Below are 260,537 nucleotides of genomic sequence, written 5' to 3'. Positions count from 1 at the left end.
TTATTACATAGTTTTATTACATTTCAGGTTTTGACAATGTTTGATGTGATTTGCCCATTGTCAATTTTCTTTGTCAATTTCAAGTGTCACAGCATTTGTCATGTAGTATTTTTAACTTAAGTTCGATCTGTAATAAAATTTTATAAAATTCAGTAGACTATAGTTACATGCCAAATGGCACCCTATTCCCTTTATAGTGCACTACTCTTCACCAGGGCCCATAGGCTCTGTTTAAACGTAGTGCACTATATAGGGAATAGGGTGCCATTTGGGATGCGACCTGTGTTACTGGTAAGTCATTATCTGTATTTGTAGGGTGTGTGTACGGGGTAAAAGATCGAAACCTGAAAGAAGCTTGTAAATCTTTTTCTATATCGCAGGTTGTCTGAAATGACCCACTTGAAGTTGTACATACTGTAACTTGCACTTTAAAATTAAATTAAAATTTTGTATTCATTTGATTTGTTTTTGCCTACGATACAAAACTATTGTGTACAGATCACATGCGTATGAGAATTGAGATTTCTGTTTTCAGATGTTTAAAAAAACACATTTCTGATGAATCAAAATTCAATATACTTGTAATATCATACTCATGTCACCCACATCATATTAGGTCTTGATATGTGTGGGATACACTTCCACATTTTTGCCATGCTTTCCCCGCTGACGACGGACGGACGGACGGGGTTACCACAATACAGGTTTGTTATTTGACTATCAAAGCCACGGCAGAACTTAGATGGGAGCAGCGAAGCAAAGGGAAGAGTCGGCATCTATTAAAGATGTGTATCTTCTGTTGATGGACCGGGAGAGCTTTAGAGGTCCTCTATGTTTGGTCAAGAGAGCATTTCTTTTATCACTTTGCTATTAATGAACTTCACTCATAGACTGTTAACAGACTGTAGACGAGTGGTGGCTGGTGGCACTTTAAATGGGGAGGACAGTCTGATAGTAATGGCTGGAACTGAATATATGGAATGGTCTTAAACAAAACAAACACCTGGTTTCCATTTGTTTGATTCCATTCATTATTATGAGCCGTCCTCCCTCACCAGTCTCCACTGCTGTAGGCTAAAGAATGAGGGACAGAACCATTCTTATATCATCAGGGGAGATTTTTGCCTGTTAACTGTAGGGGAAATGAATGGTTATATAAGTGGGAAAATCTGCACATCATTAGCAACATTCCTCACCCATTAACACATTATTTGAACAGTGTTTTATTTGATAATTAAAACGACAATTATTTCATATATCTTCTGCCAAAGACAATCTATTCATTTGAATTCCTCAATCATCCTGTATTTACACAGGTGATCCCATGGAGAATACAAATCTCTCCTTCAAGGGATACCTGTCCCGAAACAGCAGCAAACATGCACTCGTTACAGAAATGTTTTATTGTACACTGCCAGCCTTATCTTACCCTGTTCACTAGCAACGAATGCCTTGGGGACCTGAGCCTGGGTTAGAAATGCCTTGGGGACCTGAGCCTGGGTTAGAAATGGTTTGGGGACCTGAGCCTGGGTTAGAAATGGTTTGGGGACCTGAGCCTGGGTTAGAAATGGTTTGTTTGTTGTAGAAACAGGAAAGGAGTTCAGTCTTTACGTACATTACTGAACATGTGTTTGGCTTTCATGGAAAGAGCTCTCTGAAAGGGCTGTGTCAACTCAATGTAATGAATCACTTGATTATAGTACACTTTATAGTACACTACACTTGGATACAGAGTCAAATTAGCCAGAAGTCTACTTGAGGCAACACATTTCTCAAGAACTATAGAAGACAATATTACTATAGAGTTTCTTAAATGCTATTTAATTATTCTTGGAAGATATGCTGCATTCATGACATGTGGAAAAACTAGGAAACTGATATTTCCCACTTGGAAAGTATCCAAATCAACCAATATGTTAATTCATTTTAACTCAGAGGTTCCGAGTTTCCAACTTGTCATGAATGAAGCAAACTTTAATGTTTACAAATTACTGTTGTCTCTGACATTGACATCTTTAGCTCATTTGTTGATTTGTAGAGAGAGACCGCAAGAGTACATTCAGAACGGCACAACGCTGTGTAATATTCAGATAGAAATATGCTATGAAGAACAAACATGCCTCTCTGACATGTAGAAAAAGGAATCGTCAGCTATATTCATGACATTTCTTTCTGCAACATTCCAAGTTTGCCTACTAAAAGTGGCCCAAGTAGCATACTAAACCTATTCACAAGAAGTCAGTCAAAGCATTCTAGTTCATTGTCCTGTTGTTGGTTTGTCAGGAGATATTAAAAGACTAAACTTATTCACAGGAAGTCAGTCAAAGCATTGTAGCAGAGAGTCTCTGCGTCTGTAGTCGATCCGATTCCCAAACTCCAGCCCGTCTGTCAACACCTCAGTGTTTCCCACAGTCTTGGTCGTGGGCAGTCTCATGAGAAACGTGTACATGGAGCCGATTCGCCCGAAGCCCTTGGTCTCTCTCTTGATTTTCCATCTGTACTCCTCCACAGCGAACTCCGTCGTCCTCATGCGGTTGAGGGTGAACACTGAGTCTCCTCTTATTACCGATGTGAACAGGGCTCCTTTACTGTTTGCGTATTGCCCCGGCAAGGCTGTCCACTGACCCGTAGTCAGGTTGTAACAGTCCATCACGCACATCAGGAAGTCTTCGCAGGGCCCGTTGCGCATGACATACAAATTGTCCCTGTGGCCCACCATGCAGTGGCCATAGCTCTGGTCACAGACTAGCGTGGTGACCAGGACCCATTGGTCCCTCTCAGGGACGTACTCGTGGATCTCCGTAACGCCTTTGGGTTTCCAGAGGCAGATGAAGATGCGGCTCATGGCTTTGGTGGAGGCCACGTTGGCGGCTCTGCAGGGGAGATTAGCGGCGAAGCGCCAGGTGGCCGTGGAGACACTGTACTTCTCCACCAACGCCATGGACTTACGGTCGAACTCCCCACCGATGGCGTAGAGGCAGCCTTCGTGGCCCACTAACGTAAAGTTGTAGCGTGGCTGCTGGGGACTCGAAATAGTGGACCAGGAGTCACTCTCTGGGTCGTAGCAGAAGCCAGAGTCCACGACTTTCTTGCTGACGTCGTGGACGCCTCCTATAATGTACAGCTTGTTGTCTAGCACGGTCACACCTGCCATAGTGGTGCTTGTGTTTAAGGGTAGGTGACTCAGCACCTTCCATTCTCTATCTTCGTCATCCAGGTAGCAGACCGTCCTCTGACAGTCCTGGAGCTGCTCGACGGTAGGAGAGTGGCTGCAGACTGTGACGTACCGACTGGGGATGAGAGACTCAACGTACTCCACTAGGTCTTCTGGTAAGGTGCGCACAACATCCTCCTTCAGGTCCGAGTACATGTCTTTAATGAATAAAGCAGTTTGATGGGACAGATCCCATAAACCGTAGGTCGCGGCCGTGTGGTACATCAACAAGCAGTTCTCTGAGTTGATGATATTGGTCAGGTGCTTTGTCACAGACTCCACCTGTAGAAAGGTGGCACACTCTATGGCTTCCACGATTTCGTCACCACCCAGGATGGGGCGATCCCCGTCCAGGACCCGGAGCGCCAACACAAATCCCCGAGCGCTCAGCCCTTGCAGATGGACCTCATCCTGTTGGCATTCCCGCATTCCCGACTGGAAGAGGGCTCGGAAGTACTCACAGTGCTGCTCGAGTAGGGCTTTGTTCACCACAAAAACGCTCCCGTCAACTCTCACTTTCAGGCTGTCCATCCCTGAGTCCAAAGGCTTGCCGAGGGCAGGCTTGTCACTGTCCATCCCTGAGTCCAAAGGCTTGCCGAGGGCAGGCTTGTCACTGTCCATCCCTGAGTCCAAAGGCTTGCCGAGGGCAGGCTTGTCACTGTCCATCCCTGAGTCCAAAGGCTTGCCGAGGGCAGGCTTGTCACTGTCGGTCCCTGAGTCCAAAGGCTTGCCGAGGGCAGGCTTGTCACTGTCCATCCCTGAGTCCAAAGGCTTGCCGAGGGCAGGCTTGTCACTGTCGGTCCCTGAGTCCAAAGGCTTGCCGAGGGCAGGCTTGTCACTGTCGGTCCCTGAGTCCAAAGGCTTGCCGAGGGCAGGCTTGTCACTGTCGGTCCCTGAGTCCAAAGGCTTGCCGAGGGCAGGCTTGTCACTGTCCATCCCTGAGTCCAAAGGCTTGCCGAGGGCAGGCTTGTCACTGTCGGCCCCTGAGCCAGGGCAGCTGCTTGGCTCCATCGCCTCAACTGAAGTGTTCAAACAGCACATTTGCATTTGTCAAGAGTGACGAAGTGCTGAGTCAGATCAAAATATCTCATGTCCTAGCATGACATTTTATCCATGATGATATTTCCTTTAGGTACAGTAGCAGCTAGACCGAATCCCCCCTTTCCTTTCCTCTGTGCAGAGCAGATGCACTTGACAGGGTATCCACTGTTTGTATTGCTCTTCACAGCTACGAGAATAGCAGAGGCTATAGATAGCAGTTAGGCAACGTGTGGCACAGTTATAATACATTATGGTGACATGCAGCCGGAGAGGAATCTAGTGTTGACCTGCTGGAAAGGGGAGATGGGTCGGATGGGAGCGGGTGGGCGAATGGATGGGCACAGCAGTACAGTTATGCTGATGATTTATTGGTCTTTGTCTGTGAGGCTGACAGTTTGTGCCAGCGGAAAATGTCAGAACTCTTGGCCTTGGAGCGGTTGGGCAAAGGTGAGAGACAACAATAGATTGTTCCCCGAGGTCACATTTGTTATACGAGACTATTATTCCAAACAGTTAAATTCTTAGTAACCTTGTCTGTTAGGGATCTGTTGTACATGACAACAGCATGCTACCAGTCCTTGTTCCAATACAGTCGTGGCACCTGTGCAAATACTTACATGCACATAGACGGATTCACCTACTGTAGTATAAATCATTCACCCCTCATAAAAATCATGTAAATGTTTACACACAAGGCTACATAATTACTCCTCTCTCTGTCCTCCACGCAAACCCCAATACAAACAGGGGCGCTCTTCCAACAGAGGCCAGAGACCACCTTTGCCACCAATGTAGAGAATGAGGAGGAAGTGGAGTTCTCATTCATTAAAGGGTAAAGGGGGAAACCAAGTCCAGTATGTCAAAAGGTACCTTTTCTTTGTTCTTTCTGTTCAAATATGTCAGATTTGAATCTATTACACAAGCAATTACTTTAACATGTGCAAAGTATTAACTGTGAAGTTATGTGATTATCTGTGAAGGAAAATATGCTGCATGAAGACAACAGAATCATTCACTCACTGGATGCAATCCAACCATCTCAACTGACATAACCATTTTATTGATGTCCTTGTTTCTTGTCAATGAAGTTAGTTGGAGATGAGAAAGGCCTACCTTACCAAATCATATCTGACTGCATGTAGAATAACTATGAGACCTCACCTCAGTTCCCTTAAATGGAGTTTGGCAGTAAATCATATGCGTAAGCAGCAACATTCTTCAGCAAATGTTAACCGATTCGTCTACTTGACGCAAGGTCCTACCAGCTGCGCACTCACGGAGCAGCTCGGGCTTCTTTCACCATCGAGTATGAGCATCCTCATCATCGGACAGGATTTAAGAGCGCGTTCTAAAACTCGTTGGGATGTTTTTATTGCATTTGGATTCATATGATTTTAAATGAAATACAGATTTTTTTTTAACCACATCAAACCAACTAGCCGATTCACTTCTACCCCAGTCTTTAACTCTGAGAAAACCTTTTAAGGTAAGGTTATATTGAAACGTTATGGAAACGTTCAACGTGGGCGTTATTTGTGTTTCCTGCATAGTAGCCTATCATCCATATGCATTAATATTAGTGTTTATGATACCGTTATAAACATTTATATTATTTGGTTATGTTATGTTTTTTTTATTGTTAATAATATTCTGAATAATGCATGTAGGCACTGTATAAAGATCCTGTTACTTGGATCTGTTTTGATAACTTGTGTTCCTGGGTTTTAGTCTAAAGATGTCACTGATGTTTGGGAAAGCAAGGAGTTGTAACTTCTCTGCTATCCCTGAGGGGGGACAACCTGAGGTCAATGTGGTCGTCCTTGGAGTGAGGGGCTCAGGAAAATCAGGTGCCCCCCCCATCTTTTTCCCCTTTCTCCTTCATATGCTATTGGATTGATTTAGTGCTTATTGTTAAAACATTAGTGATGTTTAGGTTGGTTTCATATTGTGTTCTGCCACTTAATATACACTGAGTAAACCCAACATTAGGAACTTGCCTTGATTTGTCATCTCTAGTATTTGTAGTGGAGTAGATCCCAGTTTTGTTTACATTTTATTCCAGTTTCGATAGTCCCAGTTTTGATAGTTTGTTATTCATGAAAAGCAATCTACTCCTATCTGATATTTCATGGGAGTGTTTATATAAAAACAGGGTTCCCATGCCCCATTTGGGACACTAGATTGTACAATGTGACAGACTGACAACAAAGAGCTGAATCTAAACAGGAAGTGAATGAGTCCCTTCTCTCTTTTCAGCGTTGACTGTCAAATTTCTCACCAAGCGCTTCATCAGTGAATATGACCCCAATCTAGGTAAGTTTCCATTTGTTACCTTCTGAAATAAAATGCAATTGTCAAGAAATGTCCTTGTTAAATAAATAATTTAGGCTCTGTCCTACCATCCCCTCTAGTACCATTTAGAATCACGCTGTGCATTGGGAATGCCTTTTATGGTAGGCTAGTATGGACATTAGAACACCTCTGTAATAGTTTGTGTACACTAACTATACAAGAATCGGCAGATGCACTTTCAGAGAAATGTACAATAAACTTGTTCATATTGACACATGAATGACTGTATTGTGATGTTGGGTCCATGTTGTGACCTCCATGTTGTGTTCACTGCCATCTAGAGGATACTTACTCTTCTGAGGACATGGTGGACCAACAGCCTGTCGTTGTGAAAGTTATGGACACAGCTGACCAGGTGGGAATAGTCTTTTTTGAAAGAGACAGAGGATGATAGTGAGGAAAGATAGAGTTTGTGTCAAAGGGCAGTAGGTCGGACTCAAACCTGAAGACGTGTGGGGCATTACCATTACAAGAGCCGGGCCACAATGACAGATTCTCTGTGCAAATGAATACCATTTGAAGATCTATTCGAAATAAATTGATACTTCTTCTAAAGCCTTTGCCACAAATTGTTTTGAAGTGATGACCTTTTCCCCTTGTCTGTCTCTACCGTCAGGACGGCCCAGTGAACTGTGAGCGCTACCTCTCGTGGGCCAGTGCCTTCCTTGTGGTCTACAGCATAGACAATAGACGGAGCTTTGAGGGCTGCCAACAGTACCTGGAGGCCGTCACGGTCCACACCAAGGCCCTGCAGCCCAAGACCCCCATTATACTGCTGGGCAACAAGCTGGACATGGAGAGATACAGGTGTGTAGCGAATTGGTGGGGTGGATGGAAGTCCGAGTGGGACTCAAACCTGCAACTACTCTTCTGTTAGTGTAATGCCTGAGACATTATACCAAGAGGTCCAAATGTCTTGATGAGATTCCGGTGTTATAGCTACCAAGTATTGCTGCAGGCGCTCAGAGCTCACTACTGGCTCATATCAGCAGAGCCAGTAGCAGCAATACATACCACAGTAGTTACACATGGAGAGATACCGGTGCAGAAGTCTTGCATGCCAAGATGTCTGTTTAAGACTGTTAGAGAAACAGCTGGTGGACATTTAAGAGACAGGTGCATTTAATTAGAAATAGGCTTTCTGTACATGCACACTTCTCAATATAACCCGGTTCATCCCCACCAAGGCGGACCTGCGATTCAAATCCACACCACAACGACATAACATACTCCAAAAGCCAAGGCATGTCTTGGTCCGGGCCGACAGTGCTTCCAGGAGGAGTGATGCCATTCGCAAAGTTTTGTTTTGGCCCATAATCTCTCAAATAACACCAAAGTGTTTTGCAGCTCTAGGCCTACTTCTGGTAATCATCTGAAAGCCTGAAATGAAACATCAATGTTAATGCGTTTGGGCCTCCCAAGTGGTGCAGTGGTCTAAGGCACTGCATCGCAGTGCTAGAGGCATCACTACAGATCCGGGTTCGTTCCCGGGCTGTGTCACAACCGGCCGTGATCGGGAGTCCCATAGGGCAGTGCACAATTGGCCCAGGGTCGTCCGGGTTAGGGGAGGGTTTGGCCGGAGGGGCTTTATTTGGCTGCATGTGTGGCAACCCAAGCCCTCTTAGCTGGTGTTTATGGAAAGACTCATGTTTATTGAAGCACTTCCAGTAAAGTTGATTCATGGCAAGACTCCAACCACTTATATTTGTCTCCCAGTGTAAGATGTCTTCATGTTGCTATATTTAACCAAAACATATAACGTACATAAATGTATGAAGCAATAATGTCCAGCAGACTTATAGCCACTCCAACACACCTTCTTTTCTTCTAGGTGTAAGACGTTGTCATGTTGCTAGTAACAAGGCATGATGTGTAATTAACCTTTTTTGTGGAACAACATTTCTTTGGTTCCATCAGGTGATGTCCTGACAACAGATAGACAGAAATGTTCTTGCAACGTTGCCCATGAAACTTGTCCCCAACCGGCTAAGGGGGCGAAGGTCGAGTCATGTGTCCTCCGAAACATGACTCGCCAAACCGCGCTTCTTAACACCCGCCCGCTTAACCTGGAAGCCAGCTGCACCAATGTGTCGGAGGAAACACTGTTCAACTGATAACCATTGTCAGCTTGCAGGCACCCGGCCTGCCACAAGGAGTCGCTAGAGCACAATGAGCCAAATAAAGCCCCCCCGGCCAAACCCTCCCCTAACCCGGACGACGCCGTGCCAATTGTGCACCGCCCTATGGGACTCCCGATCACGGCCGGTTGTGACACAGCCCGGGAACGAACCCGGATCTGTAGTGATGCCTCTAGCACTGCGATGCAGTGCCTTAGACCACTGCACCACTTGGGAGGCCCAAACATCAATATATTATGTTTGGAGAATATGGCAACCATGTTCTGTGTATGTTTGATGGGACGTTGATGGAATATTCTCTTAACGCTCAGAAAACTGGACACATGAATGTTCTTGCAATGTTCCCATGAAACGTGTCTAGAACATCAATATATTATGTTCGGAGAATATGGCAACCATGTTCTGTGTATGTTTGGTGGGACATCGATGGAATTTTCTCCAAACCCACAGAAAACTGGACACATACATGTAAATGTTCTTGCAACGTTCCCTTGAAACATGTCTAGAAAATGTATATCTTAAGTTCTGAGAACATGGTCACCGAGTTTTGGGTAAGTTATATTTGAATGGAATAATCTCTTGGAACATTCCTATGAAAACGTTAGTTTATGACCTAATGAGACTTTTAAGGGAACGCTCTCTAAAGTTGTGGGAAAGTTTGTTGTTAGCTAAGGATGTAGGGTGTGTGATTGACTAATGATATGTGCAAAGTTGGCACATTATAGTACTGATTATAGTGGTCAGTGTGTTTTGGAGCTGTTTAAACTAAAGGGCTTCTGTTTTCTCTCTCCCTCTCTCTCTCCTGTTTTGTCTTTCTCTCTCTCCCCCTCTCTCTCATTCTCTCTGTTATCACCTCTCTCACTCACTCCTTATCTCTCTTTCTCTCTCTCTCTCTTTCCTCACTCCCCATCACCCTGTCTCTCCCACTCTGTCTTTCAGGCAGGTGAGTAAGTTGGAAGGCTCGGCCCTCGCCTCCCGTTTCTGCTGCCTGTTCTTCGAGGTGTCTGCTTGCCTGGACTTCCTGTCTGTCCAGCGGGTCTTCCATGAAGCCGTGAGGGAGGCCAGGCAGGCGGGCGGCAAAAGGAGCCCCCCGTTACGCCCCCTTTACATCAGTGAGGATAACAAGCCATTGTTCAGCCTCGCCACCGTGCCCCCGTTCACCACCCCCTGCTACAAGGAGCTCCCAGTGCCCGCCACCGCCAAGCTGGTGACGGTCAAGTCGTCGCGGGCACAGAGCAAACGGCGAGCACCCACGCTGACGCTGCTCAAGGGCTTCAAGATCTTCTGATGAGTCGATGGAGAATGAGACCAGATTTAAAGACTGGAAATTTGAGACTTGTCTCAAACTTGTGCTCAAAGACTTGAGACTTATGCTCAAACCTTGAGACTTAACTTGGACTTGTGCCAGAGACTTGAGACTTAACTTGGACTTGTGCTCAGACTTAACTTGGACTTGTGCTCAGAGATTTGAGACTTGACTCTGAGTGTCTCATGCTCGAAGACTTGAGACTCAACCTGGACTTTCCTAAAGTGACTTATTGACAAGTCTGCCATAGTGGCTTACAACATGGACAAGTGAGAGAACTGTGAAATAGGTTATGAGAGACAATGGACTGTGTCAAATGTGAAAAGCAGAACAAAATGGAGACAGAATAACATACAACCAAGCCATCAACATACTGTATGCAGCAGAAGCTGTCATGGTGGATATCACCATCACTAAGTTGGAGCGTGTACTAAAACGTCATGATGACTTACTGCACCTTCAAGTGAAGAGAAGGAACAGTAATTATCAGAGCTCCTTGAGAGATGGACAGTAATGGACTGGTGTTTAAACTGTCATTGTGAATGTTGAATTTATATTGCCAAAGTTTTCAAAGTTTGTCTTGAAGTCAGTTACTGGGACAAAGTTATGTTAGTTGCCAAATGTATTGTGGTGATTGGAGTGCTTATGACGGTGATGGTATGTTCACTGTAGTGTAGATTGATAACACTATGCACATGTATTTTTATATACATTTTAATGAGCTTTAAAGGAAAACTAATTTGATCGAATGAAGACATATTTTGTTAATGTAGAGACATGTTTTAAGTTATTTGATGTTGTAACACAAAGTAGCAATTCAATCTTTGAGTTAAAGGCCCAGTGCAGTCAAAATTCAGTTTTTCTGTGTTTTATATTATATTGTACAACAGTTGATGAAACTAACACTCTAAAAGTGTGAAAAAATGTGATCAGTGTTATTTCCTGATAGTTGCTGGTTTCTAATCAGCAGGTTTGCATGGCCGGGAGTTTTGGCTTTCCATGGTGACGTGCACCAATTTTAATGGAAATCTATTACAGTAAGGTACTTAATTGCTACCCAGTAATGATTTTATATTGATATCAAAACAACTGCATTGGGGCTTTAACTTCATATATACATCGTTTTCACGAGTTGTGGGCGCCCTCCTCAGGCTCATCAGTGTAACAACTGTTGCATTTTTTGTAACTTAAAACACATTTTTATACTATTGTATGCTAATGCCATCCCAACCAAAATTACAAAACACAACTATTTTGATATGAACAGTTTTATTTCCTTATTGTAAAGACTACAATTGGTGGAATGCTTTCATAACACAATGAAAATCTATCTTACATATGGAGAGGTGGTATGATGACAAAAGTTAACCCACTGAATTCTGTTTTCTGTCCGAAACATCTATATGTGAATACTCTCTCACAAGAGCTTTCCACTAAACTCACAGCAAGATAATTCGAGTTTGGATTATATTAGGATCCCCATTAGCTGATGCCATGACGTCGGCTAATCTTCCTGGTGTCCAGCATTATAACTAAAAAGACTTTACAAATAGAATTACAAAAGAGATGTATAAAGAGAAGTTTGATCTTCCAATCTTAATGTTATCTCAGACCATGTTTAGTTGCCTTTTAGTGTTTCCCAAGTAGACTACATTTGAATAGCTTATGACACATGGTTTATACGTGTTCCTACATACTGTCAAGTGACATAGGAAAACTTTTCACTGCACTATAAACAACACGTTGCACTTCTTCATGACCAAAAAACAACATTTACAAACTATTTGGTATCTCAAATAGTTGGTTGCGATGTTTCGACGGCCAGCAATGTTTACAGTAGATGTATATTCCAAAGTACTTGTGAATGATGACTGTGATACTGCACATCTTGTACACAGCATTATTTGTAGTAGTTGTATACCCTTTTCACACTACTGAGCCAAGTCGAGCTGTACTGCGCTGGCATGGTTACGCATCCACCAATAAAATATCTGAGCCAGCACAGTACGGTCTGGCTCAGCAAAGTAGTGTAAAAAGGGCATTACAGTAATTAAACAGACAGTGGTTGTTTAAGTTACAGGTTAAAATAAAACAACTTAAAATGACAGTTATGGCTAAGTAAATAGGAGTTTCTGTTCTGCCTCTGCAGAGGAGCAGTACTGAGAAACGTGGCTGTTGTATCTCTCTCATTCATCCCACCACTCCCTCCGCTGCCTCCTCTTTCTCTACCTCCTCCACCACCTCTTCTTTCTCTACCTCAACCACCTCCTCTTTCTCTACCTCCGCCAACACCTCCACTTCCCCCTCAGGCTCGGGGTACAGGCTGGACACGTTCCCGTCATTCCAGGTCACCACAATGTCCCCCGGTTTGAGACCCTCTACCTCCCTGTTGTCCTGGAGGGGCTTGGCCTGGCTCACTGGGATCTCAGATTGGCTCATACTGACCTGGACAGAGGCGCTGTTGACGGGTTTGACCTCTGAGTTAGTTCTTTGACCTCTGACTTCCGGGACGATGACCTGTAGTTCTTCCACCTCCGGCTTCATGGCCAGAGCCGCCGCCTTGTACTTGGCTATCTTATTCCTGTTTCTGTGTGGAGGATGATGGGAAATGTAGTCACTGTGGTGTAAATAAAGATGGCCAGACCAGCACGCACAAATATGGCGATTGCTTTCGTTTTCTTCCATAACAGGTCCTGTATTTAGGTTCCACAGAGCCTTTGGTTGCATCCCAAATGGAACCATATTCCCTACATAGTGCACTACTTTGACCAGGGGCCATAAGGCTAGGGTGTTATTTGGGATGAACACTTTGTTTGGATCATTTACTGTTGTTGACCAGAAGTATCTTCACCACACCATGTTTCATAATTGAAGACACATGGGATATTGCTTGTTTAGAATTACAGTGTATTACATGAGTATTTTCAAGTTGAGTGGGTAGACATTAGTCTACTTAAGTTGAGTAAGTGTCAGATAGGGGCTTACTTGTTCGCCATGGAGCCCATTCCCAGAAGCAGACAGCCCAGCAGAAGGGCAGCGAAGGACAGAGACAGCATCGCAAACTTCCAGGAAGTTGCTGTGACGACAAAAACACACAATTGTAACTGCGGAAAATCTTCCCACCGTTATAACCCCACAGGAAATTCCAGAGGTGATCAAAGACAAAACATTGGAACTTGGACCAAGTGTGCACTTAACAGCTTTTTTTTTTTACAGACTTGGAGCCTTGGCGGGAATAAAAGTTTACTACCATGTAAATCTGACTAAGAGAAAAAGTGCTTCACTATAACCAATCCCTTTATGGAGGCTTTGGGATCAGATCACATAAATGACACCACCAGCACTACAGTGCCATGAAAAGTGAAAACTGATTAACTGAGTATATATTGTAAGAACAAACTGCTCAGTAGGATAACGTAATGGAGCTGGATAACGCAATGGAGCTGGATAACGTAATGGAGCTGAATAACATAATGGAGCTGAATAACATAACGGAGCTGGATAACGCAATGGAGCTGGATAACGTAATGGAGCTGAATAACATAATGGAGCTGAATAACATAACGGAGCTGGATAACGTAATGGAGCTGGATAACATAATGGAGCTGGATAACGTAATTTTCACGCCCTGACCATAGAGAGTCTTTTTATTCTCTATTTTGGTTAGGTCGGGGTGTGACAAGGGTGGGTAATCTAGGGTGTTTATTTCTTTGTTGGCCTGGTATGGTTCCCAATCAGAGGCAGCTGTTTATCGTCTCTGATTGGGGATCATATTTAGGCAGCCATTTTCCCACTGTGTTTTGTGGGATCTTGTTTATGTGTAGTTGCCTGTGAGCACTTCGTTTACCTCACGTTTCGTTCGTTCTTTATTTTTTATTTTTTTATTGGTTCCACAATAAACATGTGGAACCCATATCACGCTGCGCTTTGGTCCGAATGTTATTACGATGATCGTGACAGTAATGCAGCTGAATAACATAAGGGAGCTGGATAATGTAATGGAGCTCAATAACATAATGGAGCTGGATAACCTAATGGAGCTGAATAACGTAATGAAGCTGGATAACGTAATGGAGCTGGATAACGTAATGGAGCTGGATAATGTAATGGAATTGGATAACATAATGGAGCTGGATAACATAATGGAGCTGTCATAACAAATAGCCTACTTAAGAACAATCCAATCATGTCTATTTTACTTGTAATTTCCCAAACAATGGCCATGGATCAGTTCGCTACCCTGAAACAACATTAACCTAATACAACACTAATAATACCCTTTTCACACTATCATGCCAACCTTATCTGTACTGTGCTGGCTTGGCTATTTTCCTTCCTCATTGTCCTTTCCAGCAAGGCACAGAACAGCTTAGCTCAGTTTGGCTCAGCTCGGTAGTGGGAAAAAGGTACAATAAGGAGCAGCACTTACGGTCCTCAGTGCGATAGAACCATCTGAGAAATTCTTTCTGTTCATCGGTCATACCAGGAGGCCCCGCTTTCTGCTCTTCCGCAGGTTTCACCTCAAACTCATCGGGATCGCTCGATGCCCTTTTGGATCCTGCAGGTGCCAATACAAATATAGAAACACATGTTGCATCACCATCCCCTGTGTTAGTTTTTATGCGGACAAAATGGTGGCCACAGTGGCACCATGTGGCCAAGGTGGACTGAGGGACTATTGTGGAAGGACATTGAGTTAATATCTTCTAGCCTAGGTTTGAGAGGCCCATACTGTATCAATTCACACAAAGCCCCAATCTAACAACTGCTAACTTGTGATGAAGTCAATCATTCAAAAGGAGATGAAAATGTTACATTATTTTCAACATCTTGAGTGCTTATTTGGCTCATTCTAGAGCTTCACTCATGTAAGTCAATTTACACAAAGATCCAATTTCATGCCATGAGGATTTGTTACACAGTCAGTGAATTTAAATGTAAATTAAGCGTTAAAAAAACAATTGAAGCAACAACAATCACTTACTGAGCCTCTCCTGGCATATATCCCCTTCATCCAGAGACCTCCACTTGGTCTGCTTGCTCCTGTGGGACAGCGTCAGTCGTTTCCCGTCTGTGGAGAGCTCCAGAGAACTGTTCTGACTGATCAGCCTGTTCAACTCACACCCCCACCGCAGCCCCCCATCACCCCTGTGTCCCCCATCCTCTACCCCCTCACAGGGTACAGTCTGGATGGGGTGAGAGTGGTGGGCCGACAGGCACCTGGAGGTCCCCACACACTCCAGGAGACTCTGGTCCCTCCAGATCCACTGCTGGAGAACTGAGTCCAGGTTGCATTTCTTCAGCTGAACCAGGCCCGTCTTGGGGAAGTCCTCCAAGCACAGGCTGTGGAGGGTGTTGTGGATCATGAAGCTACTTACCCCTGGAAGTGCAGTATAGTGGACAGGCATTGTAGTGAGCGTAGTGTTATGACAAATCAAAAACATGCTTCCACTTGTTGTTGTGGTTTTATGGCAAAATGAATCAGGGGATTTTTGATGTTTCAGAGAAAGGTGTACGTGTGAAGGGATAGCATTACCTGGCAAGAGGAGACAGAGTTTGATCCACACACAAAGCATGTCTGAAGTGGATTAAATCTGCAATGACTGTTGACATAAATCAGAATGACAATGTATTCCCTTAGTCAAGAATACAAGATCAACACTTACACATAATAATAATCATAGTTATGTAACTTTTATTATGGCTTGGTTCACATTAGAAAGTTGTATGGTAGTATTCCTGGGATGGTAGTATCCAGCACACATTTTTCCTGGGCTTCTCAACCGTCAAAAACAAAGCATTAGTCTGCGTTGAATTAGTGGACCAAAGGGAAACATACACATCCTCCTTATAAACGGAGAGTTTATCCAAAGCACTGCCTTCTTTGTGCCGCAATTCCATCTCTACACTCAAAACAACGTTGAAAGTATGTAGAGGCATTGCACCTTGCTAATTCCATTACGTACATGTATATTCCATTATGTACTGTACTAGTATGTTTTAAGCTACAATATTTGGTCCTGAAGAGAAATACTCATCATCAAGTAAACTATTTAGAAAAGTTGTCCATCATTGCACTTTTATGGCTGATAGCGAGGCGCCAATAAAATGTTAGAGGTTAAATCGAAACATACTCCTATCCCATAAACAAATTCAAATGTAAATGTAGATAATCTAATGGTTGACTCTCTGTGTGTACAGTACACATCAAAAGCTGATGGTTATCAATCTTATTACCCCAATTATCCTATTAATTATGATCCAAACATCCTATCAATAAAAGTTGCTATAAGCGTTAACAATCCAAATAAAAAAGTACACACTACAAGTCCTCCTAACCAATGGCTATATATCATTCATTTAAAAGTAAAACAATTAATGTACCAATTGCAGACAGTAGCTTTAAAGTAATGAAAACAATTTACTCACTTACCAGGGGCTGTTTCTCTCACAGCCTGACTCGGAGAAGGGAGGTAGTGCAGTAGGGAACATGATTCTACCTGTTGAACATACACAACGCAGAGGAGAGGCTTTCCAAAGTGCATGTGGGAGGAGATTGGTTCATTGAGTCTCTTGATTATGGCTATATGGGTCTGTAAATGTTCCCTTTATAGCTGGGGATATGGGGACTTTTTATGTGGTGCAACGTGTTCTTCATTTATTAAAGAATGCATAGTCTGGAAGTAGTTGGGAATGTTATTGCTAGAGAGACATTTTGAGACAGGTGAAACAGCCTCCTTATAGTGGTGGCAGTCTTTTCTTTCTCAATGATAAGAAGTTGTGAATGCTTCATTAGGCTACTGTAAACTACTGCCTAGTGCACTGCACCATAACTGGGCCTACTTCATTACAATCTTCTCCTAACTCAATGGAATGGAATCGATCCTGTGCTCAAGCTTTTAAACTCTACATTGGGGGGGCATTATCCTTGCATCGACAAGGTCAGTGGCCAGGGTTGCTTGGTTACTGTTTAGTTAGCCTTGCTGGGACCTTGCCATTGCAGTTTGTAGACATGGGAGGAAAACAGTCTGTGTTTGGTCAAACATCTGGCACATGTGGAACTGTCGTGATATCTGTCTGTTAAACAAGAGACTTAAAAGGATTTTTATTTCTTTATGACAAGTATGTTTTACAGTTAAAGGTAAATGACCTCCAGGTCATCTACCATACCTTAGCAGAGGAGAAAGAAGTAGGCTGGCCTTTTAAGTGAGTGAGTTAAACTGTTTTGTGAACACAAAGACATTATTTGCCAACACTTTAAAAATCAACAGGATGAGGATACTCAAATAACAAATCATTTTGTTGGTTGGTTGTGAAGATACCCTAAAAACACACTACTTCGATACAGCTACGACCAGAAGTGACTTTTTGTAGCAGGTTAGGAGAATTTACGCAGCAGGTAATTAGAATCAACATAGCAGGTTAGGATAATTAGATTAAGGTTAGGAAAAGGGTTAGGGCTTGGGTTAGCGAAAATGCTCTCATATCATAACCTGCAACGAAAAGTAACTTCTGGTCATAGTTGTTTCAAAGTGGTGTGTTTTTTGGGAGTCCCATTGGTTGTGGTTGGAATAAAGTCAATTATTTACATTTATAATATCCCTTCTCCGTGAGGAAAAAAATTAACAGTTCAGTTTCATGGGAGAGAACTTGATTATCTCTAAAGGTTTGGACCACATAATATACCTCTCTGCACAGGACTCACGCCTCGATCCCACTGACAGTGTCCTTCATTCCGTGACTCCAGAAGTACATTCATTCCAATGGAACGCTGCTTTGCAGAGGCAGTTGCAATGCGTTCTATGTGGTGCTAAACATAGGATTTAAAAAATGTATGCGTCAAACTGTATGCGTAGCCGACTTGACAGAAATGGTAGCAGAAGGTGAATGTTGAACTTTTGTTGCACGCATATCCAGATGATGCTGCGTTCTATTTTGCGCAGGTGTACTATCGGTGTGATCAAGGTGTCACTGTCTAGTCGGAACTAAAAGTGTCTGATCAAACGAAGGGAGAACTATTTTCGATAGAACCGGAAACATGGTGTATGTCAAGAAATAACATGGCGGCGCCCATATGTATAAATACCTTAACGTTATAGCTGACATTAATCAAGCTAAATATTGGACAATATTCATTAACGCTAAAGGTAAGCGTGTCACACGAATAAATCTTAATTCTAGAGGGGCCCCTCGTGTAATTTGTTGAGCTTGTCTTGACGAATAAACTAGCCATATTGGATTCGAGCATTGCTAGCTAATTTTGACACACTGGTGGCATTGGTAGATGCCCGCCCGACCAATGACAGAAGATGTGGAACAATGTCAAGGCAAAAGTAATGGGTCTGAAAATACTCCATGGCTTTTGCAATTATTGCACCCAGAGGCATGCATCTGTTGGCGTGTGGGTCAAAAGAACGCCGGAGAAACATAGACGTTGTGGACAAGTCCCTGGCAAGACCCGCCTATTTGCCACTAGGAACTACTTATCAACAGAACCACCTTGGAGGGTCCTTTTCTTTGGGACAGATGATTTTGCTGTAGAATCACTCAAGCTGCTCTCTGCGTCTAGGTATGACACCCACAACAATTTACATGCCAGTGAGCAAAGAGGAGAGAGTCTTTGCAGTGAGTAACTTTAACCTGGTCCAATATCTGTTTGTGCTGTGTCATGGGAGTTGGAGCAACAGTCCGAACAGATCTGGGACCAGGCTAGAGTGAATTCTCGTCGCCTAATGTCAGTTGTTTGCTGTCATTATTTGTCGCAGGGACTCCAATGACCGAGTTGTGGAATCACTTGAGGTTGTCACACTATCCAATGACGTCCCTGTGAAGAAGTTTGCTGATCAAAGCAAACTGCCCGTTCATATCTGGCCTCTCGGGGATCTTCAAGGGCGGTTCGATGTCGGGGTGGTGGTGTCGTTTGGCTGCTTGCTTCGGGAAGGACTTATCAACCAGTTTCCATGGTGAGTAACTTCTCTGAAAGTGACTCATGCAATACAAGTGTAACATTATAGCTTCCGTCCCTGTGTGCCCCGAGCTTGGTGCAAACCAGGGACCCGCACACAACTCTGACTCGCCCCCAAAAGAAGCATTGTCATTACCACTGACCCAGAATGTACTTGTAGATCTCAGGGCGGGCGACATCACTTGCTCCATGGTAGCTACTATGTTCCATATCAGCTACACAAGCAGCAGACTCCCCAAGAAGTGTCAATCTTATGAACACCTCCCAGGAGTCAAACCCTGACTGTGTCCAATCCTGACTGTGTCCAATCAATCCTGACTGAGTCCAATCAATCCTGACTGTGTCCAATCAATCCTGACTGTGTCCAATCAATCCTGACTGTGTCCAATCAATCCTGACTGTGTCCAATCAATCCTGACTGTGTCCAATCAATCCTGACTGTGTCCAATCAATCCTGACTGTGTCCAATCCTGACTGTGTCCAATCTGTTTGATTATGAGAGTTGCAGCATGTGTGTCTGTTGCCTCTATTCCAGTGGGATCCTGAATGTCCACCCCAGCCTTCTCCCCAGATGGCGCGGCCCCGCCCCAGTGTTCCACACCATCCTACACGGAGACACTATCACCGGGGTCAGCGTCATGCAGATACGACCAAAGAGGTAGTCTAACGTGACCCAGAGCTACTTTCTGTCCCCTTTCCTCTCTCACTTTCCTCATGGTGCTGAGGGAGGAAGGGTAAGTCATGAAAGAGACCAGTCATCTGCCAGTAACATGGACCTACTATTGACAAGCAAAAGTGAGGGATGACATTAGCAGATGGTTGTTTGTTCAAGTGCATATTTAGGGATGGTTTCCCAACCTAATCCTGGACTGAAAAGCCCTTTTAATGGTGATTTTCCCCATTGAGCATGTGTTATAGTCCTGTACAGGACAGCTTTATCTGGGTCCAGGAAACTGGACCATAGTCTCCAGAGGCCACCAGATTGCAATAGGCCTATATATAATAGTGTACTCTACTACTGTATGTACTCTACTATTACTACTGTAATAGCGCATACTGCTATTCCTCAAGTCAAAGATCATTAAACCTTTGCACCTCAGTGTCTCTGATCTCTGTTACAGTAAACTGCAGTGTGTGTCTGTTACAGTAAACCTCGGTGTGTCTGTGTTACAGTAAACCTCATTGTGTCTGTTACAGTAAACCTCAGTGTGTGTCTCTGGTCTCTGTTACAGGTTTGATGTGGGTCCTATTCTTCACCAGGAGATCTACCAGGTCCCAGACAACTTCACAGCTGACCAGCTAGGAGCTACTCTGGCCACCAAGGGAGCCCAGCTGGTGAGTGCACTGTGTAGTTATAGCACCCTATTCCCATCTAGTGCACTACGTGGCTCGAGTCTTATGTGACTCTGTTGGTCAAATGTAGCGCACTACATAGGGAATAGGGTGTGATTTGAGCTCACTCATTTAGGACGTACATCCACAGAGCTCAATCCATTTGAAGAGGCTTGTTAGAAACCAGTCATGGTTAATGTAAGCCCTCTTATATGGGACCTTTATTATTTTGCTTGAACAGTTGATTGACACATTAAGGACCCTTCCAGAGAGAATCACAAACCGAAGGGAGCAAGCTCAAGACGGTGCCACTTTAGGTAAGAACATTTATTTACTCAACCAGACATTTGATGCTAGTAGTAATTACAATTTGAATGATAAACAATCAGCAAAAATTGCAACTTACAGGAGGGTGAAAGCTGCAAGTACTTTCTAAGCACCCATTCATGCCTCAGCTTAGAGTTGACTCTTCTCAACAGCCCCTAAAATCAGCACATCGATGAGCTGGATCGTATGGGAGGAGCAGACCTGTGTCCAGATCGACCGCCTGTTTCGTGCCATCGCATCCCGGGTAATAAGACAGACCAGTCATGTTCAGTTGGCACGAAACTAGAAAACGTAAAACTAAAGTGAGCAGTCTTATTGGGCGATTTTAGGCCGTTCCTCACCTGTTTCAAGATGATTTTCAAATTTTGTGCATACTTAACATGACCTTGATTTACTGTGACCGGCCTCTAAACACATTGTCCAGGAGTGTTAAAATAATGCCCTCTTCTCTCTCATTAGATCCCATTGAGAACAATTTGGATGGGCAAGACCATAAAGCTGCTGGAGTTTTCTGGCAAATGCAACATTTCACTATCAGGTAATTACATCTTTTAATCAGGACTCTTCATTGTTTCCAACACTGCTTGGTGGTAGATGGTGGTTGACTCAGTCAGCTAGTTCAATCAGCATGCGGTAAGTAGCTGTGTGGATCGGCACCAGTAGTGCTTGAGTCCACATGCTGCGAAGACAATCAATGTCTGGTAACATCCGTTTAGAATAGTTTAGGTTGAGAAAGGTTGTGATTGTTTTAATGACAGGTCGAGGGAGGAGACCTGTGCCAGGATCTATGAGTTATCAGAAAGAATCCAACACCTTGGCTGTCTGTTGTAAGGTGCGTGAGCCAGGCTTTTCATCCTTGACACTTTCCATGGTTTACTATTATATCAAAACACTTCCATTTTTGTCTTATTGAAATGTCTAATATTTAAAAATAAATAATTCACTTCCTGATGTATCATGGCATAATACAAATAATTAACTTGATGGATCCCATAGAAAAATGATGACAAGCATTTTTGTGTGTTCGGTGGTCAAGGATGGCTGGGTGGGATTCAAGGCGGTGATGCTGAAGAAGAGACTGTCGGCAGCAGACTTCTACAACGGATATCTCCATCAGAGCTTCCAGAACAGATCTGGCCCTCCCAAGCAGGAGTGTCTGTTCCACAGTAACAGAGACAGAACTGAATTGCATTCAGCTGGAGAGAAGAACTCATTGACACAGCTACACGCTGTGCATTAAAACACCATGATGTGGTAATTAAACACAAAACAACCTACTTTAATGTTATTTGATTAGATACATTTCCTGTAAAACATGAAGGATCTATACTATGTCTGTTTTAAGACAACATATTTAAGAGTACAGACAAGAGTAGTGTTCAGCAGGGAACACCTTGGCAAAATGTTTTGAAACAGAAACTAAAAATGAGCATTTCTTATTGTTCAAGTCCAGGTAGTACCCTCTGTTTCAAAAACATTTTCTCTTGTTTTACGCCTACTGGAAACTAGTTCCTGATAGCCTATGGAACACATGAATGTAATAATAGTGATATCATGGAGAGGCTGTTGTGTGAGTAGTTTGTTGTCGAATGCAAAACCCTCAAACCCGTTAGACTACCAAAATAACTGTTGTATTTACATAAATAAACATTTACAAGGTTCTGTTGCCTTTGTAATTTGCTCTGACATTATATATTACCATATTATGCATTGGACTTTGTAGTAATTTACATTTAAGTCATTTAGCAGACGCTCTTATCCAGAGCGACTTACAAATTGGGAGATGGTAATGTAGATAGTAATGTAGAGATGGTGGGGTCTGTTTTAGAGATGTACTCTTTCCAGGGGACTAAATGGTGCCGTTCCAGGCCGACTACATTGCAGTCGCGCTGCACAAATTATCGAATGCCACGTCATCTACATTAGGCTCAGATATTAGATTGCAATACCACATTGATACGGCTACTGACATGTTTGAGTTTAAACCTTTATAATAGTAACAGTTTGACCTTTATCCAGGTGTTATGAGATTTGGTGTGAAACTGCTTCCCTCATCCGCTGGGATGCAGCAATTGTGTTTGTCACAGCATGCTGGTCTCGGGGACATTGTCTGTTAACTGGGAGGCTTTACAAGAGGCACGTACCACTATGGAAGAGAGAAAGAAAGTTCAGAATTGTAGCATTTCACTGACTAAGTTTTAAACAAAACATTGAAGGAAATGTATTTATTCACTTAACTTGATAAAGTGGGTGTGAATTAGACCAGTGTTGTCCAACCCCCTCGAGGAGGACTACATGTTTATTTTGGCCCTGTTGATTCAACTAGTCAAGTGCTTGGCAGGCTAGTTAGTGAGTGACAAGGATGTATCAGTGAAGTGGTAGAACAACATGTCTGGTGGTCAGGAGAGGGTTGGGGAACACTGACACGGCATGTTTCCTTTTAGTCATAAAGCTGCCGTTAGCGAGTGTGAATGTGTGTAGGGTGTCATCATACCTCCTCTGTCATCCCCGCTGTCTTCCTACCCTCTGTGTTGAAAGGAGGCTTCAGGTAACCTTTGAAGTGCTGCTTCACCAAGTCATGGAAAGTAGATAAGCAATCCTAAAAAGAGCATCAGGAACGCTGAATATTAGCTTCCAAAATGTATTCTACTTTTGGATGTAATTTTAGACGAGGCACAGCTGCAGCAACTATGGTGGATGTTACCAGGCCAGTGATTTACTACATTTACCATAAACCCAATTGTAATGTGGCAGTGATTTTATTTGAAACATTTCTTCAACAATGTGCATTATAAAGAGGCAACTATTTATATACTGTTCAGTCTACTAAACTATAGTTAAATAATGGCCTCCTTATAGCCATACCCGTTCTTCCTGTGAACAGATGTAAGTGAACCAGCGGAGCCCGGCGGCCACGTGAGTGATCTCATCCCGGTAGATAACCTCCAGCACCTCCACAGAGCTGCAGTCCCCCTGGGCAGCGAAGCGGGAGAGGGTCTGGGGGTGCACATCCAGGCCCCTTGCAGGAGGAGAGAGGGAGTTAGGTAGATGTACTTTCCCCGAGCCCAGTCGGATAGAAAAGCAAAGAATTTCACCAAGTTTTTGTTTTAGCCATCCTGTGGTTATTTGTGGCCAAGGAGGAGTGACATTTCTCACTAATATCCAAACCTTTCAGATAATGTGAACCCCGTGGGTGTATTAGAAGATGTGTCAAGGTAATAGGGACCATAATGTTTCCACTGCACTGATAACAATCATATTCTGTTGGTGCTGTAATTCAGGTGAATGCTGTACCTGGCTTCATGTACCATATGCACAATGGCTAGCCTCGCCAGAAGGTCGTGGGACGTATCCGTTGCTGACTGCCACAGTCCTGTGGAGATGAGCGGAGGAAGCTACACTTACGCTGGCTGCACTGAAAATGTCATGTATTTTTTCAGAAAACCAACTGTGATGATATTAATAGTTAGGCCAGGATTCAATCCAATCTGCATTATAGCACGCTTGATACTTAAAAGATCATTTCCGATTGAGCCGACATATGCAGTGTTACTGTGAATTCGATCTCCACGAACACGGGGAACATTGCCTTTCCAAAGACGCATTGTCTACAAAAGAGATCGGATTGAACCCCGGCCTTAGTCTGGAGAAGCCAGCGAACCACCCACCATTATGAACAGGTAACGCGCCAAAGAAGCTGTCGAGTTCTGTGATCCTCGTCTCTAGTAAGTGATAATGCTGTTGGAACAGTAGAAATTCATTGTATTCCCAGGGTAACAGTCCATCCACTACTCACAACTGATACAGTACTACCACTTTTTATCCTCCTTGAGGAACACTGTCTGGCAGTATTATACAAATATAAACATACTAAATATACTTGGACTACCAATATCTGAAGTACAGACGTTTGAACAACAGACATACATAACAATCATGTGGATTATTCCACTTTTTTGTTTCAGCTTGTTTAAAAGAAATAATCTGAAACTTCAGAAAGTGAACTATACTTAAAACAACACGTAACAGACCACATTAATTAAATATATGTTAGGACACTGACCTTGGCCTCGTCTCCGGCCACTTTGACAAAGTCGCTGAAGAACTGGCGGGGCATGGGCTCTCCAGTGTCCAGTCTGACCGATGAGAAGCGAGCGATGATGTCCCAGGACAGGTCTATAGCCCACTGCTCTATGTTAGCCAGGGAGTGGAGGAGGGCTATCCTGCTAGCCTGGTCAGACACATAGTAAACACACACGCTCATATCAATCATCATTGATGAAGCATGGAATGTTGCAGTTCTATAGCCTCGTCCGTACTGTATGTACTAATGGCATGACAACGAATGCTAATACCATGACAACGAATGCTAATGCCACACACATCACACATGCACACACACCATTTACGCTGCTGCTATGTATTCTATTATTTATACTGCTGACAGTCACTTTTACCCCTGCTTACACATCTAGCTCAACTCCTCCAGTATCCCTGCACATTGAAATGATGGTGCTGATCCTCTATAGAGCTGACAATCTAATTATTTTCCTTCTGTTTTTCCTTCTTATTATTTCTCTTACCTTTATATTGAATACTGCATTGTTGGGAAAGAGCTTGCAAATAAGCATGTCACTGTACTGCTTCACACCTGTTGTATCCTGTGCAAGTGACAAATAAACTTTGATTTGACTTCCGAAGAGATTATTTTATTGCGACAGTGGGTAGTTAGCATGCCCATTTTGGTAATCTAGGGGTTGTGGAGTTCAATACTGGCATGGCATATGTTCCCTCCTTTTTCTCAACAGTACCATTACCTGTGTCTATTGTCATTCAGTCATGTTTGGTCTTCTATTTGTTAGGCTACATGATTGATTGTGATTTATTTAAGTATTTACTGGCGCCCAGCCCACATGGGTTTACAAAACACTACTAAACACAGTACCATTTTCCTTGTACTCAAAACAAAATAAGATTGTACAAATTATATGTATATACTGTACAATAATCATGGCAAGTACAGCTACCATCTAGACCCAATACAAAAACAGTAAATTACAAACAGTACAGCTACCATCTAGCCCCACTACACAAACAGTACAGCTACCATCTAGCCCCACTACACAAACAGTACAGCTACCATATAGCCCCACTACACAAACAGTACAGCTACCATCTAGCCCCACTACACAAACAGTACAGCTACCATCTAGCCCCACTACACAAACAGTACAGCTACCATCTAGCCCCACTACACAAACAGTACAGCTACCATCTAGCCCCACTACACAAATAGTACAGCTACCATCTAGCCCCACTACACAAACAGTACAGCTACCATCTAGCCCCACTACACAAACAGTACAGCTACCATCTAGCCCCACTACAAACAGTACAGCTACCATCTAGCCCCACTACACAAACAGTACAACTACCATCTAGCCCCACTACACAAACAGTACAGCTACCATCTAGCCCCACTACAAACAGTACAGCTACCATCTAGCCCCACTACACAAACAGTACAGCTACCATCTAGCCCCACTACACAAATAGTACAGCTACCATCTAGCCCCACTACACAAACAGTACAGCTACCATCTAGCCCCACTACACAAACAGTACAGCTACCATCTAGCCCCACTACAAACAGTACAGCTACCATCTAGCCCCACTACACAAACAGTACAACTACCATCTAGCCCCACTACACAAACAGTACAGCTACCATCTAGCCACACTACACAAACAGTACAGCTACCATCTAGCCCCACTACACAAACAGTACAGCTACCATCTAGCCCCACTACACAAACAGTACAGCTACCATCTAGCCCCACTACACAAACAGTACAGCTACCATCTAGCCCCACTACAAACAGTACAGCTACCATCTAGCCCCACTACACAAACAGTACAACTACCATCTAGCCCCACTACACAAACAGTACAGCTACCATCTAGCCCCACTACACAAACAGTACAGCTACCATCTAGCCCCACTACACAAACAGTACAGCTACCATCTAGCCCCACTACACAAACAGTACAGCTACCATCTAGCCCCACTACACAAACAGTACAGCTACCATCTAGCCCCACTACACAAACAGTACAGCTACCATCTAGCCCCACTACACAAACAGTACAGCTACCATCTAGCCCCACTACACAAACAGTACAGCTACCATCTAGCCCCACTACACAAACAGTACAGCTACCATCTAGCCCCACTACACAAACAGTACAGCTACCATCTAGCCCCACTACACAAACAGTACAGCTACCATCTAGCCCCACTACACAAACAGTACAGCTACCATCTAGCCCCACTACACAAACAGTACAGCTACCATCTAGCCCCACTACACAAACAGTACAGCTACCATCTAGCCCCACTACACAAACAGTACAGCTACCATCTAGCCCCACTACACAAACAGTACAGCTACCATCTAGCCACACTACACAAACAGTACAGCTACCATCTAGCCCCACTACACAAACAGTACAACTACCATCTAGCCCCACTACACAAACAGTACAACTACCATCTAGCCCCACTACACAAACAGTACAGCTACCATCTAGCCCCACTACACAAACAGTACAGCTACCATCTAGCCCAACTACACAAACAGTACAGCTACCATCTAGCCCCACTACACAAATAGTACAGCTACCATCTAGCCCCACTACACAAACAGTACAGCTACCATCTAGCCCCACTACACAAACAGTACAGCTACCATCTAGCCCCACTACACAAACAGTACAGCTACCATCTAGCCCCACTGCACAAACAGTACAGCTACCATCTAGCCCCACTACACAAACAGTACAGCTACCATCTAGCCCCACTACACAAACAGTACAGCTACCATCTAGCCCCACTACACAAACAGTACAGCTACCATCTAGCCCCACTACAAACAGTACAGCTACCATCTAGCCACACTACACAAACAGTACAGCTACCATCTAGCCCCACTACACAAACAGTACAGCTACCATCTAGCCCCACTACACAAACAGTACAGCTACCATCTAGCCACACTACACAAACAGTACAGCTACCATCTAGCCCCACTACACAAACAGTACACTACACAAACAGTACAGCTACCATCTAGCCACACTACACAAACAGTACACTACACAAACAGTACAGCTACCATCTAGCCCCACTACACAAACAGTACAGCTACCATCTAGCCCCACTACACAAACAGTACACTACACAAACAGTACAGCTACCATCTAGCCACACTACACAAACAGTACACTACACAAACAGTACAGCTACCATCTAGCCCCACTACACAAACAGTACACTACACAAACAGTACAGCTACACAAAGAGTACATTCTCCTTCTCCAGGCAGTGTAAACAAACTGAGCAATCTCAAACACTCTGCCTGAAACAAAATTCAAGTCCCTGCTTGTCCGTAACCAGAATACTTCAGGGTTAGCACCAAACATTTTCACAGAAAATAACATGTCTCAGATCGTCATACAAAGGGCTATAAAACACTAAATGGATTTCGTTTTTGATTTCCCAACACAGTAGGCAAATGATCTCCTCTTTAGGCACTGTGTTAAATCTCCCCTTCTCTAAGCCAGAGGGAGAGGGCCGGATGGGAGTTGAGCACACACTGACCTTATGCTTTTTGTTAGTTTCAGGAGGACATATGGTTCAGGGATATAGTTCTCTTTGATGACAGTATGTTCTAAGTTTTTAGGTTTAAACCATATATCAGCTGCCCATTTTCCCTTGTGGATCAGAAAAAGCTTGTCCTTGATTTGGTTAACACCACATGGTAATTTGTTCCTGAATATATACTGCAAATCAGTTTCACAAAAAATAGGTAATTATCTAGGTCCCAGTCAAACCCTTTTTTTGTGATTCTGTGTTCTGGCATATTCATCAGTCTGATCCATAGACGTACCATGTCACCTTTTTAACTAACTTCGCAACCCATATCTCCACAGATGGCCAGGTTTCGAGTCAGCTTACGCACACCAAGAAAGCAGCGGATTGCTCTGTTTTGAACATTGTTACAATTAGTATGTACTTTGGATCCCCATACCCCAGCAGCATAGTCATCACTGGACACACACAGGATTGATACAGTTGAGAATAAGCACAGTAACCAAGGTCCTTTTCATTTCGTCTAAATCATTAACATATAGAGTAAATAAAGTGGGTGAGAGTACGTCTCCCTGCTATACACAGTAAGGGGTTGGGAACCAGGTCATTAACCTGAACACAAGCAACTGGAGCCAGATAAAGAGGTTTGATAACATCAGAGAATCTTCCATCAATTCCCATTTTAATTAGTGGTTAAATCCATATGAATTCAATCACTTTTTGACAGCTTCCCTTTTGATTTAAACAAAACTTTCCATACATGTTTGCTCATGGAAGAAGTGGTCAGAAAGTGACTTTTTGGACCTGAATGCAAAACATTCAGGAGATAAGATGTGCTCAAAGTTGACCCATTTTGCAAACCCCACCATACCATGAGACATCCATGTCATCATCACTGGAAAAGAGAAACGGTTGAGTTTGATATCATTCAAAAGCTCACAACAAATAGGGTTGTCAAACTAAATTTTAAAAATATATATTAGTTTTTATATATGTAAAAACTCGTAAACTCCGATTTTTTCCATATTCGCATGTTGTAGCTTCTACCCTACTTTACATCATCTGAGGTTTTTGTGTTGTGTCCCCGGTTGAGACACAACATGCTCCTGAATAAAGGGTGTTGTCAAAAAGTGATTGAATTGAAATGGATTTACCCCAGTCTAAAAGCAATTAGGTCTCTATTTACCTAATCGAAAGCCTTCATAAAATCAATAAAACAGGCAGAAGTTGGTTCTCTCTCTTGAATTCTAGCCCGGACCACCGTAGAGACAGTATAGATCTGGTCTATACATGCTCTGGCTCTCCTAAAGCCATTCTGTTCATCAGCAAGCTGACCAGACAGTTCTAGATAGTGAGAAGAGAGCCTGTTATTTAGGATGCAGGACTACAATTTACATACAGTGCTAATGAGAATAATCCCTCTATAGTTCAATGGGATTTTAGGCTTGGTTTTTGGGGATTTTAAAGATTCTGAACTTGTTAGTTCATACTGTCAACCTGTCTGGTCTGAGTGATTAGAGGGTGTTCTTAACACTGACCTGTGTGCCACCTTTGCCACGCTTGATTTTGCCCGGCTGCAGTACGGTCAGGTTCTCCTTCCTGCTTGGCTGGACAGGTGGTGTAGCCTGACCCACTTCTGTTATCTCCCCACTGTTCCACCTCTCCTGGACCTCCAGCGTCATGGCTACCTACAGGGATTGGATCAAAGTCAGTGAGCCAGTGAGATATGCAGGGTTGAACAAATCATCAACGTTACACTATAGTCAAATACAAGCATTTCGCTGCACCTGCGATAACATCTGCAAATCTGTGTATGCCACCAAAAACTATTTTTGTATGTTTTGCCATGGAAAGTCCAGGGAGTCTCTGCCTGTTTCAGACATGTTTTTCCTTCATTTTGTGCCTAATGAACACAACCCAACACTTCATTCCCTCCCAGTTGTTAAACTGTTGTTAAACCACTTCATGTGGTGGTTAGTGTTAATGGGGCTTGCCTTCTCTTTGGGGTCCGGTGTGCAGAGGATCTTTGTAGCCCAGAAGCACAGTGTGTCCTCAGAGGGTGATGGCTCAACATCATCTACTGACAACTTGCCTGAGACAAAAAGAGATCTCTTATTAATGTACTTAACATCATTCAAAGCTTTGCCAGAACAAAATATCTTAGCTACTAGCCTGTGTTCTTGCCTGCTCATCATCAAGCCAACAAGTTTGGCATGAAAATTCCATAAGGAGATGGCAAGAGTGCAGAAACAGACTGCCACCCAGGCTACAGTACTTTCCTTTATGTAGTTGTAAAAAAAACTTTGATTGGTGTACATTGTTCATTAGGTATACTATCGCCTTACCATTAGATGTGTCTGTCTCTGGGATGGGACTTAGACACAGCTCATTCTGTGTGTTGATATAAATCATGTCTTGGACAACTCTGACCTCATACACCTGGTTCTGTAGACAGAAAAACAAACTTTAATTTTAGTCTCATGGTATTATTGATTAATAAGCTGTTATTCAATGACCAAATTCTAATAACACATACAGTACATTGCCTAGTGAATGTCTTCACACCTCTTGCAAAGCTGTCACATGTAGATGCCTTATGTAAATATAAAAAGGGATTCAATTAGATTGTTTTATCCGCTTGTGATCTACACAGCCGACTACACATTCTCAAAGTGAAAGAAGAATTCAAGACGTCTTGATTGTCTCAGGGGTGTGAGTACTTTCTCTAAGCAACTCCAAATGCCTGTCTCTCGCCCCCAAGCACACACAAATGCCACATTGACTTCTGTATGAAGCCGATGGTGGTAATACATATCAACCTTCCCTTTACCACACTGTTTCAGGAAACCTCGATTTAGAATACTACCAATAAATAGGCTCTGTTGGAGACCATCTCTCTCTACCTGTAGTCCCATGGAAGAGGCACCTGTCTCCAGGCAGAAGTCAAAGTGATGCCAGGGACAGACCAGCACCCTCTTCCCATCTCCCAGGTCCTCAATGTCACCGAGGTCAAGAGGGCCTCCTGCGCCAAGACGGTGGTTGTAATGATGAAAGACATCATAGTATGGTGAACATGACCATTTCTTTCTTATAGCATACTCTCATCCTTCTAGTTTATCCTATAGCCACGTTGGCACATAGTTGTTTATGAATTAATCATCATAACAGCAAGCTACCATAGCATAGTGCTGAGTGATTAATTGCATGCCATCAATTAGGCTAACTTATACCTTCATGGGGACAGGATGAATCCATAGCCCAGAATCTGTCATCTTCTGTGTGAACCAGAACAATGTGTTCACCATCCTCAGAGTACAGCCTTGGGGAAACGTAGAGAAGTCATGCACTTTTCAGAATAGGCAAGGGCAGCTAATGTGTATAAATCATATACATTGGGGGGATCAACAGTTAGCTAGCTAGCTGCTGCTATTCTAGCTAATTGGACTGCTTACTTTGTGCATGGTGAGTCAAAATCACACTTCTTTCCTACACATTGCCAGTTTCCGTCTTTGACAATTTCTCTTAATGCAGCGACTAAATCTTCCTCGAAGTGATCCATTTAAAATATACGATGCAGAAAATAGTAGTAAGAGTAATGTTGTGCATAACTAGCTTGCTACTGCTGCCGTCCCTGCCGATGTGTGGCACAATTGTTTTCTTCTGAACTACAAAATCAAATTGTTTCAACCGGATGTTGGTACTCCACGAATTCTGCCCGACATAAAACCACTAAGGCAGGGGTGTCAAAGTCAAATGGACGGAGGGCCAAATAAAAAATTTAGCTACAAGCCGAGGGCCGGACTGTTCGAATGTTCATTGAAAAATTTTTAAATGACGCATATAGTCTAGTGAACCTAATTGAACCTACTGAAAACCTAACAAATATATTCCAATATGATCAGATAAATAAAGCAATATTTTCTTATGGCTCTGTCAGTAATCTTTAATTTTCAACAGACACAAAAGACAAATTTCCTTTATATAAAAATCCCCATAACATGAACATTAAATGAAAGAAACCGGTATTCAAGGCACCATCAGTAGCCTATATTTTCTATTTTAGCAAAAGTGGGCTAAATTTACTTCAAAGAAAAAAACAATAATAGCAATTTTCTATCATCCACTCAACTGAAATATTTTTAAAATATAATTGGATTGAAATACAATAAAATAAAGTGCAAAAATCTAGCCTTTTGTAGCCTTTGTTCCATGTCCATATTCTTGTTTTTGTCCGCGTGTTTCGTTTCATAATGTCGTCTCAGATTATACTCTTTCAGTACCGCCACACTTTCTCCACACAGAAGACACACAGGTTTTCCAGCTACCTCCGTGAACATATACTCCGACTCCCACCTTGTTTGAAACCCCCGGTTCTCAGTGTCCACCTTCCGTTTTGCCATTTTTGATGGGTATCTGAAAGTTAATTTTACTGTGATGCTGACGACTGCTGTGCCAATAAATATTGAAATGAAGCAGCCTACTGCTCGGTGCGTCACCGTTGCATTGTGGGAAATGTAGTATTGGTGCGTGTAAAAGATCTGCGGGCTGCCGGCTTGCTGCGGTCTGCGGGCCGGTTCTAATAATAAATCAAGATCATCCCAGGGGCCGTAAAAAACCTTCTCGCGGGCCGGATGTGGCCCGCGGGCCTTGACTCTGACATATGTGCACTAAGGTATAACAAGAACCTAAAACGTAACCGAGACAAACCTTTGACAGGCTATGCAAAAAGATAACACTTGAGACAAAGAATGAATGCATAGAAATGTATTTGTTGATTAGACGAGATTTAGAATTACAATTAACAGTCATTTTCTCATTTTGATATGGTGGATTACATTAAATATATATATTTTAACGAAATTACAATGAGAACAATTAACCTCAAGGCCAGCAGATGACGATGCAGCCAGCTATACACTTGTATCCCCCATGGTCAGGTTTGTACATAAAACATTCTCCATTCACGCTGCAAGGGTGTCAATTTCCATTTTTCCTCGAAAAAAACAGGGAAAGTATGTGTACTTTATGAAACACAATTTTAAACCACCGTGCTAGGGTGGCTAATGCGTGTTCACTCATGTTGGAAACTCTGAAATGTTCCCCTTGCTAACCTAGGCGGAAGAATCGGATCCTGAGTTTCCCACTTCGGTTTTTACCAGAATCAACCAATAGGAAGCTTTACGCAAATAACTTTAGTTCATTTTAAGTCACAGGTCCTGAGTTTCAGACATGACATGAACGCAGCATAATACCTAGGAACGTTAGTCCCAGATGTGCATATCGCCTTTAGCCATTTAGGCTGCAGCAGTCTGTTGTTTACCACTGGCTGAAAAAGGGGATGCAGTGTCAGGAAGTAGCATTAGCCACTCTAGCATGTTGGTGGAAAATGGTGTTTCATAAAGAATATTATATTATAATATATATATATATATATTGTAACAACCCTGGGGTTTTGTGGCACAGTGGATAGCGCGCCGGACCTCGGGCTTAGAAGGTCGAGGGTTCGAGACCTGCTCCTTGCTGTTTCATTACAATATTTAAAAAATCAAACTTTCTCACCATTAAATCAAATTAAGGAGGAAATTGACGCCTTTTCAGCCTGAATGGAGAATGTTTTATGTACGAACCGGCCACAGGTTTATAGCCAGCTGCAAACAATGCCTTTGGACATTAAAGAAGAAAAAAAAAATTTTTTAACATGAAACTCAATATCGCCATCTGCCGGCCATTGGGCTAGAAAACAATATGATTGTTATGATCTACTGTACGACATTGTATCTCAAAATTGCCAGGAGGAACATACAGACTGCAGGCATTCAAGTCAGTGAATGTTTGAAACTGAACTGAATTGTAAGTACTACAGTACCAGTAGAACGTTTGGACACACCTACTCATTCAAGGGGTTTTCTATGGAATCATGTAGTAACCAATAAGGTGTTAAACAAATCAAAATATATTTTAGATTTTTCAAAGTAGCCACCCTTTGCTTTATGACTGCTTTGCACAATATTGGCATTCTCTCAACCAGCTTTTTTTCTTCTTCTTTTAAAACTTTATTTAATTAGGCAAGTCAGTTAAGAAAAAAAATCTTATTTACAATGACGGCCTGCCAAAAGGAAAAAGGCCTCCTGGGATGGGATTAAAAATATTATTAAATAATATAAAAATATAGGACAAAACACACATCACGACAAGAGAGACAACACAACACTACATGAAGCGAGACCAAAGACGACAATATAGCATGGCAGCAACACATAAAAACACAGCATGGTAGCAACACAACATAACAGCTTAATTTCATTTCAATTAACAGGTGTGCCTTGTTAAAAGTTTGTGGAATTTATTTCCTTCTTAATGCGTTTGAGCCAATCAGTTGTGTTGTGGCAAGGTAGGGTTGGTATACAGAAAATAGCCCTATTTGGTAAAAGACCAAGTCCATATTATGGCAAGAACAGCTCAAATAAGCAAAGTGAAACGACAGCACATCATTACTTTAAAACATGAAGGTCAATCAATCCGGAAAATTTCAAGAACTTTTAAAGTTTCTTCAAGTGGAGTCTCAAAAACCATCAAGCGCTATGATGAAACTGGCTCTCATGAGGACCCCACAGGAAAGGAAGACCCAGAGTTACCTCTGCTGCAGAGGATAAGTTCATTAGAGTTAGCCCCAGAAATTGCAGCCCAAATAAATGCTTCACAGAGTTCAAGTAACAGACACATCTCAACATCAACTGTTCAGAGGAGACTGCGTGAATCAGGCCTTCATGGTCAAATTGCTGCAAAGAAACCACTACTAAAGGACACCAATAATAAGAAGAGACTTGCTTGGGCCAAGAAACACAAGCAATGGACATTAGACCGGTGGAAATCTGTCCTTTGGTCTGATGAGTCCAAATTTGAGACTTTTGGTTCCAACCGAGTAGGTGTAGGTGAACGGATGATCTCCGCATGTGTGGTTCCCACAGTGAAGCATGGAGGAGGTGTGATGGTGCTTTGCTGGTGACACTGTCAGTGATTTATTTAGAATTCAAGGCCCACTTAACCAGCATGGCTACCACAGCATTCTGCAGCAACCCATCTGGTTTGCGCTTAGTGGGACTATCATGTTTTTCTACAGGACAATGATCCAACACACCTCCAGGCTGTGTAAGGGCTATTTGAACAAGAAGGAGAGTGATGGAGTGCTGCATCAGATTTCTTATTTTTTTTGTATTTAACTAGGCAAGTCAGTTAAGAACAAATTCTTATTTTCAATGACGGCCTACTCCGGCCAAACCCAGATGACCTGGCTTCCAATCACCCAACCTCAACCCAATTGAGATGTTTGGGATGAGTTGGACCGCAGGGTGAAGGTAAAGCAGCAAACAAGTGCTCAGCATGTGGCAACTCCTTCAAGACTGTTGGAAAAGCATTCCAGGTGAAGCTGGATGAGAGAATGCCAAGAGTGTGCAAAGCTGTCATCAAGGCAAAGGGTGGCTACTTTGAATCATCTAAAATATATTTTGATTTGTTTAACAATTTTTTGGTTACTACATGATTCCATGTGTTATTTCATAGTTGACGTGTTCACTATTATTATACAATGTAAAAATAAAGAAAAACCCTTGAATGAGTAGGCGTGTCCAAACTTTTGACTGGTACTGTACATACATAGAAAATCAACAGTTGCGGGGAAAAAAGTGATGACGGCGCATAACTCATGAGTGTAAAATAAATGATTTAATATACAATAGAAAACATGTGCAAAATATTCATGATCAGTATGCTTTGAGTATAATAAAATAGTGAAAGCCTGGCTTAAAGGAAAGAATACTGGCTACCCCAAGCCTCTTTCACCAAAACCATCTGGAGCACGAGATTGCAGGTAATACTGTCTGCTCCATCTTACATACAAGGAACAGTCATCCGTGCCATTTTAGAGCTTAAAAAAATGTGTTTGTTACAATATGATACATTTCATAACATGACCTGTAAGGTTTTTTATTTCGACAACATATATATACACACATGTATATATATATATATATATATATATATATACACACACACACACACATATATGTATAGTATTACCTTAAATTTACATAGAAACGCAGACAAAAAAAAAGGATAGTGATCCACTTTAAAATGACAGCTGGTGGCGACTTGATGGGACACAAACACAGGATGTCATTCAACCAACTGCGTCATTGTCTGGTGTCAGGGGGTCAAAGGTGAGCAATGGTGGAGTTCAGTATGTCTGGCTTGCTCTTGGTGTTAGTGGCCTTGGAGAGGTCTCGCTGTGGACAAAGGTACAGAGATAAGCATAGATATTCTCTTCCCACCCAACATCAACAGGCTAGTGTTCAGTTGGCACGAAACATAAAAAAATATTTACAAAACAGTATAATGGGGAGGTATGATCTAAATTAGAAAATGCTAATTTTCATGCAAAATATTTTGCTACAGCATATCCTAATGAACATGACCAAGGTGCCGTGGTAACAAATTGAGTAGCGACAAATAGCATTGGACACTACCTCAGTTTTCACTTCACAGTAAATAAACACAAATCTAGAAAATATGCAATTCTGGTAATTGCACATTTCCCAAATACATTTTGATTTAAAAGGCAGAAACAACCACAGTGACAGACAGAGAAAGACTGAAGAGTATTAGGAGTGTGGTTGTAAAAAGGTTACATCAGTAAATAGCGACACACAGCCCAGCCTGAGAGCCCTCAGAGGGTTTAGAAGGACACACTAACAAGAGAGGGTACACTACTGTTACCTGGGAACATAAATCAGGGATGAAGCGTTTTAAAGAATGTATCTTAGTGGTTAATGACATGCATATATTTGGATACAGGAAGAATTATTTGATGTGTATGGTTTTAGTTTGGGCAATTCAAACAAACCTTGATTGAACCGATTCGATTACTGTGTTGATTAAGCCCGTCTAAAAACAGAATACATTTATCAATTAGCCACAATTCTCCACTCAAACCCCCCCCCCCTCATGGCTAGACCGTGTGTTGCTGCAAAGAATCAGTAAAATGTGGAAAATAAGACACAGAAAAAAACACAAATTACCGCAAACTCGGAATAAGTGCTGGCGACAGAGTTAATGCTGAAGTTACGCTGCGGACTAGCCAGGGTTTTTAACCCACCGCTCTGAAGAGGGACTCCAAGTCCGGTCACCTGGCCCATGTTCTCCTTGTTGCGCTCCTGCAGTCCCGCAAGAGGGGGCTTACTGCGACCTGGGGTCCGTACCGATGGGACCTGGATGGGGGAAAACACAGAGAAAAGATGGATGAGGAGAAAAAGAAGCCTGGAATCCGAACTGACATATTCCATTTCCCCATCACTTCAACAATGGTGAAACAGCATCAGTTTGTATTCCAAGCTTGGGAACAGAAAACGCAACAGATGGTTTGCTTTGAGTGAATGTCAGGGTTTGGCCAAAAATTAGCATGTTACCCATACCAAATGACTGGTCTAAATTGAGAAGTAATTCAATAACGTCTAAGTATACTGAAAATAAATATAAACGCAACATGTAAAGTGTTGGTCCCATGTTTCATGAGCTGAAATAAAAAGATCCCAGAAATTGTCCATATGCACAAAAAGCTTATTTCTCTCAAAAAATTGTCACACAACACAATGCCACAGATGTCTCATGTTGAGGGAGTGTGCAATTGGCACGCTGACTGCAGGAATGCCACTAGAGCTGTTGCCAGAGAATTTAATGTGAATTTCTCTACCATAAGCTGCCTCCAACGTCATTTTAGAGAATTTGGCAGTACGTCCAACCGGCCTAACAACCACAGACCATGTGTAACCACGCCAGCCCAGGACCTCCACATCCAGCTTCTTCACCAGGGTCTTGACCGGACTGCAGTTCGGCATCGAAACTGACTTCATTGGACAAATGCTCACCTTCTATGACCACTGGCATGTTGGAGAAGTGCTCTTCACGGATGAATCCCGGTTTCAACTGTACCGGGCAGATGGCAGGCAGGGTGTGTGTATGGCATCGTGTGGGCGAGCGGATTGCTGATGTCAATGTTGTGATCAGTGCCCCATGGTGGAGGTGGGGTTATAGTAATGGCAGGCATAAGCTACAGACAACGAACACAATTGCATTTTATCGATGGCAATTTGAATGCAGAGATACCGTGACGATTGTCGTGTCATTCAGCAAGATAATGTTGCAAGAATCGGTACACAATTCATGAAAGCTGAAAATGTCCCAGTTCTTCCATGGACTGCATACTTACCAGACATGTCACCCATTGAGCATGTTTGGGATGCTCTGGATCAATGTGTACAACAGCGTGTTCCAGCTCCCGCCAATATCCAGCAACTTCACACAGCCATTGAAGAGGAGTGGGACAACATTCCACAATCAACAGCCTGATCAACTCTATGCGAAAGAAATGTGTTGCATTGCATGAGGCAAAGGGTGGTCACACCTGATACTGACTGTTTTACTAGGGTGTCTGTGACCAACAGATGCATATCTGTATTGCCAGTCATGTGAAATCCATAGACTACTGCCTAATTCATTTATTTCAATTGACTGATTTCCTTATATGAACTGTAACTCTGTAAAATTGTTGCATTTATATATATTTTTTCAGTGTAGTTAGTTGTTGTGCAAACATGCTGCATTGACCTTGTTGACTGACAGAGGGGGGCGGGAGGGTGAGTGACAGACAGTTCCGCCATAGGCTGATCGCATGGTGCTGTTAGAGTTGGCACTAGAGAGGCTGGAGGTGGTGCCATTGAACTGGAGAGAACACACAAACAGAGAGTTAGTTAGTGATGCCAAAAGCTCACGTTATTAATGCGGAAATATATAAAACACAAGCCAGTGATTGTGTTAGCCTGGGTGTCCAGTCTTGTTTCTGCTTTAGCCACCTTGGTCATAAAAACGTAGGCAGTCCAGAAACAGACTGGATACCCAGGCTAAGATTGGGCCATGCAATTGTTCCATGAGTATGAAGGCTAGAAAGAGCAGCATCAAAGTTACTGGAGTGGTACCTTTCGTGCTTTGCTGGGGGTAGTTGTGCCAAGGAATCTCCTTTTGGTAGGCGTCCGGACAGCTGTCCCATACAGCATATCCACTTCAATCTGTTTGCTCTTTTTCAGTTGCTGTTACAATAAAATATAGATCAAAGTATTGTAACAAAGTAAGCTTTTATCTACACAGACCTAACCCTAACTTGAGACAAGTGTATAACAAATGATGATAGGTCCGGTTTCCCAGATCCAAATGAAACATAATCCTGGACTGAAAAACACTTCTTTGGTCATACTTCTTAGTCCAGGACTAGGTTTGATCTGGGTCCAGGAAAGAGGACCAATACTGTATCTCTCAAGTTAGGATTCTGCCCTCAAATGAGTGGCCATGTCTTTACCCTCTCCAGTTTCTCATTCTCTTTCTCGATGCGGTGCAGCTCCCACTGCTCCTCTACAAACTGCAGGAACTTCTGTCCATTCACCAGGAACTCCCTGGCCTGCTCCTGCTCCCACACATCAATCTGAGCCTTCAGCTTCTTCTCAAGCTGGACAAATAAAACAACAATATCGGGATATAGCCAAGTGTTTTACAGTATAGTATGTGTTTATATAGCATAGCATTATGTACGGCTGGTAAAAAAAACTCAAAGCCTTGTCATGTTTGTATGTACAGTAGCTACCCCCTAACAAGGGAAGACTCCTGTCTTTTTCAAAAGGATTTACCTTGGGCAGGCTTTTGTGGAGCTCGGCTTTCTGTTTCTCCTCTTTGAGCAGATTCCCTCCTCTGTTGGTGAACCTGGAGGGGTCTGTGGCTTTTTTCTGTGGGGATAAAAAGGTAATGCCAAGGGTTAAAACCCCCTAAGGTTGATGTCTGCGCCTCCTTGGAAATCTAAATTAGCATTATACAAAAATCCAGACACACAAAAAAGTATTTTTTTGTTGGTCAATTTAAGCTAGAGATGTTTTTTTTGTTGCATTGGATGTGTCTCAATCCACTGCATCCGCCTATGTAACACTTCCGCATTTGGGGTGAAAGGTGACAGAGCGGTGTTTGTCAGACCATGAGACATAAAGAAAATTGGTCTTTGCACAAAATAGTCTGTAGCGTCCAAACGGTTTTGCCTACAAACTATCATGACCCCTCTTTGGAAACATTTTGCTCCTCGACCCCCACAAGCGTCTTGGGACTCGTCTGAAGTCGGTACAGACGATCTGCCAACTTCTGTCTATACCGTCCGAACAGTTTGGGCTACACACTAATACCCCTGTATAAAGGTGAGATTCTCAAAAACAAGTACGTTGGTTGTTTTGTTCTAGGACACCCACAGGCCTCACAAGACTCGTCTGAATGTCCCTCAGTACCGGTTGACAGTTTTTTTTATGAAAGTAGAGTACCAGTCAAAAGTTTGGACACACCTACTCATTCTTTTCTTTATTTTTTACTATTTTCTACATTGTAGAATAATATTGAAGCTATCAAAACCATTAACACATATGGAATTATGTAGTAAAAAAAAAAAAGTGTTAAATGTATTTTATATTTGAGATTCTTCAAAGTAGCCACCCTTTGCCTTGATGACAGCTTTGCACACTCTTGGCATTCTCTCAACCAGCTTCATGAGGTAGTCACCTGGAATGCATTTCAATTAACAGGTGTGCCTTGTTAAAAGTTCATGAATTTGAGCCAATCAGTTGTGTTGTGACAAGGTAGGGGTGGTATACACAAGATAGCCCTATTTGGTAAAAGTCCATATTAAAATGGCAAGAATAGCTAAAATAAGCAAACTGAAACTACAGTCCATCATTACTTTAAGACATGAAGGTCAGTCAATGCGGAAAATTTCAAGAACTTTTAAAGTTTCAAGTGCTGTCGCAACAACCATCAAGCGCTATGATGAAACTGGCTCTAATGAGGACGTCCACAGGAAAGGAAGACCCAGAGTTAAGTTCATTAGAGTTAACTGCACCTCAGATTGCAGCCCAAATAAATGCTTCACAGAGTTCAAGTAACAGACACATCTCAACATCAACTATTCGCAGGAGTCTGCGTGAATCAGGCCTTCATGGTCAAATTGCTGCAAAGAAACTACTACTAAAGGACACCAATAAGAAGAAGAGAGTGCTTGGGCCAAGAAACATGAGTAATGGACATGAGACCGGTGGAAATCTGTCTTTTGGTCTGATGAGTCCAAATTTAAGATTTTTGGTTCCAACCGCCGTGTCTTTGTGAGACGCAGAGTAGGTGAACGGATGATCTCCGAATGTGTGGTTCCCACCGTGAAGCATGGAGGTGGTGGTGTGATGGTGCTTTGCTGGTGACGTTGTCAGTAATTTATTTCGAATTCAAGGAACACTTAACCATCATGGCTACCACAGCATTCTCCAGCGATACGCCATCCCATCTGGTATACGCTTAGTGGGACCAGCATTTGTTTTTCAGCAGGACAATGACCCAACACACCTCCAGATTGTGAGGGCTATTTGACCAAGGAGAGTGATGGAGTGCTGCATCAGATGACCTGGCCTCCACAATCACCCGACCTCAACCCAATTGAGATGGTTTGGGATGAGTTGGACCGCAGAGTGAAGGAAAAGCAGCCAACATGTGCTCAGCATATCTGGGAACTCCTTCAAGACTGTTGGAAAAGCATTCCTCGTGAAACTGGTTGAGAGAATGCCAAGAGTGTGCAAAGCGGTCATCAAGGCAAAGGGTGGCTACTTTGAAGAATCTCAAATACCTTTTTGTTTAACACTATTTTGGTTACTACACAATTCCATATGTTACTTCATAGTTATATACACACACACACACGCGTAAGGAAAACAATATATAATAATAATAACAACAACTGTTTCCTGACCTTTCTTATATCTCTTAGACACTTCAGAAGGGAAACTTATAATCTTCCCAGAAGTAACTTTTTCAGATACCTACAAATCAGAGACTATGTTAGAAAACACCTCCCAACATTTGGGAACGCTAAGCCTTCCATGTTTGACGGATGCATAAAAACATCCCCCACAGACAAACTGATATCTCGTTTATATGATGCTTTTCAATCGTTTAGCACACCTACAGATGCCATTAAGGCAAAATGGGAGGAAGAACTAGGGACTGACATTTCGGTGGCAGACTGGGAAGATAGCTTGGAGTATATCCACACCTGCTCCATTAACTCCAGACATCGTCTCATACAATTCAAGGTATTACACAGATTACACTATTCCAAAACCAAACTGCATAGGATATTTCCTGATACATCCCCTATGTGTGATAAATGTCAGGCTGCACAGGGTACACTACTCCACTGCTTTGCCCTATGCTCTAGCTTGTATGGTTACTGGTGTGGAATTTTTAGGATCCTCTCTGAAGTTCTGGAGACTTCAATTGACCCAGACCCGCTTCTGATAATCCTGGGAGTGTCTGATTCCCTAAACGGATTAACCAACCCTCAAAAACAACTCATCTCTTACAGTCTCATTTCGGCAAAAAAACTAATCTTGTTGTTTTGGAAAAAGAGGGAAGCGCCCACTACCAAATTATGGCTCAGCGAATTGGCAAACACTGTACACTTAGAAAGAATTAGATATATTCTGAACAATAAATTATCAACATTTGATCAAATCTGGCAGCCTTTCCTCTCTTACTTGGACCATTCGGCGCTGTGAATTTGTACTTTTTAACGCACTCTCAATAGTAATATTTTAATCCACCTTTGGGCAGCATGTGCTGGCACCGCCACCCGAGCAGTCGGGAGGGGAACAAGGGGAAGGGATAAAGGGGGGGAAGAAGCGGGGGAGGGATAAAGGGGGGGAAGAAGTGGGGGGTGACACCTACCCTCTTTCTTTCTACCTGTCCCTGTTCTGTATGTCTTGTTCTGTAATATTTGTTTTGTACCCAGAACTCTGGGTCTTGTTGTTTCTGTCTGCTCTTTTATGTTTAGATAAGAATTGTATACCTGCCTTTTATACCTATACACCATTCCTGTGTGTGTTCAATAAAAAATATTTGAACGAGACACTTCAGAACAACCTACTTTAGATTTTTGGGGGAACTTGCTGTTGTTCTATGTAGTGAATTTGTTATTTAATGCATTTGTATGGGCTAATAGCAGTAAGGCTCCCCAAAAAATTAGCAAGTCATTTGTACAAATATTGTTTTATAATTCAAAATTAAAATGTTATGTTATTTAACATCAAAATTGTTTGGATGAAAAAGCCTAGGTAATTCAAAAATAAGCAATACATGTTTTCTTAAAGTGAACTATCCCTTTAAAGCCCATTAAAAAAAAAGATGATTGCACTTGTCTTTTCCTACTAGCACCAACTTTAATGATAACGTCTTTATTGACAAAAATGTACAAACTACAACTGTGATATGTGGTTGTCTCACCTAGCTATTTTAAGATGAATGCACTAACTGCAAGTCGCTCTGGATAAGAGCGTCTGCTAAATGACTCAAATGTTTCCACGGTGCTTCTCCACTGCTAACCTCTAGTTCCAGGAAGAGTCTCCAGCTCTCCTCCCAGCGTTGAACCCCCTCAAACAGCTCCTTGTGTTCTTCATAGCGCTGCTTCAGCCTCAGGATCTCAGCTTCGTGCAGCCCCAACAGCTGCTCTGTAAAATCATCTGAAGGAGGGAAAAACAAATAATTAAATGTATTATTAAAATCAGTAAGTCACATTGAAAAAAAATGTGCCTTTTGAAAAGGGAAAACTAAATGCATGGGTATGTGATGCACCGGGTATGTGATTAATAAGTTATCAATCATAAAACACATTGTTCACTAGAAAGAATTCTCTGAGTCTTCATTCATTGATGGGTCTACCAAAGCTTGTGTTTTACCTGTAATCCAAACCCTGAAACCCAACTTACTGCTAAAATAGGGCACAAAGGCCTGTTGCTGATCACTGCTGAAGAAGCATTTCTCCCAGAGCACTGCGATCTCTGAGCGGATGGCTTCAGTAACGTTTTGCATGTTCAGTCGTTTGAGCTCCATCAGTCGCCTGCCCTCTGCCTCTAACTGAGGTGTGAAAAAGAAGAGAGAACAATTTGGTTCTTTGATTCTAACATTTTCTTGATTAATAGACAGACCTTGTTTAGAAACAGCTTTAGAATGCCAGATAGACTACTGGAGACAATGGTGACTAGCCAGGGTACAAACCAGAGGTGCATACATACTACAAAGCAGGACCAATTAGATAAAAAAAATTAAAACACCATAAACAACTATTGACTCTCTGGTTCATTAAGAAAGCTAAACTTAGATATCTGTTTTAAGTTGTTGAGTCAATTAGACCAAGCCCATTTCAAGCTTATCTTTCAAAAATAAATAAAAACAGTTATTTCAGAATATTTAGGCAAGTAAGGGGCATGGTCAACATTTGCTCATTGGGCTTTGGTCAAAATAAGTGCACTAGAAAGGGATTAGGGTGCCATTTGGTACATAAACTAAGAGTGTTCACTGACAGCATCCAGGTTCTTCTTCTTGGAGGCGACCATGTGCTCTGTGAAGAGCTCCCTCTCCTCCTGGGGCACCTGCAGTCTGTCCCACAGCTCCTGGATCTTCTCCCTGTGAGCCTCACACACCGCCTGGTTCTCTGCCTTCCTCTCCTCTAGCTAGACAGCACAACATAGACACGGGACGGTCAGTAAAGGAGCACTATGGAAATGGGCAAGTTCCAGGACGTCTGTATTGTCTTTACATGGGGCGCGACTGCAATAAAGACCTGGAACACGGCCAATGACAGATATTAGCAACAAAATGCAAATGAAGATATTTACATGATCTATAGTGAAGTGATAATGAACTGATACAGTATTGTTGAAATGTAGAAATGTAATGCGTATAGGTCGACTGGTTTTCTACTGTATTGTGGTGGTGAGCAGATCAACTTTGTTCATTCTGCACAAACATTGCAAAGTATCGCTCAAACTATCATCTGAAACATATTGGATTAGTTCCATTCTCACTTGGCCGAGGAGGAGTTTGAGTGAGGCGATGTTGTCTTTGGACAGGCAGAAGGCCTCCTGGTCCTCGCAGACGATGTCCTTCTCGAAGCTGGTCTCTGGCAGCTGGTCCAGGTCGTCCATGCACAGGACGATCTGCCTCTTGATGCCCACAAACTCAGCGTGCCGCCGCTCCTGGCCACGGACAGAGAGACATGCCGTTAGGGATCTCCTCAAATGTGTATATTAGTTTACATCAGTGTTTTCCCCCAATATTATTTTCTCTAAGTGAGGTGCAGAATCAATGGCCAAACCTTTTTGGCTTTACTACAACCAATTCAACTAATCATGACTCTAGATTAAAGACGGAGAGTAGTTGAATCAGCAAATAAGTGCCGAGCTGATGGCAGAACAAGCAGCAGCGCTCCAGGAGCAGGGTTGAAGTATGCACCATCATTCACATCTCCGTTCAAATAACATGTTTTCTTTCAAATCCTAAGAGTATTTGATTGAGCCTGCATGATGTATCACATGGGGTTTGCTCCTTTGTGACTATTCCATTAGTTCCATTGCACCAGGTAAGCACAATCAAGTGCAGCTACATTATATATATATTTTTTTAAACAAATACTACTGGTATGTGAATCCAGGGTCTGCTTTTATTACAAATCCCTATCCACCTTCTCTGTGGTCTGGCTGGCGATGTGCTGGTGGAAGCTGTTCAGCTGCTCCAGGGAGGGCACGGCGTTAGGGTCGAGGGCGTAGGGGTTCGAACACAGAGTGTCACACAGGTCCTGGTCGCGCTCCGTCAAGGCCTTGAGCTGCTGCATCCTCTGGGTCCGCTCCTTCACCAACACCTCCACCTGGGTCCGGATCTCCTTCTCCTGCTGCAGCATGGTGACGCCCCGCTCCTCCTGGTGAGAGAAAAGGTATTGGGTGAAGTTGCCCCTAGACACTGTATTTCCCCCACTAATGGTTAAGGTGAGGATTGAGGAGGGGAAACTGATCCCAGATCTGTATCCAGGGAAGGCACCAGGGTTGGGGTTAATGCCATTTAAATTGGCCCTAACCCTGGAAGACTCAGGCAGAATATTTATCCAAAGAAATCTTCGAATTCGAAAATGGACTTATCTAAGCAGTCTGGAATGGCCTCATTCCCTTCTTTTCCATAATAGCCCTTTTTTTCTCTCCATCCACTCATCTTCAAGAAATGGACAGCAATAAGTCCATAAATCATCATAGTAAGCCGTACATGCTTTATCCTAGAAATATAATTACTAGAAAGGACAAAGCCAATCAGACCATGGCAATTTGAGTGGGACATTGATTTGAATCCCTATCCACCAGTCATTATATTTCTATGCGTTATGTCATTTGCATACTAGTAAAACTTTGCAGACCTTGTTAGAAACTGTTAGGATGCTTACCTCAAATGGGGGTAGCTGCAGTTCCAAGCACAGCGTATCCAGTTGTTTGCGACAGGCTTCGATGCTGCTCAACAGTCTGGTCCTAAGAGACTCCTCCTCTGTTATCATCATGTCTAACAAACCCTGTGAGAGATGTGCAGAAATGACTAGTCAGTCCACATATAGGAAGGAATACATACTTGTGAATTAGCTACATATAGAAATCTCACATTTAGCAGACTAAATAGATAGGCTACATCACACATATGCCCTAGCAACACACCCCTCAAAAGTAGGTTAGCTAGCTACTGTACTAGCTCTTCACCAGGGCGTCAAGCTGCACTGACGCCCTGGAGCAGATCTAGCTAGTTTTTTATTTCACCTTTATTTAACCAGGTAGGCAAGTTGAGAACAAGTTCTCATTTACAATTGCGACCTGGCCAAGATAAAGCAAAGCAGTTTGACACATACAACAACACAGAGTTACACATGGAGTAAAACAAACATACAGTCAATAATACAGTAGAAAAATAAGTCTATATACAATGTGAGCAAGTGAGGTGAGATAAGGGAGGTGAAGGCAAAAAGAAAAAGAAAAAAAAAGGCCATGGTGGCGAAGTAAATACAATATAGCAAGTAAAACACTGGAATGGTTGATTTGCAGTGGAAGAATGCGCAAAGTAGAGATAGAAATAATGGGGTGCAAAGGAGCAAAATAAATAAATAAATAAATACAGTAGGGAAAGAAGTAGTTGTTTGGGCTAAATTATAGATGGGCTATGTACAGGTGCAGTAATCTGTGAGCTGCTCTGACAGCTGGTGCTTAAAGCTAGTGAGGGAGATAAGTGTTTCCAGTTTCAGAGATTTTTGTAGTTCGTTCCAGTCATTGGCAGCAGAGAACTGGAAGGAGAGGCGGCCAAAGGAAGAATTGGTTTTGGGGGTGACGAGAGAGATATACCTGCTGGAGCGGGTGCTACAGCAGGTGCACAGACAGGTGTCACGGCTTTGATAATGTTGTTTCTTGGAGAATAATTACACTCTATGCTTGAGTGTCAATTTGTTCTGACTCACCTTGATGTGATTCTTGACCACATTGGTTCTCTGTAGCCTCTGGTCTTCTGGTATTCCTATCTCTTCCCAGATGTCCTTCAGGTGGCAGAGAGCTTTATTCAGGCAAGCCACAGACTCGGCTGCGAGCACCTCACTGGAATGGGCCGGGGACATATATAAAAAGGTTTAATTTTTGGACTGGCAAGACTAGTTAAAGTTACTTGACTTTGCTGGACTGCTGCAAGTTGCAACGACAAGGGGCAGCACTGCAGCAGTAACGTTAACGTCAGTGTCAATGTCGTCCTGCTATTGTAATTTATCAGTCTTTGAATTGATAGCACACAGTAGTCCATCCTTCATTCAGCTTTGCAGACACGCCCAGTCGTTAATTGTTAACGTTACAGTATAGTACAATCAAATATGTTATATCTGTGGTATTACAGACAGTAACGTTTGCTAAAATGTTGATTTAGCTAGCAAACTCATAATCTTCAGTAATCTTGCAGTTTTATTTCTAGATAGGTAACTAGTTGTAGCTAGGTATAACGTTAGTCACAAAACACTGCTGCTGTTAAATTAGCTAGCTTGACATTTCAATTCTGCATGCCAAATGCAATACTTTTTACAAATAACGTTACAATTCACTTGCCTCTTTCTCATCGTGAAGTCCCAGTAATTAAGTCAGTTGTGTTGTAGCTTGCAGCAAAACTTCTCATAAATCCTCAGATCTGTCCTTCAGCTTTGCCTGTGTTAAGTCAGGCCGTTTCTGTCCGATTCAAAAATATGCATCAAATTGCGGTCTTGTTTCTCATTGGTTGAGGACGGCCATTATGTCATCGTTTAGACATGGTGGTACCATGTGCGCATGCGCAAGGGCGTGGACTTACGAAAACGAACAGTTATTACCAGTAAAGCGACAGACATGCTTTCAAATGTCACTGTACAGAGACGTCATTGTTTATTTACCTACAGGTATTTGATATCGTAAGTTTCATAAATATAATTTATTATAAATCCCAGACAACAAATAAAACATAATATTTATTTTGTACTGTGTACAGAAAACAACATTCTTTGTACACCTTTTGCAGTTGGTATAGCACTATGATGGAATATATTCCAACGTCAATAAAAAAAAATTGAACCAGATCTAGCCTAGACAGTGACTGCTTCCAATACAAGACTCTGAATAACAGGTGCAAACAAGTAGCTTGTTGTCATATTGTAGATCCAAATTGTCCAAAAAGTCATCTGTATGTGTCCCCATGATGTCTTGGACCACAAGCTGGATGCTTCCATTGGCAATGATAGAAAGACTCATGCATGGTTGTCCAACATAGACTCCAGAAGTCTGGCACTGTTTGTGATAGCTGTGGTCACCACAATGAATTTAAGACCTAGAAACACCATAGAGAGAACACATTATCCACTTTTATTCAACTTGTATTTATACAGAGAATCCCAATTGAGAGCCAATATCTCTTTTTCAATGGTACAAAGTAATATGTAGAACCTGCTTGACCTATATAAAACATGTATTGTAAACTATGTAGTCACCACAATAAATGTATAACCTAGGAGAAATAGAGGTAGAAATAGGGGCATGAATATATCTTTCCTTAGCTCACACCCTCTACATTTTCCCTGTCAGCATTGGGATTCGAACCGGCAACCCTCTGGTTACTGGCCTACCTCTCAAGACTTCTGCTGTTCCCTACATTGGCACACTGTTAAATTTCTAGTACCACCACCCTCCAGAATCCCAATATAAAGCCTTCCTTACCTTTCTCTCTGCCCAGGAAGCGTAGTGCTGAGATCTCTGAGAAGGTGCACCCACCCAGGAACATGACTAGGATGATACGCTGGGAATCGGTTTTCACCCTTGCGTCTGATCCGTTGCTACCTGCTGAGAGAGAGGGGGGAGGTAGAGAGCGAGAGAAAATAAAGAACTGGAATGCTCTGTGTTCCCTTTTCCTCTATGGACTTTCCATTCAAAAGTGCCTTTTACATACATTTCAGTGTCAATGTCAAGCCCACTTGTCTTACCTGTGACTGCAAATTCATGTCCGTTGAGCATGCGGGTGACTTCCTCGAGCCCTGTCCAGCCATCACGCTCCAATACCTGCAGACGTAGCACAAGCAGAATAATTTTTATTATATCACTAATTGAAACCACACTTCTGTCTTAGTATCCATGAGTTCATTCATATTGGAGTCCACCTACCTGTTCGATGAGTTTGCAGCTCAAAGGAATGTAGGCTCCACTGAAGATATAGGCCATGTCTCGAGGGACACGGAGGTCATACTCTTCATCTGACTTGGGCACCTTGATATAGATATAGCAAGGACATCTGGTTTCATTGCAATACTGTTTGGTTATGGAGTTATTTTAGGGCAGTGTTTCCCAAACTAGGGGTCGTGATTTGAAAATGGGGTCCCGAGAGAAACTTTGAAAAAAATATATATAAAGAAAATCACTCTTGGTTCTTAGAACCAGGGTTTCGTCAGTAACCTCCGGTAGCCACTAGATACAGTTGTAATAAACAGAGCGGTTTCTGTTTTCTTCCTACAAATGTGGCTCAATCTTTTAAATGGTTCAAGATACAAAATATTATGACCTCATTACTGTAAGATTAGACTCTCAGGAACACGTATGTATCTTCTGTTTCCCTCCACAATGCCCGCAAGCCACGCAGGACTCATTAGAACAGACGGGACAAGACCAGGCACTAAATCAAACTGAAGATCAACATTGTTGCCTGATGATCTTCTGAACTTATACCTTTCCTGGTGCATTTTAGTCACTTCAAACCATATTTCCTTCAGATTGAAATACTGACAAAAGTACTGGCAAACTGATTTATAATAGACTGTCATAGCCAAAATGTAAAAAGTAAACATTTGCCGTTGATTACATCAGTTTTTTGACATGGTCGGGTCAACTTTTTATTTATGTCAAAATAGGGTCGCGGCCAAAAACGTTTGGGAACCCCTGTTTTAGGTCGAGTTTCCTGGCCCTTTCCCAGCCTAGTCCTGAACTAAAAACAAAGTTTAATGGAGAATCCAGGATTAGGCTTAATCTGTGTACACGAATCCGCCCTATAATGTTTAGTGAAATTTCATGAAGTTAAAGTAACTCAATACATGGGTATGTTTTTAATATGGTAATTAGGTTGTTCATTAAATTAAAAGACTACATACCAGATTGAGCCTCCTGCCCAAGGCACGGAAATTGCTCTTCTTGGACAGGGAGGAGAAGGCATCAGTCAGCTTTCCTAAAATAGAACATGTTGAAAGGTTCAAGTGCTGATATTTTGCAGAGCATCTTGTCATTGTCAGGACTCTAAAGTACAGTATATCTATGATGTATATTTTGTGGGTAGTAGTAGTCTCCATTTTTTTTATCACTGGACCCTCAGTTCAGATCAGTCAGTCTCTCACTATTCTTAATTAGCTTCATTTCCTTATCCCTTTTCCTTATTACAATGACTTGACAGGTTAAAGTAACATAGAGAAACCTATTCAGACATTTCATCAATTAGTGGTGGTCACTTAGGAATGGTAACGAGGAGAAAAACAAAGTAGTTATATACAGTAATGGTATTGGGACCCAACCTATATTAAATACAGTAACTTTATTGGGATTCAGCCTGTATTAAATACAGTAACGGTATTGGGACCCAGCCTGTACTAAATACAGTAACGGTATTGGGACCCAGCCTGTATTAAATACGGTACCGGCATTGAGACCCAGCCTGTATTAAATACAGTAACGGTATTGGGACACAGCCTGTATTAAATACAGTAACGGTATTGGGACACAGCCTGTATTAAATACAGTAACGGTATTGGGACCCAGCCTGTATTAAATATAGTGACGGTATTGGGACCCAGCCTGTATTAAATATAGTAACGGTATTGGGGCCCAGCCTGTATTAAATAGAGTAACGGTATTGGGACCCAACCTGTATTAAATACAGTAACGGTATTGGGACCAGCCTGTATCTGACCTGCGGTTTTGTCATTGACCAGTTTGCCCACTCTGCTCTCCATGACAGTGAGGGTCTCTCCAGGCTGCTGCTCCACCAGCAGGCCTAGCTGCTTCAGGTTGGAAAATGTCAGTAGGTGGTCAATGCCATAACTCTGAGAGAGGAAATAGGACAGAGAACTATGTAACAAGGAAAAGGCTCCAACAAAACAACAATGGAAATACAAAGATACAGAATTAATCCAGTCTAAATGCACATTACACTGACGGTGTAACACAGTAACACACTAGCGGGCAAAATTTGTCCTGGGATGTCATCATTTTATGGTTGTAAAATGGTTGGTTGTATAGATGTCTTTTTTTCCTGACAACATCAAGATATCTGGGACTGGGAGAGGTCATATTTTTCTGGTCACTAAAAAGATTTGTACCAAAAAATATTTTTTTCCAACCAGTACACAACATGACCATGACATCACAAAAGATGTCAGCCTGACATCATTGCAACCAGTTTTTCCCAACCAGTACTAGATATAATTTAAAACAATACCTATGATAGCAGAACCCACCTGTAGAAACTGGGCTTTTAATGACCGATAATCTTTGGGAAGGAGGCCTGAAGGAAAATATAAACAGCTGATTTAAAAGGACTAAGAATCTTATCATGAGATCAATTCTATTTTCATGTGTTTGGTTAAAAAACATCTCTGTGAAGACTCACCGTTTTCTGTGAGAGACAGCAGACAAAGGAGTCTCATACTTTCCACCATAGAGACCTAAGGTGGATGATAACACATTAAGGTGGATGATAACACATTAAGGTGGATGATAACACATTAAGGTGGATGATAACACAATAAGGTGGATGATAACACAATAAGGTGGATGATAACACAATAAGGTGGATGATAGCTTCCTCCAGTGTGGTCCCTGGCAACAAGGTTTACAGTTTGATGTGGTTGGAGAGAACAATTATGTGCCAGGATGATTGATGAATACAACCTGCAATATAAATCTTATTGGGCCGATTTAGCACTATGATTACCTGTATGCATGTACCATTCATAGAAATATAATGAATAGAACGGATTTGGAAGCTCTAACCCTGGCAATTTGACTGGTAAACTCATGGGTACACTCAGAATGGCTGCCAGTCCACCCATTATGACATCATTGACTTGAATGGAGACGCCCTTTCTATTCATTATATTTCTATGGTACCATTATCTTCCAGACAATCTTACCTGTCTATTGATATGCTCCTCTATGTAGGAAATACATTCACGTATTTCAAACCCCTCAAGTAAGGCTGTCGGGTGGGGAAATAAGTATCAGTTATTATGCAATGCAGGAAATGGGATTCATATGGGGAAAAAACATATGCCTCAAAGTACAGTACAGCCTATGTAATTAATATTACAGTGCTCTGTCTTCAACAGCTCTTGGAAGTCCTGCTTCGTTTTCTTCTTCATCATCGACTCACTGGCACCAATATCTGAAGAGAGACATGTCTTTTTAAAGGGATACTTTGGGATTTTTGCAATGAAGCCCTTTATCTACTTCCTCACAGTCTGATGAACTCATGGATACCATTTGTATGTCTCTACATCTAGTATGAAGGAAGTTAGAGGTAGTTTCGCGAGCCAATGTTAACTAGTGTTAGCGCAATGACAAAGTCTTTGGTATCTAATAGCATACTAGCGGTTACCATAGACTTCCATTCATTCATAGGATCCTGAGAGGCACAGCAGCGGTCTAAGGCACTGCATCGCAGTGCTGGAGGTGTCACTCCAGACTCGGGTCCGATCCCAGGCTGTATCAAAACCGGCCGTGACCGGGAGTCCCATAGAGCGGCACACAATTGGCCCAGCGTCGTCCGGGTTAGGGGAGCGTTTCGCCGGTGTAGCCCGTCATTGTAAATAAGAATTTGTTCTTAACTGACTTGCCAAGTTAAATAAAAACTAAATATAAATTGCACTAACACCAGTTAACAACTTCCTTCAAAATGCACACAGACATAAAAATGGTCTCAACCAATTCATCTGCCTCTGGGGAAGTAGAGACTCAATACTCACGCAGACTGAGGAGCCGATGCTCCTGTTTTAACCCTTTCAGCTCCTCCGACACAAACGTCTTCATCTGTTTAATGTCCATTCCACTACGCTTCTGTAATGACAGAGACGGAGAGAGATGAATAATCGTCAAACTTCTACTCTTTGATGTAAAGAAAGCTATAAGAGAACATTTAAGACAAATATGATGCATCCACGCAGGGCAACACTTCACCAGGGGGGCATTGTTGTAAATTATAAATGTGCTGTCAATCAGCTTACCATACCTAGCAAATAAAGGCAAACAAATCAATTGGAAGCACAAAGGCCCATAGAGATGTAAATATGGTCAGAATGAAACACTCACATCATATGCAGTCTGGAGGTTTCGGGCCTTTTGACTTAGGAAGCCAAACACCTGGGAGAAATGCTCGTTCCTGATCTCATTAAAAACCTGAGAGAGAAACACACACAAATTCCAGTGAGACTGTCATCCTTAAGCCAGTGGAGGGGAAATGATATCAATTCAACCGTGTTATACTTCTAAAAGGCCAACCTTATCTTGAGAGTTTAGCATCACTTTTATACTCTTGTCAGAGGAGGTGACATCTGGACCAAACTCCACACATCCTATAGGACAAAGTGATGGATTATAATTCCATACAGACAATGGACATACAATGCATAAAATGGCATTAAGATCTTATTGCAACTGTAATGGTATACAGCAATAAGAGGCTTCAGTGTGTGTGTGGTCCTTGACTAGGACACAATATATAAAGACCACATTATTTGCAGTATAGCTATTTCAAAGTAGAGACTGTAATCAGAGCAAATATCATTGCTTACCACATTTAATTCTGAAAATATCATCCACAAGTCCTTCATAGACAACCTGGGAACACAGAGGAGTCACAAGGTCCACATCTGCAAAGAGAATGAGAAAAAACATTAGTATGATATCAACTATTATTATGACACGTATCACCCTATTGTTATACTTAAAAGAGAATTCCATTCGAAATCCACATTTTCATACGTTAGTCCGTGAGAATGAATAATAACACCATTATCCAATAGCATATTTAAAATGTCAAAAAATGAGAGCAACAAATAAGACAAACGTCACAACTGCCGTGATTCACAGTTCAAGAAAGATCTACCTCTGTCAATGAGAAACACATTTCCGATCTCTGCTTGACGCGCTCTCTGTTCCCCCTCCTCCACCTGCTCCCTCCACGATTCATACGCCATCTGAACCGGGCAAGAGACCAGACATACTGTTAACACTTACTCTATGAATCTCGTCTAAATCATGGTGTTTGAAAATCTAAAACATCTGTACCGGTGCTGCTTTCTGACTGTGTCTGCATTCAACAACATACAGCTCTACCTTGATGAACAAGACAAAGACTGGTTGGCTGAAGCATAAACAGACTGGCACCCATAGTAAATAATTCATTCAGTACCATCTACAATCATAATCCCAGATGTATTTTAGTTTAGTTTTAATTCAGTATACAAGGCAGGTAAACGCTGACTTGCGGTATACAAAAGTACATTAAAGAGTGTTGATGTACTGAGCTGATCTTACCTTGGAGCATCGTCCGATCCCATACACCTTAGAGAAGGGGCCGTAGACAGAGTGTAGGAGATGCAGGGCACTACCCGCTGTTCTCACCCAGCGCTGGTCTCCCTCCTGTGGACACACAGGTCATGCGTGTTAGCAAAATAATTAGCACTATGAATATAACTATGCTAGTCTCAGTGCTAGGTTGTTAGTTATATGTCAAAATGTGTTACTAATTTGTTATTACACTGTACATGCTTATGCAACTACATGTAAATACATCATTTTTGCATCATAAAGTGGGACTGATATTCCTAAATACAGCTCCCGTCAGCACTACTGTCTATCATTACCAGGAAGTTGTCTCTGAAGAATTCCGGAAGCTCCAAGCTAATGATGTCATCGTCCAGGGGCAGGAGGTAGAATGACCACTCGTCAGTAGTAACATCTTCACAAAGGAGTGAAAAAGTGTCTGTTAACATTCAAACATCTGGAATACCAAAATATGAATATGAAATATCAAAAGACACCTACCACCAAAGATTCCCTGCTCCTCCAAAAGGTTCTCGCATGCATAAAACTGTAACAGACACGGAAAGCGAGAGAAGAATGAGCAAAGAAAATAAATATAATTGTTTTATTGCAGAAAGTATACACTAAGCACATAATAATCACCTTCTGAGGGCTAAATATAATCTTGTATCTTCTGAATCTCCCAAATGCTTTGTCTGTATTGACCACATCTGGAAAAGGAAACCAATTTGTCAGTGGGCATAAGAAACAGCCACGAAGTGTCCTGTATAACTGCCCGTACGAACCACCTGCGCCACGGCACTCTACTCACTGCTGTCAGACTGTATAATAACTCTACCTGTTAAATGCTTCCCCCCCCAATTTGTTTTTTTTTTACAATCAAATTTTAATATTTCAATTTCCATTCTAAAAAATATCCTGTAATGTTTCAAGTGTTCTGTATTCTATTTATGTAATGTGTTATGTATTTAAATTAGTTATGTATTTAAATTAGTGTTTTGCAATTATTAGTCATGTAAATTCTGCATTTCTTTATTTGTGAGCAAGAATAAATCAAACTCATAACAGAGTGATTTCCCTCATTGTCTTCCCGATCAAGGACATTAAATCAGAAGCCATTGTTTGCACAGTAACACAACGTACTCCAGAATCACTGTCGTAAATACCACTGATCCAGAAAAGACAAGGCATTTCAAAGTCTGGGACGACAGTACTTCATTTCTCAGGAAGGGAATAGCATTGCTAACTTAATCTTTCACTGCATTGGCATCCCAACAATTACACTTTAATGAAATACAATATGAATCAGCTGATTTTCAATATCAGGGTGCCACCATTCTACTTACCACATATCCACTTGACAGTTTTTATTCTTGGGCGGATCAGGAAGCACAGTCTGTCAAGGAAGGCACATTATTAAGGCTGTGTTACAACATTGTTATGGCTGTGTTACAACATTGTTATGGAGGTGTTACAACATTGTTATGGAGGTGTTACAACATTGTTATGGAGGTGTTACAACATTGTTATGGAGGTGTTACAACATTGTTATGGAGGTGTTACAACATTGTTATGGCTGTGTTACAACATTGTTATGGCTGTGTTACAACATTGTTATGGCTGTGTTACAACATTGTTATGGAGGTGTTACAACATTGTTATGGAGGTGTTACAACATTGTTATGGCTGTGTTACAACATTGTTATGGCTGTGTTACAACATTGTTATGGAGGTGTTACAACATTGTTATGGCTGTGTTACAACATTGTTATGGCTGTGTTACAACATTGTTATGGCTGTGTTACAACATTGTTATGGCTGTGTTACAACATTGTTATGGCTGTGTTACAACATTGTTATGGCTGTGTTACAACATTGTTATGGCTGTGTTACAACATTGTTATGGCTGTGTTACAACATTGTTATGGCTGTGTTACAACATTGTTATGGAGGTGTTACAACATTGTTATGGAGGTGTTACAACATTGTTATGGCTGTGTTACAACATTGTTATGGCTGTGTTACAACATTGTTATGGCTGTGTTACAACATTGTTATGGCTGTGTTACAACATTGTTATGGCTGTGTTACAACATTGTTATGGAGGTGTTACAACATTGTTATGGAGGTGTTACAACATTGTTATGGCTGTGTTACAACATTGTTATGGCTGTGTTACAACATTGTTATGGAGGTGTTACAACATTGTTATGGAGGTGTTACAACATTGTTATGGAGGTGTTACAACATTGTTATGGAGGTGTTACAACATTGTTATGGAGGTGTTACAACATTGTTATGGAGGTGTTACAACATTGTTATGGCTGTGTTACAACATTGTTATGGAGGTGTTACAACATTGTTATGGAGGTGTTACAACATTGTTATGGCTGTGTTACAACATTGTTATGGCTGTGTTACAACATTGTTATGGAGGTGTTACAACATTGTTATGGCTGTGTTACAACATTGTTATGGAGGTGTTACAACATTGTTATGGAGGTGTTACAACATTGTTATGGCTGTGTTACTTGATCCTCCAAGACAATAAAAGAGAAGCAGATCTATGGAACTACAATAGGATTTGCTACTTACTGATCTGAGGTGCTGACAATGGGTTTGTATTCCACTTTGTAAAGCTTGTCCACATCATGTTGCTACAAGGAGAAGGGTGACAAAGATTGTATAGGACTGAACCTCATTGTAACCTGGTAAACTGATATATGTAAGGACAGGCATAATCAATATGGTATACAGCAATATTCAGAAACATAACAATGACGTGTACCTTTAATGTTATGACATTAGCAATGCGGTCCAGGGGGCTCATCAAATCTGCCTCAATGAACAGGTCCTTCCTCCCAGGTAGCTTTAAACCAGTGGAGTAAAAATGCAGTATGATGATAATGAGGATGATGAATATACCTAATCAATCCCCAGAAGAGGAATTTAGGATTGCTACCAGCAGTAGAGACTAATATACATTATAGAAACATAGAGGGACGGTTTCCCAGACACAGATTAAGCCTATAGAATCTCAATTGAAACAGATTTTTAGTCCAGGACCAGGACTGTCTGGGAAACTGACCCAGGCTTTACAACTTTAATAGGATCCATGACTTGTGTGAGTACTTGTGGATACTGAGAACCAAGACAATTGATAACCTGAGTGGGGGGAAGATGAGTGGAGTAGTCCTACCTGTTCCAGTAGGTAAATGAGCTGGTCCCTGGCCAGCCTCTTGAGCAGAGAGAAGTCGGGGAGCTCAGGGGCATCTCTCCTGACACTGTGAGCCATGGGGCCTGAGGTGGAACAGAGTAGCACACCTGCCCAACCATTCACCTCCCTGGAAAATACAATCCAGCTGTGATGGGCTACCCACTGGGCACACTCTGGTTGAATTAACACTGTTTCCACGTCATTTCAATTACATTAAGTTGAACCAACGTGGAACAGACATTGAATTGACTTCTTTGCCGAGTGGGTAGCTTCACAATGACAACGAGCTAGCTAACGTTAGCCACCTAGCTAGAATTCGTAACATAATATACATATTGCAAATTCGTACTATATTGTACGTTTTGCAAATTCATAAAATATAATATGAATTCTAATTTGTCAAATATCATACGAAATGGTTGATGGACATCCACAAATTAATGCATACCATACGAAATATAACATATCATACTAAATGGAATGTCTCGGATTTAAATACAAAATAATAAGAAATTATCTGAGACCAGGTGCCCCTACACACACACACACACAGACAGCAGTGGGCTCTGTCCATTGTGCTGACACAGTGCAGCAGAGATACAGATTTTGTGCCAACCTGTCACTCAATTGTTATAACTTTAAAAAATATTTTTATATAGGGACATTACAACAAAAACTGAAGGGGCACAAGTTTCAATTGAGGGGGTAATCCCCCTTTTGGCTAATCGTGGAACCGGGCCAGCTACAGTATAGTGTATATTTTTTATTTTAAAAATTATTTCTTACTGAAATTAAATATACGTTTCGAAAACCTGTTTGAACGCGATTATTATTTACTTTTCTAAACGTTAAAACAGAGCGTCGAATTTTTGTTTACATTGAGACAAATGCGGGTGTAACACCTGAACCCCTGAAAACCAACATACAGAGAATGGTTTTCGAGAGCTAACGTTAGCATACTGTAGTTATCAGCTGATTTAGTAGTCACACCATGATTAACTGTATATGGCAATAAGGACGACGACAGTCATTAAAATCAAATGTATATACCGTTACTGTATAGGTTATAGGACGATTTAGACGATTTAAAAATGTAAAATAAACAAAAATGCTCTATCAATTTTAGCTAGCTAGGTACATTACCTTGGTTTGTTTCCGGATGTGCGGATGTGATGTTGCGAATCTTTGTTTCACTACGACCAAGTAAATAGAGGGCACCGTATCTCAAGACATGACTGGAGAGAAAAACTGTTTGGAGAACTGTACCTAGTCAATGCACTTTACTGTTTAATGTATGCAACTTGCTACTAGGAGTTCAGATTCGGTTATATTGTTGGAGACGGTGACATTTTCTGCTGAAAACCACCAAGATCAACGGACTAAAGACCCTAAAGAAACCAACTATCCAATAGGTACCGTAGCCTCTCCCCATTACCTAACAATGATGTCGCTATATAAAAATCATTCGTACTAATGTGGTGGAAAACTGGATTTAAAAAAAAGCAAATACCAAGTTGGCAGCATCCAGCACTCACCATGTTTCTTTCCTTTATCCTGAAGATCCTCTTTTGACCATTTAGATGCACCAGGTCCCTAGCAGAGCAAACCTTCCTCATCTTAATTCCAACATCATCACCCGTCTCCATCATAACCATGTTCTCTTCTTTGTTGTCAATAATATGTTTACAGGTGTGGACCAAAGAATCAAAAGAAAAGAAAACAAACACAAAACACAAAGGAGAGGATGAAAGAGGTCTCCGGTGGATGGCTGTCAAGTCACCGTCATTCACCTACCTCGTCACCTGCGGCAGGTCCATGAGTGGGGCAGAGAGGAGGCCCAGTCTGCAGTCAACACATTCGGCCTCGGAGCACCAAGCAGACATGGTGGCAGCAGCTGCAAGGCTAAAAACAACCATCACTCCAGGCCTTGCCCCATGACAGGCTGTCATGAAGTGGACAAAAGACTGCCAGCCCACCTGAGAAAGCAACACAAGCTTGAAAAGAACTCTCCTCTATACAGAGAGCTTCTTACAGCGTCACAGAAGAGAAAGAAGGTCAAATGTCAATGAATTAATTTTATGATGTTTACTGTGAATAATTATTCTACCTGATGTATTGAAGTTGAATGACAAATATGTAATTGAATTGGGACATGATTGAACAAGAGAATATTTGGGAAAGGAATAAAGAAAGCACTAGAACTGCCACACAGCTCGGCTAACTTCGATGTCTGTTTTCCTTTATCTACAGCAGGCCGACTCAGACAACCTTTCTGAGGCCTGTAACAGATACAGCATAGAAAGACCAGCATCAATTCATATCCGAAGTGGTCACACTCATTTACACACAGACCTTTTTAGTAGGATGTAAACCTTATGTATGTCCAGTGGTGTAAAGTACTTAAGTAAAAAATACTTGAAAGTACTACTTAAGTCGTTTTTTGGGTTTCTGTATTATTATTTATATTTTTGAAAACGTTTACTCCACTACATTTCCCTGACATCCAAAAGTACTCGTTGCATTTTGAATGCTTAGCAGGACAGGAAAATTGTCTAATTCACACACTTATCAAGAGAACCTCCCTGGTCATCCCTACTGCCTCTGATCTGGCAGACTCACTAAACACAAATGCTTAGTTTGTAAATTATGTCTGACTGTTGAAGTGTGCCCCTGGCTTTCCGTATAAAAAAATATTTTAAAAACATTGTGCAGTCAGTTGATTAATATAAGGAATTTTTAATTATTTATACTTTTAATTTTGATTCCTAAGTATATTTAAAACCAAATACTTTTAGACTTTTATTCAAGTAGTATTTTACTGGGTGACTTTCACTTTTACTTGAGTCATTTTCTTTTAAGGTACCTTTACTTTTACTCAAGTATGACAATTGGGTACTGTGGTGGATGAATCAGACAAAATAGCTTTTTTCTATTTTGGTGTTTTTCAGAGTCATTAGAAAGGCCTCTTTAGTGTCCTAAGTTTTCATAACTGTGACCTTAATTGCCTACCGTCTGTAAGCTGTTAGTGTCTTAACGACCGTTCCACAGGTGCACGTTCATTAAGTGTTTATGGTTCATTGAACAAACATGGGAAACAGTGTTTAAACCCTTTACAATGAAGATCTGTGAAGTTATTTGGATTTTTACGAATTATCTTTGAAAGAAAGGGTCCTGAAAAAGGGACGTTTCTTTTTTTGCTGAGTTTATTTCTATTTTTACGCTGAAATGAAGGTTAGAGTGTGTGCTGAAGAGTCATCAGCAGCTGCCAAAAGCTTGGATAAGCCCAAATAAATATTTACATGCAAGATTTGGTTACTGTCCTTCTCCATCTGACATTTTCCATCTTTTTGGGTAGAGTTTACTTAGAAGATACACAAGTGATTTGACTGTAGTCTTCCTGTTTAGGTAAGAGGAGTGTGTAGTTGGTATCGTGTGTGTGCACATGTTGAGTTAGGAAAGTTCTCTGACAGGTGGTCCTGGTCCACTTGTGAACAGGTGAGAATAGGCATCTAATTAGGCATCTAATTGGTAGGGCTGGAAATTGCCAGAGACCTCACGATATGATATATCATGGTACTTAGGTGCTAATACGATTTGCAGTGTGATTCTATACGTATCACAATTCTATATGTATTCTGATTCAATACTGCAATTTTATTGCCATTAGGCGTTCCAACCACACTGCTGGACAAGAGAAAGCCGTGAGAAAATAAGTTTTGCATGTAAAAGTGCTCAAAACCTGTTAGCTAACCATTTAAAACATTTCAAAAGTAGATGGGCAACTAGCTGTAGGATGATTAATAGCTACATTTTGGCGCAGGTAAACCTTACTAACGATAGCTAGCTTTAACAAACAAGAATACTAAATATAATAATAATTCGATACTTGGAGTTACAGTATTTATATTTTATTTGACCTTTATTTAACTAGGCAAGTCAGTTAAGAAGAAATTCTTATTTTCAATGACGGCCTAGGAACAGTGGGTTAACTGTCTTGTTCAGGGGCAGAACGACAGATTTTTACCTTGTCAGCTCGGGGATTCGAGCTTGCAACCTTTCGGGTTACTATTCCAACGCTCTAACCACTAGGCTGCCTGCCGATATAAATGAAGCAACATTCATATTGTGATACTCTACCTATCTTTTTTCCTCCATCCCTATTAATTGGTAGCCTGTGTGTTCAGGTGAATATAGGAAGCACTCTGATTGATGGCTGGGGTACACGTGATTAAAGAAAGGTCCTGGTGGTCATAAGAGCAGCAGCAGGGACCGTAGCTGTATACCATCTAGTCACAACCCAGGGTGGGCTCCACTCCACACTCTTAAGCACTGGGGCATCATAAAAATGATGAGCAGTTTCACTGGGCGCCTCATCACTGATCTGTGTGCAGTGGTCTCTGGTCTGCAAAGAGATTACTACTGTCAGTCATCCATGAATCTGGTCAGAGGCTCAGCTATACTGCCGTGAGCATTACACTGACCTGGCCTTCATCAGCAACCAGAGAAATCTATAGATACTAATGAGCCAACAGATGGTCAGGAGGAGAGAACCCAGAATTTAGGTTTTGGGGGTCAGGAGAGCCAGATGATCATGATAGTAATGAAGACTGTTGCCATGGTAATGACGTGGCTTGATGCGCCGTGCTTTTGGCAATTCTCCTTCTGCTACTGGTTCAGGAGATGAAGATGTGGGAGGAGGCTCTGGAGTACTGCAGGGATCACTACACCGACCTCCCCAGCCTGCTCTCTGAGACTGAACATCTCCAGGCCCAGAGCAAGATGGAGGGTACACAGACGGACCATGTGTGGACGGGTCTGATCTTCCTGGCCAGAGAATGGCTGTGGGTGAATGGGGACCACCTGGAGTACCAGGCCTGGTCCGGCGGAGAGCTGCCCCACTGCCCCACCCATACCTCCACTGTGGGACCCTGACCAGGGATGAAGAGTACTGGGGAACCAGGAACTGTGAGGAGAGGATGAACTTCCTCTGCTACAGAGCGTGAGCCCCAGAGGAGAGAGATATTACTGTAGTAGATATGATCATCTATGTATGCTCTCTACTTATTACTAGTTAACGCTGTGATTGATTATTCACTCTATTTACTTGTTGGTGCATATAAACCTATTGGGTGTGTGTTTCCTACAATAGTCTACTATTATTGTACCTATAGATGCTGTGGTTATAATAGTGTGTGATTTGTGAGTACAAAGACCAGACTAATGGGCACAGATATCAGTTCAATGTTTAGTTTTGATTTAATTAAGTTGGGAATGAAAAATAAAAAATGTAACCATGTCATTCGATTTAGGTAGGGTAAAAAAATAAGAAATTAGGAAATTCCTTCAGGTTGACTTTTTAAAAAATCCAGTCAGTTTTCCCCTTGGATTCATCGTCAACAGAATGAAAAACAGATTTATTTTTGTTAAAAATTATGTGGAAACCACATCTATTCAACCAGTTTGTGCCCAGTGGGAAGTCACCTAGCTTACATTCTGTTTCATAATTATATAACATGATAAAACAATACAAATGCAAAGATGCTGCTGTTTGCTAGTTACTAGCATCTTGTTGGTACATGTAAACTTCATGTTAAAGCCTTCTTCAGCCTGTAGGCCTAGGTTTGTGTATTATTATTAGCTTGGACAGTAACAGTAGATATGAACGTACATATCATGTATTGTATATCATGTCATGAAACCGACTGTTTGTATGAAATAAGAAATTGACTTAGACAAAGATTAGACATTCCTTCTCATTTTTATTGGTCCACCTAGAAACGGACATAACAAGGAAAGAAATAGCAGAACATCTTGTTGAAAGAGCACAACTTCTTATTGATAACTTGTCATATACAATGAAATGTTTCTCTGAAATAGTGAAAATAGTTCAATCAAATCAAAGTTTATTTGTCACGTGCACCGAATACAACAGTGAACCTTACAGTGAAATGCTTACTTACAGGCCTTACAGTGCGATTTTTAAGTAAAAAATAGGTATTAGGTGAACAATAGATAAGTAAAGAAATAAATACAACAGTAAAAAAGAGAGTTACTAAGTATTTACATGGTTTATGGTTACAAAAGGATGTAATTCAAAATGCGCTTGAAGGAAATTGACAATAACTGCAAATCAAATCACAATTGATTTAAAGTTGGGACAGAGGGGGAGAAAGGTCAAGAAGGAGGGCGACAGTGAGAGAGGGGGGGAGTTACGTAAGGAGGGAGAGAGACAGAGGGGAGGATGGTACAGAAGGAGGGAGAGAGAGAGAGAAAGCAAAGAGGGGTGAGATAGATACAGAAGGAGGGGGAGAGAGGGGGGAGTACAGAAGGAGGGAGAGAGAGAGGGTACGGAAGGAGGGGGACGGAGAGACAGATGGTGATCTGGGAAACTTGTTGTCTGGGAAGTGTCCTTGTGTATCGCTTTGCTTTTGTTGTTGTTGTTGTGTTACTGATATTGTACACCAGAGATTATAGATGAATATTAACTTAACTCAGTGATGTACTGTGCCATACTCACTACCCTCTGTAGCGCCTTATGGTGAAATGCAGAGCAGTTGCCATACCAGTCGGTGATGCAACCGGTCCGGATGCTCTCGCTGGTGCAGCTGTAGAACTTTTTGAGGATCTGGGGACCCATGCCAAATCTTTTCAGTCTCCTGAGGGGGAAAAGGTTTTGTCGTGCCCCCTTCACGACTGTCTTGGTGTGTTTGGAACATGATAGATCGTTGGTGATGTGGACACCAAGGAACTTGAAACTCTCGACCCGCTCCACTACAGCCCTGTTGATGTTAATAGGGGCCTGTTCGGCCCGCCTTTTCCTGTAGTCTATGATCAGCTCCTTTGTCTTGATCACATTGAGGGAGAGGTTACCTTCGCTTCCTTGGGCACAGGGACTATGGTGGTCTGCTTGAAACATGTAGGTATTACAGACTCGGTCAGGGAGAGGTTGAAAATGTCAGTGAAGATACTTGCCAGTTGGTCCGTGCATGCTTTGAGTAGCGTCCTGGTAATCCATCTAGATCCGCGGCTTTGTGAATGTTGACCTGTTTAAAGGTCTTGCTCACACCAGCTACCAAGAGCGTTATCACACAGTCATCCAGAACAGCTGGTGCTCTCATGCCTGCTTCAGTGTTGCTTGCCTCGAAGTGAGCATAAAAGGCATTTAAGTCGTCTGGTAGGCTCGCGTCACTGGGAAGCTCGAGTCTAGGTTTCCGTTTGTAGTCCGTAACAGTTTTCGAGCCCTGCCACATCCGACAAGCGTCACAGCCAGTGTAGTGGGATTCAATCTTAATCCTGTATTGACACTTTGCTTGTTTGATGGTTTGTCTGAAGGCATAGCGGGATTTCTTATAGGCGTCCGGATTAGTATCCCGGTCCTTGAAAGCGGCAACTCTAGCCTTTAGCTCGATGCGGATGTTGCCTGTAATCCATGGCTTCTGGTTGGGATATGTACAGTGGCTTGCGAAGGTTTTCAACTCTTTGGCATTTTTACTATTTTGTTGCCTTACAACCTTGAATTTTGGGGGGTTTGTATAATTTGATTTACACAACATGCCTACCACTTTGAAGATGCAAAATATTTACCCCTCCAAAGTCAATACTTTGTAGAGCCACCTTATGCAGCAATTACAGCTGCAAGTCTCTTGGGGTATGTCTCTATAAACTTGGCACATCTAGCCACTGGGATTTTTCCCCATTCTTCAAGGCAAAACTTCTCCAGATCCTTCAAGTAGGATGGGTTCTGCTGGTGTACAGCAATCTTTAAGTCATACCACAGATTCTCAATTGGATTGAGGTCTGGGCGTTGACTAGGCCATTCCAAGACATTTAAATGTTTCCCCTTAAACCACTCGAGTGTTACTTTAGCAGTATGCTTAGGGTCATTGTCCTGCTGGAGGTGAACCTCTGTCCCAGTCTCAAATCTCTGGAAGACTGAAACAGGTTTCCCTCAATAATTTTCCTGTATTTAGTGCCATCCATCATTCCTTCAATTCTGACCAGTTTCCAAGTCCCTGCCAATGGAAAAACATCCCCACAGCATGATGCTGCCACCACCATGCTTCACTGTGGGGATGGTGTTCTCGGGGGGATGAGAGGTGTTGGGTTTGAGCCAGACATAGCGTTTTTCTTGATGGCCATAAAGCTCAATTTTAGTCTCATCTGACCAGAGTACCTTCTTCCATATGTTTGGGGAGTCTCCCACATGCCTTTCGGGCAAACACCAAACGTGTTTGCTTATTTTTTTCTTTAAGCAATGGCTTTTTTTCTGGCCACTCTTCCCGTAAATCCCAGCTCTGTGGAGTGTACGGCTTAAAGTGGTCCTATGTGCAGATATTACAATCTCAGCTGTGGAGCTTTGCAGCTCCTTCAGGGATATCTTTGATCTCTTTGTTGCCTCTCTGATTAATGCCCTACTTGCCTGGTACATGAGTTTTGGTGGGTGGCCCTCTCTTGGCAGGTTTGTTGTTGTGCCATATTCTTTCAATTTTTTTATAATGGATTTAACGGTGGTCCATGGAATTTCAGATATTTTTTTATAACCCAACCCTGATCTGTACTTCTCCACAACTTTGTCCCTAACCTGTTTGGAGAGCTCCTTGGTCTTCATGGTGCTGCTTGCTTGGTGGTGCCCCTTGCTTCGTGGTGTGGCAGACTCTGGGGCCTTTCAGAACAGGTGTATATATACTGAGATCGTGTGAAAGATCATGTGACACTTAGACTGCACACAGGTGGACTTTATTTAACTAATTATGTGACTTCTGAAGGTAATTTTTTGCACCAGATCTTATTTAGGGGCTTCATAGCAAAGGGGGTGAATACATATGCATGCGCCACTTTTCCGTTTTACCGTTTTTAGAATTTCTTTAAACAAGTTATTTTTTTAAATTTCACTTCACCAATTTGGACTATTTTGTTTATATCCGTTACATGAAATCAAAATAGAAATCCATTTAAATTACAGGTTGTAATGCAACAAAATAGGAAAAACGCCAAGGGGGATGAATACTTTTGCAAGGCCCTGTACGACGTTGTCAATGCACTTATTGATGAAGCCGATGACTGAAGTGGTATACTCCTCAATGCCATTGGATGAATCCCGGAACATATTCCAGTCTGTGCTAGCAAAACAGTGTTGGAGTGTTTTGCTGGTGCAGTGCTGGACTTTTGATAGAACCTGTGAGAGGATATAGGTAACAGAAGGCAGTTGTAAAGTAATTTATAATATTAGAGCAACATTACTGATTCAAATGTTTGACTAACTCCTATTACTACTAGTATTACTGCTACAAACTGCCATTGATGCCCATTCATTTTTTTATATTTTTTTTATTTTTTTTATTTCACCTTTATTTAACCAGGTAGGCTCGTTGAGAACAAGTTCTCATTTGCAACTGCGACCTGGCCGATAAAGCAAAGCAGTTCGACACATACAACAACACAGAGTTCCACATGGAATAAACAAACATACAATCAATAATACAGTAGAAAAATCTATATACAGCATGTGCAAAGGAGGTAGGATAAGAGAGGTAAGGCAATAAATAGGCCACGGTGGTGAAGTAATTACAATATAGCAATTAAACACTGGAATGGTAGAATGTGCAGAAGATGAATGTGCAAGTAGAGATACTGGGGTGCAAAGGAGCAAGATAAATAAATAAATACAGTATGGGGATGAGGTAGATTGGATGGGCTATTCACAGATGAGCTATGTACAGGTGCAGTGATCTGTGAGCTGCTCTGACAGCTGGTGCTTAAAGCTAGTGAGGGAGATAAGAGTCTCCAGCTTTAGTGATTTTTGCAGTTCGTTTCAGTCATTGGCAGCAGAGAACTGGAAGGAGAGGCGGCCGAAGGAAGAATTGGCTTTGGGGGTTGACCAGTGAGATATACCTGCTGGAGCACGTGCTATGGGTGGGTGCTGCTATGGTGACCAGTGAGCTGAGATAAGGCGGGGCTTTACCTAGCATAGACTTGTAGATGACCTGGAGCCAGTGGGTTTTGCGATGAGTATGAAGCGAGGGCCAGCCAACGAGAGAGTACAGGTCGCAGTGGTGGGTAGAATATGGGGCTTTGGTGACAAAACGGATGGCACTGTGATAGACTGCATTCAATTTGTTGATTAGAGAGTTGGAGGCTATTTTATAAATTACATCGCCGAAGTCGAGGATCGGTAGGATGGTCAGTTTTAAGAGGGTATGTTTGGCAGCATGAGTGAAGGATGCTTTGTTGTGAAATAGGAAGCCGATTCTAGATTTAATTTTGGATTGGAGATGTTTAATGTGAGTCTGGAAGGAGAGTTTACAGTCTAACCAGACACCTAGGTATTTGTAGTTGTCCACATATTCTAAGTCAGAACCGTCCAGAGTAGTGATGCTGGACGGGCGGGCAGGTGCAGCGGCAGGTGCGGGCAGCGATCCGTTGAAGAGCATGCATTTCGTTTTACTTGCATTTAAGAGCAGTTGGAGGCCACGGAAGGAGTGTTGTAGCTTGTTTGGAGGTTTGTTAACACAGTGTCCAAGGAAGGGCCAGATTTATAAAGGATGGTGTCGTCTGCGTAGAGGTGGATCAAAGAATCACCAGCAGCAAGAGCGACATCATTGATGTATACAGAGAAAAGAGTCGGCCTGAGAATTTAACCCTGTGGCACCCCCATAGAGACTGCCAGAGGTCCGGACAACAGGCCCTCCGATTTGACATACTGAACTCTATCAGAGAAGTAGTTGGTGAACCAGGCGAGGCAATCATTTGAGAAACCAAGGCTGTCGAGTCTACCAATAAGAATGTTGTGATTGACAGAGTCGAAAGCCTTAGCCAGGTCGATGAATACGGATGCACAGTAATGTCTCTTATCGATGGCGGTTATGATATCGTTTAGGACCTTGAGCGTGGCTGAGGTGCACCCATGACCAGCTCTGAAACCAGATTGCATAGCGGAGAAGGTACGGTGGGATTCGAAATGGTCGGTAATCTGTTTGTTAACTTGGCTTTCGAAGACCTTTAGAAAGGCAGGGTAGGCAAAGGAAGTATTTGGTTATCTTTTCAAATGTAGCCAGAAAGGTCAAACAAAATACTATTAAAAACTATTTAGATGTCCTCCTTACATAGGAAAACACACACAAAAAAGATGTCTAAAATACATGTTTTTGATGCCAAAAATACTGATCAAGTTGATCATTTTTTGGGGGCAAACTATTACATTTTTGCAACTTCTTTCTGACAATAATCCCCCCCCCCCCAAAAAATACAATATTTTTAGAATCATAAGTCTATTACAACCTTTTGGTATAGATTTTTCCTGATTTGGATCAATGATTGGGTCTCACATGATGACTTACCAAATCACTTTACGCAGCAGATAAAGTTCCTTCTCTCCCGTCAGTCCCTTGTTCGCCAGTGCTCTACCTCTCTGATCAGGGTCGCACAGCGGAGGTGGTGGGCGGGGCAGTGGGGCAGCTTTCCCCCAGGCCAGGCCTGGTACGTACTACTGGGGGTAGCCTACCCATTCATCCACATGTCCACAAGTCTCTGCTTCCTAGACAAATCCAGCCCCTGATCATGACATTCAAACAAACCCCTGCTCATAATGTGGACTTTATGCAAAAACGTTCTTGTCTCTAATGAACACATGGACATGAGGACTAAGTATTGATTTATGCTCTATTATGAATCAAATCAAATGTATTTATAAAGCTCTTCTTACATCAGCTGATATCTCAAAGTGCTGTACAGAAACCCAGCCTAAAACCCCAAACAGCAAGCAATGCAGGTGTAGAAGCACGGTGGCTAGGAAAAACTCCCTAGAAAGGAATACTGCTAAAAAAAAAAACACAAAATATATAAAGGTAAGGCTCAATCGTATTTATATTGTTTCGCAAGGATGCACACATTTTATCCCAATGCAATATGTTACCCTTGCTTCTGTAGAAGCGAATGGGATGTTGCGAGACTTTGTCTGACTACGGACATTTAAAGAGAAGGCACTGACGCACAAATGACCGGTGCGATCTGCGACCAAACGTTAGTAATAATGTGCCGTCTGTAGTGTGTTAGTAACTACTTTTACAGCATGAGTTCAGAATCGGTTATTCTGTTGGAGACTGTCAACTTCGCTGCTGAAAAGCACCGCAATCAACGACGTAAAGACGCGGAACAAACACCATATATCAACCACCCAATAGGTACAGTTGTTATAAAAACAATCTTAACAGATGCTAGCTAGTTAGCGTCTATGAATGGCTTAAGGACCTAACTAGCTACCATTAGCGCCTATTGATGATAGCTAGTATCTTCTGACCGGGGAAGTTTTGTTAAGAGCCCCGACGCTTGTTCTGAACGTTAAAACACAAGGAACATATTTCATATTAGCTAGACATTTAAAAAAAATTAACACAAAAGGTTAAAGTACTACACACCTTTTTAGGGTAAGTGTTCCCACACAGTCTTATCTCCATGGTACAGGGCTTGTTTACTGAAGACAGGCGTTCATGTGCTAATTAGTTGTCTGCATCTGTCACTGAAAGATGCTGTCAGCTGCATCTGTGTTAACCTGTTAAAACAGTGTACAGTAAGTGTATGTTTTGCATTTGGGAAATTATTTTTGATATAAAAGTTTGTTTCTAGAAATTTACTGTAATTGAGAATTGATTCATGTTTAGTTTGAGTATTTGGTGGTTTTGGCTGCAAGGGCCAATTTGCCTCTAAACATGCAAGGTCCTTGGACTATAAGGAGTAACGTTAGCCTCTAGTCCATTATTGAGAGAGGTCCTTAGCAATACCTCTCACTACTCGGACTTCAGTGCATGGTTATCTGCATTTACATTTGCCGTGTTTATAATTTTGCAGGAGTGGCAAGGATCCTGAGCCATGAAGGTGGGATCACAGACATTGAAGTTTTGCAAGTAAGTGTTTTACGTATCAGACAAACTCAAAATACTTTCTTGCATGCTTGTTCCTGGAGGGCAATATTTTAAATCGTAATGAAGTTATATTAAGTATAGACAAGTCAATGGGCAATTTTTAAGCTCATGAAAACATTCAACATTTGTGTTACGAGTTTGTGTTAACAGGAAGGTCATGACGGATATTTGTGTTTTCCAACTGTCTGCAGGCAGCTTTGCTCCATGACACAGTGGAGGACACTGACACCAGCATAGGAGAGCTACAGGCCATCTTTGGGCAAACGGTGGCTCGAATCGTTCAGGAAGTGACAGACAACAAGGCGCTACCCAAGCAGGAGAGGAAGCGTCAGCAGGTGGCGCATGCGCCTCACTCCAGCCACCAGGCCAAACTGGTCAAACTGGCTGACAAACTGTACAACCTGAGGGACCTGAACCGCTGCACACCCACAGGTGATTGATTGTAGGGTGTCCAATCAAAAAAGCATATTTGGACCCTCTGTGTAAAATATGTTAATTTTGTTAGTTATCCTATGAGAGAACCAATGGTCCAAACTCCATTTCACTATCATATAAACCCCATTTTACCATTCAAAGGTTATTGGAGTTTTTACCCTTGTAGAATGGCCAAAATTTGTGTGACTAAGTCAATGGAGGCCAGAGAGAAAAAGTGGTCAAAATAATGACAATTGCACAGCATTGCGTTAACTAGGCTAGAAGCTGTGTGGGAGTTAATTACCTGACAGGCTCACTTTTCTGTTGAACTAGTCATCGATCTTCCCGAATCCACAGGACGTAAAACAATATAGAGGTAAGATGGATATTGATTTTGAGACATGACATGTCAGCTTGTCTGCTATATGCATCCGCTGCTAAATCATGGCCGCTACTGCGGGATGGTAAATGTTGTCAGAAGTAAACTTAAATGACTAAGCAGTCGATGGACAAGGTATGATAGCAATCCATGCTTTGGTTTTGTTATCCAGCATTTCAAATGCTAACTTTTTAGCATTTTTGGCACATCCAATGCATGGGAATGGTATCTTTATTAGCATTTTCAAGCGTCATGTCCAAATCCTAAAGTATCTAAAAAATATATATATATATATTGTGTAACTCAATGTTACTGTGTGAAAATGCTAATATAGGTACCATTGACTTGCATTGGATTTGTGCCAGAAATGTGAGTGACTGATTCTTAAAAAATAAATAATAGCAAGAGCAGCACCATCTAGTGGTTAGAAGCTGGTAAATCAGGATGCAGGATGGGACATAAACCTAACAACTTCAATGACTAACTTCTCTGAACTGGGGAAACTGATCTTTATTTTCTGACTCTCTCTCTGGCTTGTTGCTTCTCTTTACTTACTTCCCTCTCTGGTTGTCTGACTGTCCCTCTCTTTACCCCGTCCCATATCTTATATTTAAATCTGTATTGTGGTTGCCAGGTTGGTCGGCAGAGCGTGTTCAGGAGTACTTTGTGTGGTCAGCCCAGGTAGTGAGAGGACTGAGGGGGACCAACCCAGCACTGGAGAGACACCTAGAGGAGCTCTTCAAGCAGAGGGGGGTTGAGCTTTGACACCTCTCTACTTCTGACACAGGGTGGCACAACAGAGCAACTCTCAATGCACACTTTTGTAAAGAGTTCATGTGAAAAAAAATTGTCTTCATATTAGGAGCCTTCTCCATCGAATAAACTCTTAGCTCTCATAAGGATTTATTTTCATGGGTCATTTATTATTCATTCTAGAGTAATTTGCATACATTGTCTGTAGAACTGGCAAACCATCAATGTCACCTGAGTTTTCTCATATTGAATAAAGCAATGGTATGCATCATTTTGTAAAGATGAAAGGTTATGTTGTGGAAATTCACCACCATGTCATGGAAATGACCACCAGGGACACTAAGTCAATCTTAAATTAATCATCCTTTATTATCAGCGTGCTGGAGAGGTTCCAACCAACTCAATGCACTATAGTACACATGTCAATCAGGAGCTCTACTGGGGCAGTCCCAACTGTTGTCTTATATATGGCTATACACAGACAAGTTATATTTGCATGATTTAGCATAATTAATTCATCATTACCGTTTTGTTTCATTCATGTGACCGACCAAGTACTGGTTCATAACAAGTGACTAACCAATACCTCAAGGCTTCTTCTCTAAGCTGAGACCTTGAAACTGAGATCTTTTGTTCTCAAAACAAAGGTCTGGGCGTACTGCCAAATTGCAGCTACTGATAGTGAGGATTTGTTCAGTCAGTCACTTGCATGAACATAGAAAACGGTTATTAGAAAAAGCACATGAATAGAACACAGAAATTAGTTCTTAGAAAAGCACAAACGTTAAACATTTCCAGCACAGTTACTTTTGTAAATCATAGTTTGCAGGATTCATCTGAATTCTGATATTTGTTTTATCGCCTACATTGCATCAGTTGCCTTTTGTATCAATAATACTGACAATCAAAGATGGGGTAGTGAAAATAAATGTCACATTTATCCCCCTCAATAAACATTTTTAATTACACCATTTAATTTTTTTTTTTTTTATTTTTTTTACATTTGAGTCATTTAGCAGACCCTCTTATCCAGAGTGACTTAGTTATTGCATTTGTCTTAAGATACTGTAGCTAGGTGGGAGAACTAAATATCCCAGTTACAGTAAGTACATTTTTCATAGATAAAGTAGCTATCAGCTAGGTCAGAGCTTGTAAGGGGGGAAAAGTCTAGTGTAAATTAATGAAGGTCCTTTTTTTTGGGAGGGGGGTTGCTGTAGGATTCTTTAAGATGCTATTTGAAGAGGTAGGGTTTTAGATTTTGTCTGAAGATAGGCAGGGACTCTGCTGTCCTAGCTTCAGGTGGAAGCTGGTTCCACCATTGGGGTGCTAGGACAAAGAAGAGCTTGGACTGACCTTAGTGGGAGCTGCCCTCCTGTAGGAGTGGGAGGGCCAAGAGACCAGAGGTGGCAGAACAGAGGGCTTGGGTTGGGGTGTAGGGTTTGAGCATAGCCTGAAGGAGGGAGGGGCAGTTCCTCTTGCTGCTCAGTAAGCAAGTACCATGTTCTTGTAGTATGCTCAAAACAATATTTTTGGTTATGTTGATACAAATATGCCTGCTGCCTCCTAGTCCCATGTTGTACATCTGGGTTAAAGTGTCGTTATTACAGAATACTGTTGAAAAGTGTTCCTGTTCTTATGGCTTCACCTACAAGTTAATCACAAACAAGTAACCTATATTATCATAGGGCATTCTATTTCAGTTGTATTATTGTAGCAAGATGTTTAACAAGTTAATCATACATACAAATGGTTTATGATGAAATCATATGCTATATTCCACATTACTATTCCACACCCACATTGAGATCAGTGATGTAGTGTAGGATATACGCAGGTGTACGCCATACACCCACTTATTTTTCAGTGGTCATTGCATATGCTCACTTCTTAATCCCCGCTGGTACTTATTAAAGTAGTGTAGTGGAGGTATGTGCCGTATCAATTAATAGGGCTGATTATTTCAGATATTTCTTCACATTTTAGGCACAGCAATGTGCAAACTGCGATAGGCCTACATGTGAATGTTTCAAAGTGCAAGTTGTGGGAAAACACCGTTCTAAAATGCACACCCCACATGCAAGCTTTCATGGTCAAATATGGGAATATCCACTAGAAAAAGGAGGATTTAAAGATGGAACAACTATCATGGGTTGCTAATATGATTAGGATAATGCCTTTACCTGCTAGAAAATGAAAGAACGTTGAAAGAAAACTAATAGAGCAGGAGATTGCATGTAAGTAAATCTTTATAATAATAATTGCCTCCACGTTCTATGTAGAGATTTTGACTATAGGCTACTTTGAAGCAAGGTAAGACATGCCTCATAATATGAAGTAAAACGTCCAGGTTTCAAACAATTAAGGAGCAGGAAAAATATAGCAATGCTAATGATAGGCCTAACCATCTTCTGGTAGATGGAAAGGCTTTCACAAAAACCTTCTCTATTAAATGTTACTTAGCTACAAAATAGCCCATGCCTACCTGTCAGAAAGATACACTACATGACCAAAAGTATGTGGACATCTGCTCGTTGAAAATCTCATTACAAAATCTTGGGCATTAATATGGAGTTGGTCCCCACTTTGCTGCTCTAACAACCTCCACTCCTCTGGGAAGGCTTTCCACTAGAATTCCATTCAACCACAAGAGCATTAGTGAGGTCGGGCACTGATGTTGGATGATTAGGCCTGGCTCGCAGTCGGCATTCCAATTCATCCCAAAGGTGTTCGATGGTCAGGGCTCTGTGCAGGCCAGTCAAGTTCTTCCACACCGATCTCGACAGACCATTTCTGTATGGACCTCGCTTTGTGCAAGGTGGCATTGTCATGCTGAAACAGGAAAGGACCTTTCCCCAAAATGTTGCTACAAAGTTAAAAGCACAGAATCGTATAGAATTTCATTGTATGCTGTACCATTAAGATTTCCCTTCACTTGGAACTAAGGGGCCTAGCCCAAACCATGAAAAACATCCCCATTATTCCTCCTTGACCAAACTTTACAGTTAGCACTATCCATTCGGGCAGGTAGCGTTCTCCTGGCATCTGTCAAATGCAGATTCATCCGTCGGACTGTCCGATGGTGAATGCATTTCCACTGCTCCAGAGTCCAATGGCGGCGAGCTTTACACCTCTCCAGCCGATGCTTGACATTGCGCATGGTGATCTTAGGCTTGTGTGCGGCTGCCCGGCCATGGAAACACATTTCATGAACGGAAAGGGGGATACCTAGTCAGGTGTATAACTGAATGCATTCAACTGAAATGTGTCTTCCGCATTTAACCCAAACCCCTCTGAATCAGAGAGGTGCGGAGGGCTGCCTTAAATGACATCCACATCTTCGGCGCCTAGGGAACAGTGGGTTAACTACCTTGCTTAGGGGCAGAACTACAGATTTTTACCTTGTCAGCTCAGGGATTCGATCCAACAACCTTTTGGTGAAGCTCACGACAAACAGTTCTTGTGCTGACGTTGCTTCCAGAGGCAATTTGGAACTTGGCAGTGAGTGTTGCAACCGAGGACAGACGATTTTTACACGCTACGCGCTTCAGCACTAGGTGGTCCTATTCTGTGAGCTTGTGTAGCCTACCACTTCGCGGCTGAGCCGTTGTTGCTGTTAGACATTTCCACTTCACAATAACAGCACTTACAGTTGACCGGGGCAGCTCTAGCAGGGCAAAAATTTTACTTGTTGGAAAGATGGCATCCTATGACGGTGCCACGTTGAAAGTCACTGAGCTCATCAAAAAGGCCATTCTACTGCCAATGTTTGTCTAGGGAGATTGCATGGATGTGTGCTTGATTTTATACACCTGTCAGCAACGGGTGTGGCTGAAATAGCCGAATCCATCTCATGGTCTACAGACACACCTCTAACCAATCAACAGTGCTAAGTGCCTGCACATTAGAATTAAACGGTAACTACACTCAAACCTCAAAAGTGGTCTCCTGGTGTGGTTTAAGCATTGTTATGGACTTAGATAATACAATTACGTTGTTTTCTGTAAGAAATAAAGTGTGACAGAACGAAAACCTTACAGAAATGGGGAAAAGTCTGAAACCTGTGAATTTGTGACTCAGTTGGCAGCCTCATTTATCTGTTTCAATAGTAGGCCTACTATTAGCCTACTTGCACAGTACAGCTTGGGTTGGTCTGACTGTGAAAGACCAATATGGGATTTATAATTTTAGGTCATTCATAGTGTATGTCACTGTTTCTCATATAATTTTTCCGCACAGGACGCCTTTCCTTCGCCGGATGAGCCCTTTGGCAAAATGAGAGTATACCCACTTCTCCAGGCACAACTACAGCCCTGATTGAGGTTAAGTATGTATGATCAAATATGGTCAAGAATATTGAGTTCTCTGAACTCGCTACTGATTCTCTGTTGGAGGGATTTACATGTCAACTTTGGTTAAAGTTTATTCGTGTTCTTTGGACCGTGAGATTTTCTGAAGCTCCTGGGTAGAATTTGCTTAAAAGATGCAGGCGTTATTTGACTGCGGTGTTCCTTTTTAGGCAATGTGTGTACAGGGCCCTTACTATATTGTCTTACCCTGAATCCTCACATCCACTTTCAAAGTCTCTCCCCTCTGACGCTGTCCTCCAATTCGTTTAGAGAAGGCGAGGAAAGAGGATGTGACCAATCAGGAAACCTATGAGGAAGAGCCATGGATTGGTTGGCAAGATTAAGGAGGCGCTCTGATTGGTGGGCTGTGTGGACACGTGAGAGGGGGCCAGTAGAGTAGCAGCAGGGTCATAATAGCAGTAGTAGCAGCAGGGTCAGCTCCACTCCACACTTACTGAGCACTGGGGCATCATGCAGAGGAAGAGTAGCTTCACTGGTCTCCTCATCACTGCCCTGTGTGCAGTGGCCTCTGGCAAACTCAGAGAATATCACTATTTGTCTGAAGAGAAGACCTGGTCAGAGGCTCAGCAGTACTGTCGTGAGCACTACACTGACCTGGCCTTCATCAGCAACCAGGAAGAAGTATATCAGCTCTTTCCCATTTCAAGGGGTGATTGGACCTGGATTGGTTTGCACAGAGATGCTAACGACCCAACAGGATGGACATGGTCAGGAGGAGAGAACTCAGCATTTAGGTTTTGGAAGTCAGGAGAGCCAAAAAATGCTGGTGGCATTGAGGACTGTGTCATGGTACAGTGGGATATGAGATGGATGGATTCACGTTGCTCCCGGACACTCCCCTTCTTATGCTACAAGGAGAAGCTGATCCTAGTTCAGGAGATGAAGACGTGGGAGGAGGCTCTGGAGTACTGCAGGGATCAATACACCGACCTCCCCAGCCTGCTCTCTGAGACTGAACATCTCCAGGCCCAGAGCAAGATGGAGGGCACACAGACGGACCATGTGTGGACGGGTCTGATCTTCCTGGCCAGAGAATGGCTGTGGGTGAACGGGGACCAGCTGGAGTACCAGGCCTGGACCGGCGGGAAGTTGCCCCACTGCCCCACCCAATACCTCCACTGTGGGACCCTGACCAGAGATGAAGAGCACTGGGGAACCAGGAACTGTGAGGAGAGGATGAACTTCCTCTGCTACAGAGCGTGAGCCCCAGAGGAGAGAGATATTACTGTAGTAGATATGATCATCTATGTATGCTCTCTACTTATTACTAGTTAACGCTGTGATTGATTATTCACTCTATTTACTTGTTGGTGCATATAAACCTATTGGGTTTAACCCACGGGGCGGCAGGTAGCCTAGCGATTAGAGTGTTGGGCCAGTAGCCAAAAGATTGCTGGTTCGAATATCTGAGCTGACAAGGTGAAAAATCTGTTGATGTGCATTTTAGCAAGACACTTAACCCTAATTTGCTCCAGGGGCACCTTACTACTATGGCTGACCCTGTAAAACAACACATTTCACTGCACCTACCTGGTGTATGTGACAAAAAGACATACATTTTCTTGTGTGTGTTTTCTACAACAGTCTACTATTTTTGTACCTATAGATACCGTGGTTATGATAGTGGGTGCTTTGTGTGTACAAAGACCAGAACACTGGGCACAGATGTCAGTTCAATGTCTAGTTTTGATAACATTTAATTGAGTTGGTAATTAAATTACAAATAATTTTTACCATGTCATTCGATTTAGCTAGGGTAAAAAAAATATACAAGAAATCACAGAATTCCTTCAGGTTGATGACTCTGCAAATCCAATCAGTTTTCCGCTTTGATTCATCAGAATGAAAAACAGTAACTGTAGATATGAACATACACATCATGTATTGTATATCATGTAAGAAAACCAAATGTTGGTATGAAATAAATAATTAACTTAGACAACGATAAGACCTTCCTTCTCATTTTTATTGGTACACCTAGAAATTATAATAGATAGCAGAACATCTAATTGAAAGATCACAACTTCTCATTGATAACCTGTCATGTACCATGAAATATGTGTCTGAAATAGTGAAAATATTAAGTATTTACATGGTTTATGGTTACAAAAGGATGTAATCCAAAATGCACTTGAAGGAAACATAGAATTGACAATAACTGCAAATCAAATCACAAAGTGGGGAACAGAGGGGGAGGTACGGATTTAGGGAGAGAGAAACAAGGGGAGGGAGGGAGGGAGGGAGGGAGGGAGGGAGGGAGGGAGGGAGGGAGGGAGGGAGGGAGGGAGGGAGGGAGGGAGGGAGGGACAGATGGTGATCTGGGAAGTGTCCTTGTGTATCGCTTTGTTGTAGTTTGGTTACTGATATACTCCAAATTAACTTAGCTAACTATATCTGATACAATATATCTGATTCCAGCCTCTAGGCCATGAAATAAACTTAATAATAATAGTAAATTAATCGATTTCATCTGACAGTTGTGTACAGTAATAGTCATTGTAACGACCACAAGCACCGTGGAATGTGGTCTGTGTAAAATAACGGGCTGGACCAAAGATGATATTCTTAACACGAAACCAAATGTGTACATATTCCCTTTAACCCTGGCATTCATCTACTAAATTCCATAGGTTGTAATTATACATTTACAAACAGTATATTTTTTTCCCTCCACCACAAACACCCATGTCAATCAAACAGTGCTCTTGAATTTCAGGATGAAGACTAAAACAAATGTAGTTAAAGAAGCAGGAAATAAGTGCAGTGCTGGACTTCTGAACCTGTGAGAGGATATACAGTGCGTTCGGAAAGTATTCAGACCCCTTGACTTTTTCCACATTTTGTTAAGTTACAGCCTTAATTTATAATCGATTAAATATTTTTTTCCCCCTAATCAATCTACACACAATACCCCATAATGACAATGCGAAAACAGGTTTTTCTCATTTAAAAAAAATTAAAAACAGAACTAACTGATTTACATAAGTATTCCATTTATCATCCTTGAGATATTTCTACAACTTGATTGGAGTCCACCTGTGGTATATTCAATTGATTGTACATGATTTGGAAAGGCACACACCTGTCCATATAAGGTCCCACAGTTGACAGTGCATGTCAGAGTAAGAGAAAGAGAAAGAATTGTCCGTAGAGCTCCGAGACAGGATTGGGTCAAGGCACAGATCTGTGGAAGGGTACCAAAACATTCCTGCAGCATTGAAGGTCCCCAAGAACACAGTGGCCTCCATCATTCTTAAATGGAAGAAGTTTGGAACCACCAAGACTATTCCTAGAGCTAGCTGCTCGGCCAAACTGAGCAATCGGTGAAGAAGGGCCTTGGTCAGAGAGGTGACCAAGAACCTGATGGTCACTCTGACAGAGCTCCAGAGTTCCTCTGTGGAGATGAGAGAACCTTCCAGAAGGACAACCATCTCTGCAGCACTCCACCAATCAGGTATTTATGGTAGAGTGGCTAGACGGAAGCCACTCCTCAGTAAAAGGCACATGACAGCCTGCTTGGTTTACCAAAAGACACCTTAAAGACTCAGACCATGAGAAACAAGATTCTCTGGTCTGATGAAACTAAGATTGAACTCTTTGGACTGAATGCCAAGCGTCACGTCTGTAGGAAACCTGGCACCATCCCTACGTTGAAGCATGGTGGTGGCAGCATCATGCTGTGGGGATGTTTGTCAGCGGCATGGACTGGGAGACTAGCCAGCATCGAGGGAAAGATGAACAGAGCAAAGTACAGAAAGAGACCCTTGATGAAAACCTGCGCCAGAGTGCTCAGGACCTCAGAATGGGGCGAAGGTTCACCTTCCAACAGGACAACGACCCTAAGCACACAGCCAAGACAACGCAGGAGTGGCTTTGGGACAAGTCTCTGAAGGTCCTTGAGTGGCCCAGCCAGAGCCTGGACTTGAACCTGATCGAACATCTCTGGAGAGACCTGAAAATAGCTGTGCTCCCCATCCAACCGGACAGAGCTTGAGAGGATCTGCAGAGAAGAATGGGAGAAACTCCCCAAATACAGGTGTGCCAAGCTTATAGCATCATACCCAAGAAGACTCGAGCCTGTAATCGCTGCCAAAGGGGCTTCAACAAAGTACTGAGTAAAGGGTCTGAATTCTTAGGTAAATGTGATATTTAAATTTGTAAAAAATTATAAATTTGCTAAAATGTCTAAAAACCTGTTTTTGCTTTGCCATTATGGGGTATTGTGTGTAGATTGATGAGGGGGAAAAAACTGTCTGTAACGTAACAAAATGTGGAAAAAGTCAATGGGTCTGAATACTTTCTGAATAGACTGTATTTGAGCTTAATGTAGGCCTACCAACAAAACCAATGGACCAAATCCCATCACATTTCACATGGAAATGGCATATGATTTCTATGATATTGCCTACAGTAGCCATGTGGTGTTCAATGCAGGCCTACATTGCATGAGACTTTTAAAAACGTTTTTACATTATAAAGGACTTGACATTAATTCATACTTTTTTACTTGGTCTGTAACACCATGGGCCAAGTCGGTGACTGTAAATTGCATTGTATTATGTTGTTTGATGCAAGAAACCACTTTACAAAATACAATTCATTATTAGTACCAAACAGAGAATTAGACAATATAGGCTACCCCTCTTGACTATTGGCTTATTTGCATGTTCAAGACTGTCTCAAAATACAACACTGCTGGCACTAAGACAGCATTGAATGAGCTGTATTCCGCCATAAGCAAACAAGAAAACGCTCACCCAGAGGCGGCGGTCCTAGTAGCCGGGAACTTTAATGCAGGGAAACTTAAGTCTGTTTTCCCAAATTTCAATCAGCATGTTAAATGTGCAACCAGAGGGGAAAACACTCTGGACCACCTTTACTCCACACACAGAGACACATACAAAGCTCTCCCTCTCACTCCATTTGGCAAATCTGACCATAATTCTACCCTTCTGATTCCTGCTTATAAGCAAAAATTAAAGCAGGAAGCACCAGTGACTAGATCAATAAAAAAGTGGTCAGATGAAGCAGATGCTCAACTACAGGACTGTTTTGCTATCACAGACTGGAATATGTTCCGGGATTCCTCCGATGGAATTGAGGAGTACACCACATCATTCATTGGCTTCATCAATGAGTGCATTGATGACGTCTTCCCCACAGTGACAGTACGTACATACCCCAACCAGAAGCCATGGATTACAGGCAAAATCCGCACTGAGCTAAAGACTAGAGTTGCCGCTTTCAAGGAGCGGGACTCTAACCCGGAAGCTTATAAGAAATCCCGCTATGGCCTCCGATGAACAATCAACAGGCAAAGCGTCAATACAGAACTAAGATTGAATCGTACTACACCGGCTCTGACGCTCATCAGATGTGGCAGGGCTTGCAAACCATTACAGACTACAAAGGGAAGCACAGCCAAGAGCTGCCCAGTAACACGAGCCTACCAGACGAGCTAAACTACTTCTACGCTCGCTTCGAGGCAAATAAGACTCAAACATGCATGACAGCACCAGCTGTTCCGGAAGACTGTGTGATCACGCTCTCCACAGCCGATGTGAGTAAGACCTTTAAACAGGTAAACATTCACAAGGCCGCTGGGCCAGACGGATACCAGGACGTGTACTGCGAGCATGCGCTGACCAACTGGCAAGTGTCTTCACTGACATTTTCAACCTCTCTCTGTCTGAGTCTGTAATATCAACATGTTTTAAGCAGACCACCATAGTCCCTGTGCCCAAGAACACTAAGGTAACCTGCCTAAATGACTAGTGACCTGTAGCACTCACGTCTGTAGCCATGAAATGATTTGAAAGGGTGGTCATGGCTCACATCAACACCATTATCCCAGAAACCTCGACCCACTCCAATTGCATACCGCCCCAACAGATCCACAGATGATGCAATCTCTATTGCACTCCACACTGCCCTTTCCCACCTGGACAAAAGGAACACCTATGTGAGAATGCTATTCATTGACTACGTTCAACACCATAGTGTCCTCAAAGCTCATCAATAAGCTAAGGACCCTGGGACTAAACACCTCCCTCTGCAACTCGATCCTGGACTTCCTGACGGGCCGCCCCCAGGTGGTAAGGGTAGGTAACAATACATCTGCCACGCTGATCCTCAATACTGGGGCCCCTCAGGGGTGCGTGCTCAGTTCTCTCCTGTAGTCCCTGTTCACTCATAACTGTATGGCCAGGCACGACTCCAACACCATCATTAAGTTTGCAGACAACACAACAGTGACGAGACAGCCTATAGGGAGGAGGTCAGAGACCTGGCAGTGTGGTGCCAGGACAACAACCTCTCCCTCAATGTGATCAAGACAAAGGAGATGATTGTGGACTACAGGAAAAAGAGGGCCGATGACTCCCCCATTCCCATTGATTGGGCTGCAGTGGAGCAGGTTGAGAGCTTCAAGTTCCTTGGTGTCCACATCACCAACAAACTAACATGGTCCAAGCACACCAAGACAGTAGTGAAGAGGGCACGACAAAACCTATTCCCCCTCAGGAGACTGAAAAGATTTGCCGTGGGTCCTCAGATCCTCAAAAGTTTCTACAGCTGCACCACCGAGAGCATCCGGACTGGTTGCATCACTGCCTGGTATGACAACTGCTCGGCCTCTGACCGCAAAATAATGAAGAGAAAAAATAGATAAAACGTATCGGTGCTCAACGGCCATTGGACATAAAGATTACACAAGCAGTTGGAAATCGCAAATTCAACAATGAGTTGTTTGTAAGGAATCGGTGACAGTGGCTAACCGCAAGCATTGCAACAGGGAAGTCAGACTGGGAAAATAAGTTTTGAACTGTCATCCAACTCGGATTTGTAAATATTTTTCTTTGATGACAAAATTTGCCAACGAAGGACCGCCGCGCACAACAATGTGAGTCCAAAAATGTCTTATATGCTGCTACATAAATGATGTAATATGCCAGGGAGATATGGTCAGCCATATCAGCTATGTTTTTTAAAAAGGCAGTAAATGCAACAACAAAAAACATTGATATATGAGTATTCTAGGTTAGAAATTAGTTCATTTCAATTGGAATCATCAGAATTATGTAAAATATTTTTGTATATGTTAATGTCCTATCAATTCAACAGTGGTCTAATAATATCATCACAGGTTGACTACTAATTGTAAAAGATGTTCAGTTATTGTCAATTCTATGTTTCCTTCAGGGGGATTTTGGATTACGTCTTTTTGTAACCATAAACCGTGTAAATACTTAGTAACTATTTTCATTATTTCAGGCATATCATATTTCATGGCACATGACAGGTTCTCAGCGAGAATGTGTGCTCTCTCAACGAGATGTTCTGCTATTTATTTCCTTGATATATCTGTTGCTACTGTGTCAGAAAGTATTCATACCCCTTGACTTATTCCACATTTTGTTGTGCTACAGCCGGAACTCAAAAGGGATTAAATAGATTGTCTCACCCATCTACACATAATACCCTATAGTGACAAAGTGAAAACATGTTTTTGGAAATGTTTGCCAGTTTAGTATTCACACCCCTGAGTCAATACTTTGTAGAAGCACCTTTAGCAGCGATTACAGCTGTGAGTCTTTCTGCATGGGTAAGTCTCTGATAGATTTCCACACCTGGATTGTGCAACATTTGCCCATTATTATTTTTTAAATGTTTCACACTCTGGTTGTTGGACATTACTATACAACAATTTTCATGAATTCTGTGATTTCTTTTGTCCAACGTTGTGATTCACAGTAGGGAGCTGGTAAAGGCCCTACAGTGCATTCAGAAAGTATTCATACTCCTAGACTTGTTCCAAATTTTGTTGTGTTACAGCCTAAATTCAAAATGTTTTAAATATTTTTTTTTCTCATCCATCGACACACAATACCCCATAATGACAACGTGAAATTAGGTTTTTAGAAAACATTTTAAAAAATGTATTAAAAATGAAATACAGAAATATCTAATTTACATGAGTCAGCACATGTCAGAATCCCCTTTTGAAGCGATTACAGTTGTGAGTCTTTGTGGGTAAGTATCTAAGAGCTTTCCACACCTGGATTGTGCAACGTCTGCCCATTATTCTTTTCAAAAATCTTTACGCTCTTTCAAATCGGTTGTTGATCATAGCTAGACAAACATTTTCAGAACTTGCCATAGATTTAAGTAAAAACTGTAGATCGGCCACTGAGGAATATTCACTGTGTTCTTGGTAAGCAACTCCAGTGTAGATTTGGCTTTGTGTTTTAGGGTATTGTCCTGTTGAAAGGTGAATTCATCTCCCAGTGTCTGGTGGAAATCAGACTGAACCAGGTTTTCCTCTTGAATTTTGCCTGTGGTTAGCTGCATTCTGTTTATTTATTTTATCCTGGAAAAACTCCCCAGTCCTTAACGATTACAAGCATTCCCATAACATGATGGGACCTTACAGATAATTGTATTAGTGAGGTACAGAGTTGAGATAGTCATTCAAAAACCATGTTAAACACTATTATTGTACACAGAGTGAGTCCATGCAACTTATTATGTGACTTGTTAAGCACAGAAGGCCAGCATCCCGGAGTCGCCTCTTCACTGCTGACATTGAGACTGGTGTTTTGTGGGTACTATTTAATGAAGCTGCCAGTTGAGGAGTTGTGAGGTATCTGTTTCTCAAACTAGACACTCTAATGTACTTGTCCTCTTGCTCAGTTGTGCACCGGGGCCTCCCACTCTTCTTTCTATTCTGGTTAGAGCCAGTTTGCGCTGTTCTGTGAAGGGAGTAGTAAACAGCATTGTATGAGATCTTCAGTTTCTTGGCAATTTCTCGCATGGAATAGCCTTAATTTCTCAGAACAGAATCGGCAGACAAGTTTCAGAAGAAAGGTCTTTGTTTCTGCAATTTTTGAGCCTGTAATCGAACCCACAAATGCTGATGCTTCAGATACTCAACTAGTCTAAAGAAGGCCAGTTGTATTGCTCCTTTAATCAGAACAACAGTTTTCAGCTGTGCTAACATAATTGCAAAAGGGTTTTCTAATGATCAATTAGCCTTTTTAAATTATAAACTTGGATTAGCTAACACAACGTGCCATTGGAACACAGGAGTGATGGTTGCTGATAATGGGTCTCTGTACACCCATGTAGATATTCCATTTAAAATCAGCCGTTTCGAGCTACAGTAGTCATTTTCAACATTAACAATGTCTACACTGTATTTCTGATCAATTTTATGTTATTTTAATGGACACATTTTTTTAGCTTTTCTTTCAAAAACAAGGACATTTCTAAGTGACCCCAAACTTTTGAACGATAGTGTATATACTCCTGAACTTATTTAGGCTTGCCATAACAAAGTCTTAGAGAGCAGGCTGGGGAGGTCGGGGTAGTAATCCCTGCAGTACTCCAGAGCCTCCTCCCACGTCTTCATCTCCTGAACCAGGATCAGCTTCTCCTTTAAGCAGAATATTTTTTTTCTCACTGCACGCCTTATCATACCATTTGTCTTGCCATACAATGACACAGTTCTCATTGAGGCCATCATTTGGCTGATCTGCTGCCCAAATCCTAGATGCCGAGTTCTCCTTTCCTGACCATGTCCATCCTGTTGAGTGATTAGTGTCTCTATGGAGACCAATCCAACCCCAATCCCCACTCTGAGAGAGCTGATCTACTTCTTCCTGGTTGCTGATGAAGGCCAGGTCAGTGTAGTGCTCACAGCAGTACTGCTGAGCCTCTGACCAGGTCTTCCATTCAGCACATAGTGATATTCTCTGAGTTTGCCAGAGGCCACTGCACACAGGGCAGTGACGAGGAGCCCAGTGAAAATGCTCTTCCTCTGCATGATGCCCCAGTGCTCAGTAAGTGTGGAGTGGAGCTGACCCTGCTGCTACTCTACTGGCCCCCTCCACCCAACCAACCAATCAGAGAGTGTCATTACACCACCGCTACACCCAGGCTACCAATTAGACTGCTCTTATGTTCTCTCCATTGCTCTTCCTCATTGACTTCCTGATTCCTCACATCCTCTTGTTGTAGGGGAGGGACTTTGGATCTTCTCCTCCAATGAGGAGGAGGTAAATCAAGTGGATGTGAGGATTCAGGGAAAGATAATATAGTAAGGGCCCTGAACACACATTACATAAAAAGGAACACTATTGATTCAGGGGATTGAATATCTAATATATTTTATCTAATCAAGATACAATATATTAGTGTTTTATTTTTGTTTTATTTTTCATACATTTTTGAAAATGTTAGAATATTTCTTCACTTTGACATTACAGAGTATTTTGTGTACGTCGTTGATAAAAAAACAAATAACAATTAAATCTATTTTAATCCCACTTTGTAATACAACAACATTTGGAAATTGTAAAGGGGTGTGAACACTGTAAATAGTTTTTAGTAGTATTTGGGTGTCCTTTCTGGCTAAATATCTTACTTCCTTTACCGTGAAATGAGTGGGCATCAATGGCAGTTTGTAGCAGTAATACTAGTGGTAGTGGGAGTTAGTAAAATATTTGAATTAGTAATATTGCTGGGATATTATGAATTATTTTACACCTACCTTCTGTTACCTATATCCTCTCACAGGTTCTATCAGAAGTCCACTGCACCTGCAAAATGCTCCAAATAACTTATTTCCTGCATCTTTAACTACATTTGTTTTTATATCTGTCTTTATGCTGATATTCAAGAGCACTGTTTGAATGACATGGGTGTTTGTGGTGGAGGTAAAATATACTGTTTGTAAATGTGTAGTTATAACTACAACCCATGGAATTTAGTAGATGAATACCAGGTTTAAGGGATAATGTACACATTTGGTTTCGTGTTAAGAATATCATCTTTGGTCCAGCCCATTATTTTACACAGACCACATTCCACGGTGCTTGTGGGCGTTACAATGACTATTACTTGACACAACTGTCAGATGAATTATAAATATTTTTTTAATAAAAACATTTACAAAATTTGCACAGAAGCTTAAATGTACCAGATATAGTTAGCTAAGTTAATATACAGTATTTCATCATCTGTCTGTCTCTCCCCCTTCTGTACCTTCCTCCTACCTCTGTCTCTCTATCCCTCCTTCTTTACCTACCTCCCCCCTCTGTATCTCTCTCCCTCCTTCTGTACCTTCCTCCCTCTGTTGCTCTCATCCTCCTTCTGTACCTTCCTCCCCCCTCTGTTGCTCTCATCCTCCTTCTGTACCTTCCTCCCCCCTCTGTACTCCACTTTAAATAAATTGTAATTTGATATGTTTCCTTCAAATGCATTTTGGATTACTTTTTTTTGTAACCATAAACAAAGTAAATACTTAGTAACTATTTTCCCTATTTCAGATACATTTCATGGTACATGACAGGTTATCAATGATAAGTTGTGCTCTTTCAAAGAGATGTTCTGCTATTTATTTTATTGTTATGTTGCTAGGTGCACCAATGAATATGAGAAGAAATGTCTAACATTTATAAAATCCTGTTTTTGCTTTATTATTAGGGGGCATTGTGTGTAGATTTTAGAATAAAGCTGTAACTTAACAAAATGTAGAAAAGGTCAAAGGGCCTGAATACTTCTGAATGCACTGTATTTCGTTTACCGTAACAATACCGTAACGTCTGTGTGCTTTCTAATTATTCTGCAAGAGGTTCAATTGCCAGTGCAAACAGGAAGGGGAGATCCCTGTCTTGTGTCGCTTTCTAAAGCAATTTCATCCATTTTTTTTTTTTACACCCTTTTTCTCCCCAATTTGGTGGTATCCAATTGTTAGTAGTTACTGTCTTGTCTCATCGCTACAACTCCCACACGGACTCGGGAGAGGCGAAGGTCGAGAGCCATGCGACCTCCGAAACACGCACTGCTTCTTAACACAGCGCGCATCCAACCCGGAAGCCAGCCGCACCAGTGTGTCGGAGGAAACACCGTACACCTAGCGACCTGGTCAGCATGCACTGCGCCTGGCCCACCACAGGAGTCGCTAGTGTGCGATGAGACAAGGATATCCCTGCCGGCCAAACCCGGACGATGCTAGGTGTGCGCAGACCCATTTATATGCTATATTGATTCGACATCCTTTCCTAATCGGTCCAGAACTCTTTTTTTGCAAGTTTAATATTTTATTTATTTATTATCCTTGTTGTATGATTAGGTCCTTCCTTCTCTCTCTCTCTCTCTCTCTCCCAAACCAAATCCATCGCTCTCCACCACCCCCTCCCAATTCTACCCCCTTTACCACACACCACACACCAAACCCTAAAAACCGCTGCACCTCCTTTACCGTGGTGGGAGTCGGCCAATTACGCACGGCTGCAATGCGGTCACACTCCATCACCAACCCTGATGTGGAAATGCGATAACCCAGGGAGGAGACTGCCTGTTGGGAGAACACTCATTTCTCAGCCTTGACATATAGGTCATGCTCCAACAGTCGCCCAAGTACTCTGCGCACCAGAGACACATGCACGGAGCGTGTGGCGGGATATATCAAGATGTCATCGATATACGCCACCACACCCTGCCCGTGCAGGTCCCTGAGAATCTCGTCTACAAAGGATTGGAAGACTGCTGGGGCATTCTTCAACCCATACGGCATGACGAGGTACTCATAATGGCCGGATGTGGTACTAAACGCTGTCTTCCACTCATCTCCCTCCCGGATACGCACCAAGTTATACGCGCTCCTGAGATCCAGTTTTGTGAAGAAGCGTGCTCCGATAAATGACTCAGTCGCCGTAGCAATGAGAGGTAGCGGGTAACTGTACCCCACCGTAATAGAATTTAGACCTCTATAGTCAATGCGCGGACGCAGACCTCCCTCCTTCTTCACAAAAATAAACTCGAGGAGGCGGGTGACGTGGAGAACCGAATGTACCCCTGCCTCAGAGATTCAGAGACATATGTTTCCATAGCCACCGTCTCCTCCTGTGACAGGGGATACACGTGACTCCTGGGAAGTGTGGCGTTTACCTGGAGGTTTATCGCACAATCCCCTTGTCGACGGGGTGGTAATTGGGTCGCCCTCTTTTTACAGAACGCGATAGCCAAATCGGCATATTCGGGGGGAATGCGCACGGTGGAGCTTTGGTCTGGACTCTCCACCGTCGTTGCACCGATGGAAACTCCCACACCCCTTTAGAGCCCTCTATTGCCACGAAATAGTGGGTTGTGAAGGGCCAACCAGGGAATCCCCAGCACCACCGGAAACGCAGGTGAATCTATGAGGAAGAGACTAATTCTCTCCTCGTGACCCCCCTATGTAACCATGTCCAGTGGAGCAGTGGACTCCCTGACTACCCCTGACCCTAATGGTCGACTATCTAAGGAGTGCACATGGGATGGTTTGTCCATCTGAACCAGGGGAATCCCTAATTTATGCGCGAAACCGCGGTCCATGAAATTCCCCGCTGCGCCTGAATCTACTAGCGCCTTATGCTGGGAATGGGGGAAAAACTCAGGGAAAGAGGTTAACACATACATGTGACCAACAGGGGGCTCTGAGTGAGCCTGGTGCTGACTCACCTGGGGTGCCCGAACAGTACTCGGCTTGCCGTCTCGACTCCCAGACGAGCTCCTCCAGCACCGGTCGGCAGTGTGCCCTCTCCGATCACACCCAGTGCAGGAGGAGGCTCCTCCTCCGATCGCCCTCGCTGCAGCACCCCCTAACTCCATGGGGGTTGGAGAAGAGACGCTGGGCGCCGGACGCCCGCGCGTAGCCAGCAAGTTGTCCAACCTGATGGACATGTCCACTAGCTGGTCCAGGGTGAGGGTAGCGTCTCTACATGCTAGCTCCCTGCGGACTTCCTCACGTAGGCTGCACCGATAGTGGTCAATCAGGGCCCTGTCGTTCCACCCCGCGCCAGCGGCCAAGGTCCTGAACTCCAGAGCGAAGTCTTGTGCGCTCCTCGTCTCCTGCCTTAGATGGAACAGACGCTCACCCACCGAGGTGGTCGAACACGGCCCGGAAACGGCGGGTGAACTCTGGGTAGTGGTCCCTCGCCGAGTCTGGTCCATCCCAGACCGCGTTGGCCCACTCCAGAGCTTTGCCTGACAGGCAGGAGACGAGGGCGTTCACGCTCTCCCCTCCTGAAGGAGTCGTGTGCACGGTTGCCAGGTAAAGCTCCAGCTGGAGCTGGAAACCCTTGCACCCAGCAGCCGTCCCATCGTACTCCCTCGGGAGAGCGAGCCGAATACCGCTGGGGCCGGATGGCGCCAGAGAAAATGGTGGTGCTGGTTGGAGTGTGGCAGGTGGAGGGGCAGGCAGGCCACCTCTCTCCCATCTCTCCAGCGTCGCCATCACTTGATCCATAGCGGTCCCGAGACGATGGAGAACGGTGGTGTGGTGTTGAACGCGCTCCTCCATAGTAGTGGAGAGCGTTTCAGCTCCTGCTGATTCCATAGCTATTGGTGCGGGATTCTGTTACGGTGGCTCCTAACGGAGGGAGGTGCAGGAATCAGGAGCAGGAGAGTAAGGAAATCCCAGTGGCAAAAGTGTAATGAGCAGTCCCAACACAACTACAACATGGGACTGAAACACGCCCAAAACGAGATTGCCACACACACAGGGAATAAAGCGTAACACACACGGAGGAGAAACCTCTACTACTAAACTCAATACCAAAACGGCAAAACTGCCGAGAGAAGGCTTTTCTCCTCCGACAAAACGAAAGCTGATTGAAAGGGGACAGTGCCTAACACCCACATCAGCCAAATGCGGTAGATTTTTGCATTGGCGGGTAAGGTGTTCATTTCACCAGCCACATTGGCAGGTGGTCAGGGCTCCACAGTGCGAGCATTTCAATCACATTTGTGAATAACAAGTCAAGTATGATCACATTAACAGTAAAATAAATGCTACAGTAGCTGTTTTCAAAGTATTTGTTTCATAGCTGGTAAATGAATCACACAAAGTCAAATAAAAACGAATCATATGTAGCCTATTCCACCTCACGCTGCAACACTGCCTGGCTGGGGGCTGTGCGCACATGAAGAGCTGAGTGAAAGATTAATTGTTAGAAGCGCACAGCCATAACAGTTGGTCTAATTTACTTGAAACGAAAGTCTACTGAAGTGAGACTTTGTCCTTGTGTTGCTTGGGTATTTACATTGTTCTGTTCACAAGCTAGGTTGTTAATCTTGGCTATTTACATTGTTCTTGTCACATTCCTGACCTGTTTTCTGTTGTTTTGTATGTGTTTGACGGTCAGGGCGTGAGTTTGGGTGGGTAGTCTATATTATGTGTTTCTGTGTTGGTTTAAGGGTGACCTGATATGGCTCTCAATTAGAGGCAGGTGGTTTTCATTTCCTCTGATTGAGAGCCATATTAAGGTAGGTGTTTTCACTTTGATTGTGGTGGGTGATTGTTTCCTGTGTCAGTGTTTGTTGCACCATACGGGACTGTATCGTGAGTTCGTTTTGTTTGTAGTCAGTACTTGTTCGTTCGTTCTTTGTTACGTGTAAGTTCGTAGTCCAGGTCTGTCTACTTCGTTTGTTGTTTTGGTATTTGTTCAAGAGTTTTCCGTCTTCGTCTGGTTCCTTGTAATAAATAATATGTATAACTCCAACGCTGCATTTTGGTCTAATCCTTGCTACTCCTCTTCGGATGAAGAGAAAGAGGAAGCCCGTTACAGAACCACCCACCAACAAAAGATCAAGCAGCGGTGTAACGGGAGAGAGAGACAGCGCACGAAGCAGGATTTCTGGTCTTGGGAGGAAATCATGGAAGGAAAAGGACCATGGGCTAAAGTTGGAGTGAATCGCCGCCCATGGGAACAGCTGGAGGCAGCTCGGAGAGCGGAGGAAACCGGAGAGAGGAACCGGCGTTATGAGGGGACGCGTCTAGCACGGAAGCCCGAAAAGCCCGTGAGTACTACCCAAAAATTTCTTGGGGGGGGGCTAAGAGGTAGTGGGTCAAGGGCAGGTAGGAGACCTGCGCCCACTTCTCAGGCTAACCGTGGAGAGCGGGAGTACGGGAAGACACCGTGTTACGCAGTAGAGCGCACGGTGTCTCCTGTACGTGTTCATAGCCCGGTGCGGGTTATTCCACCTCCCCGCACTGGTAGGGCTAGATTGAGCGTTGAGCCGGATGTCATGAAGCCGGCCCTACATATCTGGCCACCTGTACGTCTCCTCGGGCCGGCTTACATGGCACCAGCCTTACGCATGGTGTCCCCGGTTCGCCTACATAGCCCGGTGCGGGTTATTCCACCTCCCCGCACTGGTCGGGCGACGGGGAGCATACAACCAGGTAAGGTTGGGCAGGCTCAGTGCTCAAGGGAGCCAGTACGCCTGCACGGTCCGGTATTTCAGGCGCCACCTCCCCGCCCCAGCCCAGTACCACCAGTGCCTACTCCACGCACCAGGCTTCCAGTGCGTTTCCAGAGCCCTGTTCCTCCTCCATGCACTCTCCCTATGGTGCGTGTCTCCAGCCCAGTGCCTCCAGTTCCGGCACCACGCACTCAGCCACCTGTGCGTCTCCAGAGCCCTGTACGCACTGTTTCTTCTCCCCGCACTCGCCCTGAGGTGCGTGCCCTTAGCCCGGTACCACCAGTGCCGGTACCACGCACCAGGCCTATAGTGCGCTTCGAGAGGTCAGTGTGCCCTGTCCCTGCTCCCCGCACTAGCCTGAAGGTGCGTGTCCTTAGCCCGGTGCCTCCAGTTCCGGCACCACGCACCAGGCCTACAGTGCGCCTCATCCGGCCTGAGCCATCCGTCTCCCCAGCGCCATCTGAGCCATCCGTCTCCCCAGCGCCATCTGAGCCATCCGTCTCCCCAGCGCCATCTGAGCCATCCGTCTCCCCAGCGCCATCTGAGCCATCCGTCTCCCCAGCGCCATCTGAGCCATCCGTCTCCCCAGCGCCATCTGAGCCATCCGTCTGCCCAGCGCCGTCTGAGCCGCCCGTCTGTCCCGAGCCGTCAGAGCCGTTAGTCAGTCAGGAGCCGCTAGAGCCATTCGTCAGTCAGGATCTGCCAGAGCCGCCAACCAGACAGGATCTGCCAGAGCCGCCAACCAGGCAGGATCTGCCAGAGCCGCCAACCAGGCAGGATCTGCCAGAGCCGCCAACCAGGCAGGAGCTGCCAGAGCCGCCAACCAGGCAGGAGCTGCCAGAGCCGCCAACCAGCCAGGATCTGCCAGAGCCGCCAACCAGGCAGGATCTGCCAGAGCCGCCAGCGAGCCATGAGCGTCCAGAGCCGCCAGCGAGCCATGAGCGTCCAGAGCCGCCAGCGAGCCATGAGCGTCCAGAGCCGTCAACGAGCCATGAGCGTCCAGAGCCGCCAACCAGGCAGGATCTGCCAGAGCCGCCAGCGAGCCATGAGCGTCCAGAGCCGCCAGCGAGCCATGAGCGTCCAGAGCCGTCAGCCAGCCATGAGCGTCCAGAGCCGTCAGCCAGCCATGAGCGTCCAGAGCTGCCCTCCAGTCATGAGCTGCCCTCCAGTCATGAGCTGCCCTCCAGTCATGAGCTGCCCTCCAGTCATGAGCTGCCCTCCAGTCATGAGCTGCCCTCCAGTCATGAGCTGCCCTCCAGTCATGAGCTGCCCTCCAGTCATGAGCTGCCACTCAGTCCGGAGCTGCCATTCGTCCTGAGTTGCCCCTCTGTCCTGAGCTACCTCTCTGTCCTGAGCTACCTCTCTGTCCTGAGCTACCTCCTAAATCATGTGGGGGCCTTGGGGAGGATTCTTAGGCCAAGGTCGTGGGCGAGGGTCGCCAATCAAAGGACGCTAAGGAGGGGGACAAAGACAGTGGTGGAGTGGTGTCCTCGTCCACCGCCGGAGCCGCCACCGCGGACAGATGCCCACCCAGACCCTCCCCTTGAGTTTTAGGGGTGCGCCCGGAGTTCGCACCTTGAGGGGGGGGTTCTGTCACGTTCCTGACCTGTTTTCTGTTGTTTTGTATGTGTTTGACGGTCAGGGCGTGAGTTTGGGTGGGTAGTCTATGTTATGTGTTTCTGTGTTGGTTTAAGGGTGACCTGATATGGCTCTCAATTAGAGGCAGGTGGTTTTCATTTCCTCTGATTGAGAGCCATATTAAGGTAGGTGTTTTCACTTTGATTGTGGTGGGTGATTGTTTCCTGTGTCAGTGTTTGTTGCACCATACGGGACTGTATCGTGAGTTCGTTTTGTTTGTAGTCAGTACTTGTTAGTTCGTTCTTTGTTACGTGTAAGTTCGTAGTCCAGGTCTGTCTACTTCGTTTGTTGTTTTGGTATTTGTTCAAGAGTTTTCCGTCTTCGTCTGGTTCCTTGTAATAAATAATATGTATAACTCCAACGCTGCATTTTGGTCTAATCCTTGCTACTCCTCTTCGGATGAAGAGAAAGAGGAAGCCCGTTACAGTTTTGTTCACAAGCTAGGTTGTTTTTCTTGGCTATTTACATTGTTTTGTTCACAAGCTAGGTTGTTAATCTTGGCTATTTACATTGTTTTGTTCACAAGCTACAGTAGGATGTTTTCTATGTTTGTGTTTCAACTGCTAGGAAAGAAAAGACAAAGTTTCTGCTAGTTAGACTTAATCTCACAGGCACAAACATGACTTGAGTCATGTTACCGCAGTAACCTCCCGCCCTTAAAGGGGCAGGTGAAAATGTTTGTCTCATCTGTGATATTTTGGCTAGAAGACTCAGGTCACAAAAAAATTAAATTAAACAATATACCACATTTACTTCTTACTAGTAAAACATTTATTGTTTTAGAAACATTACAAAGCATGCTCATCTGTTTTTTTGTGTTTTGTTGGTGTAATTTTAGCATAGGACTCAGATAGGACACACATGAGTATCCTCATTGAAGGGTAGCTATCAAGGAGGGGAGGACATTTTTCCGTTCAGCTACTTACGAATTGACATCTCTTCAACCACTAGACTACTTATCGGTTTCCGGTTCACGGAGGAGAGAGGAAGGAGGAGAGAGGGTGCAGGATGGACTTTTGTCCAAATGAGAAAAGGCCCCAGCACACCATCAGAGTGCCTTGTTACATCACCTGTACTCTCAGGTTACCAATTAGACTGCTTATATTTTTTCTACTGGGCTCTTTCTTAATTGTCTGTCCTTGATTTCTCACATCTCACATTTCTCACATTCCCTGAGGGCTCTGTACACACACTACCTAAAAAAGAACCCTGCAGTCAAATAACTCTTGCATGTTCTAAGCAAACTACCCAGGAGCTTGGAAAATGTCAAGGTCCACAGAACACGTTGAAGGAAAAAGGAAACCGCACACATCTCTTGATAGTATCACTGATATTTAATAAGCTTACGTATCGGCCTCGCGGCCTTCGTCAGAGCTTTTTAAAGGCCGTGAGGCCGATACGTAAGCTTATTAAATATCAGTGATACTATCAAGAGCAGTGTGCGGTTTCCTTTTTCCTTCATCTTGTTCAGCTGTTGCAATGCCTGCAAAAGATTGCTCAGATGTGCGAGTGCCTTTTGAATTTTGTATTAAGGTCCACAGAACACGAATAAACTTTAACCAAATCTGACATGTAAATCCCTCCAACAGAGAATCAGTAGAGAGAGAGTTCATCTTCTTGACCATATTCCCTCACACATATTTAACCTCAAAATCTGGGTGTGGAATAGTAACATACGTGGAATATAACATATGATGTCATCATAAACAATTTGCAAGTTCTACCTGCATGTACGATTAACTTGTCAAAATAGGACAACACTTCTGATTGATACATATGTTAAACGTCTTGCTACAATAATAAAACTGAGATAGAAATGTGAAATCTCTTTCATTATTTTGAACAGTTACTGATAATAAAAGGTAATATAGGCTGAAACATTCTGATGAAGGAGAGGCCTCGCCCATATACAGTCATTGGCCTCGCCTAACGACTCACCCTGAATTTAATTCCACTGCTCTATCGATCACTACATACTGTACATTCATCGTGGAGAAGAAATGCCAGTTTGGCGTGATGCGGTTGGGTAGCCAGTCAAGGATAGGCCTACCAGTCCCAGAGACCCTGTAATGCTGATTGTAACCCTTACATTTGTATACCAACAATAGATGACACATACACACAAATCAATAAATAAAATGTATTTTTTGTTCAGTGTGACGTTATATAGTAGTCCAGGTTCTGCATCCACATTGGAGAGAAAAAACTGGGAAAAAAGTAACATTTTTCACAATTACCAAATGATGCATAGCATTGCTTTATTCAATTCAGCATACTGATGATTTGCCAGTTCTACAAACATATTTGCTCATGAATATAAGCTCCCCGCCCACTCAACCTGTTCTTTCAGGCTTCCTGATATTTGGAGATGAGAGAAAAGGTACACTTTCTTCAATTCTGAGCATTTTAATAGCGAAAAATATTATGGGTGATGTTTTGGTCATTCAAAGGCTATTTTTACTTGGGAAATAGGATGGCTGTGGCCAAGAGGTGGTTCATTGGCCACGTGGGGGGACACCCTGATTGTTTCTCTCTCTCTCGCTCTCTCTCTTGTTTCTCTCCCTCTCCCTCGCGTGCTCTCCATCTGTCTGTCTATCTTTATGTGTCTGTCTCTGTCTTTATTCAGCCATCTTGATCCAACCAACTGAACTGCAGTCAAATGGCATGGCATGTCATACTACACAATAAATTGACATCTCTTACTTTATCTCTCTCTCTATCTGGCTCTTTGCTTCTCTTCACTTGCTTGCTTCCCTCTCTGGTTGTCTGACTGTCCCTATCTTTACCTACCCCCCCCATATCTTATATTTATTCTGTGTTGTGGTTGCCAGGTTGGATGGCAGAGCATGGTCAGGAGTACTTTGTGTGGACAGTGCAGGTGATGAGAGGACTGAGGGGGACCAACCCAGCACTAGAGGGACACCTAGATGAGCTCTTCAAGCAGAGGTTTGACACCTCTCTTCTTTTAATACAGGGTGACACAACAGAGCAACTGTTGACGCACACTTTTGTAAAGAGTTTATTTGAAGACTTTGAGCGTATTGTATTTATGTTAGATGACTTCTCCATGGAATATACTTTCTATACTCTTAACTCTCACAAGGAAAAGGCACCCTTAATTAGATTTATTTTAATAGGTGATTTGATTATGACTTTATTCTACATTACTTTGTATACATTTTGTTTGTAGAACTGGCAAACCATGAATATGTCACCTTGAGTTATCTCACTGTATTGAATAAAGCAATGCCATGCATCTGTAAAGATGAAAATGGTTACTTGTTAAAAAATAAATATGCATTTAATGGTGATGCGGAACCGGTAACTACTCTATAATGACACACTGAATGAAAAATACATGTTATTTATTGATTTATTGTGTGTATGTGTCATCTATTTTTTTTGTATACGAATGTAGGGGTTTAGGGTTACAATCAGCATTACAGGGTCTCTGGGACTGGTAGGCCTATTCTTGCCTGGCTACACTCTAAAAATGCTGGGTTAAAACAATCCAATTTGGATAAGTATTGGACAGAATACAAGTTACGTTATTTTGACACAGCCAGTTGGGTCACTTAGTTGGGTTGTTGGGTATTTGATGCTGGGTTATTGAGCTATGAGGCAACAACACATCTGCCATGCTGACCCTCAACACAGGGGCCTCTTAGGGGTGCGTTCTCAGTCCTCTCCTGTACTCCCTGTTTACCCACGACTGAGTGGCAGCGCACAACTCCAACACCATCATTAAGGCTATTTTACAAACTGATGTAACATTCAACCTTAAAATGAGTAACACATCCATGGCCAAATTTTGAGGTTAATGTAACTATTTTTTCTTATATAATCATATAAAGTGTTCATGTTCAAGATAGCATGCATAGGTCATTGCAGGTCTGTGGAGATTGCTGTAATAATCTGTGCAGAATCTCGAACGGCATTGATCACTTGCACCATGTACTTTTAATTTAATCTCAACTGCAATCCAGGTGGCGCAGCCGTCTAAGGCACTGCATCTCAGTGCAAGAGGCGTCACTACAGACCCTGGTTCAATTCCAGGCTGTATCACAACCGGCTGTGATTGGGAGTCCCATAGGGCGGTGCACAATTGGCCTAGCATCGTTAGGGTTTGGCCTGGGTAGGGTTAGGGTTAGGGTTTGGCCGGGGTAGGGTTAGGGTTAGGGTTTGGCCGGGGTAGGGTTAGGGTTAGGGTTAGGGTTTGGCCGGGGTAGGGTTAGGGTTAGGGTTTGGCCTGGGTAGGGTTAGGGTTAGGGTTTGGCCGGGGTAGGGTCAGGGTTAGGGTTTGGCCGGGGTAGGCCGTCATTGTAAATAAGAATTTGTTCTAAACTGACTTGCCTGGTTAAATAAATAAAATACATGTGGTTCTGCTATTAGATAAATCACAGTGATAACACATTCATCTGTTGTATAAATAAACTAAATACCTGACATTGTATTCCCCATTTGAACGTTGCTGTGCTTTTGAATGGTTGAAAGTGCAGTGATAGACAATTGGGTGAAAACTAAACCCCCAAAAAATTCTAGTGGAATTTGGTTGTGCTTTTAGATGTTTGAAAGTATAGTGATAAAACATTGGATATTAAACTAACTTTTGGCTGTCTTTTTGACTGGGTGAATATAGTTTGTAATCTCATTGATCAATGTCTCAAACAAATATTACCCAATTGTCCACGTTGAAATTACCTGGTGTGCCCAGTGGGTGGGGAGTTTGGTAAATGACTGGATTAAATAATGACCTACACAAACACAACTTGCTCTATAAATACTTGGAATAATACTTTAAAATGAATGTCTCTCTAGTGAAGGCCACTCCTTCACAACCCTTTTACCGAAACTTGAGAGCAAATATTTATAGGCTGATTTGTTTCAACTGCCAAGAATGCAGTCTTTCAGGTCATGGGTGTATACTGTAGGCCTTCTGTTCTGGCCAGCCTACTCCTGATACAAATCATAGTGTAGTATCTCCTGCCATTATCATCACTGTATTTACATTATCATGTGAATTCTAATGACTCCTCCATCATCGTGACAATGCATTTCAGACATGGTATGTGTTTTTTCTGCAATGTCACTACACGTGTCTTTGAAATTCACTATTGTTAGGCCTAGGGTTTTTCCATAGCAGCACTGCACTCCAGTTTTTCTTTTAAGCACTAGTTATATTTTTGGTAATTGTGTTTGCATCACCCAGGGTGATTCTTAGGACTTAGAAAGAGAAGTGTCAACAACCTCTGCATAATCAGAACAGTTGCTTTGTGAGGTGTTAAGTGGAAGGTGCCATGTAAGCCATTGCAGCCTGAAGAGTCCCACTTCCCCTCAGCCTGGCATCAGGTGAAGGGGAAACCTAGATTGGAGAAAAACCTGAAAAGTCCATTAAGGGCTTCCATTCTACCAAATTTGATGATGAGAGGAAGTGCAGTGGCAAGGCAGAGGAAGAAGATGGAGCGAGATTAAAACTTAGCCGACATTCTGCTAAATTTCTCCTAAATGAATTATCCGATCTCAAAACAAACAGAGCGCATTACTTTTTCTAGACTTGACCCTTTTCTAAAGTTATCCTTGAATTGTCCCAGAAAGTCATCCTTGAAGCCTCACAGATTCTCTGTTTAGCAGGTGGGACATTAGGAGGGAGCAGCTTCAGGGTTAAATACCAGAACAAATATAAGGAAATGTGATTCAGGGAAACAGTTCACAGCTATCACCTGTGCCTTCCTGAACCAGTACGTATATCTGTTCTGGTATTTAACCCTGACACTGCTCAGGTCTTATGCCCCAACTGCCACACAAATGGGCTAACTAAAGATTAAGTGATTAAGTTTTGCAAAGTTGGGTTTAGGGGCTCATATTGGCACATTTCCATTGTCACATTTGACTCCAGTGTTTAGCTGACCAATGCTACCTTTCGTGTTTCCACCTCCAAGACCTGGCCCAAAAGACTAACTGGGACATGGCCTTGGTGGACCTACCCTAATTTGGGGCCAGACCAATGTCGAATTGCCATTTGGGATTTTTCCCAGTGTTTACCTGGTGTGGCAAAATAGTTTTGTGCTTCCAACTCCACGGCCCGGGTCCAGTGAGTCACTGGGCCATGTTGGGCCCTATAAAATCTGTTTACATTTTTAGCCAGATTCCGTTGAGTTTTTTTCCAAAATTATGTTTTCTTTGTTTTGTTTTTCCAGGTTTCCGTGTTCCCTGTTTTTTTCTGATTTTCACTCTACAAATCACACTTTAAAAAAATAGAAAACAACTAAGTTTGATGTTAAGTCCACAACAATGCCTAAACCACATCAAGAGATCACTGAATCTATTCTACCACGCCCAGAAATCTGCTCCTTTTATTCTCTGTCCCCAACGCACTAGACAACCAGTTTTGATAGCCTTTAGCCGTACCCTCATCCTACACATCCTCTGTTCCTCGGGTGATGTGGAGGTTAACCCAGGCCCTGCGTGTCCCCAGGCACTCTCCTTTGTTGACTTCTGTAACCGAAAAAGCCTTGGTTTCACGCATGTTTACATCAGAAGTCTCCTCCCTAAGTTTGTTTTACTCACTGCTTTAGCACACTCCGCCAACCCTGATGTCCTTGCCGTGTCTGAATCCTGGCTTAGGAAGAACACCAAAAATTCTGAGATTTCCATGCCCAACTACAACATTTTCCGTCAAGATAGAACTGCCAAAGAGGGAGGAGTTGCAATCTACTCCAGAGATAGCCTGCAAAGTTCTGTCATACTTTCCAGGTCTATGCCCAAACAGTTCGAGCTTCTAATTTTAAAAATGTATGTCTCCAGAAATAAGTCTCTCACTGTTGCCGCCTGTTATAGACCCCCCTCAGTTACCAGCTGTGCCCTGGACACCATATTTGAATTGATTGCCCCCATCTATCTTCAAAGTTCGTTCTGTTAGGTGACCTAAACTGGGATATGCTTAACACCCTGGCAGTCCTACAATCTAAGATAGATGCCCTCAATCTCACACAAATTATCAAGGAACCCACCAGGTACAACCCTAAATCCATAAAACATGGGCACCCTCGTAGATATTATCCTGACCAACTTGCCCTCCAAATACACGTCTGCTGTTTTCAATCAGGATCTCAGCAATCACTGCCTCATTGCCTGCATCCGCTATGGGTCCACGGTCAAACGACCACCTCTCATCACTGTCAAACGCTCCCTAAAACACTTCTGCGAGCAGGCCTTTTAAATCGACCTGGCCCGGGTATCCTGGAAGGATATTGACCTCATCCCGTCAGTCAAGGATGCCTGGCCGTTCTTTAAAAGTAATTTCCTCACCATCTTAAATAAGCATGCCCCTTTCAAAAAATGTAGAACTAAGAACAGATATAGCCCTTGGTTCACTCCAGACCTGATTGCCCTCGACCAGCACAAAAACATCCTGTGGCGGACTGCACTAGCATCGAATAGTCCCCGCGATATGCAACTTTTCAGGGAAGTCAGGAACCAATACACGCAGTCAGTCAGGAAAGCAAAGACTAGCTTTTTCAAACAGAAATTTGTCATCCTGTAGCTCTAACTCAAAAAAGTTTTGGGACACTTTAAAGTCCATGGAGAATAAGAGCACCTCCTCCCAGCTTCCCACTGCACTGAGGCTAGGAAACATTGTCAACACCGATACATCCACGATAATCGAGAATTTCAATAAGCATTTTTCTACGGCTGGCCATGCTTTCCTCCTGGCTACCCCAACCCCGGCCAACAGCTCCGCACCCCCCGCAGCTACTTGTCCAAGCCTCCCCAGCTTCTCATTCACCCAAATCCAGATAGCAGATGTAAAAATCAGCTGGGCTAGACAATCTGGGCCCTCTCTTTCTAAAATTATCCGCCACCATTGTTGCAACCCCTATTACCAGTCTTTTCAACCTCTCTTTCGTGTCGTCCGAGATCCCTAAAGATTGGAAAGCTGCCGCGGTCATCCCCCTGACACTCTAGACCCAAACTATTATAGACCTATATCCATCCTGCCCTGCCTTTCTAAAGTCTTCAAAAGCTAAGTTAATAAACAGATCATTGACCATTTCGAAACCCACCGTACCTTCTCTGCTGTGCAATCCGGTTTCCGAGCTGGTCACGAATGCACCTCAGCCACGCTCAAAGTACTAAATTATATCATAACCGCCATCAATAAAAGACAGTACTGTGCAGCCGTCTTCATCAACCTGGCCAAGGCTTTCAACTCTGTCAATCACCGTATTCTTATCGGCAGACTCAACAGCCTTGGTTTCTCAAATGACTGCCTCCCCTGGTTCACCAACTACTTCTCAGACAGAGTTCAGTGTGTCAAATCGGAGCGCCTGTTGTCCGGACCTCTGGCAGTCTCTATGGGGGTACCACAGGGTTCAATTCTCGGGCCGACTCTTTTCTCTGTATATATCAACGATGTCGCTCTTGCTGCGGGTGATTCCTTGATCCACCTCTACGCAAACGATACCATTCTGTAAACATCTGGCCCTTCTTTGGACACTGTGTTAACTAACCTCCAAACGAGCTTCAATGCCATACAACACTCCTTCTGTGGCCACCAACTGCTCTTAAATGCTAGTAAAACCAAATGCATGCTTTCAACCATTCGCTGCCCGCACCCGCCCGCCCGACTAGCATCACTACTCTGGACGGTTCTGACTTAGAATATGAATACTACAAATACCTAGGTGTCTGGCTAGACTGTAAACTCTCCTTCCAGACTTATATTAAACATCTCCAATCGGCTTCCTATTTCGCAACAAAGCCTCCTTTACTCACGCCGCCAAACATACCCTCGTAAAACTGACCATCCTACCGATCCTCGACTTTGGCGATGTCATTTACAAAATAGCTTCCAATACTCTACTCAGCAAACTGGATGCAGTCTATCACAGTGCCATCCGTTTTGTCACCAAAGCCCCTTATACCACCCACCACTGCGACCTGTATACTCTAGTCAGCTGGTCCTCCCTCATATTCGTTGCCAGATCCACTGGCTCCAGGTCATCTATAAGTCTATGCTAGGTAAAGCTCCGCCTTATCTCAGCTCACTGGTCACGATAACAACGCCCACCCGTAGCACGCGCTCCAGCCGGTATATCTCACTGGTCATCCCCAAAGCCAACACCTCATTTGGCTGCCTTTCCTTCCAGTTCTCTGCTGCCAATGACTGGAACGAATTGCAAAAATCGCTGAAGCTGGAGACTTATATTTCCCTCACTAACTTTAAACATCAGCTATCTGAGCAGCTAACCCATCGCTGCAGCTGTACACAGCCCATCTGTAAATAGCCCACCCAATCTACCTACCTCATCCCCATATTGTTTTATTTACTGTTCTGCTCTTTCGCACACCAGTATTTCTACTTGCACATCATCATCTGCTCATCTATCACTCCAGTGTTAATTTTCTAAAATGTAATTACTTCGCTACTATGGCCTATTTATTGCCTTACCTTCTCACACCATTTGCACACACTGTATATAGACTTTCTTTTTTTCTATTGTGTTATTGAATGTACGCTTGTTTATTCCATGTGTAACTTTGTGTTGTTGTTTGTGTCGCACTGCTTTGCTTTATCTTGGCCAGCTCGCATTTGTAAATGAGAACTTGTTCTCAACTGGCTTACCTGGTTAAATAAAGGTGAAATTAAAAAAACTTTAAAAAGTATGGGAAATGTTTGAGAATTTTTTGGAGGGTGTAGTTACCTTTTATTTTTCTAGTGTGCAGCTATCAAGAGGCTGTTGTTTAGCAGTATGTTTTGTAGGGCACATGTGATCCGTGATGTAAATTACTTAAGTAAAAATACTTTGAAGTACGACTTAAGTCGTTTTTGGGGTTATATGTACTTTACTATTTATATTTTTGACAACTTTTACTTTTACTCCACTACATAGGAAGTACTTTTTACTCCCTAAAGTTTCCCTGACACCCAAAAGTACTCATTAAATATCAAATGCTTAGCAGGATATTGTCCAATTCATGCACTTATCAAGAGAACATCCCTGGTCATCCCTACTGCTTCTGATCTGGCGGACTCACTAAACGCAAATGCTTTGTTTGTAAATGATGAGTCTTGGAGTGTGCCCCTAGCTTTCCGTAAATAAAAAAACACGAAAATTGTGCCTTCTGGTTTGCTTAATATAAGGAATATGAAATTATTTATACTTTTACTTTTGATACTTAAAGATGCACTATGCAGAAATGCTCCTCCATTCCATGGTTGCTAACATTCTAATAGTTCACCTAATTTCAGTTTACAAAACAAGCAAGTAGATTGTAGAGTCATTGTGCCATCTAAACCGCTATATTTTCCATAACCAAAAATGTTGTATTTTTAGCTGTTTGAAGCTGGTGTACAAAACTGAAAGTAAAAAATGCAATTCTCCGTATTGCAGGCCCTAGCCTTGGCCTCTGTGGACCTGCTAGCTAACATTAACCGTCTATCTTATGTAGTCATACAAATCATAACATATCATACTAGTATGGCGTACCAGATTTACCATTACTATGTTACGTCTAGTGTATGAGACCAGGCTGGCGATATACGTCAACATTTTGGGCAACAGGCGTGTCCTTATAGCCTCTCCCTGGAGGAACGGACCCTTAAAGAGAAGGCAGCGACGCTGACATCACTGAGATGTGCAAATTTGATTAACTGTGATCAAACGTTAATATACTGTCTGTATTGTGTGTCAATAACTACTTTTACAGCATGAGTTCAGATTCTGTCATTTTGTTGGAGACTGTTAACTTCGCTGCTGAAAAGCACCGCAATCAACGACGTAAAGACGCTGAACAAACACCATATATCACCCACCCAATAGGTACAGTTATGACAACAATCTAACGCCTATCCAGCTAGATAGTTATTGCTAAGGACCTATCTCTCTACTCGGACTTCATTGTGTGAATATCTGCATTTACATTTGCCGTGTTCATAATTTTGCAGGAGTGGCAAGGATCCTAAGCCATGAAGGTGGGATCACAGACATTGAAGTTTTACAAGTAAGTGTTTTCCACAAAATTGCACAGCCACAAAGTCAAAATTGTCCATATAATTTATTTTTATTTTTTAAAATGTGTTTCAGGTAAGTGTTAGGCATAGTGTTAGCAGTTTGGTTAAGGTTTGAAGGAGATACATTTTAGATTCAGGTGGGGTTTATTACTTTGTAATGATACATCAGTCAATGGGCAATGTTAAGCTCATTAAAACGTTCAACGTTTCTTGAGTTTGTGTTAGCCAGAGTTTGTTAACAGGAATGACTGGTATTTCACTGATATTTTTGTCTTTTCCAACTGTCTGCAGGCAGCTTTGCTCCATGACACAGTGGAGGACACTGACACCAGCATAGGAGAGCTACAGGCCGTCTTTGGGCAAACGGTGGCGCGGCTCGTTCAGGAAGTGACAGACGACAAGGCACTGTCCAAGGAGGAGACAAAGCGTCAGCAGGTGGAGCATGCGCCTCACTCCAGCCACCAGGCCAAACTGGTCAAACTGGCTGACAAACTGTACAACCTGAGGGACATCAACCGCTGCACACCCACAGGTGATTGTGCGCTCTGTCTGTCTTTATTCAGCCTCTTGATCCAACCAACTGACTAGGCAAATGTCGTAGGGTATCAGTTTATTGTGTCTACCCTATCAGGATACTACTACTCTTTTCTCTCTCTCTCTGGCTCGTTGCTTCTCTTTACTGTCTTCCCCCTCTGGTTGTCTGACTATCCCTCTCTTTACCCCCGTCCCATATCTTATATTTAAATCTGTATTGTGGTTGCCAGGTTGGTCGGCAGAGCGTGTTCAGGAGTACTTTGTGTGGTCAGCCCAGGTAGTGAGAGGACTGAGGGGGACCAACCCAGCACTGGAGAGACACCTAGAGGAGCTCTTCAAGCAGAGGGGGGTTGAGCTTTGACACCTCTCTACTTCTGACACAGGGTGGCACAACAGAGCAACTCTCAATGCACACTTTTTGTAAAGAGTAAGACTTTAAGCGAATTGTCTTTGTTAGCTTCTCCATGGAATATACTTGTATATACTCTTAGCTCTCACAAGGAAAAGGCCCACTTACTTTGAATGTTTTTTTATGGATGATTTGATTCTTAATTTTAAGTACAGTAATTTGTATACATTGTGTGTTCCTATAGGAAAACCAACAATGTCACCTTGAGTTCTAGCTGTATTGAATAAAGGAATGCTATGCACTCGTAATGGTGAACATTTTTAAATTATAATAATATTTCATGGTGATGCAGAACCTGTAACTACTCTGTCATGTCACACTGAACTAAAATATATTTTTGTGTAGATTTGTTTTGTGTGTGATTTATTTTTGTAAGTATATACATGTAGGGGTTTAGGGATAAATTAGCTATACATTAAAATGGTGATATGTAAATTATTCCATAGTAGCCATTAAACATTTTGCTAGTAGAATGGGTCGGAAGCAATTATTTAACTAACCTGTTCTTGCTTCTACTTTCTTTGTTCTCGATTCGGGAAGACATGTGTACCTTAAAATGTCTGTGTTCAGGTGCAGGTGCAACAGAATATATTCAGAAATAGTAAAATACACGTTTTGTATCGAGTGAGAAATGCCTCTTGCATGTGTAGATCTTTTTTTTTGTCACACTGTGATGTGCTGTCATCTACTTATATATGTGGCTGCGTCGCATAGAAACGACCAGTTCCTGCAAAGATGTTGGGAAATACAAGATGTCTGGCAGCTAAAATGGCAAGGGAACTCCTCACTCGGTGCAAAGTGTGGATTTTACTATCTTTCTGAATATTCTGTGGTTTTTGGAGAACCACCTTTAACTGAACACAGACATTTGATAAGATACACATTTCTTCTGAAATGAGAACAAAGATCGTATCGCCAATACCATGTTAGTTGAAAAGTCCAGGGCAACGTTTTGTATATGCAAACGTGTAATGCCCAGTAATGGATATAAAAAATCTTTGGTTATATTACATTATCGGGTGTACAATCTGTAGCTAGGTAGGCCTATCCTTCATCTGAATGTTTCAGGCTACTGTATATTACCTTTTCTGTTAGATTCTAATTATCAGAGTAAGAACTCAACGGACACTATGAAAGCTTTAACCAAGTTTATTATTCTCAAAGGCTTGAACAGCTGAATCAACAAAGACATGGTTACTATAGTGGTGGTATATGTACCCCACTTTGGGTGGAGTCTCCTCCTCGCTAAACATTGTATCTTCATTGCTAGGCAGAAAACTAAGTGATACAGGCAATAAACTTTTGCTTCTCCCTTAGCGTAGCCTGACCTGACCTCCACCCCCTTCATCACTAATCCCTGGCTCTCTCCCCTTATCAATGCCTGCCACATATGATTGTTTTCCCTACACTCAGTACATTCCAAGCTTAATTGCACCCACCATATACCTTCCTCCTACAGATAGCCATTAACCTCTGGTGTAAACCCTCTAAACCATAGCACTCAATATTTCAATAGGATACCTGATAATTAATCCTGTTTCAAGTTTAGGAGTTAGAACCCAGAATCCATCAGTCCCCCGTTTTGAACATGTAACTCCATGCTGTTCAACATTACATAAACTTGGAAATTACTTATAGATGGACAATGATAATAAAACACAAACAAAAAATAAAACTTAACAGTATTAACAATGTGGTAAGCTATGCATAATTATATATGCATGAAAACCCAAAGTCTGATAACATGACAATTCCCACTCCCTCTTCGCCTGACTTTATGCCTCCAGGATACTTTTCTGCTGAGTTTGGCAAAAATGAAAGCCCTAAAAAGCTTCCTCATGCTTTCACCCAGTCTTCCCCTTTCCGGCCACAGGCTCCGAGAGGTGTTCCCAAGCCATGTCATTTTTACTTTGTTCCCCATCTCCTCCCATGCCACCTGATAGGCACGTCACCTGGTAGGCAAGTGCGTATCCCTAATCAATGCTACATCCTCTTGAGGTAACTCAGCACTGTATATGCTTTCACATCAATGCCTTCAGAATGTTGTCCAGTGTACAATTACCCCAACATCTATCCTTTCATATGATTCATTAACCAATAAAGCAACTAACCCAACCCAACTATGGCGGTTAAAGTAGCTCCCAGACCCAACCCATCTGCATGTCTACAGTGGAATCTAGTCTTTCTCTCTTTAACCTCTGTCATGGCGTCTTCAAGCTCACCCATTATACAGTTGGACCTCACTTCACGTGAGAACTATGCACCCACCGAGGAGAGACATGACGATCTTTACCGCTGCAGGTGCTGTAAATAGTACTGTGTGTGGACCAGACCAACGCTGTCCCAACACAACCACCTGGTGTATCTTGATGTACACTCAATCTCCAGAATTCAGCCAGTGCCCTCGGTTATCTCCTGCTACTCATGTGCCACTTCCACCTTGGAAGATACACACTGCAACGAATGGGTCATTTCCTGACAAAAGAACAACATAGACTCTCCCCTTATGGCCAGATCACTAATTTGTGACATGTGAATAACAGCCCCTAGTACTCTCATCAGTCTCCCAGTTACCCGCTACCAAGCCATGTGGCATGAGTCCTCATAAAATCATATCCCAACAATACTACTAAAGTAACCCCTACTACTACTGACACTGCCCATGACACATACCTCAAACTCCCTCATTTCCGCTGTAGTCTAATTCCATGCTGTTACTATAGCCTTTAATTACTGTCCCTACAGTGACTGCCGTGAGAATAACTACTGCATGGAATCTGCCAAATGTTCACTGGCTGTTATAAATGGGAAAGAGATTAATGACGTTGGAAGAATATCCAACCTAACAAAACTCTGAGTCACAGGTTTCTTGAAAGTTGACAATAGTGTCTGAAATGCCAACACTATCTCTGCTACTTTCACCATGATCTGGGTATGTGTAACGTTCAATTTAACTTCATAATAGTCCCTATATTGTGCACAGTTAGCTGTACTCGTTCTCCTACGAGCTATCTCCTGCAACAATATACACCGAGTGGTATCATTCCCGGCGACTATAACCACGACCTTCATTTATGAGCCCTCACAGAACTCCACCCCAGTTACATTCCATCCCACTTAACAGCCTTATGTGAACCTCACCTCCTGCTACAGATACATTTGCACATATATCATTACATTTAACCCATAAAGACACTGGTCACTACTCCTAATGCACTTCTACAGTTATAAACATACAACATTCTCAAATCAATTAGTCAATATACCTCAGTCCCTCCTCTGGAACAATGATCACTCTTATGTTCCACGAAACCTAAAAACATATTGACTTAAACAGGGAAAATAGAAAATACATGTTTTAATAATTTCACCCCCCCTTGATGCGACTAAAACTAGGGAAAGAACCGTCCATCCGTTCCGTTCTATGCCCATGTGATGCTGGTCTCCATGCCCATCTCCTTAATCTTCATCCTTGGGTGTTAATGCAAGACACAGACTATGAGCCTTGTATGCAATTGATTGTACTGTATCATCCAGCAATCTATATGTATTGATGCAATTTAACATTAAAATTCTGATGACATGGTAAAACCAAAAAAACTTCATGGTTGACCCAAGCTATCATCTAGTGAGTTCTCCAACAACCTACCTGTCGGAGAACACTTAAAGATAAGGTTTCTAGAGCCTCCCTAGGCCCAATAAATTTGAGCAGTGCCCCCACCCCTCACTGTTTGAGAGCAACTCTCTCTCGCTCTATCCGAATCATAACTAAAACATTTGATAAATTATCCAACCCAAATTTAGAATGATAGCCCTTAGTGCTTTACTTTGAGACTATCACTCAAATTCCAGCTTCTCAACCTAGCACACATCATCCCGGCTAGAATGTACAGTTATAAACGGGACCTTTTATTGCCGGTAATAACTCTTCTCATTACAACCCCCCTTTGTCCCTGTTTTCCTGTCTCGAGTGGCATGGTAATGAAAGATCAGTATCTCAATGCATCTTAGTCTAAATTGTTCGCATTGTGTAGACCTTCCTCAATACCACCCCCCAATTAAACAATTACGGGCACGGTTGACCACCCCACCCTTCTCCCGGCACTTATCATTCTAGCGTGTCTTCTTCTGATAGCGTTACAGTTCATCTTCCCAACGGCACATGTAACTCTTGCCTGTCACATTTGATGGCCCTTGGTAATGTCCCGATTTCAATATAAGGTCATTCGTTTTTCCCACGTACCCAAGTCTCTCACCTGAGCCGCTACCACCATTCTGCCTGGTCCATTTCTCCCACCAGTGCACCAGGAGCATGAGAGAAGTTTGAATGTTATCTCTCTCCATGCTCACTCCACAGCCGCGGTCTCAGGACTCATGGCGCACTCCTACCGCCGGTACCCAGGTTAATGGCTCGAACTCAGATAGGAGTGTTAAAAGTCACTGTCGCATTGAACACCTTTGTCGCTCTTTCTTCAGACGTTTAGGAAGGGTTTTGAGGTTCACACTCACTGTTTGTGGTCAAACTATTCCTACCATGAATTAAGACACGATCTGACGTCACCTTCCATGATAACCTCAAGAGAGGACAGATAAGAACAACAGTTTAGTTCAATTCATTTCTGATTCATGAAATCCAGACAAGCATTGACTATATGACAAATTATTACATTCCCAATTTTCTTAATAACATTATCTCTACGACAAATGTCAAAGAGCGTAACAGCATACTGTTACTGTTGAAACCATTTTCCAACTTAGTTCATACTCCCTTATTTTACTGGCAACCTCTCGGAAGAGTTACCAGATCAGGGAGTTAGCACCCTAACCTAACCTATGGGGGAATCCCAACACTCCAGCAGACCCAATCTGGTGAAATTTGTATCGAAACAAAGACAAAAACAGAATCAGCAATACACATATCACAATCCATTTAATGAAATCCGCAATCCGCAATATCACAATCCATTTGGAATAACTGTCAACCCTCATTAACATATATTTTTTCCTTCTATATGCAGACTGAACAAAATACATTTGTTACCCAAAGACCAGGGCCCCAGGGAACTGGTAATTTCCCATTCAAACACATGATTCACATCGTGATTCAAAAACAACATGTTAACTTCTTAGGTCTAGGGGGCAGTATTCGGAAGTTCGGAGGACTGACGTGCCCAAAGTAAACTGCCTGTTACTCAGGCCCAGAAGCTAGGATATATGCATGGTAATATTGGATAGAAAACACTCTGAAATTTCTAAAACTGTTAAAATAATGTCTGTGAGTATAACGGAACTGATATGTCAGGCGAAAACCCGAGGAAAATCCATCCGGAATTATTTTTTTTGTTGAGTTCACCACCCATTGAAAATGCTTGTCTATGGGAAATTCAAAGGAAATACTCCCATATTGCAGCTTCCACCAGATGTCAACAGTCTTTAGAAAGGATTGAGGCTTGTTTTTTGAAAAATTTGCTAGAATTTGTAGTTTTTCAAGGTGGCTCTCATTTTGACTGTAGTCTTTTGGCGCGCGTGGATGAGTGTGCGCACTTCGTTATTTATCTCCGGTATTGAACACACTATTCTCCGTCTTAAATTTTATCGTTTATTTACATATTAGCGTACCCGAGGATTGATTAGAAACATTGTTTGACTTGTTTGGGCGAAGTTTATTGGTAACTTTTGGGATTCCTTTGTATGCATTTTGAACGAGTGGACCAGGTGGATTACTGGATTACATTACCAGTAACTGTTCAAAGTAACGCAATAGATGGTTTGTTTGTTTCCCATATCAATGATAGTTGTCCACAAATACATTTACAGGAGAAGTCAACCAATCAAAGATGTAAAGAAGCTGAGATTATTATTTTATTGGAAGCAACGTAGGAACCATTGTGGGCGATCTAGAGATGGCGGAGGTGGATGCTGAGTTTGATTCAAGCAGCGTGTTGAGCAAAGTTAGTGAAGATTAATATCCTGAATGGATACTGAACAAAAGTATTGCTGAAAAGTAGAACAAAAAGAAAATTGTCTACAATTGGTGAAAAAAAGGTCATGCCTGTGTGTGTGACTTTCCTCACCCTTTAAGGTGGGTATCTCTCCATCTCAGCTGTCAATCACAACACTTTGGGTTTGGATAATTAGTGGGTTTGGACACGCATGTGGACACTGTAGCCGCCCATTCTAGCTTAGTGTTTAGTTGACGTCGCAAGAAGAAGATACAAAAGTACGCCGTAAGGGGCTGCTGTCACTACCCACAACACACACACAAAGCCATCGGTTCTCAGAGGAAGATGAGCTGCCATTGTTCTGGCTGCCGTTGCGGAGTTGTCCTTTCTTCCCAGTGGGGACACCTTGCTGGTCGAGGCAGACACTGGGGTGCCCGACGTTGAACTGTCTGCTACCCTGGAACCTTCTGCCACAAAGATTCCACCTGCTTTCCCTCAGTCCATGCACCTTCTTCATTGGGCGGCCCATAATCCCCTTGTCGGCACCATACAGGCCCTCATGGTCCTCTAAAGTGACAGTAGTAATAAGCTGCCCTTCTAGTTGGCCAAATGCACAGTAGGACTGGACCTTACCTTGTCTGGTCCCTTCACTGCTCTGCCCCTTTGCCCTAACTGTCCTTCCATACAGGACTGGGCGCTTAAGAACTAAGCCCCCATTGCGGCCTTTTTCAAGTTGTTTGGATTTCCATAAGAATTCCAGGGGCGGCTGTTAAAGCCATTGTGGGCCATTGAGAGATGGCAAAAGTGGATGCTTGAATCAAACAGCGCGTTGAGCCAAGTTGGTGAAGATGAATGTCCTGAATGGACAACAGTAGTGTCGAAAAGTAGAACAAAAAGGGTGGATATCTCAGCTGTCAATCACAGCCCTTCGGTTTTTGGCCAATCAGTTGGCTTGGACACACATGTGGACACTGCACCTGACCATTCTGGATTAGGCTTTGGTCGACGTCGCAAGAAGAAGACACAAGTTTGGCTGGTGACCAAGTTTACAGTTTACTCTTAAGAACATTGTGAGTGCAACCAAGAAAAACACCAGTAGATTCCTAAGTAACTGAAGAGTGTGTGTGTTAAAAGTATACAGTTGAAGTCGGAAGTTTACATACAACTTAGCCAAACAAATTTAAACTCAGTTTTTTTACAATTACTGACATTTAATCCTAGTAAAAATTCCCTGACTTAGGTCAGTTAGGATCACCACTTTATTTTAAGAATGTGAAATGTCAGAATAATAGTGGAGAGAATAATTTCTTTCAGCTTTTATTTCTTTCATCACATTCCCAGTGGGTCAGAAGTTTACATACACTCAATTAGTGTTTGGTAGCATTGCCTTTAAATTGTTTAACTTGGGTCAAACATTCCGGATAGCCTTCCACAAGCTTCCCACAATAAGTTAGGTGAATTTTGGCCCATTCCTCCTGACAAAGCTGGTGTAACTGAGTCAGGTTTGTAGGCCTCCTTGCTCGCACACGCTTTTTAAGTTCTGTCCACAAATGTTCTATAGGATTGAGGTAAGGGCTTTGTGATGGCCGCTCCAATACCTTGACTTTGTTGTCCTTAAGCCATTTCGCCACAACTTTGGAAGTATGCTTGGGGTCATTGTCCATTTGGAAGACCCATTTGCGACCAAGCTTTAACTTCCTGACTGATATCTTGAGATGTTGCTTCAATATATCCACATAATTTTCCTGCCTCATGATGCCATCTATTTTGTGAAGTGCACCAGTCCATCCTGCAGCAAAGCACCCCCACAACATCAAATCAAATCAAATGTATTTATATAGCCCTTACATCAGCTGATATCTCAAAGTGCTGTACAGAAACCCAGCCTAAAACTCCAAACAGCAAGCAATGCAGGTGTAGAAGCACGGTGGCTAGGAAAAACTCCCTAGAAAGGCCAAAACCTAGGAAGAAACCTAGAGAGGAACCAGGCTATGAGGGGTGGCCAGTCCTCTTCTGGCTGTGCCGGGTGGAGATTATAACAGAACATGGCCAAGATGTTCAAATGTTCATAAATGACCAGCATGGTCAAATAATAATAATCACAGTAGTTGTCGAGGGTGCAACAAGTCAGCACCTCAGGAGTAAATGTCAGTTGGCTTTTAATAGCCGATCATTAAGAGTATCTCTACCGCTCCTGCTGTCTCTAGAGAGTTGAAAACAGCAGGTCAGGTGAACAGGTCAGGGTTCCATAGCCGCAGGCAGAACAGTTGAAACTGGAGCAGCAGCACGGCCAGGTGGACTCGGGACAGCAAGGAGTCATTATGCCAGGTAGTCCTGAGGCATGGTCCATGGCTTAGGTCCTCCGAGAGAGAGAAAGAAAAAAAGAGAGAAAGAGAGAATTAAAGAGAGCATACTTAAATTCACACAGGACACCGGATAAGACAGGAGTACTCCAGATATAACAGACTGACCCTAGCCCCTCGACACATAAACTACTACAGCATAAATACTGGAGGCTGAGACAAGAGGGGTCAGGAGACACTGTGGCCCCATCCGATGATACCCCGGACAGGGCCAAACAGGCAGGATATAACCCCACCCACTTTGCCAAAGCACAGCCCCCACACCACTAGAGAGATAACTTCAACCAACAACTTACCATCCTGAGACAAGGCCGAGTATAGCCCGCAAAGATCTCCGCCACGGCACAACCCATGGGGGGGCGCCAACCCAGACAGGAAGATCACGTCAGTAACTCATCCCACTCAAGTGACGCACCCCTCCTAGGGACGGCATGGAAGAGCACCAGTAAGCCACTGACTCAGCCCCTGTAATAGGGTTAGAGGCAGAGAGTCCCAGTGGAGAGAGGGGAACCGGCCAGGCAGAGACAGCAAGGGCGGTTCGTTGCTCCAGAGCCTTTCCGTTCACCTTCACACTCCTGGGCCAGACTACACTCAATCATATGACCTACTGAAGAGATTAGTCTTCAGTAAAGACTTAAAGGTTGAGACCGAGTCTGCGTCTCTCACATGGGTAGGCAGACCATTCCATAAAAATGGAGCTCTATAGGAGAAAGCCCTGCCTCCAGCTGTTTGCTTAGAAATTCTAGGGACAATTAGGAGGCCTGCGTCTTGTGACCGTAACGTACGTATAGGTATGTACGGCAGGACCAAATCGTAAAGATAGGTAGCAAGCCCATGTAATGCTTTGCCCATGATGCTGCCACCCCCGTGCTTCACGGTTGGGATGGTGTTCTTCGGCTTGCAAGCCTCCCCCTTTTTCCTCCAAACATAACGATGGTCATTATGGCCAAACAGTTCTATTTTTGTTTCATCAGACCAGAGAACATTTCTCCAAAAAGTATGATCTTTGTCCCCATGTGCAGTTACAAACCATAGTCTGGCTTTTTTATGCCGGTTTTGGAGCAGTGGCTTCTTCCTTGCTGAGCGGCCTTTCAGGTTATGTCGATATAGGACTTGTTTTACTGTGGATATAGATGATTTTGTACCTGTTTCCTCCAGCATCTTAACAATGTCCTTTGCTGTTGTTCTGGGATTGATTTGCACTTTTCGCACCAAATTACGTTCATCTCTAAGAGACAGAACGCATCTCCTTCCTGAGCGGTATGACGGCTGCGTGGTCCCATGGTGTTTATACTTGCGTACTATTGTTTGTACAGATGAATGTGGTACCTTCAGGCGTTTAGAAATTGCTCCCAAGGATGAACCAGACCATTTTTTCCTGAGGTCTTGGCTGATTTCTTTTGATTTTCCCATGAAGCACTGAGTTTAAAGGTAGGCCTTGCAATACATCCACAGGCACACCTCCAATTGACTCAAATTATGTCAATTAGCCTTTCAGAAGCTTCTAAAGCCATGACATAATTTTCTGGAATTTTCTAAGCTGTTTAAAGGCACAGTCAACTTAGTGTATGTAAACTTCTGACCCACTGGAATTGTGATACAGTGAATTATAAGTGAAATAATCTGTCTGTAAACAATTTTTGGAAAAATTACTTGTGTCATGCACAAAGTAGATGTCCTTACCGACTTGCCAAAACTATAGTTTGTTAACAAGAAATTTGTGGAGTGGTTGAAAAACTAGTTTTAATGACTCCAACCTACTGTAAGTGTATGTAAACTTCCGACTTCAACTGTATGTGGTAGTGATGAATAAACCTCCTGGACTGAGAAGCATCCATGCTGTTTTTGCCAGACAGCCTGTAGCAAATCAGAACCAATTTTTATCAGCATTAAGTTTTAGCGGGTAAGGGCACTCACAGCCGACCGCTCAGACGAGCTTCCGCTAGCTGCATTTTTACAATTGGAGTGGAGGATACATGTATGAACGATAGTTAATAGTTTCTTGTTGGGATGCGTTTGTTGAGTAAGGATGCAGATGTGGGAGACCTGTTTGACGTGTTGAAAATGGTGAAGTATGCACTGGGAAAAGTGGAGTCTATCAGAGTGACTAGGAGTGGTCTTATTTTGATTAATTGTATTTCTGAATAACCTACAGTACCTACGTATGTGAAGCTTGGTTATGTAAGATATTCTGTAAGAGCTTTCATCCCCAAACTCCTTCATGTTTCAAGTGTGTACAGACGGACGGAGTATACTGAAGAATGGTGTGTAGAAGGACGACGGTATTTCAATTCTGGTGGGGATCATGATCCCGAGTTCCTGGAGTGCCATGTAAGGGTGAAGGAGATTGAGGTGGCAAAAGTTAGAGCGGTCAATCGAATCTCCTATGCGGAGTTGAAGATATGGTAGTGGACGCACCACAGCCTGTAGTAAATGTTTGTTGTCAGTCAAAAGATACCCTGTGTGTTAAAAATGTGGATTTTGTGGAATTCATTGCCACAGTTAGAAACTGTATGGCTGATGTCTCAAAGAAGTCAAAGTAACTGGACATTATTGTGGCAGCGGAAGAAAAGTGTTTGTGACTTAAGGATTTTACATCTGAATACTTGCAAGGCCGTACTGGCGCCGGAAGACGGCCCGCCCTTCCAGGCTCATCTTGAGCCTATGTAGGGCTCAGATCTGTGTTGTTTTTTACAGAAAAGTTGTTTGATTTAGTTTTGACTGGTACTGTATATACTAAAGTTTTGACACACCTACTCATTCAAGGGTTTTTCTTTATTTTGACTATTTTCTACATTGTAGAATAATAGTGAAGACATTGAGAGAATGCCAAGAGTGTGCAAAGCTGTCATCAAGGCAAAGGGTGGCGACTTTGAAGAATCTAAAATCTAACATATATATTGATTTGTTTAATACTTTTTTGGTTACTAGATGATTCCATATGTGTTATTTCATACTTTGGATTTCTTCACTATTATTCTGCAATGTAGAAAATAGGAAAAATATAGAAAAACTCTTGAATGAGTAGGTGTGTTCGAACTTTTGACTGGTACTGTATATAACATTTTTGGTGTAGTTTGGTCGTTTGTTTTGTTTTTTGGGAATCCTGTTTCCATCCTACACAGTAGGTGGTGAGATGTACACTAAATTGTGCCAAAGTCAATATATCATAGAAGAAGAAGGAACCATTGTGACCATAAATGTTCCATAGGTAGAAAAGTATTTCCGGTCATCCTGATGATAGATTACATATTTAAGGAGGTGGAACAGGGAGTGTGTGTGGCCTTGTTTGCTGATGATGGGGCTGTATGGAAGAGAGGTGGGAATGTGAAATATGTGATGAGGAAGATGCAAGAAGCTGTGGGAGTTTTGGAAGATTGGTCTCTAACATGGGGGTTTAGGATGTCTGTGGCCAAGTCCTGCTTTATAGTCAGAGTATAGGTAGGGTGCGAGCGAGATAGGGCTAGCAATTACATCAGGTAACGTTCCTCCGTGGCTTTTTCCGAAACCAAGAGTAGATGTGGACATAATTGAGGGCAGGAGAGAATGGGGTGAGGATGTGAGACGGTGTGTGGAGAGATATATAGATAATCGGTTTTAATTTGTTTTTAAGGATATATACAGATGGTTAAAATTATCCAGTCAGAGTTAGGGTGGGGGCAGAGGTGTATATCCCAGATTTCAATGTTAGAATATGTAAGCGTTTAACTGATTATGTGTCAGTGTATGCGGCCAAGTTGATGGCCATGATTATAGGTTTAAGATGGGTGGAGGAGGTGAAACCACTCCGTGGTGATCTGCTCTGATTTGCCTGCAGTTTGAGTAGTGTGAAGATGTGCAGGTTGGATAGGGGAGGCTTGTTTGTGGAGTTGATGGTGCTGTTATTGGATTGGAGAGGATGGGAATGGTGGTAAGCTTTTGCTGGGTTCCTACCCATGTGGGTGTGGAGGGGTAATGAGAAGGCAGATGTGGTGGCTAAGAGTGCTGTGAGGAGAGAGGGGATATTCAGGTCCCGCTGGGCTGCAGGGAAGTCAAGTCCTTGATCTGGGCAAAATGGCTTGATCTTTGGCAAAGGGAGTGTGATGCTAGTAGTAAGGGGAGGCAATTTTACAGCATGCACCGGTCAGGAAAGGAAGATGTGGGGAGTATGGGATGTAGGACAGAGGAAGTTGTGTGGAGTAGACTACAGTTTGGGTTTGAATGCCACGTTGTGGATGATAGAGAGACATGAAACAGGTCTGTGTGATGAGTGGTTAGTGGAGGAAACGGTGGTGCAGGTGTTGATATTTTGTGGACTGTATGACGTAGATAGGGAGAGATTGTGTGAAAGGGTTAGAGGCTGGCTGGGTTGCTGTAGTGGACGGAGGAAAGTGGTGTCTAGGGCTCTATTTCACTTTCTTAGAGGAACATGAATAATGAATATAATTTAATATAATATAGGTAGGCCGTGACTGGCCTCACACTCCAGTAAAGTAGGTGGCAGTGTATCCTCCTTAAAAGTTGGATGCGATCCGCCAACCCAATCCCAAAGAAGAAGAATGATTTCCGGTACTGTTAGAGTATTTCCTGTGGTGGTCGAGAAAATAAACGACGGGTTTGTTTTGCTATCTAGAAGTTGATTGAATTTTTGTTAATATATTGATATTGTTGATCGGGCAGTCATGTCTGGACGGGACGCCCTCAACATGAAGCAACCGCCGATCCAGTCCACGGCTGGTGCTGTGCCGATTCGAAATGAGAAAGGTGAGTTTTCCTGTAGCTAACGTTAGCTAAGGCAAGCTATCCTGAACTAGGTGGTAGCCGATTTCATGGTAGCAATAGATAGCTATCTAGCCATCCAAGTACACAACGTGTACTTTATAACGTTTTATAACTTAGCTAGTTAATATCACGATATAATTGCATGCTGCATTTCCTTAATTGTATGGACATACTTTTTGTCTGCGTCTACAGTAGATATAAAAACACAATTCATGCCCTTAATCATGTTTCAATCCATCACAAAACCAAAACGACAGTATTTACAACTTAACCTCACTACATGTAACAGAGTAAATAGAGCCATCTATGATAATGGACATTTCATGGTAACCAAGTGTGCTCCCCTACTTTCCTTCCCAGGTGAGATTTCGATGGAGAAGGTGAAGGTGAAGCGCTATGTGTCGGGTAAACGTCCCGACTATGCTCCCATGGACTCCTCTGACGAGGAGGAGGAGGACTTCCAGTTTATAAAAAAGGCAAAGGATGCCGAGCCTGAGATGGAAATGGAGGAAGAGGTGGTGTCTGACCCGCGTCTCAAGCGTCTGCTAAACCGCGTCTCTGAGGATGCGGAGGAGAGGTGAAGATAATTCTCATTGATTCATCTTGTAAACCAGTGGGCTCCTGTGTTGGTTGTGATGGCTCCCAGTCCCAGCTTCATTGAGCTGAACTGTATTTGTCAGTAGATACCCATAGTTGGGTGAGGGGTTGTTAAAAACTTTCTGCACATATTGTGGGTTATCAGGAATTTGAATACTATGAATGACTGATTGATTTTTATTGTGCTTTGATCTCTAAACCATTTAGGCCTAACTATTAGCCCTACTGGATGTTGAGTGCTGTGATGATTGTAAATGTTTCTTTCTCTCTCTCTCAGGTTGGCAAGACACAGACAGATCGCAGAGCCGGAGGTGGTTGCAGAGAGCAGTGAAGACTCCGACGAGGGAACCTGGCACCCGGAGAGAGCACCCGAAGAGAGCAGTGACGAAGAGGAGGAGGAAGAGGAAGAAGTGGACGATGAGGTGAGTGGCACAAGGATCTTCTTGGAAAGCTAGATCAGGCACCCCTTTTATTCATTAAGATTTAAAAGACAAAACTGATCTTAGAACAGCACTCCTACTCTGAGATGCTTTGTGAATACGGTCCCAGGTGTGTAATATGGAATGGTATACAAGATACCCTATATGTAACACATTGACTTTGTTTTGTGTGTAGGAAATCGAGAGGCGGCGAGCGATGATGCGCCAGCGAGCGCAGGAGCGGAAGAACGAGGACATGCCGGAGATCATGGAGGTGGAGGAAGAAGGGAATTCCGGCGCGGAGAAGGAGGAGTCGGAGTCAGAGTACGAGGAGTACACGGACAGTGAAGACGAGGCCGAGCCGCGGCTAAAACCAGTCTTCATCCGCAAGTAAGGAGTCCTGCCATTCAAGATCACTCCTGAACCATTATCAGGGCTTAATATCATTTATTTCATAGAATGTAATAACTTTATTATTATAAGGGAAACTTTGATCGTGGGCTTGGGATTAGACAATTCAAAACGGCCAAATTGACTGATGAAAATACATTAGGCTTATACGAGAAACAATTTTAATTTAAAAGCCAGTACAAAACTGTTATCAGCTATGCTGTTTTCTACTGCATGCATCAGTTTGTGTATACCTGGTGTTCTGTTATCATATGAACAGAGTATGTTCACAACAAATGGATTGTGTTGCAGCGTTTGTGTCCCGAGTGAGAAAATTAGATTTTGATGTGTATCTCCTCAGGAAGGACCGAGTAACAGTGGCGGAGCGCGAGGCGGACGAGCTCAAACAGCGGGAGCTGGAGGCGGAGGCCAAGAAGCAGGTGGAGGATCGGCGGCGCTACACCCTGAAGATCGTGGAGGAGGAGGCCAAGAAGGAGTTTGAGGAGAACCGCCGCACTCTGGCTGCTCTCGACTCCCTGGACACGGACGGGGAGAATGAGGAGGAGGAGTACGAGGCGTGGAAGGTCCGGGAGCTCAAGCGCATCAAGAGGGACCGGGAGGCCCGTGAAGCGTGAGTACAGTCAGACTTAAACATGAACCATGGTGTTCACTAGGCACAAAATGAATATAGATCTGAAACGGTCAAGTACTATCTTGAAACACTCGTTTTCATTTTTGAAACATTTTGCTACAGTGTGCCCTAAAGTGCCCCACGGTGGTACATTTAATTGTGCAGCACTTTAAACCATTCAAAACAATTGACAGGCAAATGCATAAGAGAGGAACATATTAAGACAGTCTTGGATGACAATGGAAGTAGACATCAGAAACACTTCACATAGGGCATTGATTCACTTAATCATTGAAAGCTGGTGTTGTTCCCTCTCAAAGTAAAAAAGACTAGCGTCTTTGTTTTATATTATTTGATTATCTGTATGAATGATCTGTACACTAAGTGTTTTGAACCATGTTAATAATTACTGGTCCAGAGTTAATTATGTTGACACAGGCCTTTGCTGTCCATGTAACCCACTTGCCTTGTCGGATTTTCCAGAATGGAGAAAGAGAAGTCTGAGATTGAGAGGTTCCACAGCCTCACCGAGGAGGAGCGCAGGGCCGAGCTGCGGAATAATGGCAAACAGATCACAAACAAGGCCTCAAAGGGCAAATACAAGTTCCTCCAGAAGTACTACCACAGAGGAGCCTTCTTCATGGTGAGTTTGCTGTAGACACTGGGGTTCAGAGAACTCAACACAGTGCATTCTTATAAGAAACACACCATATGTTGCTGATGAGTGATTGTTAGAATTGTAGGAGAAAGTGTAAGTATAGGAGTGAACTGTCCCACGTTTGTTAACCACTACATGTTAGATTGTTGTATGAGTGATTCTTATAACCAGTGTGTGCACTGTTGTAGAATATTCAGAGATGTGATTCAGGTATAGAAAAAATGTATGATCCTTCATTCATATAATTGAAACTTGGTAAACGTATTATTTGGTCCGAATAGCTCGTCTTGTCTTTGATGTTAACTGAATGCTGAATGTGATCTGTTTCCAGGACGAAGAGGAGAATGTGTTCAAGAGAGACTTCAGTGCCCCCACTCTGGAGGACCACTTCAACAAAACCATCCTCCCCAAAGTCATGCAGGTCAGCTGGACTTCTTTCAAACATCATACTTTTGTACCACATGTATTCCCCCTGTTTATCTATTATAAATGTACACTATCGATGTAAACAGAAAATGTACTGTTTTTGAACCCAGTGTATTGGCAACCCCTGTGTAAATGAATTTCTTCCATTTATAGTGGCTATACAGAATGTTTTTTGTTCTGGAGCTGCTCTTGAGACAAGGTTCTCCTAAATGGACAGATATTATCCAGACATTACCTCAAAATAAGGATGCGTGTGGTTTCATGACAAGAAATTATACGAGCCATACAGTCAACAATCAATCCAAAATGTGATGTCAACAATTGGCAAATAAACATCCACAGATAGTTCAACTTTAACAACCCCCTCATTTAATTCCAGGTCAAGAACTTTGGTCGCTCCGGACGCACTAAGTACACCCACCTAGTGGATCAGGACACCACATCGTTTGACTCAGCCTGGGCTCAGGAGAGCGCTCAGAACAGCAAGTTCTTTAAGCAGAAGGCTGCAGGAGTGAGAGATGTGTTTGACCGGCCAACAGTGCAAAAGAGGAAGACCTGAATCTAAGTTTGGAGGGGGAAGAGAGACTTCAGTATATTCAGACTGTTTAACAAGCTTGGGGTGTGTTCAGTGGGATGAAACGTTTCAGAATGTTGCAGATGGAAATTAACTACACTTCACTGAAGTATGTTCTATGGCCATACATTTACCTGCAATATCCTGAATGCACCAACCCTTTGAGCAAGGCCCTGGGTTTAGGGCTATGCCCTGATAATGTGTGGATGCTTCATGGAGGCATATTGATGTAATTTTGTACATTTTCAAAGTTGTGTAGCTATTTTGTTTTATCGCCATTGATCTGACATCTGTTAATTTCTTCTAACTTGGATATAAAGCGTATGTGATTAAAACATAACATTTTCATCCATTGGTTTTATTTCATTCCACATTTATTATAAATCAAAAACAGGTGCTTGCAAAAGTAATCCATTTTGAAGTATTGTTGAATATACAAAGAGAAATGCAATGTTTTATTTCAGTTGACAGAATGTCTGATTTGAGCTATGGAATGGAGTCAATGAATACGGTCAGGCTAGGAAGCAGTCCAGTGTCCAATGCTGCTGCATAAAGCTGCTCTAGGGTCAGTTTCTCCTGGTCAGTTTGACAGGTCAATCAGAGCCTCTACCACGTTGCCCATGTGTTCTCTCAGACTGCGCTCGGCCACTCCTCGGGAGATCTCCATCTCGCCCATCTGTGGAAAGACAGTTGAGGCAGGACATTAGAATAATCAGAATGGGTAGTTGTATTGAAAGGCCCTATGAACGTCTGAAGTGTTCTATGAATGTATCTTTGAAGCATAGTTTCTAATAACACCCCCTAGTAGAATATGGATGACTAGAGTTCCAAAGGACTCATTTGATTAAATGCTTTTGTGATGCAAAAGACCATTTAACTTTAGATGAGGGTTGTGACCCTGACACTTAAACAAGAAACATATCTGGGGGGATACTTACAATGAGTTCTACATCCTCTTTTTTGATAGTGACTTTAGCCAGTTCCTTTTCCCTGAAATCATAACCCCAGACAAGTCATTAGTGTACTCATTAATTGCCAGATCAATTGTTGTTGAATGAAAATCTGACAAAGGAAGTGACTCACCTATCTTGTTTAGCCTTCTGTTCTCTTGATCTCCTGTCTCCAATCACTGACATAGCCTGAAACAGGACATGCAGACATCAGATAGTCAAAGGGATCATATTGGTATGACAGCACTAACGAGTCAGTAACTAGAACTCCCAAAACAGGTTGGAAGAGTATAAATTATGCAAGGCAGAAAAGCACAAGCAGCCATAGGCTAACGTTTGCTGAATAGACAGAAGCTCTGTCCTGGGATGTACAGCGCCTGTCCTGTTCAGGGCTGACTTGGTTAAACAGCACGTGCCAACGTGAAATGACGCGTTTGTGAGTTGATTACGGTAACATTTTCACAACACATGGTTTGTGCAAATATGTTTCCATTCTTCACTGTACGCCGGTTAGGCCCGTTGTTAGCATAAGCTAGCTAGCCTTCATGCTAACGTGGGCACCCATCGCGCCCCGCGTGCTTGGCCCAGCCTCACCGTTTCAAGATCGGAGCTTGATATTTCCTTCTCCTCGGCATAATCGGTGACTCTCTCCAAATCCGCAGCCCCGCTATCATGTTTCCGAGGCTTTTCTGCTGGTTTTCCAGTGCAGTTCTCCTCAGCTTCCAGGTCCAAATCCACATCTCCCTCTGCTGCCATGTTTGCTCCTGTAAAGCCGGAACGAAAAGAGAGTGGGAATCCGTTTACAAAACTATCGGAAGGCAAATTAAGAAGCACCGATGTCACATGGTTTCCTGTTTGCGTGCTAACCAAGTCCTTGGGTTTTCATACCCTCATTGCAGTTTACAAAAAGGTTAAGGTTAGGGTTATAGGGTAGGGACGTCCCAAGGATCCCAGATAGCGCATAGCAAAACCGCAATCCATTATCAGCAATTTAAATATTTTACTCTTTATTTAACTAGGCAAGTCAGTCAAGAACAAATTCGTATTTTCAATGACAGCCTAGGAACAGGAACTGTCTTGTTCGGGGCAGAATGACAGATTTTTACCCTGTCAGCTCAGGGATTTGATCTTGCAACCTTTCGGTTACTAGTCCAACGCTCTAACCACTAGGCTACCTGCCACCCCACTCTATGAAGAAATAGCAAGCATTTTTTAATTGGTCTGTTTGAGATACAAGTTTGAGATTGGGTTTTTTAAGTGTTTTCTCTCCAAGTTATGCTTTGGCCACAAATACGAGTATAAGACGAGTCAAAACATTATTTGGGTATGAGTTAACAGAGTATGAACTTTCAAAAGTGACATTTTCTCAGGACAGTTACTTTAAGATCCAGTTCAATCTCTTAAAAAAAATGTGATATCCAACACCCAAGTGTCACTTGGCCAGATGGGCCAAATGCCAAATTATATTCTGACTGGATAGGTTGATGTGTAGACTGCATGAGGATTAGATTAAAGGGTACTCCGCACACCTAGGCCTATTTCTGTCTTGCATAAGAGGTTTACAGTACTTTAATACTCGGAGTCCCAACAACCTGGCCAACCTCCTACTTTTCTCTCTTGATCCCCCCACAATAGTTTTCCCGCCTCCTGTACACTACACTACACTTACCAATCAATCCAATTTATTTTAATCAGCTTAAGCCTAAAAAGTAGAGAAACCTTCCCTGATCACATCTGAAGCCAACATCTCTTTGACTGGTTCTCCCTCTCAGGGTGTTTGCCTTGTACATCATCTATGCCTGTCTGTTGGGGGAGATGTGTGGGATGATCGATGGGGCCCAGAGGAATGGTGGTGCTGGGGCTTATTAATGAAAAACAGGAGGGTGATATGCATATAGTAAACTTGAGTGTTTACAGGCTTGTTAACTCTGTATTGCTGTCCCGGTACCCCTTTCATGCTGCTTTATGATTGATCGTTGAGAGCCGGTGGACCTGGAGATTCTTCGCCCCCCTCAGTGCCTGCTGCACCAGTCTGGGAAGTAATGTTGTGTCTCTGTCTCTGTACTCAGGTGAGAGACTGATGAACTCAGAACGAAGCATTCAGGGAGTGAGCTTGGGCTTTTGCAAGTGGTGGGACTGGTGTTGGGATCAATTCCATTTCATTTCAGTCAATGTAGTTAAAGTTTATTTCCTGAATTTATTTTATTTAAATGGAATTGAATCCAACTCTGGTGGGACTGCCTTCAAAATGGATGAGATTAGACTATCTACCTAAAATTCAATAACAAAGAATACTTTATGAATTCTATCAAATTCTATAGTTTTTATGGATCGCATTCCCAGCCTGAGAAACAGTGAATGGTGTTTCAGACATTACCATCCTGGTAAACACAATGGAATTAATAGAATGTCCCCCCCCCCTTCCCTTCCCCTGCCTGGTGGAATCTGTCCCACTGACTGCCTTCCTTCTCACCCAATTTAGCTCCTGGCCATGTTCAGTAGTTCATCAACACCTCACTATGATCCACTTCTTGATCTGTAATAGTTACTGTAGACCTAGACATATACAGTTACAGTATGCTATGGATTGATTGACAAACAGACTGAACAACCCACAGATACCGGCAGGCAGACAGGCAGGCAGACAGACAGACAGGCAGGCAGGCAGACAGACAGACAGACAGACAGTACACTGTGATCATATTGATGTGATTCTTTAGAGTGAAATGGACCATTTTAGTGTTATACAATTCATGTCACATAGGCCAATACTGTGTGTTATTTTTGATAGAAAGTCTCATTGAAAAAATACTCAATTCATTAAGCTGCTAGTTTGAACTTTGCACTCATGGGTTGCTGAGCCACATAGAAAAGGCAATCAAATACTGTTTTCAATCCCCCAACCTGTGAAGCAGAAATATTATGTTTCATCCTTTCAAAAATGTTTGGGATTGTGGTGTAGATTACGTGTAGAAAGTTTGCCGTAATCTACAGTTTCTATGTAATCCAGAGAGCGTAAACTAGAAAATGGACTGTTATGTACACTCAATCAGTTATGTCACTGTTGATGAATGGATAAATTGTGTTGCCATGGGTTGGCATGGGAATCCTCTGACTGACATGTGAGGCTTGCCTCTCTCTGGGTCATCGTCTTAGTTCTGTGTCTCATCACTCTCAATGGACAGTAAGACTACAATGTTTATACATTCTTACACTTCAAACATATCTCTAAATAACTGGGCTCTAAAGAATCCTAAGATTTTTTATTTTTTACACACAAAAAAACTACAGTCAACTGTTTTTTGGAAAACATGTGCTTGGACTTGATCCAACCATTCTTCCAAAAGGCCTATTGAAACCATAGATTGGATGCTTTCACTCAAGCGTCGTTTGGCTCCTCTAATTTGCTTTTGTCTGCTCGCTTTGGCAGTGTCTCCTCTCCCACGAGGCAACAGCAATTATCTGTCAGTGAAAGGGCCCCCAGGAATGCTGGGTAGTACCGAGGGCGACGGTGGTGGGCCGCCCTGACCGACCCTCGAGAGTAAAACCCGGTTCATATTCATTATGCACCAAACAGAAAAAAACTAATTGAAACAGGGAGGGACAACTGTTTTTTCCGTTGTATATTTTTTGAAAACGTTTTGCTACAGTGTGCGCTAATGAATAGAAGCCTGTTTATCTGAAGGGACTAATTGGTTCATGGAAGTTCACAGTGGAGTGATTTAGCCAACAGCAGATAATAGATCTTCAAACCAGATTAAAGTTCTTAGTGATTCTACTCTGCTGCGATTACATCAGTTAATGTTGATTCTTGGAGAATACTATTTGTTCATTGTCACTGTAAGGAATTAATTGGTAGTCACTATTGTGTTTTTTAGGGCAATGATTGCGAGTGTTGATGGTTTTGTGATCTCAGACAGGAGCTATGATTGTGTGACAACCAACTGGGATGAAGGAAAACAAATAGTACCACTGTCACATTTGAAGAAGAAAAACAGTCCTCACCATGTCACATTTAGCATATTGATTGACATATTTACATTTGTAGCTTAATGGGAGGAAAATACATGAACATCTCCAATGCAAGCCTGTACAGTATAGACCTATAACTCAATCTGAATTACATCAATTATCTACTGAGAGACAGCAGTGAGATCTTTCATGAACCTCGTCATCAATCCTCTCTGTCATTAGTGAGACAGGTCCCCAGAAAAAGGACAGGCATTGGCTATTTCTAGCTATTTTTGGCTACAATCCTACAACTGTTGCTATGCTAGAGGCTTTGTCAGGCTTGTACGTCCCCAACAGACAATCAATGTGAGAGTATTCGATAACACTTTACTTTATAACCATGTCATAAAAGCTTACATAACTTGTCATAACCTGTCATAATATGGTCATAACACTGTCATGACCCATATATTTACACCTGTTGTGACATATATTGCGTTATTTTATGGCTGGTTATGACACCTGCATAAGTGTCAATCTGGCAATAAGTTTTTATTTCACTTGAAAGTTTGTTTGTTAAACATTTTGTTGTTGTTGTTGTAATTAATTCTTTAAAGTCATGTTTTTACACTTTATGAAACTGTCATGAAGCATTAAGGCTATACTGTGTCTCTTTACTTGGACTAAGAAAATACACCTCATGACACTGTCAAGAAGCATTAAGGCTATACTGTGTCTCTTTACTTGGACTAAGAAAATACACCTCATGACACTGTCATGAAGCATTAAGGCTATACCTTGTCTCTTTACTTGGACTAAGAAAATACACCTCATGACACTGTCATGAAGCATTAAGGCTATACTGTGTCTCTTTACTTGGACTAAGAAAATACACCTCATGACACTGTCATGAAGCATTAAGGCTATACTGTGTCTCTTTACTTGGACTAAGAAAATACACTTTATGACACTGTCAAGAAGCATTATGACCATCATAATCATATAAGCCAGATAGGCCTATCACGTACATGCCCTGATGTCAGGAATCAGTCAAAAAGAGGGTGTCTTGTCCTGCTCCTGAAATCTGCTCCTGCATTCACCCCAGTCATCAGCAACAGAGCATTGGGGTAGGTGCATGTCTGACATCAATGTGTGCTCAATTACAGTGATAATTCAATATGGTAAATTTCAGAAAATGTTATATAACAAACATACTGTTGACAAGTAGGCTATGGTGTAATGGAATGTTTTGCCTTGTGTGGTAGGTTTTGTGGGAGTTGACACTCTTATGTAGGTGTCATAACCAGCCATAAAATAACACAATATATGTCACAACAGGTCTAAATGTGTCATGACAGTGTTATGACCATGTTATGACAGGTTATGACAAGTTGTGTCAGCTGTTATGACATATTATTACATGGTTATGACCATGTCATATAGTGTTATGACACAAGGTGTCAAGTAAAGTTTTACAGAGTATCCATTCAGCCGGTTTGTATCCCCCCACAAGCCTCTTATCCCAGTCAGACAGGGTCACGTCAGACAGCTCTCCAGGAAGGCCTCTTACTGTGCTCAGATCATTCACTTGTACCAAGGATCAGAGTTGTGGAAGACAGAGAAGTTGCTATTCTGAGAGCAGATAGTAAATATTGACACAATGTGAACTTTCCACTATGTCTGAAAAGAGTTTTGTCATTGATCATCAACACAGCTTTACAGTGCATGCAGGGAGAACCAGTGTATCAGGGAGTGTGCAGTTAGATAACATAGGCCATTGTTAAATCAATCCCTAGACCCTAGACTAGGGTGTCACGAATATCACCGAAGGTGGCTCCCCTTCCCGTTCGGGTGGTGCTCGGCGGTCGTCGTCACCGGTCTACTAGCTGCCACCGATCCCTTTTTCCCTTTTCGTTTGGTTTTGTCTAATTGTTTTCACCTGTTCCTTGTTGATGTTTTTGGGTTGGTGTTATTTAAGTTCGATTAGCCCGCTTGTGTTTGTGCGGGCTTGTTTCTGTTATGTGAGAGGTGTTCTTTATTTGTATGGGTTTTCCGCTGTCCGGTTCTACTTAGGTGGAGTGGATTACGCCTCTGTTCGGCGTTACCTATTGTACGTTTTTTGGTTGGACATTAAAGCGTGTTTTTCCCCATAACCTCTGCTCTCTGCGCCTGACTCCACAACCATTCACTCTTTGAACATTACATAGGGTTGCAAAATTCCATTAACTTCTGGTTGGAAGATTCCACATATAAGTGTATATACCCCATCAAAGTATTCAGACCCCTTGACTTATTCTATATTTTGTTACGTTATATCCTTATTCTAAAATATCATTTTTTATAAGAAATCTATACACGATACCCCATAATTACAAAGTGAAAACAGGTTTTTAGACATGTTTGCAAATGTATATATATATAAAAAACTGAGATACCTTATTTACATAAGTATTCAGACCCTTTGCCATGAGACTCGAAATTGAGCTCAGGTGCATCCTGTTTCCATTGATCATCCTTGAGATGTTTCAACAACTTGATTGGAGTCTTCCTGTGGTAAATCCAATTGGTTGGACTTGATTTGGAAAGGCACACACCTGTCTATATAAAGAAAACCAAGCCATGAGGTCGAAGGAATTGTCTGTAGCGCTCCGAGACAAGATGGGGTCGAGGCACAGATCTGGGGAAGGGTACCAAAACATTTCTGCAGCACTAAAGGTTCCCAAGAACACAGTGGCCTCCATCATTCGTAAATGGTGGAAGTTTGGAAACACCAAGACTCTTCTTAGAGCTGGCCGCCCAGCCAAACTGGGCTTTGTCGTGCCCTCTTCACGACTGTCTTGGTGTGTTTGGACCATTCTAGTTTGTTGGTGATGTGGACACCAAGGAACTTGAAGCTCTCAACCTACTCCACTACAGCCGCGTCGATGAGAATGGGGGCGTGCTCGGTCCTCCTTTTCCTGTAGTCCACAATCATAACCTTAGTCTTGGTTACGTTGAGGGATAGGTTGTTATTCTGGCACCACCCGGCCAGGTCTCTGACCTCCTCCCTATAGGCTGTCTCATCATTGTCGGTGATCAGGCCTACCACTGTTGTGTTGTCTGCAAACTTAATGATGGTGTTGGAGTTGTGCCTGGCCATGCAGTTGTGGGTGAACAGGGAGTACAGGAGGGGACTGAGCACGCACCCCTGAGGGGCTCCAGTGTTGAGGATAAGCGTGGCAGATGTGTCGTTACCTACCCTTACCACCTGTGGGCGGCCCGTCAAGAAGTCCAGGATGCAGTTGCAGAGGGAGGTGTTTAGTCCCAGGTTCCTTAGCTTAGTGATGAGCTTTGAGGGCACGATGGTGTTGACTGCTGAGCTGTAGTCAATGAATAGCATTATCATGTAGGTGTTCCTTTTGTCCAGGTTCTAAAGGGCAGTGTGGAGTGCAATAGAGATTGCATCATCTGTGGATCTGTTTGGGCGGTATGCAAATTGGAGTGGGTCTAGGGTTTCTGGGATAATGGTGTTGATGTGAGCCATTACCAGCCTTTCAAAGCACTTCATGGCTACGGACGTGAGTGCTATGGATCTGTAGTCATTTAGGCAGGTTGCCTACGTGTTTTTGGGCATAGGGACTATGGTGGTCTGCTTGAAACATGCTTGTTGGTATTACAGACTCAATCAGGGACATGTTGAAAATGTCAGTGAAGACACCTAGTTGGTCAGCACACGCCCGGAGCACACGTCCTGGTAATCTGTCTGGCCCAGCGGCCTTGTGAATGTTGACCTGTTTAAAGGTCTTACTCACGTCGGCTACGGAGAGCGTGATCACACAGTCATCCGGAACAGCTGATGCTCTCATGCATGCCTCAGTGTTGCTTGCCTCGAAGCGAGCATAGAAGTGATTTAGCTCGTCTGATAGACTCGTGTCTGCTGTGGGGATGTTTTTCAGTGGCAGGGACTGGGAGACTAGTCAGGATTAAGGGAACGATGAACGGAGCAAAATACAGAGAGAGACCTTTGATGAAAACCTGCTCAAAAGCGCTCAGGACCTCAGCCTGGAGCGAAGGTTCACCTTCCAACAGGACAACGACCCTAAGCACACAGCCAACACAACGCAGGAGTGGCTTTGGGACAAGTCTCTGAATGTCTTTGAGTGGCCCAGCCAGAGCCCGGATTTGAACCCAATCAAACATCTCTGGAGAGACCTGAAAATACCTGTGCAGCGACACTCCCCATCCAACCTGACAGAGCTTGAGAGGATCTGCAGAGAAAAATGGGAGAAAATCCCCAAGTACAGGTCTGTCAAGCTTGTAGCGTCGTTCCCAAGAAGACTCAAGGCTGTAATCACTGCCAAATGTGCTTCAACAAAGTACTGAGTAAAGGGTCTGAATACTTATGTAAATGTTACATTTCAGTATTTCTTAAATATTTTTGGCTAAAATATCTAAAAACCTGTTTTTGCTTTATCTTTATTGGGTATTGTGTGTAGATTGATGAGGGAGGGAAATTATTTAATCAATTTTAGAACAAGTCTGCAACGTAACAAAATGTGGAAAAAGTCAAGGGGTCTGAATACTTTCCAAATGTTTTGAGTTGCTGACAGTTCTTTATAGGCTACAGGTGGCTAAAACCTGTGTTCTGGTAGAATTTGTTATGTTTACTTGGTCTGTAACAAGAACATTTGACAGGCCCTAGTTGGGTCACACAACCCCAAAAGGTTTGAGAACCACTGATGAGTTAGGCCTATGCTGTCGTAGAGTAGTAGCCCCAATAAGAACTGTTCTGCAGCCGAACGATGATAACCCAGTCTGGGTTATGGAGTTAGTCTGCGGCAGGGTCGGGGAGAGAGAGAGGGACTGATGAAGGTCACACTAACTGAGACTGAGGGGACTGTACAACTTCCCTGGATTATCCTGGCACAGTGCCCTGCACACTGACCCAAATCTATTCTGGCTCACTCTCTCTCTGTGTACTCCCTCCCTGTGTAAACAACCTGTGTGGGCTACTGTACTCCAGATAAGATTGTGAACGCAGTCCTTCTCTTGTCTTGAGAGAGGCCACTAGGCCAAAACATAGAGCAAATCCATCTTTGTAAACATGGATTACAAACATACAGATCACCAGCATTTTTTATAGTCTACTGTACTCTTCTGCCATGTGTGTGTGTGTGTGTGTGTGTGTGTGTGTGTGTGTGTGTGTGTGTGTGTGTGTGTGTGTGTGTGTGTGTGTGTGTGTGTGTGTGTGTGTGTGTGTGGCCTGGAGGCTGTCTCTGGAGCAGTGGAGCAAGGGCCCTGGGGGAAGGGAGGGACAGATGGGACTAACACATGCCCCGCCCCCCTCTCTCCCTCGCTCCCTGGCTCTGCCTAATCTGCCAGGGTAAAGCGGAGCAGGAGGAGGAGGGGGTGAGGGCATTCATCATCACCACCTCTCTCTCCAACTCTTCTGACAGCGCCCGACACAGAAGCAAAAAGAGAGCACACAGGATATGAGTCAAATAAATACCCGGACACTTTCTATCCCCCCGAAGTTGGATTGAGGTTGATGCTGAGATTTAGCAAGGTTGGTTGGATGTGTCTTTGTGTTACATGTGATCCAGGATATAGCAGAGAAGAACTCAGGAACAGCTACCCTGGTGACCCGTTGGAAGTTGGATTGCACAACCACAAGTAGCGCTTTTGTTTTGTAACGCCGGTACTTATTTTGGGAAAACAATTTGTACTGTTTTAGATGTTAGAGGATCTTTTTCTGGGGACTTTTAGGATGTCGTCCTCACAGGGTCTGTGATCTAACACCCAAAGCTGTCAGTTTTGGAGGGTTCTGAACGGATGACAGCCCAGGAGATGCACCAGAGTGGCATCTACAGCTTCTTCCTCAACATGTTTGCCTACCAGGTGAGACAGAGTCCTGAATGACAGAGAGTTGGCGGGAGGGAAAGAGAGAACATATAAGAGGAAATATGGAGACGTTAAACATGAATGAGAATGTGTTTGGATTGCTGTCTGTTTAGTAAGACATTGAGTCCCATATTTTCATGATACGTTTGCTAGTAGCTGTTGTGTTAAAACATAGTTATATTAGTTGTTGTATTAAAACATAGTTATATTAGCTGTTGTGTTTAAACATAATTATATTAGTTGTTGTGCTAAAACATAGCTATATTAGTAGTTGTGTAAAAACATAGCTATATTAGTAGTTGTGTAAAATATAGCTATATTAGCTGTTGTGTAAAACATAGCTATATTAGTTGTTGTGTTTAAACATAGTTATATTAGTAGTTGTGTAAAACATAGCTATATTAGCTGTTGTGTAAAACATAGCTATATTAGTTGTTCTGTTTAAACATAGTTATATTAGTTGTTGTGTTTAAACATAGTTATATTAGCTGTTGTGTAAAACATAGCTATATTAGTTGTTGTGTTAAATCATAGTTATATTAGTAGTTGTGTTTAAACATAGCTATATTAGTTGTTGTGTTTAAACATAGCTATATTAGTTGTTGTGTTAAATCATAGCTATATTAGTTGTTGTGTAAAACATAGTTATATTAGTTGTTGTGTTTAAACATAGCTATATTAGTTGTTGTGTTTAAACATAGCTATATTAGTTGTTGTGTTAAATCATAGTTATATTAGTAGTTGTGTAAAACATAGTTATATTAGTTGTTGTGTTAAATCATAGTTATATTAGTAGTTGTGTAAAACATAGCTATATTAGTTGTTGTGTTTAAACATAGCTATATTAGTTGTTGTGTTAAATCATAGTTATATTAGTAGTTGTGTTTAAACATAACTATATTAGCTGTTGTGTTTAAACATAGCTATATTAGTTGTTGTGTTAAATCATAGTTATATTAGTAGTTGTGTTAAAATATAGTTATATTAATTGTTGTGTTTAAACATAGCTATATTAGTTGTTGTATTAAAACATAGCTATATTAGCTGTTGTGTTTAAACATAATTATATTAGTTGTTGTGCTAAAACATAGCTATATTAGTAGTTGTGTAAAATATAGCTATATTAATTGTTGTGTTAAAATATAGCTATATTAGTTGTTGTGTTAAAACATAGCTATATTAGTAGTTGTGTAAAATATAGCTATATTAATTGTTGTGTTTAAACATAATTATATTAGTTGTTGTGCTAAAACATAGCTATATTAGTAGTTGTGTAAAACATAGCTATATTAGTTGTTGTGTTAAAATATAGTTATATTAATTGTTGTGTTTAAACATAGCTATATTAGTTGTTGTATTAAAACATAGCTATATTAGCTGTTGTGTTTAAACATAATTATATTAGTTGTTGTGCTAAAACATAGCTATATTAGCTGTTGTGTAAAACATAGTTATATTAGTTGTTGTGTTAAATCATAGTTATATTAGTAGTTGTGTTAAATCATAGCTATATTAGTTGTTGTGCTAAAACATAGCTATATTAGTTGTTGTGCTAAAACATAGCTATATTAGCTGTTGTGTTAAATCATAGCTATATTAGCTGTTGTGTAAAACATAGCTATATTAGTTGTTGTGTTAAAACATAGTTATATTAGTTGTTGTGTTTAAACATAGCTATATTAGTTGTTGTGTTAAAACATAGCTATATTAGTTGTTGTGTTTAAACATAGCTATATTAGTTGTTGTGCTAAAACATAGCTATATTAGTTGTTGTGTTAAAACATAGCTATATTAGTTGTTGTGCTAAAACATAGCTATATTAGTTGTTGTGTTAAAATATAGTTATATTAGTAGTTGTGTAAAACATAGCTATATTAATTGTTGTGTTTAAACATAATTATATTAGTTGTTGTGTTAAAACATAGCTATATTAGTAGTTGTGTAAAATATAGCTATATTAATTGTTGTGTTAAAATATAGCTATATTAGTTGTTGTGCTAAAACATAGCTATATTAGTTGTTGTATTAAAACATAGCTATATTAGTTGTTGTGTTTAAACATAATTATATTAGTTGTTGTGCTAAAACATAGCTATATTAGTTGTTGTGCTAAAACATAGCTATATTAGTAGTTGTGTAAAACATAGCTATATTAGTTGTTGTGTTAAAATATAGTTATATTAGTAGTTGTGTAAAACATAGCTATATTAGTTGTTGTGTAAAACATAGCTATATTAGCTGTTGTGTAATACATAGTTATATTAGCTGTTGTGTTAAATCATAGTTATATTAGTAGTTGTGTAAAACATAGCTATATTAGCTGTTGTGTTAAAACATAGTTATATTAGTTGTTGTATTAAAACATAGTTATATTAGCTGTTGTGTTTAAACATAATTATATTAGTTGTTGTGCTAAAACATAGCTATATTAGTAGTTGTGTAAAACATAGCTATATTAGTTGTTGTGTTAAAACATAGTTATATTAGTTGTTGTGTTTAAACATAGCTATATTAGTTGTTGTGCTAAAACATAGCTATATTAGTTGTTGTGTTAAAACATAGCTATATTAATTGTTGTGTTTGTCACGACTTCCGCCGAAGTCGGCCCCTCTCCTTGTTCGAGCGGTGTTCGGCAGTCGACATCACCAATCTTCTAGCCATCACCTATCCATTTTCATTTTCCATTGGTTTTGTCTTGTTTTCCATCACACCTGGTTCCAATCCCATCAATTACATGTTGTGTATTTAACCCTCTGTTTCCCCTCATGTCCTTGTCGGTGATTGTTTGATTGTATGTTTGTGCAAGTTATGTGTTGGTTCGCGACGGGTTTTGTACCCACTTTGATTATGCTATATATTTTGTTTTTTGGAGGTTTGTTAATTTATTAAACGACTCCGTTTATACCAACTTCGTTCTCCTGCGCCTGACTTCCCTGCCACCAACACGCACCCATTACAGAATCACCGACCCTTCTATGGAGTCAGCAGGAGAAGGTACCCCGGCCATAGAGGTGGAGGAGCGCGTCGTCCAGACAATGGACCGCTGGGAGAGACAGGGAGTTCTTCCAGCGCCTCCACCAGCACAACCGGTGTCTCCCCTGAGCGCCCCTTTCCCGCCTGAACCCAGTGGGATCCGTCCCTCCTGGCAGCACGGGAGTGCTGCCAACTGCCAGTGGTTCCTCCTTCAATTAAACCTCTATCTGGCCACGGTCCACCCAGCTCCATCGGACCGTGAGAGGGTGTCCGCTCTCGTCTCGTGCCTCACCGGGAAAGCTCTGGAGTGGGCCAGTTTGAGGAGTTCACCCGCCGTTTCAGGGCAGTCTACGACCACCCACCCGAGGGTAGAGCGGCGGGTGAGCACCTCTACCATCTGAGGCAGGAGACGAGGAACGCCCAGGATTTCGCCCTGGAGTTTAGGACCCTGGCTGCCGGCGCAGGATGGAACAACAGGGCCCTGATTGATCATTACCGCTGCAGTCTACACGAGGACGTTCGTCGGGACCTGGCCTGCAGAGACACCACCCTCTCGTTTGACCAGCTGGTGGACCTGTCCATCCGGTTGGACAACCTGCTGGCTACTTGTGGATGTTCAGATCGGGGTCTGGTGGTTCCATCCTCCCGCACCCCCTCTCCGATACCCATGGAGCTGGGAGGGGCGGTGCGCAGGGAGACCGGAGGGGGTTCCCGCTCGTGCACTATCTGTGGCCGCAGAAGTCATACTGCCGGTTGGTGCGGGTGGGTTCCTCTGGGAATCGAGGCAGCAGGCAGGGCGCTCTGGCGTCACCCCAGGTGAGCTGGCACCATCCTCACCCAGAGTCCTCTGTTGCACATATGTTTGTCTGTCACTTTTCCTGAGTTTTCCCCGCATTCCCAGCATAAGGCGCTCGTCGATTCAGGCGCGATTGGGAATTTCATTGATAAAGCTTTAGCCTATAGTTTAGGGATCCCCATTTTTCCCGTGGATGTGCCTTTCCCCATTCACGCCTTAGATAGTCGACCATTAGGGTCAGGGTTGATTAGGGAGGTCACCGCTCCTTTGGGCATGGTGACGCGGGGGGGGGGGTCAGAGAATTAGTCTCTTCCTTATTGACTCTCCTGCGTTTCCCGTGGTGCTGGGCCTACCCTGGTTAGCTTGTCATAACCCCACTGTTTCTTGGCCACAGAGGGCTCTCACGGGGTGGTCGCGAGAGTGCTCAGGTAGGTGTTTAGGGGTTTCCGTTGGTGCTACTACGGTGGAGAGTCCAGACCAGGTCTCCCCCGTGCGCATTCCCCCTGAATATGCCGATTTGGCTCTCGCCTTCTCTACAAAGAAGGCGACTCAATTACCACCTCAACGACAGGGCGATTGTGCGATAAATCTCCTGGTAGACGCTGCACTTCCCAGGAGTCACATGTATCCCCTCTCACAGGCGGAGACGGAGGCTATGGAAACCTATGTCTCCAAATCCCTGCGTCAGGGGTACATTCGGTCCTCCACTTCACCCGTCTCCTCGAGTTTCTTTTTTGTGAAGAAGAAGGAGGGAGGTCTGCGTCCGTGTATTGACTACCGGGGTCTAAATCAGATCACGGCGAGGTAAAGTTACCCGCTACCGCTCATAGCCACAGCAATAGAGTCAATGCACGGGGCGCGCTTCTTCACCAAACTAGATCTCAGGAGCGGTAACAACCTGGTGCGTATCCGAGAGGGAGACTAGTGGAAGACGGCTTTCAGTACCACCTCTGGGCACTATGAGTACCTCGTCATGCCGTACAGGTTGATGAATGCGCCATCAGTCTTCCAAGCTTTTGTAGACGAGATTTTCAGGGACCTGCATGGGAAGGGTGTAGTGGTGTATATTGATGACATTTTGATATACTCCACTACACGCGCCGAGCATGTGTCCCTGGTGCGCAGAGTGCTTGGTCGCCTGTTGGAGCATGACCTATACGTCAAGGCTGAGAAATGCCTGTTCTTCCAACAGTCCATCTCCTTCCTAGGGTATCGCATTTCCACGTCAGGGGTGGAGATGGAGAGTGACCGCATTGCAGCCGTGGGTAATTGGCCGACTCCCACCACGGTAAAGGAGGTGCAGCGATTCTTAGGGTTTGCCAACTACTACCGGAGGTTTATCCGGGGTTTTGGTCAGATAGTGGCTCCCATTACTTCACTGCTGAAGGGGGGCCCGGTGCGCTTGCAGTGGACAGCTGAGGCGGACAGGGCTTTTAGTCACCTGAGGGCTTTGTTTACCTCGGCTCCCGTGCTGGCCCATCCGGATCCCTCTTTGGCGTTCATAGTGGAGGTGGACGCGTCCGAGGCTGGGATAGGAGCTGTGCTCTCTCAGCGCTCGGGTACGCCACCGAAGCTCCGCCCTTGTGCCTTCTTCTCGAAGAAGCTCAGCCCGGCGGAGCGAAACTATGACGTGGGGGACCGGGAGTTGTTGGCTGTCGTCAAGGCCTTGAAGGTGTGGAGACATTGGCTTGAGGGGGCTAGACACCCTTTTCTCATCTGGACTGACTGCCGCAATCTGGAGTACATCCGGGAGGCGAGGAGACTGATCCCTCACCAGGCAAGGTGGGCCATGTTTTTCACCTGTTTTGTGTTTACCCTTTCGTACAGACCAGGCTCCCAGAACGTTAAGGCAGACGCATTGTCCCGGCTGTATGACACAGAGGAGAGGCCCATGGATCCCACTCCCATACTCCCCGCCTCTTGCTTGGTGGTGCCGGGAGCTGGACGCGGACATTGAGCGGGCGTCACGTGCAGAGCCCGCTCTCCCTCAGTGTCCAGCTGGGTGTCTGTACGTTCCATCTGCTGTCTGCGACCGGCTGATCTATTGGGCCCACACTTCACCCTCCTCTGGTCATCCTGGGATCGGCCGGACGGTGCGCTGTCTTAGTGGGAAGTACTGGTGGCCCACTTTGGCTAAAGATGTGAGGGTTTATGTTTCCTCCTGCTCGGTGTGCGCCCAGTGTAAGGCTCCTAGGCACCTGCCCAGAGGTAAGCTACAACCCTTACCCATTCCACAACGGCCGTGGTCGCACCTGTCGGTGGATTTCATATCCGATCTTCCACCTTCACAGGGTAACACCACGATCCTGGTCGTTGTGGATCGTTTTTCGAAGTCCTGTCATCTCCTCCCTTTGGCCGGTCTCCCTACGGCCCTACAGACTGCGGAGGCCCTGTTTACTCACGTCTTCCGGCACTACGGGGTGCCTGAGGATATTGTGTCTGATCGGGGTCCCCAGTTCACGTCGAGGGTCTGGAGGGCGTTCATGGAACATCTGGGGGTCTCGGTCAGTCTTACCTCAGGTTTTCACCCCGAGAGTAACGGGCAGGTGGAGAGAGTTAACCAGGATGTGGGGTAGGTTTCTGAGGTCTTATTGCCAGGACCGGCCGGGAGAGTGGGCAGCATTCGTGCCCTGGGCAGAGATGGCCCAGAACTCGCTCCGCCACTCCTCAACTAACCCTTCCAGTGTGTATTGGGGTATCAGCCGGTTCTGGCTCCTTGGCATCAGAGTCAGACTGAGGCTCCTGTGGTGGATGACTGGTTCCGGCGCGCGGAGGACACATGGGATGCCGCCCATGTCCACCTTCAGCACGCAGTGCTGCTCCAGAAAGTTGGCGCAGACCGTCACCGCAGTGAGGCCCCGGTGTTCGCCCCGGGGGACCGTGTCTGGCTCTCGACCCAAAACCTGCCCCTCCGCCTGCCCTGTCGGAAGCTGGGTCCGCGGTTTGTGGGGCCATTTAAAGTCCTGAGGAGAGTGAACGAGGTATGTTATAGGTTACCGCATTAACCCCTTGTTCCATGTGTCTCTACTCAGGCCGGTGGTGGCTGGCCTGCTCCAGGAGTCTGAAGTGTGGGAGGTTCCTCCGCCCCCTCTGGATATCGAGGGGGTCCCGGCGTACTCTGTTCGTTCCATACTGGATTCGAGATGCCGGGCGAGGGGCCTTCAGTACCTCGTGGACTGGGAGGGGTCTGGTCCGGAGGAGAGATGCTGGGTTCCGGTGGAGGACATGTTGGATCCTTCTATGCTGTGAGAGTTCCACCGTCTCCATCCGGATCGCCCTGCTCCTCGCCCTCCGTGTCTTTGGGGGCCCTTGTCAAGTCGGCCCTTCTCCTTGTTCGAGTGGTGTTCGGTGGTCGACGTCATCGATCTTCTAGCCATCACTGATCCATTTTTCATTGGTTTTGTCTTGTCTTCCATCACACCTGGTTCCAATCCCATCAATTACATGTTGTGTATTTAACCCTCTGTTTCCCCTCATGTCCTTGTCAGGGATTGTATGTTTGTGCAAGTTATGTGTTGGTGCGCGATGGGTTTTGTACCCACTTTGATTATTTTATATATTTTGTTTTTTTGAGTTTTGTTAACTTTTATTAAACGACTCCGTTTATACCAAGTTCGTTCTCCTGCGCCTGACTTCCCTGCCACCAACACGCACCCATTACAGTGTTAAAATATAGCTATTTTAGTTGTTTTGTTTAAACATAGCTATATTAGTTGTTGTGTTAAAACATAACTTTAACACATAATAGTTGATGTGTTAAAACACATCTTCACTTTCTCATGGCTATTGTTTTGTACCTAACTGGCCTGGCCTGTTGTTAATGCGTATCAGATCCAGAACTAGCAGATGCCAGTATCTGTTACAATGTATCAGGTGTTCTATGTTGGATAGAGATCAATACACCCGTTGTACAGTAGTCTATACTGTGTCTCATTGCATTTTGCCCCATTCTCCACCCCCTCCGCTTGAGACCTGAGGCTGTGTCCTGTATTAATATTAGGTCTATTGGACTCGGAAGTGTTATTGGCAAGATATACATTTGATACAACAATGCAGGTTATCTCATATTGGAAAGACGTGAGTCATTGTCCCACAAATCCAACATGACCTAGCCACTCTACAAATTACACTGACCTAGTGAACCAGCTTTCTGTTGTAGATTAGAGAGATTAGAGAGATACAGATAGATCGATCGATAGATAGATAGGATAGCTTTCATCTACAGTTCTGGATGTTTATCAAAGAAACAGTCTCTGCTTGTGTTTAGACTCTCCTCCCTCATCCAGTAACCCCCCCACCCCCAGTAAAATCCCAGATAACAACGACTTAAAACGGGACAAGCAGTTCTACACAGTGTACTACAATACAATGCTGTTAGTCTATAAATTGGTTTGACTCCAGGCGGATCAGATATTCTGTGTGTTTGGACTACATTCAACCACCTGTAACACGCAACAATCACCTGCCCAAAACCCTCATATCAAGGGGAAGCTCCTCTGAGAATAGTTCACTGAGTTCATTCACTGTGTAAAAGGTGTCCCCTCATACAAATATTACTTGGTTATTGAGAGCGTCATGTGTTCTCTGTGGTACTACAGTGAATTAGATGTTGCTGAATTTGTAGGCAGTTATGTGCACCTTTGGTGAGTTGTGGAAAGAATTTCCTCTTGAGGGATGATCAAAGTCATTCATTCATGCATTTATTCATTCATTCACTCACTCACTCATCACCTCTCTCTCTCTTCCTTCAGTTATGTAGCTTTCTGTCTAGCAGTAAGGCTATGTTCAGTTGACTTCTGATGCACAGACAACATGTTGACACCACTCCATCCTAAAATATGCTAAACACCCCTCTCCTTTCCATCAATCAAATATGTTGACGTTGGAGTGTTGGAGTGGTTGATGATGACCAAGGTTTAGATCCAATTGGTTACGTGCAGTATAATCTCTTTATTGTTGAATTTACACATCTCCTCACAGATATTGAACATCTCTCTTCTCCTCTCATAGATATATTGAGCATCTCTCTCTTCATCTCCTCCCAGTTACAGCTCTCATATATAATTTATATTGAAAATCCCTCTCTCCCCCTCCCTCAGATATATTGAGCATCTCTCTCATCTCCTAGGATATATTGAGCATTGTCACTCTATTGTTGAGCTGACTCCTCACCTGTTCCTCTCTCCAGATGGGTTTCTTCCTCTCTCCAGATGGGTTTCTTCCTCTCTCCAGATGGGTTTCCTCCCCTCTCTCCTCTCCTCTCCTCTCCTCTCCTCTCCTCTCCTCTCCTCTCCTCTCCTCTCCTCTACATATGTGAACATATCTCTCTCCTCTCCCCAGATATGTTGCTGCTGTGGCCCGGCCCCATGCTCACTGTGCTGCTCCTTCTGCCCCCCGGTGAAGTCATCGTCCAGCACGAGGATCATGTACACACTCTTCCACATCATGGCCTGCGCCGTCTCCTGTCTCATGCTCTCACGCACTGTCTCCGAGGCTGTCCGGGACAATGTGAGTGTCTGATGTCATGTCCTTCTTTGGGGATCAACAAAGTTCCATCAATGTCTGAGCACTTTGTTTGCTCTGAGGTGCTATAAAGTGTTCCTGTCCTGATTCAATTACATTAGTACATGAGTAATCTATTGTGGTCACACTACTTAATATGCAAGATTTGAGTCCTGGGTTAACCAAGATTAGTACATTACTACTGTAGCGAAGGCCGGCAAACGTGCACCTTGAGAGTAACTAAATGAAATGTCTTGTTGTGTAAATTAGTGCAGGGCTCTCCAACCCTGTTCCTGGAGAGCTACCGTCCTGTAGGTTTTTTCTACCAATCCTAATCTAGTGCACCTGATTCTATTTAATTAGCTGGTTGATAAACTGAATCAGGTTAGTTACAACTGGGGTTGGAGGAAAAACCTACAGGAGGGTATCTCTCCAGAAACAGGATTGGAGAGCTCTGAATTAGTGCATTAGAACAGCAGCACCTTGTAGGTCTCGAACCCTGGTCTTTCTAGCCCATAGGCAAACTTGCTAATCACTACACAACCAATAGGATGACATAGAAAGGGAAGGGTCCTTACACTATCTATTGCATTTGGGAAAACATATCCCCACGCTTCACTATAGCAAGTCCCTCTCCAATGGCCTCATGTGTGCCATCCCACCTCTCACGCGTCCCGTCTCACGCGTGCCATTCCACGTCTTATGTGTGCCATCCAAGGGCCAGACTGATTTTTTGAATGTGTAGTAGCGAAACATTTAGGAGAGAAACAGAACATGGATTCCCGTTTGGATATCAGGCAAGTGTAGTATGTAGTCGGCTAAGTACGTTTCACTAGGTAGTGTTGGTCCCATCCACACACAAAAAGAGTCAGTAAGAAGTAGGGTTGCAAAGGGAAGGTATATCACTGGAAACTTTCAAAGTTTATTAGTAAACTACCAGAATTTGGTTTCTTTGAAAGGATTTGATGTAAGACATCTAGTGGGCCTTTTGGGTACTACATGTGTCTAATTATTTCTGTCCCTCTGTGGCCTTATCGTGTAACAGTTATGAATGAATTAAATGAGATGATTTTCAAATAAAAAATAGAACAACAAAGCTGTAAAACATTATCCTAAATAAAAACCATCAACTTAGTGAATACCATTAGTGTTAACATGAGGATTTCAGCATGAAATATCCTTTATATTTGTTTTTACACACTATTTATTTTACTATGTCAGTATGTATTTATTTGTTGTCAGTGTTTTGGCATCAAACTGGTGGCAGTTGTGAAAAACAGTTGGAAGAGTTGCAGAGTTAATTGCAAATAATGCCATTGTTGGTTAGATGCTTTTTCCATTAATTTAGGCTATTTTCTCTTGAGCCGTATGTTCTATCCACTAGAAACTCATGAACAATATGGACAGATGTATAAAAAAAAAACTATATATGAATACATTTTGTAAAAGTTATTCAAGTATAAATGACCAAAATTACGATAGATTGCCATAGATTACTAGTGCTTTTGACCAGGGCCCATGGTAGTGCACTATGTAGGGAATAGAGTGCCATTTGGGATGCATACCTACTCTCTCCCTGTCACTCTTTGTAGTGTAAATCCACTCATAATGTGTGCCAATGAGAATACTGGTTCTGTTTGTTGTGTCGCGTCACATTCAATAACTGTCTGGTTAATCGCTATGCTAAGGATACATGCAGTAGGCTAGAGGATAATCTCAGTACACTATTTTCCTCCCAAGACAGACAGAGAAAGGCCTGGAGGCTTCCACTAGCTAACCTCTAGGTTACACACACATATACTGTACATGCATGTACACACACACACACACACACACTTAAAAAGAGAGACACACACACACACACACACACACACACACACACACACACACACACACACACACACACTCACACACACACACACACACACACACACACACACACACCATAACAGAGTGTGTGTGTGTTTCAGGTGCCTTTCTTCAACATGGTGTGTGACCAGGCCCATGGCGGAGGGCACTGTGAGATGCTGGTTGGCTACTCAGCGGTCTACAGGGTCTGCTTTGGCACCGCCTGCTTCTACCTGATGATGGCGCTGTTCCTCATCGATGTCAAGTCCAGCCAGGACTTCAGAGCGCTCATCCACAATGGGTCAGCAGTAGCCCTGAAGGTTCATTTATATTGGGGAGACGCAGGAGGACTACCATGGCGTATATGTGAATGAAAGTTTGCGTTCTACATGTACTACCCCTTTAAGGTGTTTTATGCTAATACATCATGTACAGTACTAACGTCATTATCAAAACGTCTATTTGAGGCTACGTGGGCCTTTTCCTCACCTGCCTGACCAATGCACCAGTGTCCTTTTTAACCAGCTGGTGATACTGTCCACTGCTGTGCTGTTGATTAGAGCAGTGACGGCTCTAGGGGGGGTTGATTAGGGCAGTGACGCGCTCTAGAGGGGTTGATTAGAGCAGTGACGCGCTCTAGGGGGGTTGATTAGAGCAGTGACGCGCTCTAGGGGGGTTGATTAGAGCAGTGACGCGCTCTAGGGGGGTTGATTAGAGCAGTGACGCGCTCTAGGGGGGTTGATTAGAGCAGTGACGCGCTCTAGGGGGGTTGATTAGAGCAGTGACGCGCTCTAGAGGGGTTGATTAGAGCAGTGACGCGCTCTAGGGGGGTTGATTAGAGCAGTGACGGCTCTGGGGGGGTTGATTAGAGCAGTGACGGCTCTAGGGGGGGTTGATTAGAGCAGTGACGCGCTCTAGGGGGGTTGATTAGAGCAGTGACGCGCGCTAGAGGGGTTGATTAGAGCAGTGACGTGCTCTAGAGGGGTTGATTAGAGCAGGGACGTGCTCTAGGGGGGGTTGATTAGAGCAGTGACGCGCTCTAGGGGGGGTTGATTAGAGCAGTGACGCGCTCTAGGGGGGGTTGATTAGAGCAGTGACGCGCTCCAGAGGGGTTGATTAGAGCAGTGACGCGCTCTAGAGGGGTTGATTAGAGCAGTGACGCGCTCTAAGGGGGGTTGATTAGAGCAGTGACGCGCTCTAGAGGGTTGATTAGAGCAGTGACGCGCTCTAGGGGGGTTGATTAGAGCAGTGACGTGCTCTAGGGGGGTTGAATAGAGCAGTGACGCGCTCTAGGGGTGTTGATTAGAGCAGTGACGCGCTCTAGGGGGGGGTTGGGGATGGGAGGGTTAGGCTTTGAGAGATGCATGGCCTCTAGCTGGCCGTTGCGTTCTACATGTACTACCCCTTTAAGGTGTTTTATGCTAATACATCATGTACAGTACTAACGTCATTATCAAAACGTCTATTTGAGGCTACGTGGGCCTTTTCCTCACCTGCCTGACCAATGCACCAGTGTCCTTTTTAACCAGCTGGTGATACTGTCCACTGCTGTGATGTTGATTAGAGCAGTGACGGCTCTAGGGGGGTTGATTAGGGCAGTGACGCGCTCTAGAGGGGTTGATTAGAGCAGTGACACGCTCTAGGGGGGTTGATTAGAGCAGTGACGCGCTCTAGGGGGGGTTGAATAGAGCAGTGACACGCTCTAGGGGGGTTGATTAGAGCAGGGAAGCGCTCTAGGGGGGGTTGATTAGAGCAGTGACACGCTCTAGGGGGGTTGATTAGAGCAGTGACGTGCTCTAGGGGGGTTGAGTAGAGCAGTGACGCGCTCTAGGGGGGGTTGATTAGAGCAGTGAAGCGCTCTAGGGGGGTTGATTAGAGCAGTGACGCGCTCTAAGGGGGTTGATTAGAGCAGTGACGTGCTCTAGGGAGGTTGATTAGAGCAGTGACGCGCTCTAGGGGGGTTGATTAGAGCAGTGACGCGCTCTAAACGGGGTTGAATAGAGCAGTGACGAGCTCTATATGGGTTGATTAGAGCAGTGACGCGCTCTAGGGGGGTTGATTAGAGCAGTGACGTGCTCTAGGGGGGTTGAGTAGAGCAGTGACGTGCTCTAGGGGGGGTTGATTAGAGCAGTGAAGCGCTCTAGGGGGGTTGATTAGAGCAGTGACGCGCTCTAGGGGGGTTGATTAGAGCAGTGACGCGCTCTAGGGGGGTTGATTAGAGCAGTGACGTGCTCTAGGGGGGTTGATTAGAGCAGTGACGCGCTCTAGGGGGGTTGATTAGAGCAGTGACATGCTCTAAACGGGGTTGAATAGAGCAGTGACGTGCTCTAGGGGGGTTGAATAGAGCAGTGACGTGCTCTAGGGGGGTTGAATAGAGCAGTGACGCGCTCTAGGGGTGTTGATTAGAGCAGTGACGCGCTCTAGGGGGGGGTTGGGGATGGGAGGGTTAGGCTTTGAGAGATGCATGGCCTCTAGCTGGCCCTCTGTGGAATATCTCCCATAAGGCTGTTATTAATGAGAAGCCAGACAGTCGGCCACAGGGCCCTGGAACTCCTGGGCACTTCTCAGTGCGCACTAGGGGCAGAATCCTAACTTGACATCAGTGTGACTAACTATTTTTTTCTTACTTTAAGCATTTTTAAACATTATATCCCATATGCAACAATAATTGTCATGACATAATTCGTTTTTTCAAAGGTACCCCACCACCTATACCACCCACCCTCAACATTCAAGCACATTTTGTACCTCAGACTTTTGACTTAAATTATGTGCCAGATTTTGACCTGTACAGGTTTGAAATACTATAATCGATCAAGGCTATACAAGGTGATTACAGCTTCACTTTCCTTAGACCTGCCTACTCAGCTATTCCTCCATTCACTTCCCTTGTGTCATGCAGCTTCTTAACTAAGATGCTCCTCATCTGCACGTCCTCTGTATATAGGGCAGTATATATTGTAGGCGGGTAGTTGTCCCTAGGTGGTTTCAAACAAACATATAAAAAACATGTTATTATGCTAATGTTAGGCATACAACCGTATAACTGGTCCTCTCTGGTCCTAATGCAGGTTCTGGTTTCTGAAGTTCATCACCCTGCTTGGGATGTGTACTGCTGCTTTCTTCATCCCTACTGAGTCCTTCCTGCATGGTGAGCAGCCTGGACACACAATCAAGATTCCCTCTTTGAATACATTGCTAAACTTTCAACACATAGGATTGCCTAGCTGAAAGCAATAGGTGCAGTTCTATTTTAATACCGATAGGGGACACTGTAGACCTGCTCATCATCTCACGAGATTCACCCTGCAGTCAAGCCACCATAAATTTCTCTGTGGTTGGATAGTGTTGTTCTAGCAGCAGTAAATCTCATCGTGACACAGTAACTGGTCTCAGATCCTACATGTTTAATGGCTGTTCCTCTGCCTCTGAATCTTCTGTGCCAAAAGTTCATTATTTAATAGATGACTACAGTATGTTATTCTTGATGAGGAAATGTGTTTTACAACATACACATAAGAAAATACTCTCATATACAGTACCAGTCAAAAGTTTGGACACACCTACTCATTCAAGGGTTTATCTTTATTTTTTACTATTTTCTACATTGTAGAATAATAGTGAAGACAACAAAACAATGAAATAACACATATGGAATCATGTAGTAACCAAAAAAAGTGTTAATCAAAATATATTTTAGATTTTAGATTCTTCAAAGTAGCCACCCTTTGCCTTGATGACAGCTTTGCACACTCTTGGCATTCTCTCAACCAGCTTCATGAGGAATGGTTTTACAACAGTATTGAAGGAGTTCCCACATATGCTGAGCACTTGTTGGCTGCTTTTCCTTCACTCTGTGGTTCTTCTCATCCCAAACCATCTCAATTGGGTTGCGGTTGGGTGATTGTTCTGTTGAAAAACAAATGATAGTTCCACTAAGTGCAAACCAGGTGGGATGGCGAATCGCTGCAGAATGCTGTGGTAGCCATGCTGGTTAAGTGTGCCTTGAATTCTTAATAAATCACTGACAGTGTCACCAGCAAAACACCCCCACACCATCACACCTCCTCCTCCATGCTTCACGGTGGGAACCACACATGCGGAGATCATCCGTTCACCTACTCTGTGTCTCACAAAGACACAGCGGTTGGAACCAAAAATCTCAAATTTGGACTCATCAGACCAAAGGACATATTTCCACCGGTCTAATGTCCATTCGCTCGTGTTTCTTGGCCCAAGCAAGTCTCTTATTATTATTGGTGTCCTTTAGTAGTGGTTTCTTTGCAGCAATTCGACCATGAAGGCCTGATTCACTCAGTCCCCTCTGAACAGTTGATGTTGAGATGTGTCTGTTACTTGAACTCTGTGAAGCATTTATTTGGGCTGCAATTTCTGAGGCTGGTAACTCAAATGTACTTATCCTCTGCAGCAGAGGTAACTCTGGGTCTTCCTTTCCTGTGGCGGTCCTCATGAGAGCCAGTTTCATCATAGCGCTTGATGGTTTTTGCGACTGCACTTGAAGAAACTTTTCCGGATTGATTGACCTTCTTGTCTTAAAGTTGTCTTAAAGGATGGACTGTCGTTTCTCTTTGCTTAGTTGAGCTGTTCTTGCCATAATATGGACTTGGTCTTTTACCAAATAGGGTTATCTTCTGTATACCAACCCTACCTTGCCACAACACAACTGATTGGCTCAAATGCATTAAGAAGGTAATAAATTCCACTAATTAACTTTTAACAAGGCACATCTGTTAATTGAAATGCACTCCAGGTGACTACCTCATGAAGCTGGTTGAGAGAATACCAAGTGTGCAAAGCTGCCATCAAGGCGAAGGGGGGCTACTTTGAAGAATCTCAAATAGAGAATATATTTTTAATTTTTAAATGTTTAATTTAGTGTTACTACATGATTCCATATGTGTTATTTCATAATTTTGATGTCTTCACTATATTCTGGATTGTAGAAAATATTAAAAATAAAGAAAAACCCTTGAGTTGGTGTGTCCAAACTTTTGACTGGTACTGTACAGTCGTGGCCAAAAGTTTTGAGAATGACACAAATATGAATTTTCACAAAGTCTGCTGCCTCAGTGTCTTTAGATATTTTTGTTCGATGTTACTATGGAATACTTAAGTATAATTACAAGCATTTCATAAGTGTCAAAGGCTTTTATTGACAATTACATGAAGTTGATGCAAAGAGTCAATATTTGCAGTGTTGACCCTTCTTTTTCAAGACCTCTGCAATCCGCCCTGGCATGCTGTCAATTAACTTCTGGGCCACATCCTGACTGATGGCAGCCCATTCTTGCATAATCAATGCTTGGAGTTTGTCAGAATTTGTGGGTTTTTGTTTGTCCACCCGCCTCTTGAGGATTGACCACAAGTTCTCAATGGGATTAAGGTTTCCTGGCCATGGACCCAAAATATTGATGTTTTGTTCCCCGAGCCAATTAGTTATCACTTTTGCCTTATGGCAAGATTCTCCATCATGCTGGAAAAGGCATTGTTCGTCACCAAACTGTTCCTGGATGGTTGGGAGAAGTTGCTCTTGAAGGATGTGTTGGTACCATTCTTTATTCATGGCTGTGTTCTTAGGCAAAATTGTGAGTGAGCCCACTCCCTTGGCTGAGAAGCAACCCCACACATGAATGGTCTCAGGATGCTTTACTTTTGGCATGACACAGGACTGATGGTAGCGCTCACCTTCTCCGGACAAGCTTTTTTCCGGATGCCCCAAACAATCGGAAAGGGGATTCATCAGAGAAAATGACTTTACCCCAGTCCTCAGCAGTCCAATCCCTGTACCTTTTGCAGAACATCAGTCTGTCCCTGATGTTTTTCCTGGAGAGAAGTGGCTTCTTTGCTGCACTTCTTGACACCAGGCCATCCTCCTAAAGTCTTCGCCTCACTGTGCGTGCAGATGCACTCACACCTGCCTGCTGCCATTCCTGAGCAAGCTCTGTACTGGTGGTGCCCCGATCCCGCAGCTGAATAATCTTTAGGAGATGGTCCTGGCGCTTGCTGGACTTTCTTGGGCGCGCCTTCTTCATAACAATTGAACCGCTCTCCTTGAAGTTCTTGATGATCCGATAAATGGTTGATTTAGGTGCAATCTTACTGGCAGCAATATCCTTGCCTGTGAAGCCCTTTTTGTGCAAAGCAATGATGACGGCACGTGTTTCCTTGCAGGTAACCATGGTTGACAGAGGAAGAACAATGATTCCAAGCACCACCCTCCTTTTGAAGCTTCCAGTCTGTTATTCGAACTCAATCAGCATAACAGAGTGATCTCCAGCCTTGTCCTCGTCAACTCTCACACCTGTTTTAACGAGAGAATCACTGACATGATGTCAGTTGGTCCTTTTGTGGCAGGGCTGAAATGCAGTGGAAATGTTTTTTGGGGGATTCAGTTCATTTGCATGGCAAAGAGGGACTTTGCAATTAATTGCAATTCATCTGATCACTCTTCATAACATTCTGGAGTATATGCAAATTGCCATCATACAAACTGAGGCAGCAGACTTTGTGAAAATTTATATTTGTGTCATTCTCAAAACTTTTGGCCACGACTGTATATATAATTTTAAAAGTATGCATACATTTGGACTACACACACATTCAGAATGGGCCTGCATCAAGTGAGTTAGACAGCAAACCTGTTTCTTTCTTTCTGTCTGTCTTTTTGTTTCTCTCTGTCTGTCTGTCTGTCTCTCTCTCTCTCTTTCCATTTATCTCTCTCTCCCAGCCTGGCACTACGTAGGCGTGGTGGGAGGATTTGCCTTCATCCTCATCCAACTCAGTCTCATCACAGCATTTGCCCACACCTGGAACAAGAACTGGTGAGAGGGGAGGGAGAGCAGGGAGAGGTGTGCGTGTGTGGGGGGGGGGGGGGGGGTCTTGGGGGGTTTAGTGTGGTGTGTTGGGGATGAGAGGTGATATGGAGTTTGGGCAGTTGTCAGTTGAAGCAGAGGATGTGAGAGTGGATGCTGGGGTCCTTGTGTTGGAGAAGGACAGGCCACATCCTCCAACCATATAAGCGCAAGTGCAGTTTGACTGGACGTTACCTTGTACTGATCTGTTTCAGCTAGGAGCTGCAGTTTGACTGGACGTTACCTTGAACTGATCTGTTTCAGCTAGGAGCTGCAGTTTGACTGGACGTTACCTTGAACTGATCTGTTTCAGCTAGGAGCTGCAGTTTGACTGGACGTTACCTTGTACTGATCTGTTTCAGCTAGGAGCTGCAGTTTGACTGGACGTTACCTTGTACTGATCTGTTTCAGCTAGGAGCTGCAGTTTGACTGGACGTTACCTTGTACTGATCTGTTTCAGCTAGGAGCTGCAGTTTGACTGGACGTTACCTTGTACTGATCTGTTTCAGCTAGGAGCTGCAGTTTGACTGGACGTTACCTTGTACTGATCTGTTTCAGCTAGGAGCTGCAGTTTGACTGGACGTTACCTTGAACTGATCTGTTTCAGCTAGGAACTGCTCCTCTGCAGCTGTTGCAGTGGGCTAGGGTTTCCATTTCTCCCATTCGGGGTCGTCTGTAACTCATGATTGCAACTCAGTTCAACTCAATGCAGTACAACTTTAAGGGGCAGTTCAGAAGGCATGGTCTGGGCACAAGAGTGCAGCACAATTACATATTCTTTACTTCCTATACATCACAGGTGGCTACTGGCACCTTCATTGGGAAGGACAGGCTTATAGTAATGGCTGGAATGGAATGAATTCAATATATCAAACACATGGTTTCCATGTGTTTGACACCACTCCATTCACTCTATTCCAGCCATTGTTATAAGCCATCCTCCCCTCACCATTCTCCTGTGCTACACATGTAGCATAGAGTATGTAGCATATCACTCTGACTGCCCTGCTCAGTCTCTCACTGGCCTGCTATCTGTCTCCTCTGCTTCACCTCTCCAACATCGCTGTATAAATCCGACAGACTTGTTTTAATAAAAACTCTCCTCAAGGGGAGGGCCTCAAACAACACTACTACTGCTTACCCTCTCTCTCTCTCTGTAGCTTTTTCATCTCCCCCTCCATCCCATCTCTCCGTCCAACATCTCTTATTTGTTCTCTCGCTCTCTCTCCTCCGTCTTTCCTTCTCTCTCTCTCTCGCTCCCTTTCTGTTTCTCTCTCTCCCTCTCCTCCTTTCTGTTTTTCTCTCTCCTCTCTCTCTCTGTCCCTTTGTTTCTCACTCACTTATTCCCATCTCTCAATCTCTTTCCTTCTCTCTTGCCCCTTTCGTTATTCTTTTTCTCACTCCCTCATTCCCTCTCATCCTCTGACAGGCATCTTGTTTCCAGATGTTTCGTATTTTTACAGTAAAACATCAACTCCAGCTGCTGTTCTCGCTGCTGTATATGAAGAATGTGTGTGTGTGTGAGATGCGCACGTGCAGGCGCGTATGTGTGTCTGTGCGTGTTTGTGTATATATACAGTATGTGTGTGCGTGGCATGTCAGTTAAATGCTGAACCCCTCATGTCAGAGTTGTAGCTAACGCAACTTAAGAGGCTTTGCTGTGTCTGGAACCTCTCCTAGCCAAACATACAGTTACCAGGAAGAGTGTGTAAGCCCTGTCATGGTGTCCCAGTCCCACACGGTCATGTTCCCTCTGCCCTAGTCTCTCATGACAGACTTAACATCAATGTAACATAACAGAAATCTAGTTGCTGCCTGGTCAGCATGCATGCAATATTTGGTTCTGGGTTACAAGATTAGTATACCTCTTCCCAGAAACCTTTATCTGTCTGTCTGTCTGTATTCTCTCTCTCTTCAATCCGTATCACGGAAGTTCAGCTTTACAGCGTTATTGAAATTTAAGGGAAATGTTACCTAGACTGCATTCACGGTAAGTGCTGCATATGTCTGCTCAATCGGAAATTATCTTTACATTTCTATTGCGCAATCTGTAATGCCTCACTGATACAGACTGAATAGAGCCCTCTGTCTCTTCCTTCTTTCACTGACCTAACCAGCTGCTCTGTCACTGACCTAAACCAGCTGCCCTGTCACTGACCTAAACCAGCTGCCCTGTCACTGACCTAAACCAGCTGCCCTGTCACTGACCTAAACCAGCTGCCCTGTCACTGACCTAAACCAGCTGCCCTGCCACTGACCTAAACCAGCTGCTCTGTCACTGACCTAAACCAGCTGCTCTGTCACTGACCTAAACCAGCTGCTCTGTCACTGACCTAAACCAGCTGCCCTGCCACTGACCTAAACCAGCTGCCCTGTCACTGACCTAAACCAGCTGCCCTGCCACTGACCTAAACCAGCTGCCCTGTCACTGACCTAAACCACATGCCCTGTCAGACCTAAACCACCTGCCCTGTCACTGACCTAAACCAGCTGCCCTGCCACTGACCTAAACCAGCTGCCCTGTCACTGACCTAAACCAGCTGCCCTGTCACTGACCTAAACCACCTGCTCTGTCAATGACCTAAACCACTTGCCCTGTTACTGACCTAAACCAGCTGCCCTGTCACTGACCAAAACCAGCTGCCCTGTCACTGACCAAAACCAGCTGCCCTGTCACTGACCAAAACCAGCTGCCCTGTCACTGACCTAAACCAGCTGTCCTGTTACTGACCTAAACCAGCTGCCCTGTTACTGACCTAAACCAGCTGCCCTGTCAATGACCTAAACCAGCTGCCCTGTCAATGACCTAAACCAGCTGCCCTGTCACTGACCTAAACCAGCTGCCCTGTCTGTTGAGTTTGTCTCTCTCAGGGTGTGCAGATCAAGCATGCTGGGTTTATGAGTGGAAAGAGATTGAGTTTTAGGAAAAGAGAATGAAGAGAAAGGAGAAGAGAGGGAAGAGATGAAAGGAGAGAAGAGAGGGAAGAGAGGAAAGGGAGGAGAGGGAATAGAGGAGAGAGGATGGGGAAGAGAGAGGAGAAGAGAGAGAAGAGATGATAGGGAAGAGAGGAAAGGGAATAGAGGAGAGAGGCTCTGTCGAATTTCCCGTTAGGCAATGGGCATCCACATGTTGTTTTAATTTACCAATGTAATGTTATTTTAAACAACGATTTTAATATCAATTTATTATCCATCACTCTGTCATGATCCAATTTAATTGGTAATCCTAATGTTAATGAAACTGCACTTTATGATGGTAGTGATGGTTGCTGGTGGGTATGTGTTTATGTATTTAAGTGCCATAAACCTTTCATCAGTCAACCGCACGACTCTACAATGAATATGTTATTAGGTTTTATAGTATGTTGGCTGATTGTCAGCACCAGAGCAAGCATTGTGCACTCAAGTCCCCCTGTTTAACTATGACCCTTGCTTAACCAAGACCATGGTTTTTGATTGAGCAATTGGCTAGAACACTGCTTTGGCTAGTGCGTTGCCATCTGGGGCGGTATTTGTGTTCCGGAGGCAGCGGCTTAGACCGCTAGACCACCCTAGGTCACTCAGTTACATATCAATGTGTGTATTTCTGGATTCTCCTCTCAGGTTGAAGGTGATGTGTGTATTTCTGTATTCTCCTCTCAGGTAGAAGGTGATGTGTGTATTTCTGGATTCTCCTCTCAGGTTGAAGGTGATGTGTGTATTTCTGTATTCTCCTCTCAGGTTGAAGGTGATGTGTGTATTTCTGTATTCTCCTCTCAGGTTGAAGGTGATGTGTGTATTTCTGGATTCTCCTCTCAGGTAGAAGGTGATGTGTGTATTTCTGGATTCTCCACTCAGGTTGATGGTGATGTGTGTATTTCTGGATTCCCCTCAGGTTGATGGTGATGTGTATTTCTGGATTCTCCTCTCAGGTTGATGGTGATGTGTGTATTTCTGGATTCCCCTCAGGTTGATGGTGATGTGTGTATTTCTGGATTCTCCTCTCAGGTTGATGGTGATGTGTGTATTTCTGGATTCTCCTCTCAGGTTGATGGTGATGTGTGTATTTCTGGATTCTCCACTCAGGTAGAAGGTGATGTGTGTATTTCTGGATTCTCCTCTCAGGTTGATGGTGATGTGTGTATTTCTGGATTCCCCTCAGGTTGATGGTGATGTGTATTTCTGGATTCTCCTCTCAGGTTGATGGTGATGTGTGTATTTCTGGATTCTCCTCTCAGGTTGAAGGTGATGTGTGTATTTCTGTATTCTCCTCTCAGGTTGATGGTGATGTGTGTATTTCTGTATTCTCCTCTCAGGTAGAAGGTGATGTGTGTATTTCTGTATTCTCCTCTCAGGTTGATGGTGATGTGTGTATTTCTGGATTCTCCTCTCAGGTTGATGGTGATGTGTGTATTTCTGGATTCTCCACTCAGGTAGAAGGTGATGTGTGTATTTCTGGATTCTCCTCTCAGGTTGAAGGTGATGTGTGTATTTCTGTATTCTCCTCTCAGGTAGAAGGTGATGTGTGTATTTCTGTATTCTCCTCTCAGGTTGATGGTGATGTGTGTATTTCTGGATTCTCCTCTCAGGTAGAAGGTGATGTGTGTATTTCTGGATTCTCCACTCAGGTTGAAGGTGATGTGTGTATTTCTGGATTCTCCTCTCAGGTTGAAGGTGATGTGTGTATTTCTGGATTCTCCACTCAGGTTGAAGGTGATGTGTGTATTTCTGGATTCTCCTCTCAGGTAGAAGGTGATGTGTGTATTTCTGGATTCTCCACTCAGGTTGAAGGTGATGTGTGTATTTCTGTATTCTCCTCTCAGGTAGAAGGTGATGTGTGTATTTCTGTATTCTCCTCTCAGGTTGAAGGTGATGTGTGTATTTCTGTATTCTCCTCTCAGGTAGAAGGTGATGTGTGTATTTCTGGATTCTCCTCTCAGGTTGATGGTGATGTGTGTATTTCTGGATTCTCCTCTCAGGTTGAAGGTGATGTGTGTATTTCTGGATTCTCCTCTCAGGTTGATGGTGATGTGTGTATTTCTGGATTCCCCTCAGGTTGATGGTGATGTGTATTTCTGGATTCTCATCTCAGGTTAACAGGGGCGGCAGAGGACAAGCGCTGGTACCTGGCGGTGATGTGTGCCACCCTGTTCTTCTACAGCATCGCCACCATGGCCTTCACCTTCATGTATAAGTACTACACCCACCCCACAGCCTGCCAGTCCAACAAGGTCCTGCTCTGGACCAACCTGACCCTGTGTGGCATCATGTCCTTCATCGCCGTCACGCCCTGTGTACAGCAGAGTGAGCAGTCACACGCATACACACATTCTGGCTCTCTCTCACACACACATATGCTTGCACACACACACAAAGATGTGGACACATTAATGCACATGGCATACACACACACACTCTCTTTCTCTCGAATGGACGCACACACACGGTATTATTTCATCAGGATATCGTTTAGCCCAGTAAAGGGTTAGTACAGACACAAACCCATGGTGTCACCCAGTAAGCTCTTAAAGCTGACAGCAGCCTGGAAGACCACCACCAATGTGAAACAGGCTGTCATCCAGTACTTAGCAGGGAACACTTACTCCATCTCAGGCTGAGCCAACATCCATGTGTGGATGATGCCATGTAATCTAACGTCATCTCTCCTACTGCTCTCGATCATTGTTCAGACAGAACTGTGTTAGGAAACCTCTGTCTATACATGCCAGGGTTTTACCAGGATGTTTTTACCATGTATTGAGTGTCATGCCGATTTCCCGACCTGGCCTCCCACTTTGTGTATGTGTGTGTGTTTGTCCATTTGTGTGTGTGTTTGTGAGAGCTCATAATTGTGTGTGTTCTTAGTTCTCAAGCTCTCCTCTCGCTCTGTCTACAGAACAGCCTCGTTCAGGGCTCCTGCAGGCTTCCATCATCAGCTGCTACGTCATGTACCTCACCTTGTCTGCCCTGTCCAGCCGGCCCCCAGAGAAAAGTATGGCACACTAGCCTTTTCCCTATGGGAAATGGGGCATTGGAAACACTTTGGAACACACACACATACATACAGTTGAAGTCAGAAGTTTACATACACCTTAGCCAAATACATTTAAACTCAGTATTTCACAATTCCTGACATTTAATCCTAGTAAGAATTCCCTTTCTTAGGTCAGTTAGGATCACCACTTTATTTTTTAGAATGTGAAATGTCAGAATAATAGTAGAGAGAATGATTTATTTCAGCTTTTATTTATTTCATCACATTCCCAGTGGGTCAGAAGTTTACATACACTCAATAAGTATTTGGTAGCATTGCCTTTAAATGGTTTAACTTGGGTTAAACGTTTCGGGTAGCCTTCCACAAGCTTCCCACAATAAGTTGGGTGAATTTTGGCCCATTCCTCCTGACAGAGCTGGTGTAACTGAGTTAGGTTTGTAGGCCTCCTTGCTTGCACACGCTTTTTCAGTTCTGCCCACACATTTTATATAGGATTGAGGTCAGGGATTTTTGATGGCCACTCCAATACTTTGAGGTCCTTAAGCCATTTTGCCACAACTTTAGAAGTATGCTTGGGGTCATTGTCCATTTGGAAGACCCATTTGCGACCAAGCTTTAACTTCCTGACTGATGTCTTGAGATGTTGCTTCAATATATCCACATCATTTTCCTCCTCGTGTTGCCATCTATTTTGTGAAGTGCACTAGTCCCTCCTGCAGCAAAGCACCCCCACAACATGATGCTGCTACCCCCGTCCTTCAAGGTTGGGATGGTGTTCTTCAGCTTGCAAGCATTCCCCTTTTTCCTCCAAACATAATGATGGTCATTATGGCCAAACAGTTATATTTCTGTTCCATTAGACCAGAGGACATTTCTCCAAAAAGTACAATCTTTGTCCCCAAGTGCAGTTGCAAACCGTGGTCTGGCTTTTTTATGGCGGTTTTGGAGCAGTTTCCTCCAGCATCTTCACAAGGTCCTTTGCTGTTGTTGTGGGATATATTTGCACTTTTCGCACCAAAGTACGTTCATCTCTAGGAGACAGAACACGTCTCCTTCCTGAGCGGTATGATGGCTGCGTGGTCCCGTGGTGTTTACACCTGCGTACTATTGTTTGTACAGATGACCGTGGTACCTTCCGGCATTAGGAAATTGCTCCCAGGGATGAACCAGACTTGTGGAGGTCTAAAAAAAAAAATGTGGGAGGTTTTTGCTGATTTCTTTTGATTTTCCCATGATGTCAAGCAAAGAGGTACTGAGTTTGAAGGTAGTCCTTGAAATACATCCACAGGTACACCTCCAATTGACTCAAATTATGTCAATTAGCCTATCGGAAGCTTCTAAAGCCATGACATAATTTTCTGGAATTCTCTAAGCTGTTTAAAGGCACAGTCAACTTCATGTATGTAAACGTCTGACCCAATGGAATTGTGATACAGTGAATTATAAGTGAAATAATCTGTCTGTAAACAATTGTTGGAAAAATGACTTGTATCATGCACAAAGTAGATGTCCTAACCGACTTGCCAAAACTAGTTTGTTACCAAGAAATTTGTGGAGTGGTTGAAAAATGACTTCTAATGACTCCAACCTAAGTGTATGGAATCTTCCGACTTCAACTGTACTTGCATGGATGCACGTGTGTGAGCAGGCACGCACACACAGGCGCACATCATATCCCGTCCGACCCCTCACCACACACACTCACCTGAGTCACTTCTGACATCCTGTTCACTTCAGTCACCTCCACTGCACCACAAACAACTCAATCACATTGAATCACAGCAAAGGCCAAGCACACATTCACTCCAAGACAAAGGCTCTGTACGTCACACACACTATCTGCTGCTACATGTTGTTCTTAGTGGAGACAGTATGCTGTAGGGAGGTGAAGAGGCTATTTGATATTCCTGATGGATCTAATGACAACATAATAACACAGTAATGCTGCCTGACAGTATCATTACACACTCTTACACACCTTGTCTTGGTGAACAAGTAGTCCCTGTCCGTCTGTCTCAGTCAGTCAGTCATTTTTTCAATGGAAACTAGTGGCTACAGTATGAAATAGTCCAACATTATTCTGAAAGCATTGTAAAGGTTTTGCTGAACAGTCACTCTGACATAATCAGGTAACATTTAAAAACGTCAAATGCGATGAAATAATTAATCAACCTACCAATCAAATATCATTTTTATTGTGTTTTAATGGTTTTGATAATTGTGCATACTGTAGCTGGGTAAAGTTCACCATGTCAAATACTTGCCATTACTGTGGTGATAAAGTAAAGGAGTTTCAACACAAAATACCAGGAGACAGGGTGAGAGATTTCTTTTCGTCCACAATGTATAATACATTTTCACATATAACACTGTTACAAACAGCAGACATAATACCCTGCCTTACTGACCAGATAAATACTCTAACAGTCTGAAAAGATTGGTTCCTTCATCTACCATGGTCCTGCACAACCTTCCAATTTATTATATTTAAATGGTTCTAAAGTATTGTTTGAATGTACAGTATACTGTATATTGAACGGTTTCTGGTCTGTTCAGATAAGAGAAAGAAGAATTACTGGGATGATAAAGTAGGGGGTCTATTTTTTTTAGTCTTTGAGCTCCTGTCAGCTTCACCAGGCCAGAGGTTCCCCAGTGCCAGAGGGGCACTGTTACCCCTCTGAAGCCTTGTACATTTTCTCGTGATGCATCCAATACACCAAACCAGTGTTTCTGAATCTGTATCCAATCTTGTCTCAAGCTGTGATTCATAAGGTATGAGATTCAGATGGAACCGACCTGTGGCTCCCACCGTTACTGTCATCAGTCAAGCGCCCCTCTCACTTACACGCGCTTAGTTCAATAACTCCATGTGAACGGATGGATGTGGATGTCAGTGCGTTACGTCAGATGAGTGATGGAGCAGCACAGTACCGTAACTGTACTTCACCAGCTCACTGCCATTCCAAATTGCCCCTTCTCGCTTGCAACCTTCCCCATCCTCCCCCAGCCACCTACTACAACTCCAAACAGCCTGGCCCCTCAGACTTTCATTCCAATTCAGATTGCTTTATCATGCCGTACGGTACATTTAGCAAATATTGTTTCTGACTCCTATTCTTCCACCTGCTTCCGCTAATTCCCCCGGGTCTTTCACTACCTCCTCCAGCCCCCGATTGAGACTCCAAACACAACCCCCAGGGAGTCCAACATAGTCATATTTCTCATTCCTCTCTCTCTCTGGATTTATGAGTCCCTTCAGACATCCAGCTATTTCCTCTCCCTCTCATCTTTCTCTTTTTAAACTTTCAATTCCTTTCTTTTCTCTCTATTTAACTATGTATCTTTCTCCTTCTCTCTCCTTCTCACAAGCCATGCTTCTATCATATAACGGTGACTTGTTGTGACATTGCAACGTGATATTGCTTTGAGTTGACATGTACATAACATTGTTTTGAAAAGGAATGTCTGTTCCACCCATTCTGATTTGTACATTCTTTGTACCTGCTAGTTGTTTTGCGTGGAGGCAGGGGTGCGTGCTGTCCCGGGGCAGTACAGGGCAATGCTGCAACTTGTTGAGGAAATCAGCACCGTGTATAAAAACATCTGTTCAACACATACACTCACACTGTACATCCCCAGTAAGGATAGTGTTTTAAATAGTCATTTTCACTGGAGAGTGTGTGTGTGTGTGTGTGTGTGTGTGTGTGTGTGTGTGTGTGTGTGTGTGTGTGTGTGTGTGTGTACGCATGCATGTGTATGTGTGGGCCCTGTTCAAAAGTAGTGCACTATAAAGGGAATAGGGTGTCATTTGGGATGCAAAAGAGTGGTCCTCCCTCATGTCCTGTTCAGTCATGTTTGCCTGTTCAGTTTCCCTCTGGCTCTGTCTGCTGGGTGACCTCATCAAGCACACAGACACACATCCCTGTGTTTCTATGTGGAGGAATTAGTCTGGAGTGGGACTGAAAACACACAACACTGGGAGCAGGACAGGTCCCCTCTCCCCTGCAGTGGGCTCAGCCTGGTGTGTGTGTGTACAGTAAGCAACCCTGTAATTGTTTTCACTGAACCCAAGGCATCTGTTCTCTTGGTCACAACACACAGGAATCCACTCTGGAATCCACAGCCGTCCCTGTTATGGCCATCTGGGGGGAGGGAGACACAGAGAGCGAGAAACAGAGACACACACACAGAGAGAGAGAGACACACAGAGAGAGAGACACACACAGATATGCTTATCATAACACAGTAATAGCAGTGATGGTGTTAGTTTGCATCTCACACAAAATAATCCATGTTTGACAGTCTGTTTAGTCTTACGCACAGACAGAGACTCAGCGGCCCCTCTACCTGTACTGCTCCAATTGTCCCAGGGATACACATGAGGCAAAGAAAACTATGTCCCGTCACGTATATTGTTATCATTGCACTTACTTACCTCCAGGGATGTTTTCTTGTCCTGCCGTGGCTATTATTGTATTGTAGTATTGTACATGTTATGTTGTAAATCTGTAATATTAGAGTAATAATATATTGTATGATGTATTGTGTTAAAGATGTAGGCTATTAGGTTTTGCGGTGATGTAATTGTTTTAATCCTTTTTGGACCCCAGGAAGATTAGCTGCTGCCTCAGCTAATGGGGATCCTCAGAAACATCAAAACAACTATACAACACTGGGCCTCCGTAATCTGACATTCTGAATCAGAGCCCGTATTAATGTATCATCTTAGAGAAGGAGTGCTGATCTACAATCAGTTTTGTATTTTAGATCATAATGAAAAAGATAATATAGACAGGGTGGACCTGATCCTAGATCAGCACTCATACTCTGAGGTGACTCCAGCCCCAGGCGATTATAGAGAACAGCGGAGGCTGGTGACTTGAAAAATGGAAGAGGATGGGAGACCCACGGAACGCACAGAGACGTCAAAGTGGGTTTCAAAAATCGTCAAAGAGTAATTACGTTAACCTAAAGCATTTAATAAAGACATTTATAGTGCAATATTATGGGGAATGGGAATGAGAGGGCTACTTACACAGTGTTGGAAAGGGATCACAGCAGTGATTGAATGAGGGTATGAGGCATGAGTTGAGGTGTTCAGAGGCTTGACTTCAGTGCAGGACAGGATTTGACTAGAAAGACGAAAAACAATTAACACAACGCCCAGTTAGACAACAGAGCTAAGAATGAGTTAGTCCACACAAATCATTGATGTGTAATAATGTGATTGTGTGTGTGTGTATGTGTGATTGACTCTACATACAGTAATGAGAAAAAATTGATAGGGGTACTCACAGTGCTTGGAGGAAACATTCAATTTACCCCCTGGGACTCAGAGTTTTTCCTTATCTGTTAACCTAACCAGGAAAACTCTGGACCCTATAAAGGTATGCCAGTGATTATTCAGTTGTAAAAGGGTTTTATAAGGGATATGAGGACACCAGTTTTTCCTAATCAGGTCAAACTGCAGCAACCTTATACTTGTTCATATGAATTATATTTAGACTAGATTAGGAGGGGGATTTCCTCGACCCAGACAGACAACTGATAGACAGAACTCACAGGGCTGAGCTTGCTTTACCCATGTTTGCGTTATGCAGGCCTATGCAACTGTATGCCTTATTAAAAATAATGACTCACATCTGTCATCACTATTATGTTGATTAATTCCAGTTAATAATTTTGGATTGAAAACTTATAGGCAGCTTTGCCAGCCCAATTTTCAATATAAACCAAATTTGATCACATTCACATTTTCTCCTGACACACAAATTGACTATAAATACATAACATTACCAATTATTTACCTTGACCAGATGAACAGGCTGTATGCAGCACCTATTATTAGTAGCCTACAGTTAATCAGACTGCAAAATTGTCTCGTTTTCATCCCATACAGCATGTCAGATCTCTAATGTTTAGGTATAGACTAGGCTGCTGCAACATTTATGTCATGAGTTTTTGCTTGTGTCTGTCTGGAGTGATTGTGTTATCTTGCTAAATAAATACCGGAGCAAAGTGGAAACCCTACTTGAGCGCGCGCGAAAAAAAACATGTTCTGCGTCAAACGGATGATGCGATGGAAGCTATCAAATCATTCAGAACACCCCAGAAAAAAAGTAGAAAGTTCCATATGTAGAGCAAGTAAAGCATCGTAACGTGCAATTACCGCTGCAAGTTCCTTGTAGTTGCACTTGTTAGCGGAACTTTCCCTCTCGTCGCGTCCTCTAAAAGCCAATTATTGAATGGTGAAAAACGCAGTGGTGTTGATAAGACGCTTGAGAACATCCCTGCTTCTTCTTACTTTCTCGTTGTTGCGCAGTTTGAATATCCAGACTTCCGCCATGATCGATAAGGCTTTTTCCCAGAAGATTGAATCTGATGTGGACATGTATATGCTCCCTGCTTTTTATTTAGCCATTTAGCTTAACGATCGATGTTCTTCAGGTCACTGTACCCACCTTTCGGCCAAGGCTCAGACTTTACAAAAAGCAGGCAAGGCAGAAATACAGGTGGCTTAATGAAAGGCCCTGTTATCCAGCTATACTTTTGATACCAATCGGTATTGAACACTCTCACCTTTTAACCCTTCTTCGTAAAACTGATCTCAGGCAGAGGTCGACCCTCGGTTTTAATTAGCACATTTTCCGTGTACCACAGTGAATTAAAAGGGATTCTTCATCAAAAAGTTAACAAAATGTGCGGTGGCGTTTGGGGCGAAAACTGCACACTCGAGCTAGTAGCTAGCTACTACTATTTGCTACTGAAGTTAACAAGGCAAATTGAAATAAATTGCACTAACTGGACACAAAAATGATGTTCTAACACCAAGAAAACAATTTATAATCGACCTCCTCCGTCTCCTGTCATTTGAAGAAACTAATTTGAATTGAAAAATATCGTTACATTTCTCAACTTATCGTTACATTTCTCAACTATGACTTTTCAATCTCTATTCAATAATGTCATCAAGCTCCTCAACACATAGATTCCCACCCTAATGGTTTGCGGCACAACCCCAATACAACACTTGTTTCATCTGATCCTAATCCTATGATTGGATGACAACATGTCAGTTCATACTTATCAATGTTGATTGGTTGGAGGTCGTCCTCTGGAAGTGGTCAAAATGACCATGCAGGTCTATGGAAGGGGGTGAGGCCTACGTGTCTCCTAGGTTTTGTGTTTAAGTCAATATACACAGAGGACAGAAGCTATCTTTTTTAGTGTTTCACAATTTTTATTTTAATGAAATTTCACTGAGGAGGATGGTCCTCCCCTTCCTCCTCTGAGGAGCCTCCACTGATAGAGAACCACACACTACTATAGGGTCAAACAGACAGGGAGAACCACACACACTACTATAGGGTCATACAGACAAGGAGAACCACACACTACTATAGGGTCATACAGACAGGGAGAAACACACACTAATATAGGGTCATACAGACAGGGAGAAACACACACTACTATAGGGTCATACAGACAGGGAGAACCACACACTACTATACGGCCATACAGACAGGGAGAACCACACACTACTATGGGGTCATACAGACAGGGAGAACCACACACTACTATGGGGTCATACAGACAGGGAGAAACACACACTACTATGGGGTCATACAGACAGGGAGAAACACACACTACTATAGGGTCATACAGACAAGGAGAACCACACACTACTATAGGGTCATACAGACAGGGAGAAACACACACTACTATAGGGTCATACAGACAGGGAGAAACACACACTAATATAGGGTCATACAGACAGGGAGAACCACACACTACTATAGGGTCATACAGACAGGGAGAACCACACACTACTATAGGGTCATACAGACAGGGAGAACCACACACTACTATAGGGTCATACAGACAGGGAGAACCACACACTACTATAGGGTCATACAGACAGGGAGAACCACACACTACTATAGGGTCATACAGACAGGGAGAACCACACACTACTATAGGGTCATACAGATAGGGAGAAACACACACTACTATAGGGTCATACAGACAGGGAGAAACACACACTACTATAGGGTCATACAGACAGGGAGAAACACACACTACTATAGGGTCATACAGACAGGGAGAACCACACACTACTATACGGTCATACAGACAGGGAGAACCACACACTACTATAGGGTCATACAGACAGGGAGAACCACACACTACTATAGGGTCATACAGACAGGGAGAACCACACACTACTATAGGGTCATACAGACAGGGAGAACCACACACTACTATAGGGTCATACAGACAGGGAGAAACACACACTACTATAGGGTCATACAGACAGGGAGAAACACACACTACTATAGGGTCATACAGACAGGGAGAACCACACACTACTATAGGGTCATACAGACAGGGAGAACCACACACTACTATAGGGTCATACAGACAGGGAGAAACACACACTACTATAGGGTCATACAGACAGGGAGAACCACACACTACTATAGGGTCATACAGACAGGGAGAACCACACACTACTATAGGGTCATACAGACAGGGAGAACCACACACTACTATAGGGTCATACAGACAGGGAGAACCACACACTACTATAGGGTCATACAGACAGGGAGAACCACACACTACTATAGGGTCATACAGACAGGGAGAACCACACACTACTATAGGGTCATACAGACAGGGAGAAACACACACTACTATAGGGTCATACAGACAGGGAGAACCACACACTACTATAGGGTCATACAGACAGGGAGAACCACACACTACTATAGGGTCATACAGACAGGGAGAACCACACACTACTATAGGGTCATACAGACAGGGAGAACCACACACTACTATAGGGTCATACAGACAGGGAGAACCACACACTACTATAGGGTCATACAGACAGGGAGAACCACACACTACTATAGGGTCATACAGACAGGGAGAACCACACACTACTATAGGGTCATACAGACAGGGAGAACCACACACTACTATAGGGTCATACAGACAGGGAGAACCACACACTACTATAGGGTCATACAGACAGGGAGAACCACACACTACTATACGGCCATACAGACAGGGAGAACCACACACTACTATAGAGTCATACAGACAGGGAGAACCACACACTACTATAGGGTCATACAGACAGGGAGAAACACACACTACTATAGGGTCATACAGATAGGGAGAAACACACACTACTATAGGGTCATACAGACAGGGAGAACCACACACTACTATAGGGTCATACAGATAGGGAGAAACACACACTACTATAGGGTCATACAGACAGGGAGAACCACACACTACTATAGGGTCATACAGACAGGGAGAAACACACACTACTATAGGGTCATACAGACAGGGAGAAACACACACTACTATAGGGTCATACAGACAGGGAGAAACACACACTACTATAGGGTCATACAGACAGGGAGAACCACACACTACTATAGGGTCATACAGACAGGGAGAACCACACACTACTATAGGGTCATACAGACAGGGAGAAACACACACTACTATAGGGTCATACAGACAGGGAGAACCACACACTACTATAGGGTCATACAGACAGGGAGAACCACACACTACTATAGGGTCATACAGACAGGGAGAACCACACACTACTATAGGGTCATACAGACAGGGAGAAACACACACTACTATAGGGTCATACAGACAGGGAGAACCACACACTACTATAGGGTCATACAGACAGGGAGAACCACACACTACTATAGGGTCATACAGATAGGGAGAAACACACACTACTATAGGGTCATACAGATAGGGAGAAACACACACTACTATAGGGTCATACAGACAGGGAGAAACACACACTACTATAGGGTCATACAGACAGGGAGAAACACACACTACTATAGGGTCATACAGACAGGGAGAAACACACACTACTATAGGGTCATACAGACAGGGAGAACCACACACTACTATAGGGTAATACAGACAGGGAGAAACAAACACTACTATAGGGTCATACAGACAGGGAGAACCACACACTACTATAGGGTCATACAGACAGGGAGAACCACACACTACTATAGGGTCATACAGACAGGGAGAAACACACACTACTATAGGGTCATACAGACAAGGAGAAACACACACTACTATAGGGTCATACAGACAGGGAGAAACACACACTACTATAGGGTCATACAGACAGGGAGAACCACACACTACTATAGGGTCAAACAGACAGGGAGAACCACACACTACTATAGGGTCATACAGACAAGGAGAACCACACACTACTATACGGCCATACAGACAGGGAGAACCACACACTACTATAGAGTCATACAGACAGGGAGAACCACACACTACTATAGGGTCATACAGACAGGGAGAACCACACACTACTATAGGGTCATACAGACAGGGAGAACCACACACTACTATAGGGTCAAACAGACAGGGAGAACCACACACTACTATAGGGTCATACAGACAGGGAGAAACACACACTACTATAGGGTCATACAGACAGGGAGAACCACACACTACTATAGGGTCATACAGACAGGGAGAACCACACACTACTATAGGGTCATACAGACAGGGAGAACCACACACTACTATAGGGTCATACAGACAGGGAGAAACACACACTACTATAGGGTCATACAGACAGGGAGAACCACACACTACTATAGGGTCATACAGACAGGGAGAACCACACACTACTATAGGGTCATACAGACAGGGAGAACCACACACTACTATAGGGTCATACAGACAGGGAGAACCACACACTACTATAGGGTCATACAGACAGGGAGAACCACACACTACTATAGGGTCATACAGATAGGGAGAAACACACACTACTATAGGGTCATACAGACAGGGAGAAACACACACTACTATAGGGTCATACAGACAGGGAGAAACAAACTTTTCTTTATTCCCTCAGTAAAACCACACAGTTCACTGTTACTAAAGAAAAGCTGGAAACAGAAGATTAAACTTTCTTTGCTCTGCTCCCTCTGTTGTTTTCCCAGTGGTGTACCAGGGGGTGAATATGACAGTATGTTACCCCAGTGTGGGTCAGGATGGCATCCAGAAGGAGACCAACGCGGTGGCCATTATAGGAGCTGCCATCATGTACTGCTGTGTGCTCTTCGCATGGTGAGTGGCACGTCACTGGAGGAGTGTGTAATGAATGTCAAAACGTTTTCCCATTGAATCATATGTAGTCTAGTCTCTCTACACAGTGATCGAACAATAAGGGCTCTATTCAATCCGAATCGCTGAAGATCAGCGTTACAGCGTGATTGAAATTTAAAGACAATTGTCCTGCGTTAGTGGAGACTGCATTCACGGTAAACACTGTTGGCTCAATCAGAAAATACCTTTACATTTATATTGCGCAATCTGTAACACTTCATCGATACAGACTGAATAGAGACCTAAGTACTTTACTTATTGACTTATTTAGGCTAATTACTTACTAACTTTCTATGTAACAAATGGAGTGCAATTTTAAGGTTATTTTTTGTTTCTGTTTGAAAAAATATATATTGTTTGTCTTAATATTAGTTTACTTCAGTTGCTTATTCAAACAATGTCATATTTTCAGTAACGAAGCATCCTACCTAGCAGAGGTTTTTGGCCCTTTCTGGATGATCAAAGTTTACCGCTATGAGTTCCAGGTAAAGTACGAATTCATATAAAAATATTACTGTCGAGGATCATTCACTGCCAACATGGATAATGGAGGATCAACTCTGTGTTCCTGTGGCTCTGCATACATCTTGTTCTCAGTGGGTTCGTGGCACTTTAATTGGGGAGGATGGGCTCGTAGTAATAGTTGGAGTGGAATTAGTGGAATGGTATCAAAGATGCCAGTCCATTCGCTCCGTTCTGGACATTATTATGAGCCGTCCTCCCTCAGCAGCCTCCACTGACCTTGGTATTAATTTGTGACGTGTTAGCGGCATGTTTCCACGCTCCATACATGTGTGGAGAATGTATGGGCATCCTGAGCTCTGCTTACCTCTAGCAGTTTGATATAGCTCCTGGAATCTCTCTCTCTGTTTTCCTAGAAAGCCACATGCTGCTTCTGCTGCCCTGACAAAGAGGAAGGTTGGTAGCCTACATGTCAATAAATTCTCAGCAACACTTCATTTGAAGGGTACCTGAATAAGGACTTCGTAACACATTCATGAAACATACATAAAACAAAAATAAGCAGTACATTTATGTTGACGAAAAACATCCTTTAAAGTTGCGGTTTTTGACATAAGCATGAATGTTAATGTAGTGCTTATGAATGTTTATAACAGTGTAATGAAGTCCTTATGTAGGTACCCATAAAATATATAGTTACGTAGTTATCTTAATACGGATTATTTTCCATATTATGAAGATGCCAGTATTAAGGCTGCAGAATAGAAAATATGTCTAAATAATTTATGTACAGACTAGCGGCTAGCCTATACTGAGACTGGTGTTATGACATTCAAATAAATCAATATTATTTAGCACTATTCTTACACCTTCTGGGTAAATAAAATTATTGTGACAGATAAATTGCATGTTTTCTATATGCTGCTTTGGTATTGTCGAGAGCAGCACGATTCTTTATCACCCTCAGGTGATTGACTTTATATGTTCGGTCTGTGGTGTTTCCAGAGGTGGAGTTTGTGATTGATGAAGATATCAAGGGCTGCCAGAAGGTGATTCACAACGAGAGCCAGAGAGTGGCTTACAGCTACTTCTTCTTCCACTTCGTCTTCTTCCTGGCCTCGCTCTACGTCATGATGACCCTAACCAACTGGTTCAGGTCAATATCTCACTCACTGGGCATTGGACACCCCAGCAAACACACAACCACAACACAACGTTGTCTCAATGTTGGCGTTACATTAAAATGAAGACACTTTACTTGATGGCTCAATCATAAGGGCTACATAACCCTGTCATAATATAACAGATGTCATAAACAGTCATGATAGCTTTCAACGCGCTAGCGCATTTGGCACACTGCTTTTCCAAAGCGAAGCGTTTCACACCGCATCCCAAACGCCTGAGGGTAACTCAACATCAGTTTGTCAATAAATGTCTACAACTAACTAGCTATTCATTTAGTACTAGTAGCTAAGATGAGTTAAACATTTTCGGCATAACTAGTTAGCAATGTATGCTAACGTTAGCTATCGTTGCTAACTAGATAGCTAGAGGACTGCATCTAACTAGTTCACTTGCTGCTGATGTTGAATCATTGCGGGTGAATGTTGATTAAATCTTTGGGGGTTTTAACTGAGATTTGTGATATAACTAGCTAGCCTCCAGCTAGAGCTAGAAAGGGAACCAGAACATTTGGTTGTGGTCACCTAGCAACAAAAAAGTGCACTGACTTGGCGGAGCGCATCAACAGCTCAGCCGTTCAAAGCGGAGCGTCTCTCTTCTTTTGGGGGAAATTGCCATGTCGACGCAGAACCAAACTTCATACAATCATTAAACAAACTACAGTTGTGGGCACTTAAGTTGCAACACTACCGTATAGCATCATGTAGCGATAGTTAAACATGTATTGGAGTATAGCGTAAAAAAACAAACATTTTAGTTCCCTTAATTGTGGGTAAGATTCTTGTTGACTCACCTCATCCGTTACCTGGGTGTACACAGCAGCTATATTGTGCCTCCATTGCTGTGCTAATCAAAATTCCTCTCCCACCTTTCCTTCCTCCACCTCCAGCTATGAGTCAGCGGTGCTGGAGACCACGTTCACCCACGGCAGCTGGTCCACGTTCTGGGTGAAGATGTCGTCGTGTTGGGCATGCGTGGTGCTCTACCTCTGGCTGCTGCTGAGCCCACTCTGCCACTGTGGCTCCGACTCGCACCGCCCGCGACGCTCCCGCATTAAACGCTGCTCAGCCAATTCCTCCAGCCACGTCAGTGTCAGCGTCTGACCTGTGACCTTTGGGCCAGAGCCTGGCTTCTGGGGGTGGAGAACAGGATAGGACAGCTGGCAGGGGAAGATGGACAATTGCCCCTGCTGTGGTACCCTGAAGGTGGAGGGTGGTTTTGATGATGTCCCCTTGCACCCTCCACCTGTCTCCCATATTGAGGTCGGATGTCAGGGGTCAGAGATGAGAGGTCAAGGGTCAGAGACTCACTCCAGCTAGAAGGACAGACTAACAGACTAACCAGAGGATTAATGATTGAATCTGATGTTCCTCACACAGACCACCTGAACCTCCAAACATAGACCAAGGGACTAACCAGACTGTGCTCTGAAACAGGAACAAAGACCCTATACAGAATCACTACATCCTGCCATTCAAACTGATTTCACAACATTTCACTATTGTTTCACTCGGTGAGCGAAGTATTCAGTCTGGTTTAACCAGGCTAGAACCACTATGGACTACTATGCTTAGACTGCCAAAAGGGAACAAAAAGGATGAGCTCTCGACTCGCGTACGACGGGAGCTGTAGGGAAATTTTGGCTGACTTTTTACTCTTTTTGAATATTTTATTTCTTATAGTAAGGACTGTGTAGCACTTTTTAAATTACAACCAGGGGTAGATTTGTCAGTAGGATCATTATTTTTCTCAGTGGTCTCAACAACTGAAAGTTTCCCTGAACGTTTCACACCATTTCGAAGGTTTACATGAACATTTTGCACATTAGTGTGTTCATACTGTTTGATTATGTTCGCTCTGGTGTGGAGCTAATGTGAATTATAAAATAAAATATTACTTAAAACTTTCGCCAACAAGTATAATGCTATATTACTTGTTATAAGCATGTATGAGCCTTTATAATGCCTTACAATAAGGCCTATACTGTTTTATGTTGGCCGAGCAAATTTCCAACATACCTAATGGCTTATATAGTCAGGATCATTATGAGTTGATTACAACACATTATAAGGGGTTCATATATGCTCATGACAAGTCTTTCAATGCATTATATCTGTTGGCTTTAAGTAAAGTGTTACCAAATACTCTTATACCAATTATTTATTTTCGCAATGCCTTTTTAACATCGTGGGACTGGTGTATCCATTTCTAAATTGGTTTTTGAAAGGAAAATGTGGTAAAATTGTTTTGGCAGTTCAGTTTTACAAGAAACCCCAGCTACAAGACCCTGACATGTTTGGTTTAAAGGGGCTCTCTGTGAGCTGGGGTGTATTTGCTAGGAACCGAATGGAAACAAATGTGCCGAAACGGGAAGAGACCTACCTGGAATTTTCCAATATGAAACGCTTGTTTTTGTATTCACATTTCAAAATGCTTCGCTACGGAGTGCACTAATGAATGCACCCGTGTTTTAGAAGAACCATGGAGGTTCGAAAGCCAAGTTTCTGTGAAGACTTCTCCACAGTTAATGACCAATTATTTGACTCTTTAAAACCTTTGTGTACGATACTATATTTAGGTCCTTTTTTAGCTCATTTCATGTTACTATGATAGCAGGTGTGTGAAGTTATTTTTGTAAATACATTTTGTAATGAAACACAGCTTCTGTTGATTAAAGTGTGATATTTTTGTAAGCGAACAACCCCTAAAATCACATTGTATTTTGGTAAATGTTATGGCGAGGGGTTCTCTAATCACATGACTGGGAAAAAAACTATAACCCAGTTTAACTAACGGTTCACACAATTCAAAATGTGCCCCTAACTAGATGGTCATTTTCAATGAAGAAAAATTGTGGCACTTGCTTTAACTCTTTAAGACTATTTTTGTGGTAGTGGAAGAAGTTTAAAACGTTTTACTTAAGCTAAGCATTTAAATATAGTCAAAGTTAAATGTAGTAAAATAATTGATTGGATTACTTTGATAGACTACTAGATCAACCTTATTACTTTGGATTGTAGGGCAGTTAAATCACACATTTCATCAGAGATAACTACACTCTGACTACTACACTTTTAGACACTCTCCTACTAGAAAATCACAGTATATGCAAACTGTAATAAAAGACAGAAGACAATGAGGCATTGTTGAAGTCCTCTCTGGGCTGGAGGGGTATCAGTGGAAAGAGGGACCCATTGGCCGGAAAGGCGGAACCCTTTCCCTGGGAGGACTTCTTCCCCCAGGGGACACACTAGTTAACTGAGCATACCATACATTGGGCCTGATAAAATCATTTGATTTTTTGTCCTGATTCCGATTAGTTGTCTCCCAAATTCCATTTTCTCCCTTTTGTATTTTTCAGGTTTTTGCTCTCAGAAATCACATGTTTTTTTGTTTTTACAGATAACAACAAAAATGGATGTTCCAAGTCCACAACAATGCATGAACCACCTCAGGGCACCACTTTTGAGGTCTGTGAAAGATAGAAAACAATTTAGATTTTTGGGTGTAGTTACCCTTTAATGCAACTGTGCACCAGCAAGAGACTGTTGTTTGGTTAGTGATGTTTGTGTGGCGCTCAAATGATTGCAGAATTTGCAAAACAAATGGCCACTGGATTGATGCAAATAATCATGTCATTCTGCCAGGTAAGCATAGGCTACTTTGTAGTTAACATTTCATTGAGAAGGTTTTGGGAAAAGCCGTTCTATCTCTACCAGAAGAAGGTTATCATTACCATCATTGCTAACGGCTACACAAAGTGTAGACATATGCACGCACACACACACCTTTTCCATTTCAGAAAGTTGCTGGTTAATACGAATCACATTCTGACTGACTGAACCGAATAGGCTACACAACGCTCATTCAAATTAAAATATCTAACCTACAGTTGTTGCGTGTGAAAAGTTCTCACGTGCAAAAAGTCAATGTGCATCAGCGTTTCTTCTTGCCCTACTCTCGCTTCGCTTGTTAGATATTAAGCACATTGATAGTTTGCTAGCAAACCTCTCCTGTTGATTTACTGTATCATAGCAGCAGGCTAACAGGAGGCAGCAGCAGTCTAAATGATCAGATCGAAACATGCGATGAGAAGTGATTAAGTGAAATATGAAGCAAGTGAACGGAGACAGCTTCACTCTGTCCAATCAGAACAGCAGGATCAACATACAGCCCTCCCTTCTCTTTACAGACAGGCAACTAGCCAGTTGAGGTATGTACAGCACCGTGCTGAAGAAGACGACACGCTGTTGCCTTGGCTGCCACCTCTGGAGTAGTAGCTGCTTTCTTGTTGTTCACAATTCTTCGTCATCCTAACACTGTTGTTCTAAATTCAATCACCCTTTTCACCCTCTGCTTTATTTTCCCTGCGAGTGTGAGTATCCATAGCAACGGCTTAATGAAGAGACATGAGAAAGCTGTTAGCTGAAGTTAGCCAGCTAATTTTCTCCACTCAACTCAAACAGCTGTAACTTTTGATTGGTAGCAGATACTTCTGTTCTGAATCCAGATTTGAATAGCAGAGAAGTAGAGGCAGATATCATATGCCCAACGTGTCTAACTTGATAAACTGGTCAGCTGATTTGTGTCAAAAGTTGCAGCGAATGGAATGTTTGAAGTCTGGAAGTTGATATTGTCACAATGGGACCTTTAGAAATCCCATGAAATTGAATGAAGATGGGAAATAAAATAGTTTCATAGTTTAAAAAGTATAAAAGACATCAAAAAGTTGTATGCAAGCACTCAGCACGTTTTAAAGTTTGAATGACGTTTCTAGGGTAATCTACCTATACAAAATGCATATGAGCACAGACCCATCCCGCCTTGTAAAATGTGGTGTCGGTGGTGTCATAGAAAGCAATGTGTTGGCAAATTTTTAAAACCTTAGAATAAAAAATAACTTGTTACAGCATAGTTAATGTATAGGAATAGATTGCAAATAATTCACCAGTCATTCAAATTAAATATGTTTCTTATATTTGTAGCTACTCAGTGCCACACCAATATAAAATACTGAATAATCCATATTTTTGTTTCTCACAAAAGTAAATATTCATGTGAATAAGACAACAGGAGACCTAACAAAACAAACTAAGGGAACCTGATTGATTTAATATTCAAAACACAGTAACACTTTACATTAACTTGCTCTTATGTTAGTGTAGTTTTAATGCATCGTAATAGTCGTAGAGTTGAGCGGTTTCTGTTACTACACAAGTGGAATAAACTCAACCCCATCACTACGCAATTACAACGCAATTCATGAAGTACTGTGCTATAACATGTAACTACAATGTTACTAGTGTAATTAATGACACTGTTACTACACAGGTATAAGAGCAAATTAATGTACATTGTTACCCAAAACACATACATCAATAGAGAGAAATGCATTGATAATTTAAAAAAAAATACTATATTTTAGAAGCAAACACAAATATAAATGTTATGATCTAGATATTCTTTTGCCGCATAAATACAATATGGAACAATATGTTGTTTTATACATCTTAGGTATGAGAAGAAAGTAAAAAGTCACATTTATTTTGACATAGAGTGACTGAACTGTTAGCAGTCCTGGGGAGTAGTTCCACTACATTTAATTCAGTTAGTAATTTACCTATATTTTGTAGTAACTACATTCAAATCTGTGTAGTGTCTTTGGTAGTTAATTACTTGTTTTAGCCATGTAGCTATCTACTGGAACTGCCCACTACATTTATTCAACAACTACCCCCTATTTTTCTCTCTCTCCCTGGCTACTGGGCTAAGCCAAAGCACTCACTCTGGCTGTCACACAGATCTCACTACACTTAACTGTGTAGTCGATGACATTTCAGATATGATAGTTTTTTACGAAGTAGTTTGGATGTAGTGAACTACTTTTTCAAAGTAACTATTAAAGTATATTTCTCTTTAGGGCAGCGTAAGGGCTCTATTCAATCAGATCCACTTTAGCCGACATCCGCATAGCAGTTGTTCAGGCAGTGTAGGAGGTGGAACTGCGTTAGATCAGCTCCTGGCATTATACCTGAAGCGGACATTGCTATTGGCTGCACGGAGTCGCATTAAGAGAAATCTCATGCGAGTCTTGTTTACAAGTTCAAAACACTGGAATGTGAGATGTGATCTACACCTCGATTCGGCTGATAGAAATCCTCATTATTTTCTTAAGGCTAATGATTTTCAATTTGAGCGTCATTATTTCTATATAGCCTACACTATGTCATTCTGAATATCTAACTCGAGTGACAATGATGAAGAGTAGCTCTTCACCAATTTGACAGCTCCAACACAGTTACATCAGCTATGCAGGTGTCGGCTATCGCCGGTTAACACTTGATCTGATTGAATCTAGGCCGAAGTGTAGCTTAACCTCTTCCAGTGTGAAGTAATTGATACAAGCTATAAACTATATTTTCAGAGTAGCTTCCCCAACACTGCCTGTTAGTAACCCAGACAGATAGTTATAGTCAGTCATCTAGTTAGCAAAGGGAACAAAACACAAACGCTTGGCCATTGAAGTGGATATATTCTTCTCTTTGGTAAGTTTAAAGGTGGGTGATAACGTCCACCTAAAGTGCTATACTTTGTGAGCTGGTCAGCTTTTGCATGGCTCTTTGAGGGCTTTGCCTTCTTATCGCGCTGACTGACAGATCTACTGGGTCACCCTGAGTATAGTCTCTTCCCAGTGTTCAACTAGTGTTTGCCTCTGCCATTTTCAGTTCCCCCATTTTGGAATTCTAGTGGTTCTGTTGCTCTCTGTTTGTCTTTTGAAGGGCCAGAGGCAGGAAGTTGTTGCGTAGGGGTGTATGGGATTTTAATGTCACACACAGACGCACACATGCAGCCCCATTGTTTGTCTGATTCGCCATCAGAAGTGCTCAGTCTTGAGGAGTGTTAAGGAGTCGTGACAGTCAAAGTATGTGTGCATCAGTGGTGTTAGGTGTGCACGTGTATACTGTACATCTCTATGTCTAGGCATAGCCGCCTCTCAGTTCCGCAGGTGGCCTGGGCCCTCTGTTACGACACAGATCCTCCAGGGGGCGCAACAGAGCGTCCTCTCTAGGTTTATAGGGTATCGCGTAGCTGTCCTCCTCCATCAGTATCCGGTTCAACGTCTGCTCGTTGTTAATGTGGCGACGCACCATCAGTACGTACTGGCGCCCTTCCTCCAGAGGGGGGCAGTCACACACGTTGGGCACCCACAGGAACTCGCGGTGCTCCAGGCGGAAGCGATTGTGGTAGGTGTGGATGATCTGGACATCGTAGCGCGTCTCCTCGCCCCGGTACAGCTTGCTCATGACTTTGGCACGGAACACTGACAACCAATGAAAGACATTATGCTAACCCTTTACATAAAGCCAACCGGTATTATGCATTAAAACTTGTTATAACTTACAAGCATGTATGCGCCTTTACAATGTCTTATAAGGTTTGTTGTGCCATGCTTGTTTTTCCATGCTGCGATTTTTCAACTGACTTAAAAAGGCTGTTTAAGTTTCACCGAATTACATTCGTTCCTTACTTTAAAAAACTATTCAAGTGAGATTTGTCAACTTGCACCACTCTCACCTGATGTTGTAAACCCAAACCCAGCTGTAAACTGGGTCATGTGAATTGAAAGCACACAAAGGTGTTTGAACCTCTAACTTTAGGTATTCAAGAAGTTCAGACTTACCGAAGTCTTTCTGGCAGTACTGCCTCTGGCGCTCCCCTCGACCGCGGGCCCGCCTACATTTCCCACAATGCCCTACGGGAGTAGAAAAAGAAGCAGTGAGTTGATTTGAGCACAGATTGTTTTTTATATCAGGGTATTGCACAATGTTTAGGATGGCACAGATGAGTTTCTGAGAGTGAATAGGGGATTTAAGGATAGTAGAGTAGAGAGTAGGATAGATTAAAGGAAAGAGTAGAGCGTAGGACAGATTAAAAGAAAGAGTAGAGAGTGGGATAGATTAAAGGAAGAGTAGAGATTAGGACAGATTAAAGGAAGAGTAGAGAGGAGGATAGATTAAAGGAAAGAGTAGAGAGTAGGATAGATTAAAGGAAAGAGTAGAGAGTGGGATAGATTAAAGGAAAGAGTAGAGCGTAGGATAGATTAAAGGAAAGAGTAGAGCGTAGGATAGATTAAAGGAAGAGTAGAGAGTAGGATATATCAAAGGAAAGAGTAGAGATTAGGACAGATTAAAGGAAGAGTAGAAGTAGTAGAGAGTAGGACAGATTAAAGGAAGAGTAGAGATTAGGACAGATTAAAGGAAGAGTAGAAGTAGTAGAGAGTAGGACAGATTAAAGGAAGAGTAGAGAGGAGGATAGATTAAAGGAAAGAGTAGAGCGTAGGATAGATTAAAAGGAAGAGTAGAGAGTAGGATAGATTAAAGGAAGAGTAGAGAGTAGGATAGATTAAAGGAAAGAGTAGAGCGTAGGACAGATTAAAAGGAAGAGTAGAGCATGGGATACATTAAAGGAAAGAGTAGAGATTAGGACAGATTAAAAGGAAGAGTAGAGCATGGGATACATTAAAGGAAAGAGTAGAGATTATGATAGATTAAAAGGTAGAGTAGAGGTAGTAGAGAGCAGGACATATTAAAGGAAAGATTATAGATTAGGACAGATTAAAGGAAGAGTAGAGGTAGTAGAGAGTAGGATAGATTAAAGGAAAGAGTAGAGTAGAGAGTAGGATAGATTAAAGGAAGAGTAGAGCGTAGGACAGATTAAAAGGAAAGAGTAGAGAGTGGGATAGATTAAAGAAAGAGTAGAGAGTAGGATAGATTAAAGGAAGAGTAGAGAGTAGGATAGATTAAAGGAAGAGTAGTGTAGAGAGTGGGACAGATTAAAGGAAGAGTAGTGTAGAGAGTGGGACAGATTAGAGTAGAGAGTAGGACAGATTAAAGGAGGAGTAGAGAGTAGGACAGATTAAAGGAAGAGTAGAATGTAGGCTAGATGAAAGGAAGAGTAGAGTATAGAGTAGGACAGATTAAAGGAAGAGTAGAGTAGGACAGATTAAAGGAAGAGTAGAGTAGGGTAGATTCAAGGAAAGAGTAGAGTAGAGGAGGGAGGCAGAGGAGAGAGGATTGTAGCATTTGAGCAAGGTGAGAGTTGAGGTTTAGGGGAGTGGGGGTGAGATAGGGGTTAAAGATTTAGGTGAGGGAGAGATGGAGGTGAGGTGGAGCAAACCTCCTCGGGGTGGTTGGGGTAGTCGGTTCCTTCTGGTCTCGTCCCTCTCTAGGCGGGGAAGGACAGGTGGGCGGTGGGGCTGTTGAGGGGGTTGTCGAGCTGGGTGGCGAGGGGACTTGATGGGCCAGCCACCTGGAGGAGCTGAGGGACAGTGCGGGAAAAGGTGAGTTACATTATTGAATATCAACATGCCTTTGGAGTTAGGGCCAGGAGTTTTCATGACCTGACCAACAAAATGACCTGGGTCCAAGACATAAACTCAAACGTAACTTTAAGGGATAGTTCAGCGAGTTTACATATTTATTAAATATTTGTTTTCTTACCTTAAAAGCAGTCTATGGAAAAGGAGTAACTGCAATCCACACTTTGGTTTTGTTAAACTAGCCACTGCCAACAAAATGTTAACATTAGCATTTTTTTTAACCAAAGCACTGTGTAAGTAAATCTCCCCAGTTAAGCATGTTTTACATTTCATGCCCAAATAATTTTTAAATCATTAAAGAAAACAATTATTTGAGGACCACAATCCATTTAAGAGATGAGGGAAAAAATATCTAAATATGTAACATTTCTGAACTATTCCTTTAAATTTTGCATTAATAATCCATTAATGTGAGATTTGAGATTTGTGCAAACGATGGAGAAGCACATGTGTATCTTGAATCAGGATTCGGGCAAGGGATCTTTCCAAGACATTCTTTAGGTAGAATCTGTAAGGACAGATCCTGGGAGACGAGAAGCAAGTACAGGGAGTGAACATTTAATGAAATAGACAGGAAACAAAACACGAACAGCGTCTGGACTGGGGAAACAAAACAACATTAATGCTGACACGGAGATCCAACTGAGGAACAGATAGAGATAGAGGGGGCAATCAACAAAGTGAAGGAGTCCAGGTGAGTCCAATGAAGCGCGGATGCGCGTAATGATGGTGACAGGTGTGCGTAATGAGGGGCAGCCTGGCGCCCTTGAGCGCCACAGAGGGGGAGCGGGAGGAGGCGTGACAGAATCACTAAAGAGTGACTTTTTGTCCAGCATCAAATCACTATGATACGACATGAGCAAACATTGTCTTAGATCATTGATTTCTGCTCCAAAACGCTAAAAAGCAATCGCTTTTGTTCGTCTTGACTCCCCCAAAGGCTTTCAATGCTCCCTGTGACCCACAAGGTAAATAAGACCATGTTTCTGGACCTAACCCAGTCTTTAGCCACGACCCAAAAGGAACTAACTGCGTGACCCTTTAGTGGATCTAAACCCACCAGTTGGGAAACACTATGCTAGGGGCTAGACTACTTCTCAACCCACCAGTTAGAAAACACTATGCTAGGGGCTAGGCTACTTCTCAGCCCACCAGTTAGAAAACACTATGCTAGGGGCTAGGCTACTTCTCAGCCCACCAGTTAGAAAACACTATGCTAGGGGCTAGGCTACTTCTCAGCCCACCAGTTAGAAAACACTATGCTAGGGACTAGACTACTTCTCAACCCACCAGTTAGAAAACACTATGCTAGGGGCTAGGCTACTTCTCAACCCACCAGTTAGAAAACACTATGCTAGGGGCTAGACTACTTCTCAACCCACCAGTTAGAAAACACTATGCTAGGGGCTAGGCTACTTCTCAACCCACCAGTTAGAAAACACTATGCTAGGGGCTAGGCTACTTCTCAACCCACCAGTTAGAAAACACTATGCTAGGGGCTAGGCTACTTCTCAACCCACCAGTTAGAAAACACTATGCTAGGGGCTAGGCTACTTCTCAACCCACCAGTTAGAAAACACTATGCTAGGTGCTAGGCTACTCCCATTATGTCCTGCACCAAATTACTTGATTAATTACTAAATGATCAAACCTGTTTACTAAATTCTAAAAGATGCTAAAGTCTTAGATCATTGCTTTGTTGAGCAGTACACAGAAATCAGTCAAAACTATGGTATTGTACCAAGCACCACTATCTCAGCATGGAATATGCGGTGGGTTTTGGGATTAGGAGCGTTATCACTAAACACTTCTAAGATAAGAGGGGGACATTCCACTCCAGAAACTTCATGCCTTGGCTTTATCTGTTATTTTCAGCCAGGTACAGATCAAAGTATAGCAGGTCAGCACAGTGTATTCAGTTTTGGATCAAAGTCCACTTTGCAGTTATATAGGACAAATATAATGATTACTACTGAATGTTGGTTACCTTCTAACCAGGGCCAATTAATTAGAAATACAACACTGATTATAAGCCTATGATTGAGTTTGCAGTTAATAATTCCCCTCTTATATAAACGGATGTAATAAAACATTCCAGAAGACATTTGCTGCACATTAGCAAGGCCCAGTCTGTGGGGCATTTTGTAGGTTAGGGGTTTTCAAACTGGGGTCCCTGTCAGCCTCCCAGGTCCATGTTGTCCAGGGTTATGAACAAACATTATAGATTAATAATATTACATTGTGTTGTATTACACCTTCTAAACTTATACCACAGATCCTTTGGCCAAAATGTGTTACCTTTGTTGTTGTTAGTAATATTCATTAAAAAAAATGAAATGTTAAAAAAAACTATTTGAATATTTTGAGATCTGGCAGTACCTCTGCTGTACTGGAGGCAGTGAGATCTGAAAATATTAAAAACATTCAAATAAACATTTATTAATTTTACATTGTAGAGCTTGTCGTAATGTGCAGATTATTTTTACCCCTTGCAATAATGTTTAGATCCATCTATCTATCCATCTTCCGTGTCTATCCATCAGCCCTATCTATCAATCTTCCGTATCTATCCATCTTCCGTATCTATCCATCTTCCGTATCCATCCATCTTCCGTATCTATCCATCTTCCGTATCTATCCATCTTCCGTATCTATCCATCTTCCGTATCCATCCATCTTCCGTATCCATCCATCCATCAGCCCTATCTATCAATCTTCCGTATCCATCCATCCATCTTCCGTATCCATCCATCCATCTTCCGTATCCATCCATCCATCTTCCGTATCCATCCATCTTCCGTATCCATCCATCCACCTTCCGTATCCATCCATCTTCCGTATTCATCCATCTTCCGTATTCATCCATATGTATACATCTTCCGTATTCATCCATCCATCCATCGTATCTATCCATCCATCTTCCGTATCTATCCACCCATCCATCCATCTTCTGTATCTATCCATCCATCCATCCATCTTCCGTATCCATCCATTCATCATGTATTAAACTTCAGTCACACAAACAGAGGATGAATGAAACCAGGGGCAGGTTTTCCCATGTGAATGCATACATCACATTAAATGGACATTTTGGACATGAAATTTAACACATGTTAATAATGGGTACATTGACGTCCATTGGCTTTTGCTTAGAAAATGCTAGCTAGCTAAGTTAGCGGTTGGTGACAGTGCCTAGGTAAACAAACCCAAAACCTGGATTGCATTTTGTCCTTAGACTTCTTACAAGGTAAGGAAACAAAATGTTATTTTAATTTGGTCGAACTACCCCTTTAACAATGGTCAGCGGTCTTACCCCAGTAGGGTCTTGTGGTGACAGGGGGAGACCTAGTAGTAGTAGTGGTAGTAGTAGTGGTGGGGTGATCCCAGGGGATGTAGCTAGCAGTGTGGTGAGGCTGGCGTAGCTGACTCCTCCTGCCATGGAACAGAGCATAGCGGTCTGGAGGGAGCCAATACTCGTATTCTATCCCCGGGTTCCTGTCTGTCACCAACACCTGCAGACACAACCACACAGTGTACAACGGATATATATTTTAATATATATTGTTTTATAATACCTGGTATATTTTAAGCAATATTGGTCATATAACACAAACCCCAGAGGTGCCTTATTGCTATTATAAACTGGTTACCAATGTAATTAGACCAATAAAAATAAATGTTTTGTCATACCCGTGGTATACGTTCTGATATACCACGGCTGTCAGCCAATCAGTATTCAGGGCGCGAACCACCCAGTTTAGAACTGTCAATACCAACAATATACTGAAAAAATATAACAAATGGAAGACAACACGTTAAGAAAATATACGTCAGTTACATATAGGAGAGGAGACTGAATAGTTCTGCTAAATTGGCGTTTTGTATTTGTAATTATTAGGGATCCCCATTAGCTGCTGCCAAGGTAGCAGCTACTCTTCCTATGGTCCAAACACATTAAGGCACTTACATTACACATAAAACAGTTTATCATATAACAGTATTACACCACTAAATATCTACAATACAAAATGTATAATACCACAATATTACAATGTACGTGTGTGTAGAGAGAGTATGCTAGCGTGTGTGCATATGCATGTGTCTGTACCTGTGTGGGTGTCTCTTCACAGTCTGCATGGTTCCATAAGGTGTATTTTTAGCTGTTTTTTAAAATCTGATTCTACTGCTTGCATCAGTTACCTGATGTGGAATAGAGTTCCATGTAGTCATGGCTCTATGTAGTACTGTGCACCTCCCATAGTCTGTTCTGGACTTGGGGACTGTGAAGAGACCTCTGGTGGTATGTCTTGTGGGGTATGCATGGGTGTCCGATCTGTGTGCTGGGTACATTCAGCTTGTAAACACTTCTTACAAAAACAAGTAGTGATGAAGTCAATCTCTCTTCCACTTTGAGCCATGAGAGATTGACATGCATATCATTAACGTCAGCTCCCCATGTACTTTTAATGGCCAGACGTGCTGCCTTGTTATGAGCCAATTGTACTTTTCATAAGTCCCTCTTTGTGGCACCTGACCACACTACTGAACAGTAGTCTAGGTGCGACAAAACTAGGGGGTTGAACAAGTATACTAACAAAGCTATCATTGTGTACCTTAATTAGTGAGGTTAGTTTGCAGTCTCTATATACACTGAACAAAAATATACAGTAAACACAACATGTAAAGTGTTGGTCCCATGTTACATGAGCTGAAATAAAACATCTCAGAAATGTTCCATACACACAAAAAGCTTATTTCTCAAAAATGTTGTGCACAAATTTGTTTACATCCCTGTTAGTGGGCATTTTTCCTTTGTCAAGATAATCCATCCACCTGACAGGTGTGGCATATCAAGAAGATTATTAAACAGCATGATCATTACACAAGTGCACCTTGTGCTGGGGACAATAAAAGGCCACTCTAAAATGTGCAGTTCTGTCACACAACACAATGCCACAAATGTCTCAAGTTTTGAAGGTGCGTGCAATTGGCATGTTGACTGCACGAATGCCCACCAGAGCTGTTGCCAGAGAATGTAACGTTAATATCTCTACCATAAGCTGCTTCCAATGTCGTTTTAGAGAATTTGGTAGTACGTCCAACCGGCCTCCCAACCACAGATCACGTATATGTCGTTGTGTGGGTGAGCAGTTGGCTGATGTGAACAGACTGCCCCATGGTGGCGGTGGGGTTAAGGTATGGACAGGCATAAGCTACATTGAACACAATAGCATTTTATCAATGCAATTTGAATGCATAAAAATACCTTAACAAGATCCTGAGGCCTATTGTGAGGCCCATTTTTCTTGTACTCCCCGTCACGTGAAATCCATAGATTAGGGCCTAATGAATCGATTTCAATTGACTGATTTCCTCATATGAACTGTTACTCAGTAAAAATCAATGAAATTGTTGCATGTTGCGATGATATTTTTGTTCAGTATAGTTATTGCATTGCGGCTCCTGTCCCTCATAACTTTGACCAGACTGACCATGACGTGCAGGTCCTCCATAGTGGGTCCAGGGACCTCAAAGCTTTCCCAGGTGTCCACAGAGCGCTTGTACAGGAGCTTGGTTCCCGCTACGCTGTACTCCCCAGGAACACTGATCTTCCAGTTCCCATTAATGACAAATTGGGAACGCCCGTTCTGGAGCGCTGGAGGGAGAAAAGAAGGATTGAATGAAGGTAGGGAATGTGTCTGGTCTTCAATGCTGATTGGTGAAGTGTGACTGAAATTGGCTTCGTGATGATAATATGTATAGAGTGTTTGATTGAATTATGCTACGGTTGGGGTCAATTCCTTTTCAGTCAATTCAGAAATCGCAATTGAGGAATGAGGGAAATTTGAGGTGGATTTTTTCTCTCCAATTTAGTCATATCCAATTACGATCTTGTCTCATTGCTGCAACTTTCCAACAGGCTCGGTAGAGGTGAAAGTCGAGTAATGCATCCTCTGAAACATGACCCGCCAAACAGCGCTTCTTAACACCCGCCCACTTAACCCGGAAGCCAGCAGCACCGATGTGTCGGAGGAAACATGACCCGCCAAACAGCGCTTCTTAACACCCGCCCACTTAACCCGGAAGCCAGCAGCACCAATGTGTCGGAGGAAACATGACCCGCCAAACAGCGCTTCTTAACACCCGCCCACTTAACCTGGAAGCCAGCAGCACCAATGTGTCGGAGGAAACACCGTTGAACTGACGACCGAAGTCAGCCTGCAGGTGCCCGGCCAGCCACAACAATGAGTCGCTAGATGAGCCAAGTAAAGCCCCCCCGGCCAAACCCTCCCCTAACCCGGGCAACACTGGGCCAATTGTGTGCCGCCCTATGGGACTCCCGGTCACGGCCGGTTGTGACACAGCCTGGGATTGAACCCGGGTCAGAAGTGACGCCTCAATTACTGCGATGCAGTTCCTTCGACCGCTGCGCCACTCAGAAGGTCCTGAGTTGGAATTTCTACTTACATTTAAGTCATTTAGCAGACTCTTTTATCCAAAGTGACTTAGAGTAGTGAGTGCATACATTTTTTTGTACTGGTCCTGCGTGGGAATCAAACCCACAACCCTGGCGTTGCAAGAGCCATGCTCTACCAAGTGAGCTACACGGGACCATGGGACCACTTTACTAAATTGAAATGGAATTAACCTCAACCATACAATTTAACATTTCTTAATTCAGCAAAGTAACAAAGTTGCCTTGCCAAACAAATTTTTTTTTTTGGGGGGGGGGGGGGATTTCCAACCAAATCAGAACTAACCAAGTACATCCACTTGCCTGCCAGAAGGCCAGATCCCCCCACCCTTTTCCCGCACCCAGTTCCCCCACCCTGCCCCATGGCCAAATTAAACCTTTACGAGTGTTCCATTTCAGGATCCCTGCATTATCCATTTCAGGATTCACGTTATTATGGTCTTGTAAATGTGTTTGAGAGTAGATGGATAGCCTTGGGTGTTGTGTTGACTGGAGAGCCCAGCCAGAGTGCAGCTGGGTATCAACCAGAAAGCTGTATCTGTCTCTGGTGCCAGGAAGTAACAGTAAGCTAACAGGAATGAGAGGAGAGCAGAATTATGGCTACTTAAAGTGTCAGGGAAGTGGTAGAGTTCTATAGCCATGGCTGGGTGGGTTGAAACTCATAGCAGACATACAGAAGATAAATGATAAAAAGGTCTCAAAGCAAATTCTCTGTCAAACCAGCACTTCTGAGAGGCTATCTGTATATGTACTGTATGTAGTTAATGATATACAGAACATTGATGCTGTCCTTGTGTGACAGCTCATTCCCAGTGTGTGTGCGTACATGTGTGCGCGTGCGTCTGTCAAGCTGAGCCATCTCTTACCCAGATAGTTCCTGCTGTTATCGGTAACACGGATGTGAGTAGCTCCAGCTGGGATCATGGTCACTTCATTGTACCCAAACGGACCCGCTATAACCAACAGAGTACAGAGACATTCATTAAGACAGATATTACACCAGTGGGAGACAAGTATAAACCATTCATTTAGAGACTGGGTAACATTAATGATGTAGATAAACACAATATGTGGTGCAGTATGTGGTATATGCAATATATATATATATATATATCTGTTAAAATATATATTATATATGTGAATATATACTGTATATTCTTATGGGTAACACTTGTGAAACTTTATTAAAGTAAATACATAAACTCAGAAAAAAGGTCCTCTCACTGTCAACTGCTTTTATTTTCCACAAACTTAACATGTGTAAATATTTGTATGAACATAACATGATTCAAAACTGAGACATAAACTGAACAAGTTCAACAGATATGTGACTAACAGAAATTGAATAATGTGTCCTTGAACAAAAGGGGGATCAAAATCAAAAGTAACAGTCAGTATCTGGTGTGGCCACCAGCTGCATTAAGTACTGCAATGCATCTCCTCCTCATGGTCTGCACCAGATTTGCCAGTTCTTGCTGTGAGATGTTACCCCACTCTTCCACCAAGGCACCTGCAAGTTCCCGGACATTTCTGGGGGAATGGCCCTAGCCCTCACCCACTGATCCAACAGGTCCCAGACGTGCTCAATGGGATTGAGATCCGGGCTCTTCGCTGGCCATGGCAGAACACTGACATTCCTGTCTTGAAGGAAATCCCGCACAGAACGAGCAGTATGGCTGGTGGCATTGTCATGCTGGAGGGTCATGTCAGGATGAGCCTGCAGGAAGGGTACCACATGAGGGAGGAGGTCTTCCCTGTAACGCACAGCATGGAGATTGCCTGCAATGACAACAAGCTCAGTCCGATGATGCTGTGACACACCGCCCCAGACCATGACGGACCCTCCACCTCCAAATCGATCCCGCTCCAGAGTACAGGCCTTGGTGTAACACTCATTCCTTCGACGATAAACACGAATCCGATCATCACCCCTGGTGAGACAAAACCGCGACTCATCAGTGAAAAGCACTTTTTGCCAGTTCTGTCTGGTCCAGTGACGGTGGGTTTGTGCCCATAGGCGACGTTGTTGCCTATGGGCACAAACCCACCGAACTCAGTCCAGCCTCTCTCAGCCTATTGCGGACAGTCTGAGCACTGATGGAGAGATTGTGCGTTCCTGGTGTAATTCGGGCAGTTGTTGTTGCTATCCTGTACCTGTGCTGCAGGTGTGATATTCAGATGTACCGATCCTGTGAATGTGTTGTTACACGTGGTCTGCCACTGCGAGGACGATCAGTTGTCCGTCCTGTCTCCCTGTCTTAGGCGTCTCACAGTACAGACATTGCAATTTATTGCCCTGGCCACATCTGCAGCCCTCATGCCTCCTTGCAGCATGCCTAAGGCACGTTCACGCAAATAAGCAGGGACCCTGGGCATCTTTCTTTTGGTGTTTTAGTCATTAGAAAGGCCTCTTTAGTGTCCTAAGTTTTCATAACTGTGACCTTAATTGCCTACCGTCCGTAAGCTGTTAGTGTCTAAAGCTTCTTATGGCTGCAGGGGCAGTATTGAGTAGCTTGGATGAAAGGTGCACAGACGTGCCCATAGTAAGCTGCCTGCTCCTCAGTCCCAGTTGCTAATATATGCATATTATTATTCGTATTGGATAGAAAACACTCTGAAGTTTCTAAAACTGTTTGAATGATGTCTGTGAGTATAACAGAACTCATATGGGAGGCAAAAACCTGAGAAAAAATCCAAACAGGAAGTGGGAATTCTGAGGTTGGTCGATTTTCAACACAGCCCCTATTGAACACACAGTGGGATATGGACGAGTTTGCACTTCCTACGGCTTCCACTAGATGTCAACAGTCTGTAGAACCTTGTCTGATGCCTTTACTGTGAAGTGGGGCCGAAGGAGACAGGAAATAGTCAGGTCTACCATGACCTGGCCATGCTCTGACCATGCGCGTTCACATGACTGAAGTCAATGTAATTCTCCGGTTGGAACTTTATTGAAGATTTATGTTAAAAACATTCTAATGATTGATTCAATACATCGTTTGACATGTTTCTACTGACTGTTACGGAACTTTTTGACATTTCGTCTGCTTTTAGTGAACGCGCTTCCTGACTTTGGATTTGTTTACCAAACACGTTAACAAAAATAGCTATTTGGACATAAATGATGGACATTACCGAACAAAACGAACATTTCTTGTCGAAGTGGGAGTCCTGGGAGTGCATTCCGACGAAGATCAGCAAAGGTAAGTGAAGATTTATAATGCTTATTATGAGTTTTGTTGACTGCACAATTTGGCTGTATGGCTTCCTTTTGTGGCTGAACGCTGTTCTCAGATTATTGAATATTGTGCTTTTGCCGTAAAGCTTTTTGAAATCTGACACAGCGGTTGCATTAAGAACAAGTGTATCTTTAATTCTATGTAAAACATGTATCTTTCATCAAAGTTTATGATGAGTATTTATGTTATTTGACGTGGCTCTCTGCAATTTCTCCGGATATTTTGGAGGCATTTCTGAACATGGCGCCAATGTAAACTGAGGTTTTTGGATATAAATATGAGCTTTATCGAACAAAACATATATGTATTGTGTAACATGAAGTCCTATGAGTGTCATCTGATGAAGATCATCAAAGGTTAGTGATTAATTTTATCTCTATTTGTGCTTTTTATGACTCCTGTCTTTGGCTGGAAAAATGACTGTGTTTGTCTGTGATTTTGCGGTGACCTAACATAATCGTTTGTGGTGCTTTCGCTGAAAAGCCTATTTGAAATCGGACACTTGTGGGATTAACAACAAGATTACCTTTAAAATGGTATAAGATACATGTATGTTTGAGAAATTTTAATTATGAGATTTCTGTTGTTTGAATTTGGCGCCCTGCACTTTCACTGGCTGTTTTCATATCATCCCGTTAACGGGATTGCAGCCATAAGACAGTTCCACAGGTGCATGTTCATTAATTGTTTATGGTTCATTGAACAAGCTTGGGAAACAGCGTTTAAACCCTTTACAATGAAGATCTGTGAAGTTATTTGGATTTTTACAAATTATCTTTGAAAGACAGGGTCCTCAAAAGGGACGTTTCTTTTTTTGTGGAGTTTATATATTCTCATAGCAAATAGTTAATACATACATATTAATTTACTCATTAATGATAACTAAATTAGGATTATATCATGATTTACAGACAGTTTATTAATGGTTAACATTTCAAACCAAAGAGGGATATTTCACCATCGAGCCAAAAGCATGAACCATTCATTTAGAGAGTGATATTTCACTAGTTGGTCGAAAGCAGTCAACATCTCTGTGGTCCCCCTGCTGCTGGTGTGTCTAAAGCGAGCAGCAAGACTACCCTATTCATCGTATTTTTTCTATGGGACTGAGATTCCGTTACTCTTGTTTTGACAATTTTAGGTCTCTGAGATTAAAGCTGTGTATGAATTAAGAGTTATAGTGCTATTTTAAACTGGTCCATTTTCTTATTATTTTGTGTTTGAAGAAAGCGTAAAGCTAATATGGTGATTTACCGCCACCTGTAACCCTGAGTCCTGAACCGAATATTGTGTGAAATTCATTTATTTTGGTCACTAGATTGCGGTGGTATAGCTTAAAGGGGCAATCAGCAGTTGCTACATAATTTTTTTTTTTACTTATAAATTAAATGTACCCACTGAACTTATAAATGCCTCATGAACTTACTTCATCCGTCCTACCCTATCAGAACACAAAATATAAGCTTGTTTTACTCCAACGTTTGTAAACAAAGAAAATGTTAAAACACCATATGGCCTCAAAACTTGGTTAAAACTATAATGTTGATATCATGGATGGTCAGTCCTTGCATCCATAGCTTTATCTATGAATTTGAGAGTGGTTCATTTCTGCAGCCCCGTCCCTCTGCTGTTTACTGAACCAGGGGCAGGAAGAACGCTTTGTTATTGTTTTTACTGTAGATTGCCGCTTTAAAGCCCTTTCCTAACCATAGGCTAGCCAATTTGAAGACAATGCTCTAATCATTGGCTAGTTTAAAACGGTGGAAGCCCTCAATTGCAATGTCCATGCTAAAACGGGTTATATCCATTTAGAGTCCTCTATCTATCTCTATGGTTCAGCAAAAGACTTAGTTATGAACCTGAGTTAGAGTTTTTTTAATGAATCTCGTGTGTTAGTGCCGGGCTAGAACAAAGGCCTGCAGATCCCGGACTACCCTTAATAAGTTCAGCTGTGTTCAGGACTTCCTCGTTCAAACAAACATCTAGCAACATCTAAAAACCAAAAACGTTTTCTATGCAAGCTAACATCACTGTGTGGCTGTACTTGTTTCGAGTTAGTAGGTACTGTACTGTTAAAAATGCCATGAAATAGCTTTTAATTCAAATTTTGGTGGTTGTAGCATGGCCAAAATCAAAGCAAAAGTAGGACAAATCCAACTCATGCAAACTTTTATCAAAACACCACTTCCTACTGCAGCAGATGCAATGCAGTGGTGCGGACTGGTTATATCCATCCAGTCCTCTATCTTTCTCTATGGTTCAGACGGTCTCCATTGAAAATGAATGAATTCCGTCGGATCGCAAAGATTTTGCCATGTTGTGTGAAGAGCTGGAGTAAATCAGCTGTTCTACAACACAAAATTATTAAACTGTCTAGTTTTGTCTCGTCTCTCCTTACGTCAGCTCTACACCACAGGGATGTAGAGTTATGAAACTGATCTAGATGTATTTGGTAGATCTGCACAGGGCTGTAGAGTTATGAAACTGATCTAGATGTATTTGGTAGATCACCACAGGGCTGTAGAGTTATGAAACTGATCTAGATGTATTTGGTAGATCACCACAGGGCTGTAGAGTTATGAAACTGATCTAGATGTATTTGGTAGATCACCACAGGGCTGTAGAGTTATGAAACTGATCTAGATGTATTTGGTAGATCACCACAGGGCTGTAGAGTTATGAAACTGATCTAGATGTATTTGGTAGATCTGCACAGGGCTGTAGAGTTATGAAACTGATCTAGATGTATTTGGTAGATCTGCACAGGGATGTAGAGTTATGAAACTGATCTAGATGTATTTGGTAGATCACCACAGGGCTGTAGAGTTATGAAACTGATCTAGATGTATTTGGTAGATCTGCACAGGGCTGTAGAGTTATGAAACTGATCTAGATGTATTTGGTAGATCACCACAGGGCTGTAGAGTTATGAAACTGATCTAGATGTATTTGGTAGATCTGCACAGGGCTGTAGAGTTATGAAACTGATCTAGATGTATTTGGTAGCTCTGCACAGGGCTGTAGAGTTATGAAACTGATCTAGATGTATTTGGTAGATCACCACAGGGCTGTAGAGTTATGAAACTGATCTAGATGTATTTGGTAGATCACCACAGGGCTGTAGAGTTATGAAACTGATCTAGATATATTTGGTAGATCACCACAGGGCTGTAGAGTTATGAAACTGATCTAGGTGTATTTGGTAGATCACCACAGGGCTGTAGAGTTATGAAACTGATCTAGATGTATTTGGTAGCTCTGCACAGGGCTGTAGAGTTATGAAACTGATCTAGATGTATTTGGTAGATCTGCACAGGGCTGTAGAGTTATGAAACTGATCTAGATGTATTTGGTAGATCTGCACAGGGATGTAGAGTTATGAAACTGATCTAGATGTATTTGGTAGATCACCACAGGGCTGTAGAGTTATGAAACTGATCTAGATGTATTTGGTAGATCTGCACAGGGCTGTAGAGTTATGAAACTGATCTAGATGTATTTGGTAGATCTGCACAGGGCTGTAGAGTTATGAAACTGATCTAGATGTATTTGGTAGATCTGCACAGGGCTGTAGAGTTATGAAACTGATCTAGATGTATTTGGTAGATCACCACAGGGCTGTAGAGTTATGAAACTGATCTAGATATATTTGGTAGATCACCACAGGGCTGTAGAGTTATGAAACTGATCTAGATGTATTTGGTAGATCTGCACAGGGCTGTAGAGTTATGAAACTGATCTAGATGTATTTGGTAGATCACCACAGGGCTGTAGAGTTATGAAACTGATCTAGATGTATTTGGTAGATCTGCACAGGGCTGTAGAGATATGAAACTGATCTAGATGTATTTGGTAGATCTGCACAGGGCTGTAGAGTTATGAAACTGATCTAGATGTATTTGGTAGATCTGCACAGGGATGTAGAGTTATGAAACTGATCTAGATGTATTTGGTAGATCACCACAGGGCTGTAGAGTTATGAAACTGATCTAGATGTATTTGGTAGATCTGCACAGGGATGTAGAGTTATGAAACTGATCTAGATGTATTTGGTAGATCTGCACAGGGATGTAGAGTTATGAAACGGATCTAGATGTATTTGGTAGATCACCACAGGGCTGTAGAGTTATGAAACTGATCTAGATGTATTTGGTAGATCACCACAGGGCTGTAGAGTTATGAAACTGATCTAGGTGTATTTGGTAGATCTGCACAGGGCTGTAGAGTTATGAAACTGATCTAGATGTATTTGGTAGATCTGCACAGGGCTGTAGAGTTATGAAACTGATCTAGATATATTTGGTAGATCTGCACAGGGCTGTAGAGTTATGAAACTGATCTAGATGTATTTGGTAGATCTGCACAGGGCTGTAGAGTTATGAAACTGATCTAGATGTATTTGGTAGATCACCACAGGGCTGTAGAGTTATGAAACTGATCTAGATGTATTTGGTAGATCACCACAGGGCTGTAGAGTTATGAAACTGATCTAGATGTATTTGGTAGATCACCACAGGGCTGTAGAGTTATGAAACTGATCTAGATATATTTGGTAGATCACCACAGGGATGTAGAGTTATGAAACTGATCTAGATGTATTTGGTAGATCTGCACAGGGCTGTAGAGTTATGAAACTGATCTAGATGTATTTGGTAGATCTGCACAGGGCTGTAGAGTTATGAAACTGATCTAGATATATTTGGTAGATCACCACAGGGCTGTAGAGATATGAAACTGATCTAGATGTATTTGGTAGCTCTGCACAGGGCTGTAGAGTTATGAAACTGATCTAGATGTATTTGGTAGATCTGCACAGGGCTGTAGAGTTATGAAACTGATCTAGATATATTTGGTAGATCACCACAGGGCTGTAGAGATATGAAACTGATCTAGATGTATTTGGTAGCTCTGCACAGGGCTGTAGAGTTATGAAACTGATCTAGATGTATTTGGTAGATCTGCACAGGGCTGTAGAGTTATGAAACTGATCTAGATGTATTTGGTAGACCACCACAGGGCTGTAGAGTTATGAAACTGATCTAGATGTATTTGGTAGATCTGCACAGGGCTGTAGAGTTATGAAACTGATCTAGATGTATTTGGTAGCTCTGCACAGGGCTGTAGAGTTATGAAACTGATCTAGATGTATTTGGTAGATCTGCACAGGGCTGTAGAGTTATGAAACTGATCTAGATGTATTTGGTAGATCTGCACAGGGATGTAGAGTTATGAAACTGATCTAGATGTATTTGGTAGATCACCACAGGGCTGTAGAGTTATGAAACTGATCTAGATGTATTTGGTAGATCTGCACAGGGCTGTAGAGTTATGAAACTGATCTAGATGTATTTGGTAGATCTGCACAGGGCTGTAGAGTTATGAAACTGATCTAGATGTATTTGGTAGATCTGCACAGGGCTGTAGAGTTATGAAACTGATCTAGATGTATTTGGTAGATCACCACAGGGCTGTAGAGTTATGAAACTGATCTAGATATATTTGGTAGATCACCACAGGGCTGTAGAGTTATGAAACTGATCTAGATGTATTTGGTAGATCTGCACAGGGCTGTAGAGTTATGAAACTGATCTAGATGTATTTGGTAGATCACCACAGGGCTGTAGAGTTATGAAACTGATCTAGATGTATTTGGTAGATCTGCACAGGGCTGTAGAGATATGAAACTGATCTAGATGTATTTGGTAGATCTGCACAGGGCTGTAGAGTTATGAAACTGATCTAGATGTATTTGGTAGATCTGCACAGGGCTGTAGAGATATGAAACTGATCTAGATGTATTTGGTAGATCACCACAGGGCTGTAGAGTTATGAAACTGATCTAGATGTATTTGGTAGATCTGCACAGGGCTGTAGAGTTATGAAACTGATCTAGATGTATTTGGTAGATCTGCACAGGGATGTAGAGTTATGAAACGGATCTAGATGTATTTGGTAGATCACCACAGGGCTGTAGAGTTATGAAACTGATCTAGATGTATTTGGTAGATCACCACAGGGCTGTAGAGTTATGAAACTGATCTAGGTGTATTTGGTAGATCTGCACAGGGCTGTAGAGTTATGAAACTGATCTAGATGTATTTGGTAGATCTGCACAGGGCTGTAGAGTTATGAAACTGATCTAGATATATTTGGTAGATCTGCACAGGGCTGTAGAGTTATGAAACTGATCTAGATGTATTTGGTAGATCTGCACAGGGCTGTAGAGTTATGAAACTGATCTAGATGTATTTGGTAGATCACCACAGGGCTGTAGAGTTATGAAACTGATCTAGATGTATTTGGTAGATCACCACAGGGCTGTAGAGTTATGAAACTGATCTAGATGTATTTGGTAGATCACCACAGGGCTGTAGAGTTATGAAACTGATCTAGATATATTTGGTAGATCACCACAGGGATGTAGAGTTATGAAACTGATCTAGATGTATTTGGTAGATCTGCACAGGGCTGTAGAGTTATGAAACTGATCTAGATGTATTTGGTAGATCTGCACAGGGCTGTAGAGTTATGAAACTGATCTAGATGTATTTGGTAGATCACCACAGGGCTGTAGAGATATGAAACTGATCTAGATGTATTTGGTAGATCTGCACAGGGCTGTAGAGTTATGAAACTGATCTAGATGTATTTGGTAGATCTGCACAGGGCTGTAGAGTTATGAAACTGATCTAGATATATTTGGTAGATCACCACAGGGCTGTAGAGTTATGAAACTGATCTAGATGTATTTGGTAGATCTGCACAGGGCTGTAGAGTTATGAAACTGATCTAGATGTATTTGGTAGATCTGCACAGGGCTGTAGAGTTATGAAACTGATCTAGATATATTTGGTAGACCACCACAGGGCTGTAGAGTTATGAAACTGATCTAGATGTATTTGGTAGATCTGCACAGGGATGTAGAGTTATGAAACTGATCTAGATGTATTTGGTAGATCTGCACAGGGCTGTAGTTATGAAACTGATCTAGATATATTTGGTAGACCACCACAGGGCTGTAGAGTTATGAAACTGATCTAGATGTATTTGGTAGATCTGCACAGGGCTGTAGAGTTATGAAACTGATCTAGATGTATTTGGTAGACCACCACAGGGCTGTAGAGTTATGAAACTGATCTAGATGTATTTGGTAGATCTGCACAGGGCTGTAGTTATGAAACTGATCTAGATATATTTGGTAGACCACCACAGGGCTGTAGAGTTATGAAACTGATCTAGATGTATTTGGTAGATCTGCACAGGGCTGTAGAGTTATGAAACTGATCTAGATGTATTTGGTAGACCACCACAGGGCTGTAGAGTTATGAAACTGATCTAGATGTATTTGGTAGATCTGCACAGGGCTGTAGAGTTATGAAACTGATCTAGATGTATTTGGTAGATCACCACAGGGCTGTAGAGTTATGAAACTGATCTAGATGTATTTAGTAGATCTGCACAGGGCTGTAGAGATATGAAACTGATCTAGATGTATTTGGTAGATCACCACAGGGCTGTAGAGTTATGAAACTGATCTAGATGTATTTGGTAGATCTGCACAGGGCTGTAGAGTTATGAAACTGATCTAGATGTATTTGGTAGATCTGCACAGGGCTGTAGAGTTATGAAACTGATCTAGATGTATTTGGTAGATCTGCACAGGGCTGTAGAGTTATGAAACTGATCTAGATGTATTTGGTAGATCTGCACAGGGCTGTAGAGTTATGAAACTGATCTAGATGTATTTGGTAGATCACCACAGGGCTGTAGAGTTATGAAACTGATCTAGATGTATTTGGTAGATCACCACAGGGCTGTAGAGTTATGAAACTGATCTAGATGTATTTGGTAGATCACCACAGGGCTGTAGAGTTATGAAACGGATCTAGATGTATTTGGTAGATCTGCACAGGGCTGTAGAGTTATGAAACTGATCTAGATGTATTTGGTAGATCACCACAGGGCTGTAGAGTTATGAAACTGATCTAGATGTATTTGGTAGATCACCACAGGGCTGTAGAGTTATGAAACTGATCTAGATGTATTTGGTAGATCACCACAGGGCTGTAGAGTTATGAAACGGATCTAGATGTATTTGGTAGATCTGCACAGGGCTGTAGAGTTATGAAACTGATCTAGATGTATTTGGTAGATCTGCACAGGGCTGTAGAGTTATGAAACTGATCTAGATGTATTTGGTAGATCTGCACAGGGCTGTAGAGTTATGAAACTGATCTAGATGTATTTGGTAGATCACCACAGGGATGTAGAGTTATGAAACTGATCTAGATGTATTTGGTAGATCACCACAGGGCTGTAGAGTTATGAAACTGATCTAGATGTATTTGGTAGATCTGCACAGGGCTGTAGAGTTATGAAACTGATCTAGATGTATTTGGTAGATCTGCACAGGGCTGTAGAGTTATGAAACTGATCTAGATATATTTGGTAGATCTGCACAGGGCTGTAGAGTTATGAAACTGATCTAGATATATTTGGTAGATCACCACAGGGCTGTAGAGTTATGAAACTGATCTAGATGTATTTGGTAGATCACCACAGGGCTGTAGAGTTATGAAACTGATCTAGATGTATTTGGTAGATCTGCACAGGGCTGTAGAGTTATGAAACTGATCTAGATGTATTTGGTAGCTCTGCACAGGGCTGTAGAGTTATGAAACTGATCTAGATGTATTTGGTAGATCACCACAGGGCTGTAGAGTTATGAAACTGATCTAGATGTATTTGGTAGATCTGCACAGGGCTGTAGAGTTATGAAACTGATCTAGATGTATTTGGTAGATCTGCACAGGGCTGTAGAGTTATGAAACTGATCTAGATGTATTTGGTAGATCTGCACAGGGCTGTAGAGTTATGAAACTGATCTAGATGTATTTGGTAGATCACCACAGGGCTGTAGAGTTATGAAACTGATCTAGATGTATTTGGTAGATCACCACAGGGCTGTAGAGTTATGAAACTGATCTAGATGTATTTGGTAGATCTGCACAGGGCTGTAGAGTTATGAAACTGATCTAGATGTATTTGGTAGATCTGCACAGGGATGTAGAGTTATGAAACTGATCTAGATGTATTTGGTAGATCACCACAGGGCTGTAGAGTTATGAAACTGATCTAGATGTATTTGGTAGATCTGCACAGGGCTGTAGAGTTATGAAACTGATCTAGATGTATTTGGTAGATCTGCACAGGGCTGTAGAGTTATGAAACTGATCTAGATGTATTTTTGTGTTAGTGCTAGGAACAAAGATCTTCACACAATTTGGCCACAAAGGTGCCTATCCTGTAGAGTTCAGCTGTATGTTTTGAGTTATCAACTTTGAGTTAGGGTTCTGTTCCACCTCCGGTTAACATTACAGAGTTATAGCCTGACTGATGTAGCCTGACTGATGATTATTTGAATCTGGTGAGTTAGTACTGGGCTGGAACAAACACCTGCACACCAGACGTGCCTGCCCTTAAGAAGATCTTATAGAGTTAGAAAAGGTAAGACACATGTATGAAGTCACTACTGTAAGTCACTCTGGATAAGAGCGTCTGCTAAATGACTAGAATATAAATGTATGTATAGCTTGACCGTGATGAGTTCTCTGGGCCCTTGGCTTTTGACCCTGTGGGAAGCAATGATTACGCCCAGCGGCATCAAATCTGTTATGCCTCATTGGGACACACAGCTGCAGGAGGAGAGAAAACCCGGCAAGTCCTCCTAGGCTGCCCAGGCACTCAAACAAAGCCTCCTTTATCTCCATGTTGTCTCCTCAAGCTGAACCATCATGAAGCAGTACAGTCTCTCTTCAGTCACTGTGCCCACACGCGGCGCCAGCTCAAGAGAGGATTCTGTTTCAGAATGGTGCGCAGTGCCAAATCACACGCCAGAGGTGTTGGCCGTGTGTCTGTGTGGAGGGGAGGGGGGATTTATTCTTGTGTATTCTTGTTTGGGTGCCTGTGTCTGCCTTTGATAGAGACAGAGTGCACATGTGTGTCCGTGTGTGTGTGTGCCTTTCTCTGCTGCTTGAACACTCGGTCACTGTCCTGCAGGAATCACTTAGGTTGAGAATTCCGTGGCGGAGGGCCAGAGCTTAGAGGGGGCCTCTGTTTTGACCCTCAGAACACACACACACACACACACACAGAGAGAGTGCATTTATGTACATTCTGTTAGAGTGCAGCAAGTACCATTAGTGTTCCCTTATCGAAACTTCATGAATCCAGCTTTGACTAAACATATACACTGAGTGTACAAAACATTAGAAACACCTGCTCTTTCCATGACATACAAGTGAATTCTATGATCCCTTATTGATGTCACCTGTTAAATCCACTTCAATCAGGGTACATGAAGGGGAGGAGACAGATCAAAGAAGGGGTTTTAAGCATTGAGACCATTCAGACATGGATAGTGTATGTCTGCCATTCAGAGGGTGAATGGTCAAGACAAAAGATTGAAGTGTCTTTGAACGGGGTATGGTAGTAGGTGCCAGGCGCACCGGTTTGAGTCAAGAACTGCACCGCTACTGGGTTTTTCACGCTCAACAGTTTCCTGTGTGAATCAATGGTCCACCACCCAAAGGACATCCAGTCAACTTGACACAACCATGGGAAGCATTGGAGTCAACATGGGCCAGCATCCCTGTGGAACGCTTTCAACACCTTGTAGAGTCCATGCCCGACAGATTGAGGCTGTTCTGAGGGCAAAGGGGGGTGCAACCAAATATTAGGAAGTTTGTAATGTTTTGTACATTCAGTGTGTCAGCCTTTGACATTTTGTTTGCTCTGTCTATGCTTCGAGGTTGTGTGTGTGTGCGCGCATGTGTACCTGCTCCCTGTGCATTCTGGTACACACTCCTGTGGTGTAGACAGGTGGAGTTCTGTCCTCCACACACCATACAGGCATCCTCCTGCTGGTCCGAGCCCAGGATCAGGTCACAGCCCGGTGTCTGCACAACACAGACAACACATAGGCAACGTTCAGACATGCACAGGCAGCACACAGGCAACACAGAGGCAACGTTCAGACAACACACAGGCAACGTTCAGACAACACAGAAAAAGACAACACAGAGACAATGAACATAAAACCAGACACACATAACAGACAAAGCAACAAAAAAAATCAAGGCTGAAAACCAAATACAGCACCCCGAGATACCACCTGAAAACCAAATACAGCACCCCGAGATACCACCTGAAAACCAAATACAGCACCCCGAGATACCACCTGAAAACCAAATACAGCACCCCGAGATACCACCTGAAAACCAAATACAGCACCCCGAGATACCACCTGAAAACCAGATACAGCACCCCGAGATACCACCTGAAAACCAAATACAGCACCCCGAGATACCACCTGAAAACCAAATACAGCACCCCGAGATACCACCTGAAAACCAAATACAGCACCCCGAGATACCACCTGAAAACCAAATACAGCACCCCGAGATACCACCTGAAAACTAAATACAGCACCCCGAGATACCACCTGAAAACCAAATACAGCACCCCGAGATACCACCTGAAAACCAAATACAGCACCCCGAGATACCACATGAAAACCAAATACAGCACCCCGAGATACCACCTGAAAACTAAATACAGCACCCCGAGATACCACCTGAAAACCAAATACAGCACCCCGAGATACCACCTGAAAACCAAATACAGCACCCCGAGATACCACCTGAAAACCAAATACAGCACCCCGAGATACCACCTGAAAACCAAATACAGCACCCCGAGATACCACCTGAAAACCAAATACAGCACCCCGAGATACCACCTGAAAACCAAATACAGCACCCCGAGATACCACCTGAAAACCGGCACTCTAACCATTCTATAGAGAGGCCGGTGCTGTCCGGATGCTTGGAAAGACACCAGTGGCCCCAATGTACCTTCTGTGACAGAGTTCACACACAGATATGCACTCACGCATGCATGCACACACACGGGAAAGTCCATGTACACACAAACCTGCCCTATTTTGTATAGTATTTGAAAGTATTTACTTGGATATACCACAGAGGCACAAAGAGGGACTGGTGACAAGGGAAGCTGGTGAGTGATGGAGGAGAGAAGAAAAGAGGGGAGACGTGGAGAGACAAGACAAGGTGAGGAGAGAATAGGAGAGACATGAAGATGAGAGACATAAATAGGAGAGACGCGGAGAGGAGAGACATGAAGAGGAGAGACGTGGAGAGACGATGAGAGGAGAGACGTGGAGAGGAGAGAATAGGAGAGCCGTGGAGAGGAGAGACATGAATAGGAGAGACGTGGAGAGGAGAGAATAGGAGAGACGTGGAGAGACAACGAGAGGAGAGAATAGGAGAGACGTGAAGAGGAGAGACATGAAGAGGAGAGACGCAGAGAGGAGAGACGCAGAGAGGAGAGACATGAAGAGGAGAGACATGAAGAGGAGAGACGCGGAGAGGAGAGACATGAAGAGGAGAGACGCGGAGAGGAGAGACATGAAGAGGAGAGACATGAAGAGGAGAGACGCGGAGAGGAGAGACATGAAGAGGAGAGACGTGGAGAGGAGAGACATGAAGAGGAGAGACATGAAGAGGAAAGACGTGGAGAGGAGAGACGTGAAGAGGAAAGACGTGAAGAGGAGAGACATGAAGAGGAGAGACGCGGAGAGGAGAGACATGAAGAGGAGAGACATGAAGAGGAGAGACGCGGAGAGGAGAGACATGAAGAGGAGAGACGTGGAGAGGAGAGACATGAAGAGGAGAGACATGAAGAGGAAAGACGTGGAGAGGAGAGACGTGAAGAGGAAAGACGTGAAGAGGAGAGACATGAAGAGGAGAGACGCAGAGAGGAGAGACATGAAGAGGAGAGACATGAAGAGGAGAGACGCGGAGAGGAGAGACGCAGAGAGGAGAGACATGAAGAGGAGAGACATGAAGAGGAGAGACGCGGAGAGGAGAGACATGAAGAGGAGAGACGTGGAGAGGAGAGACATGAAGAGGAGAGACATGAAGAGGAAAGACGTGGAGAGGAGAGACATGAAGAGGAAAGACATGAAGAGGAAAGACGTGGAGAGGAGAGACATGAAGAGGAGAGACGCGGAGAGGAGAGACATGAAGAGGAGAGACGCGGAGAGGAGAGACATGAAGAGGAGAGACGCGGAGAGGAGAGACATGAAGAGGAGAGACGCGGAGAGGAGAGACATGAAGAGGAGAGACGCGGAGAGGAGAGACATGAAGAGGAGAGACATGAAGAGGAGAGACGTGGAGAGGAGAGACGTGAAGAGGAGAGACATGAAGAGGAGAGACGCGGAGAGGAGAGACATGAAGAGGAGAGACGTGGAGAGGAGAGACATGAAGAGGAGAGACATGAAGAGGAGAGACGCGGAGAGGAGAGACATGAAGAGGAGAGACATGAAGAGGAGAGACATGGAGAGGAGAGACGCGGAGAGGAGAGACATGAAGAGGAGAGACATGGAGAGGAGAGACATGGAGAGGAGAGACGCGGAGAGGAGAGACGCGGAGAGGAGAGACATGAAGAGGAGAGACATGAAGAGGAGAGACGTGAAGAGGAGAGACGTGGAGAGGAGAGACGCGGAGAGGAGAGACATGAAGAGGAGAGACATGAAGAGAAGAGACGTGGAGAGGAGAGACGCGGAGAGGAGAGACATGAAGAGGAGAGACATGAAGAGGAGAGACGCGGAGAGGAGAGACATGAAGAGGAGAGACGTGGAGAGGAGAGACATGAAGAGGAGAGACATGAAGAGGAAAGACGTGGAGAGGAGAGACATGAAGAGGAAAGACATGAAGAGGAAAGACGTGGAGAGGAGAGACATGAAGAGGAGAGACGCGGAGAGGAGAGACATGAAGAGGAGAGACGCGGAGAGGAGAGACATGAAGAGGAGAGACGCGGAGAGGAGAGACATGAAGAGGAGAGACGTGGAGAGGAGAGACGTGGAGAGGAGAGAAGAAAAAAGAGAGATGAGAGGAGAAAAACAACCCTACAAAGCACTTTGAAGCCTGGTGAAAAGCATCATATAAATAGAAATCATTATTATAATAATTATTATATTAAACACTCAGAGAGAGAAGATTTTTTTACATTTGAAATGTAACCTTTATTTAACCAGGCTAGTCAGTTAAGAACAAATTCTTATTTACAATGCCGGCCTACCGGGGAACAGTTGGTTAACTGCCTTGTTCAGGGGCGACACATTTTTATCTTCTCTCCAGATTCAAGTGGGCCTTTGTGTATGTTTGAGTGTGTGTGTGTGTGTGTGTGTCTCCGTCTGTGTGTGTGTGTGTGTGTGTCTCCGTCTGTGTGTGTGTGTGCGCATGCACGTGTGCGTGCGTGTGTGTGTAAAGGGGTCATTTGCTTGCTACACCCCAGTCAGATTACAATCTGTATGTTCCTCCTGCAGTACAGAGAAAACCAATCAAGTGGGAGGTTCTAGAGTAGAGACCAGCAATCTAGGAAACATATAATTATCTACCCCTCACACACACACAGTGAATCTGTGTACGCAACAGTATATGAATCAACACAACAAGCTACCTGAGTGCATGAGGCACTCTTTATTGTACACATGAATATACACACACACACACACACACACACACACACACACACACACACACACACACACACACACACACACACACACACACACACACACACCATATTTAGTCCAGGCTGCTATGTGTAGTGTGGGCCTGAACTCAATCTGTGTCACGCCGCCTTCCAGACCAGCTGGACTCTGCATCTGCTTCCTGTCCTAGACCACGCCTCCTGGGACCTCAGACAGTTTAGGGCCACCGCTGACCTCACGCCCCATAAATCCACTCATACACATCAACTCACACAAAGACATATAAGCACACACACAGACATAAAGACCAACATGCTAATTTTCACACTCCTACACTTCTCTGCAGACAGACAGACAGACAGACAGACAGACAGACAGACAGACAGACAGACAGACGTTTTGATTTTGGGATTTGATAGAGGACCATAATGTACTAATGACCAAAGCCTCAACCTCAGGGGAGAGAATTGAATTTCCAATCATCTCCATCTGCTGGAGTGTGTGTGGGGGATGAGAGAACCCTATTACTGAGGTGTGTGTGGGGGATGAGAGAACCCTATTACTGAGGTGTGTGTGGGGGATGAGAGAACCCTATTACTGAGGTGTGTGTGTGGGGGGGATGAGAGAACCCTATTACTGAGGTGTGTGTGTGGGGGGGATGGGAGAACCCTATTACTGAGGTGTGTGTGTGTGGGGGATGAGAGAACCCTATTACTGAGGTGTGTGTGTGGGGGGGATGAGAGAACCCTATTACTGAGGTGTGTGTGTGTGGGGGATGAGAGAACCCTATTACTGAGGTGTGTGTGTGTGGGGGATGAGAGAACCCTATTACTGAGGTGTGTGTGTGGGGGGGATGGGAGAACCCTATTACTGAGGTGTGTGTGTGGGGGGGATGGGAGAACCCTATTACTGAGGTGTGTGTGTGGGGGGGTTGGGAGAACCCTATTACTGAGGTGTGTGTGGGGGATGAGAGAACCCTATTACTGAGGTGTGTGTGGGGGATGAGAGAACCCTATTACTGAGGTGTGTGTGTGTGGGGGATGAGAGAACCCTATTACTGAGGTGTGTGTGTGTGGGGGATGAGAGAACCCTATTACTGAGGTGTGTGTGTGTGGGGGATGAGAGAACCCTATTACTGAGGTGTGTGTGTGTGGGGGATGAGAGAACCCTATTACTGAGGTGTGTGTGGGGGGGGGATGAGAGAACCCTATTACTGAGGTGTGTGTGGGGGATGAGAGAACCCTATTACTGAGGTGTGTGTGGGGGATGAGAGAACCCTATTACTGAGGTGTGTGTGTGGGGGTTGAGAGAACCCTATTACTGAGGTGTGTGTGTGTGGGGGATGAGAGAACCCTATTACTGAGGTGTGTGTGTGTGGGGGATGAGAGAACCCTATTACTGAGGTGTGTGTGTGTGGGGGATGAGAGAACCCTATTACTGAGGTGTGTGTGGGGGGGATGAGAGAACCCTATTACTGAGGTGTGTGTGGGGGGGATGAGAGAACCCTATTACTGAGGTGTGTGTGTGTGGGGGATGAGAGAACCCTATTACTGAGGTGTGTGTGTGTGGGGGGGTTGAGAGAACCCTATTACTGAGGTGTGTGTGGGGGATGAGAGAACCCTATTACTGAGGTGTGTGTGTGGGGGTTGAGAGAACCCTATTACTGAGGTGTGTGTGGGGGGGGGGGGGATGGGAGAACCCTATTACTGAGGTGTGTGTGGGGGATGAGAGAACCCTATTACTGAGGCGTGTGTGTGTGGGGGATGAGAGAACCCTATTACTGAGGTGTGTGTGTGGGGGGGATGAGAGAACCCTATTACTGAGGTGTGTGTGGGGGATGAGAGAACCCTATTACTGAGGTGTGTGTGTGGGGGGGATGGGAGAACCCTATTACTGAGGTGTGTGTGTGGGGGGGATGGGAGAACCCTATTACTGAGGTGTGTGTGTGTGGGGGATGAGAGAACCCTATTACTGAGGTGTGTGTGTGGGGGGGATGAGAGAACCCTATTACTGAGGTGTGTGTGTGTGGGGGATGAGAGAACCCTATTACTGAGGTGTGTGTGTGTGGGGGATGAGAGAACCCTATTACTGAGGTGTGTGTGTGGGGGGGATGGGAGAACCCTATTACTGAGGTGTGTGTGTGGGGGGGATGGGAGAACCCTATTACTGAGGTGTGTGTGGGGGATGAGAGAACCCTATTACTGAGGTGTGTGTGGGGGATGAGAGAACCCTATTACTGAGGTGTGTGTGGGGGATGAGAGAACCCTATTACTGAGGTGTGTGTGTGTGGGGGATGAGAGAACCCTATTACTGAGGTGTGTGTGTGTGGGGGATGAGAGAACCCTATTACTGAGGTGTGTGTGTGTGGGGGATGAGAGAACCCTATTACTGAGGTGTGTGTGGGGGATGAGAGAACCCTATTACTGAGGTGTGTGTGGGGGATGAGAGAACCCTATTACTGAGGTGTGTGTGGGGGATGAGAGAACCCTATTACTGAGGTGTGTGTGTGGGGGTTGAGAGAACCCTATTACTGAGGTGTGTGTGTGTGGGGGATGAGAGAACCCTATTACTGAGGTGTGTGTGTGTGGGGGATGAGAGAACCCTATTACTGAGGTGTGTGTGTGTGGGGGATGAGAGAACCCTATTACTGAGGTGTGTGTGTGTGGGGGATGAGAGAACCCTATTACTGAGGTGTGTGTGGGGGGGATGAGAGAACCCTATTACTGAGGTGTGTGTGGGGGGGATGAGAGAACCCTATTACTGAGGTGTGTGTGTGTGGGGGATGAGAGAACCCTATTACTGAGGTGTGTGTGTGTGGGGGGGTTGAGAGAACCCTATTACTGAGGTGTGTGTGGGGGATGAGAGAACCCTATTACTGAGGTGTGTGTGTGGGGGTTGAGAGAACCCTATTACTGAGGTGTGTGTGGGGGGGGGGGGGGATGGGAGAACCCTATTACTGAGGTGTGTGTGGGGGATGAGAGAACCCTATTACTGAGGCGTGTGTGTGGGGGATGAGAGAACCCTATTACTGAGGTGTGTGTGTGGGGGGGATGAGAGAACCCTATTACTGAGGTGTGTGTGGGGGATGAGAGAACCCTATTACTGAGGTGTGTGTGGGGGATGAGAGAACCCTATTACTGAGGTGTGTGTGTGGGGGTTGAGAGAACCCTATTACTGAGGTGTGTGTGGGGGGGGGGGATGGGAGAACCCTATTACTGAGGTGTGTGTGGGGGATGAGAGAACCCTATTACTGAGGCGTGTGTGTGTGGGGGATGAGAGAACCCTATTACTGAGGTGTGTGTGTGGGGGGGATGAGAGAACCCTATTACTGAGGTGTGTGTGGGGGATGAGAGAACCCTATTACTGAGGTGTGTGTGGGGGATGAGAGAACCCTATTACTGAGGTGTGTGTGGGGGATGAGAGAACCCTATTACTGAGGTGTGTGTGTGGGGGTTGAGAGAACCCTATTACTGAGGTGTGTGTGGGGGATGAGAGAACCCTATTACTGAGGTGTGTGTGGGGGATGAGAGAACCCTATTACTGAGGTGTGTGTGTGTGGGGGATGAGAGAACCCTATTACTGAGGTGTGTGTGTGTGGGGGATGAGAGAACCCTATTACTGAGGTGTGTGTGTGTGGGGGATGAGAGAACCCTATTACTGAGGTGTGTGTGGGGGGGATGAGAGAACCCTATTACTGAGGTGTGTGTGTGGGGGTTGAGAGAACCCTATTACTGAGGTGTGTGTGTGGGGGGGATGGGAGAACCCTATTACTGAGGTGTGTGTGTGGGGGGGATGGGAGAACCCTATTACTGAGGTGTGTGTGGGGGGGGGGATGGGAGAACCCTATTACTGAGGTGTGTGTGGGGGATGAGAGAACCCTATTACTGAGGTGTGTGTGGGGGGGATGAGAGAACCCTATTACTGAGGTGTGTGTGGGGGGGATGAGAGAACCCTATTACTGAGGTGTGTGTGGGGGATGAGAGAACCCTATTACTGAGGTGTGTGTGTGGGGGTTGAGAGAACCCTATTACTGAGGTGTGTGTGTGGGGGGGATGGGAGAACCCTATTACTGAGGTGTGTGTGGGGGATGAGAGAACCCTATTACTGAGGTGTGTGTGTGTGGGGGATGAGAGAACCCTATTACTGAGGTGTGTGTGTGGGGGGGGGGGGGGGTGAGAGAACCCTATTACTGAGGTGTGTGTGGGGGATGAGAGAACCCTATTACTGAGGTGTGTGTGTGGGGGTTGAGAGAACCCTATTACTGAGGTGTGTGTGTGGGGGGGATGGGAGAACCCTATTACTGAGGTGTGTGTGGGGGATGAGAGAACTCTATTACTGAGGTGTGTGTGTGTGGGGGATGAGAGAACCCTATTACTGAGGTGTGTGTGTGGGGGTTGAGAGAACCCTATTACTGAGGTGTGTGTGGGGGATGAGAGAACCCTATTACTGAGGTGTGTGTGTGATGAGAGAACCCTATTACTGAGGTGTGTGTGTGTGGGGGTTGAGAGAACCCTATTACTGAGGTGTGTGTGTGGGGGGGTTGAGAGAACCCTATTACTGAGGTGTGTGTGTGGGGGGGATGGGAGAACCCTATTACTGAGGTGTGTGTGGGGGATGAGAGAACCCTATTACTGAGGTGTGTGTGGGGGATGAGAGAACCCTATTACTGAGGTGTGTGTGTGTGGGGGATGAGAGAACCCTATTACTGAGGTGTGTGTGGGGGGGATGAGAGAACCCTATTACTGAGGTGTGTGTGGGGGATGAGAGAACCCTATTACTGAGGTGTGTGTGTGGGGGTTGAGCGAACCCTATTACTGAGGTGTGTGTGTGGGGGGGATGGGAGAACCCTATTACTGAGGTGTGTGTGGGGGATGAGAGAACCCTATTACTGAGGTGTGTGTGTGTGGGGGATGAGAGAACCCTATTACTGAGGTGTGTGTGGGGGGGGGGGGGGGGGGATGAGAGAACCCTATTACTGAGGTGTGTGTGGGGGATGAGAGAACCCTATTACTGAGGTGTGTGTGTGGGGGTTGAGAGAACCCTATTACTGAGGTGTGTGTGTGGGGGGGATGGGAGAACCCTATTACTGAGGTGTGTGTGGGGGATGAGAGAACTCTATTACTGAGGTGTGTGTGTGTGGGGGATGAGAGAACCCTATTACTGAGGTGTGTGTGTGGGGGGGATGAGAGAACCCTATTACTGAGGTGTGTGTGTGGGGGATGAGCGAACCCTATTACTGAGGTGTGTGTGTGGGGGTTGAGAGAACCCTATTACTGAGGTGTGTGTGTGGGGGATGAGAGAACCCTATTACTGAGGTGTGTGTGTGTGGGGGATGAGAGAACCCTATTACTGAGGTGTGTGTGTGTGGGGGTTGAGAGAACCCTATTACTGAGGTGTGTGTGTGGGGGGGTTGAGAGAACCCTATTACTGAGGTGTGTGTGTGTGGGGGTTGAGAGAACCCTATTACTGAGGTGTGTGTGTGGGGGATGAGAGAACCCTATTACTGAGGTGTGTGTGTGTGGGGGTTGAGAGAACCCTATTACTGAGGTGTGTGTGTGGGGGTTGAGAGAACCCTATTACTGAGGTGTGTGTGTGTGTGGGGGATGAGAGAACCCTATTACTGAGGTGTGTGTGTGTGGGGGTTGAGAGAACCCTATTACTGAGGTGTGTGTGTGGGGGGGTTGAGAGAACCCTATTACTGAGGTGTGTGTGTGTGGGGGTTGAGAGAACCCTATTACTGAGGTGTGTGTGTGTGGGGGTAGAGAGAACCCTATTACTGAGGTGTGTGTGTGTGGGGGTAGAGAGAACCCTATTACTGAGGTGTGTGTGTGTGGGGGATGAGAGAACCCTATTACTGAGGTGTGTGTGGGGGATGAGAGAACCCTATTACTGAGGTGTGTGTGTGTGGGGGATGAGAGAACCCTATTACTGAGGTGTGTGTGGGGGGGATGAGAGAACCCTATTACTGAGGTGTGTGTGGGGGATGAGAGAACCCTATTACTGAGGTGTGTGTGTGGGGGTTGAGAGAACCCTATTACTGAGGTGTGTGTGTGGGGGGGATGGGAGAACCCTATTACTGAGGTGTGTGTGGGGGATGAGAGAACCCTATTACTGAGGTGTGTGTGTGTGGGGGATGAGAGAACCCTATTACTGAGCTGTGTGTGTGGGGGGGGATGAGAGAACCCTATTACTGAGGTGTGTGTGGGGGATGAGAGAACCCTATTACTGAGGTGTGTGTGTGTGGGGGTTGAGAGAACCCTATTACTGAGGTGTGTGTGGGGGATGAGAGAACTCTATTACTGAGGTGTGTGTGTGTGTGTGGGGGATGAGAGAACCCTATTACTGAGGTGTGTGTGTGTGTGGGGGGGGATGAGAGAACCCTATTACTGAGGTGTGTGTGTGGGGGGGGATGAGAGAACCCTATTACTGAGGTGTGTGTGTGGGGGTTGAGAGAACCCTATTACTGAGGTGTGTGTGTGGGGGTTGAGAGAACCCTATTACTGAGGTGTGTGTGGGGGATGAGAGAACCCTATTACTGAGGTGTGTGTGTGTGGGGGATGAGAGAACCCTATTACTGAGGTGTGTGTGTGTGGGGGTTGAGAGAACCCTATTACTGAGGTGTGTGTGTGGGGGGGTTGAGAGAACCCTATTACTGAGGTGTGTGTGTGTGGGGGTTGAGAGAACCCTATTACTGACACGTGTGTGTGGGGGATGAGAGAACCCTATTACTGAGGTGTGTGTGTGTGGGGTTTGAGAGAACCCTATTACTGACGTGTGTGTGTGGGGATGAGAGAACCCTATTACTGAGGTGTGTGTGTGTGGGGGTTGAGAGAACCCTATTACTGAGGTGTGTGTGTGTGGGGGTTGAGAGAACCCTATTACTGACGTGTGTGTGTGGGGGATGAGAGAACCCTATTACTGAGGTGTGTGTGTGTGGGGGTTGAGAGAACCCTATTACTGACGTGTGTGTGTGGGGGATGAGAGAACCCTATTACTGAGGTGTGTGTGTGTGGGATGAGAGAACCCTATTACTGAGGTGTGTGTGTGGGATGAGAGAACCCTATTACTGAGGTGTGTGTGTGGGATGGGAGAACCCTATTACTGAGGTGTGTGTGTGGGATGGGAGAACCCTATTACTGAGGTGTGTGTGTGGGATGGGAGAACCCTATTACTGAGGTGTGTGTGTGGGATGGGAGAACCCTATTACTGAGGTGTGTGTGAGAGTGTGTGTCCCTGAAAGGGCTCCTCATGCATCCCTTGTTGCATTGTTCCATATACACAGAGCAACAACATGTTTGTGTCTGTGTGTGTGTCTTTCTCTGCTGCTTGAACACTCCATCACTGTCCTGCAGGAACCACTTAGGTTGAGAATTCCGTGGCGGAGGGCCAGAGCTTAGAGTTTGGGGCCTCTGCTTTGACCCTCAGAACACACACACACACCGAATTTATGGGCCTAGAGTAACATTCTGTTGACGCTGTTTGTACATTCTGTTTCTTAGAGTGCAGCAAGTACCATTAATTAGTGTTCTTTTATCAAAACTTCATGAATCCAGCTTTGACTAAACATAAATTAGTTATAAAAGAAAGCCACAAGGAATGTCAGCCCTTGACATTTATTTTGCTCTGTCTATCCTTTAGAGGCTGTGTTTGTGTGTGTGTGTGTGTGTGTGTGTGTGGGCGTGCGGGGGGGTGCTCTGACAAGTGCACTCTGGTCCTAACGCACAGGATGAGTAAACTACTCCTAAGGGAACCACAGGAAATGGTCAACACAGTCCCAATACTGTCCAGACAGAGACAGTCCCAATACTGTCCAGACAAGAGACAGTCCCAATACTGTCCAGACAAGAGACAGTCCCAATACTGTCCAGACAAGAGACAGTCCCAATACTGTCCAGACAAGAGACAGTCCCAATACTGTCCAGACAAGAGACAGTCCCAATACTGTCCAGACAAGAGACAGTCCCAATACTGTCCAGACAAGAGACAGTCCCAATACTGTCCAGACAAGAGACAGTCCCAATACTGTCCAGACAAGAGACAGTCCCAATACTGTCCAGACAAGAGACAGTCCCAATACTGTCCAGACAAGAGACAGTCCCAATACTGTCCAGACAAGAGACAGTCCCAATACTGTCCAGACAAGAGACAGTCCCAATACTGTCCAGACAAGAGACAGTCCCAATACTGTCCAGACAGAGACAGTCCCAATACTGTCCAGACAGAGACAGTCCCAATACTGTCCAGACAAGAGACAGTCCCAATACTGTCCAGACAAGAGACAGTCCCAATACTGTCCAGACAAGAGACAGTCCCAATACTGTCCAGACAAGAGACAGTCCCAATACTGTCCAGACAAGAGACAGTCCCAATACTGTCCAGACAAGAGACAGTCCCAATACTGTCCAGACAAGAGACAGTCCCAATACTGTCCAGACAGAGACAGTCCCAATACTGTCCAGACAGAGACAGTCCCAATACTGTCCAGACAGAGACAGTCCCAATACTGTCCAGACAGAGAGAAAGGGGATGCAAGAGTGAGAGTGTGTGCTTTCGATTCCGGTACTGCCTGACACACACACATAGTGAGACCACCTCTCTGCATAGTGGACACACACACACACAAAATTGTCACTCACCAAGCATTTTCCGTTGACACACACATCTCCAGGCTCTTTACTGCAGGCAGTGCCGTCCAGGACACGACCAAAGTTGTAGTAGAAGTTGTGACCCTGGGCCAGACAGCTCAGCTCACACGGGTTAGAACCTTAGGTTAGGAGGTGGTATTACGAGACAATGCAAACATACACATATAAACAACCTCCTCATGGACAGACATTACCTCTCACATACGACTAAACAGTACAGTTACTAGAAAGTTGGGTTAGTCACGTTACTGCCTATTCTAGGCTATTATCTCTTAGCCGTAGTACTGCAGTACAGGGTTTAAAAAACAGTACATTTTAATTGATGGAAGGAGGTAACTAGTAGCAGGTGGAGGACAGATGGGAATGGAATGAGGTAGGAGAACGGGGAAGGAGGTAGGAAAGGGGGGGAGTAGTGGTGGGGGTAGGGTGCAGAGGGGAAAGGGTGAAACAGGTCAGTGGAGAGTATGGACTGAACTCATAATACAGATGTGGCCAAATGACAAGCAGATTTCCCAATGGACACATGCCACATTTAGTGTGTGCACACGCACACACACACACACACACACACACACACCATGCCTCACCGACCTCCATGGAAGGTGGTCCATCTGTAACTGTTTCCAGCCACCAGCGGTCTGTCGTTGTAGGCAGAACACTGCATCTCCCTGAAGTCCTCTGAGCCCCCAGCACACCCCTGCAGCAGACAGATACATACAGTAGAGACCTGGTTACCCAGTGCTATGCACTCACACGTGCATGCCTCAACACACCTCACCACCTTATGTTAATATGTTTAATATACTGTAACCAATACTGACTCACTGTCTAAACACACATGTACACACCCATACATCTGACATAGAGGACCCTCACCGTATACCTTCCAAGTAAACCAACGTCTTGGACGGTATATCTTCAAGATTATATACCATGAAAATATACTATTCACTGAGGGTGTAGATGAAAACTCTGTTGTATCTATCTATTTATGGGCCTCAGAAGTATTTGTACTGTTCATATAGTATCAGGAGCTCAACTTGTGTACAATGGAGTGACAGGTTCATGTTTTCAGTGAAAGTGATCACGCCCAGACAGCATACCTGCTTAGTTAAATATAGTAACAGCATAGTTCACATTCACTGAACCAACTTTGTTATCAGCCCTGAAGCACACTTAGCTTATCGTTTCAAAATGTTTGACAACAATACGAAAGTCTGCATCGACCATTCTGTATAGAAATCCATCATTCAAAAGTTGTGATTCTGATTACACCTTTTTTTAAGGAGAACAGATGTATTTTCCCCCTGGGTTTGGTTATTCTTAGACAGTGAAGAAAGGCAGAAAGCAGAAAGGGATGATGCAGGGTTGAACGTGACTTTGGGGCGGAGCAGGAATCGAGCCCTTGTGTCTCGGGGCAAAGCGTGAATGGTGGTCTGCAGTAGACAGCACATGACAACAAGTCCCACTTACAACCAGATTGTAACACATAGTGGAATCTCAAACTCCAAAAAAAAGCAACAAGTGACAAAATGATAGGTTACAAATTCCTGTCATACACACAAGGCTGACGCAGGGTTACAGATCTGTTTGTGATTTAGCCAACTCCTCGTTCTGTTGTGTTTATCCATTATCTTGCCAGCGTGTCATGTAGGCCTATGGCAGGAGTCAGATGAGTTGGTACTTCAACAGATGAGACCAGGGACCTGTTAATTAGACTAAAGGGACTTCCTGGACTCATCCTAAACAAAATGCTCCTTTAAATGTTCCTTTCCAAAATGTTTTAAAACGTTTTCCATTGCGTGCCGTACACAAGCTTGACACTCAGTTGGCTGCATGATATTCTGGATGTTGTATTGGACCAGTAGGTCTTGGCATGATATTCTGGATGTTGTATTGGGCCAGTAGGTCTTGGCATGATATTCTGGATGTTGTATTGGGCCAGTAGGTCTTGGCATGATATTCTGGATGTTGTATTGGGCCAGTAGGTCTTGGCATGATATTGTGGATGTTGTATTGGGCCAGTAGGTCTTGGCATGATATTGTGGATGTTGTATTGGGCCAGTAGGTCTTGGCATGATATTCTGGATGTTGTATTGGGCCAGTAGGTCTTGGCATGATATTCTGGATGTTGTATTGGGCCAGTAGGTCTTGGCATGATATTCTGGATGTTGTATTGGGCCAGTAGGTCTTGGCATGATATTCTGGATGTTGTATTGGGCCAGTAGGTCTTGGCATGATATTCTGGATGTTGTATTGGGCCAGTAGGTCTTGGCATGATATTCTGGATGTTGTATTGGGCCAGTAGGTCTTGGCATGATATTCTGGATGTTGTATTGGGCCAGTAGGTCTTGGCATGATATTCTGGATGTTGTATTGGGCCAGTAGGTCTTGGCATGATATTCTGGATGTTGTATTGGGCCAGTAGGTCTTGGCATGATATTCTGGATGTTGTATTGGGCCAGTAGGTCTTGGCATGATATTCTGGATGTTGTATTGGGCCAGTATGTCTTGGCATGATATTGTGGATGTTGTATTGGGCCAGTATGTCTTGGCATGATATTGTGGATGTTGTATTGGGCCAGTATGTCTTGGCATGATATTGTGGATGTTGTATTGGGCCAGTAGGTCTTGGCATGATATTGTGGATGTTGTATTGGGCCAGTATGTCTTGGCATGATATTCTGGATGTTGTATTGGGCCAGTATGTCTTGGCATGATATTCTGGATGTTGTATTGGGCCAGTAGGTCTTGGCATGATATTCTGGATGTTGTATTGGGCCAGTAGGTCTTGGCATGATATTCTGGATGTTGTATTGGGCCAGTATGTCTTGGCATGATATTCTGGATGTTGTATTGGGCCAGTATGTCTTGGCATGATATTGTGGATGTTGTATTGGGCCAGTAGGTCTTGGCATGATATTGTGGATGTTGTATTGGGCCAGTAGGTCTTGGCATGATATTCTGGATGTTGTATTGGGCCAGTATGTCTTGGCATGATATTGTGGATGTTGTATTGGGCCAGTATGTCTTGGCATGATATTGTGGATGTTGTATTGGGACAGTAGGTCTTGGCATGATATTCTGGATGTTGTATTGGGCCAGTATGTCTTGGCATGATATTGTGGATGTTGTATTGGGCCAGTATGTCTTGGCATGATATTGTGGATGTTGTATTGGGCCAGTATGTCTTGGCATGATATTCTGGATGTTGTATTGGGCCAGTATGTCTTGGCATGATATTGTGGATGTTGTATTGGGCCAGTATGTCTTGGCATGATATTCTGGATGTTGTATTGGGCCAGTATGTCTTGGCATGATATTCTGGATGTTGTATTGGGCCAGTATGTCTTGGCATGATATTGTGGATGTTGTATTGGGCCAGTATGTCTTGGCATGATATTGTGGATGTTGTATTGGGCCAGTAGGTCTTGGCATGATAGACATGTGCAAACACAGCATACTGGTTTCTCTGTGTGGTGATGTCATCATGTTAACACATACCTTGGTGTTGCAGATCTTGTATTGTCTGGGGTCTCCTGAACATGGTCCGCCAACTGGGTTCCTGGGACAGAAGGGGGGGGGGGGGGGCGGGGGGTTTTGCCTGAGAGTTTCCTTTTGCAACGGGGGGAGACTCGGTATTTGCTGGAAATTAACATTTCTAATATATATGAACACCAAAGTTAAACACGCAGCTGACCAAATTACGTGAGATTTTACTTCTGCTTTAACAGAGATTACTGTAAGCCTACTGAACACAGGGATGAGCCTCCAGCCAAATGTTTTCATTTGAGAAGTAGTAAATCTGACTGGGGCCATTGTGGTCAAAATGTTAAAGGCCCTGTCCAGTTAAAAACGAGATTTTTCTATGTTTTATATTTCCTCAAAATAAGGTTGGAATAATACTGTGAAATTGTGAAAATTATGATAATGCACTTTTAGTTTAAGACTGTACACTTATGGCCACACTAAATAAGGCCACTGGTCATCCCATTACAGAAATCTGACTTGAATGGGAAAGTTTGTGGTAGTCATTGTGTTCATGTTTTATTACTAGATAGACCACAGCAAATACAGAGAAAGCAGCATACAAAAACATTCACTGACATTTTTGGAGGATTAACCTGTTTGAAACAGGTCTCTGTTGTGATTGGACCATCCCTGGTTCTTACCTGGTGATGCAGGTGCGTGTACGCACAGAGGCCCCTCCCCCACATGAGCGCGAGCACACGGACCAGCCATTCCACGAGGCCCATTCGTTCCTGTAGTGCAGCTGTCGTCGGGCACGCGCTGGACGACTCTCTGAAGGACCCCACGCAGACACCCAGGAAGACTGAGACACAGAAGGTCAGAGGTCAACATCATTTATTGACGTAAAGTAAACTAGACTGTCTATTGATATATTTCTAATGGTTCACATACATTACAAACAGCACTCTGCATCAACTGATTATTCATTGATTCCTACAGAATTGATTCCAAAGGGCCAAGGCCATTAGCTTATTGGTTGGAGAATGGATTCTCTAGGGCCCCAATTATGATTCCTTAGAAGATCCGTCACTTTGGATTGAACGATTGACTGATTGATTTGGTCATTCAACAATACACTTAGACAACAGTCAAATCAGTTTCCGTTATTACCACTCACATATTATGATTAAAGCAGTACATTCATTCCAAATGATTGAGCATGAACATGTATTGCCAGAATAAATCAAACAACTCTCTCCCCATTGTGGAGCTCTGGGCCCATATTCATAAAGGTTGAGTTCATGCCCGACTACATTGCAGACGCATATCAGATCTTACAATGCCTGGATAAGTATTTAACATATCACACTGTGTGTGTGTGTGTGTGTGTGTGTGTGTGTGTGTGTGTGTGTGTGTGTGTGTGTGTGTGTGTGTGTTTGTTTGTACACACCCTGCTACTTGTCCACAAGATCACCTTGGGGAAGCCAGTTGTTTAGTGCTGTATATAAAAACTTCATCTCCATCACATAAATCTAGTTCAAGAGTGTGTGTGTGTACCTGCACCCCTATGTGACAACTGTAAACACAGCCAAACAGCAAAATGATGAGAGAACTAAACGGTTAATAAGAACTAAACAGCTGTAAGCAATATGGTTATATTCCCACCTATCTCTCTGAGAGCCCTAGCCCTGGGTGGAGTTTAGGCCATATTTTTTGTATACTAATCAGGTATTTTCAGGTCAATGAGGGGGAGTCACTAAGGGCCAAGTGAGTGTATTGGAAATCGTCCCCAAAGTCTGACTCTTTATAACTGACAGAGTCAGACTTCCCTCCGTTAAGGTTCAGGAGTGACTAGTCTAGAGGACTACATTACACACGCCATCATATGGTCCATGGCAGGGTGACCTGGGGTTACCACCACCGCCAGTTAAATTAGCATCGATAGAGTTGGAGATTGGAAGGGCCGGCATACTAAATTAATGAAAACAACCTCTGACCTTTCCGAACACCCCCCAATCCCCTTTATTATCCCCTTATCCCTCATTCTATTCCGGGAGAGGTGATTGAAGGTAAGGTACAGCGAATCAGGAATCCCCTTCACTTCTACAGAGTAAATAAGTCATCTTTGTCCGAGCCAAAACAGCCCATAGGACAGGAGCCCATCTCCTATTTCTGTAGTGTGAGGCAGCTTGATGTACACCCCTTGGACAGGATGCTATGCTAGTCTGTCGCAGGGCCTTACCCCCAAACTATCTCCCTACTGCTGTGTGCCAAGCAGAGAGACCCCGTTTTTAGAGTCTTTTGTACGACTCGACCAGGAAACAAACCCACAACCTTCCAATCTCAATCTCTTCTTGGACTCCCGAGTGCTGCAGCGGTCTAAGGCACTGCATCTCAGTGCAAAAGTCCCTGGTTCGAATCCAGGCTGTCACATCTGTCCGTGATTGGGAGTCCCATAGGGCGGCACACAATTGGCCCAGCGTCGTCTGGGTTTGGCTGGGGTAGGCCGTCATTGTAAATAAGAATTTGTTCTTAACTGACTTGCCTAGTTAAATAAAGGTTAAATATAAAATACATTTAAAAAGGTGGATAGTCTAACCACAAGACCTCTGAATTGAACGCTCTCAAGAGTGGCTTATAGGTAATCATGTTGACCTGGCTACCAGAATGGATGGAGGTCTCAGGGTAGGAGTGCTGATCTAGGATCAGGTCCCCCGTCTATGTAATCTTATTCATTGGGATTCAAAAAGGGAAGACGGATCCTAAATTAGCACTAGGTTTACTTAGATGTTAGACTAGATTGTGGATTTGTGGCTGTAGGAACATGAGCATAAACTAATCCCAGAGAAGATTCAGGAGAACAGAACTATGCTGATCTAGGATCAGTTTTGCCTTGTAGATGGAATATTCGTACATGGACAGGACATCGTGGATCAACAGTCCTACTCATACAGAATTTGAAGCAGATACAAAACGTCATTCACACCATTTCTATTCACACCTTTATGAAGACTAAATAATATTATTGGTATCTATGGTAGTTAAAGGTAGATTGTTGTTTTTCAAGTGTATAATTTTGATGCATCTGAATGACTCAGGTAAGACTCTGGTAAGAGTTAAGGTAAGAGAATAAAGACTTCCACAAAGGTGAATTGTTGTTTGTGTAACATAGTGGATGGATAAAGCACAGGGGAGCAGCATTATACAGTGTGCTGGCCTTTCTTTATACATCGTGCACTTTTGCCCAGCACCTGTGTGTAACAACACGCCGCAGGTTCATGGTCTCGTGATGAAGTGGCCCTGCCTGCGACTTCAAAATCAATGTCAAGTCTATGACGTGTACTCCCTGTTCACCCATGAGTGTGTGGCCAGGCAGGTCTCCAACTCAATCATCAAGTTTGCTGACAACACAACAGTGGTAGGCCTGATTACCAACAATGACGAGACCGCCAACAGGGAGGAGGTGAGAGCGCTGGTGGAGTGGTGCCAGGAAAATAACCTCTCCCTCAACGTCAACAAAATAAAGGAGCTGATCGTAGACTACAGGAGACAGCAGAGAGAGCACACCCCCATCGACGGAGAGGGTAAAACGTTTCATGTTCCTCGGCGTGCACATCACTGGTGACCTGAAATGGTCCCTTCACACAGACAGACAGTGTGGTGAAGAAGGCGCAACAGCGCCTCTTCAACATCAGGAGGCTGAAGAAATTCGTCTTGGCCCCTAAGACCCTCACAAACTTGCACCATTGAGAGCATCCTGTCGGGCTGTATCACCGCCTGGTACAGCAATCGCATCGCCCGCAACGGCAGGGCTCTCCAGAGGGTGGTGTAGTCAGCCCAATGCTTCATCAGGGGCACATTGCCTGCTCTCCAGGACATCTACAGCACCCGGTGTCACAGGAAGGCCAAGAAGATCAAGGACCTCAGCCCCCCCGAGACACGGCCTGTTCACCCCGCTACCATCTAGAAGGAGGAGACAGTACAGGTGCATCAAGAGACTGGGACCATCAAATCTGGGACTGAGAGACACAGTCACTACTGGCCGGCCTCAGCCCAGTACTCTGCCCTGAACCTCAGACACGGTCACTAGCCGGCTACCACCGGGTACTCTACCCCACACCTTAGAGATCATTGCCCTATGTACATAGAGTCATTGAACACTGGTCACTTTAATAATGTTTACATACTGTTTTACCCAATGAACATGTATATAGTGTATTCTAGTCATGGCTCATCCTATATAACTAGTGATGTGCACATCTTTCTATTCACATACTGTCCATATTGTCTACACACATCATTCACATACATCTACAGTGCCTTCAGAAAGTATTCATACCCCTCCATTTTTCCAAATTTTGTTGTGTTAAAAAGTGGGATTAAAATGTATTTAGTAATAATTTTTTTATTAAATGATCTAAACAAAATACTCTATAATCTTGATTTCCTGTTGTGTTTTTTATTTATTTGTTATATCTTGTTTATTATTTGTGTACTTGTTTGACATGATACTGCATTGTTATTAAGCATTTAGCTGCAACCTCTATAAAATATGCGACCAATAAACTTTGATTTGAGACTTTGGTCTCTACCGTGGGTGAGCCGGTTTCAGATCCCGCCCATGACATGATTTCGCCTTAGTTGACTTCAAGAGTTTGGCACATGCCTACCTTAGTCGGACAAAAACCTGTAAAGTACTACATTTGATCACTCCCCTTTTCACTATAACCCAGTCAGAGGAATGACACTGATGATTGGCTGAGGTTTAACGGACATGGCTGGGCAATGGTTGACTGTCTCAGCCACCTGAGGGTAGTATGTGTGAGTGAGTGAGTGAGTGAGTGAGTGAGTGAGTGAGTGAGTGAGTGAGTGAGTGAGTGAGTGAGTGAGTGAGTGAGTGAGTGAGTGAGTGAGTGAGTGAGCGAGAGAGTGAGTGAGTGAGCGAGAGAGTGAGTAAGAGTGAAAGAAGGAAGGAAAGAGTCCAGGACCAACAGATGGTGTTAACAAGGCTGTAAATTCAACCTCAAGTTCAGTTTTGCTGCCACATTTAGTGGGGACAGCATTTTAAACCGGTCTGTCTGTGTGTCAATGTTCTGAGGGAAACTAAAGAAGGCATTTGGCTTTGACATCTCTGACGGAGGGACAGAACGGAAGGACTGGATGGAATTCCAAGAGAAAGTCATGTTAATAAAAACACAGGTTTGTTTAAGGGGGGAGAGGACAGAGGGCTATTTGGGATGTCAGGAGGAGGTGTGTGTGTGGGGGAGTGTGAGGGGTGTGTGTACGTGTGTCAAGAAAGCCTCCTTACCCTCAGGCTCTCCCTGGCAACCAGACAAACAGTGATGAAAGATGGCCGTTCCGCTTGAAGGAGAAGCAAGGGGCAACGCAGCAATTAGAGCATGCCCAGATGGGAGAGAGATGGAGAGCAACTACCAGCCCTATAGGAATATGCCGCCGCCCCCGCCTCCATTAGCAGGCTAAACGCTACACAAACATTCCAATCAGCTCCTTTCTTCCAGAACCACAGAACCTCAATAGCCGTGCCAGCAGGACCCCTCATCACATCTGATACTAGTTGGAGCACTTTGATTTCTATATTATCTAAATGACCTGGATTTTCCTCAGGGAAACACTGGGAAACACTTTTGACCAGGGCCCATAGGGTTAGGGTTGGTAGTGCACTATATAGGGAATAGGGTGCCATTTGATACGCAAACTTCTTCACACAGATTAGAGCATCAGACTAATCAGGCCCTGTTCTCAGACCTGTTTCTGCTGTCTTGCCAACTCCTATGGTCATTGTCAAGCCAATAGGAGTTGGCAAGACCGCACAAACAGATCTGGGAGCAGGCTACTGAATGGGGCCTGTGAGTTTATAAAGCGTCCAGCCAGGATGGGTTCAATTCCATTTCACGTCAGCCATTTCAGGGGGATGATTGGAAATGTCCCATTAATGTAGCATTGTGTGGACTTTCATGAACTGACTCAAAACTATGGGCATCCAGTCAGTAGGTGTTGAGGTGCATCCAAACATTCTTGTCTGAGGTTTCCAAAAGCTTTCCTAGCGAAAGTGTTAATATTCATTATTTAGTAGTGTTATCTTGACAACATGAAAATCACACACTCACAGAACAGTTAAGTGCTTAATTTGACAAATTCTGTTCGTTCACACATATAGTGTAAAAATGTTTACTCTCTCGCGGCTGTGCAGCAGGGCTGTGGAAAGAAATAAGAAACTTCTTTAGCGATGTGAAACCCAGCCCTCAGCAGGCGCTGTGGACATGTCTATCAGTGTTAATGAGGTGGGCTGGAGAAGGGAGTGAAGAGGACAGAACTAACTTACGCTGGGCTGGGAGGACAGGCAGACGGCAGAGACCAGCAGGCAGATGAAGGTCAGAGCCTGGCAGAGAGACAACCTCCTGGAGACAGAGAGACAATAAACCACCTCAGTCAGTTACGCACCCAGCTTTTCTCCATACCAATCACACCATCACATCGATAAACAACCCCGATTAAATCAGAGAGAGAGAGAGAGAAATGAGGGGGGACAGTGAGAGAGGGAGGTGAGAGAGAGGGAAAGTGAAAGACAAAGAGAGAGAGTGGGGAGGAGGGAGAGAGAGAAGGGAGATTTTTTATGGTCTTTATTGACAAATCCTCACTTACAGAAGTTAAAAAACAGAGACAGAGAGACAGAGACAAAGACAGAGACAGAAAGAGATATCCTCACTGAGTTCAAGACAGAGACACAGAGAGAAAGACAGAGATACAGAAGGACAAAGAAATCAGGTAAATTATTAAATTCAAGCTATATGTTTTAAGATTCCTGATGCTGTGCATATGTGAATGGCACTAGCCCAAGTGCACCTTTGGAGATGTAGAGTGGTACATTTGTAGTGGAGATATCCATCTTGTGGGCAGACATGACAGGCCAGATGGAATAGCAAGCAAAAGAGAGAGAGAGAGAAAGACAGACAGACAAACAGATAGAAAGTGGGACAGAGAGAGAGAGCGAGAAACCCATCGGGAGACAATGAGAGAGAGAGAGACCCATTGGGAGACAATGAGAGAGAGAGAGAAGCGAGACAGACCCATTGAGAGAGAGAGAGAGACCCATCGAGAGAGAGAGAGACAGTCAGGCGGCTGAGACCAGCAGGCAGATGAAGGTCAGAGTCTGTGGCGACCTAAATGCCAGAACCGGACAAGAACCTGACACCCTCAGCACACAGGGGGACAAACACCTGCCTGGAAGTGACAGCATTCCCTCCCCCATATGCCCCTATGACAACATAACCAACAAACACGGGTCCCAACTCCTGCAGATCTGTCACATGCTGGGTATGTACATAGTCAATGGTAGGCTTTGAGGGGACTCCTATAGTAGGTACACCTACAGCTCATCTCTTGGCAATACTGTAGACTACTTTATCACTGACCTCAACCCAGAGTCTCTCAGAGCGTTCAGCCCATTGACACCCCTATCAGATCAAAGCAAAATGAACAGAGCAATACTCAATCATGAGGCAATAAAGCCAAAGGAACTCAGTAATATTAAGAAATGCTATAGATGGAAGGAATGTAGTGTGGACACCTACCAAAAAACAATTAGGCAACAACAAATCCCAATCCCTTCTAGACAACTTCCTGGACAAAACGTTCCACTGTAATAGTGAAGGTGTAAATTTGTCAGTAGAAAATGTTAACAGTATATTTGACCTCTCAGCTTCCCTATCTAATCCAAAAAATTCAAAACAGAAAACCGAAGAAAATGAACAACAATGACAAATGGTTTGATGAAGAATGTAAAAACCTAAGAAAGAAATTGAGAAACCTGTCCAACCAAAAACATAGAGACCCAGAAAACCTGAGTCTACACCTTCACTATGGTGAATCACTAAAACAATACAGAAATACACTACGGAAAAAGAAGGAACAGCACGTCAGAAATCAGCTCAATGTAATTGAAGAATCGATAGACTCTAACCACTTCTGGGGAAATTAGAAAACAGTAAACAACAACACAAAGAATTATCTATCCAAATGGAGATGTATGGGTAAACCACTTCTCCATTCTTTTTGGCTCTATAACAAAGAGCAAAAACATATACATGATCAAATACAAATATTAGAATTAACTATTAAAGACTACCAGAACCCACTGGATTCTCCAATTACCTTGAATGAACTACAGGACAAAATAAAAACCCTCCAACCCAAAAAGGCATGTGGTGTTGATGGTATCCTCGATGAAATTATAAAATATACAGACAACAAATTTCAATTGGCTATACTTAAATTGTTAACATCATCCTTAGCTCTGGAATCTTCCCCAATATTTGGAACCAAGGACTGATAACCCCAATCCACAAAAGTGGAGACAAATTTGACCCCAATAACTACCGTGGGACATGCGTCAACAGCAACCTTGGGAAAAGCCTCTGCATTATCATTAACAGCAGACTCATACATTTCTTCAGTGAAAACAATGTACTGAGCAAATGTCAAATTGGCTTTTTACCAAATTAACAAACGACAGACCACGTATTCACACTGCACACCCTAATTGACAAACAAACAAACCAAAACAAAGGCAAAGTCTCCTCATATTTTGTTGATTTCAAAAAAGCCTTTGACTCAATTTGGCATGAAGGTCTGCTATACAAATTGATGGAAAGTGGTGTTGGGGGGAAAACATACAACATTATGAAATCCATGTACACAAACAACAAGTGTGCGGTTAAAATAGGCAAAAAAACACACACATTTCTTCCCACAGGGCCGTGGGGTGAGACAGGGATGCAGCTTAAGCCCCACCCTCTTCAACATATATATCAACGAATTGGCGCGGGCACTAGAAAAGTCTGCAGCACCCGGCCTCACCCTACTAGAATCTGAAGTCAAATGTCTACTGTTTGCTGATGATCTGGTGCTTCTGTCACCAACCAAGAAGGGCCTACAGCAGCACCTAGATCTTCTGCACCGATTCTGACAGACCTGGGCCCTGACAGTAAATCTCTGTAAGACCAAAATAATGGTGTTCTAAAAAAGGTCCAGTCGCCAGGACCACAAATACAAATTCCATCTAGACACCATTGTCCTCGAGCACACAAACTATACATACCTTGGCCTAAACATCAGCACCACAGGTAACTTCCACAAAGCTCTGAACGATCTGAGACACATGGCAAGAAGGGAATTCTATGCCATCAAAAGGAACATCAAATTTGACATACCAGTTAGGATCTGGCTAAAAATACTTAAAACCTGTTTGGGCTGCAGGGGCAGTATTGAGTAGCCAGATAAAAGGTGCCCATTTCAAACGGCCTCGTACTCAATTCTTGCTCGTACAATATGCATATTATTATTACTATTGGATAGAAAACACTCTCTAGTTTCTAAAACCGTTTGAATTATATCTGTGAGTAAAACAGAACTCATTTGGCACAAACTTCCTGACCAGGAAGTGGAAAATCTGAAATCGATGCTCTCTTCTAGGTCCTGCCTATAAATGGGCATGATACGTATTAGTATACATGCACGTCATACACCTTCCCCTGGATGTCAAGAGGCTGTGAGAGAAGAAATGGAGTGTTTATCTTGGTCTGAGTTGGAATAAATCGTCTTGGAATGACGTGTCACCCATTTCCTGTTTTCAGGAAGGCGCGAGGTTGGACCTGGATTTGCCTTCTGAAAAGCTTTCGTTATAGGCGACTACTATCTCCGGCTTTGATTTTATTTGATACATGTGACAATATCATCGTAAAGTATGTTTTTTCAATATAGTTTTATTAGATTTTTGAAATTTATTCGGGACGTTAGGCGTGTTGCGTTGTGTGCCTTTGTTCAGAAAGGAGAGCTTCGCGCCACTTGGCTAGTGCGCTTGCTAATTCAAGAGGGAAAAAGGACGTTCTAAATCCAAACAACGATTGTTCTTGACAAAGGACACCTTGTACAACATTCTGATGGAAGATCAGCAAAAGTAGGACCCATTTTATGATGTTATTTCATATATCTGTCGAACTGTGTACTATTAGTTTTGCGCCCAGGTTTTGGGCACTCGGTCGCCATAACGTAAGCCTTATGTGGTAACGAAGTTATTTTTAGAATTCTAACATGGCGATTGCATTAAGAACTAGTGTATCTATCATTTCCTATACAACATGTATTTTTTAGTTATGTTTATGAATAGCTATTTGGTCAGAATATGTGTGTCAGAAAAAGTGTCAGAAAAAAATCCGGGCGTTGTGGGAAAAAGTAGCTACGTTAGCACAATGTATAACCACTGATTTCAGCTCTAAATATGCACATTTTCGAACAAAACATAAGTGTATGTATAACCTGATGTTATAGGACTGTCATCTGATGAAGAATATCAAGGTTAGTCAAAAATTATATATCTTTTACTGGTTTGTTACGATCGCTAACTTTTGCTGCTGGGAAATGGCTTGTGTTTCTGGCTATTGTGGTAAGCTAATATAACGCTATATTGTGTTTTCGCTGTAAAACACTTAATAAATCGGAAATATTGGCTGGAATCACAAGATGCCTGTCTTTCATTTGCTGTACACTATGTATTTTTCAGAAATGTTTTATGATGAGTATTTAGGTATTTGGCGTTGGTGTCTGTAATTATTCTGTCTGCTTTCGGTGCAATTTCTGATTGTAGCTGCAATGTAAACTATGATTTATACCTGAAATATGCACATTTTTCGAACAAAACATAGATTTATTGAATAACATGTTATAAGACTGTCATCTGATGAAGTTGTTTGTTGGTTAGTTTGGTTGGTTCTTGGTTAGTTAGGTTGGCTTTGTGCATGCTACCTGTGCTGTGAAAAATGTCTGTCCTTTTTTGTATTTGGTGGTGAGCTAACATAAATATACGTGCTGTTTTCGCTGTAAAACATTTTAAAAATCGGACATGTTGGCTGGATTCACAAGATGTGTACCTTTCATTTGCTGTATTGGACTTGTTAATGTGTGAAAGTTAAATATTTCTAAAAAATATATTTTGAATTTCGCGCCCTGCACTTGAAGTGGCTGTTGTCATATTGATCCCGACTTAGGGCTTGCAGCCAGAAGAAGTTAAAATATCAGTTATAGAACCCATTGCCCTTTATGGTTGTGAGGTCTGGGGTCCGCTCACCAACCAATAATTCACAAAATGGGACAAACACCAAATTGAGACTCTGCATGCAGAATTCTGCAAAAATATCCTCAGTGTACAACATAAAACACCAAATAATGCATGCAGAGCAGAATTAGGCCGATACCCGCTAATTATAAAAATCCAGAAAAGAGCCATTAAATCCATAACAAAGCCATCACCTACAGAGAGATGAACAATTCAGGCCTCGCTTAACACAGGAGCCCCGGCTCTAGGGGTCACTGATAATAACAACAAACAAGCTGCCATGCCACTGGGGCCCCTGGGGGCAGGGCAGGAACCAAAGTCAAGAATGCACCCACACAACCACCCACCACCATCATCAACTCTCTCTCCCACAGCACCACCAGGGTTCAGCCACCTCCCACCATCATTAACGCTCTCTCCCACAGCACCACCAGGGTTCAGCCACCTCCCACCATCATCATCATTAACTCTCTCTCCCACAGCACCACCAGGGTTCAGCCACCTCCCACCACCCCTGACTGTAACACACAACTATTCTCAAATGTAAGAACTGAGTGGATTTATGCGTGTGTGTACCCATGCGGATGTGTAATGGGTATGTTTTCCCAATGCCCTAGAAACGCTAATTCAGTCAAAATAAACAACTTGTGTGTGTGCCAGCTACCTACCTTATTTAACCTTAATTTATACATGTAGGTCAATCAATTTCATGGTAGGTATACTATTCAGCCTATGGCTGCTTACACATGATACTGCTGATAAAGGACCATGTCCTTCAAAACGTTCCTCCTATAATCAATAGAATGAGGCCAAACACATTGTAAACATGGACCATGTCCTTCAAAACGTTCCTCCTATAATCAATAGAATGAGGCCAAACACATTGTAAACATGGACCATGTCCTTCAAAACGTTCCTCCTATAATCAATAGAATGGAGCCCCTCTATTCCAGCCATTACAATGAACACGTCCTCCTAAAGCTCCCCCACCAGCCTCCTCTGCTGTACAGTTCCCTTCGTTCTTTAGTCATGTTAATTTATTTGAATGACTGCCGTGCTCCATCTGGATATGTGTGGAGATACTCTCTTTTCAATGTGTATGACTGTTAACACAACTGTATGTGTTGAGCAGCCACTGCCAGCCACAGTCTACTCCCTGTCTGTCCTTATTAACCCGTCTGCATTCACCTCTAGGATGCTCCGACGATAACCCGAGACCACACACACACACACTTCATTTTGACTCGTTACACCCACATGCACACCAGTCATGCGCACACACACACAGGATATCTGCACTTCACCCTATCCCTGGCTGATACACACAGGATATCTGTACTTCACCCTCTCCCTGGCTGACACACACAGGATATCTGTACTTCACCCTCTCCCTGGCTGACACACACAGGATATCTGTACTTCACCCTATCCCTGGCTGAAACACAGGATATCTGTACTTCACCCTCTCCCTGGCTGACACACACAGTCACTCTGACTCATCAAAGGCTTTAATGTGTTTTCTCAGAAATGCCTCCTCAGAAATTGTTGGAAACCCCCCTCTATAAAGGCTTCCTGGTACTGATTTGTTTAGTGCTAACTAACTACTGTTAGTCCATCTGTAAGGAGAGTTGCACAAGTCAAGTGGGTCTGATTTGTCATTTGAGAAACAGCATGAGTACATCTCTAATGGTACTTTATTTCCTACATATGTCTCTCGCCCCAGTCTGAGGTCCTGAGCGCTCTGGAGAAGGTTTTCATCAAGGATCTCTCTGTACTTTGCTCCATTCATCTTTCCCTTGATCCTGACAAGTCTCCCAGTCCCTGCCGCTGAAAAACATCCCCACGGCATGCCAGGATGGTGCCAGGTTTCCGCCAGACGTGACACTTGGCATTCAGGCCAAAGAGTTCAATCTTGGTTTTATCAGACCGGAGAATTTTGTTTCTCATGGTCTGAGAGTTTTTAGGTGGCTTTTTGCCAAACTCCAAGCAGACTGTCATGTGCCTTTTACTGAGGAGTGGCTTCCGTCTGGCCAATCTACCATAAAGGCCTGATTTGGTGGAGTGCTGCAGAGATGGCTGTTCTTCTGGAAAGTTCTCCCATCTCCACAGAGGAACTCTGGAGCTCTGTCAGAGTGACCATCGGGTTCTTGGTCACCTCCCTGACCAAGGCCCTTCTACCATGATTGCCCAGTTTGGCCAGCTCTAGGAAGAGTCTTGGTGGTTCGAAACTTCTTCCATTTAAGAATGATGGAGGCTACTGTGTTCTTGGGGACCTTCAATGCAGCAGACATTTTTTGGTACCCTTCCCCAGATCTGTGCCTCGACACAATCCTGTCTAGGAGCTCTAGGGACAATTCCTTTGACCTCATGGCTTGGTTTTTGCTGTGACAAGCACTGTCAACTGTGGGATCTTATATAGACAGGTGTGTGTATCTTTTCAAATCATGTCCAATTTACCACAGGTGAACTCCAATCAAGTTGAAGAAACAACTCAAAGATGATCAATGGAAACAGGATGCACCTGAGCTTAATTTCGAGTCTCATAGCAAAGGGTCTGGATACTTAAGTAAATAAGGCTTTTTTTATATACCTGTTTATGGGGTGTTATGTGTTATGTGTTTATGGGGTGTTGTGTGTAGATTGATGAGGAAAAATAATAATTTCCTCCATATTAGAATAAGGCTGTAAGGTAACAAAATGTGGAAAAAGTCAAGGAGTCTGAATACATTCCGAATGCACTGTATGTCACTGTGCTTTTATGGCTACAGTATATGCATCATACCAGTGCTTAATTTGTTTATTTGGCAAACAAGACAGCTCATAATCCACCTACATTTCTGCAAGCCCACCCCACCAATGAATTTCTGGCTATGCCAATGCACTGGACTAGGAACCATGTTTTTTCCTGGGTCTCCCTTCAGTGTATTTGGTTCTTCCCATGTAATGATATGCCATTTAGCAGACACTTTTACCAAAAGCAACTAAAAGTAGTGTATTGATACATTTTGTATGGGTGGAAAAAACGCAGCGGGAATCAAACCCACAATTCTGGCATTGCAAGTGCCATGCTCTACCAACTGAGCCACACACACACACACACACACACACACACACACACACACACACACGTCCCTTTCCCTTTACGCGTTCTGTTTATTCTCCCAGTCTTCTCCCGCTCCCTCTTTCTTATCTGTAACAAGTTTGTAAACACACATCTAGGCCAAAAGCTCTGTTTGGCAGAGTTCCAGGTCAGTAGTCGCCCTGTCCAATTAAACGATACACATCTCCCTCACATTCCACTGAGCAGCCCTTCTACTAGGGAAGTCTGGGGGAATCTGGGGGAAGCTGACGCTGGGCTGGAGCTATGGAAGCCTGGGAAATCTGGCACTGGGCTAAAGCTAGGGAAGTATGGGGAATCTGGGAAAGCTGGCACTGGGCTGGAGCTAGGGTAGTCTGGGGAAAGCTGGCGCTAGGTTGGAGCTAGGGAATTCTGGGGAATCTTTGGGAGTCTGGTGCTGGGCTGGAGCTAGGGACGTCTGGGGGAAGCTGGCACTTGGCTGGAGCTAGAGAAGTCTGGGGGAATCTGTCGCTGGGCTGGAGCTAGGGAAGCCTGGGGAAGTCTGGGGTTGCTGGTGCTGGCCTGGAGCTAGTGCAGCCTGGGGAAGCTGGTGCTGGCCTGGCGCGAAGGAAGGCTGAGGGAACATGGGATGGAGTTGGGGGAATCTGGGCTGGGGGACACTGAGTTGGTGCAATGGAAGGCTGGGGAAAGGTGGGGGAATCTGGGTTGAGACTTAGGGAGGTTGCAGGATGCTGGGCTGGGGCTAGAATAGACCGGGGGAAGACTTGGGGAGTTAGGGCTGGTGAAGGTTGGGGGAAAACTAGACTAGGGCTAAGGGAAAACTAGGCTAGGGCTAAGCGAGGCTGGGGATAGCTGGGTTAGGGGACACTGGGGGTAGTTGGGCTGGGACTAGGGGAAGGAGAGACTGGGGTTAGCTGGGCTGGGGCTAGGAGAGACTGGGTCTAGGAGAGACTGAGGGTAGCTGGACTGGGGCTAGGAGAGACTGGGGGTAGGAGAGACTGGGGGTAACTGGGCTGGAGCTAGGAGAGACTGGGTCTAGGAGAGACTGGGGGTAACTGGGCTGGGGCTAGGAGAGACTGGGTCTAGGAGAGACTGGGGGTAACTGGGCTGGGGCTAGGGGAGACTGGGTCTAGGAGAGACTGGGGGTAGCTGGGCTGGGGCTAGGAGAGACTGGGGGTAGGAGAGACTGGGGTTAGCTGGGCTGGGGCTAGGAGAGACTGGGGGTAGGAGAGACTGGGGTTAGCTGGGCTGGGGATAGAGGAAAAAGAAGCAAAAACCAAACTTACGGAGGGGAAGTGTAGCAGTAGGCCAGATACAAGATCGAATGTACCGCAAATCATTCAGAATATATTGAGCCGTACCCAAAACTACATGCTGGACCTTTTATGCCTACTCCATTTTCCCCAGGTCGCAGGGAGCCTGTCTGACCACTGTTTGCCCCCTAGTCACAGAGGCCCTACTGGAGGTCAACAACAGCTCCTTCTGCGTCTCATTAAGCCAATGGTAGCACATTAGAGCAGGGCTCAGGGGCAGGCAGGGGGAAATGGCTTTAATCATTACGAGACAACTTGTTTATTTTGACTGAATTAGCCTTTCTATGGCATTGGGAAAACATACCCATTACCCATCCACATGGGTGTACACACACACACACACACACACACACACACACACACACACACACACACACACACACAAAGTCAGTGCCAAAGATAGTGTGGAATACCCATTACCATGAAGGCACCACCAACTGCTTTCTCACACTATCTCCATTAAACCTGTGACTCATATGAAACCATAGCCAAGAATCCAACTATTCAGGCTGCATCTTCTATGTGTCTCTTTTCCTGAAATAGATATTGCATTATTCAGTTTAATACACTAAATGGCCTATAAATGTTGTTTTTAACCAAGGTTATTTATTTGCTATAGGACAGTAGTACTGTATGATGTTAGCGACCCATGAATACTGGAGGTGATGCGGAAGCAGTGCATCACTGCATCTGTAGTGTTAGTGTGCAGGCATTTGGGTTTATTTAAGCAGACCTTTTCACCAAGTATCTACATATAATGGATGTAACCCGTCACAACATTACCATTCTTTCTTATATATGTATATATTTTTAAAGGTATTTTTCAGATTTTACTGAAGAGAGAGAGGCAGGATGACAGCAGGGAAAGATAGAAGAAAAGGTTGTATGAAAGGGCAGTAGGTCGGATTCCAACCCATCCTGACACCGTAGACCTGTATGCCGAGGCTGTGGCATTGCCACTAGTCCAGCCAGACCACCATTGCCATTATTTAAATACATTTGCTAATATCACACACAGGCTGAAACTGTTCCACCCACCTGAGTACAAAGAGAGAAGAGAGTTCAGAACCCTCATTAAAAAAGGTCAAAAAAAACATCCCCACCCACCACCCTACATTTCTCCCCATATTTTGGTTCAGCTGTAATATGGTTGACCTCACACACCCTTGTTTTAATTCCCTCCAGAAAACACAGCTCTCGCTCTCTCGTCATTTTTATGCTGTTATCTCGAAGTGAGATTACTGCCATAACTGTGCACTGATTACTAGAGTGTATTGCAGGTTAGAATGTGCCCTTTGGCCCTCTAACACAGAGTGCACCATGTCACAGGGACAGAGATGGCATGGTTGCTAGGGGGGCCACCTGCCTCTGGCTCCCAGTGGTCCCTACTTTGTGTAAGATTGATTCCCACTAAAATATTTTTTTATTTACATAGTTGTACATGAAATTGTGAGAGACTCCAGTCACCAAAGTAATAGACTGTTTTCTCTGCTACCGCACGGCAAGCGGTACCGGAGCACCAAGTCTAGGACCAAAAGGCTCCTTAACAGCTTCTACCCCCAAGCCATAACACTACTAAACAATTCATCAAATGGCCACTGGATTATTTACATTGACCCCCCCCCCCCCCATTTGTTTTCTACACTGCTGCTACTCACTGTTTGTTATCTATGCATAGTCCCTTCACCCCCACCTACATGTACAAATTACCTCAACTAACCTGTACCCCTGCACACTTACTTGGTACCGGTACCCCTGTATATAGCCTCGTTATTGTGTTACTTTGTATTATTTCTTACTTTAGTTTATTTGGTAAATATTTTCTTAACTCTTCTTGAACTGCACTGTTGGTTAAGGGCTTGTAAGTAAGCATTTCACAGTAAGGTCTACACTTGTTGTATTTGGCGCATGTGACAAATAAAGTTTGATTTGATTTGAAAGACTAAAAACACCAAGAAATCAACTCCAAGTGAATTTAATTTAGAAAGTATTCCCATGCATAATATAAAGACGCGTGATCGTATACAAATGTAAGCAAGGTTTGAAATTATTATGTTTTAGTCAAATATATCTGTTTGGGCAAATTATTTGCAATTACTGTATGTTCCGCCCCCCCGACCATCTGCTGAAGAAATTGTTGTTGTTGTCCGGCAGCGGAATCTATACTTAACAAAAATATAAAACACAACATGCAGCAATTTCAACGATTTTACTGAGTTCATATAAGGAAATCAGTCAATTGGAATAAATTCATTAGGCCCTAATCTATGGATTTCACACAACTTGGCAGGGGATAGGCCCACCCAATGGGGAGCCAGACACAGCCAATCAGAATGAGTTTTTTTCCCCACAAAAGATAATTATTACAGACAGAAATACTCCTCAGCACCGTGGTTACACGTGGTCTGCAGTTGTGAAGCCGGTTGGACGGATTGCCAAATTATCAAAAAATATGTTGGAGGCAGCTTATGCTAGAGAAATTAACATTCAATTCTCTGGCAACAGCTCTGGTGGACATTCCTGCAGTCAACATGCCAATTGCACACTCCCTCAAAACTTGAGACATCTGTGGCATTGTGTTGTGAGACAAAACTGCACATTTTAAAGTGGCCTTAAAGTGGCCTCCCCAGCACAGCCTGCACCTGTGTAATGATCATTCTGTTCAATCAGCAAACATTTTTAGAGAAATAAGCTTTTTGTGCATATGGAACATTTCTGGGATTTTTTATTTCAGTGCATGAAACATGGGACCAACACTTTACCTGTTGCAGTTGTATATTTCTGTTCAGTGTAGTTGATGATCCCTGGTGTAGGCCATCGTTTCCCAACACATCTTCAGGGACCCCAGGACTGGACTTTTTTGTTCCAGCCCAGAACGAACACACCTGATTCAACTAATCAAGGCAAGGGCTTGGTGATTAGATTCACTAGTTGAATCAGATGTGTTATTGCTGGTCTAGAACTAAAATGCGCAGGGCATGGGTTCCTAAACTAACGGATTTCTGTAAAACACTGGTCAGGCCTGGTGGTTCCTAAGGCCGGGATTAAATCTGAAACCTCGCTATGACACTTGACATTTAAAGGGAATTTCCAATTGAGCTGACATCTGCTGTGTTTACCTTGAATTTGATCTCCGCCAACACGTTAACATTGCCGCGCTGCCTACAAGCACAATCAGATTGAATCCTGGCCTAAACTGTTTTGTGCTATGACCCAACTATACTCTTGAATGTATGCAGCTGTGCAGGAGCTACCAAAAGGTTTCTATGGGAACGGGGTGCTTTTCTGGGTAAAAATAACAATAAAACTGGGTAAAGAAAACAATAAAAATGACAGCTACACCCTATGACTGCAACAATGATATATTCAGTTCATTTTGCATCAGCTTTAAAAAATAATGTTGTTTTTTTTACAAAAGAGCACCATGAAATTAACTGACAACGTCGGCGTCATCTGCAGCTTTTGAATGATCCACCAAGTGAACAAAAGACAGTGTTTCTAGCCAGTCCCCCATCCTCCATGACCCACAGGGACTTAGATGTGACCCACTATTTGGTGAACACTGGTTTATAAAGACATTATCTGGTACTTTTTGCATAGTTTTCAGCTAGTAGTTCTGAAAGTAGCACTCACGAGCCAAAAGTGGTCCCCGAAAATTGCGTACTAAGTCACATATGTACAGATATGTGCACCACATCATTGCGCTCTCTCTTGCTTTGCTATGTGTGCATCTTGCTAGCTGTCGCTCAAATGGCAATGGGCTAAAGCTCATTGGCTGGAACTTGAACTGCTAGGAGGCTGGCCCACGTGGGGGAAAATGTAGGGTAAATAGTGCCACAGCTTTCAGTAAACAGTCACTTTCAAACTCGGGGTATCGCAGCTAATTGAGTTAAGACAGTAATTCTGCATGTATGAACTACACATTGACACATCCAGCGCAGACCGGGAGGTTTAAAAAAATACTTACTAGTGGCCAGTGTTCCAGAGCTTGCCTTTAAGGCCTGGTGGACGCATATAGACTAAGTACTTCAGTAAATAGAGTTGAATAGACTAAAAAACATGACCTTTGAACCCTAAACCTGAACAGACTATTAATGGGTGGGAACAATGAGACATTCACGGTCAGGCAATGATCCTGGTCAGGCAATGATCCTAGTCAGGCAGTGATCCTGGTCAGGCAATGATCCTGGTCAGGGATTAGCCCAATCAATAAGGCAACAATTCATCATTGCACGAGTCATGAAGCACTGAAATGGTCGATCCATGGGTATACCTCAATCCAAAATGAATGACAAAAATGAGCACCATATAATGATTTTGTTTCAGTTGAGGCAGGAAACTGGATCAACACAACTAATGGTGTGGGACAAGGCTGTTGACAAACTTTGACTTTGTGTAATGCCCCTTTAAGCAACATAAGGAGTTTAAGACATTTACTTTGAAAAGCAGTGCTGAGTATTGACCAAATGCATTATGTTTAATGTGATGCTATTCTAAAGACCGAGTTTGCTGTTTAAATTAATCCCACACCTTGGTTGTGTCTTGGGGTCTCTGACCATTGCTCCTAGAACTCAAAGATTCTCCTCTGTTCCTCTACTGCCTGACTGGCTGCACCATCGTTCTCCTTCTCAGGACAAACAGACGAAATCTCTTGACATTGTCATACCTCTTGGATTATGAGCTTATCTTTTCACATTTTACTGAGACAGACCGTCCGTCTGATCCAGTCTGGCAGGCCATCTACGGTCATGCTCCAACATTTGGAACTACTGACATGGTGAATAACACCAGGGTCGTGTTCAGTAGGGAAAGCAACTGAACATTTTCTAAAATGTTTTGCAATGCCAAACAAAAATGTGGTTTCTTTGTCAAGTTCAGGTAGCCCCTGCCTGTTTCGGGTCTGTTTTCTTCCGTTTGGTGCCTAATGAACATGACCTGATCTCCTTTTAGGTCACTGCCAAACACATTAGAACACCATTTTTCACCAACACTTCCTCCACTGAGAATTGAAAATACACACATTTTTATACACTTGGTTTTCACTGTGGAATTAGTCTGGTCAAATCAAATCCAATTTTATTGGTCACATGCACATGGTTAGCAGATGTTACTGCTTGTGTAACAGTATAGCTTTCGTCCTTCCCCTCGCCCCGACCCGGGTTAGCCGGGCTAGCCATTTCACATCGGTTACACTCACCCCCCTTTTGACCTCCTCCTTTTTCCACAGCATTCAGGGTCAACAGCATCAATGTAACAGTATAACTTTAGACCGTCCCCTCGCCCCGACCTCTGGCGCGAACCAGGGACCCTCTGCACACATCAACAACAGTCACCCACGAAGCATCATTACCCATCGCGCCACAAAAGCCACGGCCCTTGCAGAGCAAGGGGAACAACTACTTCAGGTCTCAGAGCGAGTGACGTCACCGATTGAAAGACTATTAGCGCGCACCACCGCTAACTAGCTAGCCATTTCACATCGGTTACACTTGTGTAGGGAAATGCCTGTGCTTCTAGTTCCAACCGTGCAGTAATATCTAACAAGTAATCTAACAATTTCATAACAACTACCTTATACACACAAGTGTAAAGAAATGAATAAGAATATGTACATATAAATATATGGATGAGTGATGGCCGTGCGGCATAAGCAAGATGCAGTAGATAGTAGAGTACAGTATATACATATAAGATGAGTAATGTAGGGTATGTAAACATTATATAAAGTGGCACAGTTTTTTATTTATTTTTTTTTTAAAGTTTTTTTTAAATTTTAACCCATTTTCTCCCCAATTTTCGTGGTATCCAATCGCTAGTAATTACTATCTTGTCTCATCGCTACAACTCCCGTACGGGCTCGGGAGAGACGAAGGTCGAAAGCCACAGCGCGCCTCCAACCCGGAAGCCAGCCGCACCAATGTGTCGGAGGAAACACCGTGTACCTGGCCCCCTTGGTTAGCGCGCACTGCGCCCGGCCCGCCACAGGAGTCGCTGGAGCGCGATGAGACAAGGATATCCCTACCGGCCAAACCCTCCCTAACCCGGACGACGCTATGCCAATTGTGCGTCGCCCCACGGACCTCCAGGTCGCGGCCGGCTGCGACAGAGCCTGGGCGCGAACCCAGAGACTCTGGTGGCGCAGTTAGCACTGCGATGCAGTGCCCTAGACCACTGCGCCACCCGGGAGGCCCTAAAGTGGCACTGTTTAAAGTGACTAGGGATACAATTATTACATCAATTTTTTGTATTATTAAAGTGGCTAGAGACATTGGAGTGTCTCAGGTCTGTTTGTGCTGTATAGCTAACTCTTAAAGTTGTAGGATCTTTCTTCATTTTAACCAGTCTCCTACAGCAGGAAAATAATCCTGTAGCAACAGGAAATGTGAATTATATTTAATGGACATTTTTGTAGGGGCTGATACATTTTTCTTAATGAAAAATCAAGTCTGACATTTCATAGAGGGAATTAGAAACATCAGTAGTCTTAGTAAGCCTCAAATACACAACAAGTTTTACATTTCCTGCATTGCAGGAAAGTTCTCCTGCGACAGATTGGTAAAATGAAGATCCTACATCTGTGTGGTCATTCATGCCAAATCATATGATGATAGAAGTTGAGAGACAGCACAAACAGATCTGGGACCAGAGTACAGTGGAATACCAGCCAACACATAAACATGTGATTGGGGGAGAAAGTGCAAGGTGACATTAATATAGACAAACAACTGAACTATCATAGTCATAGCATTCCTGACGTGACTATTGACCTGTAAAGTCTTATCAGACAGTGTACTTTGCGACACTCCAATCTCACTCAATGAGGATCCATCTACATTATTTTAATCATTACTATATCCCAACCACATGCATATACAAGGTATAGTTGTGCTGACCCAAACCGACAGTCTACTGTGCTGGATCAGATACTGTATGTTCTTTTCACATTGTTGTTATTTCCAGCGAGGTTTCACTTCCAGCAACTATGGTGGGTACATAACCAGGCCAGCACAGTACAGCTCGGCATGGCTCTGCTTAATAGTGTGAAAAGTTTAAAACAGAAGAGGCTTTATCACAGTGTGACCGACCAGAGTTCTAAGGCTACAGCCACACAGACTCATGAACAACTATGAAACTGTCAAAAGTACAACACAAATCAAATATTTTCAGAGGAGTTTAATCAGTCAAAAGACAGAAAGTTTGTGCGTTTTTTTGTCAGACAATCATCCATTTTCATTTATCCGGCAACAGATGACTCCCATTGAAAGAACATTTGATTCATCTGAAATTCTGACACAATCCCAGTATGCTGATGGCCTTACATGTTGACCAGACCGGACACGTCGTGTGCGCGAGCGTCGCAAAATAAATTTAGAAATACATGTTATTCAATTATTGCACAGACACCGCGCGCGTGCCAACGAGCATCTACAACGCCAAGGGCTAAAATAGAACTCCTTTCTATTTCTGACGCAGATCACGCTGCAAGTCCTGCCTCTCCCATCTCCTCCTTGGTTTATAGAATCAGGTACCCACATGCCATCTCCTCATTGGTTATACCCACGTGGGTGATTGAAAGACGAACTGTTTTGCCGGTTGTCGTGGTAATACTATGAAAGTATAGATGCCATCACCATTTACATTCAAAGATGAAAAAGCCTGGAAGGAGGAGAGATGACTACAAACGATTCGATTGGCCGTTCTGTGTGGATTAATTGTCAGAGTAGAGGTCATTGTGCATTTCAGGTAAAATAACAACTCAATGTTTATATCCCAGGACAAATTCGCTAGCAACAGCAAGCTAGCTAAATAGGACAAATTAGCTCGCAAGTGCAAGCTAACTAACTAAATTGCCATACATGTTTAATGCTTTTCGACCTGTCCCCAAATTAATGTCATTGGTTCAGAGTTTGTTTTGATATTTTAACCTGCGTGTCGTGATCGCGTTTGGTGTAGGGGACAAAATAAATTTATGCACGACGGCGCACGCGCGCAGCCGGTTTGGGTTCCGTGTATCCGGGTCTCCTGCGCACGGAGCCCCTGAGTTTGGAGAGCAGACGCACGTCTTCAGGTTTCAAACACGCTAACGTTGATCCGAACCTCCTTTACACCATCAAGGATCAGACCTGCTTATCTATGACCTTCATTAAAGTATCGATTACATGCTGCTTCATGCATAAACATACATGCCCATCGCCAAGCGATCGAAATTCCACCCCCGGGGGAAGAGATCTCTTGAGTGACGACATCGACATTCTGAAGCTGTCGCTTTAATTAGGGAACTCACTCCGGAGGGATTTGAGCAGCGTGCCATAGTACATTGAGCTGTCTCGCTCCCAAACAAACATTCCTCAAGAGACGGATCTGGGAGAAAGACTCTGTTATCCCTCTCATGTCCCGAGCATTCAACCTGATCTCACATTAGCCAATTTGACAGACTACAGACCAGTAAAGGAAACATCATAGGTTTATCCCGAGGAAGCTCATGTCGTCCATTAAGTCGAGAAGACTCGCTATTTTATTTGTGCTTCTAATATAAAAACTGCATTTGATTAGTCAAAAAGTGCTTCATTAGCAGGTCTAAAATCCCAAAGCACACCCAGATGTTCTGATTCTCATTTCCCCCCAGGAATATCTTCTTCGGTGAATAACATACAATATCTAGGAACAGTAGATGAAACTTCAACTCTTCAGGAAAATAAAACACCTCATCTCCTATTAGGGAGTGAGTATTGAGGCGCAATCCAGTTCCCTTATTCCAACAGCCCTGAGACTGCCCTTATTCCAACAGCCATGAGACTGCTCTTATTCCAACAGCCATGAGACTGCCCTTATTCCAACAGCCATGAAACTCCCCTTATTCCAACAGCCATGAGACTCCCCTTATTCCAACAGCCATGAGACTCCCCTTATTCCAACAGCCATGAGAGTCCCCTTATTCCAACAGCCATGAGACTCCCCTTATTCCAACAGCCATGAGACTCCCCTTATTCCAACAGCCATGAGACTCCCCTTATTCCAACAGCCATGAGACTCCCCTTATTCCAACAGCCATGAGACTCCCCTTATTCCAACAGCCATGAGAGTCCCCTTATTCCAACAGCCATGAGAGTCCCCTTATTCCAACAGCCATGAGACTCCCCTTATTCCAACAGCCATGAGACTCCCCTTATTCCAACAGCCATGAGACTCCCCTTATTCCAACAGCCATGAGAGTCCCCTTATTCCAACAGCCATGAGACTCCCCTTATTCTAGTGGGGCGGTTCTGTAGAACAGCCATGATAAGACTGCCCTTATTCTAGTGGGGTGGTTCTGTAGAACAGCCATGATAAGACTGCCCTTATTCTAGTGGGGCGGTTCTGTAGAACAGCCATGATAAGACTGCCCTTATTCTAGTGGGGCGGTTCTGTAGAACAGCCATGATAAGACTGCCCTTATTCTAGTGGGGCGGTTCTGTAGAACAGCCATGATGGGATACGTATGAAGCTGGATATTTATAGCCTCTGACATTTGGAGATAAAGGTAATGGAGCCGGATGAGAGGAATGCACAGCCAGGGGCTTCTATACAAGCCACGCTGCTGCAGTCTCTCAGTATATGGATGGGGGTTACCTCAGACTAGTATGGCTACTTCACTCCACTCTTGATAAGTATGCCTGACTGTATCTGCATCATACTCTGATAGGGACTGTTACACACACACCCACACACACATAGCAAACAAAAGCACGTAAACACACACTATGTTTGTCAGGGCGTTCAAGACCAAACTTTCACTTGTTTACCATAACAATGTGTACAGTCACTAGACCTAATGTAACGGATGTGAAATGGCTAGCTTGTTAGCGGTGGTGCGCGCTAATAGCGTTTCAATCGGTTACGTCACTCGCTTTGAGACCTTGAAGTAGTGGTTCCCCTTGCTCTGCAAGGGCCGCGGCTTTTGTGGAGCGATGGGTAACGATGCTTCGTGGGTGACTGTTGTTGATGTGTGCAGAGGGTCCCTGGTTCGCGCCCGAGGTCGGGGCGAGGGGACGGTCTAAAGTTATACTGTTACACTAATAATAGTATGTTTGAAGTGTTAGCCAACCTCCATTCAAGGACATACCATGTACAGTGGGCTACACATCACAGGTAATCTTACAGTTGTTTATCGTTGAAAATATCATGTGTTCTCTAAATAATCTTAATATACTCATATACAAATCACACAGCACCTTCATAGTTAAATAGGATAAATCAGACATGGATGCGTTAATACACTAACGCCATTATATATATATATATAGTAGACTACACAGTCACACAGGAGACAAACTGCCACTGGAATTTATCACCGACCATCCCTTGGTGTAGACCAGGTATTCCCAAACTGGGGTACGCGCAATGCCGCCAGGGGTACGCCAAATAAAAATGTTATTCACATTTTCCAACAGGGCTATACATTTGGGTGAGTTTTTTTCCTCACCTGAGTAGCCTCGTTTCACTGCCAAAAATAAAATTAAATGATCTAGTGTTCAGCGAAATAACAACACAATGTCAAATACAGGTAGCCTAGTTAAATAATTAACATCCAATCACATTAACCGTTACTCTCTCGTGGGAATTCCACTAACGGTCCATATGTAGCCAAACGTAGCTGCTGCTCATGTTGGTGTCTGTACTGATGGCGTAAAATCCATGACAGGGAGACATAGTGGAGTGTACGCCACTTGCAGTGTACGCCACTTGGGTACACTGCAGCATCCACCGAGAGGCTCTAGCTGCCAAGGGAATGCCTGACAGCTTGAAAGACATTTTGGACACTACAGTGAAAATGGTTAACTTTGTTAAAGCAAGGCCCCTGAACTATCATGTATTTTCTGCACTATGCAATGATATGGGCAGCGACAATGTAAAGCTTTTACAACATACAGAAGTGCGCTGGTTATCAAGGGGCAAAGTATTGACACGTTTTTTGGGAATTGAGAGACAAGCTTAAAGTTTTTACTGACCATAATTTTCACTTGTCTGACTGGTTGCATGATGACGAGTTTCTCACACGACTGGCCTACATGGGTAATGTTTTTTCTCACCTGAATGATCTGAATCTAGGATTACAGGGACTCTCCACAACTATATTCAATGTGCGGGACACAATTGAGGCTATGATTAAGAAGTTGGAGCTCTTCTCTGTCTGCATTAACAAGGACAACACACAGGTCTTTCCATCATTGTATATTTTTTTGTGTGCAAATGAACTCAAGCTTACGGACAATGTCAAATGTGATATAGCGAAGCAGCTGAGTGAGTTGGGTGCGCAATTACGCGGGTACTTTCCCGACACGAATGACACAAACAACTGGATTCGTTATCCCTTTCCTGCCCACTTACCAATATCTGAACAAGAGAGCGTCATCAAAACTGCAACAAGCGGTTCTGTGAAAATTGTATTTAAATCAGAACCACTGTCTGATTTCTGGATTGGGCTGCGCTCAGAGTATCCTGCCTTGGCAAATCGAGCTGTTAAGACACTGATGCCCTTTGCACCACGTATCTATGTGAGAGTGGATTCTCGGCCCTCACTAGCATGAAAACTAAATACAGGCACAGACTGTGTGTGGAAAATGATTTAAGACAGACTCTCTCCAATACAACCCAACATTGCAGAGTTATGTGCATCCTTTCAAGCACACCCTTCTCATTAACCTGTGGTGAGTTATTCACAGATAAACAAATAAGGTTTTATATGTAAGATGGTTAAATAAAGAGCAAAATTATTGATTATTTGTGCCCTGATCCTATAAGAGCTCTTTGTCACTTCCCACAAGCCGGGTTGTGACAATCTCCCACTCATTCTTATGTTTAATAAATGTATCGTATAGTGTGTGTGGCAGACTTACAATGATGGCAAAAAACAACATTTGAGAGAACGAAGACCCTGGTGCTAGAGGGGGTACACAGCTGGAGGTTGAATGTTTGAAGGGGTATGGGACTATAAAAAGTTTGGGAACAACTGGTGTAGCACACACACACACACACACACACACACACACACACACACACACACACACACACACACACACACACACACACACACACACACACACACACACACACACACACACACACCTCTCGGATTACAGTAATAATCGACTAGGTGAGAGCTTGCCAAGTTACTAAATCAACTTAAAATCACTTGATATGGGCCACTAAATACTCCCCTTTCATTCACTATAACAATTAGGCTGTGTGGATTAATGGCAATTTTATCAGAGGTATGTACAACGTTATATATTTTTTATGTACAACGTCATAAACATATACTTCATCATAAACATAGGCTACTTCAGCATAGAGGCTACACTTGTACAGTCATAAACATGTAGGCTATATCAAATGTTAAACTATGTGTATAACCATACACATGCGTTTATAACCATACACCTGCATCTTACCTGGTTAGTAATGTTGACATAGTAGGTCCTTGTCAAATGTGATCAGCTGTGTTGCATTCGATGTCAGGTGCAATTTTACGCTTGCATCATGATCCAAGCAGTTTCAGCTCAGTCGATGGGTTTGTTGCGCATCCCGGAGTCCAAGAGAACGTTCACGAATTTAAGCTCAACATTTGTTGAAATTCATACTGTGAGAGATGTCTACCTGTAATTTGTTGAAATACCATAACCATATAATTCACTTGTGATCTCTTTCATTCAAGCTTAGAACGTTTGGCTATCCAACGAGTTCCAAATATATCCTTTGCAGTTCTATTCCATGTTCTTCCTGCGAAAGGCGCGACGAATCTCTTTTGGAAGACGAGGCAAAACTCTCTCTCGCCAAGTAGACATTCAGGTGCAATGTCACAGGACACACACTGCGCTCTGCGTCTGGCCGTGCAGGATTAAATGACATTTGCATTATGTCCTATTCTCAGCGATAACTTTTCTGAGGAGAACATTGGAAAACGCAATGGTTTATCATTGGAATGGTGCCAATAGCGCAGGTGATCGCACACCCGATTGCTAGATTAGTGTACAGAAAGAATAGGCTAAACTACTGGCAAGAATAAGATTGCAATCTGACAAATTTGGTTTACATTTCAGGCAATTTAGCAATGGTAGGCTAATATAAGAACAGTATGCATATGCTCTTAAAATGGCATGAATGTGCGATTTAGCCTACCGCTGTCTATTTTCACATGCGCACAAAATCAATATTGTGAAAAATACAAGGATAATTGTGTTTTTCCCATTTAAGCAACTTTTTTTGAACGAGCTCTTACAAGTTGGTGGAGCATTACGAACAAATAGATATGCTAAGCAAATAAAATTTCATGAGGACTAGGCTACTCCTCTGTATTCTTCATGAGTCAACGTCTGTTCCACTTGCAGCCGGAAAATAATATCCTTTTGATACGCCGCTACCAGCAACCAACAGGACAGGTAGGTAGCCCTGTCCCTCTCTCTCTCTGAATTGAAACAAGTTGTTTAGGGCCCCGTCCTTTTGTGAATATCCTACACACGCAAGCCTTTTCAGATAGAATAGAACGCTGTCAATAAATAATGTCAATCCCGCAAGCGACAACCACCCTTTAGTTATAGTTCACCAATAGGGATCAGCTTGTCAAAAAATAAACTCGCCGAAAAGAAAAAAAAGCTTCTCATATCTGAGCGTATCCAGTTATCGCTTCAGCATGCTGCCTACACCTGAGGCCCGCTCCCCTATGCTGCATTCCATTGAAAATGTAGTAAACACTCCCCCTTTCACTCAGCGCGTCCAATCGAGAGTGCTATCGCTTAGTAGCCCCGCAACAAAACAAAAAACAGGAATCGAATGATCTGCTATTTTAGTCTGTGTGTCTGAAATGATTAGAGAGTAGGGGACTGGGTTATGTACACATAACTGTCAAAATAAAGGAAACACTTGAGTAAATGAGGAATACAAAGTATATTGAAAGCAGATGCTTTCACACAGATGTGGTTCATGAGTTAATTAAGCAATTAACATCCCATCATGCTTAGGGTCATGTATAAAAATACCCAGTTGCCCATTTTTTTGCCTACCATGGCTGCACTCTTAGAAAAAGAGTTCCAAAAGGGTTCTTCGGCTGTCGCCATAGGTTAACCCTTTTGGGTTCCATGTAGAACCTTCTGTGGAAAGGGTTCTACCTAGAGCCCAAAAGGTTTCTTCAAAGGGTTCCGCAATGGGGACAACCCTTCTAGGTTGTAGATAACCTGTTTTCTAAGCGCGTAGAAGAAGACATCTCAGTGACTTTAAAAGAGGGGTCTCAAAGGAGCATAGGGGCTTTAAATGGTGTGTGTCTCAGTCACCAGATCTCAACCCAAATGAACACTTATGGGAGATTCTGGAGCAGTGCCTGAGACAGCGTTTTACATCACCATCAACAAAACAACAAAATGAAGGAATTTATTGTGGAAGAATGATGCCAAATTGATTCTACAAGTGTCTGGAACTCTATTGGAGGGATGTGACATCATTCTTCCAAAATTAAAAAATTCCTTCATTTTGTTGATGGTGATGTAAAACGCTGTCTCAGGCACTGATTCAGAATCTCCCTTAAGTGTTCAATTGGGTTGAGATCTGGTGACTGAGACACACACCCTTTAAAGCCCCTATACTCCTTTGAGACCCCTCTTTGAAGCTGTTCTGTTGGCTCACCCTATGAAGACACTTTATGTTGGTGTTTCCTTTATTCTGACAGTTACCTGTAGCAAGCCTACTGTGTATATTGTCTGTGGCAGGCTACTGTAGCTGTCAGACACAAAAGTCCTGCTCTGCATTCTTCTTGACCTGTAGGTTACATGGCTACAAGCGGCCTTTCAAACTGTTTGCTCTTTGAACCTATATTGCATAAAGGCCTATGCCACTTAAATGATCTCTTTGGCTATTAGTGAAAGTATCCTATTTTTGCCATGCGCTTGTACCAATGTCCAGTAAAAAAGTGATAGGAGAAAAGAACATGGGGAGTGACGTGTGATCCGTCTCTCTGACAATGAGTCCCAGACTGCCCGTCTCTCCCCATAGGCCTCATCACACACCTCCTCCCCATAGGTCTCATCACACACCTCCTCCCCATAGGCCTCATCACACACCTCCTCCCCATAGGCCTCATCACACACCTCCTCCCCATAGGCCTCATCACACACCTCCTCCCCATAGGCCTCATCACACACCTCCTCCCCATAGGTCTCATCACACACCTCCTCCCCATAGGCCTCATCACACACCTCCTCCCCATAGGCCTCATCACACACCTCCTCCCCATAGGTCTCATCACACACCTCCTCCCCATAGGCCTCATCACACACCTCCTCCCCATAGGCCTCATCACACACCTCCTCCCCATAGGCCTCATCACACACCTCCTCCCCATAGGTCTCATCACACACCTCCTCCCCATAGGCCTCATCACACACCTCCTCCCCATAGGCCTCATCACACACCTCCTCCCCATAGGTCTCATCACACACCCAGTGTCCAGTGTCTCCCCTCTTCAACCCTTTCCTCCTCCTCAGTGCTCTGCTCTGCTCTCCTCTCAGCAGCTCAGTGCTGCCTGGCTGACACCTCCGGGACTTGAACATTATCTTCATCTGCAAGTCAAGACACCTATAGCTCATTCACTTCATGTCTCTCTCTCTCTGGGAAATCATCTGGGCTTCTTTCCTATTTCTGGCCTGGGTGTAATTTACGCCTAAGGCATCTCCTGCTGCTGTAACTACTATTTGTACTTTCGAAAGTAAAACATTTTGTGAAAATGGCCAATCACTTATAGGATTTGAAAATGTAGCACGTCACAGTGACATTTGACAAGTCAGGACAAAGCAGGGACGATAATCTGTCATTTCCTACAGCACGTTCACCCCCGCATGTCCTTTCCAGGACTGAAGTTTGAACAATCTCCATGACAGAGTTATCATCAAGAAACAACATGGCCTCACCCTGACCCAAACCTACAGAGAGCTATCTGCACCAACCACACAGCGCTCTAATCTATTACTAAAGCGGGAAAACTAAGGGTGTGTTCATTAGGGCACACAACGGGAAGCGTTCTAACACATTTTTCAACTGAAACAGAACAGGTAATGCCTCCCTGTTTCAATCCGTTTTCTTCCGTTTGGTGTCTAATGAACACAACCTTTAGACAGTGACCTTGAGCTACCATCAGTAGCTATGTAGCCATAACAGAGCAAAACAGTCTAACCACGCCAAAAGATGATCCCAATGGAATGCAATCTTATCTCAGGCCTATCTGTGGGAGCTTGACTGTCAATGCAATTCTTTTTAAATACATTTTGCAATTACACTCTGGAGTGCCAGAGTGCGCTCTGGGCATTCGTAAATTCAGTGTTTTGTCAGCACCCAAGCTAACAGGCTAAAGTTGGCTAGCTCCTTCCAGACACAAATGAGAGAACGCCCCACTCTGACCGTTTTACTCGCCCTAGCAGAGCTGGTTAGGCAGTGTTCATTTTATCTAGAGCGTTGGTGACTAACTGTGCTGCTGGCAACAATTTAATTCAGTTGTTTTGCCGATGTTTGCTGACACCGGTCATATTCAATGGGTGTTGCTCGTTCATAAATTCATCAGTTTTTATTCTGTGCTCTGGCACACTTAGACGAGAGTGCTCTGACATCGGAGTAGACAGCCAGAGTTAATTCATGAATGCACCTATAGTTAATTGCTGTCATGTCATCAATGGAATCCAGTAAGATTCTGCAGACCCAATTACAAGTGTGACAGAGGTGGTTCTCGAAGCCGAAATAGGCTCCTGCGATGAGTAACCATGCAGAGACCTGAAGATTCAGCTCCCAATGCTTCTTAGACTTTAGCTCAGCAGGCTAACTCAGTCTTGAATCACACAGACAACTTGGATCAGTAGACTGTGTAGTAGTCTACAGGAGTGTGACTGTGGAGCCAACATCCATTTCCTTTTATAGTCAAGTGAAACCAAGCACCCCTGGTTAGAAATGTCAACTATCCCACTGTTATCTTGTTTAGCATGGCCTTGCTAGACAGAACCTGTATCTACTAGGACACTGAGGGACAGGGTAAATCATGCACTGTAGAGAAAAGCTATGGGAAATCACAACAAAGAGGGAAAAATCTATAAACATGACATTCACTACAAATTTGTCCCAAAGGTGAGATTAGCTGTGCAGCCTCTCCATGTACAGAATGTCGACTTCATACCCATGGTAGCCGTTATGAAACAGATGATTACAATAACAATTTACGACAACGATAAAAGAACACAGCAACAGCCAGCATTTCTTACTAGACAAGGCCAGGTAGTCCCTCCCCATTTCAGTACATTTTCTTAAGTTCGGTGCCTAATGAACACAACTTTGGTCTTGCAGCTCCAACAGCATGGAGGGATTCTGCTGAATTATAATGATTAGCTGAGTAGTCTCCCTGGCATCTATGGACGTGTCCTGTCTCGCAGGGAGATTTTCCATGGCAGTCCCATACGTTCCCCATATTCATGTCCTTGTTAAGGATAGTCTGAGATATTAACAGAGACCAGAGAGATGGATAGCACTGTCTGATTAACATTCTACTGACAGCCAAGTGTGGACAGTAATCATTAGTTTGGGTGCACAGCGTTACATAAGAGTGTGTGTGTGTGTGTACCTGAAGCACCAATCGGCGGACAGCTTCTAAGGGCAGCACTAAACTGATTTATCACCGCATAGAGACATGTGGATGACACTTGCTGTGTTCCAAGCATAGCATCCCACTGGGCACACACTGGTTGAATCAACGTTGTTTCCACGTCATTTCAATGAATTTAGACGTTGAGTTGACGTCTGTGCCCAGTGGGGTGAGCCACGGTGAGAGTGTGAGTGAGTATGAGAAAAGGCTTGGACACATGACCTGGCTGACACACACGCCTCCACTACAAGGCCAATTAGGGACCAATTATGGCCCCTGAGGCACTTCCTGCTTCTTTCTCAAGATGGCCGCCGTGCTGTCGCCTGGGCAACACACGTGATTGATGGATCTCTCAGGTAATGGGCTGCTGCTGCGTGCACACGCTTGACAAAGGCTGCGGACGCTTGACAGATGGGGTTCATCAAGTCCGTCAAATAAAGTAGCTGGGAAAATGGAATAACAACAGTGATTTATGCTGGCAGGGAGGTGGAAGGTATTGGAGAATTATACAGCTCATAATGCTAAGGTATGGGAAAGGACAAAACAAAAATTATTTCCCACCCTTTAGCGTGCGTGGGGATAAATCTAATGGGTTTCTCTAATCTAGCGACACACGAGCAAGCCCTGGCAACGTGACGGGCAACATCAACATCACAATAGAGGTTATTAATCAAACGTAACCCCCATGTTAAGTTCACGGTCAGTTTTTAAGACAGGGAGAAAGCAGAAGGTGAATGCTCCTGTTAGGTCACAGTAAATACCAAGCATCAATAAAACATCCGTTTCATTTTACAACCGCTCCCATTACCATATAAACAAACCAAAACATTGTGTTATGTAGTGAGGAACCTCCGGGGCTGGTTTCCAGGACACAGGTTAAGCATATAGACTCAACACCATTGAGTATGCTTTTTAGCATAAGAGTAGGCCATGTGTCCAGGAAATCACCCCCAAATGTATTTGTTATACAGTAAATGAAAGGGGCAGAACACACAACAATAATAACTGTTGGGGTGTCTTTGCACAACATCTGGCTAAGAGTCCCTCTAATATGTGTGTACTTCTCTCTGTGTGTCTGTGTGTAGGGCACCATGTCTGCCTCTGATCTAGGTGAGCTGCGCGGAACATTGCTTTATTGTGTTTATTTTGCACGGGACGTCAAACAAACAACACATTTAACCCCTGTCCATCTCCCATCGCCCCAGACAGCTGTCCCACGTTGAGATTTAGGGATTTTACTGGAAGTAAAATAAACCAGAGTGCTGCTCGGATGATATAGCTCTGATGCTGCGGAGTTGTGTTTACATGAATGAACAGTAGTCAGAGATAGTGTGTGTGTGTGTGTGAGAAGAGGAGGCCACCGCTGGACATCTCAACACAAACACCATAGGCCAGTAAACACAGCTGCAGGGTGAGTCAGTTGTCTTGCATTTGAGTGAGAGATCAAAATGTGTATGTGGCTGCATTGATATATGTACTGTACAGTGTGTGTGTGTGTGTGTGTGTGTGTGTGTGTGTGTGTGTGTGTGTGTGTGTGTGTGTGTGTGTGTGTGTGTGTGTGCGCAGCAGACAAAACATTAAGAACACCTTCCTAATATTGAGTTGCACCCACCCCTCCATTTGCCGTCAGCACAACCTCAATTCGTTGGGGCATGGACTCTACAAGTTGTCAAAAATGTTCCACAGGAATGGTGACCCATGTTGACTCCAATGCTTCCTACAGTTGTGTCAAGTTGGCTTGATGTCCTTTGGGTGGTGGACCATTGATACACACAGGAAACTGTTGAGCGGGAAAAACCTAGCAGCAGTACAGTTCTTGACTCAAACCGGTGCACCTGGCACCTACTACCATACCCCGTTCAAAGACACTTAAATATTGTCTCTTGTCCAATCACCCTCTGAATGGCACAGATAAACAATTCATGTCTCAAGGCTTATAAATCCTTCTTTAATCTGTCTCCTCCCCTTCATCTACACTGATTGAAGTGGATTTAACAAGTGACATCAGTAAGGGATCATATCTTTCACCTGGATTCACCTGGTCAGTCTGTGTCATGGAAAGAGCAGGTGTTCTTAATGTTCTGTACACTCAATGTAAATCAGTGTATATATATACACGTTTGTACAGTATATGCAATTACAGCAGTGGACATGCCTTCACAGGAGACTGTCTGTAAGCAGGTCTATAAACAGTATATAAATACGTTTTATTGTCACATCGACCGGATAGGTGCAGTGACGTGCTGTTTTACAGGGTTAGCCATAGCAGTACGGCGCCCCCTTGCTCAAGGGCACCGACAGATTTTTCACCTTGTTGACTCGGGTATTTCAACCAGCAAAGTTTCGGTTTCTGGCCCAACACTCTAACCGCTAGGCTACCTGCCACCCCGTACTTAACAACTCAACGTTGATTCAATCAAAAGCAATGGAAAATCACTTTGATAAACAAGGACACTAGCTGTTCTGGTCATACCAGCAGATGTGACTGCTGTAATACCAGAGTAAGAATTCCCCAGCCCCTTGGCACCAAATAATATCATGAAACAGAATACCAGAACACCACACCGGTCTTGAGAAACACAACCACTGGTTCACACAATATCAAGGATCAAAACAGATTTAGAACTTGAGGTTTGACAGTTCTTCATTTCAGGGAATACAATGGAGTAGTTAAAGGGGATGTTCACTATTTTACAACTTAATGGAAGATGATTCCTCAACCTAACTGTAGTCTATGGGCCAGGAAATACTGTAAACCATTGTTCGGTTTTCTTTACCCAACCACTGCAAACTTCAGATAACTTAATCCACTGCTAGCTAAACATCTATGGGAATGGTAGGTGCATGTAAATGACCTTTGAGTAATGCCAAACCAAATACTTGGGTTGATTTGAGTTTGATTTGGCCATTACAAGTGAACTTCTCCTTTAACTGCTTATCCTAGTGTGGTGGTTAGGATATAAGGCTATTTCTGTCTCAGGCGCACTACAGCAGTCAACAACATAGCTGGGACTTTAGTGTGATCCAAGTCTCTGTCTGCATCCCAAATGGCACCCTATTTTGACCAGAGCCCTTAGGGTCCTAAGAGCCCTGGACAAAATGAGTGTACTAAATAGGGAATAGGGTACCATTTGGGACAGATCCTCTGTGTTCTATTAATAGGGGTCACAGGCCTAGATACAGAATGGTAACTAAGGAGTCTGTTTTGTGGATGGCTTTGCGTCAGATGTGCAGCAAAATTAAATTTCTTAAATCCGGTTTTCCTTTGAATGTGCCAGAGAGGTTACAGAGGGAGAGCAGCTGACTAGGTAGATGACGGGTAGAGATCTAAGGAGCGATACATGAGGGGCGGACCAGGGGATGTGTGTGTGTGTCCAACTGAGCTAGAAGGCTGTGTTATCCCAATTAACTAAAGCTCTGGGAGCTAACACAAGTCTTCAGGTCTCAGGCAAGGTTGCTCATCAGTTGGGCATAGTTCACCGAAGCACTTCTCTGACGCATGCGTGCATGTCTGTGTGTGTGTATCAGCCTACAGGAAGTCATGTACACTAACAGCCAAGACATTTGAAGTGAAGTGTCAAGTTCAAACAAAACTGCTGGGCCACCACACACCCCATAGTCAATTAGTGGTGGATATCTTTCTTTTTCAAACACTAACCATAAATCCTGTTACTTGGTTTAAAGCCTGAAGTAGAGGAGAATTAATCACAGTAATGTCCGGGGTAGTGTTCAGTAGGGCACACCGTAGCAAAACAAAAATTAGTGTATCTTTCTAGACAAATCCAGCTAGTCACTCCATGTTTAGGTGTGTTTTCGTCTGTTTGGTGCCTTATGAACACAACCTACCTTTCTTACTGCAGTTCTGCTGTGTTGATAACAGGGCTGACACAGCAGGTCAGATAAACAGATATGATCAAAGCAAAGCAGAGGTTAGGTAGGAAGAGAAAGATGTAGAGATGCTGCACACACACACAGCTCAATGTTCAGTACTACTTCTCTTTAAAGAGGAATGTTGGGCGTATCAGACAGTAAGTGGGATTGTTATCATTCATTCCATTACAACTGGAACGGTACCTCCCTTGGGCTCTGTTCAGACAGATGAAATGTTAAGAACATTACTGGTTGAAATATACCACTTAGACAAGACACTGTTCACTAAACTCCACTTGATAGGAGAATCATCTGCTCATCTACCTTACATTTTTGTCCGCAATGCTGAGAACATTTCAACCACCCCTGAAGAGTTTAATTTAGTACCAGTTAGACTAGAACGACATAGAGCCAGAGTAAATATCAAAGCCGTGTTCAATAGGGCACACAACAGAAATATTTTAAAACGTTTTGCAACAGAAAACAAAAGAACATTTTCTACTAGACAAGTCAAGGGAATCCCTCCCTGTTTCAATCAGTTTTTTTTCTTCTGTTTGGTGCCTAATGAACAAGACCAAGCATCCCACCTGGCCTGTGTAATGTGGTGTGTTCTCTGTGGTCTCCCTGTAGAGGTGTCTGACAAACAGCACAGGGACAACAGGATACACCGAGCCACATAAACACCAGGAAAACATGTGGGAAACAACAAACAAACAGACAGACAGACAGACGGGGCAGGGAACGCAATTGTTTACGACTGAATAGGTAAGTAGTAGAAGGACACAAAGTACCATGGAAGAGTGAAGACTGGATAGAATAGAAGATAACTTCTATTCATTTTGTAGAGGTGGACAGTGGTAACAACAGTCGTAGCCATAGGCCTGGGAAGCTCTCCACAGACACTAATCAAATTAGCACAGAGCTAAGCCCCCCATTGTCCATGGGCCAGAGGTTCACAGTCAGTTAACAAGCATAGAAACGCCTGGGGGAAAAATGAAAAGAGAGGTCATATCAGGGAGGGAGATGTGGAGGTGTGTGAATAAGGGAGAGAAGAGATGAGAAGAGAGTAGGACAGAGATGAGAAGAGTGTAGGGCAGAGATAAGAGTGGAGGACATAGTTAAGAAGACTGTAGGGCAGAAATGATAAGTGAGAAGAAGAGGAGAGAAATGCAGAGATTAAGTGAGAGAGATATAGAGAGAGATGTAGACAGAGTCAGATGTATAGAGAGAAATGTGGAAAGAGAGAGAGATGTAGAGCAAGAGATGTGGAGAGAGAGAGAGAGAAATGTGGAGAGAGAGAGATGTGGAGAGAGAGACAGAGAGATGTGGAGAGAGAGAGAGATGTGGAGAGAGAGATGTGGAGAGAGAGAGATGTAGATATAGAGAGAGAGATGTGGAGAGAGAGAGAGAGATGTGGAGAGAGAGAGAGATGTGGAGAGAGAGAGAGAGAGATGTAGAGAGAGAGATGTAGAGAGATGTGGAGAGAGAGAGAGATGTGGAAAGAGAATGATGTAGAGTGATTGAGATCTAGAGCAGCCCACCTTAGCTCCTGACAAAAGTCTCGACACCATAGCAGAACAGTCCACCACAGACCCTGATCATAGCATCGACATCACAGCGGGACAGACATATGAAGAACCCCGAGCCCAGGGGATCCCACCCCCTCTGTCAACCACTCTGATAGCCCTCCTGACAGCACCCCCACACCCACTGTGGACATACACAAGACACAGATTGTACTCCGTATGGACTCAAACAGGAAATATATACAAGAAAAAAACACAGTGTGTCTAAACTCTGGTGTCCAAACACCCAGCACGCCCTAGACCTTCTGTCTGAGGACCAACTAGGGTCACTCAGCAGGAAAGGAAGTGATAGAAAACGCACAAGTGGTTATCTCCACCCTGCTACCACGAAAATACTTCCACCATGCTACCATACAGCAGGTAAATGCAAGTATTTCCTATGACTGTGCCTCAAAACCAAATGTTTACCTGGCCCACCACTTCCCCCTGGACTTGAACAGCCTTTATGACCAGGTCCACCTATACAAGGCAGCAGTGCCCACCTTTGCCCGGACCCTAAAGGACATCACTCTCAAACGCAGCCCCAAAACTTCACACAGGAGCAACAGATCAATAGACACCCCGGCCAGACCAGCAAGACACTCTCCCAGACCTGCAGGACACCCCCCCCCCCCCCCCCCCAGAAAGACACTCTCCCAGACCTGCAGGACACCCCCCCCCCCCCAGAAAGACACTCTCCCAGACCTGCAGGACACCCCCCCCCCCCCCCCCCCAGAGAGAGATGTCTCTATTCCTTAGGAACTTTTGTGATTGTCATGTTTATTGTTCATTTTATATTGTTTTTTCACTTCTTTTTATTATCTATTTCACTTACTTTGGCAATGTAAACGCGTTTCCCATGCCGATAAAGCCCCTTGAATTGAATTGAGAGATGTAGAGAGAGACAGAGAGAGATGTAGAAAGAGATGTGTAGAGAGAGAGAGTTGAGGCATTTAGATCTTTAGGTCTTGTAATGCATCAAAACAACAAAACATGAATATATTTCACCTATTTCAAACCAGGAAGTCCCATTGAGACACATAATCCGTTCCAACTTCTAAGTGAAAATCTGGCCAAGAAATACAAACAGAGGCTGAAATCTCACCCCAGTTCAGGGTCAGTGTTGTGCTGCTGCAGATGAAGACGTGGTCTAACCACAGTCAGCCCCCTTTACTCAAAATGATTTAAATGAGCTTGTAAAAATAACAAAAAGGTAATTTACTCCTCCGGCTCCAAGTTCCCACCAGCTGGCCTGTACACACACGTCAGAGGCTGCCTGTGCCCTGATCTAGGTCTTGACTACTACAGGCTGTACACTCCTGTTCTCTTTCTCTGGCTGGTCGTTACACTGCCCATCCTCTCAGCACTGTGGTGTGTGTGTAGTCTCTGTCCATGCCCCCTACAGTGCAGTAAATGTCCCCTTCGTCATAATTATCTATCCAATATCACACTCCAGATCTCTCTTTGTCCCCTTCCTTCCCTTCCCTCTCTCCGTGTCATCATGGATGGTTTGGCCTGTGTGTTGGATGGGTAATTACCCATAGAGTCCTATAGCAGCCATCAGAGCCAGACCTGGGTTAAAATACAATTTGAACTTTTAGCGTTGGCTATAGCCTGCCAGGCAAGCTCAGCAAAAGTATTTGAAAGGTCTGATCAGAGCCCTACCATAATTTAACGACCCATGGAGACTTCAAGGATTACAGGGAAAGGGCTGAGTGGACATTAATTCTGCATGGGCTTAAACAAGGACAGAGATGTCAAACACTGCTGCAAATAACAGCTTTCATATTTAATGGAATGACAAGGAGGGAGAAAAGAGAGAGGGAAGAAAGCAGGGAGAGTAGCAGATCTGTTTATGTCTTTAAGTGATAAACAGACCTGGGAAGAATATTTGAAAAGGCTAACCAGCAGCAATCACTTCAAAAGTTATAAAGCACTGCCTCCACCTAGTGACTGAAGTTAGAACTGTAATGGCTGATCCATAGACTTACACAGCTCTAGTTCCACAAAGCCGGGGCAGCGCCATAGAGGACTTTCCCCATTTTGAAGTAATCAACTGGGCAAGACTTCCTATGGAATAAGAAAGGGGTCACATAATTCCATCCCGGTCATCGGGGGAATTATGTGATCCTTCCTTAACCCATAGAAAGTCCCAGACAGTTTACTACTTTAAAGAGCTAGAAGCCCTTAATGGCAATGTCCATGCGAAAACAGGTTCTACCCATCCAGAGCCTTACTACCTCTGTGGGACAGACAGGTTGCTATCTTTTCGCGCCAGTCCGTACACTATTATCTACTATACCAGGGTTTCCCAAATTCGGTCCGGTGGCCTCCCAGGCATGCACGTTTTGTTTTTTGCCCTAGCACTGCTGATTAAAATAATCAAAGCTTGATGAGTTGAATCAGCTGTGTAGGACAGAGTTTGTGAAAGGGACACACCTGTTTGGAAAGGCACACACCTGTCTATATAAGGTCCCACAGTTGACAGCACATTTCAGAGCAAAATCCAAGCCATGAGGTCGAATACATTTTTCGTAGAGCTCAGAGACAGGATTGTGTCGAGGAACAGATCTGGGGAAGGGTACCAAACAATGTATGTAGCATTGAAGGTCCCCAAGACCACAGTGGCCTCCATCATTCTTAAATGGAAGAAGTTTGGAACCACCAAGACTCTTCCTAGAGCCTAGAGCTGACCGCCCGGCCAAACTGAGCAATCGGGGGAGAAGGGCCTTGGTCAAGGTGGTGAACAAGAACCCGTTGGTCACTCTGACAGAGCTCCAGAGTTCCTCTGTGGAGATGGGAGAACCTTCCAGAAGGACAACCATCTCTGCAGCACTCCACCAAATCAGGCCTTTATGGTAGAGTGGCCAGACGGAAGGCACTCATCAGTAAAAGGCACATGACAGCCCGCTTGGAGTTTGCAAAAAGGCATCTAAAGGACTCAGACCATGAGAAACAAGATTCTCTGGTCTGATGAACCCAAGATTTGACTCTTTGGCCTGAATGTCAAGCGTCACAACTGGAGAAAACCTGGCACCATCCCTACGGTGAAGCATGGAGGAGGCAGTATCATGTTGTGGGGATGTTTTTCATTGTCAGGAACTCTGAGACTTGTCGGGGTCGAGGCAATGATGAACGGAGCAAAGTACGAAGAGATCCTTGATGAAAACGTGTTCCAGAGCGCTCAGGACCTCAGACTGGGGCGAACGTTCACCTTGCAACAGGACAACGACCCTAAGCACACAGCCAAGACAATGCAGCAGTGGCTTCGGGGACAAGTCTATTAAAGTCCTTGAGTGACTCAGTCAGAGGCCGGAATTGAACCTGATCGAACATCTCTGGAGAGACCTGAAAATAACTGTGCAGCAAAATTCCCCATCCAACCTGAAAGAGCATGAGGATCTGCAGAGAAGAACGGGAGAAACTCCCCAAATACAGGTGTGCCACACTTGTAGCGTAATACCCAAGAAGATGAGGCTGTAATCGCTGCCAAAAGGTGCTTCAACAAAGTACTGAGTAAAGGGTCTGAATACTTATGTAAATGTGAACTGTATTTTATTTTCAATACAATTAGCAAAAAAATTCTAAAAAACGGTTTTTGCTTTGTCATTATAGTGTATTGTGTGTAGATTGATGAGGAGAGAATAAGGCGGTAACATAACAAAATGTGGAAAAAGTCAAGGGGTCTGAATATTTTCCGAATGCACTGTAGCTGGATCTACACAACCATTTTTTGGGGGGGGGAAATGGAAAAGACAAGCACCATGTACTGTAATTTACAGATCTTATACATTGAGGCATATAGCTGGATCTACATAACCGTAATGTGACCATAAATCTGTGCCTGCAGTCTTTCTAACAGGAACAAAATGAGACCACGACCATCATTTGATACACAGTATAGGGTTTTATTGTTTATATTAAATCAAAAGATAAGCACTAAAACATACGTCACAAACCAAAAAAAGATTTGTGGAGTAGTAAAATGTTATTAAAAAAAATAAATTCAAATGACATATTACAAAAAAGTATTAACACCAGTGGACAACAAACATTCTTTAAATAATAGAACTGTACATTTAAAAAAAAAGAAAAAAAAAAGGTAACCACCCCAAAAAGTAAGATACCTAACAAAAACAAAGGAGACATTTTTCAATCCTTCAACAGAAGTGAATAACGATGACATCAACAATATTAGCTCATTATTGGATCATAAAAGACTAGAATAACAAAAAAAGAAAAGACGAAAATAGTGATATAGCGGGGGAGAAAGTCACAGTATAAGTACAGAAACATAAGTCAAAATTCGAAGAGGACAGAGGTTAAAGTTCAGAGAAGTAAGGCAGTATAGTAGGTAAAAGACTTCGCAAAGGAAGTGGAAGGAGGACTGGGGTCAGCCACTTCCTGTCTCTAGACAAAAAGGCCAGAACACTACAGGGGTGGCCTGGTCGAAAGCTACAATTGGTTTCAGCCTTGGTCGGTTTGCAGGCTTTTGCTCCAGCCAATCACTAAATCATAATTTATAACTTACA

At 43.5% G+C, this 260,537-nt stretch overlaps 13 protein-coding genes across 23 annotated transcripts; 6 read left to right on the top strand and 7 right to left on the bottom strand.

The window, feature by feature from the left end:
* Nucleotides 1-2,317: 2,317 nt before the first annotated feature.
* On the bottom strand, nt 2,318-4,225 carry kbtbd13 (kelch repeat and BTB (POZ) domain containing 13). Its single transcript, XM_039000099.1, has one exon. It carries the CDS (start codon nt 4,223-4,225, stop codon nt 2,318-2,320), a length of 1,908 nt encoding a protein of 635 aa, XP_038856027.1.
* A 1,765-nt stretch (nt 4,226-5,990) lies between these two features.
* On the top strand, nt 5,991-10,039 carry rasl12 (RAS-like, family 12). 2 transcript variants are annotated; one of them, XM_038994772.1, is made up of 5 exons: nt 5,991-6,102; nt 6,512-6,568; nt 6,889-6,962; nt 7,224-7,414; nt 9,685-10,039. In XM_038994772.1, exons 1-5 carry the CDS (start codon nt 5,991-5,993, stop codon nt 10,031-10,033), a joined length of 783 nt encoding a protein of 260 aa, XP_038850700.1. In that variant the 3' UTR covers nt 10,034-10,039. The 2 variants fall into 2 exon arrangements, with proteins under 2 accessions (XP_038850700.1, XP_038850709.1); XM_038994781.1 differs by lacking the exon at nt 6,512-6,568.
* Nucleotides 10,040-11,301: 1,262 nt separating this feature from the next.
* On the bottom strand, nt 11,302-16,570 carry si:cabz01068815.1 (solute carrier family 51 subunit beta). 2 transcript variants are annotated; one of them, XM_038994708.1, is made up of 6 exons: nt 16,485-16,570; nt 15,588-15,654; nt 15,036-15,431; nt 14,481-14,609; nt 13,037-13,127; nt 11,302-12,638 (listed from the first exon to the last, which is right to left on the bottom strand). In XM_038994708.1, the coding sequence occupies exons 2-6, from the start codon at nt 15,625-15,627 to the stop codon at nt 12,242-12,244; spliced, it is 1,053 nt and encodes a 350-aa protein (XP_038850636.1). In that variant the 5' UTR covers nt 15,628-15,654; nt 16,485-16,570; the 3' UTR covers nt 11,302-12,241. The 2 variants fall into 2 exon arrangements, with proteins under 2 accessions (XP_038850636.1, XP_038850645.1); XM_038994717.1 differs by having other exon boundaries at nt 16,481-16,566.
* Nucleotides 16,571-17,947: 1,377 nt separating this feature from the next.
* mtfmt (mitochondrial methionyl-tRNA formyltransferase) lies at nt 17,948-22,505 on the top strand. The gene is made up of 9 exons (XM_038994698.1): nt 17,948-18,620; nt 18,817-19,014; nt 19,552-19,674; nt 20,249-20,351; nt 20,590-20,665; nt 20,828-20,919; nt 21,135-21,213; nt 21,434-21,507; nt 21,712-22,505. The coding sequence occupies exons 1-9, from the start codon at nt 18,361-18,363 to the stop codon at nt 21,913-21,915; spliced, it is 1,209 nt and encodes a 402-aa protein (XP_038850626.1). The 5' UTR covers nt 17,948-18,360; the 3' UTR covers nt 21,916-22,505.
* Nucleotides 20,657-32,726, bottom strand: si:ch73-314g15.3 (uncharacterized protein LOC368688 homolog). 3 transcript variants are annotated; one of them, XM_038994677.1, is made up of 12 exons: nt 32,680-32,726; nt 31,557-31,645; nt 31,230-31,348; nt 30,672-30,771; nt 30,321-30,418; nt 29,865-30,014; nt 24,739-24,906; nt 24,344-24,413; nt 23,970-24,048; nt 23,541-23,694; nt 23,170-23,274; nt 20,657-22,821 (listed from the first exon to the last, which is right to left on the bottom strand). In XM_038994677.1, the coding sequence occupies exons 1-12, from the start codon at nt 32,724-32,726 to the stop codon at nt 22,789-22,791; spliced, it is 1,212 nt and encodes a 403-aa protein (XP_038850605.1). In that variant the 3' UTR covers nt 20,657-22,788. The 3 variants fall into 3 exon arrangements, with proteins under 3 accessions (XP_038850605.1, XP_038850614.1, XP_038850596.1); XM_038994686.1 differs by lacking the exon at nt 32,680-32,726 and adding an exon at nt 32,517-32,561; XM_038994668.1 differs by lacking the exon at nt 32,680-32,726 and adding an exon at nt 31,779-32,115.
* Nucleotides 32,727-36,026: 3,300 nt separating this feature from the next.
* prc1b (protein regulator of cytokinesis 1b) lies at nt 36,027-48,500 on the bottom strand. 5 transcript variants are annotated; one of them, XM_038994547.1, is made up of 15 exons: nt 48,387-48,500; nt 47,759-47,891; nt 46,709-46,831; nt 45,962-46,195; nt 45,306-45,476; nt 44,802-44,951; nt 44,208-44,355; nt 43,825-43,961; nt 40,056-40,151; nt 39,731-39,877; nt 39,354-39,464; nt 38,986-39,099; nt 37,401-37,589; nt 37,226-37,266; nt 36,027-36,608 (listed from the first exon to the last, which is right to left on the bottom strand). In XM_038994547.1, exons 1-15 carry the CDS (start codon nt 48,395-48,397, stop codon nt 36,560-36,562), a joined length of 1,854 nt encoding a protein of 617 aa, XP_038850475.1. In that variant the 5' UTR covers nt 48,398-48,500; the 3' UTR covers nt 36,027-36,559. The 5 variants fall into 5 exon arrangements, with proteins under 5 accessions (XP_038850475.1, XP_038850485.1, XP_038850504.1 ...); XM_038994557.1 differs by lacking the exon at nt 37,226-37,266; XM_038994576.1 differs by lacking the exon at nt 37,226-37,266 and having other exon boundaries at nt 37,478-37,589.
* A 222-nt stretch (nt 48,501-48,722) lies between these two features.
* Nucleotides 48,723-59,759, bottom strand: vps33b (VPS33B late endosome and lysosome associated). Of its 3 annotated transcripts, none has more exons than XM_038994514.1 (24): nt 59,740-59,759; nt 58,579-58,723; nt 58,168-58,248; nt 57,975-58,036; nt 56,726-56,775; nt 56,022-56,089; nt 55,881-55,926; nt 55,700-55,794; nt 55,371-55,475; nt 54,940-55,030; nt 54,626-54,703; nt 54,333-54,406; nt 54,144-54,230; nt 53,801-53,891; nt 53,146-53,220; nt 52,970-53,034; nt 52,447-52,501; nt 52,295-52,341; nt 51,748-51,880; nt 50,939-51,012; nt 49,962-50,063; nt 49,784-49,859; nt 49,521-49,643; nt 48,723-49,134 (listed from the first exon to the last, which is right to left on the bottom strand). In XM_038994514.1, the coding sequence occupies exons 2-24, from the start codon at nt 58,672-58,674 to the stop codon at nt 49,055-49,057; spliced, it is 1,854 nt and encodes a 617-aa protein (XP_038850442.1). In that variant the 5' UTR covers nt 58,675-58,723; nt 59,740-59,759; the 3' UTR covers nt 48,723-49,054. The 3 variants fall into 3 exon arrangements, with proteins under 3 accessions (XP_038850442.1, XP_038850462.1, XP_038850453.1); XM_038994534.1 differs by having other exon boundaries at nt 49,521-49,640; XM_038994525.1 differs by lacking the exon at nt 59,740-59,759 and adding an exon at nt 59,647-59,669.
* Nucleotides 59,760-70,587: 10,828 nt separating this feature from the next.
* LOC120048686 (guanosine-3',5'-bis(diphosphate) 3'-pyrophosphohydrolase MESH1-like) lies at nt 70,588-73,205 on the top strand. The gene is made up of 4 exons (XM_038994827.1): nt 70,588-70,775; nt 71,440-71,495; nt 71,705-71,945; nt 72,941-73,205. The coding sequence occupies exons 1-4, from the start codon at nt 70,664-70,666 to the stop codon at nt 73,069-73,071; spliced, it is 540 nt and encodes a 179-aa protein (XP_038850755.1). The 5' UTR covers nt 70,588-70,663; the 3' UTR covers nt 73,072-73,205.
* A 32,715-nt stretch (nt 73,206-105,920) lies between these two features.
* Nucleotides 105,921-107,546, top strand: LOC120048690 (guanosine-3',5'-bis(diphosphate) 3'-pyrophosphohydrolase MESH1-like). The gene is made up of 4 exons (XM_038994842.1): nt 105,921-106,135; nt 106,261-106,316; nt 106,618-106,858; nt 107,091-107,546. The coding sequence occupies exons 1-4, from the start codon at nt 106,024-106,026 to the stop codon at nt 107,219-107,221; spliced, it is 540 nt and encodes a 179-aa protein (XP_038850770.1). The 5' UTR covers nt 105,921-106,023; the 3' UTR covers nt 107,222-107,546.
* A 12,579-nt stretch (nt 107,547-120,125) lies between these two features.
* mfap1 (microfibril associated protein 1) lies at nt 120,126-124,378 on the top strand. The gene is made up of 8 exons (XM_038994660.1): nt 120,126-120,317; nt 120,696-120,912; nt 121,210-121,354; nt 121,548-121,741; nt 122,103-122,372; nt 122,856-123,015; nt 123,362-123,451; nt 123,836-124,378. The coding sequence occupies exons 1-8, from the start codon at nt 120,236-120,238 to the stop codon at nt 124,013-124,015; spliced, it is 1,338 nt and encodes a 445-aa protein (XP_038850588.1). The 5' UTR covers nt 120,126-120,235; the 3' UTR covers nt 124,016-124,378.
* hypk (huntingtin interacting protein K) lies at nt 124,373-125,777 on the bottom strand. Its single transcript, XM_038994855.1, has 4 exons — nt 125,575-125,777; nt 125,114-125,169; nt 124,969-125,020; nt 124,373-124,706 (listed from the first exon to the last, which is right to left on the bottom strand). The coding sequence occupies exons 1-4, from the start codon at nt 125,734-125,736 to the stop codon at nt 124,611-124,613; spliced, it is 366 nt and encodes a 121-aa protein (XP_038850783.1). The 5' UTR covers nt 125,737-125,777; the 3' UTR covers nt 124,373-124,610.
* An 8,965-nt stretch (nt 125,778-134,742) lies between these two features.
* Nucleotides 134,743-172,716, top strand: serinc4 (serine incorporator 4). The gene is made up of 13 exons (XM_039000087.1): nt 134,743-134,808; nt 141,307-141,462; nt 143,921-144,088; nt 146,083-146,231; nt 149,002-149,081; nt 152,679-152,772; nt 157,874-158,085; nt 158,678-158,773; nt 169,804-169,930; nt 170,382-170,454; nt 170,848-170,887; nt 171,437-171,587; nt 172,503-172,716. The coding sequence occupies exons 1-13, from the start codon at nt 134,743-134,745 to the stop codon at nt 172,714-172,716; spliced, it is 1,626 nt and encodes a 541-aa protein (XP_038856015.1).
* Nucleotides 172,717-176,573: 3,857 nt separating this feature from the next.
* Nucleotides 176,574-246,666, bottom strand: adamtsl5 (ADAMTS like 5). Its single transcript, XM_038994638.1, has 13 exons — nt 245,355-246,666; nt 223,744-223,819; nt 218,102-218,262; nt 217,434-217,494; nt 214,521-214,626; nt 213,921-214,048; nt 201,544-201,664; nt 188,334-188,420; nt 186,485-186,648; nt 184,306-184,504; nt 180,791-180,931; nt 179,295-179,366; nt 176,574-178,934 (listed from the first exon to the last, which is right to left on the bottom strand). The coding sequence occupies exons 1-13, from the start codon at nt 245,372-245,374 to the stop codon at nt 178,591-178,593; spliced, it is 1,680 nt and encodes a 559-aa protein (XP_038850566.1). The 5' UTR covers nt 245,375-246,666; the 3' UTR covers nt 176,574-178,590.
* Nucleotides 246,667-260,537: the final 13,871 nt, after the last annotated feature.

This window comes from Salvelinus namaycush, chromosome 1 (assembly GCF_016432855.1).
Source record: "Salvelinus namaycush isolate Seneca chromosome 1, SaNama_1.0, whole genome shotgun sequence".
NCBI classification, from domain to species: domain Eukaryota; kingdom Metazoa; phylum Chordata; class Actinopteri; order Salmoniformes; family Salmonidae; genus Salvelinus; species Salvelinus namaycush.
The sequence above is the reverse complement of the archived record's forward strand: the minus strand, read 5'-3'. Positions and strand labels throughout refer to the sequence as shown.

What these genes read in the sequence shown, in the direction of transcription:
- kbtbd13 (XM_039000099.1), bottom strand. Translation starts at nt 4,225, where the DNA reads ATGGAGCCAAGCAGCTGCCCTGGCTCAGGGGCCGACAGTGACAAGCCT.
- rasl12 (XM_038994772.1), top strand. Translation starts at nt 5,991, where the DNA reads ATGTCACTGATGTTTGGGAAAGCAAGGAGTTGTAACTTCTCTGCTATC. An exon ending in GAGGGGCTCAGGAAAATCAG is followed by an intron (nt 6,103 to 6,511) that starts GTGCCCCCCCCA and finishes CTCTCTTTTCAG; the next exon opens with CGTTGACTGTCAAATTTCTC. An exon ending in CTGGACATGGAGAGATACAG is followed by an intron (nt 7,415 to 9,684) that starts GTGTGTAGCGAA and finishes TCTGTCTTTCAG; the next exon opens with GCAGGTGAGTAAGTTGGAAG.
- si:cabz01068815.1 (XM_038994708.1), bottom strand. Translation starts at nt 15,627, where the DNA reads ATGCTTTGTGTGTGGATCAAACTCTGTCTCCTCTTGCCAG. An exon ending in ACTCTGTCTCCTCTTGCCAG is followed by an intron (nt 15,432 to 15,587) that starts GTAATGCTATCC and finishes CTGCACTTCCAG; the next exon opens with GGGTAAGTAGCTTCATGATC. An exon ending in ATGGGCTCCATGGCGAACAA is followed by an intron (nt 12,639 to 13,036) that starts GTAAGCCCCTAT and finishes TCCTCCACACAG; the next exon opens with AAACAGGAATAAGATAGCCA.
- mtfmt (XM_038994698.1), top strand. Translation starts at nt 18,361, where the DNA reads ATGTGGAACAATGTCAAGGCAAAAGTAATGGGTCTGAAAATACTCCAT. An exon ending in TTCGTGCCATCGCATCCCGG is followed by an intron (nt 20,920 to 21,134) that starts GTAATAAGACAG and finishes CTCTCTCATTAG; the next exon opens with ATCCCATTGAGAACAATTTG. An exon ending in CCTTGGCTGTCTGTTGTAAG is followed by an intron (nt 21,508 to 21,711) that starts GTGCGTGAGCCA and finishes TCGGTGGTCAAG; the next exon opens with GATGGCTGGGTGGGATTCAA.
- si:ch73-314g15.3 (XM_038994668.1), bottom strand. Translation starts at nt 31,885, where the DNA reads ATGGATCACTTCGAGGAAGATTTAGTCGCTGCATTAAGAGAAATTGTC. An exon ending in GTGGCAAAGGTGGCACACAG is followed by an intron (nt 24,907 to 29,864) that starts GTCAGTGTTAAG and finishes GTGTCTGACCAG; the next exon opens with GCTAGCAGGATAGCCCTCCT. An exon ending in TGGCCGGAGACGAGGCCAAG is followed by an intron (nt 24,414 to 24,738) that starts GTCAGTGTCCTA and finishes CTGTTCCAACAG; the next exon opens with CATTATCACTTACTAGAGAC.
- prc1b (XM_038994547.1), bottom strand. An exon ending in TCCACAAAAGCCTGCCCAAG is followed by an intron (nt 39,878 to 40,055) that starts GTAAATCCTTTT and finishes TTATTTGTCCAG; the next exon opens with CTTGAGAAGAAGCTGAAGGC. An exon ending in GCACTTATTCCGAGTTTGCG is followed by an intron (nt 37,267 to 37,400) that starts GTAATTTGTGTT and finishes TTCTGTTTTTAG; the next exon opens with ACGGGCTTAATCAACACAGT.
- vps33b (XM_038994514.1), bottom strand. Translation starts at nt 58,674, where the DNA reads ATGGCTCACAGTGTCAGGAGAGATGCCCCTGAGCTCCCCGACTTCTCT. An exon ending in TCTTCAGAGACAACTTCCTG is followed by an intron (nt 55,476 to 55,699) that starts GTAATGATAGAC and finishes GTGTGTCCACAG; the next exon opens with GAGGGAGACCAGCGCTGGGT. An exon ending in TGGGCAGGAGGCTCAATCTG is followed by an intron (nt 50,064 to 50,938) that starts GTATGTAGTCTT and finishes ATCTATATCAAG; the next exon opens with GTGCCCAAGTCAGATGAAGA.
- LOC120048686 (XM_038994827.1), top strand. Translation starts at nt 70,664, where the DNA reads ATGAGTTCAGAATCGGTTATTCTGTTGGAGACTGTCAACTTCGCTGCT. An exon ending in CAGACATTGAAGTTTTGCAA is followed by an intron (nt 71,496 to 71,704) that starts GTAAGTGTTTTA and finishes AACTGTCTGCAG; the next exon opens with GCAGCTTTGCTCCATGACAC. An exon ending in GAACCGCTGCACACCCACAG is followed by an intron (nt 71,946 to 72,940) that starts GTGATTGATTGT and finishes TGTGGTTGCCAG; the next exon opens with GTTGGTCGGCAGAGCGTGTT.
- LOC120048690 (XM_038994842.1), top strand. Translation starts at nt 106,024, where the DNA reads ATGAGTTCAGATTCTGTCATTTTGTTGGAGACTGTTAACTTCGCTGCT. An exon ending in ATATATCACCCACCCAATAG is followed by an intron (nt 106,136 to 106,260) that starts GTACAGTTATGA and finishes ATAATTTTGCAG; the next exon opens with GAGTGGCAAGGATCCTAAGC. An exon ending in CAACCGCTGCACACCCACAG is followed by an intron (nt 106,859 to 107,090) that starts GTGATTGTGCGC and finishes TGTGGTTGCCAG; the next exon opens with GTTGGTCGGCAGAGCGTGTT.
- mfap1 (XM_038994660.1), top strand. Translation starts at nt 120,236, where the DNA reads ATGTCTGGACGGGACGCCCTCAACATGAAGCAACCGCCGATCCAGTCC. An exon ending in AGGAAGAAGTGGACGATGAG is followed by an intron (nt 121,355 to 121,547) that starts GTGAGTGGCACA and finishes TTTTGTGTGTAG; the next exon opens with GAAATCGAGAGGCGGCGAGC. An exon ending in AAACCAGTCTTCATCCGCAA is followed by an intron (nt 121,742 to 122,102) that starts GTAAGGAGTCCT and finishes GTATCTCCTCAG; the next exon opens with GAAGGACCGAGTAACAGTGG.
- hypk (XM_038994855.1), bottom strand. Translation starts at nt 125,736, where the DNA reads ATGGCAGCAGAGGGAGATGTGGATTTGGACCTGGAAGCTGAGGAGAAC. An exon ending in CAGAAGGCTAAACAAGATAG is followed by an intron (nt 125,021 to 125,113) that starts GTGAGTCACTTC and finishes TTATGATTTCAG; the next exon opens with GGAAAAGGAACTGGCTAAAG. An exon ending in AAGAGGATGTAGAACTCATT is followed by an intron (nt 124,707 to 124,968) that starts GTAAGTATCCCC and finishes GTCTTTCCACAG; the next exon opens with ATGGGCGAGATGGAGATCTC.
- serinc4 (XM_039000087.1), top strand. Translation starts at nt 134,743, where the DNA reads ATGACAGCCCAGGAGATGCACCAGAGTGGCATCTACAGCTTCTTCCTC. An exon ending in TCAACATGTTTGCCTACCAG is followed by an intron (nt 134,809 to 141,306) that starts GTGAGACAGAGT and finishes CCTTGGCATCAG; the next exon opens with AGTCAGACTGAGGCTCCTGT. An exon ending in ACCCTAACCAACTGGTTCAG is followed by an intron (nt 171,588 to 172,502) that starts GTCAATATCTCA and finishes CTCCACCTCCAG; the next exon opens with CTATGAGTCAGCGGTGCTGG.
- adamtsl5 (XM_038994638.1), bottom strand. Translation starts at nt 245,374, where the DNA reads ATGTCAACATTACTAACCAG. An exon ending in CACCACAAGACCCTACTGGG is followed by an intron (nt 180,932 to 184,305) that starts GTAAGACCGCTG and finishes ACTGTCCCTCAG; the next exon opens with CTCCTCCAGGTGGCTGGCCC. An exon ending in ACCCCAACCACCCCGAGGAG is followed by an intron (nt 179,367 to 180,790) that starts GTTTGCTCCACC and finishes CTACTCCCGTAG; the next exon opens with GGCATTGTGGGAAATGTAGG.